We start from the raw sequence: 246,359 nt of genomic DNA, 5'->3' as shown, positions 1-246,359 counted from the left end.
GAAAGAACATCTGTAATTGCTACAAGCCCTACTGAACTGAGTTAGGAATCGAGTTAAGCCAAAATATATGTTGTGTTTGAGATTCATCTTGGAAATTCCGTAAACTGTGTTTCAGGTTGATTAACTGTTGTCGAGTAGTGGCATTCTGTTATTTATGTTTTCTTATATAACTGTTTGCATTGTTGTTGTTTGGGTTTCATTATTGAATATAGAGTTTGATTGCAAGTCCAATAATTCAAATGTGGCAAATTCGCACTGAGAATTTATTCTCACCCCCACCTTCCCCGTTATTTTACAGGTATTGGTGCGACTGATTCCGGAGAGGCACGAGAGTAGTAGGCCTTAGTAGCTTACCAGTATATGACCCTAGATATCTTTTGTTGTATAGATTTAGGGTAGGCCTCGTGGTTGGTATCCGGATGAGATACTTTTGTTGTATTATATGCTGACCAGACTGTGTACTCTGATATATATATTAGAAACTTGTTTGAATTGCTTGTTGTTTGGTTTGAAATGTGAGTAGCCTTGTAAGCATACCCAGCGTTGTATGCTTACGGCGGGGGACTGTTACGACCCGTGGCCGCGGGGTGTGACAGCTCTCTTCGGTGGTATCAGAGCTCAAGGTTTAAACCCTAACCAGACTGATAGGATACGTGAGTGGGGTACGTTATACTTCGGGTTGTCACGGCTAACGACTTGTTCGTTCTATGAGATAAGTATATGCAAATCTAATGACTATTTTCTTCTTATTTAAGAATTATGGAAGGACGTCGAGGTAGGGGACGACCTAGAACCAGGAACCCACTGAACGAACCGATCATTCATGCGAGCGAGGCCGGATCTGCAGGGCCTGAGGTCCAGAGAGTTGATCTTGGACCTGGAGGTGCGCAGAACCGGGACCGAGATCTAGACGATAGGTTGATCGCGGCTTACGAGAGAGGTCGCCAAGCAGAAAGACGTGAGGTGGCACCGGAGGCTCCCCGAGGAGGTCCGAAAGATTTTAGGAGGTTATACGACTCCTTTATGCGCCTTAATCCACCTCGGTTTAATGGCACTGGTGAGTATGCCGCTGCTGAAGAATGGCTCGCGAGCGTGAGTGCGAAGCTAGTTCTACGTAGAGCACCAGAACAAGATATGGTGGAGCTGGCAGAGCAGCAGTTAGAGGAGGGTGCGAGGTTCTGGTGGGATGGAGCCAGACGTAGTTATGTCGGGGAGGATGCCAAGATTTCGTGGGAGTGGTTTGAACTGCAGTTCACTCGACGGTTTTTGAGTAACATCCAGCGAGAGGCGCTGCGGAGGAAGTTCCTAGACTTAAAGCAGAGTGGGCGAGCAGTGGCGGAGTATAACAATGAGTTCCTTGCCTTGTCCAGGTACGCGATTGATATGCAGACTGATGTGGTGAGATACCATAGGCAGTACCTGGATGGACTGGATGGAGGGATATCGATGATTGTGGATACCCCTATGTCTACTGAGTTGCAGGCCATGATGGATCACGCTGAGCAAGTGGAGTTGCACAGCAAGAGAAGGAGGTCGGAGATGACAGAGAGGAATGTCAAGCAGAGGGAGGACCAAAACCGACGGTTTAGGTCAAGGGGAGGACCGTCGACAGCTAGACCACCCCCGAGACAGTTTATGGCACCTAGACCCCCTCCGAGGCAGATAGCAGCACCGGTACTCCGGCCGGGCTTCGTTTCTGTGTGGTGCCGTTCATGCAACCAAGCACACTCTGAGATCGATTGCAGACGCCGCAACCAAGCGTGTTACACCTGCGGCAGCATGGAGCATTGGGCAAGAGAGTGCCCGAATGCGGCACTAGGGTTCCAGAGGAACGGCGGTGGCAGAGGGCCCATGGGACGTGGATCTGGTAGACCACCATTCTGTGGTCGAGGTGCGTCACAGACCAGCGGAGGCAGGATTGGAGGTCGAGTGGCTGCCCACGCACTCGGCATAGCAGATGTTGCATATGACGCAACGAGGGCTCTGGAGGAAGGTGAAGGCTCGTAACCATCTGATTCTCGAGCTGATGTGATGACAGGTATACTTTCTATCTCGGATGAGAGTGCCTATTGTTTGATAGATACTGGGTGTAGCCATTCCATTGTATCGAAGGCTTGGGTAGAAAAGTATAACTGGTCAACTGAAACCAATAACCAAGTCCTGAGTGTCCAAACCCCTTTCGGTTCGACTGACCGAAAAATAACCATATGCCGAAACCGAAAAGTCAGAGTTGATGGAAGGGATCTCGAGATAGACCTGTTGGTTATGGAGATCACGGGTTACGACGTTCTATTGGGGATGGATTGGTTAACAAGACATGCCGCAACGATCGACTGTCCGCACCGCAGGATTTGTTTTGTGACCGCAAAAGGTGGTATGTCGTGCATGCTGAACTGTAGGAAGGTTGGAGGGTTGATACCGTGCATCTCGGCTGTGGAAGTTAGGCACCTGATCGATTCAGGGTGCACTGCATATTTGGCAGCAATAGTGTACACTGATACGGAAGTTCCTGAGATGAATACGATTCCAGTGGTGTCGGAGTTCGTGGATGTGTTTCCGGAAGAAATAGTCGGATTACCACCGGAACGAGAAGTGGAGTTTGGCATAGAAGTGGTACCAGGTACGACACCAATTTCAAAGAGTCCGTATCGTATGGCTCCTGCAGAATTGAAGGAACTCAAGACCCAATTAGAAGAGATGCTGGAAAGCGGGTTTATTAGACCGAGCACATCTCCATGGGGTGCTCCGGTGTTATTTGTAAAGAAGAAAGATGGTACCCTACGATTGTGCATCGACTACCGTGAACTGAACAAGGTAACTGTGAAGAATAGATACCCATTACCCCGAATTAACGACTTGTTTGATCAGCTGCAAGGATCTTCGATCTACTCCAAGATAGACTTGAGAACGGGGTACCACCAGCTGAGAATACGTCCGACTGATGTGGAAAAGACAGCCTTCCGAACGCGCTATGGACATTACGAATATCTGGTTATGCCGTTTGGGCTCTCGAATGCTCCAGCTGCATTTATGGATATGATGCAGCGCGTGTTTCATGATCTGCTGGATTCAACTGTGGTGGTGTTCATCGATGACATCCTGGTATACTCAAGGTCACGAGAGGAACATGAGGTACATCTGCGGATAGTGTTACAGAGATTGAGAGATCATCAATTATTCGCAAAGTTTTCGAAGTGTGAGTTCTGGCTTGAGAAAGTGGCCTTCCTTGGGCACGTGATATCAGGTGAAGGGTTGGCCGTGGATTCAGAAAAGATTCGGGCGGTGACCGATTGGAAGAGGCCAGAAACAGTTACGGAGATTCGCAGTTTTCTGGGGCTAGCCGGATGTTATAGAAGGTTCGTACTTGGATTCTCACAGTTAGCTGCTCCCCTTACGAAGCTTTTGCATAAAGGTGTGAAGTTCGAGTGGGGTGCCACTCAAGATCAAAGCTTTGAGGAGTTGAAGAGTCGGTTGGTAACTGCACCGGTTCTTGCCATGCCCATCACCGACGAGGAGTATACCGTCTACACCGACGCATCCGGATCTGGTTTGGGATGTGTATTGATGCAGAAGGACCATGTTATAGCATATGCTTCTCGGCAGTTACGATCACACGAACAGAATTATCCGACCCATGATCTGGAGCTAGCTGCAGTGATCTTCGCTTTAAAGATTTGGCGGCATTACCTGTATGGAGTGAAGTGCCGTATCTTCACGGATCACCAAAGCTTGAAGTATATCTTCACTCAAAGGGAGTTGAATTTGAGGCAGAGGAGATGGTTGGAGCTGATGAAGGACTACGATCTGGATATCCAGTATCATGCCGGAAAGGCAAACGTGGTAGCAGATGCGCTAAGCAGGAAGAGTCAGATCAATCTGGCATCGATTATCACCAGCGAGACACACCTCCTCGAAGAAATGAGAAGAATGAATCTGCACGTGGGTGCATCCCGTGAGTTTGCATTGGAAACCTCATCTCGATTGATTGGAGCGAGCAATAGTGCAGGTACAGCTACAGTTGCCTCGATTATCTTGGCTGCGGTCGAGGTTCGACCAGAGTTACACGAGCAGATTCGAGCAGCACAACAAGAGGACCCAAAGTGCCAGAAATTCCGACAACATTTCGAGTCAAAGGCAGACTCGCCATTTCAACTCCACGAAGATGGTATTCTGCAGTTCCATGACCGCATATGCGTTCCGAATGTCTCAGAACTGAAGAATCTGATTCTGTCAGAAGCACATGACTCGGGGTATACCATTCACCCTGGTGAAGTCAAGATGTATCAAGATCTAAAGCGATATTTCTGGTGGCCAAAGATGAAAAGGAACGTGCAAAACTATGTGGAGAAACGTCAGGTCTGTCAGCAAGTTAAGGCAGATAGACGGAAGAGGGCGGGCTTACTAAGACCTTTGGAGATACCCATGCGGAAATTCGAGTCTATCACTATGGACTTCGTGACTGGATTTCCGAGAACCGTTGGACGATGTGATGCCATATGGGTGATAGTGGATCGGTTGACGAAGATTGCACACTTCATTCCACTCCGGATCGAGACATCCGGAAGAGAGCTAGCCGATTTGTTCCTGCAATACCAGTTTAAATACCACGGATGTTCGCGACACATTGTCTCCGACCGAGACACTCGATTTACATCTCACTTTTGGGGAAGCTTTCAAGAAGCCATGGGCACGAAACTGAGATACAGTACAGCCCATCATCCGCAAACCGACGGTCAATCCGAACGAACCATACAAACATTGGAGGACATGCTTCGATCCTGTGCTTTGAGTTTCCGAGAATCTTGGATCAACCATTTGTACTTGGTAGAGTTTGCGTACAACAATAGCTACCATTCGAGCATTGGAATGTCACCACAAGAGGCACTTACGGGACAGCAGTGTCGCACACCGCTGTGGTGGGGACCCGCAGGTACGTATTCACCTACCGGGCCTCAGATGCTGGAAGAGATTGCCGAAAAGACGAAAGTCGTTTTGAGTTGGCTTAAGTCGGCCCAAGAGCGACAAAAGAAATATGCAGATGTGCATAGAAGACCGTTGGAGTTTCAAGAAGGGGACCACGTGTGGCTTCGAGTTTCACCCGTCAGGGGTGTACACCGATTTGGCGTATCAGGCAAGTTGAGTCCTAGATACATTGGACCGTTTCAGATTTTGAGGCGAATGGGACCGGTGGCATATGAGCTTGCATTGCCACCAGCATTGGACCGGGTTCATCCGGTGTTTCATGTGTCACAATTGCGCTGATACGTACGAGATCCATCTCATTGCATTAATCACTCGGACCTGCATGTCCAAGGTGACTTGTCCTATCAAGAAGAGCCAATGCAGATATTGGACCGAAAAGAACAGCAACTACGGAGCAAGACGATTAAGCTTGTCCTGGTCAAATGGGGACGCCATTCGACTAAGGAAGCAACATGGGAACATGAGGAAACCATTCGTGAGAAGTACCCGGAACTATTCAACGAATCAGGTACGCAATTTAGTTCAGAGGACTGAACTTTATTCTAAGGGGGGGAGAAATGTTACGTTACGAAATTTTTACAATTAAATTAAAATGATTTAAAAGAAAGAATCAAGTTAATTGTGTTAATAAAATGGAAGTTTAAACCTTAATTAAGGTTTCCCTAAATAAGTAAGTTAATTGTGAATTGAAATCGCGTCGAAATTTCGAGATTTCAGAACATTATAGGCTCAGTGCAGATGGGGTCCATCCGCAGTGCGGGTAAGGGTCCATCCGCAGTGCGGGTAAGGGTCCATCCGCAGTGCGGGTGGGGTGCATCCGCACTCATTAAAATTCTGTGTTGGTCCAAAAATCGGCTAAGTAGTGAGTGCGGATGGGGTCCATCCGCAGTGCGGGTAAATTTGTGTTCAGTCCTCTAATAAATCAAATTATATTGTATTACATCTATTTTCAAAGATATATATCCAACATTTTTAATATTTCAATACAAAAAATAAAAAATAAAAACAAATTTCTGTTTTATAAAAAAAAAATTTAATTAAAATTCCAACTCATGAAAAAATTCCACAAGTGAGATATTTTTAAAATTATTACTAAACTTTAATTATTATTATTAAAATAATTTTTTAATGGAGTAAAAATAAAAATGTCGGCTATATATAACTCCTTCAAACTCATCACTTATGAGCTTTTTCCTACTATTCTGTTATTTAGTTTTTCTTTTTGACAAGAACCTGGTCCTTGTAACATCCTTTACAGGTAGGCATAAATGTTAAGAGGGTAGACTTCCATATATATATATATATATATATATTTAAAAAATAGCTCTACAATTAACCTGGTCTCCAAGTACTCATTAATAACTTTTCCAACCAACTTGTAACATAAATGAGCCGATTTTTTTAAAAATACCCAAAAAAAATAATTATTTTATTAAAAATAACCAAGTTTTGGATGAAATTTTAAAAATACCCAGGCCGCAGATTTTTTCTGCGCTCCGGAATTTTTATTCCGGGCCGCAGAAAAAATTTGCGCCCCGAAAATTTTTTTTTTTTTTTTTGAATTTTTTATTCCGAGCGCAGATTTTTTCTGCGCTCGGGAATTTTTTTTTTTTTTTTTTTTTTTTTTTTTTTTTCTTTTAGAGTTTGGAGAAAAAAAAATTCATTATGTATATGTATGTATGTGTATGTATGTGTATGTGTATGTGTATGTATGTGTATGTGTATGTGTATGTGTATGTATATGTATATGTATGTATATGTATATGTTACGAAATTTTTACAATTAAATTAAAATGATTTAAAAGAAAGAATCAAGTTAATTGTGTTAATAAAATGGAAGTTTAAACCTTAATTAAGGTTTCCCTAAATAAGTAAGTTAATTGTGAATTGAAATCGCGTCGAAATTTCGAGATTTCAGAACATTATAGGCTCAGTGCGGATGGGGTCCATCCGCAGTGCGGGTAAGGGTCCATCCGCAGTGCGGGTGGGGTGCATCCGCACTCATTAAAATTCTGTGTTGGTCCAAAAATCGGCTAAGTAGTGAGTGCGGATGGGGTCCATCCGCAGTGCGGGTAAGGGTCCATCCGCAGTGCGGGTAAGGGTCCATCCGCAGTGCGGGTGGGGTTCATCCGCACTAGGCTCGAAAAGGGTAGTGTACTGCTGGCATTCTGAGGACTAGCATTCACCAGAGTAGTGTTGTGCTCTCGGGTAGGGTACGGGTACCTCGGGTAAACCCGCGACGGGTAACGGGTAGGGCGGGTACAGGTAGGACGGGTAGTCGGATAGAACGGGTATAGGTAGGTCGGGTAATTTTTTTAAAAAGTGTATCCTACCTGTTTCATATCCGTGCCCGTCTCGGGTAACGGGTATGGGTACCTCGGGTAGGGTACGGGTTTTTTTTTCTGGTTTTTTCTATTTTTTTTTACTGTTTTTTGTGTTTTTTTTTGTGTTTTTTTACTCTTTTTTTGTGTTTTCTTTTTTCTTTTTTCTTTGTTTTTTTTTACAAACCGGCGGAAATTTTTTTTTAAATTTTAATTTCAAAATTAAACGGGTAAAGGGTGTGGGTAGAACGAGTAAAGTATGCGGGTTTGGGTAAATGGGTGCGGGTACGGATAAGGCGAGTTTCCCAAATATTGGTACCCTACCCGTCTCAAACCCGTACCTGTTTACCTGGCTATACCCGGGCACGGGTACGGATACCTCGGGTAACGGATACGGGTGGACCGGATTCGGGTAACCTGTTAAGGGTATTAGCAAAACTCTACGCTAGAGAGAGCACTATATTTTTGTGAATTAGTTTTTTTTTTGAGCAAAAATTGAATGTAAGCTATTTTAAAAAAAAATCTATTGTTTTTTTAATAAACTGTTAAGCCAAGCGGTTGCAGATGGGTGTCAGATAAAGGGTCCAGCGGTTGGCCATCTGTAGGTGTCAGTAACCCTACAGATGTGGGTTTGATAAAGGTTCAGCTCGAAAGAACATCTGTAATTGCTACAAGCCCTACTGAACTGAGTTAGGAATCGAGTTAAGCCAAAATATATGTTGTGTTTGAGATTCATCTTGGAAATTCCGTAAACTGTGTTTCAGGTTGATTAACTGTTGTCGAGTAGTGGCATTCTGTTATTTATGTTTTCTTATATAACTGTTTGCATTGTTGTTGTTTGGGTTTCATTATTGAATATAGAGTTTGATTGCAAGTCCAATAATTCAAATGTGGCAAATTCGCACTGAGAATTTATTCTCACCCCCACCTTCCCCGTTATTTTACAGGTATTGGTGCGACTGATTCCGGAGAGGCACGAGAGTAGTAGGCCTTAGTAGCTTACCAGTATATGACCCTAGATATCTTTTGTTGTATAGATTTAGGGTAGGCCTCGTGGTTGGTATCCGGATGAGATACTTTTGTTGTATTATATGCTGACCAGACTGTGTACTCTGATATATATATTAGAAACTTGTTTGAATTGCTTGTTGTTTGGTTTGAAATGTGAGTAGCCTTGTAAGCATACCCGGCGTTGTATGCTTACGGCGGGGGACTGTTACAACCCGTGGCCGCGGGGTGTGACAGTATATGTATATGTATATGTATATATATGTATATATATGTATATGTATATGTATATATATGTATATGTATATATGTGTATATAATATATGTATAACTCATTTTTTTTATAATATATGTATATGTATATAATATTTATGTTTATGTATATGTATATGTAGATGTATATGTATATATTTTTTTTTTTTTTTGAAAGTTTGGAGAAAGAAAGTATCCATGATCTGATTTTTTTTTAATAATATATGTGTATGTATACATAATATAATATGTGTATAATATATGTGTATGTGTATGTATATGTATATGTATATATGTGTATATAAGATATGTATATGTATATATGTGTATATATGTGTATACATATACATAAACATAAATATTATATACATGTATATTTATATATATGTGTGTGTATATATGTATATTTACACACACACACACATATATACATACATATACATACACATATACATACATATACATACACATATACATACATATACATAAACATACATACATATACATAATGGATTTTTTTTTCTCCAAACTCTAAAAAAAAAAAAAAAAAAAAAAAAAAAAAATCCCGAGCGCAGAAAAAATCTGCGCTCGGAATAAAAAATTCAAAAAAAAAAAAAAAAAAAATTTCGGGGCGCAAATTTTTTCTGCGGCCCGGAATAAAAATTCCGGAGCGCAGAAAAAATCTGCGGCCGGGGTATTTTTAAAATTTCACCCAAAATCTGGTTATTTTTAATAAAATAATTATTTTTTTGGGTATTTTTAAAAAAATCGGTAAATGAGGAGAGATCCAATAATCATGTCATTGTGTTTCGTATTTTATATCTTTGTTCTTTAAAGTCTAAATTATCGTTCCGAACCACTCAACATTTTATCCATATATACTAAATATATCTAGAGATAAAATTTTATAAATTTTGAAATTATTTTACTATTTTTTAAGATAGGTACAAAATCATTATTTTTGGACCGTTCAAAATATAGTAATGTTATACCTATCTAAAAAATAGTAATTTTTTTCCAAACTGTCGATCTAAAAAAATAGTAGTTTTTTTCTAAATTGTCGATCTAAACGCTCAATATGATATCCATACTAAAATATTCATGGAATTAAATTTTATAATTTTTTAAGATAGGTATAAAATTATTGCTTTTGAACCGTTCAAAAAATAATAGTTTTGTACCTATCTAAAAGAATAGTAATTCTTTTTTTTCAAAAGTATAAAAGTTGGACTCCAAGTATATTTTAGTATGGATATCATATTTAACGGTTCGGATCGACAATTTAAACTTTAAAAACAAAAATATTAAATATTAAACATAAGTACCAGAAACCCTCTCAATATAAATTTAATTGTTATATAGTGCACACTCTATTTTGCAAAAAATATACTTACCTATTTTACTTTACTTTAGACACAACTAGTAATGATTATCACACATTTTAATTGAACAAAACACGTTTCTTTAGCTGTCAAAAATTGTCTTAAACTATTCAACTTTTTTTTTATTTTTGATAAAAAAAACTATCGGCATATCATTACACGGGAAAGCTGTAGGCATATCATTACAGGAAGCTGCAATACTAATAGCCACATACATGCACAGAAGATAAATTCGGCATGTTGAGTAGAACTAGGGTGTTCTTAAGTTAACTAAGTCTCTCACTGAACTCTCTGTCAAATCAGTTTCAAATAATAAATCTGAACTGTTGAAATCCGCCTATCTTATGAGTGATGCGTCTACATGTAAAACTTTTAAACATTCAAATTAATTTAGTATAAAGTCAATCAGTCAAAATTAGAAGTTTAATAAATTAATTTTAATGCATTCATTTTTTGAATGTTTTTTGACCACTTGACTTTATACTAAATTAATTCGAATATTTAAAATTATCACATGTAGACGCATCACTCGTAAGGTATGCGGGTTTCAACGGTCCAGATTCGTCATTTAAAACTGATTTGACGGATTTTATACTTGAGTTCACCAAGAGACTTGGTGAACTTAAGAACACCCTGGTTCAACTCTCTGTGTGTATCTAAATTGCATACTAAAGTTTGCAGTGAATCTAAACCCAGTAACCCAAATTTTTTTTATAAACCATAAATAATTAAATCAATTTTACGGAACCAACATGATTGCTTTTTTTTTTTCGAAAAACCATAAGGACCAAATGGCTCATTCGGTCTCCACAATTGTCTTTTTTCTAGACCGAATGGGTCATTCGGTCTCACCATTTTTTTCTGTTTTTTTTTCTATTTTTTTCACAACTTTACAACTGCGGCCATAGAAGATCCATTTTGATCCAATTTTACCCCAGACTGAACGGTGCATTCGGTCTCCATAAATTTTTTCGCCATTCGGTCTCCATTGCATATTGGAATGAAATTAACAGTGCATCTTGTGAGTACCGAATGCACCATTCGGTCTCCATTATGACACATATCTTAATCTACAAATGAAGTTACTATTTAAATTTTGAAATTGGAATGAAATTAACAGTGTATCTTGTGAGTTATAAACTTATAATATTGACCCGCACATAATAAACTTCAAGAAAATAAAATAATATTCATTAATTTTACGATAAGTTGAACTTGAATAACAATAATTTTAATTAAAATATTACAGTCAATAAATTTTACGATAAGTTGAACTTGAATAATAATAATTTCGATAAAAAAAATATTGCAGTCAAATAAATTTTTAACATAAATAATATTTTCTTAAAACTCAAATAAATCTACACAATAAAGAAAATAGGATCAACTGCATGAACATTTCTATATAATAATTCATACTCTTTTAATTTTTAAATGAAGAGATAGAGCATCAAAAATAAATAAGGTATTATTTTATGACAAATAAATAAAATAAAATAAGGTATTATTTCTATATGTTGGATTTGGAAATTCCATACTCGGTCTTCAATTAAAATTTCATACACCCGGCCACACAAGAAGCCACACGATCCCACACAATCCCGTGTGAAAAACACACAAAAATGGTGAGAATGGCCCATTCGGTCTGGAGAAAAGATAATTATGGAGACTGAATGGGCCGTTTGGTCCTTATGGTTTTTCAAAAAAAAAACAGCAATCATATTGGTTCCGTAAATTTTATTTAATTATTTATGATTTATAAAAAAAATTCCAGTAACCCACCAACCTTTATCATTACATTTTTGACCCTCCAAAAATGCAAATTTTAATATGCACATTTGGTTATTAATGAATGCACGTTTGATATTTGCAAAATGTGCACTTATTTGAACCATCATTAAAATACACATTTAACATTACATAATACACGCTTCACTATTACCAAATGCAACCTGACTAATCATTTTTTTGTTAAACAAACAAAAAATAGGTAAGAATATACGTGAGATGACGATTTAGGGAGCAAATACAATAAAGATGATTCTAGGATAATTATGGTATAAATTTAATTTTCATAGTAAATTTTATTTGATATCTTAAAATATATTGTTCAACTAAAAAGCTAGAATTATGGATGTCTTTTCTGTCAGCAGATGATATGTGTATCAAATTTTAATTAATTTAAAATTTGATTGGTTATCCATAAGAAATCTGTTAAAATTCAATTGCAAAGAAAATTTAAAATTGTTGGATGGACTATTATACAACTTTTAAATTGATCAAAATTTGATATATGCTTTATTTGTAATGTGAAAAGTACATCAAAAGTTAATTTTTTTTGGTCATTTTAACATACATTTGATTTCTGTAGTAAATCCAATTTATAGCTTCAAAAATTATTATTTCAACTAAAAAGTTCAATTATTTTAAAATAAAATGTATATCAAATTAATTTGGTATAATTTGAAAATGATTTAGCATTCCATCGAAAAGCTTAAAATTTTAAAGGCATAATATTTACTGTTTCCCTCCAAATTTCTCCAAATTTGATGCACGACCTTTTTGTGTGATCAGAAAACAACTTATTTAAATTATAGAATATATCTACATTTTTTTTTTCTTTTGATAATAAATTGTTGCACACAAAAAAAGTTTGAAGTACATTAGAATTATCTTTTAATATGTTAATTTGAATACTTCGAATATAGTAAGTAAATATATTACAAAAATTAAATTTACATTAGAATAACTCTAAGAATAAATTAATTAAATTTTAAAATAAAGTTTAATTGCTCAAGATTTGAGTCAATGAAGGTTTTCCCCAAGTATTGTCCCTTGCATGGACTTGGCAACCATTAGGACCTGTTCGGCCGCGTTACTGTTTTTCTCACGGGAACAGTAAAAAGCAGTTCAAATTTTTATTTTTCCTATGCCCACACCCATTCCTATCAGTACGCCTAACAGAACCTTAATGTTTAACGAGTGCAGAGCAAGTTACCAGACAAAATTAAAGAAAAGAAATCACTCTTCTCATTTTGCTTGTGATACCTGTCAAATTCGAGTTAGCAGCCCCTACTTTTAAATAAGCATCCAACAACAAAGAAAAAGCAGAACAAAGAAAAGTGTACAAGAAAGAACCATGGTTCTAACTTCTAACTATGGGTGACAATCGGACGGATCACGTTGTCTTGAGATTAGTTTGATTAAAATAATTATTGGTTTTCAAGTTATTCGACTTTAAATCATTTTTTTATTTTAAGTCATCATGAATCAAGTCGAGTCAATTTTCGAATTATTCGGATTAGAACATATACCAATTTCAATTCATTAAGGATTAGAACGGTGAAGTCGTATCGTCTGAGTTAACTCAAATTTTGAGTTTATATCTGAACCGTCCAATTTAAATCCACACTAATATTAAAGGGCTCTATGCGTTATAAGTATGGATTAGATGGATCAGAATTCAAAATGAGTCAAGTTCCGATTCATTTAAGTCGGATCAGGTCTAGTTTGTGTCATTTAGGTTAAATAGATTTTTTTTTTTTTGGCAGGTTGTTCAAGTTTGGATAGTCTTGATTTGACCATTCAAATTATTTTTTCAGAGTTTCGGATCAAAAAAGGTTGCAAACAAATCTGATTTAGGATAATCTAACTTTAAATTTTTTGGAATATTGATTAAATTAAATTTGAATCACGATAGATCTTAAATTGACTGGCTTCTGATTGTATCGGGTCACAAATCGCTCAAGTTCATACGAGAACTAGCTTTTGGTCTAGTGACAAAGACAAATGGTCTCTATGTGAGAGATTATGGATTCGAAACTCGGATAAAAGAAATTATTTGTTATAATAACAAGGGTATTAAAATAGTTGGGTGGTTTGACCTCCAACCTTTACTAAAAAAAAAGTTCATACAAAATCAGATTTCAAACTATATGTTTTTAACTCGTCTCAAACTTCATATTAGTTTAAACTTATTGAAATTTCATATTGTGTTAATTTTTTTTTATCAATGGAACATAATCTTCCAATCATATTAGAGCTTAACGCTTCTAATTTCAATTTCCAAAGAGAAAGAAACATCATTTTTTTTTTTTGAAGATTGAAAAGAAACATCATTTTAATCAGGAGCTTAGTTAAACTTTCAAATTATAAAAACTAAATACATATTTATGTCAATCATACAAAAATTTACACTGAATATGAAAATCAATTTTAAAATTCTCATAACACTTTACTCTAAACTATATAAATAATTATGTACATTTATTTTGCTATTAGTACCTTGCTTTCTACAAACTCTCCTCTTACTATACCTCATTTTGACATGCCTACGTGCACTTAGTTAACTCCAGTAATTTGCTTTGTGATTTATCTGATACTTTGCTTTGTATGTGGTGGTACAGTGGGATGATGCTCTTGTACTGGTCAAACTAAAACAATTCTAAATGTTGTAAGTTACAAATAGTTTCAATATATGAAGCGGACTGTTCTAGCCTTTTAAAAAATATATATATATATAAATAATTATGTCTAAACAGAAATAAATCAGAATCAATTGATTGCATTCATTTCATCGTGATTTAAACCAGCAAGTGGGTGGCCACTGTGTCTCTTGACCTATCCAATCCAATCCAACCGAAAGAGCAAGACAGTCCACATCCAGCCCCCCGCGACACCCAAAATGTACCCAAATACAATGTTCTGACTTAGTCAAATCTCCGTGCCAAACAAACCCCAGGACACTTTTTTTTTTTTTTGAGGGTAAAGCCCGTAGGCCTACAAACCCCAGGACACGCACAGCCCCAAACAAACAAGAATTCACATCCTCTCCAATACCTGATAAGGGAATCTTTTACAATTACTAGATCTGAACCGTTCTTTTTAACTTGGCATGAATCTCAAAGCCCAAAAATACTGCCCCTATTGCAGCCCGAATACCAAACCGGTTGAAATTGAATCTGAAACCGTAAAGTGAGGGTGATCCTCTGCAATACCGGAGAGGATACGAATTCAAACAACAACGCCTAGTGGCCCTGTTGCTTTCAATCTTTTTGTGATGTTTGTGTTGAGTTAGGTTCGACAGGCGACAGCTAGTCGCCCAAATAAGGATTTTATTTTTAATAGAAATGATACAAAATTATTTCATAGAAAAGGTACCATATAAAAGAAAATTACAAAATTAGAATCTACCAACGCACTGTGGAGGGAAGAATGATGTATGTACCTATAACTTTGAGTGAGTCTATGGTACTATGCATATCATGGGTTGTTATCGTGCTATGGCTCTATATTCGAGTTTTGAAATCCTAACGGTCGATCCGAACCGTTCATCTTGTTCTCCATATTAATATGTGTTTGGAGACTAAATTTTACATTTTTTGAAATTTTTTTACTATTTATTTAGATTTATTGAAAATCACTTGATCTGAAAATTCTGGACCATCCAAAAACAGTGATTTTCAATAAATCTAAATAAATAGTAAAACAATTTCAAAAAATGTAAAATTTGGTCTCCAAACACATATTAATATGGAGAACAAGATGAACGGTTCGGATCGACCGTTAGAATTTGAAAACTCGAATATAGAACCGTAGCACGGTGCCAAATCGTAATATGCATAGTACCATAGACTCACTCTATAACTTTTAGATGTTCCTGGTAGCACCGAACTTTGGATCCATTCTGTCCACAAGATTGGAAAGCTGAGGTTCTCCATGACTCGCAACATAAAATCCCAGCTAACTGTGTCAAAAGTTTTTTTTTTTTTATGTTTGTCTTGTAAAGAGCCAGCGATACCTTCTTGTGCTTCACTCTGCTCAAGGTATGTAGGGCATAAATGATGTTTTCTGTTATTTGTTATTTTTAATGAAGCTTGTATGTGCAATGTTAATGATCCGTATGCATACTATCTATTGATATGTAGTATGGACTAATCCGCACTATGTATAGTACCTTAGTCTTCCTTGGTGAGCACATCACACCCTAGTTTTGCTCTTTAAGACTCATTAGCTTCTATATTTATAAAAAGGGGAAATTGGTTCCATGCCACCTCAAAATGTTGAATTTAGAAAAATGCCACCTCAAAATTTATGTTTTGCTAATTGCCACCCCAAATCACATTTATTAAGAAAAATGCCACAATTAACAAATTATTATACATTTGTAATAAAAAATAAACAAAATATATTGTATTTTGAGTAGTATTTTTGTATATTCCAAATATACCCTCACCCTTTCCTTTGTAACCCTTAATGGGTCCGATTATATACATTTTTGTTTGTCTTCCTCTCTTACCCTTTGATCGGAACGCCAATTCTCCCTCTAAAACGCGAAATAGAATTGACGTCGTCTGAAATTTTCTAATCGAAACCCAATCAGTAGCGGGAAACGATTTCACTCTCCGCGATTTTAGTTTGTTCTTGTACTTCCAAAAATTCAGAAAATGAGTCACTGACAGGTGTACCAGTATCACTGGTACGCATTCTGGTACATCAGGTTTTGGAGATCCAGTGGGAACGATTACTGGTAAGAATTTTGGTGCGAATCAGTTTCTGGTACAAACTCCGGTACCACTGGTACGTGCACTGGTACGGCAGGGAAAAAGAAGGCTTCCGATGGCACACTCATTAGCAAATATGAGTAAGATGAATTCATGGGATAGAACTGGGGTCACTCATCCAAGTTTCTATCTTTTTTATTTCAAAATTCTGATGTATGGGGCATGTAAGAATCTTAAAAAAAAAATGAAAATTTAAGTTACATGAGATGTTCTATTTTGCTGACTTAGACGAGATGTTGACCATATATTATTAACACTCAACTTTGATGTTAACACTCAATTCCTACGGGCATGTAAGTGAGGCAACAGAGACAGAGAGGAGGCAAAGCAAATACCTGCGTTAGAGAAGAGAAGAGGAAGGGTATTTCGGTCAGTTCAGTTATACTGTAAATTGTTAATTTAAAATTTTACATTAATATGGTAATTGTGGTATTTTTCTTAATAAATGAGATTTGGGGTGGCAATTAGCAAAACAAAAATTTTGAGATGACATTTTTCTAAATTCAACATTTTGAGGTGACATGGAATCAATTTCCCCCTTATAAAAAAAATATAATAACACTACTAACAAAAATCTATTACTAAGTAAACCCTTAAAATAAGTACTACTAATTATTAGTCTTAATTATTTTAGTTTTCTCACCGACAATAAATACATTATCTTGAGCTTAATTTGACGAGTCATACCACTGTCCTAGTATTCAAGTCAGGCGTTCCCCTTTGAGGCTTTGATCCAAACTACTGTAGAAGATATTTAGAAGGTATCTTGTCGGCACAAGGATTCATGAATGTTAAAGAGTACACTGAACGTATAATTAGCCTCTATGAACTAGCTAGTTAGTATACCTACTAGAGGTTGGTTCGGATACCGAATTAATTTTGAAAGATAACATGCATGCATATATTGGTGATGAATCCTTTACAAGTGTCTAGGTTTCTTAAAAATAAATAAAAAATCTAGTTGCCGTGCAGCAATATAATTCCTCCGAGCTTCCATCCATTGATAATCCTATATGACAAGCAAAGTTTATTTATGTCAAATGCCCACGGTTTATATTTGAGTTTGTTAACATTGATGGAGATATGTGATTGCTAGCTAGAATTTGAGTGTAATTAAAGACAATATGTGAAGCATTCGGATCAAGGACCTGGGTCAGAAAAAACTGAAATTTGAGGAACTGAATAAGTTACTGCATTATAATTTTATTTTATTAGGGCTGAAAAATTATAAGCTACAACGGACAAAATTGTTAAATTTTTATTAGGAGTCCATGTCATTAGATTACACCAAGGTTTACTGTATTTTGATGTTGTGTACTAAATAGAACTACTACTGTAATGACCAGGATACACGAATTCGTATCTTCTCTGCATTAACTCAAAAAAGAATCTCTTGAGCTAATACATTTGGACTGTCTGATCCGCTTTAAGATCCGTACGGACTAGATCCACACTAATATTAAAGAGCCTCTAAATTATAAGCTGTGGCCGGATTGACTCCGTGTAACTCAAAAGATGATCATTTTAGTTAATGCAGATGATGCGGAATCAGGATACACTGCGGTGTACCTCGATAGGCTTTGTACAAAACTTCTATCTTTTTGTATAAATACAATTGTTAGGGGCAGGAGCCGCCAATTAAAAAAAAATGTTAAATTTTTATATATAGAGAGAGAGCTTAATTTGCTACCTTAACATTCTTCTAAATCTGCCACTTATTTGGATCATATCAGAAGGACATTGATCACTACCAAATTAAGTAATTGGATTAAATCAACATAAAAAAACTGGACTTCGATGTCCTGAGAATATCGTTATAAATCACGTTGAATTGTGTTATAAACTTATCTCCATTTCATTATTAAGCACGTTGGGTGTTTGATCCGCCAACGGCTACGATTGAAAGATGAAATTTCAAATTTAATCTCAGCCCTCCAATCACATAATTTGTCTTCTTTTGATTAAATACATCTGAATAATATGTAGAAGTCTAAATTTAGCTAAAAACATACTCGTCACACATACAGCCTCACAATACATTACAATTAAAATTAAATAGACTTTGAAATTTAGTGATATAATTATTTGTTTTCTTATTTCTTTCTTTCCTTATTTTCCCCTCTCTAATTAAACCGATTTCACCTTCTATTTCTGAACGACGGATCTCAGGGTGCATATTTTAACATGTCAGATTTTAATTCGTGCAAGACAAAGATGACAGAAAATTTGTTTTCGGACCATACTGTCCTCTCTTAGAAAAGAAAACTAATAAAGCTGTGCATGTTCTAATCATTGAAATTAGAGAAGTTATTTTTGTATAGCTGGCCAGCATTTATTAAAAATCTGCATTCCAAATAAGTTAACAACAATTTCAAAATATCTTCCAAATAAAAAGATTGAGAATCTCTTACTTTCAGCGCCACTGTCAAATGCTATGTTGTCCTCACAAATAAACACATAATGCAACAGAGGAAGATATAGAATCTTATAAAAACAAACGCGCTTACCATGATCAAATTTATATTGGTACAAATCAGTAGAATGGCTTTTCATATCTCATCAATTAAACTGGATGCACATTTTTTAAAAATGTAGAAAAATAAAAATAAAGTGAAAACCACACAACCTAAAATAAAATTAATTACTTCTCAAAACTTTAATTTAACAACATAAATTCGAATAGGATGTTTTAGGATGTTTGATAAACAGTTTATTATTATTCTAAAAATATAACTATAATCTTCAAAAAATAGAAAAATCATTTAAATTAATCATAGTCAATAAAATTTAATTAATTTGTCTACAAAATTTAATTAAATTTGTCTACAAAATTTAATTAAATTTGTCTACAAAATTTAATTAAATTTGTCTACAAAATTTAGTAAAAGTAAAATTTCTGTACACAATGACATAAAAATAAAAAATTTAAACCGTTTGAAAAATAAAAGTACCAAAACATTTTGAGTTCCTTTGTTAAATTGAAACTTGAGAATTTGAAATAATCTGAAAAAATATTGGAAACCAAAATAATTCCTTTATTTTCACTAACTAGTATCTTCCTTTAATCTCAATTTTTCAGCTTTATTAGTTTCCTTTTCGGAGAGAGAACAGTATGGTCCCCAAAAAAAAATACCTCTCACCTTTGATAAAACAAGAGCTTATTTAGCATTTCTAATTTTATTATATTTTTTTAATTGGAGCAATTAAAATCTATCTTTCATTTTTTTTTGTTCATTTTCAGAAATGTTGAACTACATCAAAGAGGATCACACTGGCAATGATACTTCAAGATTTTTTGTCATGTTATATTTGATTCATTTTTTTTCACTTGTTTTTTTTTACTGTTAGTTATTATTTATCTCTTTTTTTTGTCATTTGTGTTTTTTTTAATTTTAATTTATATGTTTTATTAATCTAGATGAAATGTCATAAAAAAAAGTCTCTTCATATTCTAGATGAAATGGAGGCATTTGAACCCTCCTCATACAAGAATGACAAACATTGATGTGAGTTCCGTTATAACGGAACTGCATTGATATAAACAGAAAATTCTGTAATTACAAAACCTGATAATTGTCAAATATATACTACAGACATTCCCTTGAGAGTGTACAGAGGATCAAGAATAGAAGGCCATGTTTCACTTGCTTAATTTGTTATTAGAACGGGTTTTACATGCGCGAGATATTTAATTAATTTCGTGACATTTGGAGTTGTAGTTTGTTGTGAATGAAAAGGATTGAGCTTGAAAAACTACGAAAGGAACTACTAAGATCAAGGAATTCAATTCGCTGAGATATATCTTGCTAGTTTCCTATCCTACATTCCTATACCGATAAATCATCTTTGGAGGCATCTCAATAAATACCGAAGACATCAGTTAAAATTTGCCAGTAAAAATGATTTATTGGACAAAACTCATAGTGGTGTGTTATAAAGCGCGCTATGATTGAGATCCTGCTAGGAGTGTGTTGCATAAATGTATTGGCACTTCTCTAAGTACATTGAATGCATTACAAAATACAGTGAAGCAAAATAGTATCTTTTAGGCTAAATTTCAGAAAAAGAGAGGAGAGGAGAGGAGAGGAAAAAGAGGAGTGTAAATTTGTTTCACCCCTCTACTTATTTTATCTTTAAAGGTTTATGTTCTGCAGCTAGCAAGTAAACCCAAATCGATCAGATTTGTCATCTCTCATCATACTTCTCCTTCCCTTCTCTATCTTTTTCTTAACTAAAGGATGAGTATTCATTTTAGAGTTCAGATTCTCTCAAGTAACTCAAATTTTGAGTTTAGATCCGGATTGTCCAATTAATTAGGATCCGATCAATCCGACTCGAGATAAAATGCACGGGGCTCTTTAATATTCCTCCCAAAATAGATCTAACGGTTTGGATCTAAAGTTCTAAATTTCAAATGAGTTACTTTGGGTGATATGAATTCTTTATTTTCTCATCATTCCTAGTGCCTGTTGAATTCAGATCCTCCCCAGTACCGTAATAGAGAATCTTTTACAATTATTGGATCTAGACCGTTCTTTTTAACTTGGAACGAATCTCAAAGTCCAATAATACTGCCTCCTGCACTAATCTGAATCCCAAAGCGGCTGAGAGTTAATCTCAAACCGTAAAGTGAAGGGAATCTTTTATAGTGATGGAGAGAATACTTGTCCAGTGCCTGTCGGACAGAAATAGAGTACATGAGAGAAAATTAAAGAGAGACTAGAGAATGAGAGATCCACCATAATACCAGATCTGATTTTTTTTTTCCCTTCATTTAAGAGAGAGTTACATCAAGGTCGAGAACTTCTTGGAGTGTGGAACAGAGTAACTATACTTGTAATCAATTTTTAGTCATCATCGCATAGAGAAATTAAAAGCGAATCAATTTTTGGTCTCATATCTGGACGGTATTCAAACATAAAAGGAGCCTCATGATAAAAAGACGATGCTTACCAAAAATATACGACTCTTGTTCGCCCTTTGATATTTCACGGAATCTAAACTTTGTAGCCTTAAATTTAACATATATATCAATATTGTATCAATTTAACTAATTGTAGCTTCTAATTATTATAAAAAATTATTAATCGAATTATTAACAACTAAACCATCCTTATATACGTATGAAAATAAAAATACTTGTATAGTTTGTATTCTGGCACTGGCAGTGTTTCATTATGCTGGTTTCCATTTGCATATTCAGACAAATGACAAATATTTATTGATGGAGAAGTCTGACATAATTTTACTCGTCATATTTTATTGGGCTAAAATGATAACATCCGGAAACTTGAGGTTGATATATTTTTTTATATCTTTTCTTAAGCTTGACTACAATTGGCAGGAAATGCCAAAAAAATGGTGTTTCTTTTCATTGGAATTTTGTGCGATTTATTCTTCTTTCCGAATATTCTACTCTAATCAAATAATAATTAGATTGAAATTACTAAAACTTAGAAACGGGCTCCACACTGATGCAAATAATCCGTACAATTTGTCCTGTTCTCTGGTCCAATCGGAATTTTCTGCATCTGCCAAAGGTAATTTTTTTTTTTCAATAATCAGAAAGTAAAGTTTAATGTAATAAAAATAGATAAATATCAGCTATTCTATTTCTTACCTGCATATAAAATTATAACATTATAAGGAAATCAATAGCATAAAGCAAAGGTCTAAAAACTTATTACATAAAATAAATTTTCATATAGATAAGTTATTAAGATGTAATAATTTTTTTGATAGTTACTTTATAAATTTTAATGACAGTTCTAGAAACAGTGCAAGAACAGCAAAATGATGACATTTTAGTACTCGTTTATTCTTTGAGAACATACAAATAACAACTTTTGTTTTCAATAGTTATCCATATTTTAGAATGAAACATGAATCTACCTCAGATGTCTAATATGAGTAGAACTAGGGTGCTCTTAAGCTCACTAAAGTGTTTGGTGAGCTTAACTCTAAAACTCATTAAATTGATTTCAAATGACGAATTCAAACCATTGAAATCTGTCTACCTTACGTGTGATGCGTCTACATGTGAAATTTTTAAACATTCGAATTAATTTAGTATAAAGTAGTGTTCAAAAAATGAATGCACTAAAATTAATTTATTAAGCTTCTAATTTTGACCGATTGACTTTATACTAAACTAATTCGAATGTTTGAAAATTTCACATGTAGACGCATCACACGTAAGATAGATGGATTCCAACGGTTCGGATTCATTATTTGAAATTGATTTGATGGATTTTAGAGTTAAGCTCACCAAACACTTTGGTGAGCTTAAGAGCACCCTAGTTCTACTCGTCTAATATAATCCTGGTTGAAATTAATTACGGCAAAAAAAAAAATAATAAATTTGTTTGTGGTACCACAGAGACACTGACTAACTAAGCGGACCACTAGGCACTACTTATAGATTGGGGTCAGATCTCTGTTCCTTATTCTCTCTAACTAACCATGGTTAACTCTTAACCCAAACCAAACCCCTCTTTAGTCTTTACTACCGTTTCCTTTCAAAGGGACCAGGCTTCAACTTGTTTATATTACTCCCTGGGGCGAATATTGTATGATATCTCCAGTGCTCCCTGGTACAGCCATTCTTTCTCCCCTGTTCTCCTCTCAAACTCTCAAGTCTCCTCTGTTTTTCCCCTGTTTTACCTTAGGGCATGTGTGCCATAAATTCCAATCAATTAAAAATCTCCACACAATATATAATACCTATTGTAGATGATGCGATTACAACAGGAGGAGATGCCGCAAGTTGATGAAGAACAGTTGTGCCGTGAAATACCATTGTATATCTTCATTTACTTGTTGATAGCACCAGTACAATAACCACCCCTACAACATTCTGACAAATCCTAGAACAGATTTACATTTTTGTGTGCAAAGAAAATTGTTTTTGTGAGATAATGAATGGAATTGAAGACGAAGAGATTTTTTGCGAAGATGAAATGCTATGTTTGTCAAGAGGGAAGAAAAGGAGACTGAGCACGGAGCAAGTCAGAGCGCTTGAAAGAACCTTCGAGCTTGACAACAAGCTTGAGCCCGAGAGAAAGATGAGACTAGCTCAGGAGCTAGGGTTGGAGCCACGCCAAGTGGCGGTCTGGTTTCAAAACCGACGTGCTAGATGGAAGACCAAGCGGCTCGAACGGGACTATGCAACGCTCAAGTCAGAGTATGATCAACTGCGCCAGAAGCATGACGTGCTATTGCGGGACAAGGAGGCATTTCTTTCTCAAGTAAGTGATTGGGTTCAATTATGGTATATAAATAATTATATTGATTGAATGCTCTAAAATAAATTAGCATAAATAGTGAAGACCAATTTATACACATATATACACTTCAACTTATACTATATTTGGTGAACATGTTACTTGGTGTTCTAATTTCAATACAAATTGTATTTGCATTGCAGATAGACGAGCTCAAGGCCAAACTAGGCGAAGATGAAGTTGCGGTGAGCATGACATCAGTGAAAGAGGAGCTGGAGAGCAAAGCATTTGACGAACCGCCAACTCTGATATACAAAGATGGTTCATCCGATAGCGACTCAAGTGCAAACGTCACTGGTTTTCAGATGACTATTTCGGATTCAATCCCTTTCTCAAACTCGGATTCGAGATCATATCAAGACAAAGGTACTGTATTTGGTACCCAGATTTATCCATTTTTGAAGATGGAAGAATGTGATGAGATTGTTGGAGGGGATGATGCATGCTTATCGTTGTTCATCGAAGAGCAAGCGCCGTCTCTGCCGTGGTGTTATGGCGCTGATAATTGGAGTTAGTCGTAATGAATTAGTAGTTATTTAATAAATAAAGAGGGAATCAAGGGGTATTATAAACTTTTAATTGCTATCATTTTGCCTGAGCTGTGGTGCCTTCTCTGTACATCTGATCAATAGTTTATTAAGCAAGCTACTAATTGAGTGGTGAAAAAAGATTAAGTTATTTTATCTTTTATCTTTTAGGAGGGGCCTCTTTGTATAAACAAATATTAGAACAATTTTCTCGTATATTTTAGTTGTCATCTTTGTGTGCTTATTGCTTTTGGTAGGAACTTGAAAAAATAATTTAATTTGTTACGTGAAAATATGCTTTCTTTCTAGGCATTGGTCCCAGAATGTAAAATAAAGCTTGAAAAAACAAGAGAGAAAAAGAAATTGTATCTTAAATTTCAAAATAATTTTCAATCGAATTACTATATTTTTATTTCAACTTATGATTGAAAAGTTAGCAAATTCTGAAAAGTGACTAAAAGAAGCACATATTATTGTTGAGTATATTAGATAATTTTTTTGTTAATCTCCTATAAACTAACTCAAGAACCACGCATTAGATCGGATATCTAATTTCGAAAGATAGTAACTCATTGACAATTAACAATCTTAATTAAGTTTAATTTGAAATCCAACATTACCGTCATGATTTATATTATCCATGTATATACCATCCGAAATTTTTATTTATACCATATTCTAAACAAAATAAACCAAAAAATCACGTGGAGAATTCGAAAAATACCAGAGCCGCTAATTCAATCTGCGGCCCCATTCATTTTTTTGAAATGGTATTTTCGGATATACCATATTTAGAAAATGATGAAATTTAGTAATTTCACGGTACATCGAATGATTTAAATTCCTAACGATCCAAAATTAATAGTTTTTCATGCATATATCATCAAGCAATAGTTCAACTTGCATGAAATTTAGTAGGGGTATCAATGGGTACGGTACGGGTCGGGTGGAGATATTTTCATACCCATACCCATTAAAATTGACCTTACCCATACCCTACCCATACCCATTAAAAATTAATCTTACCCTACCCTACCCTACCCTTACCCATTAATATTATCGGGTAACGAAACGGTAGCGGGTGAATAACGGATAATATTAGTATAATAATTAATTTTATTATATTTTACAAATTAAACATCAAAAACTCATTCATTTTAACACATATATAATTGCATTTCTAATAAAAAATAAAATAAATGTGCAATCAATTCCAACTAAATTATTTTTTATAAAGAATAAAAATTCAAAAAAACGAATATACATTTAAGTGGGTTAGAAATTGAATTAAATATACATTTAAATGTGTTGGAAATTGAATTGAATATATATTTGGATTTTATAATTATCCTATAGGGTAACGGGTACGAAATAGTCATTACCCATACCCTTACCCATTTATTTAACGAAAAAAAATTCTTACCCATACCCATATCCAATAAGCTAAGTAAAAAAAATCTTACCCATACTCACCTTATCGAATACGATACGGGTCGGGTAAACGGCTAAAAAGGTACCATTGACACCCCTAAATTTAGGCTATAACATATCCAATACTATACCTTTAAATTTATTTAGTAATAAATAATTATCCCTCATTTTTATTTCTTACCATATATAAATATGAAATCCGAAGCAACCCTTTTCCTTTCAATTAACATATAATGTGCGCATATGTCAGAAATTACTAATGAAACAAAACGTTGGCAAATAAGAAAAAAAGACATCCAAAAACATGGGATACATGCAATAGATGGCCCTGATGATCAAAACAACAAGCAAAATAGAAATGACGATAAAGATAGAAAAAGAAAGAGAGAATTAAGAACAACAAGCAAAATAGAAATGACGATAAAGATGGAAAAAGAAAGAGAGAATTAAAAACAACAAGCAAAATAGAAATGACGATAAAGATAGAAAAAGAAAGAGAGAATTAGAAATCTAATCTAAGTAAGCCTGAAGAGTTCAGATCTAAATCCTTGATTAGATATTAGATCACTGATCACCATAGCATAATATATTCAATTTTAAAGCTAGTTGCTACCATCACAGCGCCACATGTTATGCAGTACCAGCTGTACCAGTTGATACCAAACCAACCAAGATATTTGACAATTTCTAAGTTGTCTGACAGTCTTTATATCCCCTAATTAACAAGTTATAACGCACAGTTTCAGCTCGTATAGTCGAATATAAAATGTATATCTCATATACTTAAGTTCAATTTATGTCTTAATGAATTGTGTAATTTTTGTTGTCTCGTTATTTTGAACACCTATGTTTGGATTGACCGTTTTGCGGTCTGAATTTTGTTTCTGAAAACACACCCTATATTGTGGTGAATTCCATATCACCTAAGGTAAAGTGCTACATTCAAATACATTAACAGTGCCATAATTGCTTAGCTAGCAATCCAAATGTTGCTGGAGAAAATGACAAAACAGGTGGCCAGAAACAGTGCCATATAAGCCAATCCAATTTTCGTTGGCTGTTTAGCTTATCAAGTTTGAATTTCCTTTACAACCTTATTTGAAAAATAAAAGAGAGAGAGAGAGATGTTGCCATGTTGGTTTGGTATCTGTCACCTTTTCATTGTAGGCCAGGGGCATTGAAAAATCTGTATTTCAATATCAAGGGAGTGTTGTCATCCGTCAGGAATTAAAGCAATGAAAGTGACTAATCAAATCACTATCTGCAACAAAAAATTCAGTTTACTTTTCATAAAAGTGTGTGTATTACTAAACAATATTCCGAGACTGCTCTGTTATCTAGTCTGGTTCTTCTTTTGTGTGATTCTATGATGCCAAAACATCCTATTCTAAGATCCTTTTTTTTTTTATATGTGCACACACACGCTCAAACATTTTCTTAAATTTTAACCTGGCCGGTTCATACATCTTTTTCCATCAAAAAATAGCCATTCAAAACATGTGATCCCCGGTACTGATGTTGATTTTTAAATTTCATTGTGGTAACAAAGCTCCAAGCATTTATGAATTCCTCAAAGAAAATATGAAAATATATACTTGGCTCAAGCATCGTGTTCCATTGACAGTTGTGTCATTCTATTGTTTTTTTCTTTTTCCTTATTTGTGCTACTCCGAGGCTTCAGCTTGGGAGTGGGAGGCGATCCGATAGTCAATTGAAGCTTTTTGATTCATGTTAAAAATTGTGCACACTTGATTCACACACTGTATGCGTAAATTTTGATGCGGATTGAGGATATATTTGATTGCAATGAGAATAGACTATTTTTGAAAACAAGTTATTCAGTATTTGGTTGAATTAAAATAGTTAGAATAGAGAATCAAACTTGTTTGTCTTATTAAACAAGTTATTCTCACTAATTTTGCTATTCTAGTTATTATAATATTGCAGCCAAATATACCTGAATGGTTACAATAAAATTTTGGACTAGTTAGATCAAATTTAGTTCGTTACCTATCTGACCGTTCCCAATTTCTTCGTCATGCTTTTTACCGTTCGGTCATGATTCGGACTAATCTGGTTTAAGTACGGAATTCACAAAATTTGTGCAAATATATAAAAAAAGTGACTGAATTCAAACTAAAGAAGTGAGATGCCTTGGGTGATATGAATTTCGCTCAGCACGCATCGGATGCAGATCGACAGGATGTGATGATGGGTTGACTTGTAAGTTGTAACGTCTCCAAATTTCACTCATTACACGTTAGTATATATAGTTTCTGTTACAGAAAATTTCGATGTGATGCTTAACGAAATATTAGATGAAATTGGTAAAAAAAATCATAAAAAATTTGGACGGTGGAGCTATCTATATTAATTAGTACACGGATACTTAATTAAAATCATAATTTGTAGCTTCAAATATATGGTCCTAATAAGGCATAATTGGACAAATTAAATTTCATCATCAATCAATCAATGTTGGATTTATGTTTTGTGATTGGTTGACATTTTAACCTCTATTTCATATAGCTTTTTTAATCAAATAAAACTTCACGGTAACAGTAGTTCGAGCAAATATTTAGATCAGAAAATTTTGGGTCAATTCTGTACATTTAACGGATTTGGAAATGTACATATGTGATTTTCAACTATCCAAATGGTTCTAATGGTCAACATTTTTTTTTTAAAATATGTGTTTATTTGCAATGATATTGAAGCAAATAAATAAATCTCCCTTCAATCTACTAATATTCTGATTTGTAATTAATAATACAAATTTTGTTAAATTATGAGGTCACTTCTTCATTATGATGGATATGACGTGTGAATTAATTAACAGGTGTTCGATTCATCTGATCTCCGTTTTGAATATATATCTTTTTACATGTATTTATGTACTTATCCGGAAATTAATTATGATAGCTGTTGTATTTAATTACACTTGATAGCCACTTCCAAATTTTTTTTAAAAAAGATAGCTGATGTATTTATAAGAGTCTTCGCTAATTGTTTCATAAAAGGCATGTTCGGTAGCTAGACGAAAATGAGTTTAGGTTCGAGTGTTCAGTAGCGGATATCATTTGACTGGCTGAAATACTGTTTGTGTAGGGTGAACACAGTGGCAGTCAAATAGGCCCAAAGTGTTCTTATTATCCCTTTATATTCCATCTGTCTCTAGAAATATAATGGGAGGACTACCTTGGGAATTTTCTAAATTAAAGATTAGAAGATGACAGATATGAATGACATGTGTATCTCATGTTCATAGTAATTAATATGCATCATATGCTACTAAACTTTTCTTAGGTCATTTATTACTACGCTATACTAAGTTATAGGGATTTTGCTGTAAAAATTTCAATCCGATTCCTCTTTTTTCACTTTTCAACCATTTTAATCGATTTCATCTTATTTTGCCTTTGTTCCATCACAATTGCACACAATTTTGCAATGCAAGGATTGATATAGCAAAATGAGATTTAAAAATGAGTTTTAATATAAAAGTAAATAAATCTGGTAAATTTGTGATTTTTAAATTTTAGGAAGGTAAATATGATATTATGAATTTTAGAGGGACATACATAATTTTGAGATTTTAAGGGGTAACATGAAATCCCCCCCCCCCCCCCCCCCCCCCCGTTATATTATACTATACATTTGACATCAATCTTTATTAATTAGAAATAGGACCTGGAGCTCGAGAGACATCCACACCAGATTAATGAGTTTTCTTTCTTAAAAAAAATTACATTTTTGAGTTATTTGATCAGAAAAATAAATATATCTTGCATCTAGTTGCTAAGGTATTTTCCTTCACATAAAAAGATAATATGTTCATATTTCATTATCAGGAGATAATTATTTAAAAAAAAAACACTTTCCTATAAGAATTGAGATTAGGAGGTGAAAACGGATTGGATACGGAGTGGATAATGGTAAATCTATATACATATCTGTTTTTATTTCTCGAATACGAATACGGATTGGATTTTAGATAGATATAGATACAGATCAAATCAGATATATAGTAAAATATTATTAAATATTATTAAAAAATACCAAGATTATTTATAATATTTATCAAATTATAATGGTGAACAACATAAAGTTTTCATAATATATATTGAAGAAGGCTCAAAAGCCCCATTGCTTCATACACCAATTGTACCCCCAACATCTTTATTGTCAATTTCAAAGTCCAAATAAAAGATCTAAACCACTCAACATGATATTTACGTTAAAATGTGCTATTTTTTGAAGAAAAAAAAAATTAACTATTTTTTAAGGTAGATACAAAACTAATGTCTTTTAGGAAATTGTGAATCATCTAAAAACAATAATTTTGTACATATTTTTAAAAATATTAAAAAAATGTCAAAAAATATAAAATTTGGTCTCCTATCATATTTTAACGTGGATATCATCTTGAGTGTTTTGGATCATCTATTTAAACTATGAAATTGAAGATAAAGATGTTGGGGTACGATTGGAGCATGAAGCAATGGGGCATTTGAGCCCTCCTCTTGAACTACATAGTATATATTTATTATTCAGATACGGACAATTAAAATTTAAAATAATATCCATATCCATATCCGTATCCGTACCTACACATATAGTCAAATATCAGATATTCCCATCTAATTTTCGAATACTGATCAGACATTATCCGTTCCATTTTCACCCCTAATTGAGAGTCAATTATGGTTCTCTGGATTAATTCACTAAATCCAGCAATTATAATACATGAAAACACCTTTCACTTAATTAAACAGGGAGAAACTAGGATGTGAGAAAATGTAGATGAAAGAATAGAAAAGAGAAAAAGCCTACAGTTAGTTAATGGTCTTGTTGATTGAGGTTGGGAATTAGGGTCTTTATTTTATTGGAAATGTGGTATATCTACAAAAGGAAAACCTGATGAGCCTTCTTTATTTATCAAATAAATAAAAAGGACGAAAACAAAATAAGATATCTAAGTTTGAGGGATTCAAATTCACTGCTTTTCTACTTTTAAGATTGTGCTTCAGAGAAAGAGAGAAACCACTATTAATGGAAGGAGAAAGAAATGGCAACGCGTGAGGCTTCACCTCCGCACAATAAACTCTACACTTCAAATTGGGGAAGACAAATAACAGCAAAATTGTATAGGGAGTTCCCCTTGGTTCCTCTTGCTACAGTGGAATTCGCCTTCCATCTCACTCCGATTTCCCTCTTTCTCGAGCGGATGAACGTCACTAGACAGATATGGTCATGCGTCATTTCACCTTCGCTCTCCTCCCCTCCCTCTGTGTAACCCTTTCTGGAGCACAGCCTAAACAGTAAAGAGAAAAAAAAAAAGAAAGCAAGAAGCAGAGAGATAGATAGAAAAGAAAGCAAATAAGATCATGTTATTCTATGAAAATAGCAGTATATTTTGAATCCGAGTTTAAAGATTGCACACTATAATTAATCTATACACATTACAAGATTTTCTTGTTTTAATTTAAAAAAGTTCAAATCTTTCGAAAAAGAATTGATTATTTTTTCCATTGAAAGGTAGATGAAATCAATCATTAGTGTTATTTTAGCTACCTATCCTTGATAGAACCGCATTGGTTCTATTTAATAAAAAATAGTCAATTTATTTCTAGTGATTTAATTTTTCAATTTCTAAAAATAAAAAATCTGATCAATATATGGACAAAATTTGCTAGTCCGATTATGCGTACAAATCAGGGCAACTGATTTGATAGCGACAGGCTGATGTTGCCTACGTTTGTACCAATCATTCAGTCAATATTTAATTTTGGAACTTAAGAAGGTCGAATTTTGTTTATTTTATTTTTGCAGATATTTAATTTTGAATTGTACATTTTTTTTTTTACTTATATTCTATGTTTTAAACGTATTAATTTGATATTAGTGTTCATAAGAGCATACTAGCTGGTATAAATATGAGATATTAGAAGATGACTCACAAGTCACAAGAAAAATTTATTTAAAATTTTAAAACATGATATTAGTGTTCATAAGAGCATACTAGCTGGTAAATATGAGATATTAGAAGATGACTCACAAGTCACAAGAATTTTTTTTTTTTAATTTTAGAACAAACAATCTTCTTCTCCTCCTTTTAAAAAAAAATAAAACTTGTGTATCTTTCTTTTTACTATAGTTAGTACGTAGATATATTTTTTCATACTCATTCAGAACCACAAAAAATGAATTAAGAATATATTCATATATCTAATTACCGAATAATTTTTTTAAAACATACTAAGTCGATCAAACTTAAAACATTTATTTTTTTTCCATATTTTTGCAGATGACCACAAAACTTTGCAAAAACTAATTCGAGAAAACTTAAGAAAAATTGACGATCGAGAAGATATATATAATAATTTGAAAAGGAGACAGATGAAGCAAGGACGGAGTTCTAGAGTGAGTATTCTTTGAAATAACTTAAATTTTAAGGTTATTTAAAATCAGGTCCTTTTGTTCAATTCGGACCTATTCGGAACGAGACAATATTAATTAGAAATGATTGCTTTGTGCTTTACAAATTTAGACGGTTCATATTCTCACAAAATTTTGAGATATTTAATTAATCTAAAATAAGAATGTGTTATCAATTTTTATTATGTTATCAGCCATTAGATTAGTGACAAAATAATCAATCAACTTCATAAATTCTAAAACTTTTAAGAAAAAAAAAATGAAAACATACATAACAAAATCTTCATAATTTTTTTTTTTTTTTTTTTTTTATCTAAGTTGGATTCCATCTTATATAAATAATGTTTTCTGTTGGTAAGAGTGGGTGAGTGGTGTTAGGTTCACTGCTATGTTCTAATTAATATATAATTTAGGTATGTATAAGATTTATTTTATGTGCATGTATATTGTTACTGGTATTGTAGGTTTTTGTAATGCACTTGTACGTTTAATGGTATGTCTAAGGGACAAAAAAAGAGAGAATGTTTTCATTGTATGATGAGATTATTTCAACAAACACATAAATTATTTTCAACAATTATACATCCGAAACAATATGTGGCATTCATATAGTTGTTTTATTGTATATTATCTAATGAATACGAATAGCAAGTTATAACCTCATACATCGTAAAAGGAAATTTTATTTAAAATAATATAAACAGACAATAACAAAATTAATATATTATCTAAGATTGTGCTCTAGATCACCAACCGCGTGTAGAAAGAAGAAAGAGAAGGGGATGGAATTAAGGAGATGCATGCTACATTACGATTTGGTTATTTGAGGGTGAGAAATTTTATTGAGTTGCTAAATTAGGGGTGTCAATGATATCCGTCTATCCTATCGCATTCGATAAGATAGGTATAGGTACGTAAGCCTTTTTTTTCGTTAGCTTTTTTGGTATGGATATGGGTAATTATTTTTTTTCGTTATATAAACGGGTAATTATATAAAATAAATTACATCATGAGAAAAATGTATGCATGTTATTGTAAGAAGAATATTATGCTAAATATGTTTTTTTTTTATTTGAATGTTTTGTTATTTAGTTACAAATTGAATTTGTTAAAAGAGTTATTTGTGATTTTGATTTGTTTTACTTCATAAAAAAATTATTAGTTAGAATTGATTGTATATTTATAATTTAATTTTATATATTACTAATTGTGATTGCATATGTATGACATGATAAATTTTTATAGTTTATTTGTTCAAATAATAAAACTATTACATTTGTATTATTCGTTATTTGCCCACTACTGTTTTCTTACCCGCTAATCTTAACGGGTATGTGTAAGGTAGGGTAAAGCAAATTCTTAATGAGTATGGGTAGAATATGAGTAAGATCAAATCTTAGTGGGTATGGGTATAAAAATGGTTCCACCCAACCCGTGTCGTACACGTTGACACCCCTATGCTAAATAGCTTTCACCCAGATCTGCTCTCTTTCTCTTCCCTCGTTTTTATCTCAATTTTTTTTTTTTTTTAATTCTGGAGCAAGTATACTCCTCGGTCAGAGTCCAGTTCACCTCCCTTCTCCTTTCTATTCTTTAATGATTAATTTGTAGATTACATCCCTAAATAGTTTTAGACAGAGACGGAGGTATTCTTTGTAAATGGGATCAATTAATTTTTTTTTAAAATACGATAAATGTGATAAATACGGTAAATTAACACCCATTTTTTAAATTTTTTTTATATTTATGTAAGATTTTATATAAAATTTTGAGTAAAATGTGATAAATAATCTCTATTTTTAGCATGAAAATTTTATACGTTTGACCTCTATTCACATCTGACCCCCATATATAGTTTGATACTCATGCTCCGTCCATGATTTTAGACAGCATCAACACGTATGATAATATTTTTTGTCATATTTGAGCATCACTAAGCAACATATTGTTGCAACACTCACTATGAACAAGTAAAACTAATTAACTAAACATCGTTTTATTATATAAGTCATAAGTAAAGCATCCACAGGAACCTAATTTCAAACAATTTTGTGTTAACATAAAATAATAACAATAGTAGCGCCACAACTAAATTATATTGTATACTTTAATATTTAAAAAAAAATAAGAAAAAAAAGAAACAATTTTTTTTTCAGTATCGTCAAATTTACTTTTTATTATTATTGAATAATACAATTTTTTTATAAGAAATAATTTTATAGGCTATCAACATTTGTTGTTTCGAAGTAACAAAGCAAATATTATTTTGAATATAGGAAAATAAATCGAATTAGTTAGAAAATTTGCAAGACATAATAACATTAAGCAAAAATCAGTTAACATTCATTAATTTCTCTATATATTTTTCAGGATTAAGTCATATGAAATTCTGAAAAACTATGGAGGCTACCATGAAATGTGTGCAAGTTTTTTTGCTTGTAACAGTTGTACGAACATTCTGAATAAAATTATCTCAATATGAAATTGTAGAGGAGATATCTATTGTTAAAGATCAAAAACTTACAGTACAAAGTTGTCGTAACTATCTTACTTTCCAGGGTCTCTATTGTAAATATTCCATGCATCTGATTCTGAGCCAATATCGATGCGAAACGGTGTAGCTGGCATAAAATTAACTTTTCCAGACTTGGAACACCTATTTATTATAAAAAGAACCACAGAAGATCCAATTGTAACCTTTTTCGAAAATTTGTTCCAATCGGGATTCATTTGGACGGAGCAACAGTGAATGCGTATCCTCTGCCTTAACTCAAAAAGGAATCTTTTGAGTTAATGAATCTCAACCGTCTGATTTTAAACGGAGTCAATTAGGTCTGCGTATGATATAGGGGGTCCTTTAATATTAGTGCGGATTTAGACTGCACGAGTCATAAAACATATTAGATGGTCATGATGTATTAACTCAAAAGATTCCTTTTTGAGTCAATGCAGAGGATACGAATTTAGCAACAGTTGGGCCACCCGCAAGCGGGAGTGCGTATCCTCTGAGATATCTCAACTTTTGCGTGACCGACGTGTTCGGTGCCTATTCGGGGGTGATGTAGGGGTCAGTATTATGTGTACTTTGAGATTCGTGTAGAACGTATTTAAACAGTTGGGATTTTCCATAAAGTCACGCAAAGTTTGAGATATCTCAAAGGATACAAATTCCCGCACGCGTAAAGTAGGGGAGTGCGTATCCTCTGAGATATCTCAAACTTTGCATGACCGACATGTCCGGTGCCTATTCAGAGGTGATGTAGGGGGTCAGTATTATGTGTGCTTTGAGATTAGTTCATAACGTATTTAAACGGTTGAGATTTTCCATAAAGTCACGCAAAGTTTGAGATATCTCAGAGGATACGAATTCGGGACTCTCCAGTATCCTCTGAGATATCTCAAACTTTGCGTGACTTTATGTAAAATCTCAACTGTTTAAATACGCTATGTCGAATAGGCATCGGACATGTTGGTCACGCAAAAGTTGAGATATCTCAGAGGATAGCACTCCTCTCCCCAGTGAATGCGTATCCTCTGAGATATCTCAACTTTTGCGAGCGAGCGAGTCTGCATCCACCAATAGCAAGAATAGTAGCGTGATAAATTGTATTTTAAAAGAAATAACGATTAATACTTTGAGGCTTGACTATTGGATCGCAAATTTTCTAAAAAAAAAATTGTTATCTTATATGTAATAGATTTTATTTAATTATTATAATATATTGAGCACAACTAGAGATAAATTGTCAAAAACAATTCAAAGGAGAAAATGTTGAGGTTATGAATTCATAGTTAAAAGTTAAAACAACTTAACTTGCTGAAATTGTGTCATCAAATAACGTGATTTTTTCATTAAATAGATAAGACGTTTTTTTTTTTCTGACAACGGGTAATAAAAAAGAACAATTTAAAAATTCCACTTCTGAATATCTAGCCTTAACAATTAATTAATTATTCAATGATATTATGATTCCTCCACAAGATCGGGAAGGATTGACATACAACATATGTGATCAATTGACCCTGTTAATTTTCATAAAAAATATTTGTATATATGATTATTTATATTTTAAAGTGAAACGCTATGGATAATGTAAAATTGATCTTCATAGCATGAAAATTTTATTTAATTGACTCATTAATTTGAGCTACATAACTTGAAAATCTCGTTTCGCTCCCGCCTCCGTACTCTATACATACATATAGTTCATGGGTAAGGCTTGGGTGTTATGGATAGCATAAGGTCATCCGTGCTACGGTCTCAAAACATATTGTATAAACTTCAAATTTCGATTTAAGTAGCACAATAAATTAGTTATATAATAAACTTGTAGAATACTAATTTTTACTATTTTTTATGATTTATGAAATGGCCAATAATGATCTAAAAATAAAAGAAAATTGTTAATATTTTAGGCTTTTTTTGCCATCTTTCGTAAATTATAAAAAAATAGTAAAAAAATTTCAAAAATAGTAAAAATTAGTATTCTACAAGTTTATTATATAACCAATTTATTGAACTATTTAAATCGAACTTTGAAGTTTATACAAGTCTCGTTCTATTGAATTATTTTAAAAATAGATTTTTGAAGTCGTAGTACGGATGACCTTATGCTATCCATAGCATCCAAGTCTTACTCTAGTTTATATTGATTGCGTTAATAATGATAATGATATTATCGTCCCAATATCTTGTAAAATGTTAAACACTGTTATATTTAAAAAAGTCTCGTTCTATTGAAGAGTATTAAAATGCTAAATTTTCATGTTCAGTTTAGTTGTTCTTTTGAGTCTACGTTGAGATGATGATCAACCATTAGACAAGAAATGCATGTTATTATTATCTCAATCCAATTCGGGATAACCATAATAATTTGATGCAAGTAAATTAACGACCAATTACAATCAGAAGAATCGAGATTGCTATTAAACTTTTTTTTTTCTGAAAAAAAAGGAAATGCAAACATTCATAGCTTAAGCTTTTGATATCTCGAAATTGACCGTTGGACAGCATAGATTGCCTGTGACCACACAAAAATCCACCACATTAAAACAGGATGATTGTTATTTTATTTTTGTTATAGGACAAGGGGAACAAATCCAGCTCAACTCCTGTGGGTCCGACCAGCACCTAATTGGGCCCAGTGAGCGTGGGAGGGACCATCTCCCACGTGCCAAAGAATACCCCTATTTCTATTGACCTGTCGCCTAGCAATTTGGCATCATATGGAGATGGAAATAAAATAAGCATCATTTTCACCTTTAAACCGAAGCCCCATGGTCCCCTAAGCTTTACAAACTGACAAAACAATTTAATTACTTTCAAGTTAAAATTGTAAAATTATACAATGGCGCATGCAGCCAGGTATAAAGGTTTAGGTTAGTTCGCCCGCAACGGTTGAAGACGTGACAGTTTTGTCATATAATAAAATAGTTGGGCTCCATACTACCAGGATTCCCAACATAATTTTCAAGTTTCATTATGAGTCACATAAAACCTCAGGACAAACTCGGAAAGCGACTTGCTAATACGCCTTCATTCAGAGTTCAGACAGATCAGATATCTGTATAAGCGATCAGCACCCAAGCTTGACTAATGAACCCGTCACTATCATTTTTAGAACCCGCCTCTGCGGAAGGTGTTCATGTTAGTTGCAGAGAAGGTTACACGGTAACTGGCAACAGATGATTAGATTCCTGTGGTCCATTGGGCAACCAAAAGTTCAAAGAGAAGTGACCGGCCATTGAGTTGGAGAGCGATGTCTTGGACCATTTGGTTCGCACCTTGTTTTCACTTTCTATAGATTTCGTGGGGTGGTCTCAGATGAACTGGGCCCTGGGCCAGTGCAGGAATATGACCCGATCCGATTCGAGTCAGTAAAAAAAAAAAATTAATCTTCATCCATTCAATTCAGATCAAAATTTGACGTCTCTATTGCCTACATCGATTTCTAAAGATAAGAGAAAGGGGAGGTAGCACAATTGGCTAGGAATAAGTCTTAGAGTTGTTGTACCTCAAGATCGAGAGTTCGATTTCCCCCTCACGACTTTGCAGCTTCTGTGAAGATTTTCAAAAAAAAAAGGTTTCTAACAATACCATGTTTCTAATGAAACGGGTGGATAACTCCACTTTTTCAAAAAAAAGAAGAGAGATAATTGTCAAGTCCCAAATCGACTCCTGACCTAGAGTTATGTAGCGAAATGCTAATTGAATTAACAAAATATGTCACGAAAGTTATAGAAAATATAATTCATAATATTTAATTTTTTCTTAAAAATACATAATTGAATTAACGGTTATCACAATAACCATGAATCCAGTTAGCTAAGTTGTTCAGTTGTAAAAAGCAAGAAGACTAAATAGTAAATACTGCTCCTGTCAATGTCTCTTTTTAAGCCCATCGAGGTCAGCTTACTTTGATCCAGCCCAAGACATTAATGCTCCGGCCCAAACAATCTGGAATTATTAGTCCAATAAAAACGGTAAACTGCTGCTTCCTCAGCACTCAATAGATTACTAGGCTACTACCCTTTCCCGCCAAAATTACGCATTTCCGGCGCCACCTCGCCACCTTCGACATGGTAGGGGCGATGCCAGCGCCGGAAACCGTGAAAAAGTCTTTCGCCGCATTTCTTATACGGTTCCATTCCTCTGATCTCCGTTCTATCATTCTCTCTGCGGATCTAACGCTCCATTATCCTCTTATCGTTCAGTAAGTTCATCCTTTTTTTTTTTTTTTCTCTAATAATTTTTAATCACTTCTGTTAACTTCTCAGCTTTCTTCTTTTAGTTTTGCAGAGATTTTAAATTTTGATCCTGGACTGGCACACCTCCTATTTTCCCACCCGACTGATTTCCTTCCCCTATTTGATGAGGGTGCTCATCGGTCCCAGGCCAGTTCAACAGTCTCAGTTTTACTTTTATGTTGATTTAATTAGATGTCAATTGACTGATTTTACCTTTCTTATTTGTTTGTCTTCAGCGAGTGGTCTTTCAAGAGTTGAAGGATATGAAGGATGGAGCAAGTGAGAAAGCTTATATCCATGTTCGCATCAATATCAGTGGTTCTCCTTTGGAGTGCCCCGGTAAGAATATTTTCTCCATCAAATTTTAGTCAGTGTTTACATTTTGTTTCTCTTATTTTCAACATTTTACTGTTGGTTATTAATGTTATGTAGAAACATTTCCATCGATTGGGAGATTAAGGGTAAAACACAGAGGTATGCTTTTGACTCTGCGGGGAACTGTTATAAGATCAGGGGCTGTCAAAATGATAGAAGGGGAACGGGAGTATCAGTGTAAGAAGTGCAAGGGCAGGTAATGACATCCTAATTCCCTACAGAATACAGATGCTATCTTAGTGTATTCTTGTGTCATCTTTTGTCCAACTTTATGCTTTATGCTTCCAATAAAATCATGGAAACAAGTGTATTATATAACTTTGTCCAAAAGGGGCAAAATGGAACTGAGGTTTCTCTTATTTAATAATATTGGTCTTTGGTGTTGCTATGTGGAAATTACATCAAAGCTCATTTCCGTTTTGTTTCTTAATCTGAATATTAGGATTTCATTTACTTGTACTTGCACTTCACAACTTTTTTTTTTTCTTTTCTTAATCTAAATATCAACAGATTTAAAGTTTATCCAGAGATTGAGACCGGAAACAGAATAAATCTTCCCTCGTCTTGTCCATCCCGGGTATATGTCGAGGACTCACACATTTTCCAATTTGATTTGAATGGTATTCAATTTGCTAATTGGCCCAAACAATAATGCATCAGGGATCGAAAACATGCGCGGGGGTATCATTTCAGTGCATAGAAGATAGCCTGATTTGCCATGATTACCAAGAAATAAAGATCCAGGAAAGTGCACAGCTTCTAGGAGTTGGATCTATACCTCGTTCTATTCCAGTAGTCTTAATGGATGACCTTGTTGACCTGGTTAAAGCAGGAGGTTTACTTTCCTTTTTTATTAGTACTTAGTTTTTCTTGACTAATTTACCAATTCTATTTTATGTTACTGATATCCTGATATCTCTCATTGCTTTCCGTGCCTATGCTTACTGGTTATCTTTTCTTGCTTCAGATGATGTGATAATTACAGGTGTTTTAACCGCCAAATGGTCATCAGGTTTGAAGGATGTGAGATGTGATCTTGACCCAATAATAGTTGCTAATTTTGTAAGGTAATTTTTTTTTGTTCTAAAACTATTGTGTTGTGAACTCATTTATTACATTTTTGTCAATTACTTACTGAAACCTTTGACCTTTCTTCATATATATTTTTTGCTGAATCAGAAGAACCAATGAGTTGAAGTCTGAGACTGAAATCCCTGATGATGTCATCAAGGAATTTGAGCAATTTTGGTCGCATTACAGAAGCACTCCTCTAAAAGGTACCCTTACAGATTGTTAATGTCTGCTACTGTTAATTAACTCTAATAATTTTTTTTATTGAACAATTTTCCACTTCAAATACCAATTTTAATGACTTACAGAAGGTCATTTCCTAAGAAAAGACTAATACTATCTGCTGAAAAGCATATTATTTATTAGAACCAACCTTCTTAGTTACATGCATCAAATACTAAGCTGTTGCAATTGGTATGTACAGGAAGAAATGCCATTTTGCAAGGAATTTGCCCCCAAATTTTCGGGCTCTTTACAGTTAAGCTTGCAAGTTAGGTGTTTTCTGCTCATTTCACTACAAAAGTTTATTGCAGATGCAATTATTTTATAATAACAGATTATAATCCTTTTGTTCAGTTGCTCTAACAATGATCGGAGGTGTTCAACATGTTGATGCTTCTGGTACTAAGGTTCGTGGTGAACCTCACATGCTTCTTGTCGGTGATCCAGGTACTTGGTATTTGCAAAAAATGTAGACAAAATAATTAGCAAATCATGTAAAATAACATCCGAAAGATATATAGATTCATCATTAAATTTTAGAAAATAGAAGTTTTCCCTGGCATATTTTTGTAGACAGGGATTTTTTCAAGTCATTTGAAACCTGAATATTGATTGTGCCTTTTGTAAGATGTCAGCTGAATTTGGTGATTAAATGAATTTCAGGTACTGGGAAGTCACAGCTCTTGAAGTTTGCGGCTAAATTAAGCAACCGCTCTGTAATCACGACTGGACTGGGAAGCACAAGTGCAGGTTTAACTGTGACTGCTGTCAAGGATTCAGGTACATTATTTGCGTGCGAGAAAACTCATGCATCTCTACCTATTTGTAATTTCTAACTGTTTAAAGTGGCTGTTTTGTTGCAGATCTGCTGTTGTGTCAATTGTTGGAACCAATCCATAGATAAAGATTTGTGAAAACTACTTTTATATTGCGGCATGAAAATCTAGATCATTTTTCATTTTCATGTCAGATTTTTTTACATTCTGATTCCAGGGGAGTGGATGCTTGAGGCTGGAGCACTTGTTTTGGCTGATGGTGGCCTTTGTTGCATAGATGAATTTGACAGGTGCACATTGCATTTATGATTAATTTCATGCATCTCTTTGTAGTTAGGGGTGTAAACGGATTTGGTAAACTCTGACCGAATCCGCTCCGTATTCGAATCAGACCCGGATTCGGATAAATGGATCCAGATAATCCAGCGGAGCGGATACGGATAATTATTTAATACAGGGTAGAGATCCGGAAACGGATATGGATTCGGCTGTAGAGGGTCAAACGGAGCGGATATCCTCAATATTCGCATCCGAAATTTTCACTTCTCCACCACGCGATAACTTAGACTTTCTGCAGTTAATATTATTTGGAATCCTCCCTTCTGCTATGACTTAGCATCTCTCCAAACCTATATGAAGATCTCAACTTTCTTTCAAATTTAATAGTGGGACTAAAATGTTTTGAACTCCGGATATCTACTGTTTTTCACTTTTCGCTCATTTATTTCTCAAAGCAGTTAGTCACAAACATATCCTTCATTCCCTAACTCTTCTCCAGTCCTATATCTTCTCCATTTTTTAAACCTTTATTATTTTACTTTTGTTTTTCTTTACTGATTTGTTTTTCTTATTTTTTTAATTTTTTTTAATTTAGTATTTTTACTTAAAGTTTATATAATTCAATTATCCGACAATTATTCGTTTCGTAACCGTATTCAAATCCGTATCCGTAGATTATCCGTTCCGTATCCGTATCCGTTTAAGACGGATTTGGTTTTGAATTTTGATATCCGTTTACTATTCATATCCGTATTCGTATCCGCTCATTGAAAAACGGATACGGATTTGGTATCAGCATTATCCACTCCGTTTACACCCCTATTTGTAGTGCATGTCTAGAAGCTTTTTATTTTTGTTAATTGATAAGCATTCCATTGACGACAATACGAGTTGTATCTAATAATTGCTTTTATACTAATGTAGCATGCGCGAACATGACAGAGCAACAATACATGAAGCAATGGAGCAGCAGACAATAAGCGTTGCCAAGGTAGTTTTTGAGTTATTTTATTACCATTACTTGAATTATTGTGAATTTAGCACTGATTTCTCTGTAATATTTTCAGGCTGGTCTTGTAACAACTCTCAGCACCAGAACTACTGTCTTTGGTGCAACAAATCCAAAGGGACAATATGATCCTAATCAATGTACCCTTTTATCTTATTCAAAAACTTTGGAAATCTATTATTGCACACAAAATCAGTGAAGGTTTAGAGCGAATCAGAAATTAAATAGTTCACTTCATTTATTTGAGTCATTTTCCAAAAAATAGGAGAAAAGAGAAATCGCCAAATATGCTACAAAAATAATTATTTTCAACAGGATTAGTTTCTAAGTGTTGTTCCTCTGGATGAAACCTCAGCTTTATCTGTCAATACGACACTTTCTGGACCATTACTGAGTAGATTTGATATAGTTCTTGTCCTTCTGGATACAAAAAATCCAGAATGGGATGCCATCGTTTCTTCTCATATATTAGCTGAGGTAAGCTTCTTTCATAGAAATCCTTGTTAATTTAAGCCAGAGATAAGCAAAAGTAAATCTGATGTGATTTTATCTATTTTGTGATTGCAGAAAAGTAAAGATAACCAAGAGAAGAAGGATGACTCAGATAATATGTGGTCTCTACCTATGTTGCGAAGGTATACAAATGTCAATTCCCTTAGGTTTCTTATTGTATATCATCTTGTTTAATATCTTTATTGCATGCCCAAGCTGCCCAATTAAATAGGAGTTAGACATGAAATGATCCATCTGAACCCCATTTCAGCCCTTGTATGTCCTTTAGCAGTAAATTATTTTACAATTACTTTTCAGGTACATTCATTATGTGAAGCAGCATTTTAGACCTGTTCTTACAAAGGAGTCTGAACAAATTATTTCTAGCTACTATCAACTTCAGAGAAGATCAGCTACAGATAATGCAGGTTTACTTGGCTTTTTTTTAATTATTCTTAAACTGTTTGCTTTTATATCCAGAGATCCTGATTTCTCATTTTTGGTGTTTTTCAGCTCGGACAACTGTGCGCATGCTTGAGAGTTTGATTAGGTTGGCTCAAGGTACATCTCGAGGAACCCTTTTTCTCTCTAATGTTATGTTTGAGACTGATAACAGTTCGACACCTGAATTTAAATTTCGCAGGGAGTTTTTGCCATGAATTAACAGATTGATCAATTTCCATTAGTTTTTAGTAGGTTGCTAGGAACAGGTGGCCTATCATTACCTCCGAGGCCTAGGTAAATATGTGTGTCGTGATTAGTCACGCCGTTACTTGGGTCATATGCCGTGACCAAATTTGATTGGATGGTCACGGCACAATAGTCACACGTGACCACACATGTCGTGTCCAAATGTGACTACTTTTTTTCGTAATTTTAATTAGTTTATTCAAAATTCACTATTAGATCAGGACATAATGGTCATGATCACACGTGCCATACCGTGCCATGCCAATTTTTCAAAGAATGGTCACATCATGTGAACCCATGCCCTAACGTATCCGCTCGTGGCAGAGGCAGAGATATGTTAACAGAATGGGGGTTAATTGACCCCTATGTTTTTTTCAAAAACCGATAATGAACTATTCTTTTGTTTTATATTTTATAGTAAAATGTTACATGTACAAGAAAATTGACCCCTATATTTTTTTGTGAAATTTTATACTATTGACCCCCATTCTTTTTAAAATGAATTACTTGTGTACAATTTGGGAGACTTCTAGCATTTTAGAACTTTTTTTAATAAAAAAAAAATCAAAAAGCTCACATGGAATCACAAGACCATTCTTATTTTATATTATCTCTCTTATATTTTCTCTTTGACTCACCACTTATTAAAAATAAAAAATTGACCCCCATTCAGTCGGATCCGAATCTGCTGAAATCCGAGGTCGGTACTGTTCACCCTGAAATCCCTGCAATCGGAATCCAGCTGTCGAACTGTTCTGAGAGACGTGCAAGGAAAAACCAGCTGTTTCGAGATGCGTTCTTGAAAAAATTCGATGGCTAGATTTCAGATTGCAAGAATTTCAGGGTGAACAGTACCCAATCTCGGAATTTCAGCTGATTTATTTCCCATTCAGTCAAACCCTGCCTCCAACCCTGGCTCGTGGCCTGACTTTTTTACATACTGAGGCCTAAAACAAATGGTATTGGGGAGAAAACAGCTTGAACCCAAATACTACTTCCTACCTCTTATGTCATTTGTGATTATGAAATTTCAACATATAGTTTTCTTTTTGTACCAGCCCATGCAAGGTTGATGTTCAGAAATGAAGTCACGCAATTGGATGCAATTGCTGCCATTTTGTGTGTGGAGTCATCAATGACAATCTCTGCTATTGTTGACAGTGATGGCAATGCCCTCCACTCCAATTTCACTGATAATCCTGATCAGGAGTGTATCCTATAACAATAAACTATTTTTTATTTGATTGAGGCTATGGTACTGTGCATAGTGCGGGTTGGTCCGTACTATGGATCAATATCTTATTTTTTTCAAATAGTCAACATGAACAGTTCAACATGGTCTTCATATGAAAATATACCTACATACTAAATTTTACATTTTTAGAATTTTTTTACTATATTTTTAGATAGGTAGAAAATCACTACTTTTGAATGATCAAGAATTTTTAGATTAAGTGATTTTCTACCTAGCTAAAAAGATAGTAAAAAAATTGTGAAATAAGTAAGATTTGATCTGAAAGTACATTTCATATGATCATGTTGAACAGTTCAAATCGACTGTTTGTACTTTGAAAACGGAGATATTGATCTATAGTACGGACTAATCCGTGCTATGTATAGTACCATAGCTTCATTTATAAGGAAATTCTGGATTATATCCTCTTTTAATCCCCATATATTCATGGACCTGAAAAGTAATAACTACAAATCGATGAAGATTTTAAAAGTGCATGAATATTTAGGGGATGTTTCTGCACATTCCTTTTTTATTTGTTTACTTCTTTGCAGCTGTTGTCATTTCTTGACGTGAACTATACCAGATGCCAAGCAAGAGAAGTTAATCCTTGAGAAGCTTAGACTGATCGAGGAGTTCCCTTGACGTGGGAACTCCTGGTTTCTAATAAATGAAATTGCACCATCACGACTGAGATTTAACTATGTAAATATTATTATGACCAATGCAAAATTTTCAATCAATGAACTGAGTTGAGTGCCAACGGACATTAATGCATCAAATGGCTCAGCTGTTCATTTGCTTGTGATTTCAATTTCTCATGGGTACTAAGTATTTCTTGGATGTAGAGTTTGACACCCTTTTCTACCTAATGGAAATGTACGAGAGTATTCATACCACAAGAGCTTGCATATTGCAAAATTATTCGCTAAATTTTGCAATCAATTATGATTGAAATTATTTATTGATCTATAATTAGAGTAATTTTTATTACTTGCGGAACTTTATGGAAATCTTTGGTTGTTAAGGAAAAGCTTTTGAATTGGCATAGAGCCATAGACTAAACTAGTCTGTTGTCTTTTTTCTTGTTTGTACATCTCTTTTCTGTAGTAGGGAACTAAATAGATCATAAATCTAAATGATTTGCGTAGGTGCTATAATGCTTTACAAATCAAGCTTAGACGAAGGTTTCGGTTCGAAACCACTTTAAAACCGAAGCAAAATAATGTACTCCTGTCATATATATATCAGAGACGCCAGATCACTTCTTGCAAGGCCATCTCTAAAGTTGCATTTACATCTGAAGATGTACACATTATACCTGACAACTTATAAGCCGGACAGAATTGTGATCTGTATATTAAAGATTGCTCTCCATTATTTGTCTGTGAAAAAGGAACATTTTTTAAGTCTTTGTCCCATTCAATGCCATTGTTGGGTCGTCATCCTACAAAGCGCACAAAAATCAGAAGCCCAACATTCTTTCCTTCCCTTTTGCGTTAAAACACCAAACCCATATTTTAATAACACCGACATAATTCGTGAGACCGCCTGGGTACACTGTAGTAACAAGATTTGCTAATTATATCTGAATAATTTTTTTTTTGTGATGCTGAACCGAACACCGAATTATTCGGTTGACCGAATTAAACCCAAAATTTGTGAATTTTACGAATTTTTTCTCAATTTTACAAATTATTTGTGAACTTTTTTCCAAATTTTTTTTTTTTTGGCCTTTTCTTTTATTGCTCTCCTATGGGACTGAGATCTCTGATCCAGATAGTTCTGAATCATTTTCAAATTATATCCGAATTATTTTCGAATCACGAATTTTTGACCTCGCCGATCCGAATAATTCATTTGTCGCTATGGGTACATCTATATTTGCGTTTGCCTACCGGTTTGAAAGAAAAAAAAAGAAAGAAGAAGTTTGCATCTGACATTTACTGTTATATATTTATCCATCTTTGAATAAAAATTTAGTATGGGGTGAATTCAAAAATCTTAACTCACTTTAATATAAATACTCAATTTCAAACTTATAATATTCCACAGAAAAGTACTGCATAAAACCATGTCTTTCTAAACATCTTGTTTTATTTTTTAAAGTCTAAAGCTCCGATCAATAAAAAATTGCAAACTCCTTGTACCTACTTGCATTAGGTCTCCTATAAAATACTTTTTTTTTCTTTAAATTTCGTTCAAATTGTCTATAGTACGATTAATTAATTATTTTAAAAAATATTAGTATTTTTAAATTACAACATTGACACTTTATATCACTGTTATCAGAACCGGACCGGACCGGTCGGTTGGACCGGAAAAAATCGGAACCGGCCAACTCTCCGGTTTGGTTCTCTTAAGAGATCGTTTATGTTATTAAAAAATCGTTGAATCGATCACATGAAAAACCGGTTCAAAACAGATATTGCGAAGGCGTTCCCTCTCTCATTTAACCCATGTGATTCTCCAGTTTTTTGGTACTTTCAACATAAGCTTGGTCCACAAAGTTTCCTTACAAACTCACTTTAAGGCTCATGTACACCAGGTCTAAACACAGTGAAGATCATCTTTCTCATAAAATCAAAAAGTAAATAGAAAAAAACAGAGAAGGGGCTGAGATAAACGGAAGGAAGAGATTATCTTCGTCATGTATTACATTTTTCTCGATGGAAAAATGAAGCAAGGAGAATCTGATTATGATGTCAAATCATGGCCTAGTTGTCGTATATAGGTTTTTAGATTATGGACTTGTTGGCTGGGGAAGGAAAACCAACAAACTTTTCAACCTTGACTTGGTTAAGCAATCTGTCAAGCACATCAGGCCTCGAACTTTAATTTGAAAGGCTAATATTTGATTTACATTTAAATAATAGTGAATGTTCTCAAGGTGTTTGATAAAATGTTCAAACCAAATGTTTTTTTTAATGAAATAGTAGTACAATTGAGTACAAATGTTGAGGCTAAAGATTTTGATTTCGGTACTAGCTAATATGGACTGTTTTGAGGAGAATGAAGATAGAATGTTGATAAGGTAGCCGGAGATGCTAAATTGGAACCATAAGTTCTATAATTAAGTAGTGCTTTCACAAAATTGCACTAATAATGTATTTTCAGTTGGTTATGAATTAACTAAGACACATCTGTATAAATCTTTGTTCAACCCAGTATCTCTTCAAGCATATTGGAAGTGTGGGGTGATGCAAGATTTTTCAGTCCTCACGTTGCACTATTGGTTCAATATCTTGTATTGAAAGATATTGGAAGAGCTGTTAAAATTGTAATTCGTAACATAATAGTAATGTCACTTAATATTACTCTTTAGTACATATATTTGTTGCTTAATCCATATTTGATATATTAGATTAATTTTGAAAATAAATAAATTTGTGATCCTCTGGTTGAATTCTTGTTTGTATGTGTAGAAAACAAAAGAACTCATGTACAAATATAATTATTTTGATATATAAGTTTGATATCTGATTAATATAATAATTTCAAAAAATCAGCAATTGAACTGGTTAAATCACCGATCCGACCAGTGAACCGTTGAACCGAAGCTTTAGCGGTTCGATGTCCGATCCGGTTCTAATAACATTGCTTTATACAGCTAGAGTGAAAAAGTGGATTATATATATAATTAACTTTACATATTCGTTGTTGACATTTGCTCTAATTGATATAACACTCGTTAATACAAATTTGCTATTTTATTTTTAGTTAAGGTAGCATTTGTTAATACGAAGTTAAAAAGTTTGTATAGCTAAGTTGGATAAGTTATTACTTTGATTAGGATAAGACTTCACTCTGAGGATCGAATCTTCGGCTCATATGTTGGCAGAAATTTTTTGCACATGGGTATCCATCTGTTTCGATTTAAACAGTCATAAATACACTATTGAAAAAAATAGAATCAGTATCGGTTATATACAGATATCAGTATCGGTTCACAACCGATCCTGATGAGGGCGACACAGATACCAAACAAATCTGTATCGGTTGTTACAACCGATACTAATAGTTACTATCTGCATCGGTTGTAATTAACAACCGACACAGATCTAAATTGTAAATTAGATTTTTTAAAATTCAGGAAAAAACTATCAGCATCGGTTGTACTGTACAACCGATACAGATGTATATTTCAAATTAGATTTTTTAAATTCAGAAAATAACTATCAGTATCGGTTCTTACGTAAGAACCGATACTGATTTGTGTTTAAATTCAGAAAATTACTATCAGCATCGGTTTTTACGTAAGAACCGATGCTGATACTCTATTGAATTTTTAAAAAACATTTTTTATTAAATGGCCAGCTTCCATATTTATTTAGTTGGCCGAAATTTCAAATTATCACAAATCCTAAATTATCAATAAAACACATCCTAAATTAATTTTCAATAAAACACATCATAAATTAATTATCAATATAACACATCCTAAATTAATTATATATCATACACATCCTAACTTATTACAAAAAATTCATGTTCCTAACTTCCTCTCGTCTTAATTTCTTTCAGCAAGACTTTGGCCCACATTTGGCGAAAGTCGGCCAAGCGTTGTAACGTATATTTAGCGGAATATCCTGCATTTTTAGAATTTGTGAAGAGCATATATATACAATTAAATTGTGTATTTTATTATATTTGAAGCAACAATTCTTATTTTTGAAAAATTTATAAATGCATATATACCTTCAATTGCGGAAAAACATCGAGACAGTGGTTTATTATGTCTTGCATGAGCAACATGGTATAATATGCACATTCCCAGCCGGCTGATTGTTGTGGGCACTATATAACAAGTTTCAAAAAAATAAAATGTTTGTATTACGAGCATACAAATGGCTTATATGTATATTCATTATAATTATATCGCAATAGGAACTATTACCTTGCAATCGTTACGAACCGTTAAAGAAGCACCCATTTCCTTTATGAAGACGCTGTTGAAATATGAAAACATTGAACAATTAGTACTTATGAGACATTTTTGAAATGATAATATAATAATAAAATCATTAGTATTCTAAAAAAACGTAAAATTTAGGAAAGACACTTACTCCTCGATAGCAGCACTGATCATCAGCATTCTTTTACCTTTCTTATCGGAATCGTACACGTACAATGCACGTTCTCTTGGCATAAGCACGACCAATATCCAATTATTTCTGCATGTTAGGTTTGTAGCATGTCATATTATTCAATTTATATGAATTGAAAGAAATATAATAAAATTAGAATATATATATGTAACACTAACATCTGATGGTATGGTATGAAGATTAATCTCTTGTCCCGATTTTCTCGGAGTGTTTTCCCTATGTATTGAAGAACACGTCCTCGGTCATCATTCAACAGGGTGGCATTCGTTTGACTGGGGTCCATGAAACCAACCTGCTCATCGGGATATTCCTCCTTGAGGTATTTGTGCCAATACCTACAAAATAAAGACACAAAGGTGATCTCAATTTTGTGAAATTTGAACTACAAGTACTAAAATTCTGCAATTATTACAAATATTAACTCACAGCATCCAGATCTGAACAACTGGTACAGTGAGCCACTCCCGTGGAGTAAGCAAGGCCGCATAATCATCTGCATAGACGCGTATGGAGTCATCTGAACATAAAAGATCAGCTGGGGAATCGATTTCGATTGGGCTGCCATCTAGCTCCAAAAACCGATCACGAATATGCTTGAATGTCTGTCCCAGCTTGTCAAAATTGATATCATAAAATGCCTTGCAGTGACTCGTTGCTTTCGGACCTCCAGGAATAATCATTTCTTTGCCTGGTTCCTGCAAAATTTCATAATAAATTGAAGTAAAATCCAAAATCATCTATAACTCTATCACATAGATACAAATTCGGAAGTATAAGAACTTGTAATAATAATATACCTCATCTGAACCTATCACTATCATGGACATCGGCCATGCAGTGAAACTGCCGAGGGCATCCTTTAGGGTTTCTTGCTCGCCATTTGGTACAGGTAATGGGTGATCTATGAAGTCCGCATCGAAAATACCATCCACCATCACTCTTGCATGGTCGAGCGGCATCGGTCTGCCGTGAATTGTTCCACCGGGTGCAACTGGAACATGAATTGTCCCCACGGCTACTGTAACAGTGTTCCCATTGACAGCTGCCTGGAGTTTGCAGCTTAGTTCTGCCTCCTGTTCAGATATATGTATTTACTCGAATAAACTAAAACGTATGAACAGTACAACATGTAATGGAAAATAAATGGTGAAATTTGAATATTATTGAATTTGAATTTGTATTATCTCATTATACCCGGAAAGATCTGCAATTGGTTTGACTGACTGGCTGCTGCTCTGAAGGACTGTTGGGGTAAACGTCTGAACTTGTTGGCCCATTGACTGCTGAACCAAAAGTGCAAGTTGAGACTTCATTTCTTCTCTCATTTTTGCTTCTAGTCTCGCCTCTATTTCTCTTACTTTGTCCTCCATTTCTTCCCTCAGTTCTTCCCTCATTTTTGCTTCGGAACTCGAGGGAGCGCGTCTCCTCCTTATTGAGCTCTTCTCGTATGTTTTTCTGATAGGAACCAAACCTCCCACTCCTCTCACCCTCCCAGGATGTTCTGGATTTGACAGAGATTTTCCGAGAACATCGTCGTATCGTTCGACGACCAACAAGCCTTGTTTCAGAGCCGCCTCTTGTTCTCCCTGGAATGACAACATGTTATAAACTAATAAATAAAAGTAGAGGTTTCAATGAATGACAATATCTAAAATTCTTACAATAAACTAATAAATTAAAGTAGAGGTTTCAATGAATGACAATATCTCAAATTCTTACAATTTTCTCGATGACCGGTACGTATGTTTCTGGATAAAAGCGTTCCTTGGTCTCCTTATCGAGCTTTTGTCTTCCTAGTCTCCAGGTGACGTGCCTATGCTCAATCGACATATCAAGGACCTCTTCTGGTTTCAATGCACTTGTTGAGCCTTGGGAAGACAGATCACTAGATGCTTTCTCGTCTGCAATCGTTTGCATAGCATCTGTAAGCCTACTCCGAAAACCCTCGCCCATGTAACCTCTAGATCCTAAGAAATGCGGATACTCGTTTTTGGCCTGATTCTCCTTTCCAACCTTGCTAGCAGTCTACAATTAATATGTCACGACAATCATTGTAGGCCTTAATTATAAGAGAATTTGAATTCTTACTTAGAGATAAGGTAGGTGATCCGCAGAAATAAACATACCTCAAACTCCTCCGTCTCTCGATACTTGACAAATACCTCCCAGTCTTTTTCTTCCATATTTTGCTTGGCAAAATCGGGCGTCTCACCCGCGCGCCACAATTTAGTCATCTCGGATCGCCACCTCCGGTGACAAGTAGCCATCTTCTGATAATAATAGTTCCTCACTTTTTCGTCATCTTTTATACCCCATCTCAGCTGCCAAACAAATAGAAATCAAAATTTAGAGTTAGTTAATATCAAATGAAAGCTTGTGAACTTAGTACTACGTTATTTACCTTTAGTGTTTCCCATATTTTCAGCTTGTTCTCTTCTGGAACATCTTTCCACAATACGAAACTTATAGGAATATTCCTTCTCACCAATATACCGAATTTCGTTGGAAAAGACGTTGTATCCGTAGTAACAACCGGCCTGTGAAACTTGTCAAGTTCCACCTCTTTCCCTTTCTCGTTAAACTTCTCCTTGATTGCATTAGGCCCTCTTCCTCGTTTCTTAGCCGAGGCTGTCTGACTATTGCTTTCCATATCTGAATTTGCAAGTCCAAATAAATCCATGTACAAATAAATTCAAAGTCCAAATAAATCCAAACTAACTTCAAACCAATTCAAATTAAATCAACAAATAAATCCAAACCAATTATTTTGGTTTGGTAACTAAACCAATTATTAACCCAAATTCTAATGTACCAACAACAATTTCCAAATGTCTAACAATTATTTTGGTTCTTAAGCTAGGTACCAACAATTATTCTAATGTACCAACAACAATTTCCAAATGTCTAACAATTATTTTGGTTCTTAAGCTAAGTACCAACAATTATTCTAATGTACCAACAATTACTAATGTACCAACAATTCTAATGTACCAACAACATTTATTTTGGTTCTTAAGCTAGGTACCAACAACAACCGAAATTCTAATGTACCAACAACAAGAATTAGCAACAAGAATTTCCTAAATTCAATTGGTACCCGAATTAAATTGGTACCCGAATTATTTCTCAAATTGGTACCTCTTAAATTGGTACCCTAATCTATCAAATTTGTAACAAATTTCTAACAAGTATATTCTTAAAATAATTGGTACCCGAATTTAACAAATTATTTCTAACAAATTTCTCTCAAATGTCTAACAAATCTCTAAAACAATTTCTAAATTCGGTTTGGTACCCGAATTGTAAACAATTATTAATTTTGGTTTGGTTGATTTGAAACCGAATTGATTTGATTCGATAATTTGAAACTACTTAAAATAGCAAAACTAAAATAGCAAACTTACCTAAAATGAGAGGCGAGTGGACTGAGAGGAGAGGGCCGAGCAATGGAGCCGGCGGAGGAGAAGACAGGACCGGGCCAACGGAGCAGCGGAGGAGAAGAGCAATGGAAACTCAAAACGCACGGCTAGGTCACGGCTAGGTCACGGCGGAGAAGAGAACACAGGACCGGGTTTTGAGGTTTCAAATCAGGGCTAGGTCACGGCGGAGGAGAGGGTTTTGAGGTTATGAGGGTTTAGGTGTTTTGAAAAATTAGTAAGTTTTAAAGAATGTAGAGGCGCCGGTTGGAGAGGGAAGCCTATCAGCATCGGTTCCTAGCTTAAGAACCGATGTTGATAGTTATCTGTATCGGTTCTTAAGCTAGGAACCGATGCTGATAGGCTTCCCTATTTAAAATAATGCAGATTACTATCAGCATCGGTTCTTAAGCTGGCAACCGATGCAGATTACTATCAGCATCGGTTCTTAAGTTAGGAACCGATACTGATAGTGCTATTTATTTAAAATTGTGCTTTTTATTTATGAATGTGTATGTTACTTTAAAATATTAAAAAAAGGATGTTTATGTGTTATTTTATATTTTTGTATTTTAAAATTTTAAAAAAAGGATGTTTATGTGTTATTTTATATTTTTGTATTTTAAAATTTTAAAAAAAGGATTTTTATGTGTTTTTTTTATATTTTTTAATGTGTATGTCATTTTAAATATAAAAAAAATATGTTTATGTGTTATTTTATATTTTTGTATTTTAAAATTTAAAATGTGTAAAATGTGTACTCTTTGCACCTTGATTTCTTGTGTAAAATGTGTACTCTTCCAAGGATATGAAATCATTTTTGCACGGTACTCTTTGCATCTTCATTTCTTGTGTAAAATGTGTACCCGTTGATGTCATATCCTTGAAAGGTCCTCACGACATGAACTGGACCAAGAGCCAACAATTTGATAATTTCTTTAATGTTTTCTCCCTCCGGAGCTTGCATGACTCTACGTGTAAACCACCTTTCGAAAGTTTTATTGTGTTCGCCGATTAACCACTTGTTAGATTTCTTAGAATTCTGTTGCCACAAGAGAGTCATATGCTCGTCCCAAAAAGGATGAACGTCAGTGAGGTGTTGCAAAACATGAAAATGTGCTAGTGACATTGTTGTACTATCAGGCACGAATAATTTCGCACCGATTGTTCCTACCCCGTGAAGTCTACCCTCGTGCCGAGATTTAGGGATGCCGATGGCTTTGACATCATCCATATAATTAGTACAAAACTCAATAACCTCTTCGGCAGTGTAAGCTTTTACGATGCTGCCCTCAGGCCGATATCGGTTCCTGACATATCCCTTTAACAATCCCATGTATCTCTCGAACGGATACATGTACCGCAAGAAAACAGGTCCACACATCTTAATTTCTCTAATTAGGTGAACGATTAAATGAACCATGATGTCAAAAAAAGACGGCGGAAAATACATTTCAAGATGACAAAGAGTGACAACAACCTCCTTCTGCAGAGCATCTAGCGTATCAGGATCATTTACTTTGCAACAGATGGCGTTAAAGAAAAAGCAAAGCTTCGTAATGGTCTGCCTAACACACTTTGGCAATATGCCCCGAATTGCAACAGGAAGAAGCTGTGTCATTAAAACATGACAGTTGTGAGACTTCATTCCTGTCAATTTTAAATCATCCAGTGAAACTAGGTTTTTAAAATTCGAAGAATATCCAGATGGAACTTTGACACCATGAAGGCATTCCAGTAAGTTTTTTTTCTCTGCTTTCGATAGCGTATGCATTGCGGGTTTTAGATATGTACAAGTTTTTCCTTTTTCTCTTTCCTTCTCTGCTGGTTGTAGATCTGGCCTTATGTTCAAGAATTGCATGTCTTTCCGAGCATTGATACCGTCCTTAGTTTTACCCGGAATATTCAATAATGTTCCAACTATGCTATCACACACGTTTTTAACCACATGCATCACATCGAGACAGTGTCGAATCTCTAAGTGCTCCCAGTATGGTAAATCCCATAATATTGACCTCTTCTTCCAACATATTTTCGGAGCCCCTTTCTTTCTCACCACCTTCTTTTTAAATTTACCCAATTGAATTTTCAAATCTTTTACTCGCGAATAAACTTGCTTACCAGTCAACGCGTAATTTGCTCTGGTATTCTCGGTCTTTCCATTGAATTCTTTTTTTCTCTTTCGGTGTGCGTGGTTGGCAGGAAGAAATCTACGATGACCTATGTACACATTTTTAGAGGAGTTGGGTAGCCACACATCGACTGTATCATCCAGGCAAACAGGGCACGCTTTCTCTCCTTTGACACTATAACCCGACAAATTTCCATAAGCCGGAAAATCATTAATGGTGCAGAAAAGCATGGCCCGTAAAGTGAATTTCTCCTTGCTGTATGCATCATACATTTGCACTCCGGGTTGCCATAATTCTTTTAAATCCTCAATCAATGGCGCTAGATACACATCTATGTCGTTCCCGGGCTGTTTGGGTCCTGATATGAGCAAGGTCAACATGATGTATTTGCGCTTCATACATAACCAAGGCGGAAGATTATAAATGCACAATAGAACCGGCCAACTGCTATGCTTGCTGCTCATGCTACTGTGCGGATTTATTCCATCTGCACTCAGCCCAAGCTTTAGATTTCTAGGGTCACGTCCGAATTCAGAAAACTCTCTGTCAATATTCCTCCAATGAGGAGAATCAGCGGGGTGCCGTAATTTCCCGTCTTTCTTCCGGTTTTCGGCATGCCAACGCAGTAATTTTGCATCTTTAGCATTTGAGAACAAACGTTTGAATCTCGATTTTATGGGGAGGTACCACAATGCTTTTGCAGGAGGTCCTTTATTCGGTTTACAATCATCACTTTTATCACTGGCAATCTGCTTTGGTTTGTAACGTGATGCACCACATTTTGGACACTCGTGAAGGTCTTCATACTCATTTCGATATAATATACAATCATTTGGGCACGCGTGTATTCTTTGAACTCCCAAATCAACTGGGCACAATATTTTCTTCGCTTCGTAAACATTGGGTGGTATCTCGTTTCCTTCCGGAAGCATTTCTTTTAAAGTTTGTAATAGCTCAGTAAAACTTCTATCACTCCAACCGTTAGATGCTTTAAGGTTATACAATTTTAATACACCTTTCAATTTTGAAAATTTAGAACAACCAGGATACAATTCCTTATTAGAATCTTCGTACAAATTCTCAAACAAACAATACTGCTTATCATTATCAAAATCCTCTTCTATATCACGTAACATTTGATCAAAATTATCACATTTATCTACCACTATATCATCATTTTTTCGGTATGATACTCCTGTTGCTCAGTACGAGTACCTACGTCGGTTTCCAATCCCCGTAAGTCATTCCCCTCATCCCCAACGGTATGGTATTCCTGATGCTCAGTACCAGTACCTATGTCGGTTGGAAAACTCTCACCATGCCATATCCAACACTTATATCCTTGCTTGAATCCACGACGGATTAAATGGCTCCTCACTTGGTTCGGGTTGGAAAATTTTTGACCATTGTTACAATCACGACAAATTATAGTAGAACTCTGATAAATTATTCGCCATATCTTCCATAGCAACTCTGATAAATTCCTCGACACCTGTCGTATATTCATCCGATAGACGTGATGCTTCGTACATCCAACTGCGGTCCATCTGCAATTATAGTAGAACACAATTAATTTAGAACAAGCTTGGGGTACTAAATTATATACACAGTAAGGCTTACGTGGGGCCTGGTTACCATCCTATACCACTCTTTGAATACTTCGTCTCAGTAGTGACCACTTGTTAGTCGTGTTTTAGTATTTAAGAAAATTTCAGCAGCATTTCCCCTTAGTTCCCCGAGTATTCGGGGAACTAATAAGGAGAAATGCTGCCGAAATTTTCTTAAATACTAAAACACGACTAACAAGTGGTCACATCCTAATTGAGACAAAGTATTCAAAGAGCAGTCCCAAAACGGGGACTATTCAAAATTAATCCCTAATGGATTAATTTTGAACGGGTATCATGACTTAAAGGCATTAATAATGCGGTTTTGGCTCTTAAGACAATACTCTAGCTACATACTTACTACAAATCTATTTAGTCTAGCTATCGAAATACACATTTATGCACAAAACTAATTAAACATGAGTTTTATGTTGTACTTACAACTTTTTTAGATGCCGTACCGAGTGAGATGAAGATCGCTGCACCAAATCTCTCAATAATAGCCAAACTACAAAATTAAACCATCGGAACCTAAATAAGAGATGTATATATATATAACATGGACTTGGCTACGGTGCTATATATATATGGGTTGCATAGAGGCCTCCCGTGCTACGGCTCAATATTTGAGTTTTCAAAATACTAACGGTCGATCCGAACCGTTCATATTGTTCTCCATATTAATATGTGTTTGGAGACCAAATTTTACATTTTTTGGAAAAATTTTACTATTTTTTTAGATTTATTGAAAATCGTTGTTTTTCAGACAAATCTGGACCATAAAAAAATAGTAAACAATTTCCAAAAAATGTAAAATTTGGTCTCCAAACACATATTAATATGGAGAACAATATGAATGGTTCGGATCGACCGTTAGTATTTTGAAAACTCAAATATTGAGCCGTAGCACGGGAGGCCTCTATGCAACCCATAGCATATTAGCCAAATACTATATAACATATATATGATGCATGCTAGGGAATATATGGGTATATATCAAAAGCTCAAATATAGCATGCATGTGCAAATATAGTTATATCAAAAATTCATATATATCATGAATTTGCTCATCTTCACATATAAAGAAAAGCTTAAAATATAAAAATGTATTAAAACCTAAAAGATAGATTAGGGTTTATAAAATGGGCCGAATTAGAACCTAAATTGTGCTAGATCTAACATCAAACTTGAGAAAAGAGATGATTAATCAATTAATGAACCTGAGAACGAAGAGTGAGATAGCTGATCAATGCCCAGTAAGACAGCTGCTGCGCCAAGCAATGGAGGAAGAAGAAAGAAAAATGATTCTGGGAAGAATCAGACTTCGGGATAAAGCTAAATATGCACTATCAGCATCGGTTCTAAGCTTAGAACCGATGCTGATAGTGCATGTGATGTGCTTTCATTAGCTTTTAGTATCGGTTTTAGTGATAGAACCGATCCAGATAGGTATTAGTATCGGTTGGTTAGTACACCCGATCCTGATTCCTGTTTTTCCACTAGTGATAAAATATAAAATTTACATTTCAATTATAACCTATGTTACTCTGATACGTTGACTTAGGCACCGTACCCTTATCGGATACTGATACGCATCCGATACGGCCAATATACGTATCCGATACGCCAGCTGGCGTATCGGATGACGTGGCGTATCTCTAAACTGCTAGATACGGTCACGATACGCGTTGGCTCGTATCTGATACGTCTGTTTCAGCGAGATACGGGCGGGATATGTGCCTGTGATCTGCGAACCCGTGAGCTGCGCCTGTGGACCAGTCCAGCCGTGTGAACCGCGCCCATGGACACCAGCCCGAGCGTGTGGACCGCGCCAGTGGACCGGAGCAGATTTCTTTTTTTTTCCGCTCCAAGCTAGGTTCGAACTTGGGACCTCCTAAGTGTGGGTCAAAAGCTTTAACCACTACACTAGAGCATCACATGTGACAAGGTCTAGTAAATATAATATTTATCTTAAACTTTCATGAAGTCTTTATTTTTCTACAAATTTGATTTAAGTTATAATTATCTAAATACAATATATAAATTAATTAAAAATAATATATATAATAGACGTACCGTATCTTATATTTTTCAAGATTGTCGTATCGCCGTACTCGTATCGTATCCGATACGATACCCGTATCCTATCCGATACGATACCCGTATCCATATCCATGCAACATAGATTATAACTATTCAGATCGAAACAGATGACAAATGAACACAATGGACAAGAATTCCTGCTTCTATGTGAATTGGAGATTCGGTTATCAGAGTGCTCCAAACACCTTCAATTAAAGTGTTGTATTAGGATTATAAATGCCCTATTATCCTGCCATCTGGAAACACTACTAGGGTGCTCCAAACACCTTCAATTGAAGTGTTGCATTAGGGTTGCAACTGCCCTCTTCTCTTGCATCTGGAGACATTACTAGAGTGCTCCAAACACCTTCAATTGGAGTGTTGTATTAGGGTTGTAAATGCCCTATTATCTTGTCATATAGAGACACTACTAGAGTGCTCCAAACATCTTCAATTGGAGTGTTGTATTAGGGTTGTAAATACCCTATTATCTTGCCATCTGGAGACACTCCTCGAGTGCTCCAAACACCATCAATTGGATGGTTGTATTAGGGTTGTAAATGTCCTATTATCTTGTCATATAGAGACACTACTAGAGTACACCAAACACCTTTAATTAAAGTGTTGTATTAGGGTTATAAATAACCTCTTCTCTTGCCATTTGGAGACACTACTGATAAGCCGAAATTGTATCTATTGAAACCTAGGGTTTGTTATGTAAATTAAGCCAAGTTTTGATTAAATTAGGTTTAATTAGGTTAGAAATGTCCAAAAGTTCAAGTTACTGCCCTAGTTATGTTTGTTCTACAGGTAATCAAGTGTTTGGAGCTTAACGAAGCAAAACGGATGAGTAAGCACGAAGATTGGATCATTTCAGCACAACTATTGCGGCCCGAAAGAGATCCATTGCGGCCCGCAACCAAGAAGCCAGAACCAAGCAAGCCAGAGCATTTCTGCCAACATACATTGCGGCCCGTAATGGGTATGATTGCGGCCTGCAATAACCTTCAGAATTCTTCTGCGCAGAACTACCTCCATATATTGCGGCCCGTAATGAATGTATTGCGGCCCGCAATTAGGTCGGTTCAGTGCCCGGATTTGCTATTTTTGGTTGGTTATTTCTAGGTTTTAGAGGGGGGTATAAATAGGGACCTGTAGAACATATTAAGGACGTTTTTAGAGAGATAATTTCTGGTTTTGAACAAGGAAAAGCAAGGAAAAGCAAGAAGAGAGAAGAAGGGAGAAGAGATCATTGATCAATCAGTTTTATTAATTTCTTTCCTTTGGGAACTCTTTTATTCTTTTGATTTCATTTGTGCTTTAGCCATGACTGGCTAAGGGCTTTTCTAGGGTTGATTGGGGTTGTACTTGAAACTTTTGTTATGATTTAGTTGGTTTTATTGTATATATTTTTGTTCTTTGTTATGATCTATTCTTTATTTTAATTGATTGTGAAGACTTAATCGAAATCACATGAAACCCTAGGATTTGGTATTTGCAATTGAGAAATTGAATATTAGGTCCAGACCATAAGGAATATGGTATTTGATAGGCTAAGTACCGAGAGGTGACGCTTGTCTTATACGGGATTCACCTAATAGTTTAGAAAATTGTGCCAAGTACCGAGAGGTGAAAGATAGTTTTCTAGATCAATTGGGACAGTAAGAACTTAATGACTTTAGATTAGAGTAGCCAAGTACCGAGATGTGACGTTTATTCTAATTGAAAGATGGTATTAATATAGAGATATCACTTTGTACCTACAACACCCAACTGTGCCTTCATAATTATAGAACAAATTTAATAAACCAATTAATCGTAACACTAGTGGATAGGAACCCTAAGAAACCCTAATTTCTCATTCTTGTTAAAAACCTAATTTTGCTTTAAAGACTTTAGTTTAATTTAGTTCGATCACTATCAAACAAACCACTTGAACAAACACAAAACCTTTTTATTTCGCTTTTACTAAATTAAATTGCTAGGTTAGAGTTAATATTCCAACTTGTCCCTGATATCTCCATATTATGTCTAATTTATAGCCCTAATTTATACTTAAACCTGTGTTTTAAAGCCTATAAATGTGGACTTTTTACTTATATTTCGAAGAAATGTGGTACTGCTATGTTTTGTTTGGTATTTTGCAGGAAAAAGGGCGAAAAACTGGATCTGACAATTTTTCATACGGCCTGTATGACATACCCTACGGGCCGTACGGGATCTGCCCAACCACACAGAAGATTCCACAACAGAGGCACATAGTCTCCAAGACAAAACACAGCCCTACGGGCCGTATGGGGTCCCCTACGGGCCGTAGGGTGCTAAATCGGAAAAATCCAGCAGGATCTGAAATCAGTTGAAATCAAGGAGGCCGAAAAGGAAGCCTCTGCACACGCGATCCAGGGCATTAAATGAGATATTTCCTCACCAAAAAAAGGGATTTTCACAACTGGAACTGGGACAAGCTTTCTGGGAGCAAAAGACAAGAGAGGAGAAGAGGAAGAGAAGTGAAAAACGCGAGTTTGCAACGGATCTTCAGAGTTTCCACTGTTTTGTCATGAACTCTTTTACTTTCTGTTATTTGTGTTATCTTATGAACATGAGTAGCTAATTTACTTTGTTTCTAGGGTTAAGATGTAGTTTCTAGTTTGGTTTTGTTTGCATGCTACTTGGATTTTGTGTTGAATGCTTTGTTTTTACTTTGTTGAGTAGTATTTTGATTGCTTTATTTGTGCTTGCTTGAATTGATTAGTCATCCCGTTAGATGAATGCGCACATCTAAGTGTTAGGAGCCAAGTCTATGACATTTAATCCAACCGAATAAAGTATATGAAGTAGGGTGAAACCAAGGAGTACCCGAAAGGTGAAACTTTCCTTGAGGCGAAAGTCCTTGGATACTTTTAGTAAACCAACAAGTAACTTAGATAAATTAGGCCAAAATGCGAAAGTTGAGGTTTAACGCATCTAAGAGGGAAGTATTTGAGTCCGGTAATCGGGTACTAGGCCAAAATGCGAAAGTTGAGGTTAGGTATCTAGATCTGGTCGATAGAAACCCTAAACATTAGTATCAACACAGAAAATAGTAGCTGCAGCATTAACTCGGGGTCCCCTACGGGCCGTATGCCTCGGGGCTGAACAGAAATGAAATCTGAACCCTGGAAACGCCTTTTTATCATTTGAAAACAACTTTAATTCTTTTTATTGTCTTTTAAACTTGTCATAAATCAGTAGAATTGTTAGGATTAAATCAAACCAATTTTTCTCACTTCTAGAATCTCAAGTAATTTTAAGACGAGTCCGGTCATTTTCTTCCGTCCCTGTGGATCGATACCTGAGCATACTCATCGATAGGATAGTGCACTTGCTATCTGATTTGACAGAGTATAACAAAGGTTTAAAAGGTATAGCTTGCTATACTGAAACTTTGTAGCATATATTCTGTGCGAACAGTCCCTGTGGAGACGATCCATAAGTACTACTTGACAAGGTTGTACACTTGCAACCGAATTGAGTATCAACTATGATTTATTACTTGTATTGTAATAATCTACATCAACTACTAGAGTGCTCCAAACACCTTCAATTAGAGTGTTGTATTAGGGTTGTAAATGCCCTATTATCTTGTCATATGGAGATACTCCTAGAGTGCTCCAAACACCTTCTACTGGAGTCTTGTATTAGGTTGTAAATGCCCTATTATCTTACCATATAGAGACACTACTAGAGTGTTTCAAACACATTCAATTTGAGTGTTGTATTACGATTGTAAATGCCCTATTAACTTGTCATCTGGAGACACTACTCGAGTGCTCGAAACACCTTCAATGGAAGTATTGTATTAGAGTTGTAAATGCTCTATTATCTTACCATATAGGGTCACTACTAGAGTGCTTCAAACACTTTCAATTGGAGTGTTGTATTAGGTATAATAGTTTTATTATTTTTACAAAGAAACCATCAAAACTTGTCATGTTATACATATACAATCACAATTACTAATATAAATTTAAAATATAAATATGCAATTAATTCTAAGTAATAGTTTTTTATTAAGATAAAAATAAAATCACAAATATCTCTTCTAACAAATTCAATTCATTAACTAAATAATAAATTAACATTCAAATAAAAAAGTAAAATGTTTAGCATAATATTTTTCTTATGATATTTTATTTTATATAATTACCCGTTACCCAACGGGTACGAAATAACCTTTACCCGTACCCATACCCGTTTATCTAACGAAAAAAAATTCTTACCCATACTCATATTCATTAAGTTAAAAAAAAAAAAATCTTACCCATATCTGTCTTATCGAATACGATATGAGTAGGGTAAATGGATAAAAAGGTGCCATTGACACCTAACTTTGATTTAGTTAGCATCATTTAATACAGCTAGAAATTTGATGTTGTGGAGCATGTAAACAGAATTCAAGGAGATTCGGTCATTGCTCCCCTCCTATATATTATGTAATCTCTTACGGAGTATATTCTAACCCCATGTTTGGTTGTGGCCTAAAGCTAAGGAGGCCTAAATTGGTTATTCCAACTTAGGCCGGTCAAAATTATTCATGTTTGGTTGAGGCCTAAAGTTAAACCATAACTTAAACTATTCCTTGTTTGGTTAGAGTTGATGAAGGACTAAAGTTTTAAAAGCCTAAATTGGTTAATTATTTATAATAAGATACTAATTATATAATATTAATATATTAATAATAATTGTAATATATTATATATTATTATAAAATTTATTTAATATATTAACAATATAAATATTAATTATATATTAATAATAATTATTAATAATAAAAAATTAATTGTATAATTATAAATTAATAATAATTACTAATTATATAATCTTATTAAAATAATAATTTAATATATTAACAATATAAAATATTAATTATATAATTATATATTAATAATAAGATACTAATTATATAATATTAATATATCAATAACAACTAAAATATATTATAATATTATTATAATAATAATTTACTATATTAAGAATATTAATTATTAATAATAAGATACTAATTATATGATATTAATATATTAATAACAATTATAATATATTAACAATATAACATAATAATTATATAATTATTTATTAATAATAATTATTAATAAAATGATATTAATATATTATAATATTATTATAATAATTATTTAATATATTAACAATATAACATAATAATTATATAATTATTTATTAATAATCATTATTAATAAAATGATATTAATTATATAATATTATTATAATAATTATTTAATATATTAACAATATAAGATATTAATTATATAATTATATACTAATAATAATTATTAACAATAATATACTAATTATATATAAATAAAATATTATTATAATAATTCAAGTTAGGCCACGAGGTGGAATAAAAATTAAACCACCATGTGAGGTGGCTTAATTTAGGCCGGCCTAAAAATCGACTTATGCCATCTTAGGCCGGCTCATTTAAGGCACGTTTGGTGGAATAACGAGGCCTAAACTCCTTATTCCACCATTTAGGCCACAACCAAACATGGGCTAAATGCCTAATCCACAGATCAGCGCTTGATTTTTAGAGTCTGGTTTTTTCCTTTTTAAAATTTTTATCAAATATGATTATCAGGGTGATAATTAAAAAAATTATTAAATTCAGAAATTTGAACCGTCCCTAATAAAACATGCAAATATCTTTTTTTTTAAATCATTTTATTTTGACGATAGAAACTTTTGGATTTTATTCCAATCTTTTAAATATATAACAATAATGTTATTGATTAAAAAATAATTGACAAGTTATGCGTTCACAACTCATGCTAAACTCATGCATTCATACAGCAAGAAATAAATTGTGAACGCAGGACTTTGAGACATGTTTATGTAAACGCACAAGTTTAGTCAATTTGAAGAATATGTACAGAATATTTCAAAAATATCAAATTACTTAAAAAGGCTCAAATAATATTTTCATTCACAAGACATGGTACAGGTAATGCGTGCGTGCCCGTTTGGTGGTGACGGAGGAAACAGTACACGTGCGTTGATGGCTGCTCCATGGAATTGAATTGAATGGCACGTGGTGTGGTGGCGATGTATGATTTGAACTTTTTCAAGGTCTCATCCGAAAAACAAATAAATAGTCTAATCTCGTGCACAGAATTGTCTGTTGCATACTTGCATGCCGCAGTCATAATCAAAACAAAATAATTCTAAAAGCAAAAAAAAAAAACATTACCGTCTCCAGTCTACTCAGTTCTCACCTGTGGTTAGGGGTGCAAATGGGTTGGATATTATCCGACCGTATCTGACTCTATATCCGAAAATTTAATACGGATATCCAATATCCGAATATTCATGCTGATACGAATACGGATATAGTTTTGAATTTTAATTATTCGTATCTGAATAGTAGGTATATGTTATATAATTTAATATGAATTATGAAAAAATTATGTTATTCACTATTTTTTTTTTTTGATAAAAGTGTTATTCACTATTATAAAAAGCTGATATCCGTATCCGTCTAATATCCAATCCGTATCCGTATTCGAAAAATAAAAACAGATACAAATATGATTTTACCACTATCCGATCCGTTTGCACCCCTACCTGTGGTCCTAGGGCTCCTAGCGTACCTTTTCAACCTCTAATTAAATGTGTTTTTTTATTTAATGTGCACCACGAAATGCGTAATTTATACTTGCAATTCAAATTTGTATTTGAAAATTCTTATGCATCGTTTTCTTCTTAGTTTGTGCAATTACTAATTAACCACTTAACATAGCCGCCAACTTTTACTTTATTGTAACAACAAATTTTGAGAATATCGAATTACTTTAGAAATTAAAGTTGTCTAAAATTATGAGGGAATACACTTGAATCAAGTAAATTTTAATTTAGGATAGTCCAAGCTTTTATCTAGTGTATATAGCTGCTTTAATTTTCTATTCTTTTCTTTTTTCTTTTTCTTTTTTGAGAAGGGGGTACACTTGAGGTGGTATCAATCGGACTCCGTAGTGACTCTCGGTTCAGGAGAAGAGGAGGTAGCTCACGAGAATTTGCAGTAGGCAACTACGTCTACAAAAATTTGTGAGTATATCTGAGAGTAAAAATACTCAAACAGCGTCGGTATTTTCGTGAATATATATTTTAATTAATAATTATGATATTCTTAAAAATAACAATTTATGTTGACTTATTCTAGATAATAATAATTATTTAACTTCATGAATATTCGTATATTCTGGTATATCTTTGTATTTTGTTTTGTTTTGATGTTTTGTCTTTGATTTGCATGAAACAATGTCTCTATTTAATAATATATAGTAATGTTGATTCAAAGCGATCACTTTGTTTAAGAAAAAAAAAAACTTAAATTTTGATTGGAAGATCCAATAAAAGAAAAGAATAAATAGCTTATTCTTTCTAGCATCATTAACTTTTGGTCCATAGAAAGAAAATTGCACATCGTTGAGGGATCAACCAAATAACCATAATGGTATAATACTGTTTGTAAAATGCTTTGAATTATCCGGGTCCGGGGAATAATATTAAAGTGTGTCCAATTGGACTATTTAGAAGGATCGGTTTTTTGAAGAATAGGACAAAAAAATTTGGAATGTGCTATATACAAATAGTCCCGCCCGTTGACCTGTGAAAGAAGAAAAATAGAAAGAAAAAAAAAAAACAGATTCCCATTCAAACAACAACAACAACAACAAAAATCAGATTTATTAAAAAAAAAAAAACTCAATCTATAATTTGAAAAATATGTTGTGATCTTTCTAAAGAGATGGGTCCTGTTATAAGTCCGATAAATTTTCTTATTGTTTTTGGTTTCAAGTTTGGTCGTCCGATTTTTTTAAAAATACCTCAAAAAATAATTATTTTATTAATAATAACCAGGTTTTGGATGAAATTTTAAAAATACCCAGGCCGCAGATTTTTTCTGCGCTCCGGAATTTTTATTCCTTGCCGCAGAAAAAATTTGCGCCCGGAAATTTTTTTTTTTTTTTTTTTTTATACAGTTTGGAGAAAAAAAATCCATCATGTATATATACGTATGTGTATGTATATGTATGTATATGTATGTGTATGTGTATGTATATGTATGATGGGCTATGGTGCATTGCAATGCATAGGCCATGGTGTGCATTGGACAATAAATCACCGATTCAAAGTCCAAATGACCGATTCAAACCGTTCATCTTGTTCTCCATATTAATATGTGCTTGGAGACCAAATTTTATATTTTTTGGAATTTGTTTACTATTTATTAAGCCACTTTGAAAATCGCTGATCCAACGGTGACTGTTTGGAACAGTAAAATCAGAAGCCACCGTTGGATCAACGATTTTCAAAGCGGCTTAATAAATAGTAAAAATATTCCAAAAAATATAAAATTTGGTCTCCAAGCACATATTAATATGGAGAACAAGATAAACGGTTTGGATCGGTCATTTGGACTTTGAATCGGTGATTTATGGTCCAATGCACACCATGGCCTATGCATTGCAATGCACCATAGCCCATCTCTATGTATATATATGTATATGTATATGTATGTATATGTATATGTATCTGTATATGTATATAATATTTATGTTTATGTATATGTATATGTATATTTTTTTTTTTTTTTTTTTAGAGTTTGGAGAAAGAAAATATCCATGATCTGATTTTTTTTAATAATATATGTGTATGTATATATAATATAATATGTGTATAATATATGTATATGTATATATGTGTATATAATATATGTATATATGTGTATATATGTGTATACATATACATACACATAAATATTATATACATATACATATACATATACATATACATATACATATACATATACATATACATATACATAAACATAAATATTATATACATATACATAAATATTATATACATATATATGTATATTTATATCTACATATATTTGTATATTTATATATACATATATTTGTATATTTATATATACATACATATACATATACATATACATATACATATACATATACATATATACATATACATATACATATACATATACATATACATATACATATACATATACATATACATATACATATACATATACATATACATATACATATACATATACATATACATATACATATACATATACATATACATATACATATACATACATATACATCTACATATACATATACATATACATACATATACATATACATACACATACAGATACACATACATATACATATACATACACATAGATATACATATATATACATAATGGATTTTTTTTCTCCAAACTCCAAAAAAAAAAAAAAAAAAAAAAAAAAAAAAAAAAAAAAAAAAAAAATCCGGACCGCAGAAAAAATCTGCGCTCGGAATAAAAAATTCGAAAAAATAAAAAATAAAAAAAAATTTCGGGACGCAAATTTTTTCTGCGGCCCGGAATAAAAATTCCGGAGCGCAGAAAATATCTGCGGCCTGGGTATTTTTAAAATTTCATCCAAAACCTGATTATTATTAATAAAATAATTATTTTTTGGGGTATTTTTAAAAAAATCGGTTTGGTCGTTGATGATTTAGTTGTGAGTACATATTGTTCCGACCCGTTTTGACAAACCCACACGGACAAACCATCGTCTCCTTTTTTTTTTTCTTTTTTTTTGGCGCTCAAGAAACATTGTATATATTCATCTAATTGTACATTGTTCTTGAAAAAAAAAGTTGTACACTGTTATATTTAAGATAATAGAATAAACCTGATGATCATATTTTAGCATCTAATTATTTTTATGAACATAGTCATATTGTGATCTTATATTTTGTTTTAACTCTGTCATAACCGGAATTTGTACTTGTTATCTCGTATAAATTATTCGAGTGCACCTTTTATGTTCTTAACTTAGATTTTTTTTATCTATTATTATAAAAAATGTCCGCATAAATAAATCTCTAAATTAAATTTATCAATTGTTAAATATGAGGAGGGTTCAAATGCACCCAAATTTTTGTGCACCCAAATGCACCCTATTCTTTTTCTCCATTTTTAAAGTCCGAATAGTCAATCCGAACCGTTAGATGCGATATATATATTAAGATGTGCTTGGAGACCAAATTTTATATTTTTTGGAATTTTTTTACTATTTATTAAGCCACTTTGAAAAATCGCTGATCCAATGATCCAAAAAATGTAAAATCAGCGATTTTCAAAGTGGCTTAATAAATAGTAAAAAAATTTCAAAAAAAATATAAAATTTGGTCTCCAAGCACATCTTAATATATAGATCACATCTAACGGTTCGGATTGACTATTCGGACTTTGAAAATGAAGAAAAAGAATTTGAAAAATAGGGTGCATTTGGGTGCATTTGAACCCTCCTCGTTAAATATATAGATAATAACTTAAAATATCAGAAGTAAAATATCCACATAAATAATCGCTAAACTGAATATATCAGTTATTAGATATATAGATAGCAACTAATTAATATCAGTTGTAGGTAAAAGTGGACACATATATAAATAGTCGATCTCTAAATCGAACTCATCGATCGGTTATTAAATATATATAGATAATAACTCAAAATATCAGTTGCACATAAATAGATCCTACTTATCGGTTGTTAAATATATAGACAATAACTCAAAAGTAAAAATATCCGCATAAATAATCTCTAATCGAATTTATTGGTTGTTAAAAATATAGATAACAACTCATCAAATTGTAAAATCAGTCATTGAATCGTTCATTCTTAGTCATCGACATAGTAACAAGACTCGCAATTTATTTGCGTTTAATTCGTTTTTTTGACGTTTCTAAACCGAACTACGAATAAAACGCAAAAAAGTATAATACGTTTTATACGCTAATAAATGCGTATAAAACGCGAGTCACATATTATTCGAGAGAAAAACGCAAAAAGAATGTCAATTTTTTTTTTGCTGGATTTCATTGGGAAATTTTTTGTTTGGCTTACTTATTGTACCGAATTATACTCGAATCACGAATTTTTGAACTCACCGAATCGAACCCGAACTTTTCGTTTGTCACTATGGTCATCGAACAAGGTACACACTCGCTACACGAAATGTCACAGAGACAATTAATGTACTAAACTTGTTGCACGTGAGGACCTGTTTTTTTGGGAATTGGAAGCGTGCGTAGTTTCTACGAAATTTCATTCACTTTCTCGTGCTATCTTTGCTTGCTTTAAACCAGCTTAATTCATTGTTTCCTAATTTTATATGCTTTCTTTCCTTAAAAGTTAAGAAGAAAGTAGCTAAGCATGTACTGATAGAATGCTGTTGAGACCTGGCACCTTATAATAATTTATATATTGTAGTAATGTTTGTAGTTAGAGCATGATTAAATGGATGTGCCAGTGCTGCCACTGCATAATATGTTATCAGAAATGCTGTTGAGACCTGGCAACTTATTATAATTAATATTACTATATAGTAATATTTGTAGTTATAGAGCATGATTAAATGAGTGTGCCACTGCCACATCATCAGAAAAGCAGTACTCTCGGCTTGTTTTATCTAGGAAAAGAAAATATGAAGGTCGTTGCTGGTACATCTTTTTCAGATCTTTAATCATTGTGTTAGTGCTTCCAGCTCAATTATTTAATCCACTGATGATCCGGATTCATGTTGAAATAAATTAAATATGCAGGCGGCTCCGATTACCTCCTGGCAATCTTTTGCTTTTGTTCTCAAAAGTTTCTTACAAATTCATTTTGTTTGTCCCTTTTTTTTCTATAGTTAGTTGATACCAGTCTTACCATAATTCATGTCTGTATATACATAATCAGGAAAGCTAGTTAGTGTAATATAATTTTATTTTATAAGAAATACTGAAAATATTGATGTATATAAAAATTACAAAGTCAAATGGACATAATTATAAATTCCAATTTATAAGGACTCAACTACGTACCCCTAAAACCAAACCCCTGAATTCACCCTGTACAAAATTATTAAATTAGTCTATACAATACAATTCATCATTTCTAATTAAGTTTTTTTTTTTTGCTATTACATCAACATATATACTTGTTTAATTAATACAAGAGTGCTTCATAACGAAGCTTAATTTTTGCAAGTCATAAATATTATATATATGACTGTGGCTAATTTGCTGCCGGCAGCATTTCTGCCGGCGGTGCTGTCGCGTTTTATTTATTTTGTGATGTCCAAACAACAAATTCAAATGTTAGATGTTTAATCTATATTATAATCTACTTGGAGACCAAATTTTATATTTTTTGAAATTTTTTTACTATTTATTAAGCTGGTTTGAAAACCGTTGTTTTCAATGCTGCAGAAATTTACTGAAAACAGTGGTTTTCAAACCAGCTTAATAAATAGTAAAAAAATTCCAAAAAATGTAAAAATTGGTCTCTAAGTAGATTATAGTATAGATTAAACATTTAAAAGTTTGAATTTGTTGTTTGAACATCACAAAATAAATAAAACGCGGCAGCACCACCGGAAAAAATACTGCCGACAACAAATTAGCCGGACCCTATATATATATATATATAGCCCTCCTAATGCATGCGTAGGTTCCCGCAATTAATTAAATATATCAGCAAAAAGTGATACAAACCAAATAATTAATCTTAATTGGCTGCTAACAGGGAGTGCATGCAGCATCATGACACAGCGAGCCTGCTGCACCAAAACAAAAGTACCGAGTAATTTCTTCTACCAAAACCAACCCAGGTCAAACCAAACACACCTCCGCCTTGACGAATCAAGACCCCAAGAGAGGGCACAAAACAATAATTTATTCAACCTCCCAAAAAATATATATATACCTACACATAATATATCGCTCCCCTTCACTAACTCGGATAGGTTCTAATTAAATTATTATTATTGCACGTCATCACAAAAATCTAAAAAAAAATCTATAGCGAATAGGATAATTATAATAAAAACTATTATATATATGGTATTTATTTTTTGAAAAATTATATTCTATATTTCTATTAATTATAAATATTATCTAAAGTTACATATAGCAATAAATAATATCAAATTAATTAAGAAATTATGATATTCATATTGAATAAGTATAAAGTCCAAATTTTTAATCAAATTATCTCTAGTAATATAAAAAACTATCTATCTTTTTTTGTTCAAAATAACTTAAGTATCATGACATAAATTATCTATTTTTTTTACTATGCAAAATAATCTAAGAATTATAACATAAACTATTTATATTTTTTTTATTTACAAATAAAAACAATCTAGGTTTTGAAAATTGGTCCTTAAAAAAAACTTTTAGTTTAGCATTAAATAAAAGCTTATATAGCATAGCATGCGTTATTTGCACTACATGCTACGTGCTATTACGGACCGCTATTATCTCTATAGTGGTCGTAGCTAAATTAGTGCATTTTTATCCCATAACTTAGCGTTTAAGGTCCGAAAGTGCTATAGCACGCTATTTAGAAAATTTGATTTGGATATAGAGTGAGGTTAAGGTACTATATATATGAATAACATATTGGTTCATATTGTAGCTAATATTTTTATATTTAAAGTCCACACAGTCAATTTGAACCGTTTCACATAGTCTTCATATAAAAATGTACTTGCATACTGAATTTTATATTTTCAAAAAAATATTAATTTTGTAGATAGGTATATAAAATCATTACTTTTGAATGGTCTAAAATTTTTAAATCAAGTGTTTTCTACATAATTTAAAATATAGTAAAATTTATTTTTAAAATATATAATTTAATCAAAGGGATCAAGCTTTCAATATTCATACCATTTATCCAAATATCAATGGGCTTAGATTTATCAAAATATATATAGGATTAAATGATGTTGCTTTTGAAATAACAATTGATTAATAACAACAAGAGTTAGGCTGGGTTGCTATGGATAGCATAGTGGCCTCTATGCTACGGCTCAATATTCGAGTTTTCAAAATCCAAACGGTCGATCCGAACCATTCATCTTATTCTCCATATTAATATCTGCTTGGAGACCAAATTTTACATTTTTCTGAATTTGTTTACTATTTATTAAGTATTTTACAAAATTATTGATCCAACGGTGGCTGCACAAAACAGTAAAACCGTTGGATTAGCGATTTTCAAAGTGGCTTAATAAATAGTAAAAAAATTCATAAAATTATAAAATTTGGTCTCCAAGCAGATATTAATATGGAGAATAAGATGAACGGTTCGGATCGACCGTTTGGATTTTGAAAACTCAAATATTGAGCCGTAGCATAGAGGCCACTATGCTATCCATAGCACCCCAGCCTAACTCTAACAACAATGTAATAATAAAAATTCAATATTTAGATAGAGGAGGGATCCACTTACAATATTTATAAGTTACAACATCTTACAACAATTTGGTTTTGTAATTTTAAAAGTTCAAACAGTCGACCAAACTGTTCAACATGATATCTATATTAAAATATGCTTGTAGATAAAATTTTACATTTTTTTTGAATTTTTTTACTATTTATTAAGTATTTTACAAAGCTGATGTTTTTCAGTGGTATAGAATTGTCTAAAAACAGCATTTTTATAAAATACTTAATAAATAGTAAAAAAATTCAAAAAATTATAAAATTTTATGTCCAAGCGTATTTTAATATAGATATCATGTTGAATGGTTTGGATCAACTATATGGACTTTTAAAATTGCAAAACTGAATTGTTATAAGATGTTGTAACTTATAAATGTTGTAAGTGGATTCCTCAGCATTTAAATAAAAACGTTAAAATAATTGAAAGTGTAGGTATAATAATGATATATAGTTGGAAGTTTGGAGGGAAGAATATTATTCAATACAGTGTTTAATTAGTATGTTTGACTGTGAAAATATGAAACAACATCAGAAAGAATATGATTTATATCTCCTATATTATCCTCATTTTTTTATATTTCAACTTTTCTTTTTCGGATAGCTGAAAAATACTATTTTAAAACTATTATGGATAACAAACTTTTGTTAGCAATAAATTTTGTACGGAATAACACTTTATAATGTACGAAATGAAGTTGGATATTATACATCACCTTAATTAAAGTTTTATAATTAGTTATATACTTACATGAATTATCTAAAATCGAAGGAGCTCGCCAAACAGATTAGAATATAATTTAACAACTTTTTATTTATCTGAATTACTCAGTTAAATTTGATCAAATATCTCTTATACATTGAATATAACAATACAACTATACAACTGCATAAACAATTAAATAATAGTTTAGTATCAATTTGTTTGTAAAATTTGTATACAAATTATATAAGATACTGTTCAGAGAAATAAATACAGTCTATCAGATATTATCCACCAAAACTAGGAGATATTTCAGGAGGGCAACGCTGGCAGCCCCTTAACAGCGCCTAAAATTAGAAATATCCTGGAAACTTAACCCAACACCCAACACCCACTTCTTTCAATATATATAAAGAGAGAGAAGTATATAGCCACCGCCATTTTTCTTTCGCAAGAGAGTACTTCTCTATCAAAGGATACATAGAAACAGATACAAAAATATATATATCAAGAGAGATTGAGAGAGATCATGGGAAGGTCTGAATCTGATAGGAACAATTGTAGAAAGCACCCAAAACACAAAAATTCTACCGGAGTTTGCCCTTACTGCCTTAAAGAGAGACTTGTGCACCTCTCTTCTCCACCCTTCTCTTTTTTGAACTTAGCTTGTTCTACCTCTGCCTCCTCGACCCTTTTCTATTCGTCAGAATCTGATCTTTCGTCTTTGGATGAGTCGCCGATGCATGAAAAGATACAGAATGCAAAGATAATGCTTCTCAAAGATGACAAACAACTACGTGATGCATTGCCGATAAAACGTGGTGGAGTCGGGGAGCCGCTTTTTAAAAGCCGGTCTTTGATACATGTAGCTGAGAGAAAGAACGAATTGTTGAGAGTAGAGAGAGGAAATAATGAGGAGGATAAGGAAGAGAAGAAGGAGAAGAAAGCAAGTTTTTGGCTCAAATTTTTGGGAGGAGGTTCGAGAAGAGAAGAGAAAGGAGAGAAAAGTTGGAGTCTGAGGCATTCAAGAACCCTAAAAGAAAATACAGCTGCCAAGTGGGTCCACTTCTTTTAGGGATTTAATTTGTTTGCTTGCTCTTTAATTAGTGGGATTGATGATTTCATTTGTTGTTTTATTGTTTTGTTAAGTTTCTTATATATGAAGGTTTTTATCTTGTAAAAAATTGCCGAAGAAATAAATAGGGATGAGCTCAAAATCTGTTCTCCTTTTCTTTTATGAATAAAATTTGCAACATTTGTTTTCTTTCTTATTTATTTCCTAAATTTTTGGTTCGGATAATTCATGTAGAAATTAAGTTCGGGGACAACTAAAAGGGTGAGCAGCTATTACAAAATTTTGTTGACAATCTTTTAGGTCTTATTTATGAAAATATAATGTTTAATTAGCACGTAACTGAGAAATTATAACAAAATCATGTACTCATTTATATATATATATATATATATATATATATTTTTTTTTTATCTATGTACACCTTTATTATTTGATACATCACGCTCAATCTTGGTTATTATCTCCCTTTTATTACAATGTATCTTTTCCAAGAACTTCTATTAATTAATTTGGCTGTCTGAAGCTTAATTTGCTCTTTAGCAGTTATTAGCATCTTCTTTTTCCTGAATTACACTTGACGATCTCATTAGCTAACAAGACACAAGCAAATATATATGTACAAACAGATTTACTACCCTATACAAATTAAACCCCAGGCACCAATATGTTGTTTAATTTGTACTTACCAATTTTCGTTTTATTATGGTGTACTTAGTCTTTGCAAATCAATTCATGGAAAGAAAACAAAAATGGAAATATATATGCTATTATTTCAGCCACAATATTATCTTAAATCATTTGGAACATAATCTCAAACTCCAAGATTACTTCAGATAAAGAGGGACGTCCAAGCTCAGAACAAAAAAAAAAATTCTTTATTTTTTATTTACTTCATTGTTTTCCTACTAATTATACTTTTTGTAATTTGCTGTTTGATGAAGAGGATGAATTAGAAACAGGAGTGAAGAGGAAATTAATAGGAATGTAAAGGAAACAGTGGCGTGTTGAATGAAATTTTAAAAGAGCCAGGTCAAAGAAGCTATCGAATGTGAGGCATTTATTGATTTTGCTTGTTTAACCCTGGTAGTTGCTATATATCCACACCGTCGATCTAGAAAGAAAAAGAAAAAAAACTAGGGTGTCAACTGTCAACTGGTACAAAATGGATCTGATGGAAAGTGTTTTTATAGAGTATGGCTAATATAACATCAGTGTCATTTCAGTCTATATAACACAAGTTCCAAAACCTATCAAATTGAGTTCAAATGGTGAATCCAAACCGATCTACTTCATTAGTTATGCATTTACATGTAAAATTTATAAGTTTTGAGTTTATTTGATATCAAGTCAAGCGGTCAAATGTGTGAGTTTTTAAGTTAATTTTAATACATTCATTTTTCAATTTTTTTGCCGCTTGATTTGATACTAAAATAACTCGAAAATATAAAAATTTTGCATGTAAACGCATCACTCATAAAGTAAATTGGTTTGAACTGTTTGGATTCACCATTTAAACTCGATTTGATAGATTTTGAAGTTGGTGTTATATAGACTGAAATGACACTGATATTATATTAGCTATACTCGTTTTTATACCCTTATCTATTAAGTTAATGAAAAAATATTTTTTTTATTCATATCCGATAAGTTAATGACAAAAATATCTTACTTAATTATTGAATACGATACGGATCTGATAAACAAATAAAAATGATGCATGCCATTAAATAGATATATGAGTCAAAGGATGAATACCATTAAATAAATATATGAGTCATGAATAAAACTATATCATATCATGCATCGTTCTTATATAAATATATATATTAATATTTTTTATTTGTATTTTAATAATTACTGTATATGTACCCTTATCCTTATGTTAATGGAAAAAATACTCTTATTTATACCCGTTAAGCTAACAAAAAATAATTAACCGTAGTTGTTTTATCAAATACAATATGGATGAGATAAACGAATAAAAAAAATTAGCTTTGACACTCCTAAAACAACTCTTACGTACTTGCTGACCTATTCAACGAACTGGGTCCACCACCATATCAAATATAACAACTCAAATCTGGATACAAACATATCAAATTCTTAAGACCTATCAATATTTTGAACTTGCTAGGTAGTTTCATGTTGTATTAATTTGACTTCGTACTTGTGTAGTACGCCAGGTTAAGGCGGCGTTGGAAACTTGAAATTTGACCAAGTTTGATCAAGGCTCCGAGCGTATTAATTGGATTTCAGTTACTTTGTTTGTTTATTTTAAAATCTGTATTCAAAAGTTGAAGAAGCTTACGGATGTCTTATGAATTGAATTTGGCTACAGTATTTTATCAAGGCTTCTTTTTTTTCTTGAAAAATTTGACAGTAGCTGTACGTCATGTGTTACCAAGGCTTCTTTAACCTTTCAAAGACCAAACAGTATGACATAAAGAAAGAAAAAAGAGAACAATCCGTTGGCCTGGGATTTTGTTGCTTTCTTAATATTTTAACTGTTGGAAATTTGGAATAGCCGCTGTAAATTGTAATTGATAACAATAGAAAAGGCTAACATAATGTGCTGTGCCTGTGAACTCATTTCTCTGAGAAAAATTGGAATATTTCTAACAAACAAAATTTGAAGAAAAATATATGAAATGTCTACAAGAGTAATAGTTAAAAATTACCCTCCTGGTCCCCCACAAGGTAACACGAACTAGAAAAAAAATCTTTCGTATTATATACCAGGAGCCAGTAAGTATATTCACCGCAAAAAATACAAATACATGAAAGAAAATCCACATGATAACTCTACAGGCTCTATTTTATCCCTTCAAAATAGCCATTAAACAAGTGATGCATGCATCTTTAAAAGAATCAACATCAGACCTGTACATTTTTTTTCTATAAACCCCTTTCCTTCGGAAATTTTTTTCCTATTCTATGGGATGGTATTCTTTGACAAGCATAGGCAGCATCTACCTAACTGAGCAAGACTATATCATATCCAAAGTATTATGTTATATATATCATGGTGTATCTTGGTCACTGTCAAAATCATCATTAGCATCATTAGGCCTCTTGTTCAACCTCTTAAAAATTTCATCAAGCGACTCGGAAGATGATGCCCGTGTGTGATTGGTGGGCCCTGGTTCCATCTGACGCAGCGGCAAAAATTTTCTGGAATTCATATTTGCTTTGAAATTTTGAAATCCAGATTTCATGTTGCCCCATGTAGAGCCCAATCCATTTGTTGGGCCCATATTTGTACTATTGTTAGACTTCTCCGACTCTAACAAGGATACAGATGCAGGTGATGGATCAACAGAAACCGGGTTTGATTGTTTTCTAACTGCATACTTATGTGCAATCACCTCCCTGCTATTTCCATATTTATGGTTTTCTTCTTTTTGAGACGTCAATGTGCCTCTTTTCAAGTCATCTTTTGGAGGAGTGGCAACACTTTTCAACTCTACTGTGCTCTTTTCCTGATAACATCAAAATAAATAGAAACATTACTCATCCAAATACACTTGACATATTTCTTTTTTTTTACTCAATAAAGGTGACTTATATTTTAATATTCGTAATACCATAGCTGCAGTTCCAGATTCCATATCAACATTGGCATTATTGAAATATCTTGCCAGTGGTACAACCTGTTCTCCCACTTTGCACCCTTGCTCGAGCCAACTTCTCTCTGCAAAAATCATTATTATTAATATTAAGCTGAATCAATCGGAATAAAGAAAAATCAACAAGGTTCGAAATTTTGAATTAAGACCTTTTTGAAGAATAATCATTCCGGATGGATCAAACCCATCCACTAAATCATCCGCCTCTCGTTCAATCTTGAACCTCTTCCAACTCCCGAAAAACTCAAACACTCGACTAAAGAAATTACAAGCAACTAGTAGGGTGTATATAACCATAATTAGTGGATATATTTTGTTAAATCCTTTGCCAAAGAAAGGCACCGCATCGTCGATGTTACCCATCCTCTGCATGACAACAAAAGAGCACTTTTCAGTTTCTTTTAAGGATATACATTTCCTGCTTTAAAATTTGATAAATCCAAGAATGATCGGTGTGATTATACTGCATATAATAAGCCACTCAATGGTTTACACCTTCGTATCTTGTTTCTTCATATATCTTGTAACTTTTAAAAGGATGATACACGAAAAACCCCATATTAAATTGTATTATTGAATTGAAAGACACCAAAGAAAGTCACAAATAAGTCATCACCTCTTCAAATACGGTCTTAGCATTATCGTCAAGGTGAATCAGATTTAGGAAATTATAAGAAATAGGAGGAGCATATCTAGCAACCATTCTACCAAAAAAAAAAAAAACAGAACAAAAGAAAAGTTAGATTAATTCAGCCATAATTAATGATTAATAAAAACCCAATAAAAATTAGAAAGAGAACTTACGAACAAATCATGAGCAGGCTAACAGAGCTGGTCTGTCTAGGAGTCAGAGAATAAAACATCAGCATCCCAATCTTGAATAAAGAATAATATGTGCAAATGCACATGTACAGCAAGGGCACAAAGGCGGCAATCTGCAGTTTACAATACTACAATGAGCTTCCAGTTGTTAAGATCTTCTCTAATTTAATTTTTCTGTTTCATATTTGCAGCATCAGCTGGTTTTAGATTGGGCACATACAGGGGTGGATCCATATGTATTGAATTCATTTTTAAAAATTTTGTACTTATACATGATTTTCTCTATAGTTTAAAGTAACATGCTATGGGTATTGTAAAATTGACCCTCATACAAAGCATGAAAATTTTACCAGATTGCCCCCCCAAAGTGTTTTTAACCCCCATAGCTTGAAAGTCTGATTCAGCCCCAACACACATGAACATACACCAAATATCAAACTTAACCAACAAACAAAGTAGCATCTAAAAGATGCTGGGTGTACCGGTCCTTTTAATTTAAAAAAAAAACAATAAACAAAGTCCTTTTTCCCACTCCTTCAATAGGGAAAATGCCCTCTCACTTATAGTACCTGGACTAGGACCTCCTGCTTCCCAACAGCATTAATTAGATTGGAGAAGAGCGAGAGATCGACTCTACTTGGCAAAAGAGTAGCCTCGGCCAATAAAATTGCCACTGACATCACACCCAGAATCACTGCAAGCCCCTTCTGAAGTTGCATTCTCAGCATACAACGCCATATAAACTCTGCAATCTCAAGGTTTTATTTCCCGTTAAGGTGCAGAAATAATAAAAAAAAAAATGCAAGTATATAAACTAACAGATGAATGAATGTGTGTGTGCATAGTATAAAGATATACTGCTGTTATACCTGACAAATCAAGGAAAGATCCCAGTGCCCCCGATCTACTTGGTCGGAAACTCGAAACATATTTCCTACAATTTACAATATAAAAGATTAATATTTCATTCATTTTTTTTTAATTTTGAACTACGATGCAAAAGCAAATAAACAAACCATCCATTTGCTTCACGGCATTCATTATTCTTTATTGTATCTTCTAGCTCCAGTGCTTCCATTACATAGGTCATATATTCACTGTAGAGAACATAAAACTCAATTAACATACAATTACACAAATTGCAGTTTCATATTTCAAAAGAAGTATTAAAGAAATGATATGACATAATTGGACTTAGTATTGTTGTAATGCATACCTTTTACATCTATAATACTCTTCGCGCGCCCTGCTGAGTTGGCGCCTCAGAGCAGCCATTGTTTTTTCATCGGTGTCATAATCCATGTCGTTTTCTCCCAACCTACCTCCCGAAGGCTTAAAAGCTGGATCTTCTTTCAACTATAAATAAACAAGTTGTCAGATCATATACTATTACAATTTCACAAATGCAACAATAAATGTTAGAAAAAGGGAGAGAGAGGTACCATTTGTACCAGCATTCTGTCGATAACATCCATGTATGGCCTCAAAGGATCACGTTTTGACATTTGGTTCGACGTTGCTTGGGCAACCTTAGACATAACAAGTTGATAACATTTAATGACATTTCAAAAATATTCTAAAATATAGAATATATAAAACTTAATCAGAAGTTACAAATCATATATCCCTCAAAATTGAGAAATTTAGGAATATATTACTTTCTATGTTACTATTTAAGAATCAGCATTTTGACCAATGTTTTTTTGTTCTACTTGCATTATAAAAAAGTTCAGGAATGATTGTTTCAAATTATCTCAGCTGAACTGACGGGACCGATAGGAAAAATGCGTGATGCACATCAGATGGTAATACTGGTAAGAATTGTGATCTGATGAATGGGTAGATCAAGGAACCAAACAAAGAACAGGATTTCAAAATGAATTGAGTGGTGGTTAAAAAGTTAAGTGCATCAGCAAATTGCAAAAACAAACTGTAGAAAAAAAATCATAGTTAGTTTGAGTATGACTCCTAGCACTGAGCAAAGGTTACATGTACCATTAAAAATCATAGTATGTTTTTTTCTTTTTCATCTGATGTACAACACTCTGGATACAATTTCAAAAACAAAAGCAAACTCAGATCATCTGCATAGGATTGATAAATGCAATGCACTCTGTACTTGTTACTCTAATTGGTATAAAAGATGAAGAAGTCACTTTGATGGATCCAACACCTGTCTAATTTATTTTGTTGTGTGATAAAATATTGCATGGATCCAACACCTGTCTAATTAGTTAAGTATTTAGTAACTGGAGAGATGGAGAGAGAGAGAGAGAGAGAGAGTTAATTTCAAGGCTAATTGCAAAGCGCCGCCAATAGTAAAGGTATTTGCTTAGTTAGTTATCTGTTGCCAAGGGATAGGCTACTCTCCAAGGTTTGTATTTGCTTAGTCACTGAAAGTAGCGGTTTGTATTTTTTTAGCTACTAGATGTTAATATTTGTGTTACAAAGTTTTGTAATGAGGTGTTGCTGATTGCAACTTTGTAAACCTTACATTTTATCAATATAGGTTGGCAGCCACTGCCAACTTTCTCAGAGAGAGAGAGAGAGAGAGAGGGAGGGAGGGAGGGAGGGAGGGAGAGCATACAACAATAGCATTAGAGAATTCTTGGTGTGCATCGTCGAGTTTGACAGCCATTTTGGCAACCTTGTGAGAAAGGACCTTCTGGCGATTGGTCAAGTCAGCATTTCTCCATATACTCTTTGGGATCTCACTCAACCCAAATCCTAAGAGAAATGCACCGGTGACCAGACCAAAGGTATTTGAGAAACCCATAGCTAGACCCATAATATTTTTATCCCTGTGAATTACAACATAATAGACCTCTCAGGTATCAAGCATTTACAAGTCTGTGCCAAAGTATAAAAAAGCAGTAAAGGGGCATGATAAGCAAGAATAATTTGTTTTGTATGCCTGTACCAGATTAAAATTTCATTATACACTTAAAATGTAAATGACTCACATACCCCCCCCTCCCCAAAAAAATAAAAAACGTGGAGAATATCACATTTCCACGTCTCACCTAGAACTGCCAAAATCAACTTCTTTTTCTTCTTCATTTCCAAAGAAATGAACATCTATTAAAAATGGTGATATAAGCAATGTATTCTAGGACTCTGCATAATGTATTTATTTCGGGGGGGGGGGTTTGAAGCTATCAATTACTCAAGAAGTGTACATGTCCTTGTTCATTTTACAGTGGCATATGCACTTGTGTGATACCTTCTGTGGATACGAGAGATTGACCCTAATGTCAAAGCAGGTAAAGACTAGTATTTTACTGGTTCTTATTTTTCTTTATTATAGCTTCTTTGTAAAATAGTCAGGAAACCTACTTAACTAGCACTTTTACTAGTTAAGCAGAGTAAGGTTAAAAATGTTTTACTCTTTTTACAATTCCATTACAAAGCAACAAAAGCTACTAGTACAGAGAGAGAGAGTACCGATCTCTTTGCATGATAATTAGTAGAATAAGCCCGACGAGGCCAATGGACCCCACAATTGAGTAAAAGACCAGGTTAGCATGGATACTGGTCTTCAGCCTTTCCTTTACCGTGAAATCCCCAGCATCCTCATACCCTTGAATTAAGGGGACCACAGCCCTGTTAAGAGTGACCAAACAACAACAATTATAAAACTATAGTAACATGATAACAATATGTTTATGTATTACAAAAGATCAAAAGAATTAGCAAACTCAAAGTTAAACGGTTGATACCATGTAAGGATGAAAGTACTCCAATAAGACAGGCTCCAAAAGAACCCAATGCCTCCCTTGTCTTGACTGGTTATTGTCTACAGAAGATACATGGATACAGTCAGTTTGATCTAATATGTTACATTAAATGCAAATTTCCTTGTCAGGCAATGAACAAACTAAGTCAAAATAAGTAACAAAAAATTGACACAATGTGCTATCAATTCGCCAGTTTTTGCCCAAGTTGTTCAAAATGATACTCATATAGTCATGCAGCTTAGGATGATATATTGTATGAACAAAGTAGGCATTAAATTGGACCAAAGTGTCAGCTTATTATGTGTAAAACCATAATCAGACTTAACTAAAGGCTATCAAAGACTAAAGAAATCTAATCAATCATCCCTCAAAATGAACAAAGGCATCTAAAGATCAATTATTTTTCAAAATGAACCAAGCAAGAGGGATCTAAGGAAAAGGTGGGTAATGGTTGAGAAAACTAACGGTCCAGATGTCAGCTGGCACAAGGATGATAATTGCGACGGAGCAAAACCAGGTGTAACCGACGGTTAAGAGCACGTATCGAGGCACGTCGGGACCGGCGAAGTAGCGGAGCGTAACGGTGACCATGCCCAGCGTCAGAGGCAGCGAAATAAGGTAAAACACCCACATCGTCGGATCAATCGGAGATCTGATTGGGCAGTGGCTGTTGCTTTACGGAAAGGGAAGCCTGAGGAAGAAGAAAGAAAAAAAAGAGAGGGGATTCGAGGGGATGGAGGGAAGAGGGTTGAAATGTTGGTGGTGGGGATCATTACTTGGGTTCGGAGGGAGAGGCCAATTTTCTGGAATTCTGCCGTCACACCGACCCGGTTTGGTTCAGTCTAGCCAATGCGGTCGGACTCACTGGGCCGGACTGACGGTCACATTCAGCTGTCGTCGATTCGGAATTCATATGTCCTAAGGTAACTCAAATCTTGAATTTAAATACGGACCGTCCGATCAGTTTTGATACTAATATTAAGGGGCGTCGTGCATTCCATCTCGAGCTGGACCGGGCCGGGCCGGTTCTGATCGGGTGGTCTGAATCTAAGCTCAAAATTTGAGTTACCTCAGAGATTCGGATTCGTGGATTCGTGGGGTCTGACTCGGTCTGACGCGGTCAGCTTCAGCTGTTGTTAGAAATTGGTCATGAACTAAGGCCCAATGAATGTGTCTGTAATTCTGTATAAAACAGCATTAATTGTCCACGAGGATCATTGCTTATTTGAATTGGACCTGGCCTTGGATGAAGATACCTAGGGGTGTCAATGGGTACGGTACGGTACGGGTCGGGTGGAGACATTTTCATACCCATACCCATTAAAATTGACTTTACCCATACCCTACCCATACCCATTAAAAATTGATTTTACCCTACCCTACCCTTACCCGTTAATATTATCGGGTAACGAAACGGTAGCGGGTGAATAACGGATAATACTAGTATAATAATTAGTTTATTATATTTTACAAATTGAACATTAAAAACTCATTCATTTTAACACATATATAATTGCATTTCTAATAAAAAATAAAATAAATGTGCAATCAATTCCTACTAAATTATTTTTTATAAAGAATAAAAATTCAAAAACACAAATATACATTTAAATGGATTGGAAATTGAATTAAATATACATTTAAGTGGGTTGAAAATTGAATTGAATATATATTTGAATTTTATAATTACCCTATAGGGTAACGGGTATGAAATAGTCATTACCCATACCCTTACCCATTTATTTAACGAAAAAAAATTCTTACACATACCCAATAAGCTAACGAAAAAAAAAAATTACCCATATCCGCCTTATCGAATACGATACGGGTCGGGTAAACGGCTAAAAAGGTACCATTGACACCCCTAAAGATACCTAGCTCAGGTATAAGTACGGCAAAAGCAATTCTGACAGAAAATAATTAAATACTGTGCGACAAAAAGGAAATGGTACAAAGTTCCGACCGTTTTAATAGAATTTTTTTCATAAACCATAATTAATAAAACGTTTTTTAGGAACCAATATGATTGATTTTTTTTTTCAAACATCATAAGGACCGTAGGGTTCCCACGGTCTCAAATTTTTTTTTTTTCAGACCGTGGAGTTCCCACGGTCTCAATTTTTTTTTTTTTTATAAAACAGAATTTTTTTTTAATTTTTTAATTTTTTGTATTAAAATATTAGAAATGTTGAATATATTTCTTTGAAAATAGATGAAATACAATATAATTTAATTTATTAGAAATACTGCAATAAATAACCCGGATCAATATTTTTTAGGTCGGGTTTTTCGCGGCTGTAAGAAAAATTAATATATTTCTTTGTGTTATTAGAAAAAAATAAAAATGCTTAGATTCTGAGTTATTGATCCCGGTTCAAAAGTCACTTCTAGGTAATCCAGAAAATATTGTGATCCTTCTAGGACATTTAATTTATAAAGAGTTATATCTATTTTGAGAATTCTTTTTGAATAACAATTATTAAATAACTTAAAAGTTATTATTTTTTTCAAAAACAGATACAATTTTTTATAAATTAAATTTACTAGAAAGATCACAATATTTTCTGGATTACCTAGAAGTGACTTTTGAACCGGGATCAATAACTCCGAATCTAAGCATTTTTATTTTTTTCTAATAACACATAAAGAAATATATTAATTTTTCTTACAGCCGCGAAAAACCCGACCTGAAAAATATTGATCCGGGTTATTTATTGCAGTATTTCTAATAAATCAAATTATATTGTATTTCATCTATTTTCAAAGAAATATATTCAACATTTCTAATATTTTAGTACAAAAAATTAAAAAAAATTCTGTTTTATAAAAATAAAAATAAAAAATTGAGACCGTGGAACCCCACGGTCTGAAAAAAAAAAAAAAAATTGAGACCGTGGGAACCCCACGGTCCTTATGGTTTTTGAAAAAAAAAATCAATCATATTGGTTCCTAAAAAACGTTTTATTAATTATGGTTTATGAAAAAAATTCGTTTTAATAGCTATATTGCTAGCCATGATTTGCTGAGGACTTGGTATAGTGGGTTAGGTCGTTGGCCATGTTTTGCTAGTGATTTAGACAAATTTCCATTGGATCATGATTCAATATAATGTAAAATGATTATGTATTCTATTATGCTAATTTTTATGTTTATTTAGAAAATGATTACTACAATTTATGTTGCATTAGATATTAACGTATCATATAAGGTGTGGGTATTTGATGTTTAAACTTAAGATAAAATTTTCATATCAATGATGAGTTAAATAAAAATTACTATAGACAACCAAAAAAAAAATAGGTTGATTGTATTTGTGATTTAGTCTTCAAAGTATAAGAATTTATGCACTAATTATTGTTATTTCATTAGATAAGTGTGTGAGATATTTTGAAGAAGAAATTAATCAAAGAAGACTTTTCAAAAAAAAATCATTATATTTTAGAGGATCAAATCGATGGCTCTCCTACTCAAGAAAGACATCGTGAATTCATGCACGCTTTTAAATTATATACAACTCAAATGGTCATAAGAGCGATGTTGACTTTTGTCAGCCCAACATTTTATACTTGGCATATGTGCAGTTAGTATTAAGACATCTCTCACATAAGATATCATATATATATACGCTGAAATTTAATACTTCCCAATTGGATGATTTAAGAGTTTGGCCACCCAAACTCATATTAAAAAACAAGCATCCTCTTGCACCATATATTATATATACAAGTGCCGACCAAAATAATTGACTAAATCAAATTTGTACTAAAACAAATAAATGTTGACTTTCAAATGGTAACAATAGATTGATAAAAAAATGATTGTTGACTATCAAATGAGAACCATGCTATTCGGAAGATTGCCTTTAAATATAAAGACATAAGACATTATATAGATAACTATCATGCAAACAATGAGGATTAATGTGTGGCACTATCGTTGACTACCAAACTTTAGTCGGTTGGTTGATCGAACAAGTTCATTTAATAGCATTAGGATGGGCGCAAAATATATATTGTGTTCTAAAAGAGATCTTAAAATATAGAATTTACAAAAAAAAAAAAAAAAAAAAGGGTAGGGGAATGGCCTAAATATAATCTACAATTATTATATGTTAAAAATGATTGCATCAATCCTGTTAAATCATCTATATTTGTGCTTAGAAGGTCGACTTATAAAAAAGGAAGTTTTAGTTTGTACTATATAGTCTTCAATATATAGATCAAGCTATTATATGGTTCCTAGTGACAATAACTAGACTAATGTGTACGTATATGGTGCTTTAATTTATTTATTTTCCTCATAAAGGGTATGTTTATATATAGCGCTTCTCACTTGAAAAACTAGCTAGATTCATTTACAAGTTGTTATACGAGTGCAACAATCAAGGGTTGAGTTTTTAAGCTTTCTTTGGTATTTCTTGATTCTTTCTGTTTTGCTTTTCAAGCACACATACCCCTGAATAAATAGATAGTTTTTTATGATCTAGCCAGGCAGTTTTTTTTCCCTTTACTATCTTGATTTGTAATGTTTTAGAGAGGTCTAGCTGGTGTTTATCAGTTCATGATTTTTTTTTTAAAGGTTATCAGTTCATGTATTCTTCTGGTGTGCTGTCTCATCTCATTCAGCATTCGTAGAAAGTTTTAAGAACAAAATACTTGCCCAGAAAAGAGTACCCTGTATCTACTGTACTACTAATATTTTCTGTCTAGTAATTGAAACAAAAAATAATTAGTTGCCCCAAATTCTCGCTCACCAAATAATCCCATCTGCTTTTGACAAACTTTTCCCAAAAATTAAATAGCAAGTATGCATCCTAAAACACTTGTGCTTTATCTTAAAGCTAAATTCGGGGTAATGTGTTTTACCATGCCTCGGGCATAACTTGTGAAACTATAATGTACTTGCATGACAAATTGACATTTTACCTCTTTTGTTTTGTTGATCGCCTGTTATCAGAACTGAGTGATTAAAAAAAATGCCTGTTAAAACGAAAAAAAGCAAATTCTTATATCAGTAAGTTTCTAATTGATGCCTAGAATGCATGAAAGAGTGCAACAGAGATTAAATCTCAAAGGTACATTATTCTATTTTCATACCAGAATCTCAAACTTCATAATAAACGATACCTCTTGACTTCTAAAATTCTCAAATCATTTACTTTTAAGCAGCAAAATATTATCTTTAATAAAACATCTATACTACAGTGCCAATTCATATATTAATCAACCTCCCAAGGCTTAGAGGGGCCCCTAGCTATAGGCCAGCCCTTCTGGCAAGTCGGTTTTGTCGTCGTCTTCGCCTTCTCAACATATATTACCCGGCCATTCAAAACCTGCTTAAATTAAATATCAACAATACATTTAACAAAAAACTAGTGAAAAAATAATAATAAATAAAACCCAACTAGGGCTTTTCAGTAAAGTTCCAACTTGCAATTTTGTAATTACCAATTTATCTAAAGAGCACACATCAGATGTAGACCTACAAATAAAAGGGTTTGTTTTTGTTTGGTACCAATCAGCATTTACTGGTACATGAGAAACTTTCCTTTTACCTTGCCATTCATTTCTGCTATAGCCTTTTGAGCTTCCTCCTCAGAGGCAAATTTAACAAAACCAAATCCTTTTGGTTTGTTCGTCGCTTGATCCATGACTAGTTTAGCTGAGAGAACAGTCACACTTTTAAAGGTTACTCGAGTTCAATAACAAAAAAAGGATAGTACAAAGTAATAAATAAATACAGGATTGACTAGGGACAACCTTCAATTACTTGACCAAATTGTGAGAAAGCTTCAGAGAGAGTATCCTCTGTTGTGTAGAAGGAAACCCCTGCAATCACTTTGTTATATCTTTATACAAAAATCTGGATATTAACAGAAAAGTATACCAATTTCGAAAATTGCATGACTTGACTTTAGGCGTCGGTTGGGTCAAGCAAAAGGTCGAACAGCTGACATGCAAACCTTTCTCGGAACATAAAGTCATAGACCTAATACGTAAACACATGCAATGATCCAATATGGCGTTTTGAAAAATTCAACTAGAAATATAAGATAGAATAATTGGGAAAATGAAAATAAAACGGGGTGGGGTCGACACCTCCAACAAAGAGCTTGTGAGCGATGCCTCTACACGAGACGAGCAGCGAAGGAAGAAGAAGAGAGCTTGGGTCGTGCTTAGGGTTTAGCCTACTGAATAGAAGAGAGAAGGAATTTCTTCCTCCCCAGGAAAAGAGAGATCCACCTCGGAACCTGAGAGCCGCCATTTTTCAGCTCGGGCTAGACCCAGACCCACGTACAATCGAGAATTCTCCTCTCATCGATCGGAGAGAATTAGAGCATCTACCAAATAATTCACTGAAATTCTAATTCTCTGAAATTATTTTCTCTTGTAATTTATTTACTGATGTGACAATTAAGAAACTCTAATTTTAGTTTCAGAGATGTGAGGGTTTAGAAATTTTCAAAAACAAAATTTCTAAAAATTAGTTAACAGTTATTTAGAAACTCCAAGAGTTTCAGGGATGTAGATTAGAGGTGCTATCGGGTCGGGTCGGGTCCGGGTACTATTATATTTTCACCCGGACCCTAAAAGTGTTCGGGTCCAAATTTCGATCCATATACTTATTTGTTTCAAATCGGGTCGGGTCCGGATCCGGATACCTATCTACCCGTAGATATTTCGGGTCCAGTCTTTCGGTTCCGAGTAGATAGATACCCGTAACTTGTTTGTGGATTATCGGGTCCGGTTCGGATACGGGGCGGTTCCGAATCCAGAGCGGGTATAGGTCACAACTCCAAAGTATTCGAGAAATTATTTACATTTAAATATAATTATAATTTCTTAAACATCTCATATAATAAATCATTACAATATAAATTAAAATCTACTGCAAAATAAAAATTATACTATTAATCATGTTTATAAATAATAAAATATATCATGCTACATAGCAAAATAAAAATAATAACTCTAAATTATTAGTTAGTTGTTGGTTGTTTGGAGTACTCATGGTGTAACAAAAAATATTGAATTCAGTTTTTTGTTAATAGCTTTTGAATTCATGAGGATGGAGGAGATATAATTTTTAGAAAGTAAAATATTAGAGATGATGATTTCCTTTTCTATAATTCAAAAAAATCTATGAATTGAATGTAATAGAAGAAAAAAGGTATAAAATAAGCTGGTTATATATGGAAGAATAAATTTGACAATTATGTGTCATGTGTCACATGTGTATAATATAGAACAAAAATTAAAGGGCTAGTTAAGGATGTAATTAAAGGGTAGTGTAAAACAGTAGCATAAATTTGGTTAAGTTTTATCAAATTATAGCTCAGCTGAAATATATTATCTAACACAAAAACTTGATGCAGAGTTATTAATATATATTTTATCGGGTATTTATACGGGTATCGGGTCAGGTCGGGTCCGGTTATGGGTCGGATAATTAAATGATACCCATATCCTACCCATTACAGTATCGGTTCCGGTTCGGATCCGGGTTGGATATTAAATTATTAATTTTGTATCCATATCCATAATTTAATCGGTTATATTTTTTAAACTATACCCTATCTAAATTAATCGGATCCGGGTCGGATCCGGTTCGGTTCTGGATCGGATCCGAGTAATCGGGTAAAAGTAACACCTCTAATGTAGATGCTCTTAGCTCATTGGATCCGCGTGCTAAAAAACAAGGAAGCAAATCTGCTGCGATCTTACAGGATAGCAGGGTTCTGCGATTCCAATTTTAACCCTTCATTTATTACATTATACGAATCTTAAAAGAGAGAGTTTTTATACACGGATCTTAAAATATATAAACGGTTGAGATTAGAATCGCAGAGACCCTGCGATCCTGTAGGATCGCAGCGGATTTATTTCCAAAAAACAAAAGCCTCCTTTTACTTCGGTTGGATTGTGCCACGTGTTGTGGTTTTTGGAACGTTAAACAGGCCGACCCAATTATTGTTTGGGCCCATAAAGAAAATTTGTCGAAGCCTTTTAGAACAGTTTCACAGCCTGGGCCCATGTTATTTCTAGAAGGAAGACAAGTGGGGATTGAAAACAAGTGTGCCAAGATGAATTTGTCCAGTCACGAAATAAAATCTCGACAAGTCTGGATTTGCATCTTGAAGCGCTTCTCTCTTTCTCTTTTCCAATTAGTAATTTTATTGGATAAGGCTTTTTTAGTTTCATGAAGAGTTGATGCGGTGTTGAGGCAATATCATGGCTGGAACAAAAATCCATCAGCTAGTACTAACACAAATGCCTTGTGAACACCTCTGTACCCAATGCTATATGGTTTCAAAAATATAAACTTGCATATTATATTTAACTAAATAATTAGGTCACAGTGCTACAGTTCAAATTCTGATTCGCAAGTTCTGCCCTACTAATTCAATCCGTTCAATATCAAATACTTACAAAATTTTGTTCGCAATTAGGGGTGACAAGAAAGCTCGTAGGTCGTAGCTCGTGGACTGATCGTGACTCGTATAGTCGTATCTGACTGGCTCGCTAACAACTCGTTTTTTAGTGGACCGAGCTATTAACGAGCTAGCTCATCTCTAGCTCGATCCAAAATTAACAAGTTTGACCTGGAGTCTAGCTCAGTCCAAGTATGAATTTGTGTGAATTTATTTTGTAAACTATGTTTGTATGAATTTGAAGATTTAGTATTTTAGTATGTATGAATTTAAACTTAATTTATGATAGTTGACTTTATATTATATTATCTAATACATTTGAATTTTTGGCCCACAAGCTTTCACAAGCTGACTCGGCTCGCTCATTGTCAAACAAGCGAGCCATGAGCCATTTCTTCAACTCGGATCCGAATGTTGGCTCGCTCGTTGCTAAAACAAGCGAGCCATGAACTTGTTCTAGCTCGAACCGAGCTGGCTCGTTGCCAGCTCTATTCACAATTAAATTCTATGTTTTTTAGATTTTCTTTTTACTAACTTCGGATTGAGAAAAATTATAATTAACCAATAATTTCTATCCAAGGCAAAAAATAGTTTAGAAAGTACATTTTTCATTTCTAATAAAATTTTAATATTAAGATTTCATTAATTGGTTTGCATCGACCAATCGATGACTCTAAAATTAGAGTTTGAAGTCGTAGACGGTAGACCCAACGGTTCAATGCTGTGGTGCTTGCGCCGTGCTAACAGTTCAATCAAACACCATTGCAATACCATTATACAAAACAAAACAAAAAAAAATCTTACTATAATCACATCACGGACAATTTTGGTGTCGATAAATCATAACCATCACCCAACAATGCAAAGATATCTGGAACACGTTTAACAACACACCAAAGTCAAATGGAATCTCGCATGCGAGTTGCTTTTATTTTCAAAAAGAAATAATAATATTAAACTGTTCCATAAAACAAAAGGTCTTTCTTAGATTAAGGGAAAAAATAAACGCTGATTAAGTTTACATTCCATCAACTAAACCACCTCCCATTTAATTTATAAATAATAACTGTAATTCACTCGGCAGCTTTCCCTTTCCTCCTATAACTCCCCCCGTGAGACGCGCCAGAGCTCGCACCTGTTTCCACTATATAACATATCATGGAATCAACGTCATCACCGAAAATGCTATATGCCTCAATGACTTGCATGTAAGTGAAACCCATGGCAAGTAAGAGTTGCATGCTTCCTGTCAGTACCATGTCAGGCAGCATTGCCTTGTTATGGTTATCTTCTCCCCTCTCAGCTGGCCTTGACGATCCTGTAACTGCTGTTGCCCAAGAAAAATCAGTATGTAAACTAATGTGTAGTAGCTAGGAGTGTTCATTGGATCCAGTTTATTTGGTTTTCAACCGAACCAACAAATTTTGCATTAAATGGTCTGGTCTTTCGGTTGAAATTGTTCGGTTCGGTTATTTTTGAATTACTTCAGTTTTTTATATTTGGTTCGGTTTAATCCTTTTATTTTGGTTCAACCAAACAAACCAAAATTTACTTGATATTTACTTGAATTACTTTATTTGGTTCAATTTTATCTCTCTTATTTCAGTTTCGACTGATATATATCTTGATAATTATTTCTATAATTATTAAAATGTATTTGGGTATGTATTGAGTTTTGACCTTTTGAAATTAAACCTCTTATTTAGGTTCAATTAAACAAAACAGAAATTTACTTCAGGTTTTTTGGTTTGGTTGTTATTCAGTTGAAAAGTTTAGTTATGTTAGTTTGACGGACTAACACCCCTAGTAATAGCATAAGTAGACTTACTGGTAGCAGAGGAGGATGGTTCTGCGCCACTGGAGGTAGAGGAGTCGCAAAAAGGGGGCTGCTGCTGCTTGAGGTACTCAGCACGGGACGCCTCCATGACCATACGTTCTATTTCCTTTTCTGTCAATTCCAGATCTGAGTAAAATCTTCCCTCAGCTAACAGGGCCTGTTATTTATTTCAAGAAAGGGTTTTATGAGCAAAGGAGTGGCCACAATTTATTTTATCGGGTGTGCATACTACTATTAATTTTCATTGAACTTCTTACATTATCAATCTGTTGCTCTTGCTGGGCTTTAATGGCAGCCTTTATTTGATCCCTATCAGCATTTACCTGTTTACAAATAAAGCAGAAGGATCAATAAGTGACTAAATCAGAAAATTATTAGATCAGAGCTAGCATTATTGTAGAAGAAAAGAAAAGAAAAATACCCCTCTGAGACTGCTAAAACCAAGGCCAGCACCAGTTGTCTGCCGGCGGGGGTCCACAAGAGAGTTGTAATGATTGCCGTGATGGTAACTAAGCCTAATTGGAGGTGTATCTGTGTTATAGCTCCCTTGAAATATATTAATTGGCTCTGCAATTATGCACAGTAAGTAAACATTATAAGATGCAATTGTGCAGAAAAGGTACATAAACTGCATTATAAGATATTCTAGAAATCTTTGACAGAGTGAAACAGGAGAAAGGAAAAGGTTAGAGGTGAGGACCAGTGCTGTAGGAGTAGATGTGGATCGGACGATTATACATCTCCGCAAAAGCTTGTATCTCCATGTTGTTTCCATATACCTGTTCTCAAACATATCAAATCAATTCAACGGACATTAATATATTCATGACAAAAAATGGTGTATTAGTTAAATAGTATAAATATGATTTCATCAACCATTTGTGTTTATATATCTATTGTTACTGTGGATGCATGTTTGCGATGACAGTGAGGTGGTGGTTCCATAACCTGACTTGTATATAATTAATACTAATCATTTAAATCATTTGGCATATTTGGTGATAGTAAATATCATAATTGATGAGACAGCTAACCTTATCTCTTCTTTTCCTCTTGCAGTAGGATGTAAAACTTTCAGTTATGAATTGAGAAAAATGATCCCTTTCCCTTTCCTACATAACAAAAATAACAGCAAACACATCAACGATCAGAGTGAAAATTTGTAATTTGAAATAGGAAATTAATAGAATCACAAAAGACAATGATTCTGTATTACAACTGAGTACTGACAATAAGTAACAACAAATTAAAACAGGAAAAGAAAGATTCCATAACATCCATATAACCAAAAGCAGAAAGAATTTTATATACTTCATAATTACAATGATTGAAATTCATGATGGTGCATAAGCCCCATGGTTGATGTTGAGAAAAATAAAAAAATAGAAGTAAATAATTGAACAAGAAGCATACCATATAGTCTACACACATCTGTCTAGCCATATCATAAGCTTCTGCATCACCGTAAACTTGATCAGCAACCGCACGAAACAAACAATTGCCGTCCTTTAACATTCTTCTTATTTCAAATCCTTTTGCCCGTCTTAACTCCAGCTCAAACAAGTGTTCTCTCTCCTGAATGCATGATGTCAAAGCTTAATTTTAGTGATAGAGCATTTACTAAATATGCTACCTTAGAAGTTCTCAGACATTATTTCTAGATGCTCTCCATCACTTTATACATAGATTGGAAGAAAAGGGGTATATAAATCATTTCTTTTTTGTAGAAGTAATGTCAAAGTATGATATTGTTCATGGTTAGAAAAATAAATAGACAAAATCTCAGTAACAATTCAAAACAACTTACAGCATCATAATTATTGGATGGCATATAACAAGGTCCTTGCTCATCGGCACTGTTATAACCATCACTCTCTGCAATTGACCTGGGAGAAGCTGGGTTGGACCCGGAACCTGACGACCTAGATGACAGCAGAGGCCATGCACCTGATCTTCTAGAAGAACCAATCCTCACACTGTTATTTAAACCACCTGAACCCATTCTTCTCAAATTATTGCTGTTGTTATTGTTATTGTTAGTGTTATTGTTGTTGTTACTGTTCCCTTGAGTGGGCTTTGGGGGTGGTAGTGGCGGTGGAGGCGGGTATGCTGCAGATCCGATAACTTGTGGAGAACCGGTGCCCATTTGACAAGATCCAATTTGTTCAGAATTATCACTCAGTCGAATCATGCTAATAGCTTCAGTCACCAAAGAAGAATCTGCTGACTCATCTGTCAAAGGTTCGTCTGGATTTTCAACCAATAGTTCATCACTTTTTGATTGTTTCTCATCCGAAAACTGCTCTGACAATTCAACTGATACCGAATTATCTTGAAAATTGGCATCTTTGTCTTGTTCTTCGTCTCTAGAAATAGAAGAGGCAGCTTGTGCAGTAGTACTAGGCTGAGGCAGTGAAGGAGGAGCACGGTTCGGATTGGATGAAGACCCACCCGACCCACGAGGAACAAAAATACGAGTCATCTTATCTTCCCTTTAAGGTGCAATAACTTCTTTCAAGAACTAAGAAATTTATCAAAGCAGCATCCTTTCTCTATAAACCTTAGGTGGCAGTTTCTCTATAAACTCATGGTACCTTTGTCTCTGGTTCTGACCTTGGGAGAAATGATACCAACCACCCAACCAACCGACTCGTCGCCTCCGAGCAAGCTGGACTCTTTTCCTGGTGCTATAAACCTATGCAGCATCACCTTGTCAATTCTCATACCCTTGTCACAAAAACCTAGCTTAGAGACTTTATACAACTCCCACACAGAATACCCTGTCAAAACCCTAAATCAACAAAGCAAGAAAAGAAATCCGGAAATAAATGAAGCAATTTGATGGGCGATTACCTTGAGACTAGTAGTTTCGAAGGACGATCGAGATCAATTAATTGCTAATTAATGGGAGAATAAGGGTTTGCACTTTCCTTCTTATATCGGGTGGAGAGAGAAGAAGAGTGGGTGGGGTCTAGAAAATGCAAAGACAGAGACTCGAGAGACAATTAAAAGAGATCAGAGATTGGAAAAAGGAGAGGAGGAAAGAGGAAAGAAAATGGAGAAGCTCTTTTCTTCCCCTGTCACACCTACCATCCTTTTATACGCTCTTATACGCAAACTCTGATTTGTTATTGTATTACTGGCTAACTTCGGATTACTCATACACGTGTAAATGTCATGGCTGAGTGTAGAATTGCCACGTCAATTATGTCCTCCGCATTATTTGGTCATGTTCTAAAGGCAACATAGGGATTGTAACCAGCACGTGTAAGTATAAAAAGGATGGAATGTGAATTGCGTGATATTTTTTTCTCTGCTGCTGTAGTCTTTCTTATTAGAATGATGACCTAGTTTACCTAATTGGCTTAGTTCTTTCGCACAGAGAAAACGGGCTAATTTTGTAGAAGATCTAAATCGGCCGGCCGACGCTTATATTTAGGCTTCGCATCGGCCGGTTTAATCGGTGGAAACAATATTTGGATTCTTTCTAACACTTTGATGTAACAGATTACCGAAAAAATAACTGACATGCGGGCCCCATGGAGTCCATAGTTGTGATCTCGTGGATCTTCGCTGTTCTGTCTGTGCTACAGGAATTATTGCGCAGATTCGGTACAGAGAATCATTGCTCACGAAAAGGGAAATAGATTAAATAAATGAACCTCATGTTGTTCGTTCGCTTCATTGACTGTCAAGTGTCAACTAATTATTTATGTCTCTTAAAAAAAATATATAATTTATTCATTTTCATTTTTTATGGGACTGCATTTATTAAACGGACTGTTCAGGTATCATATTTTTTAGGATAATTATAATATTTTTCACCTATCTATCATCCATTCATCTCCAATTAACTAATTTTCTAAACTATAACTATCATTTCTAATAACCTTTATTTATTTTATCTTTTTCTCTTCCTCTTCCACCTTCATCTTCTTCTTTCATCTCTCTCTCCCACTTCCACTTCCACCTCCGCTTCCCTCTTCCACCTATGCCTCCACCTTTCTCTCCCACCTCCACCTCTGCCTCTACCTCCCTCTTCCACCTCTCTCATCTCTACCTCCCCCTCTCCCACCTCCTCTTCCGCCTCCGTTTTTCCATCGATAAACTTTCTCTCTCACCCACCTCGAAATAGTAAATACGATAAGCTCCCTCCCTCTCATACCTCCACCTCCGCCTCTGCCTCCATTTTTTCCATCTATGCCTGCAGCTCCCGCTCCAACGGACATTCTGCCGGAGATCATCTGTCACTCCATCCCAATCAAGCACGTCTCTGCCGGGATTGAATACTTCGACATGTATGAATGAATACTTCAACGTGTATGAATGAATACTTGAGCACACCTCTGCCGAGTCAGATCCACTATTGTCGACTGTATCAAAATATTTTTGTATCTGTGGATGCAATTAATCTCTTTCATGTCTATATTATCTTTCCTCATAAAGTAGAGAGTTATTTGCAAATAACAAAGCTTTATTAATTATGAATTAAGCCACTGTGTACTAAGAAATGATATTAAAAAAATTGAAAAAAAATAGAGGTATACGAATGAATACTTCAATGTGTATGAATAAATACTTAATATCTTAAGTATAAATATTTGCGTGACAAGATATGAATACTTGTGCAACGGATAACTCAAAAATATGTCATTATGTATCTCATTTGAAAGATAAAATTGTGTAGAAAACATTCGTGATTTTAGATTTGCAAAATTCCTCATAAATCATCAGAAATATTGTTTAAATTGAACAGAGAAACCATCTCTAAAAACGTGTAAAAAATGGATAAGTGATGTGTCCATTTTTTGTATTTACACTTGTACGACAGGATGAATACTTTCACGATGAGATATGAATATTTGCGTGATGAGATATGAATACTTGTGCAATGGACAACTCGAAAGTATGTCATCATGGATCTCATTTGAAAGATAAAATTGTGTAAAAAATATTTGTGGTTTTAAATTTGCAAAATTACTCACAAATCATCAGAAATATTGGTTAGATTGAGCGGGGGAAAAAAATCACCTGTAAAAACATGTAAAAGACGGATGAGTGATGTGTTAAGTTTTTATATTTGAACTTGCATAATGATGATTAATACTTTCTCGATGAGGATGAATACTTGTACAATAAACAACTAGAAAAGTATGTCATCATGGATCTCATTTGAAAGATAAAATTATGTAGAAAATATTTGTAGTTTTAGATTTGCAAAATTCCTCACCGGACATTAGAAATATTGATTACATTGAACGGAGAAAAAAAAACCACCTCTAAAAATGTGTCCAGTTTTTTTTTTAAATACTTGATATTTATGAATATTCGATGTGTTATATATATGAATATTTAATGCATTATAGATGAATACTTGTGCGAGTCAGTTGTAAAATCTTTTAAATATTAGATGGTCTCCAAATAGTAAGTGATCCCCTAACTAGTTAGTAGTTATTAAAGTAATTAATGACTGGAAGATAAATGAGAGATAGTAAGTGATCCCCTAACTAGTTACCCTTCATTAAGTATTTTCTTTAAAAACTGATTCTTTCTTTCTCTCTTACCACATAACTTTTTTTCCTTAAAAGTTATATTTTATAAAGTAAGTTATTATGTTCAAAATCTATTTCTATGTCATATGTTATTATATGATTTATTTCTTTAGAAGTTACACTAACATAATAAATATTCTTTGTTTATTTTTATTAATTGAATCTTTAAGATTTTTTAAGAAAACTACAACAGTGAATGGTTGTATTATATTATTAATTTATCATCATTGTATTTATCAATTTTTTTTATAACTTCACAATTTTTTTAACAATCTACAATAAAAAAAAAATGTTTTGTCACTTAACATTTTATCCACTTTTTTGGATGGACTTTTTTCAATACGATACTGAGAACTTTTGGAATATTTTATCAATTTAAGTTTAATGCAAACAATTTATTAATTTTAGCATGATTGATGTAATTTTTTATTGTAGTGTTTTGTTGTACTTTTAATTTATTATTTTAATTATAAGTTGAATGTTAAAATTAATTATGATAATTTAAATTCAATATGTTTTTTATATAAGTAATCATGTCATTTTTTAGTGAATTTTGCACAAAAATGGATAAAATGTTAAGTGACAAAACAATCTTTTTTATTGTAGATTGTTAAAAAAATTGTGAAGTTATAAAAAAAATTAATATATACAATGATGATAAATTAATAATATAATACAACCATTCCCTATTGTAGTTTTCTTAGAAAATCTTAAAGATTCAATTAATGAAAATAAACAAAGAATATTTATTATGTTAATCTAACTTCTAAAAAAATAAATCATATAATAACATATGACATAGAAATAGATTTTGAAAATAATAACTTACTTTATAAAATATAACTTGTAAGGAAAAAAAAGTTATGTGGTAAGAGAGAGAGAATCAGTTTTTACTTTTTAAAGAAAATATTTAATGAAGGGTAAACTTGTCTATATCATAAAATAGTTTGATTATGTTGTGTTAATAAAATACTTTGTTGTTTTAATATCATCACCCGATAGCTAGGTGCTCCCTTTTTTTTATTTAATCAAAATTAGATTTCTAAAAAAGTTTGAAAATCTCCTCTGCTGTGTATTTTAAATGAGCGTCCCTTCTTCATTTCTGCTCGGTAAATTTTCTTCGATTTTCTAGATTTTATTCAGGATCTTCTGTGGCGTCCTTATGAAGAACGTTGTGCTGTGAATCAAACTCATCAAAGAAACCGATCCAAAGGACAATTGTGCTTAGAACAAAAGTCCTATGATAGTTAGTTAATCAAAGATCGAGAGTTCGATTCATCCTCACAATTTTGTAACTTCTGCAAAGATTTTTAAAATAGAGATTTGTGCTAGATTAAAAATGATATACATATCTTATTCAACACGGTAGGGTCGTAGTCGATCTGAATTCTCCGGAGCTGAGCTCTCCAATTATTTACAAATGGAGAGATTCCGTACTAGAGAGAAAACAGACAAATTTTTAGGAACAGGACTGACTCTGTGGTGAGTCATTTACAAGTCATGCAACCAAAGTCCAATAATAAAGAAAAAAAGAAAACATAAAGTAGCGCAAAAAGGAAAAAGTAAAATGCATCGTCTCACATCTACAACGCCACAAAAAGCCAATAATACAATCATCCAAAGTGAATCCACGGAGAAACAAAAACTAGTGGTGCTTATTTTTCATAAAAAATAGAGTACACTTTTTAGATACCTCTATACATGAACAGCTCCAAGCGGATTAAAAAAGTGCTGAATTACCCGAGAAATAAGCTGTTTTGTGTTTGCTGCTTACTTTCGGATTAATTTTAAGTGCCGCTGAAACATGGAAGCGCGGGCGGACACAGGATTTTTGTCAGAGCGGGGCAATAATCGGATGCAAATAACTTATCGGATTCAAACCCAATAGCTTATCGGGTACAATTCAACATAACAAAAAAAAATACCAATCAATATAATAAAAATCCTAAATTACTTGAAAAAAATCAACAATTCAATATTTATAGGGAATTTGAATTCAAAAAAAATAAAAAAATAAAAAAATTTTGGTTCAAATAATTTTCGATATTTGGGATCAGCGCCTATTTGGGCTCAGCTAATTTGTTTCGCTCAGAGTTTATATGAGCGTCGTTCCGTCTATTATAATCCCAAAATGGGCTACAGAGAGGCAATTTGAATTCCAGGGAGGGGCAGAGGTCCGAAAAGCAGATTTTTAGCACTATTTTTGAAAATCCAGCGGGGGGCAGCTGACCCTCCTGTGCTACAGTGGGTCCGCCCCTGAAAGCGCCTGCCATTAACTCTCATAATCTATCCAATCTGAGAATTAGGATTTTGAATGTTGTGTTTGAGAAAAGGGCCAAGTTTCTTTTCATTTTCCGATTTCATTTTTTTTCCGGAGAGTGCATGAATTGGCTCTTTTCTATTATTATAACTTGTGATAATAATTTTTATTTTCGGTGGAAATGGCCGTAGGCTATTATGATAATTTCTCATTGACAACCTCTGAAAATTTACTCACAAATAGCATTACACTAAATATTCAACTATTGATATTTATTTATTTTAAATTTCTAGAACAAATGAAGAAATCAGATATCTCTTAATATATAAAATATTCGGTAATATATGTCATAACAAAGTTAAAAAAAAGTTTACATTTATAATTAACATTTAAATATTTTAAATTACTATTCAAAAAGACTTATTAAATTACACTGCAGCTGTAATAAATATATGATGCAGGATCTTCGGCAAATAAATATAATATAATTTAAAACTGCCAATATTAAAAGGCACAATCACACAAGCATATCCAAAAAGGAAATATTCGTATTTTTTAAGTTACAGTGTATTTATTCATCAAAGATATTGTATTTATTATCATTATAATGTAACTAATAAGTCTGATCAAATAGTAATCTAAAATATCAAAAAGTTAATTACAAGACGCAAACAAAAATTACTTCGCCATGACATAAATTTAGAAATGATAATTACTAGAAAAAATAAATTTGGTTAATTTACTTGTTTCATATAGGTGAATTTTCTCTTTAGTATATAAATAACCAAACTTTTATTCCGTTACGAACAGTATATAAATAAAAATATCTAATTAAGCTATCTTCTTTTATAATTTTAAAAACAGTAAATATCAAAATTAAACATGTTAGATATTTGATAATTTAATCTTTTTGTAACGGTAATAAGTATAAGACCAGCGACGACTAATTTTTAAAAGCTTTTGGTGAAAAATTATCATAATTTATAATAATAAAAAAAGCCAATTCAGACATCCAAAAATTTCAATTAAAAACTAGCTCTGAGATGCTAGTCTACGTCTCTACGACATCTCTGCATACGAGAAACGCTGTACTCTTAACAGTCCTGTTATTTTGATTAATTACCATTACAAAAAAAGATAATGGCAACTGAAGGCGCCCAATGGTTTTATTGTAAATGTGTCTGCCATACGTGTACAGTTACAGACTACGAGTACTTGTAAAAAGGAGCATGCAAGTATGCAACCCTCGTGATGAACCTGTTATTCTCATCCCCATCATTGATCTTTATCGAGATTCGTGCATGAAAAACTTATTTCTCTGAGTCGTACATGAAAAAGTTTGAATGGTTGTGATCGGAATAACAGGTTCCTATCATTCCTTTGGAATAACAGCAGATTTCTTTCCGCTCATCAAACGTATAACTCTGTACAAGTTATTCGATCAAAATGGGGCTTTATAAAAAATTAAATTCATATATGATTAACATATATTTTTTTTCATCTATTTCACACTGGTCTGGTGCGTTCCTAACTTCCTATTAATTAGTAAGTCACGAACAAAAGAACAAAAAAAATTACAACAAGCTAAATCGTCTTTATAAGAATCAGCGCCAAGTTCGAGAACTCCACTCTCCGGTCTCAGAAAAAATGTTTAGCATGTAAACCTTTACCCAAAAACATTTCTCCTTGAAATCTGAACAAAATCACACAACAGTAGGTTATGTACAAACTAACACATTTCAATTTACACAAAAAGCACAATTTCAGTTGTACGACGTACTGACATAGATGAAAATAATAACGAGGCAAGATAACAAAACATTGCTGTAAAGCCAGGTAAAAAAACAACATCAACCCCCCAAAATTTGTGGGAAAAAACTCCGATTTTACAGCTAGGCACTTCCGGGTTGCAAAGTAGCAGGGCATTATTCTTTGGCAATCCACCAGATAGATTCAAACTGAATATGAAATTCTGTGAATGAGCAAAACTATAAACTATCTCACTTTTTTTGAAACAGAACAAAAATAGAAGTTAGAACATAAAAAAGAACAGCAGCATTGCCTTTTCTGTATGATTTTATATTTTTACAACTGTCTGTCTATCGCCCAATGGACCATCCTCTCTCAGCAACGAATTCACGAACCCTTAAAGCTACCTCCACCGCATCATTTAGAGGTGGATAGCTCCAGCTATTTGAAATCTAGAACCAACAAACATGAAAAAGGCTATGTAAAGATAAAATAGTAAGATTAAAAATTAAAGGAGACATAAAAAGAGATTGAAGGCCATACATCCTCTAAGCCGGTGAAAGGACGAACAACTCCTCTCTCACGGAGGTTTTTGTGGAACTCTGTGAACTTCCATTTGCAATGCTCGGTTCCAATTACATACACAGGTTTCCTACATGAATGATATTCAATATGCAAGGACGAACTGTAAATGAAAAAAAAAAAAGAGAATGAATAAAAGAGGGCGCCGGCATAAATACCCAGTACTGCATGCCTCGCTTAACATACTGATCGAGTCGGCTGTGACTACAAATGCATCACCCCATGCTAGATGACCCATATGCGGGTTTGGATCTGCCATCCAAATACACACAAAAAAAATAAAAAAAAACACCTTAGTTTACTGGCAACTAGAATCCAAGTAGCTAAATTTCCATAAATACTTTTAGTAATACTGCAAGTTACCTTGTCCGTCCCAGACATATATCTTGGGGTGAGTACCGAGCTCTTTTGTGATAATATCTGACACCTGAGTAACAACACAAATCAACGACACTCATAAACCCTATGAGAAATTCATCACCAATTGCGCCGAAAAATGATACAGATTTAAGATGAGACCTGATTTGTACCTTTTTTGGGGTTCTTCTAGAGAACGAGATTCTGACGCTTCCACATGTTTTGAGGACATTATGTAGCGATGCCACAAGCTGCTTTGCCAGATCTGCTCCGTATTTGCAGTTCTCTGATACATCAGTTAAAGAACGTCAAATAAATTGATCCAATTTACAAAAAAAAAGGATGAGGTGAATTAATTACTAGTGGGCCCTCCGATGTTGACAATGAGCAAAGGTTTAGGAAGAGGGTCAAGTTCGTCATGCCAGGCCGTGGCAGCTACACGTAGAGCAACCGGATCTGCCTGGTGTAGCGCTCCTAACGTCAGAACCTTAATCATTTCGAATATTTTACATAATATGTGAGTTACATAAGAAGAATTTGTCTAATATATTATATTAATTTGTTATGTGGTACATAAAGCGAGAGAAGTGTACCACATTTGGACCAGGGGGTTCCTGTGGGGTTACCCATCTTCTGAAAAAACGAGGGATTTCATTCTGTCCACTTGCTGTCAGTGCATAATAGTCATGCCGAGGTGTCACAACCAGGTCAAATCTGTTGAGTTGTGTCCTTGGATGTTGTATCTGAATTAGTAAATTGTACGAGCATTCAAAATTAATACGACGAGTCATTTGCCCCATAATTCCATTTGAATTAGTTACCATGCCCAGTAATATGGGTAACAGTAAGATTTTCCAGCCTGAACTCAGTAGGTAACAGTTGTGTTTGACCATCACCCCATGTGGTTATCAAATGCAATAATTGAGCATATGTAACCATATTTTCACCAATCTTTCCGTTTCGTGAAAATTTCATAAACTTGGCTGGTATTACATACACCATGCAGTCTTGTTAACAATACTAACATGAGCATTTCACCGGAAGTGGTAACAATTCAAATTGGACATTAAAGTCTATAAGAGTGATCCAAGCCGTTTAATGTATTCTACTAATCGACATTTAGTAGGATAACAAGTTTCATGATTTTTATAAGTATTGTCCCAACACTGGATTAATTAGAAATTGCTAAAAACTAAGAATTAGCAATAGATTATACATCGGATTGCAGAAAGAAAAACAAAGCGATCCAATTAATTACAAATAATCGCCCATAGTAGATAGATAGGGATGAATTTTCATTGCAGTTATGCATTTATCATCAATTAATAAAAAAATCATTTTGTCCCGTTCGATAATCCTCTTTTTCCCTTCGTCCGATGGATGCAATAAAAAATTGTAAAAAATAAAAAAGACTTGCCAGCTGCCACCCTACTAAATGTCAATCTGTAGAACACATTAAATGTCTTGGATCACTTAGACGGATTTCAAAATGTCCGATTTGAACCACTAGCACTTCAGGTGAAAATGCTAATGTTGGTATATTAATAAAACACTATTCGTGGATTTGTTTTTATATAGGGAAGCACATAAACTGAACTTTCTAATACAGTACAACAACAATCTCCTTACACCATTACCAGGAACCTATAGTGAGTATGTGACTACAAAGTCAGTCGTGATAAGTACCATCCTATTAGACAACAGAAGCACAGTCAGCGATTAATAATAAGTGTACCTGGATGACAAATACATTCTCGGGTGCTAAGCGCCTTATAGAACTAGATATTGAGACGGTGTCTCTTCCACATGCAACCACCAATGTGGGGCCCTCCCTGGAATCAAGCAAACTCTACTTAAACCATGCACCTCACAAAACTCTAGCACAGTGCATAGACACATGTGTGCAGAGAGAGAGAGAAAGAGAGAGAGCTCACTTGTCAAAAGTTTCACGTGCAAGGGAGGCGATCTTTCTAGAATCGGCTTCTAAGATAGATGACAGGCCGATTGACCCACTAGCATGAAATGTAGAAGGCACGACTCTCTTCCCTTGGAGTACCAAACCCACTCTTGATCTGCCCAGTAACTGCTGAAGAATGTGGTATACTATCTTATGTAAGGAAAGAGGCAACCAGTGCAGCCACTCATTAATTCCTCCACTCGGTCTAGTCACACGCTTCATAAGAAAATATATACCTAATTATTATCTCAAGGAAGTATACCAAATGGAACATCTTAAATAAAAGAGTAAAATATGTGCTGTCTATTTTGTAATAGTTTCTAAAGTTCACAATTCCCGCCTTGGTCTGTAACAATCTATTACCATTTTGGCTACTAATTCCAATACATTTGAGGAATTTGTATTGGAAATAAAATGATGCTTAAAGACATAAGATTTCACAGCAGAAACAATAAAGAGTGGTCGTCAATCCAGTTATTGATAAAACAGGAAAATGTTTACCAGAAACATAATGACCCTCAATTACTAAGAGAAGCTAACACCGTTTTATACGAAAAGATGTGAATATTAATAAGCAATAACCAATAAGGCATAGTATTATATATTTATATGAATATATAAGTGTGGGTTGCATGCTGGAAAATACTGTTACTAAACCCCAAAGAAATTTGCAATTCCCAAATCTATTTTAAAAACAGAAGGTTATTGAGACAGAACTGACATTATCTTGTGGAGACGATGATGATTTTAACCACCTAAAACAAACAAATCGAAGTGCACTTGGTACAGAGATAAGCAGAATAGAGAACTTACGTAGATGGTCTGTCTATCAGAAAGACCGAGTGCACGAACCAATCCCATGCACTGGCTCTCAGCTCCGGCGAACCCATTTCCAATCACCACCGCTCGTCTCACAACATTCGCACCGCCTTCGAATATCTGCGGCATCCCCGCCCCGCTAGGTGGCTCCGGGAGCCTTATCGGTCTCATCTTCTCTTTTCCTTAATAGGCTAAATTTCGAGCCAATTCTTTGCTTTTCTCTAGATTCAAACACTATGCATCGGCTTAGGGTTAGGGAAATACCAAATTCGATATTTCCTCTGATCGTTTGTTTATTCGTGTTTTGGTTCTAACTATTTTTCTGCTTGCGAATTTGTAGAGAAATCGGTATTCCAATTTTTTTTATGTTTTCTCTTATATTTTTTGTGAATTTGTAGGGAATTTCGCGGCTGCTTTTTTGGTGGGGAGAACTGAAGAGAAGTGTTGAGACCCCGAGTCACTTTTGCATGAACCGAAAGCACTGATTTTACGAAAGACCGTTATGAAACTATTTGCTACAACAATTTGAGCGAGGTCTACACGTTCCTGATCCAGGCGTATGCAATTATTCGCTGATGGGACCCACAATGCTTAGGCAGGACCGCTCTGTGGCAGCTTGCTCGCTTACCGGAAACGCAGTCGTCAGAGGTAACTCAAATTTTGAGTTTAAATCGGGACCGTTCGATCAGAAAACCGGTCAATCCAGAAGAGAGAGAATGAACAGACTTTTCTTAATATTCGTCCCAGAGCAGAGACGATCCCGATCTAAACTCAAAATTTCAGTACCTCAGCCCTCAGGTAACTCAACATCTCACAATCTGACAATTGGACAGGGCGAGGCAGACCGGAGGCCGCCGGAGCTTATGAAGTAACTCATATTTTGGAGTCTGGTTAGTAGGATATTAGTGTCATTTTAGTTAATAGTACTAATATGAAAATCTATCAAGTCGATTTCAAATGAAGAATTCAAATCGTTCAAATCGAATTACTTCATTAGTTATGTGTTTGGATGTAAACTGTTAGGTTTTCAAGGGTTTGAGAAGAGGAAGAGAGTAAGAGACAGAGACAACTGAAAGTGATATTCTGATTAGACTTAGTTCTCTCATGACAAGAGACTACATATTAAAGATACAAAGCCCAATGGGCCCGAATAGCAATTTGGGTCAAAACATAACAATCTCCACCTTGAACCAAATTGCATCTAAAACAAACTAAAAACATAAAGCAAATGCATAAAGCAAACATAAAGATACACTAGCAACATGCTAGAAACAAAACTAGCTCAAACTAGCTAGAAACAAACCGACACCAAACTTGAACAAAGCTTGAACTTTGCAATTGGAAGAGGCTTTGTGAGCATATCGGCCGGATTCGACTCGGTACCAATCTTCTTCACGGCAACCTTGCCTTCCGAGATCACATCTCGAACAAAATGGTACCGAATGTCAATGTGCTTTGTTTTCTCATGGTACATGCGGTCCTTGGTCAAATGTATCGTGCTTTGGTTGTCACAAAACACCGTAATAGGACCCTCGAAAGAAAACATCTCACCAACAAATGCCTTGAGCCAAATAGCCTCCTTAATAGCCTCAGTAATTGCCATGTATTCGGCCTCGGTACTTGAGAGTGCAACAGTGGCTTGAAGTGTAGACTTCCAACTAATTGCACAATCTCCAAGGGTAAAAACATAACCCGTCAGAGAACGCCTCTTGTCTAAATCACCCGCAAAATCCGCATCAACATAACCCGTTAGTGCCTTGCAATTACCGAACTCCAAACGAGCATCAATAGTACCCCTCAAATAGCGGAAGATCCACTTTACCGCTTCCCAATGCCCTTTCCCGGGACAAGAGAGATATCTACTTACCACACTAACAGCTTGAGCAATGTCGGGTCGAGTACACACCATCAAGTACATGAGACTCCCGACTGCACTCGAATATGGAACCTTTTCCATATATTTCTTCTCAGCATCAGATTTTGGGCTTAAAGCGGCCGAAAGCTTGAAATGCGCCGCAAGAGGTGTTGAAACAATCTTTGCTTTCTCCATGCCAAAACGGCGTAGCACTTTCTCGGCAAAACTCTTTTGTGAAAGAAACAACTTTCTTTTGGACCTATCCCTTGTGATCTCCATCCCGAGAATCCTTTTGGCGGCCCCCAAATCTTTCATCTCAAATGCCGAACTTAATTGCTCTTTCAACCTCCTAACTTCTTTCAAGTTTGAGGATGTAATCAACATGTCATCCACATAGAGCAACAAGTAAACAAAATCCCCACCATCCAACTTCTTGAAATAAACACAACTATCATAATTGGAACGATGGAAATCAATACTCACCATAAATGAGTCAAATTTCTTGTACCATTGCCGCGGTGATTGCTTAAGGCCATAAAGGGACTTCTTCAAAAGACACACACGATCCGTCTTTCCCGTAACCTCAAAACCCTCCGGTTGACTCATGTAAATTTGCTCTTCCAAATCACCATGCAAGAAGGCGGTTTTCACATCCATTTGCTCTAACTCCAAATCCTTCATTGCCACCAAAGAGAGCAAAACTCGAATGGAGGTATGCTTTACTACGGGAGAAAATACATCATTGAAGTCCACACCTTGGACTTGGCTATACCCTTTAGCCACAAGCCTTGCCTTGTATCGAAAATCCGTGGGGTTTGAGCCATCAGTCTTCCTCTTAAACACCCACTTGCAACCCACAATCCTCTTACTACTAGGAGGCTTCACAAGAGACCAAGTCTCATTTTGTTGCAAGGATTGTAACTCTTCATTCATAGCAGCGACCCAATTGGCCGCATCCTTGGAAGAAATGGCTTCCTTATAGGAAGATGGCTCACAATACTCCACATCCTCTGCAATCGCTAAACAATAAGCAAAGTCGGAGTATCCATACCTTGTAGGTGGTCGAATTTCTCTTCTAGCTCGGTCCCTTGCCAATGCATATGGTTGTGCCTCTTCTTGGCCTTCATCTAAATTGGCATCATCATGTGAGATCGCATCATCACCTTCTTGGACCGGTTCCTCAAACTCCACCTTCTTCTCAACCTTCTCATTCTCCTTAATAGTCGGCTCAGGTGCAACATCATTTGCCTTCAACATTGCCGACTCATTGAAAATGACATCTCTCGAGATAAGGAATTTGGATGATTCGGGACACCACAACTTATACCCCTTCACATTTTCGGGATACCCAACAAAAACACACTTCTTTGATCTAGGCTCCAACTTTCCTTCATTCACATGTGCATAAGCGGGACAACCAAACACCCTCAAATTTGAATAATCGGCCGGCTTACCCGACCACACTTCTTCGGGTGTCTTCAATTCAATTGAAGTGGTAGGAGATCGATTCACCAAATAGCAAGATGTGTTAATGGCTTCCGCCCAAAACTCCTTACCCAAACCCGCATTTGAGAGCATACTCCTAGATCTCTCAAGCAGTGTCCTATTCATCCTTTCTGCAACACCATTTTGCTGAGGAGTATGAACCACTGTCTTATGCCGAACAATCCCTTCGGCCTTACAAAAATTATCAAACTCACGGTTGCAAAACTCCAAACCATTATCGGTTCTCAACCTCTTAACTTTTCTCCCCGTTTGGTTCTCCAAAAGTGACTTCCATTCTTTGAAGGTGCGAAACACATCACTTTTCTCTTTCAAGAAATAAACCCAAACCTTCCTTGAGAAATCATCAATGAAAGTAAGCATGTAACGAGAACCATTACCTTTGGAAGGCTCACGAGAAGGTCCCCAAAGATCCGAATGGATATAGTCTAATGTTCCCTTGGTCGAATGAATGGCCGTGGAGAAGCTCAACCTCTTATGCTTGCCAAATACACAATGCTCACAAAACTCCAAGTTGCCCGTGCATTGGCCACACAACAAGCCTCTCTTGCTCAAAATGGTCATTCCTCGCTCACTCATATGCCCCAATCTCATATGCCACAACTTTGTAGCATCTGCATCCGAGATAGTACCCGAACGCGCAATGGCGGCCGAGCCCGTGACCGTGGAACCTTGTAGGAAATAAAGAGTTCCAATCCTCTTTGCCTTCATAATTGTGAGAGCCCCTTTAGAAACCCTAAGGACTCCACCTTCACTTTGGAACTTGCACCCCTTTTCCTCAAGAGACCCCAAAGAAATCAAATTCTTAGGCAAATCGGGTATATGCCTCACACCCGTTAACCTTCGGACCTTTCCATCATGGAACTTAATTGTCACCGAACCAATTCCGGCAACTTTACACATGTTGTTGTTCCCCATAAGAACCTTACCATTCGTAGGCTCATAAGTCTCAAACCAATCTCTATTTGGAGTCATGTGTTGCGAAGCACCCGTATCCATCACCCAACAATGCATGTCATTAACATTGGTGTCTACCACACAAAGAGTATCAACCGTGTCACACTCGGCCACATTGGCCTCTTCTGAAGAAGTACCTTTAGTATCCGCCTTTTGTTTATTTTTGAGCTTGAAACAATCGGCCTTAATGTGTCCCTTCTTCTTACAATAGTTACACGCCAAATTCTTGTGCCTAGACTTCGAACGGGTCCTTGTATCTTTCGAGTTTCGGTCCCATGACCTACCTCGATCAACAACCAAACCAACACCTTGACTTCCTTTCTCATTATTGGTCATTTCACTATCAATATGCAACTTGGCTTGCAAATTGCTCTTAACATCCTCAAGGGAAATCTTGTCTCTACTATAAATCAACATGTCTCTAAATGCCTTGTATGATGCGGGTAATGAGCACAATAACAAAAGCGCTTGATCCTCATCCTCCACCTTAACATCAATCTTACCCAAATCATTCAAAATAGATGCAAACTCTGAAATATGATCGGAAACTGATGTACCTTCAACCATGCGAAGGGTGTAGAGGCGCAATTTCAACCGCAGCCGATTGGTGAGAGACTTCTTCATGTAAATGTTCTCCAATTTCTCCCACAAATCCTTAGCAGTTTTCTCCGACAAGACCTCTTGCAATGTCGAATTACTCAAACACAATTGGATAATGGAGAGTGCCTTATCATCCATAGTTATCCACTTACTATCCGTCAATGCATCAATCAATTTATCTCGACCAAAAATGGCATCCTTAACGCCTTGGCTTGACAAAATTGCCGCCATGCGCACTTGCCATAATGCAAAACTCGTCTTCCCATCATACTTCTCAATATCATACTTTGCTGACATATCCATTCAATTTCTCAAACACCCAATTTACAAATCTCCAAAATTTTCCCCAAAAATTAAATACCCAAATCAACGAAACACAACAGAAGCAAAATTCTAATTCAAGCAAAATTAGAATTACCAAGTACTCTTGACTTAATACACCAAAGTCAACTTAAATTGGTTTCGGAAATGGATAGAAAATTTATGACTCACACGTGGCTGGCTGGAAATTTATCAAACCCAGAATAACTAGGTCTTTGCGCGGCTCACAGAGTCGATTCACAAAAGGAAATTACGGTCTTGGCGCGGTGCACAGAAATTTGGATCGCGGCTCACACTAGCGCGCTGGAGATGCAGCCAAAGGAAATTGCGACTCAGCGGAACGCGATTTGAACAGAAGCGGCTGACTGGAGAAGCGAAAATTGAAAAACCCTACGGCAGCGGAATAGATCTGAACCCTGAAACCACCGAACGAACTGCCGGCGGCGAGATGGCTCTGATACCAATTTGTTAGGTTTTCAAGGGTTTGAGAAGAGGAAGAGAGTAAGAGACAGAGACAACTGAAAGTGATATTCTGATTAGACTTAGTTCTCTCATGACAAGAGACTACATATTAAAGATACAAAGCCCAATGGGCCCGAATAGCAATTTGGGTCAAAACATAACATAAACATTATATTTTTCTAAATTTATTTAGTATCAAGTAAAGTAGTTAAATAAAGGAGTTTTTAAGTTAATTTTAATGTATTTATTTTTTAACATTTTTAACTGCTTGACTTAGTACCAAAATAATTCAAAAAATATATAAATTTTGCATGTAAATTGATTTGAAACGATTTTTTTTTTTTAAATACGAGTGGGAGATCAAGTCACTCAATATATTTCATTTCGAACTCCTATGTATTAATATAAATAATTTTTTTACTTTGTAGATTTCGAATCCATGATCTTTCACATAAGAACCATGAGTATTTGTCACTAGATAAAAAACAACTTCTTTATCTGAACAATTTGAACTAATTATTTAAAATTAGTTCATGTAACAGCCATATTATTCCAGCTAGACTCCGTATTTTGAGTTTAGATTCGGACAATGGATATCCGGTGACTCTTTCTTTTTTCTCGATAAATTATTTGCATTTAAAAAAAAAAATTAAGAACACCGTCAGCGAGGAATCAAAGCTGCAAACAACCACAGGAATGTAAATTGGTACTGAAGTGAACAACGCAAATTAGAAATAGCACGGTTAGAATGTATTAATGGTTTTCTGCTTTAATCATGCTCTATATTTTTATTTTTATATTTAAAATCTGAAAGTTAATCTGAATCATTCAATATAATTTTTATATTAAAATATATATGGAGATCAAATTTTATATTTTTTAGAATTTTTCTTACCATCTTTTTAGATAGGTTCAAAATCAACGTTTTGGATGGTTCATAATTTTATGAAAACAATAATTTTGTATCTATCTATAATTAGTGGACAAAATTTCAAAATATATAAAACTTGTTTTTTAAGCATATTTTAATATAAAGATCATGTTGAGCGGTTCGAAGCGACTGTTCAGACTTTGAAAACAAGATAAAAACATGAAGCAGTGGTGGATCTACTTATATCTGATGGGGGTCAATTGACCCCATTTAATTTTAAAAAATTTGTATTTGTATTTATTTTTCTATATAATTTAGCACAAAATGTCATGATGTGGTCACATTGACTTTCATTCTTCACATAGTTTTCTTATATAATTGACCCCCCATAGTTCAATTTTTGTATACGATTGACCCCATATGTGACCCCTATTGTTCGAAAGTCTGACTCTGCTCCTGATGTAAAGTATGATTTGAGCACAAAATCAATGATGCATGTAAATATTTATTTTAATATATATTTTATAGACCTAATATAAAAGAGTATTATTTTTATGCGAGGTGAAAGAAAATCTGAATATTTACATTTTACACTTCACTTATTTTCTCATGGTTGTCGGCAAAGCGCGACAACATATATATTGATAAAAAAAAAGTATTTACAAATGTAAGCTAAGGAACCCTCGACTCTCTCTTTGTACAATTGATGGGGTATTTTTATTAAAAAGGCAAAATTCGTTAAACGGATCTAAAGCAATAAAATAAAGTTAGCCATTATGTAGCCAACTCTCCACTTCAAGGACAATATCATTGATCAAATACAGGACCGGTTTACGTTTGTTCGAGAATAGGCACCTGTTTCTTTCTCTCCAAAGTGCCCGCGACCTAACCGCCCACACCATGCCAAATCGATCTCCGTCTTTTCTAAAGTCCCGTTCCCGTATGCTTCCATAAATGATGTATGTTCTCCACCCCCCCGATGAGTGACCCCATGTTGCACCATTAGTCCCCTCCAAAATAGTTTTGTGTAACTGCTCTCCCACATATGGTCATTTGTCTTGACAATGTCTTCCTCACAGAAGTGACAATCTGTGAGAACAGGACAGCCTCTGTAGGTAAGTACCTCATGGGTCAAGATTTTATCATCTAACACTAGCCATATAAAAATTCATACCTTTATTGGTATCTTTATTTTTCAAAGTCTCTTTTTGCGTTGAAGAGATGATCTAGTATGGTGCATTGCTCATTTATCATTTTTCAAGCAATACTTCTACAATTCAAGCAACACGTACTTGTAATGTTTTTCGAATAGCCCATTTATCGTTTCTTTCATAATATTCTCACACGTTAACCCGAAAGATGCTATTCTTATACTATCATCTCTGAAAATGTTATCTACAACGAGACAATAATGAAAAAGCTATGGAATTATAGTGAAATAGTCGTTAATTTGAGTAGAATCACTAGTGGAGAATGTACAATTAGTGTCGTCTCATTAGTATCGGACGTCTTAAAAGTGCGATACTAACACTATTAGTGTCGGTCAAAATAAATAGCTGACACTAATAATACGTATTAGTGTCGGCTATTTACAAAAGGTCGACATAAATGCTTTAGTGTCAGCTGTTTATTAAATTTAGTTAGTAATGTTGTCTTGATTATTTAATTGCTCCAATTATTAAAACCAGATTTTGCTTCTGGTTAGAAAAAAAAATTACGCATGCAAGATAAAATAGTTACATTTATTGTGCATCATAAATTTTCGAAAAGGGTAGAGCTGTATTACACATAATATTTCAAACAAATTAAATTAAGATACATTGTACAAAATAATTACACAACTGTATTACGTTTGTAAGTTTACATGAACGTCACAATAAACAAAACCAATTCTAAGTCATAACTTGAACTTAAACTATGACATGACTTTAGACCACAATAAATAATAAATAATTTTAAAAGATCCAAATCAGACTGAAATTTTTACTTTAAACATCTAAAAAAAACAAATAACCATTTTTTTTTTCTGAAAATTTGATTTTTTTTATCCTATATGTAGTTTTAAACTGCGAATTAAATTTGAATGTTTGCAGTTTGAAATAGCAGACCACATGTTGGCAGAATTTCCAGGACCATAATGAATCCGTACATTATAATACCTTAATTTTGGATGCGGGATGAATAGTGCCACACCCTCTCCTTACCGTCTGATATAAGATGGATGGCTCAGATCAATTTTTAGCTGATGTCAGCTCACGTCACTCCGCAGAGAGAACAAAAAAAAAACCCAAATATCAGACCGTCTTTCTCCGCAAAAAGGAAACCACACTGCTTCCTCAGCTTACAAGGTCATCCAGGCTCACTCTCCCTCGCCACGTGTTTCCTCCCCGCTGCGTGCTTCCCTTCCCGCCCTCCACGTTTTTCCCTTTTTTGTTCGGTGTGCATTTTCCCCTCTTCTCCTGCGGTTCGGTGAACTTCCTTTCCTCTCCATCTACTGTCAAACTCAGGTTCAACCTCCTCCCCCGCTACCTGTCCTTCGCCCCCTTTTTCTTTGCGTGCCACCTATTTCCCCTCTGCCGCTACGTGTTGCTCTTGTTCTAGTCTCCCAGAGTACAAAACGACCTCTTCAAAGCTACTCCTCGCCCTCATTCCACTCCTGCTCCTCTCTTAGTGACCTCGACCACTTCAGTTCTGCTCCTCTTATCTCCTCTGTCGGTATTCAGCTCAGAGCCTTCGCTTCTCACTACGATTGGCACTTCCCACCTCTGCTGGCTCCGGTTCTTCCCGGTGGTATGATTTCTCACAAATTTGTCAATTATGGATTGAGGATAATTTCATAATTCTTATAGCTAAGTTCAAATAAATGTTCATGCCGATTCTTATAACCATTAATTGCAGTTGTAGCTATATATTTGGTTTCGTTCTTGTAATTTTTTTCTAGCTTTTTTGTTTTTTATTCAAATTTGGTTAAATAAGCAGTAAACAACACACAAATTGAAATATTGAACTAGCTAAGCATAATTAGTTTCTTATCAATTTGGAGAATAAAATTTGAACTAAATGTTGAATTTAAATTCAACTGTAATTGGTTCCGTATCTCGTGTTTTAAATTTTAGCCATCGCTTAATTGGACAGTTGAGGATTTATAGGAGCAAACAGGGATATGTCGGAGTTCTAATTTGGGTTCAATTACAATTGTGGAGGTTGTGTATTGACATCTGTCCCCGAAGTGGTAGGATTTCCAAAGTTAAATAGGAAATGAGCAAACAAATCGATGCTAGAACGAGAGAATCTTACCAGACGATTGAAACGAACACCGGAGAAGTTGTAGGCGGAGATTTGCTCTACATCGATGAGCTATTGCACTAGAAGGAGAACAGAAGGCAGAGCAGGAGAACGGGTACGGGAGAAACTGGAGCCACTGTCTTCGAAGTGGAAGCGACAAAGAAGCACCATTATTTTTTTTAGTTGGACCTATCTGACTATAACTAAAGTGTCTAGGCCATTGCTGTATGGTAATACACCCTTATTCACTGTCTCCTTCTCACTTGCTACTGCTTTTGGTAGGGATGCATATATATAAGAACAAAATTTAATTTAACTGAAAGAAAAAACAACAAATTTCCAACGCATGTTACAATATATCGATTTATTATCATTTTCATTCAAATAAAATAAAAATACCAATTATAGCTGGCTTACATAATATATTTTTTAATGTTATTAAGGCTGAATGATGTGTTGCACTACCGAACAGTAGAATACGAAGCTAGCTGACTGCATCCCTGAGAGGTAATTTAGTTAATTCTCCTTTTCCATTCCAGCCCAGTCTACATAATTGAGTGTTTTTCTTACCCATACAAAAAATATTACCAAATTTTTTCTCAAAATGTAAAATTTGTTGTACAAGTACATATTCATATGGAGACCATGTTGAATGGTTCGGATCGACCGTTGCGATTCTCGGAAGAAAAATATTTATCCGTAGTACATACCAATTTGGTGCTATGCATAACAGCATAGCTTCCCTCATGGAAAACCTTCTTCCATGGAAATGAATGTCATGTGTGAATTTTATTTCACCACTTTGAGCCTGCTAACATGGATAAAACAAGTCACGTATTCATAAACAATGACTAAAGTGCAAAGTTACACTTATTGAGTCAGACAAAAAGTAGATTTGCATCTCTCTTTATAATTTTCTATCCTTTTTTTTTTGGTATACTGCTTTCTTTGAATTTGTGTTTGAATTTGAGAATAGGTGTTAGGTACTGTATAAAATACTGATATCAACTTCAAGCCATTGTATCAGTCATCTCATGCCTATATGGCTAAGAGAGATGTTGTAGGTATCTCACTGGTACACTGTACTACCCAAAAAATAGACTCAAGAGAGAACGAATTGAAAAATGCAGTTGCTGACCATGAAAGGTCCCCAAATTGTGCATATAACTAGGGTGTAACGTGCCAATTATCTACGTCTAAGATTTCCCATTTATTGGAATTTTTATACCTTTCTAATTATCTATTGAATCTCATACATGTAAAAAGGAAAAATTACAGTGTGAATTACGTGCTAGCACACACCTGAAATGCACAAGACCTTGAATATAAAATTTATAAAATTTCCCGTGCATATTTTGTAATGTATATCTGGCTTTTCTTCAACAATTACTATATATAATTTTTTAATATTCTTCCTTCAAATAACTCCTCCTAAAGAGAGTAGATGTCAAAATTCAGTCTACTCGTAATTGAAAATAAAAAAAAATAAAAAAGTGAAGGATTTGCTTTCAATTTTCTATCATTCATCCCTGTCTTCATTTTCCCATATTTTTCATACTAAAATCCGGTACTAGTTACATAATTGTGTCTCTATTTCTTACTTCATATTTGGGAGAACAAAGAAATTCAAAAGTAATTGATTATTTGTATCTTTCTTGGTTCTTTCTCTCCCAGCATAGACCTTCCAACGGTTTGGTAGGTAACAGTTAGAGCAATGTTATTCTCCACGACTGCCACAGTGTTCAAGGTAATTGTTTTCTCTACTATTTCCAATACAACATTTTATAAACTGAGATTCATAAAAATATTTGAGGATTTGAAACACACACTACCAATTTCCATCTCTGTCGGGATTTTTTTTTTCACAACCTAGGAAAAGTACATCTTCACAATGCATTTTATACTTTGTGTTTTATTGCCTCCTAATTTTTGTTGCTGCAAAGTTCCACTGAATTTTTTCCCTGTTTTGCTTTACTAGGTTTTGATTTTCCTGTTTGCTTAGTTTGACTCTTACGATGTCAAAATGCACTAATTATTAGATTGCACAGTGATGATTTTAGTTTATACCATTGCTGCCACTAAGGCACACTAATAATAATCCTTCTTTGATTTTGAAATCCTGAAAAAATAAAGGGAAAAAATAAATTTTGTACCAGCTTTTCTATTCAGTTATCTGCTAAGGATTTACCAGTAAAGCGAAATGCATACCACTGGTATCCACTCGATATTTCATGCAATAGGCTTGATCTATGCTATGGGATTGGATTTTACAATTATTTAAAATCTATTTTGTAGTATTTGTTTGTGAAGAGCAATAATTGATTTCATTGATTTTGTAGGGACATTGTTGCAGGAGTTGTGATTATTCAAGAGGTTGGTAATCTTTTGTTTGATCCATGGGCTTCTCTTTTCCTCTCTATCTAACAGTATAATTAAAGGAAAATAATAGATATTGTATATGCCTTCTAATGGTCTAGGGATGGAGAGAAATAGAAACGATGGCAAAGAGAGCGGCAACATCAAATAGTCAGGATGAGTTTGTAAAGCATCAAGTTGTTTGATATTTCTTTTTAACTAGACAATCAATATAATGCTAGATAATGTTAGATAATGTTAGATGTAATAACATTTATATGTAAATATTTTTTTAATATTTAGATATATGTGGCACCATCATATACGTCAACTTAAATAAAAAAAATAGTTGCGGCGGAGCCGCAACAATGATGCCACTAGTGATATGTAATTTGAAACTGCGGATCAAATTTGGGTGCCCGCAATTTGAAAATGCGGATCGGGTAAAAATCAAATTTTCATAAAAAAAACTGATTTTTTTTTAAGATAATAAAAATAAACATTTCGCTAAATCAGAACAACTAACTTGAGTCCCTTTTTATTTTAGTTAGAAAATCTAACATCACCTAAAAATGATGATCTGATTGCATGAAAAATAATATAATTTGCGCATTTTTTTTAAGCAAACGGCCCGTAAACATATATAATTTGCGTATTGCATCTGGTCAAATGTCTTCCACGGTGCACGGTCCACCCCTATTTTCTTCCAAAGACTTTGTAATTGTGATTTGTGAGCTCGCGAGGGTTTATACCGAAAAGGTAGTTTCGGAAATCGGAATCGATTCGCTTCATTTCTCTTTTTTGAAATCGGATTCGCTTCATTTCTCTCTAAAGAAGTCTAGCACTAGTTGTCAAAGAGGAGAGAGACAGAGACAGACGGAGGAATAGCCGCAACAATGGAGAAAACCGGCGCCGTACGATGCCAGAGGATTGGTTGCGACGCCATGTTTACCGAAGCAGAAAACGCCGACGATTCTTGCCGTTATCACGCTTCCGTACGATATATTTTCCCCCCCAGAATTTCCCATCTAAATATTAAGGACCACTGTTTAATTATGATTATAGTTTCGATATTATCAGTATCCTGCATTGAATTTGGGAGATCGTTTGGAAATTTCGGTAGATTTGTGGGTTTTTTTGTTGATTCTTCTTCTTTTGATGCCCCTAATCAATTTGTAAACCCCTTATAAATTATGAGTCTCAGAAATTTTACTGGATGTTGATAGTATAGCACCTGCCTTCTATTTTCTAATATTTATGTTAATTGTTTTTTACAGGGAGTAAGTGACTGTCCTTCACCATTTGATCTCGAGGTAATTATTTCTCCCAAGTAGACCAATGTATTTTTCTAATCAGAAAATATTTGGCAGCCTATGTTTCATGATGGCATGAAAGAATGGATCTGCTGCAAGCAAAGAAGCCATGATTTCAGCTTGTTTTTAGCTATTCCGGGGTACTCTTTCTCTTTCCACCACCCCCTCTTGTGCTCTCTCTCTCTCATGTGCAAATTTTAATGAATTGTATATTTACAATTGATATTGCTTATTGTTTCTTCAATTATTAGTAAATCACATGTAGAACTTGTGTTACTGGTAGAATTTAGTATTATTTTCTTTTTATCAAAAAGGTGCAAGACTGGAAAACATACTACTGAAAAGCCTGTTCTGGCAAAGGTGGGCCCCGCAAACCCGCCAAGAGCAGTCCCTGTCCCACTGGCGAGCCAAAATAATAATGTCACTGCTGAGAACTGTTCAAGGTGTCGCCAGGGCTTCTTCTGCTCTGATCATGGTAATTATATTATTTTTATTGAAATAATGAATGTGCCTGTCCTTGTAGAAATCAAAATATCGTGTCAGTCTTGAAAATGAGAAATTCAGCTGATGTGAAACATGGTTGGTAATAATTAAGTCCATGTCCTGAATCTCTTTGACCCCTGAGAAAATAACCAGATTGCCCCTTTTTTGTCATAAATAACATGAAAAAATTTGCACTCCAGGTTCCTTTGTAGTATAAATGAGCAAAAATAAAAGGGCTGTGCTTGACTTTCCTTAAATTCTGTGTAGAGGTGTTCGAATGGTCGGTTCGGTTAAAACCGAATTAAAATAGTCCAACGAAAATTTTGTTCGGTTTTCAAAAATCTAACCGAACCAACCGAATTAAACTTGTCAACCTAATAACAACCAAACCAAAAAAACCGAAGTAAAGTTCGATTAGTTTGGTTGAACTGAAATAAGAGATATTAAAGTTCAAAAGGTCGAAACTAAAGACATACACAAATACATTTAATAATGATAGAAATATATATTAGTCGAACCGAAAGAAGATAGATTAAATCAAACAAAATATAAGAAGCCTAAGTAATTCAAGTAAATATCAAGTAAATTTCGGTTTGTTTGGTTGAACCGAAATAAGAGAGATTAAACTGAACCATATATAATAATACAAGTAATTAAAAAGTCAACCGAACCGAACCATTTAAACCAAAAAAACAAACCATGAAATCCAAAATTTGTCGGTTCGGTTGAAAACCAAATAAACCAGATCCAATGAACACCCCCAGTTCTGTGGATTGTAGATTTGGACTTGTGCAATTTTATTTTACCTTTATCCTTTTGTTTTTATTTAGGTTCTCAAGGAAAATCGTCAAAGCTACCAGTGGCGGCTAACAATGGAGAAAGTGGTGAAAAAGTGGCTAACAACGGCGAAAGTGGTGAGAAAGCAGCTGCACCGGTAAAAAAGATTGTAAATTTGAATCAGGAGAGAGTTTGCAAAAACAAAAGTTGTGGTAAAACATACAAGGAGAAGGATAACCATGAAACTGCTTGCGAGTACCATCCGGGCCCTGCAGTTTTTCATGACCGCTCGAGAGGGGTATGCCATTATTTTTTTGCGCTATACTCTTTATTTTGTTCAATTCTTTTTGCAAATTACTGCAGTCCATAATTAGAAATAGAACCAATCATTATCTGAAAAGTTGTCAACATTTAATATGACGCACTTATGCCCACATCTCCAATCTAATGACAGATAGTTTATATTTGTACCCAAAATATAAAAAAGAGTAGTTCTAACGTTCATCCAACTTTTATAGTACATCCAATTCTTATGGTACATATATTTAAAAAAGATTATTCAAACTAATTTTTTTAATTGTAGATGTGTTCTCAATTATTTAGATAAGACACGTATCAAAGTTGAGTCTCTTTAGAATTTGATACACACCCTATTAAATAATTGAGAGCATATCTACAATTTTTACTTTTTAATTTGAATAAAAAGTTTCAAATATATGCACCATATGAGTTAAATGTACCATAAAAGTTGGATATATGCTATTCAGGTGCTAGTTCCCAATAGTGTGCTTTAGTGTTATTTGCAAACTCTGAAAAGTTGTGGGTATAATTTGCTTAAACTCAATGCTTCGTCCTTTTGTTTATAAGCCCTATGCTATCATAATTGCAGAAAATTTGTGTGTGTGTGTGTAATACGAGATATGGTAAGGCACTTTGGAAAGTACCAATATGCTAGTTATTTCCTCAAAATCTTCATTTTTGAAGTTTGAACCACAGATCTGAGCCGCTCAATTGATCTACATATACAAATCTTGTAGGAAACCTAATTTTATATAATTTTTTTACTATTCTTTTGGAAGGGAGAAAATCTAGTGATTTCATTGTGGATCATCCTGTTGTTATGGTCTTCTCCCTATCTAAAAACATAGGAAAAGATTCTAAAATATAAAAAAATGGTCTCCTAGAAGGTTTCAATTTTTAGATCACATTCAGTTGCTCAGATTGGCTGTTCAAAATTTGTGTGTGTGAAGAACCAGCCTTTGGTCTTAGTGACAAAGGCAATGTTCTCTATGTGGGAGATTGCATGTTCAAAACTCCGATGTAGATCCTTGTGGACATTAATCAGTTGGGCTTAACCCCCCCAACTTTACTCAAAAATAAAATGTGTGTGTGTGTTGTGTGTGCTAATTCAATTGTTTAAAACACAAATTTGTGGCAGTGGAAATGCTGTGATATTCATGTGAAGGAGTTCGATGAATTTATGGAGATACCGCCTTGCACCAAGGGATGGCACAATGCTGATGCTTGATTTTTAGGATTTTCAAGCTCGCCAGTTAGTTCAATCAACCTTTATGAGTTGCATCGTGACCATGTTCATCAATTGTTCCATTTGTTTCAATTAGATACTTGAAATGCAATCATGATTATAGATATTGAACAATTCATAGATGGTTTTATATATTTTCTCAGTTTGTGTTTCTTTTTATTATTGGAGTTGACCGGAGTTTGATATTACTATATAGTTGGTTTCGTGTTGGTGTTTATGGTATAAGTTCACCAATATTGTTTGACGTGGTTCATTTATCTAGTGAACTTTGTTGATCCTCGTTTACAACTACAGGGATGCAGTTGTGCTGGTACTGTAGAAAATCTGGACCAATGAAATCCTTTTTGCACAATCTCAAAGCACAATAATACTGGCCTCCTGCATCCAAACAGGCACCAAAAAAATTTGGCCCGGCTTGATGTAAACTAAAAATTTGAGATATCTCAAAGGATACACACTCGTCAAAGGTATCTACGCTGGCTGTTGTACAGGATTTGCTTGTCCAGTTGTCATGTTGAAATGTCGATGCTAGGGATGGACGCAACTGTCGTTCTCCGAATTTTGAAATTTATGAAGATTTATAGTTCCCGACCAACTTTGCCCCTACCTAATAATTCTTTTGTCCTCCTCTAGAATTCTAATATGTAAATTGGAATAAATTTAAAATTAGTTTGAAATTTATGAAGATTTATAGTTCCCGACCAACTTTGCCCCTACCTAATAATTCTTTTGTCCTCCTCTAGAATTCTAATATGTAAATTGGAATAAATTTAAAATTATAATAAATTTCTTTTAGTTTGGTAATTAGAATTAGAAACCAGGGTATTGATAATTATAAGTTAGAGATACCGTCTTTTATCTATTATTCGATTAACTATTTAAATCCGATTGGCTGTTTTTTATCTACTGAAAGATACACCTGTAAACAAAATCAATACAAACACCTCTTGTTTCTTATTTCTGCGAAAATGAAAATGCTTGCTAGTTCGCAGATAAAGCGTTGTAAGTTGCAAATGCTTGGAATTTTAGCAAGAAACTAGGAGTTCAGTTCTGGAACTAACGAAGGTAGGAATTAGGGATTCTAATTCCAGTCTGACAATAATAATAATTAAGAAAGTTTATTGTTACAAGTAGATTCGTTTCTTTATGTGAACTTACATTTCTTTAATTATAGAAAGACAGAAATAAAATTTGAAAATGCAAGACTAGTCGCTTTATAACTAGGAGATCAATAGATGATATTTTTTAGGAAACAACAAGAAGAGAGAAAATGATGAACAAAGCTGAAAAATTAGATATCCAAGTTTATATGTTAACAGATTATTAGTTAATACCTTAATATTAACCTTCTTTATAAGCCATCCTTAGGCATGGTGTATGCTGGAACAATCCAAGCAAACCAGGGAAGATGGTGAGACAACTCAAATTCATCGCGACGACTCCGGTCTTTGAGGGAGAAGGCGACAAGTGGGATGTCATTATCCTTTGACACTATGGTGAACCGGCCAGTACGCTCAAGCTCCTCTTTTAGAAGTTAGAACCATTGCATTTTCTTGGCAATTCTACATTACATTTTTATAACCCTACATTAATTGAAATTATATTCATGTAATTAATTAATTATAAGGAACTTCCTTTTGTTCACTGCAACTTTCCTTTTATACCAGGTAAGATACATAAATACTGTTCAAATTAAATTATTTTATTTCTTAACTAATCTCTATTGAGGAGATTTCTGCAAAAGAAACAGACCTTATCCAAGAAATGCATCAATCAAAGCCCTTAATTCTTGATTTAAAAAATTACACCAGAAGTTGAGGTAGCAGGAGAAGTGACAGAGGTAGGACCAATGTTAAGACGCTAAACAAGGGTAACAAGGCTGTCTCCCTACTAAACTATCTTGTAAGCACATTCACATGATGCACCTGTATTTTGTAAATGAAAAAGCACCATCATATATATTTATCAGGAATGAAAAATGTCATGCATGACTCATAAATCATGAAAATTTAACGAGTGAGGGAAAGGTTATTGAGGTAAGTCCAACCCCAGTAACAAGTTAGTTAAGTCTACAAACAAGATAAAACAGGGGGGGATTTGGAGTTCATGGTTAGTTCAGTAAATGAAGGGTTGGTTAGGACAGTTATGGACTATATACACTCTAAAAAAGGCCCAAGAAGCATGAATAGGTGCATGGGAAACCATGTAACCAGAAAGATTATTGTGGAAATGTGAGTATTATATAGTTGGTCGTCTTTTTCATCTTAAATTTATATGCAACTTATTTTGGTCTCACAACTATTGCTCTTGAATAAAACAACGAAGGTTAAATTCCCATAAAACATAGTTTTTTCCATTCAAACAGACATGAATTATGCAGCTTCCATTTGAAAATGAGATCAAAGGAACTCAACGTAAAAGATAGATAAGCAACCAAAATCTACAAGTAATTGCAGACTAAAATCAGAACTAAGAAAAAAAAATGGATTGACTAAAATGCATGACTATGGAGGACAACATGACAAATGCGAGGAATTTGCATGTTTCCAATGAAAGGATCTAGAACATCTGCAACATTGTTGTCTACAGGGGCAGAGGCACATTCAAGGAATGGGGTTCAAATGATTCCCATTTATTTTCAAAATTTCTATAGTTACCCACAATTTTCTATATAGTTTTAGAGTAAAATGTCATGTATACTGTAAAATTGACTCTCATTCTCAATATGAAAATTTTATATAATTGACCTCCATTCACGTTTGACCCCATAGCTTGGGAGTATGACTCCGGCCATGGTTGTATGTATCAGGATAACATCCTGCAATAGAACTGGTTTATCCCATTGCCATCCTTTCCTCGTGCAGAACTATCCCATACCTACTAAGACTTGGTATGTGCAATAAGCCTTAACGATTCAACTTTGTCTTAATTAACCCTAATCTTGTCGTTAAGCTTCAACCTAAATATAATCCTTGATTTTGCAACATATACCAAATCCCCCCCCCCCAAAAAAAAAAAATTGAAATCAAGATGAGCATGCTATTTTTTTTTCCAAGCCATAGACATCAGCTTTGTGGCAATTGCAAACAGATCAAAGTGATACTAATTTTTTTTAGTACAATCATTTATATACAATGTAAAAAGTAAAAACTGAACCAAAACTATATTTTATTATGTAAAGTACCTTGAATCACAATCCAAAAGAGAAGGCAACCGAACTTCCAAATAAGAGTTTCATTCCCAACAAATACTAATACCCTAGAGTACAGCACAGTGCATACCAACAGGTCTAACCTGCATCACTTGTTTAATCCTCTGTCTAATCCCTGTTTCTATCTTCCAACAAATCTCCTCGGACAAATAGTCTGCCCCCTTGCTCCTCAAAGAACCACACACCAGCTTATATGTAAACTCTCTAGGCACATGGCCCCTTGCTACCATCTCCACTAAGAGATCTCTTGCCTCAGTAACCCTACCACTTTCACACAATGAGTGTATAATTGGTGTATAACTGCTTGAACTCAGTTTACCATGCTCCCTTTCCTCCATTCCTCTCATGAACCTCAGTGCCTTGTCAGCCTCATTAACTACACTATAATACCTTATGAAAGAGTTGTATGTCACTCGATTTGGTAAAACTCCCTTCACAAGCATTTCATCAAACAACTCGTGTGCACGCTCAATCCGGTAAGTCTTGCACAACCCATTGATCAGACAGTTGTAAGTGACAACATCAGGCATGAACCCATTAAAAACCATTCGCCTAAACATATGATTGGCCTCCCAAATGCGTCGTCTAGTTGCCTTCTTACACCCTGTCTCCAGTCCCCTCTTGCAATAGAAGGTGATAAATATGGTGTAGGTGTACAAGTCAGGCTTGCAGCGGGCCCCAGGCAGCTCCATCTGGTCCAACAAAAACCTTGCCTTTTTAAAATCCCTGTTCATACAAAGAACGGAAATGAGGGTGTTGTAGCACTGGACATCGGGCTTGCAATGGAACTGCTTCATCCGATAGAAGAGATTGAGAGCGGATTTGGAAAGACCGTGTTGGCCCAATGTGGCAATCAAGGCAGTGACAGTGGCGGTGGTGACTAAGGCCTTGTTATTCCGGAGAAAGAGCCAGAGAGAAGGGAGTGAGTTGACTCCAATGAGGAGGCGAGCCATGTGACGACAGGTCATCTCGTCGTGAGAGAAATGGCAGTGGGATTGAGCCCAGGAGTAGAAGGAAAAGGCAAGGGAGGGGAGGGGAGGGGAAACTAGGGAATTACTTGGGAAGAAACGGGGGAGGGAGGAGAGGAGGGAGGAGAGAAGGGAAGAGGAGAAACCGGGGAAGAGAGGGGAGGGGAGGAGAGTGGGATTGAAGGAAAAGTGGTGCTGTATCAGGACGGAGATTAGTTGAGGGAGGATGCGCTGGGGAGATGGAGATGGCATTTGGACAGGCAATGGAGATTGAGCAGGGAGATGTCAAAAGATAGAACTAGATGGGTGCCTCGCGTTGCTTCGACAAAGGCTTGTTGAGGCAGATTGTGAAGCACATAGAAAGTCTAGACAAGGAGGTGAGTGAAGGCGGCTAGGAGGCGGAGGATGGGACCGACGGATGTGAGGGAGACAGCAGGGAAGGAAAAGAGAACGGGGCTGCGATCCGAAGTGGTGGGAATGAGGAGAGGAGGCGGGAGTGCGTATTCTCTGAGATATCTCATATTTTGCGTGACCGACGTGTCCGGTGCCTATTCGGGGATAGCGCAGGGGGCCTGTATTATTATAGCTTTGAGATTCGCGCAGAACGTATTTTAACGATTGAGATTTCTCAGAAAGTCACGCAAAATATGAGATATCTCAGAGGATACGAATTCAGGAGGCGGAGGTGGTAGTATTATTTCAATTCGTATTATTTGTGCTCTGAGATTCGTCTAGAACGTATTTGAACGGTTGAGATTTTCCAAAAACACTCAAAGTTTGAGATATCTCAGAGGATGCGAATTCGGAGGGAAGGGGCTGCGATCCGAAAACCGAAGAGTTTAGAGAGAGAGAGAGCCCTTCTTCAATCAACGATAAAAAAAAGGAAATAAGTGGCACACACAAAGCAGAAAAATAAAAACCAAGTTGCCAGAAATCTTCAAAAACATTTCGACTTGTACTGAGAAACCCATTGGTACAGGGCAGCAAGTACCTATACCGGTACATGACTGGTACTTGTCAATAGGAAAGAGTTGATGCGAATTCCCTTGTGAGGAGGAGCGTGCGAATTTTTTTTTATAAATCATAAATAATTAAATCAATTTTACAGAACTAACGTGATTGCCTTTTTTTTTTTTTGAAAAATTATAAAGACAGAATAGCTCATTTGATCTCCACAGTTGTTTTTTTCTCACTATTTTTTAACTTTTTCTCCGCTTTTTCTTGATGGCCGCCATAGAAAATCAGAAAAAAAAAATTGGTCCAAATCGAATGCTCTATCCAGTCTTGCACTATAACCCTTCCTTGATCACTGTGTTTCCACAACCCAATGCTCTCTCTCTTTCTCTACTATCTACCATCTAATCCTCAACAATTCTAAAATCAACCTCCATCATTTTTTTCTTTTTCCAACTCAATTATGCAAAGGATATTTTCATTAATTAACAAGCCATATATCTATTTTTCTAGCATGGTAGTTTCTTTGTATCTTATAATTAGCATGGCCTATTTAACACTTTTGATTTTATCCTCATAGACATGAAATTTCCAATGTTGAAAAATTTAAGAAACTTTTTTGTTAAATCCAATTATTTTTTCGATGGAAGTAATGATTTTTATAGAAATTAATGAAAATATCTGTCAACATGCTATCAAAAGAAAATCCTCCAAATATAATATAAAAGATAATTTCTTTTGTTATATTTGGATCTGTTTTTTGGATTTTAGAAAAACGAGGTACACTGCACATTAGAAATTTAGAATTCATAACCAAACAAAATACTAACATAATATTCATATGAAAATTTATTTGGAGAGTAAATTTCATACTTTTTAAAAGATTTTTTTTTAGATAGATAAAAAAAGCACTCTGGAGTCTGGACTGTTCAAAATTTTCAAATTAATTAATTTTTGATTTATCTAAAACAATAGTAAAATATTTCTAAAAATATAAAATTTGATATGCAAATATATTTTTATATAAGAATTATGAAATGTCCAAATCACTATTTAAGCTTTAAAATCTGAGATATAAATTCATATTTTCGACCACTATATAATATAATATGCATATATTACCGTAGCCTCACTCGATGAAAACAATTTTCGAGTATAATTAATTATACCAAAATAAAAAAAGCAAACAAAATTGCAGCGTGTTTCGATTGATAATTCCAGAGGATTTGAACACCCAAATCCAATAAATTGCCGCTAGAGCATTGGGAGACCGAATGGATGGTTCGGTATGGGGAGAAAAAGAAAAACAAAAAAAAGGAATTACACAGCTGGAAAAAAGTGGTGACCATTCGGTCTGGGAAAAAGACAATTGTGGAGACTGGATGGGCCATTTGATCCTTATAGTTTTTTTTTAAAAAAAAAGCAATCATGTTGGTTCAGCAAAATTGATTTAATTATTTATGATTTATAAAAAAAATTCAGCCCGTGCTGATAACAATTCTTCTCTGACTTAAAGCCAGCTCCATCTTACATAAACCACCTTGTGATACACATACATCTAGGACCCCCAAGGCCCCAACATAAAACAATTGAAACTAACATTATTCCCCCTGAGCCTGTTCGGCAGGATCAGAATAAAGGAATTGGATGGAATTAAGTCTTTATTCTCAACGAACAGAGTAGGAATTAGTTGGATTAAAGAATAGGGAATAGATTTTTTCTCGACTTTTCAATTCCAGGTGAGGGCTGGAATTAAGTTTTGAGTCAGAATAAAGAATTAACTGGGATCTTTTTACCCTTATATGATCTCTTTTACGCTGAGGTGGCATTTCCACTCATTTCTTTATTGTCTCATATTCTTCTTCTTTGCACGGCTTCAGAGGAGAGGAGGTTTCTTCTCTGCCGATTGTGAGTCGGATCTCCGGCGATTCTTCGAGAGAACACCGAATCAGAAGTTAAAGAGTACTCTTCTCAATTTTCTCTTTCAAACGAGATCACGATAGCTTAGTTCAATCCAACGATAAATTATGATAAATCCCTTCGTTCTTCATCTTTGTTTCTTTTCTTTTGAAAGAGTATTTCATCATTTTTTATACTTGTTTTTACTTTCTTTTGATTAATGTTGTTAGTTCCCTTTGAGTGTATTTTGCGAGTTTTGAGCCTCGTTATTTTTGTTTTATTTACTACCCTTTCAACAATCGAATCTATCTACCTGCTCTGAAGTACTGGTATGCTATGTTGTAACAAACTGGTTACCAGAATCCTAATTAAAATACTATGCTGCAGCAAACTCCCAATCAAAATACACCATGATATTATAAGGTCATAAGAGTCATTTTCCACTATTTTTGTATTTTACTAATTGTTCACTTTCCTTATTCCAATTGTTAAATTGCCAAACACATTTGGAATAAACTAGAAAAGGCCCCTGGGAAGAAGATAAAGTGCATTGTCCTGTGAGAAGTAAAAAGCCATGACAGTAGCAAAAGTTCCTTAGGCTGTGCTTCACAAAGAGGCCGGGGGTGATAAGGGTTTAGTTCATCTCTGCACAGTAATTTTACATTCTAATTTGGAGGTGAATATTTTTGTCAAAAATCAATGCAACGATAACCTTGTCTCCCCTCCGTACAATGTTTGTTCACCTTCGCTCTCTCTCCGTTTTTTCTCTTCTGGAGCAGGTGAAATTGTCGGTCAGCTGCGGTCTGAGGTGAGGCTCTCCTCTGCACATCATTTTTCTCTTCTCTTCCCATCGCGTGCCTCCAACTGGAGTAGACCCTTATAGTATCTATTACATATTTACTAAAAAAATAAAGTCCCAGGTTGTTTTGCTCAAGAAAAATTCCCAAAAAAAATTATGAACATATTACGGTACTAGTTTAATCACAGATAATTAAATAGTTCTATTACAATTAAAAATTGAACCCCCACTTCTCCTCTTAAAGGCCAATCCAGCTAGCATTATTGCCTCTGACGACCCCACTGTCCCGACTCCAACTGCAGCCTCTGATTGACCAAGTGGGAATCAAATCTGCTGCTATTTTCTTCCTGTGAAGAGTAACTCTGCTATCCCTGCGCCAACGAGAGAGAACAATTAATGTGTGAGCTACATGCATACTGTTAACAGTCTAGCTAAGTTTTGTTTTAGCTTATTTTAATTTGAAGAATAACCGTACATTTCAAAATTTATCGTCTAAGTTTAATTTGAACTTTTGATTCAGACATTAGTTTAATGGTCATACAACCAAGAGACGGCATAAAAAGCATTAACAAGAAAATGAAAAATTGATTACTTAAAAGTCAGTGTTGCTCTTCAATCCTCAATTATAAATGTTAAAGACATATCAACTTCACATCTTACAAGTTAAAACATGAATGAGCCCTTTCATCTCACCATGCATCCACTCGTAAGCAGGGCGAATCTACATTTTTTGTATGGGTTCAATTGATTCTTTTTTCTTTTCTTTTTTATATTTATACTTTATTTTTATGGAAGCAGCTAACAGTCCCCCAAAAATCTCTGGAGATTTTCAACTAATTCTGTAAACATCAATACTAAATTCTGTAAACATCAATACTAAATCATGTAAACTAATTCAACAAATTCTGTAAACATAAAAACGCGTGACAGCTGTTGAAAACGCGTGACAGGTGTTGAAAACGCGTGACAGCTGTCGAAAACGCGTGACAGCTGTTGGGGACCACCTTTTGTGAACATACACATAATATCCTGTAAACATACACATATTATCCTGTAAACATACACATATTATCCTATAAACATATACATATAATTCTGTAAACATACATAGTGTACTTAAAATTATAGCAGTTGAAATATCATGTAAACATACACATATTATCCTGTAGACATACACATATTATCCTATAAACATACACATAATTCTGTAAACATACATAGTGTACTTAAAATTATAGCAGTTGAAATTATGGCAGTTAAAAACGCGTCAGAACTAAGCTAAAAAAAGAAGACTTTTATACACGGGGATTTTTGGGGGACTGTAGCCCGGGGGACATTACCTTTTCTCTATTTTTAATATAATATAAAGAAAAATATTATGGATAATGTGAAATTAACACTTATTCATAGCAAAAAAAATTTTATATGCTTGATCCTATTCATATTTGACCCCCGTAGTCTGTCTGGCTCTGTCCCAAATATCTCCTATTGTTATAATAAGTTATTAAACATTGGCCGTAATTAATTATATGTTAATTGTTTAATGGATCAAAGAATGCCTCAATAATATAGCATATTATAAAAATAACTTTAAAATTATGCAAGTAAGGAAATTGTCTTGTTAACAGCAAATAATTAATTTACAGAGAATGTATAATTGTTAACCAAATATAGTTATATGTTAGTCAAAACGTCATATTTCTTGATACCATGAAGATACTTGTGACAGATCAGACGGGTTCGTACAACATAACAACAATCACTTTTTCAGTTGCAAATTAAAATAAATTTGAACATCGTATGATTGACAAATATAACAGTCCAATTAACAACTAGCTATTTATTCTTAACATGCATATAGCTAAATATCATATATAACTAACTAGCTAGCTCTGATGAAAATAAAAAAAATAAAAAAATGAAATGTCCCTATGTGAACGATAAGGTGAACGGAACTTGGGGAACACCTAAATGAATTCTAAAAGTATTTAGTTCATGTTTTTTTTTTACTGCTGTATTTAGTTCATGTTGGATTTAATTACTTATGGGTGTATTAAGACATTCTAGTACATCCAGAGGAAGTGGCAGAGCTATATTGAATCAAAGATAGATAGGAAACTTTTAAATTTTGAAAATAAAGTATAGTTTATGTATAATCGGATTTTTGTCTATTTTAGAAAAAAAATTGTGTACTAAGAATCAGAATTAATTAATTCGACAGTTTTAAATTCACTAGTCATACTGTTGATTGTTTTGGTCTACCCAAATAATTTATTTTTTTGCTGCGTCAAGGGAAAGTGCTCTGAAAGAAATTACAATAAAGTGGAGACTCAGGGGCGGAACTAGAATTTGAATATAGAGGAGGCTAAACATCATTTAAAAAAAAAAATTATAACACAAAATCTTTCACTATTTGAGTTCATAAAAAAGATACAATAAATAACTAGCATCAACAAAATACTATGTCTATCAAAACTAAATTAAAAACATGAAATTCATATATTATTTAAATTTCGACCTATGATTTCCTAAAAAATCAAATTTAGCAATAATCTCATATGTGTACAAATTATATATTAAAAAATAAATTATTATTTTTTATCTCAAAATTACAATAAATAATAATTTTAAAAGTAAAAAAAAATACAAACCTCAATTAAAATTAAATTTCATAGATCTTCTTTAACTTTGTTTTTGTTTTCTGAATTTTTTTCATATGCCGTTGGATTTCGCCCCTCTTCAAAAATTGATTAATTTGTTCTGTTTTGGTGAATTGGAAGAGCCGAAGAGATGTTCAATTGCTCGATTCCTATCTTTCAAGCATTCAATGCTCAATTGCTCAATTTATTTCTTTTATTTTCTTTATACGGTTAACTTTCCTAATTCTAGCAAGAAGCCAAGAAGTTATATATTTTTTAATATTGATGGTACGCAAATTTAGAAGTCAAGATTGCAAATGGTAAAAAAAGTCAAAAAGTTGTTCCTTAAATTTTATTTTTAGACCCTATAAGTTTGTAATAATACATAGACGGGGCTGCCATGTACAAAAATATAATATTTACATAAAATTCTATATACATGATTTAAAAAAAAATGAAAGGGTGGCTTAGCACCCCCTCAACAATACTATGTTCCGCCACTGAGTGGAGTCAAAGCAGCTTCACAGATAGACTAAGCTAAAAAAAAAGTTCCTTAGCTTCTGATATTTTTAGTATTGTTAATAGAGGAGGGATCAAGTTACAACAATTTTTGAGTTACAACAAGTTACAACAATCATTATCTACATTTTCGAAGTCCAAATCGTCGATCCAAACCGTTAGATGTGATCTCTACAATAAAATGTGCTTGGAGACCAAATTTTATATTTTTTGGAATTTTTTTACTATTTATTAAGATTGGTACAAAATTCAATGGTCTTAATTTGACTAGTTTTTGTACCCATCTTAGTAAATAGTAAAAAAATTCCAAAAAATGTAAAATTTGGTCTCCAAGCACATTTTATTGTAGAGATCATATCTAACGGTTTGGATCAACGATTTAGACTTCAAAAATATAGATAATGCTTGTTGTAACTTGTTGTAACTTGATCCGTCCTCTTGTTAATATAATATACGAAAATATTTGTTTTTAATACTACATTATTTAGTTATTTTATCGTTATCTTATCTAGCACCGATGCTCTAAAATGATTTGGTACTTAATTTATTTAAAATAAAAAAGTTTAAATTAGACAAGTTGGATGCTAAAAAAAATATTTATGGCATTATCAAAATGGTTAAATTTTATTTAGACCGATTTATTTGCATCTGGATTGATTCAATACGGACTTTTAAATATGTCGATTCGTAGTTGACACTTTTTGATGGTTCTTATTAGACGACGCTGTTCAAATTCTACTCGTCAAGTTAGATCGAATAAACTCCTCAGACTTCGATCATGTATTCGTGTTTTGCCATTCAATATCTAACGGAGCATGCTTCAAAAGAATTCACATCATGATTCGGGTTCTCTGCAACGCTGCCCCGCACTGTTGTATTAGATTTTCTTAAATTCGTACCGATCTATTGTGGCTCACATGATGGACGCATTATATGTTGTCACCGGGTAGCATTATATAGTTATATCAGACGCGTTTCTCACCGTCAATCATGCTACCAAAAAAGAGTCGTCCGTTTGTAAATCGATGGTCAGGCTCCAGTCGTATCTCAGCACACATGTTGCATCTTCACAGCAAATCCATCTTATTCAATAAACGACTGGTAGCTTCTTTGTGAGTGAAGCAGAAAGAGAGATAACAGCGATGGCTTCTACTTCTCTTCTCCCTGTTCCCAGCAAAACTCTCCATGGCGGTCTCTTACCAGCAACGTTGAAGTTCTCCCGTGCTCTCCCTGCACGTGCAAGGCACGTGCGCTGCTCTTCACGCGACGATTCCAGAGCCGCTCCGGATAACAACTCCAGGTCTCTTATCTCACCTTCAGTTATTTAATTCTTATCCAGTCGAGCTAGTTTGGCGTTTCGAATTGGTGGGGAGAATGTCGCACTGCAATCAGTAGATTCAATCAAGATTATATTTTTATCTAACTTGCACGAGGAAATTTGGGGCAATTAGTGTTGATTTGGGAAGAAACGCCAAATATAGTGGACTAATTCAATCATACATAAAGTAATACTATGATTTGTTCGATTTTCACAGCTTTTGCATAATAGAAGGTCCAGAAACCGTGCAGAATTTTATGCAGTTGCAGTTGCAAGAGATTCGTGACAACATTAGAAGTCGCAGGAATAAAATTTTTCTTCTCATGGAAGAGGTATCTTTTAATTATTTAGAATATGCCAACTTTTGATTATAACCTTCAAATAATGCCCAAAAAGTTATCAAAATATAGAAATAATTGTAGACATGCCGTCAGCATTATAAATTGGTTGTGTACTATATTTCATGCAATTTTAGTGTTTCTTTTTATATTCCACTGAAGACCATTCAATGTGTAAAATTGCAAATTTTAAGTCTGAGGTAAGGTAAATTGGCATCAAATGCAATGGTGTTTCATGTGTATGATATATATGTATATAAAATGCAAGATTTCAAAATTAGAACTACTTTTTAATGATTGTCAAGTCAGATTACCATGAATCCCTATTTTATTGCATATTTAACATTCTTTTTCCTAAAAGATTTTAGATCATAGAAACTATATTGATGATTTTTGGACTAATATTCCTTTTTTGAGTGAATTTTGGACTAATATTCACTTTTGCAAATTAGGAGTCATCTAATCATCTTATATGGTTCAAAGGAAGGATTTTTGTTGTATCATTATGTGCATACCCTCTAGGTGTCTGGCACAAAATACTTGTAATTACATGAACCACTGTGCACTGATTATAGAACAAAATACTTGTAATTTTTGCAATTGTAGAATAGCAAGTTAAAGACACCATTTCCACATTTGCTCTTTACTATGCTAATTAATCGCTTTATATAATCATGTGTAAGTTATACCGATTAACATATGAGGTGCATACTGTACAACTTACATAGTGTTTCTTTATCACGTGTCCTGTGACCCCACCTCTCAGTTGAGGAGACTACGTGTACAGCAGCGTATAAAGAGTGCAGATTCTTCTTTGAAGGGAACTGAAGAAAGTGAAGAGATGCTTGATATACCTTCAACTATTCCATTTCTTCCTAATATGGTAATCATCCCCTCTCTTTCTACTTTTTATTTACATATTAAAATGAGTATTGTTATACTATTTTATTGGCTAATTTGACAAGGGTCATACACCATGTTTGGTTGAGGCCTAAACCATGGAATCAGGGGTTTAGGCCTCATTTATTCGACCAAACGGGCATTAAATAGGCTATCCTAACTAGGCATAAGCCTAAAGTTAGGCTGGCCCTAAACTGGCCTAAATTAAACCACCTCCCTAGGTGCCTTAATTTTGTGTTGCACCTGGACCCACTGCCAATGACTTACAAATTTTACCTCTCTCTCTGTTCTTCAGACCTCAACCAAACATAAATAACTTAAGCTGGCCTAAGTTGGAATAACTAACTTAGACCTCCTCAACTTTATGGAGTCTTGAACCCATGACCTTTTGGAAGTTATTCTAGTGCATTACTACTTGAGCTACTAGGCCATTGGTTGTTATCATCTACTTAAACAGAACAAAAAAGGAATTCAGGCTGCAAATTTAATCGTTTAACATTTCTTCGTGCTTACTGAATCAGACCACAAGAACTTTGAGGCAGCTCTATCTGACGTCATTCGGTTTCATATCAGGAATTATAATCTTTGGTGGTCTGGTAGCTCCCGTTGTAAGTCATTGTACTCATTGATTTATATAGCTATTTCTATCTTAACATCTCTTATTGTATCTGTTACTTGTTTTTGTTAAATGATGTTGAATTTAAGGAATATATAGGTAATTAAAATTTTCAAGTATAAATGTGCCAATAAGGTATATCCACAAATGTTCAAAATGAAAATTTAGTAGAGTTGTAAGCGGATCGGATACCGACAGATAACAGCTAAACCACATCTGTATTCGTTTGTAGTTATCGGATATGGATACAAATATTAAACGAATGCGGATATAAATACACATATGGTTCGGATATTAATATAAAATTATCACATATTTTATAAAAGATAAACACATTTTATATACATTCGTAAAACTTACAAATTTATGAGTTAAAGTCACTAATTATCATCATATTTTAGTCAAAATGTACCAAAAAATTATATACGATAGCATATCATAAAATTTGCATTATACTTCAAAGTCCAAATCAAAATGATGTACAGGCCTCTGAAATAGATATCCGAATTAAAAAAAATCCAGATACTCGTATGCGCTAGAAAAGATATCTGAATCCATATCCATCAAATATCCGAATCCGTATCCAGGTTTGCCAAATATCCGGATACTGATCCAGATATGAAATGGATAATATTCGATCCAATTACGCCCCTAAATTTCAGTGCCACATTCTTAAGTATCTGGAAGTCCAGATTTTTTTTTTTTTTGAGTAAAGGTTGGAGGTCCTGGAGTCTAGGTTTAAAATGTGGTTTAATATAATTTGGCATTTCATTGTTAATGCTTACTTGAAAAAAATCTTAAATTCCTGGCGTTGCACAGCTTGAATTAAAACTAGGGTTAGGCGGCACATCCTATGAAGATTTTATCCGTAACATGCATCTGCCTCCGCAATTAAGGTATTCCCAGAATGCACTCTACTTTCTGCTATTAGAAGGAACTCTTGGGTTTGATTTTAGAAGAAAAAAGATAAGACCAGATGAAACAAAGTAGTAATATATATCCAATTTTATTCCTGTGTGGTACAGTCAGGTGGACCCGATTGTAGCCTCTTTTTCGGGTGGTGCTGTTGGTGTCATATCCGCCTTAATGCTGCTAGAAGCTAATAATGTGAAACAACAAGAGAAGAAGCGATGCAAATATTGCTATGGCACTGGTAAGGAATCAGCACTAATTATCAGTCTTTCAATTCCAAATTTACCAGTGATGTACTTGTACATTATATCCATAATTAGACCTGCACAATTTCTAAAAGATGCCAAATGTGTGCAAAATATCACTATTTTACAGTTACCAAAAACTTTCTGATATAAATTGTACATGTAAATCGGTTGTGGATGTAGGATATTTGGCATGTGCGAGATGTTCAGCTAGCGGCATGATTTTGAGTATAGAACCGGTTTCAATTAGGGAAGGAGGTCACAGTCACCCCCTCCGACCTCCCTGTATGAACAGGTGCCCTAATTGTTCCGGTGCTGGAAAGGTACTTGTATTCTTCATTCCTTGTTACATGTTTGCTTCAAATTACAGTAGCAAAATTGAACAATTAGGTTGCTTGTTAATTGTTTATTTTATGGAAATTACTTGCTAGGTTATGTGTCCGACATGTCTATGCACCGGAATGGCCATGGCGAGCGAGCATGATCTGCGTATCGATCCCTTTGATTGAAACCCCGCTAAAAGGATCTGGTTGACATCTTGTGGATCATGTTTTCCCCTTACCATCATGCTAAATTGCTCATTGAACTCTCGAGGGATCCATGATTATTTTTATCTTTTCTACGAAGTTTGAATTTAATTTGTGAGACAAAGTAACGCAGAATTATGAATTTCTTTCATTTTTGTACGATAATTAATAGTTACTATAATGTGCAATTTTCATGGTAGCGAGATAAAATTGTCTTATTGAGGAATTACGGAGGAGTTGGCCATCAAATTTGATGTAGCATAATTATGTCGAGTTTACGGTATTTTACAGTCTTGCTGTCCGAGCAGGACTGCTAAAGCACAGGAGCTATAGTTTTCACTTATACTAGTAGAGAAAGGAATTAACAAAAGCGACAGTTTGGCCGAGTGGTCTAAGGCGCCAGATTTAGGCTCTGGTCCGAAAGGGCGTGGGTTCAAATCCCACAGCTGTCAATCTTTTTGATCGGATTCTTTTTTTTTTTTGAAGTTAAAATTTTGACAAAGCTCAAAAATAAAAATGGTGACGTCAAATGGAAAACACAAAATTTTGTTCAAGTAAACATTGAAGATAAAGCTACTAATTATTTAATATCTGCGATTTTTTTTAAATTTGGATCTTGCATTTTTTTACAGAGAATATTATCTTTATCACTAGATGCCCAACACAAAATTATTATTTACTCCATAATAATTTTTAAATCTTTATTCAAAAAATAAAAAAATGTCCAAAAACCTCCTAACATATTAATGAGTTTTACAATCTTTAAATTTTTTTAAAATTATAGTAATTTAAAGCGTCCTGAACAATTTATGCTTGTTGTAGTCTGACTAAAAACTTTGGACTGTTGTTTTATTTTTTTAACAAGAATTCAAGGAAAAGAAAGAAAAACTCCGAATGTGCTTTTGGCAGAAGTAACTTAATTCCAGGAATTCTTGTGCGAATTTGATTCGCATTATTTGTCTTCTTAAATTTAACTATAGCGTAAATACGACTACATCTTATTTATTAGTGTACATATTACCCCGGATCAAATTTAATTAGATTTGCCTCGGGATGTGCAATCCGAAAAACCCATCATTAGTCGAGGCCTAAACTATAGAATAAGTTAGGTCTTAGTTAAGATACCAATTGAGAAATAGATAAGTCGGTCTGACATGACCCAAGTAAAATTTATGACGGCTGTTAACTTAAGTTTGGGTTGGTGACGAGCGAGCCGAGCGGAGTTGGATATAACTCGTGGCTCGTTCGTTTCAGATTGAATTATAAATGAACGAGCATTTTCCGAGCAAGATTTGTACTTTTTTTCTCTTTGCCTCCCGACCGGTAACAAACTGAGTTAGACGTAGCTTGGAACTTGTTCGTTTTAGAGTTTTCTGAGCAAGTCGCGTGCTTTTTTTTGTTTGCTCCCGAGCAGTAACAGGCCGAGTAAGAATTCGAGCTAAAAACATAACTCGTAACTCGGTCGTTTGTAAACCGAATTTGATCAATGCACGAGATTTTTTACCACCCCTAATTTAAGCTATACATTAATTTTATACTTCAATCATACATGACTAATTTAAATCGATCTAACTATGTCATTTTTTAATTTAGACCTGACTCAGACATTGAGCAAAAATTACTCTCAAGCAACGGTGGGCCGATACTACACTACAACAAAAAAAATGGCCTGAATACATCCTAAGCATAGCATCGGCTCGGCCCATATATAATGACATCTTCTATATAAAACCGAAGCCCAAGAGAACGGCGCTCTAAGCTGCCTAGGGTTTTATTTCCTCTTCATCCCTCAGCCGCCGAAACCTAAACCAAAGAACCAAACCTCAGCTGCGCCACCATGGTAAGATATCTCAGATCTCTATCAGATTTCAATTTCTTCACATTTACATATCGTAACCACTGGAAAACTTGGATTTGAATGCGTAGTCTGGGAGGAAGAAGGCAAGAGAGCCCAAGGAAGATAATGTCACGCTCGGTCCTGCTGTTCGCGAGGGAGAGCATGTCTTTGGTGTCGCTCACATCTTCGCCTCTTTCAATGATACCTTTATCGTAAGAGAAATACTTCTTCTGTGATTTTTCCGAATTAATTTTTATTTTAGTTTTGTTTGTACGCTGAATGGAAGATCTCTTTTCTTTTTGTTTTTACAGCATGTGACTGATCTTTCAGGACGGGAAACCCTCGTTCGTATCACAGGTACTGGATTCCTTAAACCTTATTCTACAATCCAATTGATTTCAATATGATGTGTTTTGCACGCTTATTTTCACATTGAGTTTCTAATTTGATGCCTGTATAATTTCTAGAACTATATTGTATACAAATTACGTCAAAATGTAGAATTTTAAACTGTTGACATTATAACCAAATTTTAGATTCTCGCTGTTGAACCGTGGACCAATTTTTTTCATTTAGTGCTTAATTAACCACCGACTAAACTGATTTTGATAACATAATTACACCTATTATATTTAGGTGATAGTTAAATAAAATTTAGAATTCATTTACCATTTGTCTGAAGTTTTGAAATTGTTTCCTATAGAACTAAAACATGTTTAATTTGGTTTCTGGTATTAGCGTGGCCCTTAAGATCGCCTTCCAGAAAATAATAATGGGAGCGTTTTGAGTCATAGCCACGCCATATAAAACAAGGCACCAAAGAGTTCTTCTTTGGATTCCTTTCTCTCTTTTTTTCTTCTTTGTTGGCCGTTTCAAAGTTAGCATCTGATTTTTCTTTAAGAGCTTTTTGCTGCTTGAGATATCTTTTGCTAACTTCAGTCGTGAGACGTTCCAATCCCATAAGAGTGTACATGAGAAGTAAACATGTGTTTGCTTGTTTTCAGTCATTTACTTTCATTCTATCTAGTAAAGGATCATGATAGGATGATAAATTTTTAGGTGGAATGAAGGTGAAAGCTGACAGGGACGAGTCATCACCTTACGCTGCTATGCTTGCAGCACAGGATGTTTCCACTCGCTGCAAGGTAAGAATTTATGTTGACTTAAATACCCTTGTGCCACTCTCTGTGTATATTACTAAATTGCATGTATTTTGGTCAAAGATTGAATATTACATTTTCTGTGAGAAATATCATTGGAGAGGGGATCATTGCAAATGAGTATATTTCTTTTCTGTGGTAGATGTTATCTATGGAGGTTTTGTCGAGTTATCAATTAAACCATTAATTTTTATTTTATTTTTTATAGGAGTTGGGTATAACCGCTCTGCACATCAAGTTGAGAGCCACAGGTGGTAACAAGACCAAGACCCCTGGCCCTGGTGCTCAGTCTGCACTTAGAGCACTTGCTCGTTCTGGCATGAAAATCGGCCGCATCGGTAAGACACTTTAACATGTGTTTGATTTTGATGACATAAATGTTATTCTTATGCTATAATTTTATGAATTAATCTATTTTTTGGGTTAAAATGCAGAGGATGTGACTCCCATTCCAACTGACAGCACCCGTAGAAAGGGTGGTAGAAGGGGTCGCAGGCTTTAAATTCCTTCTGCTTGTGCTGTACGGCAATTTTCTTTTGTAGTTGAATTCACTCCTAGAATCTCAGTGAGATTTGGTATTAAGTTTTGGTACTGGAATGAACATGTAGTAAGAGTACTGTATCTGTTTTTTTTTTTTATTGTGGACTAGTTGTGTCTGTCATTTTTACTTATTTGTTACTTGACGCTTTGCTTTTTTGTTCCTTGTTTTATGTGATGGTAAAATTATACTCTTTCAATATTTGGGGCCACCACAAGAACTAGAACTATTGACTACATCGGGTTGCATTTTGCAGTTAGAAATGAACTTTCTGAAAAACGATCAGTGTTTGAATTTGTCTGATGTACGGAAGGTTATCATTGATAACATTTGAATGGGGGGATGCTATTCTAAGTAACTTTTACAATACTGAGTGCTTGGTTTTATGGCCTAAATACCCATTCCGCCGTTGAACTCCAACCATCGTTAAAATCTGTTGTAAATAATAGTTAATAAAAGATGGTTATTATAACTCTCACGTAATTAATAATTATTAAAAATGGTAAGAACTGAAATTACTCGGAAGTATATAATGTATATATATTTTATAGAGGTACTTGAAAATAAATTAATTTTGGGATTTTACTCGAGTTACTTAAATTTTAAATTTTAGGTTAAATTAATACTGAAGAGGCCCGTGCATTGCAGGCTTGGCGGAATAACGGTCCGGATCTAAACTCAAATTTTATGTTACCTCATAGTAGGGTGCTAACGTACGGATCGATTGGAGATATTTTCATACCCTACTCATTATAATAACGAAAAAAAAAAATTCCCTTACCTTTTTTTTACGAATATAGTATTGATCGGATAAACCAGTAATTACAAAATATTAATGCTTAGTTAATTTTATATTAATTAATAAACCTGATTTCATTGCCAGTTCCACAGACGATACTGTTAATTCTCACGTTATGAGCACCGGTCACCATGGCTATACAGCCGTCACCTTCATTTAATGAAATAAAGGAGAAATCAATCAAGCCAAACCAAATTTATAATATCCAACTATATCAATTGAAAAAAAATATAACGACTTGATTATGTACCATTTTGGATGGACGAACGAGTGATTAATGAGTGAGTTGGGTATGCTCATGCGCGGCTTATTAGCTTAATGAGCAAGTCGACTCGAGTTGAGAAGACAATATCGAGTTGACAACTGTGTCCATGTTTGGCTCGTTAAATGCTCGAGTTGACTTGTGCTCATTAAGCAGCTCGTTAAGAAATCAAGCATGTAGGCATTTTGAATCTTGTTTTGTGTTTTTTGTTTAAGATACATCATTCAAAGACTAATTTTTATTTATAGAATTTAACAAATTGTCATAATTCAATGTAATTAAATAGTACATAAATTTAACAAAAAAATGTCAACGAGCAAATTTAACAAAATCAAACAACTATCTTCTTGTCGATTCTCATGGCCCTATATAAGGGTGCAAACGGATCGGATAGTGGCAAAACCATATCCATATCCGCTTTTATTTTCTGGATACGGATACGGATATTAGACGGATACAGAACTATATAATTTTTTTCATAATATATATTACACTATATTGTTACACTAAGTGCACCGTTAATCACTACAAAAACTGAAAATAAATGCGATTGAAATGCGATTGAAAGTAAATAGATGAGTTTAGAGAAATTTAACATGCAGAATGTTAACGGAGTTCGGCAAAACAAAGGCCTACGTCTCCAGGGCTTCGCAACCTCTTCTAGGTGCGCCTTTTTATTACCCAATACGAAAGGATTACAACTTGTGAACCGTTGAGCCCTTACAATCAAAGTGGGAAGTCAATAGGCCAACTAGAGATGAGAACGAAGTCTTAAAGTTTAAGCTACTCAAGGGAAACACTCAAAAGATCACTCTAACTTAATTTAACTAAAGATTAGTGAAGTGGGTTTGAGGTTGTTTGATGGATTTTGAAGTTTTAAGAACTCACAACAATGGAGTAAACAAAGCTCTCAGAAAATCGCGTTTTAGAAGTTTAGAGTTGGCTGAGATACTTTGGGAAAGAAGCCAAAACCCTATTTATAGAGACAGCTCAAAAATGAGCTATTTGACTTAAAACGTTACAACGATTTAGTTCAAAATGCGATTTAGGATTTTAATTTTCTGACAGCTCAGTAAAATGTTACCAACAATTGTAAAACGTTATGTAACGTTTGGTACTGTAAAATCTTGATAAAAAATAAGAATTTCTGAAGCTCCGATTTAATTAAAACGTTACAACTTTTGTCAAACGTTACAACGCTAATTTAATTAAATCGTTGTAACGATTGACAAACGTTACCAACGTTTGTAATTCAATTTTGAATTTGATCCAGTTGTACTTCAGCATTTATGACATTCTCAAATCGTTATAACGTTTTATAAATGTTACAACGTTTTAAATTGCTTCTGAGTTTGATCAAATTGTTACTTCAGCGTTTTTGACAGGCTGAAAACGTTACCTTACCAACGTTAGTTTCCAGTTTAAACAACCTCAAACTTATTTTACCAAGTTTATGATTTTACAATTTGTATTATTGATAAGTGTCTTCATGATTTCTTCAGTTCAAGTATTTCATATTGCCATTTCATTTGACTTGAACCTGCATATCATTCAAAAATAGAAGAAATCGTAAAATTCAATAATTGTATGTTTTTGCAAATTAGTCAAATAGACGAAAAAAATTATTGGTAGAACAACATATATGATATATATTTACTATTCGGATATGTATACTGAAAATTTAAAACCATATCCGCACGGAAATTCAGATATCAGATATTCGTTTCTAATTTTCAAATACGGATCCGGCCTACATGTCACATACTCACAGCTATCTCCTTGTCACATACCTATAAATTTGCATTCTCACGGCTTTACATGTCACAAAATCGACTTTCGTAATTTATTTGGGTTTTAAGAGATTGGATGTGATATGATTTCATGTAACTCAGTTCTTAATGAGCGAGTTACGAGTGAGTTGGGGTTGTTGGGTTTTGACGGTTCAAACCCATTGATTAAGTATGTTGGGGTTTTGACAGTTCAAACCCATTTATTTGCTTAAGGTGCGGAAAGAGTAAAACAAAATTTTTACATCTACCTTAAGCTACGGATTAAATGAATCAAGAAGATCCGTTTAATCCTATTTACAGATCTACTCCATAATTGATTTCTAAAACATTAAATTTATTTATCAATTAAATAGATTAATATAACATGTTTCCAAATCACAGTTGGAATGCAGACCGAGCGAGTAGAGCTACACCAGGGAAGGAATCGACTCGGAGTATCACACGTGTGATACCTCTATTGGTTATCCACCAGGAATAACCAGAGAGCGGTTTATTTCTTTTGCCAGAAATACTATAAACCGCGGAATTCTGCAAAGACACTATTCACCGAACTTTCGGTCAATCAGATTCACTGATTATCAAAATCTGAAATACTGCTAAATTCGGTAAAACACTATTCACCAATCCGAAAAACCGTAAACAGAGAAAGAGAGAATTCCAATTAACGAAGTAATCAGATTAACACGTGAATTAGTGAAGTTTCTCTTTCACCTATGCCCCTCTATTTATAGGCATTTTGAGGAGGTTCGCGAAAGACCGAAATACTCCCGAAGTTGCCAAAATTACCATTTTGCCCTTTTGGATGTGGCATTCAAATTTGATTTTGCAACTTCATATTGGTTAGATTAGTTTAATGGATTCTAAACCCATTAACCCAAACCCATTATGAATAGTAAATATCCAAATCAAATATGAATAATTGTCATGTACAATTATATTTGTCTACGATTTTCGTTTGGTAATTTTTATACAACATGTCAAACACGTTTATAAACTAACCTGTGTTTCTGTTTGTCATTCTAAATGACGTACAATTAATTATAATTAATTATACCAAGTATAACTAATTATAACCATTAGTTTTTGCTTTGTCATTTTTAACATGACAAATATAATTTAATTATAACACGTATAATTAATTATAACCATCTTAATATTAATTACAATCAATTTATAATTAATCAGTAAGATTCTCCGAATAGCTCCTATATGGTGTGACCCAATAGGATCTGTGTTATGTTGGTAAATAGAGTTAAAACTGTTTTAACTTCTATAATCATAGGAGGCATCTGGCAGTATACACTATGACCATCCAATTACACAGATGATGATGTACTGTACAATATCACGATCCAGTAAACAATTTACTTGTGTCAGTTTTTCTGTCTCATAGCTATCAGATCAGTTTCAAGGTAGATGTGTGTCATCCTTGCTAACTGTATCTTTTCTTGATCTTGAGTAGATTATCAAATATAATTACTCTTGTAATTATACCGCATACAGATAATCTAACTCTACCAAGGGGCCCAGTGATGCTATAGCTTGTATAGAGATACGAGGGACAAATAGTATTCTTGGCAGACTATCACTTCCTCAGCTAAGCTATACATATGGAAATGCTACCGTTATGACTGCTTTTTACGGACAGCGTTAGATAACACTCACACACACATATTTCTTAGTAGGAACGATAAATACCTCATACTGTAGAACTTGACACTGAATGAAAACATAAATGACACGAACACAATTCTATTTAATGTTTCATTCGGGGTCTGTCAAATACCATGTTCCTAGAACATGTATCTATGTGATTAAAATGACATCTCGTGTCAGGTGGTTTGTAAAACTTAACCATCTTTTAATCCACATGCTAACCTTATCGCGGTAATTAGTGTTCCTGCTAATTACCTTAGTTAGTGACTTTTAAGAGTATATATTATCTATATTATGGAGTTTCACAATTTCAGCCATGAACTCGAAATGATCCATAAATTCAATAATACTCAGGCAACAAAATGATATATAAATAAACATTCAATTCATGAACAAAGCTTTATGATAATTTATCGTATTATTGACTTCTAGATTATTACAAACTAACAAGGGTATACTCATGCTCGGCTCATTAAGTTAATAGACCATTAAGTTAACGGACGAGTTGATATTGAGCGAGTTGATAATGAACGAGTTGTTAGTGAGCTTTTAGCGAACGAGTTATGAGTTATGAGCAATTTACTCACCCTTAGACGAACAATAGATTTGAATAGCTGACGTGGTGGTGTGACATGAATACCTTCCTTATTAGGGTCCCCGAGGGCGAATCCACTCCAAATGAATGAGGTCAATTCATCCCAGTTTATTTTCAAAATTTACGTATTTATACATGATTTTTTATATAGTTTAGACTAAACTCCTTTGGATATTGTAAATTTGGCTCTCATATAAAAAAAAAGTTATATAATTGATCCTTATATTTTAAAAGTCTAGCTCTGCCTCTGAGTCCATGAAGGAGAAGATATGGTTAGTCGCTGAGCAAGGAAATTTTGGGATCAATCGAAGGTGACATGTGTAGCGGGTCTAGTTATTATTTTCAAATTCTTTTGTATCAAGTTCTTATAGTTGTTGAAAATTAGTGCCTACAACATACAAATTTAGAATACATTTAATACTTAGTAAAATTTGTTGTTTATTTAGTGTCCAAAATAATGAGAGAAATATTTGCCGTACTATTGGAGAGTCTATGCAATAGTGCAAATAAGATACGCTGAAACTTTAAATCTTTCTGAATTACCGGTATATATACATATATATTTGCTATGTAAATGCGTACTACATTTCCAGGAGATGTAGTATGCACTTACATTTTTCTGAGATAGTCACGAGAGATTTGTTGATTTTGCAAGAGATATTTGCATTGTCATCGATGATCCTATATCCGGTGACAATAAGATTCTGAACTCAGGCAAATATGATCCAGACCCGCAGATTTTTTTTTTATCCCAATTAGATATGTTCGGCGAAGCTACAAGCTTTTCTAGAATCTGTAGGAAAAAAAAATACATGTTCTTTGAGATTCTGCATTTGATAAAAAAAAAAGTTACATGAAAGATAAAATACGGGCGGGGTAGCAAATATGTCGATTACATATTTTATTTTATATAAGATGTGTTTCTGAGGAACAAATTTAAATTTTCAGTATAAACACAGTTTATGATTCTTTTTCGTTGTTAATAAGAAAAAAAAATGCCTCTGTTTCTTTTTCTAAGAAAAAACAAATTTAATGATTTTTAAAACACATTTAATCAAATCTTTCTTTCCTAAATCTGATGAAAAAATATTCTTTAAGATTTTACATTGGTATAAAATAAATAACACGAAAGATAAATTACGGTGTCGTAACAATAAGAGTATTATTAAACTAGTAATCGTGCCCGTGCACAGCAATGGGAGCAAATTATGTAGTAGAAATCATTAAGCTCCTTAATAAGGAGGAGAGATAATTTAAATCAAATTTGTAGAGAAAAATAGTTAAATACTATATTTATCTATAAGAAAACACATGTGAACTCTAGTGTATTAGTAAATTTTTTGGCACCAACAGAACCTAACTGGGTTCGAATCCCGCCTTCAGCAGAAAAAAAGAAAAAGGGTGCACCTCAGTCCGCAGGTGCCGTGCGTGGTTCAGAGGCATGTTCCACGGGTGCGGCGCACGGTCTACGGGCACTGGGATCATATGCGGCGCAACCAGTGCATAAGTGTTGAAGCTCATATTTTGGAAAATTCATCTATGTGCGATCTGAAAATTCAACGGCTGAGCATCATTCCGAAAAAAAACACCCTTGCAGAATATAGACATTAAGCTAGAGCACCGTTGATTCCCTAACAAATCATCAATGTGAAAAAACTGTCTAGCGGGAATCATAAAAAAGAAAACCCGCCCACCGTGGGGCTCGAACCCACGACCACAAGGTTAAGAGCCTTGCGCTCTACCAACTGAGCTAGACGGGCTTCTATGAAAAATGACACCTCTTTCTTTACTTGATAAAAGTTAATTGGTACAGAACTACAATTCTACAGAACCTCCAATTTGGGGTGTAAATGGATATTATCCGATTTTGTCCGAATATTTGTATCGGATGTAAACGGATATTATTCAATTTCGTCCGAATCCAAATCTGTATTTGTATCTATATCCAAAAGATTATAATGGATATATGATAATTTTTTTTAACTATTGGTAAGTATTTGTATCCGACCGTTTACAACTCTAAACCACAACAAATATACTCTATGTTCTTAAATTGATTCGTTAAATTGTATATACATACCAATGATTTATTAAACTACATATATATATTTAGATGAACAATATAAAACTATGACATAATTAGTGATTAATGTTTTGATAATATAATATATATTTTGTAACTAACAATTCTATTATGAAAAATATTATATCTAATTTATGAATGAAAAAAGATGTTTATTTATTAGAATATACATTAGTAATTTATTTTGAATTATCCGAATTATATTTATATTTGTATCCGTCTGTTATCCGATCCGTATCCATGTCGTTTAATATCCAATTCGTATCCATATCCGAGACTATTCGTATTCATACTTGTATCTGACAAATTATAATGAATAAGAATACAATTTGAACACTATTCGATCTGTATCCGTATCCAAAAAATAAAAATTACAATGGATAGTTTGACCACTGTCCGATCTGTATCCGACCGTCACACCCCTACCCTCAGGGGTCAAAATGTCCAACTGTTTTCTTATTGCTAGCTGACGATATTCGTTCTAGCTGATGAACAATTTTGCTCATCCAAACATTATATACGACAACTAGCCAGTATGATTCTTTCTTTCAACTTTTCTTAAATTGAGGCGGTATAACATTAATCATTCTTCTGTTTTTTTTACTGCATATGGGATTTAAAAAAAATCCGGTATTTTAACTTCATTGCATTACAAATAATATAAAGACATGCCATACAAATTAAGCAAAGTTAGTCACTCAAGATCCATTTTGTTACCCTAAATAAAGATATCAAAATTTGAAATCATTCAAAATACAAAGCCTTCTGTTCTAGATGTACATCTGTAATCCAAGAGCTCTTCACGAAATATTTCAAAATTTTCTTTGAACAACACCACATTGTCATTATGTCATGTAATGACAACCACACTGCTTGCACGTCTACATCCGGATGCTGAAGTACTCGGGGTCAAAATGGTGCAGCCTAACGTATCCATCTTCGCCACCGCTCGAGAAGCTTTTATGATTTAAAAGAGAAAATACCCTAGTTAGTTAGCATCAAACTTTTCTTGTTCTTTTTCTCTCCTTTCCCCATTTGGTCTTAGAATGGTCCATACAGAGTGTTACCAGAGGAAACAGGATTAAATGCAGGATCACCACAAATGAAATTTGATAAATTTGGGTGAATAATGATAATAAAATGCTCATTAGAACTCACCTCCTTCCATCCGGATTAAAGGCCAAGGCATTTATTGGTCCAAAGTGGCCCTTTACTCCACCAATCTCGTCTTGTAGAATCTTATAAAACAATAGAAAAGGACAAGTCATCAATTAGCATTCTACAGTTGTACACAAAATGAAACAATAATTCAAATTATCACTAAAGTTTCTATTTTAAAAAAAATAACCTTGTGATAAAACTTCGCCTCAAATTTTCCGGCACGACGGTCAGTCATTGTCACATTGACTGCGTCCTGACCTCCACCAATCACCACCTGAAATTGATACACCATGTCATATTCTATCAAAAACCCTACAAAATACCAAAACTTACCACCTCTCTTGTTCATCTAGAAGAATAAGGTATTTCTTACATCCTTGAATGAGACAAGGATAGGGCTAACTATTATAAGGGTATGTATGCACAATATAGTTCATTTTGCTGGTTTGTGTAAAAATATTTGTGATAGTAAAATGTACTCACATGATCAAGGAGGGGAGAAATTGCGCAAGCATTAACAGGACGATCCATCACATACGTCTTCAAAAGTGTCAGGGTCCTTGAATCCCAAAGCTAACCCACAAACGAAGAAAAACAATGTCAAACAAGGTACTCCTGCAGCATTATGCTGGACTTGGTCATAACAAATACACAGTGCAACAATAATAAAATCATTCAAGCATCACCAAATTGATTCAAGAGCCCATTCATCCAAACGTTGTCTATCAGGTTCCTGCTATAAATTTTGTTTTAATATTCAAAAAACACTTAAAAAAACTACTACTCAATTATGATTCTATTACGAGATTACAAATTCACCTTGCTTTAAGTGTTTATCCAATAATAGTGTACAGTGAACCTGTCAGTACTAACAGATTCTCCACCAAATTGACTATGCTACCCGATATTCCAAATATACCTCCTTACCTGTATCTGACATGTATCTGATACGAATACGCGTGCAATATGTGTACAATTCGTATATGATACTACAGATGGAGTATCTACTATTTTATCATAGGTTGACGCAAGACAAGGTCTTTGATGCCAGCCAAAGGAAAACTCCTAGCACTGGGAATAAGTCCGGAATAATAGTGCTTGGGGCCTTCTATAATAATCTGAGCAGACCAATAGAGAATGTTGTACATTCTGGGACTAACTAAACACCAATGAGACCAAACACAAATCAGTCCACCACTTCATTTAATGCTACTACAGTTATCTTTAGTGGGTATGGGCTCCCCTTTCTCCCTCCAGTCTTCGAGTCGTGTAACTTTTTTTTTTCTGTTTTTCTTCTTCTTGTGTGTATTTTCACTAATGTCTTCTGTAAGTTTCTTACTACATCTGCTGTTTTTTTAAATTTTGCTATGTCTTTAATCTTCTTTCGCTTGCTCACAAATTTAATTGGTAGGTTTTTATATTTATAAAAATAATTCAAATTACTCATATTTTAAAATTATATTTCATACTATATATCAAATATCAATAAAAATATAAATACATACATACAACATATCGTATATCCAAAATATAAAGTGTCAGTACCCATGCAGCATAGTATTCTAACCTTGGCTGATTTATCACCAGAGCCTGTCAGGAAGTGGGACTTGTCAGCAGACATGCACAGAGAAGATATTGTTTTCTGATGGCCACTCTCTTTATCTGATTCCTTCAACAGTTGCCCGGTCTGTGCACCACAACAGATCATAAGAAACAATTGTCAGATTATATGGTCCGAAATATAAAAGAGGTAATGTATGACTTTTCAAAACATATTTCTTTTACAAAGCAAACAATATATTATGCAGCAGCTGCGTTAGTAACATACATGTTCGACCATGCTTGGACATTTTACTAATATTTTTGCTTTTTGTTCTTTTCTAGGAATGATTAGGATTATAGCTAATCTCGCAGAAGTGATATTTCTAAAGTCCAACTTGAAATGATTGGTGGCCTGGTCACAGTGATGGTGTTTAATTAAAGTTAAGTGAGCTTAACACAGTTCTCATTTGATCGGATGTTAAGAGATAAGAACAAACCTCAGAATCCCAGATGCGAATGACAGAGTCCTCACCGGCACTTATAATGGTCTTGTTTAATGGACCCCATACAGATCTGTTAATTCTCCCTTGTGGGCCCTTGATTGTCAGTACTGAATCACTAGTCTCTGCAACAAGAATGAAAAAATAAGACTAAAGAATATATAGATTGGGAGTGGTAGCATGAAGGTAGGAGTAGTAATTAGAATTACGGTCTGATGGGTGGGGAGCAATGCTCTTGACTTGGATAGTAGATGGGTTGCCCATAAAGGGGTCAGTAGTGATGACGACAAGCTTGTCGCCGATAGAGAAATCAACGGAGCGGGCGGGTGAGTTGAAGTTGAAGGAGTAGAGCTGGGTGCCGGTCTGAACATCCCATAGCTTAACGGTCTGATCAGCAGAACCAGTAATGAGACGGGTAGAGTCACCTTGAAGCAGAGCAGTAACATGAGTTAATCATTTTATGGTAATTGAGAGAAGATAGATAGATAGATAAAGGGAATAGATAAAATAAGTAATACGTGAAACGTCGCAGCACCAGACAGCTCCGTTGTGGCCGCGGTAGGTACCGAGCCTCTGACCGTCGTCGGCGAACCAGACAGTGGGAGTGTGATCCTTAGCGCAGGAGAAGAGGAGATCGCCTTCTCTGTTGTACTTGAGAAATGTCAGAGGCCTCTCATGCCCTTTCATCAATATAGGCCTCATTTTGTCTAAGTTCTTCTTCTTCCTTGGTTCTGTCGACGACAAGTTGGAAGCAGCGGCGGTGGCGAAAGGACGAATGGAGGAGGAGGCCGTGCGGGAACTAAGTGAGATGGGTCAAAACCCTAGGCGGTAGTTTCCAATGGGCTCTAGATGCGTAGCTGCAGTGGTCTTTTTATTGGGCTTTTCTGGGGTTTCTTTCTCTGATTTTACATCTACAGCGGAGATTGCTTTTATATTTCTAATTTGATGTATTAGTTGTTAATAGAATTGTTGAGATGTAGCCATATAGTACAGTTTTTAAATTAGCAAATTTGTTTTAAAAGAAATTCTTTCTGTCAGGTCCAGATTCCTGACAGAATTTTTTTTATCTCAATTGAGATTGAGCAATTTCGAATTTAGGAGAATAGAAAAGATAGAATTGTTTCTCAACTAACTATAGCCTTGAACACAAGAATGAAATTCACAAAAAATGTTTATTTTTTTCATAATCCGAATCCATACAACAATTTGCCTTATATAGGCGATGCATTTACAGAAAACGGATCTAAATTCAGGTTAACAGATCTTGCTAATGCTTATCAGAATTTTTTTTTCTTTTTTTGACAAAAAAGGCAAATAGCCCATTGCATTAGCAATAGCAGTTCTTTTGTACAAACACCACCTACTGAGAATTTCATAACATCAAAACACCTCATACTTATTAGCTCCTACCAACATAACACCTCCTGCTGAATAGATCATACCAGCAAGACACTAATCAAAAGCAAACGATATCCAATAACCTATTACAATCCAACTTGCCTCGAAGGGCACACAAAAATCAAATTGTACCTAATTATAAAAAACTGTGCTAAACTCCGTAGCATAAAAAATACCTACTTCTCAATTTTAATCCTTATGTTCCATCACCCCTATTCTGGAATATTGTCATCCTCGATCATGCTCAGCTGAGCCGAGCCCCCCCCCATTCATGCAGTGGAAATGCTTGTCAAAATGACACCTCAGCATAAAGATCCGCCCCGTTATTCTGACAAACTCAACTAACTTCAACACCTAAACTACGCCTTCTTGTTGGTGCCAGCTTCCTCTATTAATTCTGGGTGTTGGGCCCCCCATGTCAGTTGCAGAAGCTCCCCGCCCCATTCTTAAGTGCTGACCTCACTCGCAGAGACACATTCTTTTTAATGACTTTGCCTGAGTCGCTGCCCAATTTGCCCGTTCCTTCCTTCTTCTTCAATGGTTTGTTTGAATTGTAAAGATAGCCAACGGCTATTCCCAAATTGGAATTGGTCTGTGACACTTTCTTATTGACACGCCAAAGGAAGGACAATTACTATTCGTTGCCAAAGTATTAATTCTTTCTCCCAAGCACCCTACTAAGAAAAAAAAAACTCCATTTTCTATATTTTTTCTTTGATCTTTCGCTTCCAGCCGTGTTTCGTCTAAACTCATGCCTCATTGGATTCGCCTGTCTATTCTCTCTATTTTGAGATCTTAATTGCTGGTTTATTTTTTTGTAAATCGTCATGGTCGACTGTACAAATATCATCAAGTTGCGGCGCTTCCTTGCTGTGGATCGAAGATTTCAATTTTGAACAAAAATCTCTAACTTGGTGACACCGCGACGGTATTGCATAGTCGTTTTTTGGTATTTTTTTATGAATTTTTAATTCTCAACGAAGATTTAGGTTTTATTAGCTTGTGTTGTGCTTCTTGATCTTCCGGGTGATTGCTATAGAAAATGAACTTTGTAGAAGTGATAAAGAAAAATCTATTAGGGTATGTTTGGTTGCAAAACAAGAATAGCTAGAATAGCTCTTTTGTCATTTATCTTATTAGAATAGTCAAATTCAACTTTTTGTAAGGATAAGCTATTCTAATAAGACAAAAGAGTTAAATCCACTATTCTAGCTATTTAACCCCATTCAAACAAAGACAAGCTATTCCGAATATCCTATTCTTACAGGGGCGGAACTAGAAAATTTGAATAGAGGGGGCTAATCTATAAAATGTAATATTGTAAAAAAGGCCAAAAAAAATTGTGATTAGTGGGAATTGAACCAATGACCTTTCAAATACTAAATAGAGCTCAAATCACTAAACTACCATCACATATTTGTTATTTTATGAGGGGGGCTAGTGTTGATTTTAACAGTTGAGATCAGAGAGCTTTTTTTATGATGAAAATATTGTATATCTTCTCTTGCTTTCTCTTTGTACACGGCTTATATAGCCAGAGTTTAACGGTAAAAAAATCCTAACGGTACAGTCCCTAAAAAGGAATAAATAAATTGAAGCTCCTTAAATGTGAGCTCTTTATTTTTCCTAAAAAGTGCCTATGACGAAAATACCCTCACGGGTCTAAGGCCTTTATTTCTCAACACTCCCCCTCAAGCTAGGATTATAGAGATCATATAATCCTAGCTTGCATGAAATATTCTCGAAAACCTTAGAGCTTAATCCTTTCGTAAATATATCCGCTAATTGATCTTCACTCTTGACAAATGGAGTTTCGATTTCTTGAGTTTGAATTTTTTCTCGGATATAGTGGCAGTCCACTTCAATGTGTTTGGTACGCTCGTGAAAGATTGGATTTGCCGCAATGTGTCTTGCCGCTTGATTGTCACAGAACATTTGCATTGGTTCATTAGCCTTCACATTCAAGTCGGTCAACACTTGCTTAATCCATGTCAATTCACTTGCGGTTGATGCCATGGCTCGATATTCTGCTTCTGCACTTGATCGCGCCACGACATTTTGCTTCTTGCTTTTCCATGTGACTAAATTTCCGCCTACAAATGTGCAAAAACCGGTGGTCGATTTTCTATCGAAGCTACCGGCCCAATCTGTATCGGAATAGCCACATATTGCATTAGTACCATTTTTCCTCATCCAAATTCCCTTTCCGGGAGAACCTTTTAGATACCTTAATATTCTATCAATGACATCTAAGTGAGGTGTTCTTGGTGCATGCATAAACTTGCTAATTTGACTCACGGCAAAAGCAAGGTCCGGTCTAGTTACGGTTAAATAAATTAATTTTCCTACAAGTCTTTGAAATTGGTTGATATCACTCAATGGTTCACCATCTTCGGTATTGAGCTTTATATTGGTGTCAATTGGTGTGATAGCTGGTTTACACCCTATTTTTTCGGTTTCTTTGAGCAAATCAAGAACATATTTTCTTTGTGATAAAAATAGCCCTTTTGTAGAATGAGCAATTTCTATCCCAAGAAAATATTTTAATTTGCCCAAATCCTTTATTTCAAATTTTTGTTTTAAGTTTCTTTTAATACCTTCAATTTCTTTTTGGTTATCTCCGGTTATAATTATGTCATCAACATAAACCAAAACCACGGTGGTACCATTAGAATTATGCTTTGTAAATAAGGATGAATCGGCTAGACTCATTTTGAAATTACAAGATAATAAGAAATGATTGAGTTTACCATACCATGCCCTTGGAGATTGTTTTAATCCATAGATTGATTTTTTTAACCTACAAACAAGGTTAGAAATTCCTTCTTTTTTGTGACCGGGAGGTAAGGACATATAAACTTCTTCCTCGAGAGTTCCTTGGAGAAATGCATTTTTTACATCCATTTGGTGTAAATTCTAATTTTTATTAACCACAATGGAAAAAAGAATTCTCACCGTATTCATTTTAGCTACGGGTGCAAAAGTTTCATGATAATCGATACCGTATGTTTGGGTATAACCTTTGGCTACTAGTCTAGCCTTGTAACGTTCAATAGTCCCATCACAATTGTATTTAATTTTGTACACCCATTTACACCCGACCGGTTTCTTATTTTTTGGTAATTCACACAATTCCCAAGTTTGATTTTTTATTAAGGCATGTAGTTCTTCTTCCATTGCTTTATACCAATTTGGATCCAATTTTGCCATCTCATAATTAGTTGGTTCTTCTATTTTTGACAAAGAGTTTAAGAATGCATAATGTTCATGAGAAATATTATTGTAGGAAATATAATCTTGTATGGGGTATTGTACCGAATATGTGACAAAATCCCTCAATCTTGTTGAAGGTTGAATTTGTCGACTAGATCTTCTTAATGGTATTTCTTCCACTTGGACTTCTTCATAATTCTCATTTTCTTCGGTTTCTTCCGATAATTGCTCGTCTTCTTCGGATTCTTGATTACCTATCTCAACATTTTCAAGAAAAATTTCTCTTCTTTCTAGATTAGTAACACAAGGTACAACAAACTCATTTGACAATAATTCATTAGAGTGATGTTCTTCATTTTTATTATAAAATGATTCATTCTCAAAAAAAATTACATCTCTTGATATGTAGAATTTTCTTGTTTTAGGATCATAGCATTTAAACCCCTTTTTTTCAAGAGAGTAACCAACGAAAAAGGTTTTTATTGAGGTGAAATCCAATTTATCCATTTTATTTTTATGAACAAAGCAAGTGCAACCAAAAACTTTCAAATGATCAATATTCGGTTTTTTTTATTATAAAGTATTTCAATAGGACATTTAAAATCTAGGATGGCACTAGGTAACCTATTTATCAAATAGGTTGCGGTGAGGACGGCTTCCGACCAAAAAATCTTTGGAACATTATTTTGAAATAAAAGCGTTCTTGTCATCTCAAGTAGATGACGATTTTTTCTCTCGGAAATACCATTTTGTTGGGGGGTATAAACGCAAGAAGTTTGATGAATAATACCTTTTTGTTTTAAAAAATTTGAGAAATTTTGATTTACAAATTCCGTTCCATTGTCGGTTCTAAGAGTTTTGATTTTTTTATTAAATTGAGTTTCTACAAAATTTACAAATGTTTGAAAATGAGAAAAAACTTCACTTTTATTTTTCATCAAGTATATCCAAGTTGTTCTTGAAAAATCATCAATAAATATAACATAATATCTAAAATCATTGTAAGAATTTACGGGAGCGGGTCCCCACACATCGGAGTGAACTAGCTCAAAAGTTTCATTACTCTTAGAATTTGAGTTACAAAAAGGAAGTTTTGTATGCTTGGCAAGCTTACAAACTTCACACTTGCTACAATCAATATTAGTAAAATTAAACATATGTTTAAGTATCTTGTCGGAAGGATGTCCCACCCGCTTGTGCCAAAGTTCACTTAAATCCTCATTTTTCCTAGTGTTGAAAATAATCTTGTTGCTATTCAAAAAATACAATCCATTTTCTAAGAAACCTTCACCAATCTTCTCCTTGGTGAAAAGATCCTGAAAAATAACATTTTTTTCTTTAAAAACAATTTCACAATTCAATTCTTTAGCAAGCTTACTAATAGATAATAAATTTACGGAGCAATTTTCAACATAAAAGACATCTTGAAGAAATTTTTTAGGGAAAATACTAATCATGCCCCATCCTTTAATTCTAATTTTTTCATTATTTGCAACAGTAAAAAATTGTTCATTATTAATTGGACGATAATTTTTTAACAAGTTTTGATTCCCGATCATATGGTCGGTAGCACCGGAATCAAGGACCCATTTGGTACAATTTTGCGGTGCATTTTTGGTTGTAAGTCCTATAGTTAAACACCTAAGTTCATGATCTATATTTAGAAGGTGTTCACTGGCTCTGTTTTTTTTTATGCCTTCTACCAAATTTTCGGAGCAGATTTTATAATATTCTGGGTTGGTTTTGGTTTTAATGTTTAATTGAGATAAGAATGGACCTTGGCCCATTTTTTGGCCCAGTAATGCAGACAACATGGACTCTAGTCTGTCCAGTCTTGTGGTTTCGCTACAACCTGGCTCAACCCGTGAAGAATGCACGACTTCTTCTCCATTCGGGTCCCCTTTCGCAGAGATCAGCCCCTTCTTCTCCGCCTCTTTCGGATCTAGGTTTTTGAAGAAGTTTTTCTTCTTCGCCGCCTCTTGATTCCGATCGTTCCTCTTAGGTCGGAGGTGGGGATGAAGTACCCAGCACTTCTCTTGAGTATGGCCGTCCCTCTTACAGTGCGAGCACCTCTCTATCTCCCCCTTTCCCCTTCCTTTGGCATAGAGGTGTTGGGCTGAGAAGGCATGAGCCTCCGGCTTCGGGTTCAAGTCGGAGGTCTTCATTGCAACTCGCCTTGTTGCCTCTTGCCGGATACGGGCTGTCACATCGTCATATGTCAATTTCTCTTTGGAGAGGAGGATCTGAGCTCTAACGGCTTCGTAGCTCGAATCAAGGGCTGCCAGAAATGTGTAAATTTTATCCATCTCTTCTCGTTCTCGGAGCACATTAAGGTCAGTGGTTGGTGGTCTGTACAGTTTGAGCTCTTCGTATTTGGCTGTTACAAGTCCGATTAATTCTGGTATGTCTCTTGATTCTTGAGTAATTTTGATGATTTCGGTTTTTAGTTGGTAGATTTGAGAAAGATTTGTTGGATCACTAAACTGCTTCTCTATGGCTTGCCATAGCTCTGCTGCTGTCTCGCAAGCCCAGAAGGAAGTGGTTAGTTGTGGATCAATTGAATTGGTGATTAATGTCATTGCTTGACTATCTATCACATCCCATTCTTCTTGATCATCCTCCCCCTGTGTGGGTCTTATTTTGCTGCCATTGACATACCCGAGCAATCTTTTTTCTTTGAGAGTAACTCTGGCTGCTTTGGCCCATTGTATATAGTTTTTTTTCATTCAAAGGGATATTGGTTAATTTCTGAGATGAATTGAAATCGGCTTGATGCCTGATTATTGTGGTGGTTTCCCTTGGATCTCGAAGAATTTCTGCCATTTTGACAGTGCCCTTTTTTGAATTTTACTTGGTTGAGGGATCTTGAAGAGATTTTGCGGAAGCCTTAGTTTGGATCAGAAACGTGCTCTGATACCATGTTGATTTTAACAGTTGAGATCAGAGAGCTTTTTTTATGATGAAAATATTGTATATCTTCTCTTGCTTTCTCTTTGTACACGGCTTATATAGCCAGAGTTTAACGGTAAAAAAATCCTAACGGTACAGTCCCTAAAAAGGAATAAATAAATTGAAGCTCCTTAAATGTGAGCTCTTTATTTTTCCTAAAAAGTGCCTATGACGAAAATACCCTCACGGGTCTGAGGCCTTTATTTCTCAACAGCTAGACTATATAAAAATTCAAAAAACTAAAAAATTCGACTAAATTTTAATATACATAGTTACTAATTTTAAAATCATAGGGTGGCTTAGCATCCTCTACGACATACATAAATCCGCCCCTGTATTCTTACTACAACCAAATATACCCTTAATATATATAATTGTAATTTCCAAATGAGGTTTTTTTCTTTTTGGGAAAGAGTTTCCAGATGAGGTTGGAATATGACAAAAGAAAATCTTCTCTTAGTCGATTTAAATAACTAATTTAACTCAATCTTTTTGTTTGAGGGAGTCGTGTAGGAGCGCGTAGAAAAAAAAAAAATAGTAGGTGGAAGTCAGAAAAACAGAGGAAAAAAAAATCAGAGAGATCACTTGCGTGACGTTAAAAGAAACTAAAACTAATTTCACGATTGCAGTGATTAAGAAATTTTGACTGAATTAGTTTTTAATATTGTCCAGTCGGCAGTATTTAATTTCTTTTGAGTTGTACGGATGGAGATGCTCTAATGCATTTAATTTAATTGTTCAAGAATATTTGAACCAATTTTTTTTTTATATAGTTCAGACAGTATCGATCTGACCCAACCAACGGTTAATTCCAGCTGGATTCATTAAGGAAGAGTCAAACTACTTGATATATCCCAACTAGTTTGAACTTGATTCAGTCTACCTCTTTTCACAATTAATGAATGAATGCATGAAGTACAATTGAGAGCTGCTGAGCTGTGAATAAAGCTAAACATCTTTACTCCTATCTAAGCATCCACATAAAAGTTATATCTAGGCAACCATGAACTTTTTTTTCTGTATAATTTCATGTTTTTAATTAATTTACAATGATAACATTATTGCGGTGAACCCTGTTCAACTTAAATATATCACTAGTTTTTGTTTCGGAATTCAATTCATTTTTTATTTTTCCGACAAATTAAAAAAGGAATTAGGATACTGATTTTGATCGTCCAAACAAAATTGTCAATATTTTGCCCAATGCAATGTTCATTTTTTTTTTCGCTCAAAAAGAACAAACCGGTACATTTGAAGATTAAATAACATTGCACGATTTTTAAAGCAAAAAAAGAAAGAGTGAATCCTATACTATACGAAAGATTGGTAAAATTTCTTAAACGATAATTAGCAGCCCTCTAAGAAAAATATGACAAAAAAATTGCAAACTCGTGAAAGAATGTAATTGACCTGGATCTTTCATGTTATTTTTTCTAACCTCAATGTAGGACTTGCACGGAGAGAGCCGTTTCTGCTTTGATTTTAGGAGGAGGTTTAAAATCTTCCAAGTTTGTTTTTGTTTATCTTCTCAATGGTTTGAATGCGCAATGCATTATACTTGAAATCTTCATCCATTTTACCAAATTTTCTTCAAAAGACCAAAATTAACTAACTTATTAAGTTCCTTTTTTTTATATATATAAAGCAACTGTTGCTTAGACAACGACTCCTAGCAACATTTTTCTTCTTTTCAAATTGGAGAGCCACATGTATGTAGCCTTAGAAAACCAATTAAGTTTCATAGGGGATGAAAGAAAAAAGAAACAAGTTACGTAACATATATTGACAATGAAATACAAATTAAAACTTTTATTGTAGCCTTGGAGACATACCGTGGGAACAATCGAGTAAGACGAGTGTATTCAAATTCAGACAATTAATTCTAACCGACAAATAAAATTACAGAAACCGCATTCGAAATTAAAACTCTAAGCGCCGATATTCATCAGTGGTTTGTTCAACTCCCAAGCAGCAAGATTTGTGACCTTAATATCAGCAGCGCCATTATTGAAGATGAATAAATGTGCATTATCGCCTTGAGCAAGTGTGGGATATACCCTTGATGAAATCACCGTCTTGCCATCTGCCCCGAAACTCTCCACAACCGAGTGATCAAGCTAACACATATCAAATGAAAAAAAAGGGAAAATAGACCGAGTTAGAGAGGATTAACTAAAATTAGAAAATGTATACATTATATGTGTGTTGCAATTTACATAAATGGGTGTTGATAAAAAACCAAATGTGAATTTTCTTATATCTATTTATGAAATGAAGAAAGAAGTTTAGTGAACATACAAGAGTCCTCAGAGAGATCGTGCTAGACTTGGTTAGGTCGTAATTGACATAGCCAGCGAAGGTTGGTTTATACTCGTTTGGTGCCAGAGTAGATCTGTTTGTTTAAGGAAGAAGAAAAACATAGATAATTAGCCAATTTTAAACATTATAATATAATAACTTAACAATAATGACATATTATGCAGATTTCACACAAAAAAGGGTTAAACAGGGGAGTTCAATATGTAATTCATTATCCTTTGACAGTTTGAATGCACCTTCAAAAATCTATCTAGGTGTTTCTGCTTGAAAATGGAATTGCAAGGTGTATGATTGTGATGTATACTTAGAAAACTGAGAAAGTATAAGCATGCAAGTTGACCTTAGAAGATGCATACCACACCAACTAACTAATACCTATTTTGGGATTTTAGTGTGACCCGTCACTATCCCTTTTACCTCAAACAGATGGAGGTGTGGGGGAGAAAATACAATATAAAAGAGCTACCTACAACTACAACTACAACTACAACTACAACTACAACTACAAGCACTGTTGGATGTCACAATCTAATGCACCCGGTTATTGGGCCTCTACTGGCCCATTATCTATTCGTTATAAAAGGCATCCAACAATTGCTGGTTCCAATTCCATTTCCATTAACAATTGGAGATAGTCACCTGTCAAAAGGATCCCCTAGTGGCTAGTGGCTACTTCAATTATCCCTTCAAAAGGGTTATTAATGTACAAAATATGGAAACAAGCGTGCGCATGAAACATCTAGGCACCATTAATTACTACTATACTAACGGACCACTTTTCTCTACAAGTGTTGCAATTATTGGCATGGGGAATTGTCATTTCTTTTTATTGAGTGAGGTTATGATAATATGCATAGTGCCAAACAGTCCGTATTACAGACTCATATATTTATTTTCAAAATTCAATCAGTTGATCTGCCTTAACCTTTCAACATGAGCAGCATATGGAAATATATTTGTAACCAAATTTTATATTTTTTACTATTATTTTAAATTGGTTAAAAAAACATTTGATTTGAAAATTCTGGCAGAAAGTACCTATTTTTCTACCTAATTATTTTTGTTGTTTTTGTAAAATTTAGTTTCCATCCATATTTTCATATGATGATCATGTTTAACGGTTTAGATTGATTGTTTGAACTTAAAAAAAGAGAGATATAGATCTATAGCACGAGTTTATTCATATATGCACATTACTATAATCTCATTTTTTTTTTGATCACTGCCCGTAGGCTACACACTCACCCCACAACTCACTCCCTAATATCTTTTATTAGAAAGGTGTAGGTTTGAAATCCGGATTGATAAATTTACAGTTACAGGTGAAAAAAATGTAGAAGTGAAAAAATGAGAAATGTGAACATACTTGGTGGGATCGTTGCACATGAGCACCACGTATTTGTCCTCTGATTTGAAAACCCTGAAAAAGACGGCCGTTTTCTCTCGCAAATCGGAAGTCGCCAAAACATATAGACCAAAGGGACCAACTCCGCCTTTCACATCTGCACCATTGATTTTACAGAAAGCCTGTGCATCGTACATATATTTTGGATCGAACGGCTCTGCGTAGTCCAAGCTTGAAACATCAAATGTCACCTCTACATCAGCCTATTGTAGAAAAATCCTATCAAGTTAGAAAAATCTTACGACCGACACCAGAGTTCAAATTGAATTTTTATATCTAAATAATTAATTATCAGTCTAGGTTGAAAAGTGAGAATCCAAATAATAGGTTTGGAATTTTCATTTACTCTTCCTTTTGAAAGGTCCATGAAATTAAGGTAATGGACAGACTTCTCATTCAAATCAGAGTACAGACCCATTCAGTTGGATTCTACCAAGCAAATTTTTAAATAAACATCTTTCATAAACAAATTGGCAAACTAAAGACATTACTTGATATCCTACAACAAAGAATAGGTTATTAGAACTTAACATTTCTTTTTAAAAAGTGCACCACAATTTATGATCGTTGTACCCATAACCTTTGTAAAGCCAAGTACAAAAGAAGATGCGCTAATCTTCAACCCCATACAACATCTTCTAATTAAATATATCAAAAGCGCATTTTTGTCAAAAGGCAAAACAAAAGTAACCTTCAAATTTTAAGGAAGTTAGGTTAGGTAATGGATACACACTACATACCTCAATCTAATTAACAAATCAAATTATATATATAACTGGTCAATGTTTATATTAAAATGATATATACCTGAGCAGTTTTAATTCCTGTCAGTTCCATGGAGCCTCCTGCCTTGAGCACCTTGTTTTTAAGACTGATTTGTTTTCCCCTGAGAGAATTGAGTTCCTCCACTGGCCACTGCAAGAGCTGTTTTCCACTTGGATCAAGCCATAGTGTCCTTGGGATCAACTACAATCACACAACCAAAATAACAGATAAGGAAAATAACGTAAAAATTTAAATATGAATTTACATACCAGTCAATAAAATAATTATATAATTTCAGTTGTTAAAAATTTCAAAAAGGAAAATGTTGGAAATAAATTAATTACCTGAACTCCAGCCCAGCCCTTCATGTTGTCTTCATCAGTGGTATCAGACTCATTTGCCCATCCCCACAGAATTCTTCTCTTTTTAGCCGGGTCGTAAAAAGTCTTCGAGGCGTAGAAATTGCCGTAATCGTACCTCAACCCGTGTTTGTTATCGTTGGATGTGCCATCCGGAGTGTATCTATCCCTTTTAATATCATACGTACCAATAGTATAGTACTCGTATCTGTCCAAGTCCAAACTAGCCTTGAGGACATGTTTAACACCCTTACCCATCACTGACGTATCAAGACCCAATAAACCCTTAGCAGACACCGGGTAAAAATCAGGGCACTCCCACATACCCGTTCCCCTCTTGGCGTGTAACGTGTGGCTCGCTTTGACCCATTTCTTGAAATCCTTGCTCCGGTACAAGAGAGCCTGGCCTTTCAAGTCCCATTTGCTACCGACCACAAGCCTCCAATGCTTGTCTTCTGGGCTATACCAAGCGGTTGTTGGGTCCCGGAATGCAGTTCCATTGACTCCTGGTCCGATTGGAATAACCGGGTTGTAATCGGGTTTGTCCCATTCAGTCAAGTATGGATCGGACAAGTTCTTGGGATATGCTACGTTTTGTACTTGAGTCCATGCTATGTTATTCGGGTTACTATCATTTTTTGCTATAATACCAGTATACATGATTGCCGGCGTGCCATCTAATAAAATTGTGGCTGAGCCCGACCAGCAACCGAATTTATCAAAGGGTTTAGATGGGTAAATTGCGGGTTTAAGCGCAATCCAGTTGATTAGATCCTTTGATACTGAGTGGGCCCACACGATGTGGCCCCAAACGGCTCCTTTCGGATTGTACTGGTAGAACAGATGGTAGTATCCGTTGTAGTACATAGGCCCTGATCATGTTTACATTTGAACTCATTAGAAATTAAAAATATTAATTTATTAGGTTTAAATAATATCTGTATCAATGTTGTTTTCTTTTTTTCTTTTTTCTTTTTCAGTTAAAAAACTTGAGCTAGATTGTGAATACTATAAGCTCAAATAACACAATTTCTAAAGGACATGTTAAATAATTAGTAGAAAGGAATAAACTTATATACAGGTACTTTTTAGCAAAAAAATAAGGAAGTACATGAGAAGCATACCATTTGGATCTGGTCGACGTCATTTGTTGAAGACACCACAAAGTTTCCCCCATGAAAGCGAGATAAGAAAAAAGTTAGATATTAGAAATTGATAGGATCTTTGACAAGTAAATAATAAATGTTATAAACAAGTGATGCTTGAATCCTGATCACATCTTTATTGAACTTAACTTTAATAGCAACCACATCTTTTTTTTTTTCATGGAAAATATATAGTTTGTCATTACATATTACTACGAAACTACATACTAATAATATTAATACAAGTACGGACCAATCTGTGCTATGCATAGTACCTTGACCTCACTCAAAAACAAATATAATTTTTAAGAGAAACCAGTTCAGTACTTGTATTTCTACTATAACTTTATTTTCATTTTGTAAATTTCTTCCATTATTAGTGGACATTAACATTTCTTTTAAGTTGTGGTAGACACTAAGAGGGACGTGAGGCGGCGCCTATAATAGCGGCGCCAATTCTAACTTTTGTGTTTATTAATAAGAGGATGGTTCAAATGCCTCCATCATGTCTCTATCTCTCTCTATTATTTTCAAAGTTCAAACAGTCGATCCGAACCGCTCAACCTAACCTCCATACTAAAATATGTTTGGAGACAAAATTTTATATTTTTAGGAATTTTTTTACTATTTTTTTTTAGATAGGTACAAAATCAGTAAATCTGAACCATCTAAAAACAGTATTTTTGTACCTATCTAAAAAAATAGTAAAAAAATTCCTAAAAATATAAAATTTGGTCTCCAAACATATTTTAGTATAGAGGTTAGGTTGAGCGGTTCGGATCGACTGTTTGAACTTTGAAAATGATGGAGAGAGATGGAGGCATGATGGAGGCACAAAAATATGGAGGCATTTGAACCCTCCTCTATTAATAATTAGATGCCAAGCTGTCTTCATGGATTAATTATTCAAAGCCTAGGGGAATATTATTTTATTTAGTTTCTGACACCCAATTCATTTATGCCACGTCACCTAAACAAAATGAATTATCTATTCCTTTTTTGAGTCAAAGCCCGTGAGCAAAAAAAGGCATTTTTAAAAAAAATAATATAGATACAGTTGGTACGTAATTTACCATTTACTGAGATTTTGACTTCTACAATTCCCAACAAAATTTCGACGGGCTTAAAAAAAAAAAATAGGAGCTTTGACGTAAATGAGAGGAGTACCAAACAAGAACACTTAAAAGAAATCTCAAATCTGTGAAAGATATATAAGAGAAGGTAAGAAGAGAGAAGAGGTGTAAATATGTACCATTAATCCAATTTGAAGGAGGCCTGAAATGGTAAACAGCTTTTAGCGCAGGACTAGTAACAGCAATTGTTACATTGGAATCAGACTCTTGTAATTTCTTGTGAACAACATGAGAACCCAATGCTTTCTCACAAAAAACCAATAATAGAACAACCATCCATTTCCCTATTTCTCTATTGGATAGTCTCATCTCTCTCTCTCTATCTCTCTCTCTTTATGTGAATTAGAGAGGTCTAATAGAGAAAAGGGTATATATAGACGAGTGGATAGAGAGAGAGAGAAGCTTGGTAGCCTCTACCAAGTCATTTTCAAAAAGAGAGAGAGAGAGAGAAAGAGAAGTCTGACACTAAATTCCTTTTCTAATAGATTAGTCTTTTGTCAATGTATTACATGGATGGGAGGTTGAAACAGACAATGGAAGCGAGTGACTTTGAATTTTCATTTTTACTTGTATTGGGAGGTGTCTTATATTATAACCTTTCAACGGATTGTTTCGTTAATAGAATTATTTACACATCAAACCAACCGTATTCTGATATTCCCAAGATTGCAACAATGCTATAATAATTAACACAATAATCAATTTGAACCAAATTGAATAGTTTAAGGGGTTGATTGAACAAAAAAAAAGGACATTGATTGAATCAAACACAAGAATTGGAGGGCTAAAAAACAGACTTTCCTCTATATATTTTTAAAATTAGACAGAAATTTCACAGTACTTACAGTACTTAAATTCTTTAAAAATAATTTAATGAAATTGTACTCAAAACTTTGACTTTGAATAAAAGGTATATTATCCGTATATATATCCACATCATAGCGTAACTGAGGAGGCACACCCAGAGGTGAAATTGCAGGGAGCTTTCTTCATTGAAAAAAACCCAAATAGAAATCAACATCCTTGCGCAAAGCTCCAACTCATTATATTTCATTGGAATTTTTGACAACACTAAGGCATCTATAGGGAGTTTGACTAATACAAAATCAGTGTCATTTTAGCTTATATAAAATCAACTCTAAAACTTATCAAATTGACTTCGAATGACTAATTCAAATCGTTTAAACCGATTTACATTATGAGTCATGCGTTTACATACAATTTTTTTTTTATATTTTCGAGTTATTTTAGTATCAAATCAAGCGGTAAAAATATTAAAAAATAAATGTATTAAAAATAACTTAAAAACTCACACATTTGACCGTTTGACTTAATACTAAATAAATTCAAAAAGTTATAAATTTTGCATGTAAATGCACAACTAATGAAGTAGATGAGTTTGAACGGTTTGAATTCACCGTTTGAAGTCAATTTGATAGATCTTAGAGTTAGTATTATATAGGTTGAAATCACATTATACTAGTCAAACTTATCTGCAGGGGGTTCGCACCATTTCTTATTTTGTAATAGTCAAAATGAAAGAGACCGTGGGGATTGGTGACTTTGCTGTGTTAAGACCAGATTCTCTGCGACTCTTTTGAATATCACAGTATATGTGGCGAGTCATAAGTATCAGGATCTGGACTCTTCTATCAACTAGATATAATCACACGGTTTGTTGCCTTAAATTTAAAGAATATATGAAATTCCTTTTTGAACTTAGTTTAAGGGTCGTTATATACGGTCCCACACGTCCGTTCGACGCGGCTGGACGCAATATTTCCAGAATTTTAAAATTTTGTTGGGTGGCGATTTTCAAATTTATATAAAATCGAGAAGCACCCACCTAATGTTTCTCTCTGTGGGTTTTTTTCAAGTAGAAAAGTGTCAACTTTTTGGAATACAACGTTTGGATTAATCTAATACACACAATAAGACAATAAGTTATCAACTCACTGCTGTTTTTTTTTTTTTAAAGTTTTAATTTATGATAAAATTTGAGTTTGTTACTTTATTAAAAAACTTCTGCAAAATCAGAAAAGGCCTTGCAGAGCTAGGACACGAAAAGGATCAGAGATAAATAAATCATATATACTTATGTCAACCCAATATCGACTATTTCTAACTTGAACTTGTTTCATACGAGTATTCTTTTTTGATTCAAAAATAAGACAAAGTGAATTCTAATATACAATATAAGATGATTTCTTATTAGAATTCAGACGGGATAGAATCCCATATTATTGGTTGGATTTAGCTTACCCAATTTCTCAAGTATCGAAGTCAGCCCTGTTGAGTGGCTTAGTTATCTCTTTGTTTTGTGTTCTGCCTTGGGTCCGCAATCTAGAATAAGTGCTAGATAGCTGCTATCTGTTCTAGTTTTCTATTATGGTTGTGATTGTCCTGCATATATATTACTTCCTTGATCTACTGTTGTAAGGGTGTAATGTTGTGAAACTAGGTGCATTGATCTACTGTTGAAGAATGTAATTTAACTTTTTTCTTCAATGGAAGATGGGCTTCGGCCTTTTTAATCAATAAAAAAATGTCAACCCAATAATAATTAATTTGTTTCTGTTCATCTTACATATACTTATTACGAGCCATGCATAATATACATGGGATCGGTAAATTGGAAAAATCATACCTTGATCAAAATGACGATGGGTGATCACAATTGTACCATATGAATCATGCCATGATCAAGTCGTGTTGTAACCAAATGAATTGCATTTACTTATATTTAACAAAAAAAAAATTGTTTATTGAAAAAAAATTCAAAATAACTTCAAAAAATATGGAACGATTCTGGAAAATTTCAAAATGAATAACTAATAATGGAAAAACGTTTCTTGTGGTATCTCGCGTGTCTTCATATCATTCTGTGTTGTTTTCTGTGTTTTATTGTGACCAAGGTAGTTTTTGTGCCGTGTTTTTTTGTTGAGAAATAATCATGACACACAACACATGATTCATGGCATGTAACTAACACCGTGCTATACCGTTCCGTGTTGTAACTAGCTCCAACATACCCATTTTTCCACTCTAGGAATAGGGGAGATTAAAATTTAAAATGCACGATGTTTGATCGGAGCATGAACTCAAATCTTCACAATAATAAACTCAAAGTAATATGTTACAAGTACAAATGTAATAATTTATATCCTTATAGGTGTCAGAAAGTACAATAGAGAATTAACAGTTATGATTTAATCCCAACCGAACCAAATTAAAGATTTTGGTGCCGATTTAAATATAGGGAGTCTGCTTTTAAGATCCTTGTTAGAGTTAAAGAACAATATGAATTTATCTATTACATTCTCAGATAATTTGAGGAGATACATATTATAATTTATGAGTGGCTAAACTATATAAAAATTTAAAAATAAATAAATTAAAGATATATAGAGAGAGAGAGGTTGGCTACTCTATTTTCATAAGCATGTGAGGGCATATGCTTACAAGTCATTTTTGCGTTTTTAATGTCCAAATAGTTGGTCTGAGGCGCTCAACATGTTTTCCATATTATAATGTGATTGGAGACCAAATTTTATATTTTTTGAAATTTTTTTTACTATATTTTCAGAATTTTTTAAAAATGGGTTTTTCATATATTTTTTTATTTTTTTTAATATTTTTATGATTGTTTTGCAAATTTCTGAAAAATAGTAAAATTTTTTTTAAAAAAATATAAAATTTGATCTTCAACCACATATTAATATGGAAAACATGTTGAGCGCCTCAGATCAACTATTTGAACATTAAAAACGTAAAAAATGACTTATAAGTATATGTCCTCGTATGTTATAGAAGTAAAGTGTTCAACCTCTATGCACACATGATTATAATTTTTTTAATTACGAAAATGACTGAGCATCTCTAAGATCTATATACAGATCCGCCTGTTCGTAATAAAGAGAATGGGGACAGATTCCTACTATTTAATGGTAAATAATCTCACCAAACTCTTCTTTCAGAATACCAATGTCATTTCCCAAAACATTTTATGGTTAGATTTACATTTACTTATATTCTATCTATAATCCCATGTGCTCTGCTCATTAATAAGTGCAAAGGAAAGTTGGAACCGACCCAATCACATGTTGAGTAATTATTATTATTATTATTATTTAGTCTTATTTAATTTTTTTTTTTTTTTTGCTTTTAAGCCTATATAGGCTATAGCCGACTAGCCGTAGGAACAGATCACGCTTTGCTCAATAGTACTCCTTTTTATTTATTTCAACAGGTAGGGCATCTTTGTTCTTAACAGCCTCGCTTCTTGAGAATAAAATTCAGATCAGAAAATTATTTCCAAGAAAGTACATAGAAACGACTTATTTAAATGTTACTCATCTTATAAGAAATTTAGTCAATATTAATTTATAATGCCTGATTTGACGGCACTGTTCACTGGTAACTTTAATTCAGGGGTCCGCCACTTGAATTTCTTAATTATATTTTCCTGTAGACTTGAAGAACTGTAATTAAGCTAAATGTCCCCACATGGTCGGTGAACCCCACTAATTTCAACAAACAAAACACATGACTTATATCTGATTTTAGAGCATTTACATTGATAATTTCATTTGTTATTTCAAGAATGTATCATAATTTTATAAATAAAAAGATATCTCTTAATGTAGTTGCTTTCAAAGAACCATATTGACAAAAATATAAATTCTTAGTTGCTCATCCATCTCAAAAGTAATTTCTGAGATATATGATAATTTCTTTTTCAATTTATGAAATCTAAAAGTAATCAAAACTAATTGGATGAGTACAGTATTTTTTAAATTAACTTTAATTATTTATATTATAATTTCAATCTAATTTTATAAATGTAGATATTAAAAGTCCTATAAAAGTTAACTCCTGATGATATCAGCTGATTCCATCCTCCTATTAAACACATTTTCAAGAAAACACCGGTTATTTAGAAATACATATATTTTTTAATCATAAACTTTTGTTAGAGGGGAAAACCTAATATCGGAAAATTTAAATTCCATTTATTTTAAACTTTTTTTTAGAAACATTTTAAACTTAAACGCCCCCCTAATAACTTCTTATCAAATGATAATGTTTGAAATTTGAGTAATTCGAGTTTATATATAGATAAATAATTATCAGTAATTCTCTCTTGTTTATGGATCATTTTTTATTGACACTCTAATCAAAATAACTACTTGGAATAAGAAAAATAAGGGACTATATATATATGTTAACATAACCGAAGGTTACTTATGATTTTTTATTCTTTAACAAACAAATCAAAACTGGAGATCACCTTAATTAGCTACCACGTTCTATATCGTAAAGGCCACTTTGCAAATTTTATTGGAGCATTTTATTTTTTCTTCACCTAACCTATGTCGTTGCTGTGAACTATATATTTAATTAATCCAAGGATCTCTTATTTTTCCTTCAGTATATACTGACGCAGACTATAATTAATTTTCATCAGATAAAAGAGAATACTCAATTAAAAAGTACAAAAACAATAAAAAAAAAATTTAGTAGAGAATGAAATTACCATTAATCCAATGCTTTGGAGGTCGGAAATGATAACCTTCTGTGATAATAACAGCAGAATCTCCAGCCAGCGAGTTCTGTAGATGGGAATATACAACATGAGATCCTTGTACCAGTGAAGCATGAAGAAATATGCATGCTACCACCCATGTCAGAAAAACTCCAAGCAGAAAATCCATTTTCAGGAATTTTGTGGATGACATGGTACAATGGGTGGTGACAGAGATAGAGAAAGACAACGGGAGATGAAGAAATCAAGAGATTAAACAACCGGTTTTGTAATTAGAGTTTAAGAAACTATTCTTTAGTGGCAAATAGACAAATAAAGATAATTAAAGCTGTCTAATAAGGGCAATACTATTTTTGGGAGTTGATTCATGATAATTATATTTGTTCTTATCTAATTATTTTTTGTTATGGATTTTGTTCTTAACATAGCGAATATTACTCCCAAAATAACATCGCAAGCCTATAATTATCTAACATACAACAAATGCTTCCAGCTAATAAACATCTGATAATTATACATACCGCGGATGTTGATCTAAACGAGTGAACGTTGCTCTTAAAATAGCATCATTTTGTTAATCATCTTCATCATATAGAGATTGTGTCAAAATTTCGGTATAAAGAGATCAAGAAAACGTATATAATAGAATCGAATTGTATTATTATTTTTCCAATAAGTTTAAAATTAATTAAGTATCAATTAGATTCATTCAACACATCATTAATAAACATCCAGTATTGAATAAATTAGTTTGCAAAAATGAATTTTGTTGTAACTAAAAATAGGTAAGTAGAACCATAATAAGGTAGCATATTGCCATCTTGCAGAAATTGTGGTTATTTTTTTTTTGAAGTGGTATAAATATAAATTTCGGTCTCTATACTTGGTATAGTACCCTTCAACTCTGCTTAATAAAGAATTCAACACCGGTGTAATAAAACTTGTGTTCTTGAAATACGTACCGTTGTTAAAATTTTTGAACAATATTTCTAAATATCCCATGGTTAGCTAGAGTTTCAAATTCTATCATTCATATCTTTTTTTGAAAACTTGATAGTAGCTACCAAAGTTCGTAAGAGGGAATCGAACTCTTGACCTTTGAATATAACAATAACTCTAAGACATTTTTTTAGTCAATTGTACTACCTCTCATTTCTCAAACTCTATCATTCATATCAGACTGCATGAAAAGTGACAGTAGCCGAAATTTGAGAATTTGACTGTAATTTTTAAGCAACGGTCGTCATTTTAAAGTAGTCCTTCGATTTCTGCAAATCCGTGGAATTTCACAGTCATATATTATCATTTTTTCTTTTCTTTTCTTGTGATTTACTGCGATTTGCACAGAAATCTGCTGGTTCCATATCCCAATTAAAGGGCCCCTTGACAGCAATGCCATTTACCATATCAGAGAAGGCTCAATGATCGATGCATTCTTAATTTATTATTTTTTAAAGCTTATTAAGATCTGTGCATGATCCACGAGGCTGTTGCACTTTACAAATTATGATCAATTTAACATCATTTTTTTTAATGTATGATTAGTAGGGAATTCGTCTGCACCCACCACAAGAAAAAGAAATATCATTTTCTTTGTACCAATATCAACACCGTAGATTAATGGATAACTTTTTTTTTTTCGTTGGTGACGTGCATTCTTTATTTTTCATATATTTGTCTTTCAAGTCAAGCATGCTTAGATATATATATTCAATAATATGAATGCATGGAGATATATTCAATGTGAAATTGTATTAAAAAAACGAAATTAAATCATTCACGATATTGACCCTCAAAATCTTCTCGCTTAGCTGTTCTATGCATGACAACGACAATTTATAATTTGATCTTATCAACAAATAATTTTAAATGGATTAGAACTCACGATTCCGTACTTGTTTATTAAATTTGTTTTTATAAATAGTACAAAATTCGATTTTTTATATATAGTGTTGCTAGGTACGCCATCTGTCCGGTATTAAACTTATAAGTTAGTACGTGCATCCTACCATTCTAATGGATTAGGTTTGATGTTTTTAGATCCAATAGATTTTAAAACCGTTTAATCTGCTTTAAAATGTATACATACAAGAATTGATACAAACATGTACATATATTAAAATGAAGTGCATATATATATCTTAAAACGAATTGGATAGTCCTAGAACCCACCAAACCTTATCAATAGTCTTCATCATATATGCAACTATCGGAACTATGATATTGTTATTCATTATAAAACAATATTTTATGTCAAACTTTATTGAGAAGCATTAATGCTTGTAAGTTGTAACTAACAACTTATTGCATGGCTACGAGCAAATTTGGACAGATGGAAATGGTCACTAATTTTTTTTTAAATTGAGAGGCGAGAGTGGGCCGGTTAGGACTTTCGACTTCTTTAGTGATAAAATAATGGTGTATCTTTGCAATTCCCTATAATTGTAGAGCAAGAAAATTTTAACAAATTAAATATCCGAGAGATAATAAGAAAATTTACATCCTTGTAAGTGTTAAAAGTTATTCCTTAATCACTTTGAAACCATCTCCATTCCTACAATTGCATTATAATTCTCATTTATGAGATATGTTGAATATTTTAGTATTTACTGTATAATTTATTTTTTACATCATTAAATTAACACGCGAAAGTTTTTGTAAGTGAAAATGTGTCATTTTAAAAAGATTGTTAAATACCAATTCATACATCTGCAATAAAATTATAATTGTCACATTAGCATTTATAATTCTTTTTACATGTGAGATAAAAATATTTATATTTTATAATTTCTTTATAAGTGAGATGAAAGTGCTTTAACCAAGAGGTGGAAAGCCCCTCTCAATGAGAATATTCACAAAAAAAACGAAAGCACCACGAAACGGAATCATTTTTTTTTTTATTGAAAAACAAGGTAGAAGCTCGGAGTCAAATTATTTAGTGAAATTAATCTTGAAAAGTAGCCCGGGTATCTCGACTTTATGGTTAAAAGAAGGGAACTCGTAGCTTAGCTACCACAAAGATTCAATAATAAATATTTTTATTTGGTAAAAGCAATTTGCATGAAATGATGAAAGGTTGCAAACCGCATGACCAAATTAAATTTTGTCCTTAGTTTTTAATAACACTAATTTGCTGCAATCATTAACTGATGCGGCCCATGACCGTCCAAGGCTTCTTTAAATAATGAAGTATGGTTAAGGACTTAAGGTGCCTAAGATCAATCGAGTTCTGTTGAAAATCATTCCCCAATTTTATTTTCGTGTAGTTATTTCTCAAAATTATTAAAAACGTTGGAAAAATTCTACCGGAAAATCATTTGGCACCAATATTTTTTGTTTAGGTAGGCCCATTATTATATGATAGATCTTAGACGTTCATCATTTTTGTCCTTTATTCCCATTGTAATTCTTTATTCGTTGCGCATGCATGGTTGTCCATCCGTTAACACGTGTCGTGCCGTTCTGTGACAGAGTATGAATTTAGTTGAATTCTTTATTCGTTGGAACGGCACGACACGTGTTACTGTTCCATGCCATGACTCGCATTCCGTGATTACAATTGAATTCTTTATTCGTTGCGCATTCTTTATTTGTATGAATTTGGAGATTTGATATTTTGATATGTATGAATTTAGTTGCAAAACTTAATTTATAGTAGTTGATTTGCCTGATTACACTTGAATTAAGAGTATTACTCAAACTATGGAAATGAATATGTAATGCAAATTATGTTTTGTTTGATTTTTTTTTTTTTTTAATTTGTATGATTGTGGTCCAGTAAAGTCCAAGAGTTAATGTGTTAGCTCGAACCAACTCTGAACTGGCTCGTGACGATCTTAAGTTAAAATTTTAGTTTGAATCCTTAATCACAGCTCGCTCAACTCGGCTAAGTAGCTGTGGCAAACTGATCTTGAGTTGCACCCAGCTAGTTGCCATCTTAGTATCAAGGGTCCATACATTTATACGCTTCGTAAATGTAACATGAATTTAAATTTACAATCTACTAGTTTTGCTCCTCGTCGCTAACCTGACATAAAAATGGTTTCACCAGTAATTGCAGAAAAATTAAGACACCACAAAATAGGCACAATCTATTAGTCTCTATAATTTAATTTATCATCGGGGTTTTAATCTCCCAGGCCTCTAGTTGCAAAACCTTAATATCAACAGATCCATTGTTGAAGAGTAATAGAGTCGCATCATCTCCTACAGCCGAAGTTAGACAGTGGTCAATCAATGAGTATGACAATTGATAAATTGATCGGAGATTTTCACAGAAAAATTATGAAATTTATAAAGAAACACTTGATATAATAATATTTAATAAATAGTCCAAGCATATTTTAATATAAAGATCATGTTGAATGGTTTGAATCGACTATTTAGACTTTGAAAAATTGTATTGTAAGATGTTATAACTATATAATGTTGTAAGTGGATCCCTCCTCTATTATATAACGATGAGTGATATATAAATACAATATAATGAAGATACCAGTCCTCAGAGGTGTTACAGTTAGCTAAGTTGATGTCTACAAAACTTGCAAATGTTTGCTTATATAGTTCTGGTGCAAGATAAGACCTGCTTGTGCATGAACAAATATATGATGCCAGTACTGTTCAGTTCTTACATAGTCACATACCAGTATCAGGCTTGGAAATTCTAGTACCGGTTTATTCGAAATTCTCATTGAGGTGCACGTGCTTTTGTTTTGAGAGATTGGAATAATGAAAAATAAAAAAAAACTCTGGTCCGAGTTGAACTCCGAAATTCCAGTCTCTCTTTACACTTGCATTACACAACGGGACCTAATTTATTGAAAGTCTATAATGCATGTCCATGCTATATCATTTAACTGGTATGCTTTTACATATACTTCCATGAAAATGTGTCCTCTGTAATGTATAAAATTTGTTGTGGAATTATGATTACCCGAGTTCCCGATCAAACCTTCACTTTGTTAGCATTCATACTATCTGACTCCTTAGACCATCCTCACACTATTCTCCTCTTCTTAATCGAGTCGTTAAAGGTCATTGAAGCATAGAAATTACTATAATTGTCCCGCATTCTGGTACCACCTGGTATGTAAGTATCTGAGATACGGTCATAGACCGATTGTGTACCAATCATGTCTCAACAAGTCCAAGCTAATATTTTACACTTGCTTTGTATCTTTGCTGTATTCTGACGTGCCTAAACCAGTATATTTGCCATCTGTACTATATGGGTACGGGTCATATTGATAGAACTTAGAAGAGGTGGTAGAAGCCCTTGTAGTACAAAGGCCCTCATCATGTTTAATTTATTTGGATTCAGTGGTGGGTTTAAACACTATGCATGTGTTACAAGTTTGTCTTGATTCATGATGAAAGTTAAAAGCTATCTTAAAAAAGAAAGTATAGAAGAGAAAAGAATAATACCATTTGGGTCTGATTTGATGCGCCATGTCAGTGCATATTCCGTAAGTTCGTGTTTTGGAAATAAATATAATACATATTAGACTCCAAAACTCAATTTGTGCAATTCAGGAAATGACATGAAACAAAAGGGGAAACAAACTTAAGCTTTCACAGTTTCAAAATCCAAAGAAGGGGTCTGGGAGTAAAGATTCTCAAAATGGTTGACTGAATTAAAAACATGCAGCGAGAGTAAAGTTATATAATATCGCCACCTGATTTGCTCTTATTATCACATTTATGAACCATTGCTAACAGTAATACTATTTACTATGACAGCATCACATGTGACTAAATCATATTGGATATTTCAACTGGACAATTGGATCGAGTCCTATTGGACCGGAGCCCATAGCCCATAGCCCATTTGTACAAGAACGTTCAGCCCATCAACCTCAAAATTTGCAAGAAACAATGTCTCTGAGTTGGCCGAAAAAATTTTTTTTTTGCAAGAAACAAAACATTTTATTTCAGTCACATGAAGTACTACTATCATTATTACATATTTGGGTATTAAATGAGTCCCCAATGTTTCTAAAATAATAAAAAAAATCGATGATCTAAAAAGGCTTCTGAGTCTGGCCATCTAGAGTAAGAAGCACCTTGTACAGATCGGGGCGGCGGTCCCTGTAAACTCCCCACCCGTGCCTTTGCGATTTTATTTTATCCAAATCAAATTCTGCCACTAAAACAGATTCCTCTTTGTTATTTCCAATTGCAACAATCTCTCCTGTGGGCCCTGTTTGTCAGAATAAACATGAAAATAATTATAAAAAAAGGAAGGTGTTTGCTTCTGCAACAACACTGAGATTTTTGTATTGAGAGAAAAGGGTATAATACCTGCAATGAAGGAATTTCCATAGAATGTAATTTGACTGTCCCCATGCTCAGTTTTGATTATTTCTGTTCCAATACGATTCGAGGCTACAAGTGGGACCTACATAATTCCAAACATAATCAGAAGCAGAGACTACCTAATAGCCAATATAACATGTACACAATTATGTTATTATAAAGTACAAGACAAGCCAAGCCTGTGGGGTCTAGACAAACAATTGTGCAGAAAAAAAGGGAAAATTTACACATGACACAAGCTAACTAGAAAAATGAAATAAAAACATTCCAAAATAATTAATCAACTAACAAAATTGTTATAGCAACTATTTAAACTAGTAGAATAACACACCAGGAAGGTCATAACTCATGGGCATGCGTTAATTTCTTTGTTGGCTATAAAATTTCATCATATTTTTGCCAATCAGGTACAGCACCATACTCATAGATTCAGGGTTCTATAGAAACTGCAAGGGAAATATGGATAAAGAACATACCAAATTAGCACCAGCATGGCCTTGCATGACACGCTTCCAGTGCTCACATGAGTCGAGCCCAGTATCTTGCGGTTCTGACCCAATAGCTGTTGGGTAAAGTAATATTTCGGCACCTTGAAGTGCCATGGCACGTGCCGCCTCAGGAAACCACTGATCCCAACAAATAGCTGTTGAAAAATGGAAAAAAAAAAATTAACTAAGATTTAGTGTTGATATGTTACTTGTTGCATTATAGAGGATCAAATTTAACTGTTGGCAACAAGGAAATGGGAACGAAAGAAATAAATCAACTACTTCAGATGTAATTTAAAATACTTACCAACACCAATTTTGGCATACTTGGTTGTGAAAACCTGCTTTCAGTGAAAGCAAATAGATCCGTTAACTCAATCAAGTAAACCACAAATCATTATAAAAATTTATAAGGATTAAGACTACTGAAGCTACAATCGATGAAAAAAAATGAATTTACCTTGAAACCAGTGTCACCAGGGTTAAAATAGTACTTTTCTTGGTATCCTGGATAAAGAAACAACAAAGAGCCTTAAAAGAACTGATCCGGCTTATTATTATTATTATTATTATTTTCAAAGGGATAAAGCAAGTGAATGACATGCCTGGTCCATCTGGAATATGTGATTTTCTATAAAGACCAAGATCAGTGCCATCAGCATCAATTATAGCTATGGAATTATAATGTGCATTATTTGCTTCTTCAAAGAAGCTAACAGGTAGTACAACTCCTAACTCCTTTGCAATTTCTTGCATCCTATAAAACAATAATTTAACCAAAATCAAAATGTATACTTTCTTTCCAAGGAACATTGGTTAGCAATCTTGTATGAACATATATAATATCAGTGGTGACTTGTACTTGAGAATAGTAGGGTTGTTTTTGTAAGGTTTAGCACGCTTGAAAAAATCTTCTCTTTGAGCTTGGCAAAAGTAATATCCTTCAAACAATTCCTAAAAATAAAATATAAAATTAAGAACAATCCAGTAAGAGGAATGCATGGATGTAATTCGCACAATTTCAATTTTAAAGCATAGATGTAAACCTCCAAATTCAACCATTCCTACTACATACATGGCAGCTGTTGCCACAGAAATATTAGAAGCATTTTAATTCTTAAGTTCTTCATAATCATACAATTACTTTACTCAACTTATTTCAAATTTGCCCTACAGAAAGCCTATCTTGCCTATGAAACTTGTAATCAGAATTTTCCCAACATTAGGTCCAACTGATATTTATAATTTTGCGGGAAAACCTGTGCTGCTCTTGCTTTTATCATTTATATTACCCTGATTTGTATCGACTTTTGCTTAATTGACCAATATTTCAGCAAATTGACAACTTAATATATATTCAAAGTCTAGTTTGCCTGTAGACTCTTCCTCTACAGATTCTTGACCAATCAGCTTCCAATCAAAGAGCAATTGCACTCTCTTTTACGAGTTTTAAGATAGTCGATATCAAGGTTTAACTAAAATTTAATTCTCTCCTACAAATTTCAACAGGAAGAAGGCATAGTAAAAGAGGCAACAGAAGCTGGGCAGATTGACTGATATGCCTTTATTTCTTTCTCCTTCCATCCTTTTTTTTTTAACTGAGCCATGTTGAACTGATATTCTGCTATCTATATCATGAGGGCATGATTAATGTTTAAATTATTACAAAGAATTTTTTTTGTGCAAATGCAAGTTTGTCTTAACAATTTGATATGCCTTGCCTCAAATTGGGGATCCAAGAGTAGCAGAAGCAGCAAGAGCCACTTCGAGAGTTAAATTAAGTATTGGCACTATAAAGCAGCTGTTAAAAAGTATGCAAATGGCAAACTCTTTCAACTTGACAAGAAATAGGGTTCTTTTTTTTCATATATATTCTGATGTATTCAATGACAAACGCTGGATCAAGGATTGCTTCATAAACAATAATATTGTCAGTATTATTAGGACTATTTCTTTTTAGTTGTGCTATTGTTATTGTCTATAATTACTTATAGAACAAATGAGAATCCCCTATCTAAATCATACAAATCCATGTACCAAGAACCAAACAAAGGAAACAAAGTTGAACATTGTTTTGGTATTAATCTGGTATCAGTCAACATAATCAAGTCCCTTTCTCATTTAATATTTAAATATTAATATTTTAAACAGTAACATTGCTCACATAGTTGTCACATGAACAATTCTACTCATAACATAATTACTTGTACTGTAGCCTATTTGCTCATCGTTTTACTTTTAATCAACTTTTACTTCAAATGATAAGAGTATCACCTAAAAAAGAAAAGAGAAAGTACTTGAAACAACAGCCGCAGCAGAGCACGTTCTAATTGTTAATTACAATCATACATCATTGATCAACAAGACGAAACATGCATACAAAGATTAAATAAAAGAGAGAAGTAATGCGCTGGATTACATAAATAGTAACGAGAGAAACTTGGGCAAGTAAAACACACCTGAATGAGGATAATATTGGCACCTTTCTTGTGAGCTTCTCTGATTAACCTGCACACAGACAGTACAAACCTTCAATTCCAGCTCACCTCATAACGACTATCTTTCTTTTTTCAGAATAATGATCAATAAGCAATGATTTCACAGTATATTTTTATTAAATGGAATTTTGACGAACTGAGAAAGGGTTTATGGCCTTCATTAGTTACAACACCTACTGAGAAAAATAGTTAGGGAGAGAGAGAAAAGACGAGGTGTGTTACCGTTCAGCGGTGGCAATGTTGTCAGAAGGGGAATCGGTGCAGGCGAACTGTACAGCCGCTACAGCTACCTTTCTGCCACCGCCGTTATCCATCTCTCCCTATTTCTCTTCTCACCAGTGAACTTTTCTCCGCTCTCAGTGGTAAAGGTAAAGGCAAAGGCTCTGATCGGAACAAGATATTTCTCGCTAAAACCAGAAATGGAATCGGAATTCTTGCTCGTCGTCCGATCGGAACAGAAGCGTCGGAGGGAGATGATTTGATTCGGCGGGATTTAAGAGGGGATGTTTCCACCAACGAAATCACGGAAAATTGTAGGTATTTTGTCAAGAACGGAAGCAGAATTGGGGCTGATTTGTTGTAATTTTGATCAGGTCAACTCATTTAAAAGAAAAGAAGAAGATGAGAGCTGTTGGGTCAGAAAGGAAGGAGTTACGGGTAAGGGAATTAAATTAAAGAAACTTGTGTAAGCGGGACCCTCGCAAATTAATGGGAAGCTGACCGTTGGAGCAGTCAGTCAGAAACAACATCTCTGGAATTGGGCCCGCACTTGTCAGTAATGGAGGCGGATCAACTGGAGACTGGACGGATACGCTCTTCGTGCAACACTAGTGCTGATACATCAAGCGGATGATTAATTGAAGGATCCAATCGATGGATCAGATTGATTCCACTTAGATTGTCATCGTCTATAAATATAGGATTAGTTTGCTGGATTGAATAATGAGGATTGATTTCTGAATTTTAGAATTTCTTATACCTTGCTTCTTCGTTCCTTTGTATCTCTTTTACCAGTTTAATAAAATTATAGAATTCCTTTTTTCCAAGCTTTCTTTTAATTTTTGCGTTTCTTAACTTATCTGCACTAAGGGTTGTCACAAGGTGGTATCAGAGCACTCAAGGTTGCATCTGGGGTAGCAAGAATCGTGGCAGCCAAGAGAACTAGACGACCACTAATGCCGATAACTCGCAGCACCGTCAGCAGCGACGAGTTGACCATGGATTTAGCGACACTGACGACTAGGTTCTTGCAATCAGAATCAGTGCAACATGACATGAGCAACCGTTTAGGCCAGCTTGAGCATCAAACAACAATGGCGAACAAGCAACTCCAGGCCAATACTCAAGCTGCTAGCACCAACACTCATGCCATTGCCGTAATGGATCAGAAGTTAGATGCCATGTCTTAGGCCCATTCTCAGCAATTCAAAGAGATAAGTACTAATATGGGTGAAATGGCTCGACTGATGACAGCAATTCATGCAAGAATTGGGGGTTCCACATCCGACAATCCAGAGAGTAGCGACACGGGCCACCACACAGTTGTGCAACCGGAAGTTCATGATATGGGCAACCCAAGAAGAAATGCAATTCCCATCCAAGATGTAATCTTGGAGCCGGAACAACCAAGAAGGGGTGAAATGCGCCAAGAAGGGAGGCAATTTGAACAAAGAGTAAACCTGCCTCGAATGGATTTCCCTATTTTTTCAGGAATCAAACCGACGTCTTGGGTGGAGTGTTGCAATTTCTACTTCAACATGTACCAAATTCCTGAGGAGTATAAGTCAAGGATGGCCACTATGCACTTCACAGGGCCAGCTGAGGACTGGTACAGGTGCTTCCAAATCGCAAATCCAAATTCTCCACCTTGGCCCATTCTGGTAGAAGAAATGCTCAGCTTCTTTTCTCAAAAAGATGGAAATGTTGTTGATGAATTTAAGAGGGTACACCAATCTGGAAATCTAGAAGAGTACATAACTCAATTTTTACAAGCAAGAGCTAGGCTGACTTGTAAGAGAAGGATAACCAGGGAAGATTTCTATGTAGAAGGATTTATTAGTGGGTTAAAGGAAGAATTAAGAAACACCATAGAACTGTTTAGCCCTAGCACACTCAATGATGCTATTAGATGCGCTAGGCAAATTGAACTTTCACTTGATAGTACAATTAAGAAGGTTAGTGCAATGGTTAAGCCAAATCAGTACCATAATAGAAATCAGTATCAAAATTCAGCTGCTGACAAGCCAAACCAATGCCAAATTAGGAATCAATACCAAACTGTAGCTATTGATACTAGGTGGAGAGACAAAGGTCAAACTTTCATAAGACCAAATCCAAGACTTGAATACCCTAAGCTTATGGGAAAACCAACTAGTAATCTGACCTTAGATCAAAAAAGGATATTAGGTTTATGCTTTAAGTGTGATGAAAAGTGGCAACAAGGGCATAAATGTAATTCTAAATCCATTCACACCATAGAAACTGAAAATGAAATGGTCCTAAACTCAAATCAAGGTGAACCAGATCAAATAGAACAAGTAGATGAACCGAACCAAGATGACTTTGCTGACTACATTCAATATGAGGAAGATGAAACAACTTTCATTAGTATATGTAATGGACAATACAACACCTCAATGACCTTTAAGGGACAAATAGGGTCTATTCCTATATGTGCATTCATGGATAATGGGAGCACACATTCATTTATTCATCCTGTTATTGTCCACAACCTAGGTTTGCCTGTAGATAAAACAAAGCCACTAATAGTGAGTGTTGCCAATAGAAATAAGATGGGCACTGATATGCTATGTAGAAACCTCACATTCTCCTTGCAAGGCAATGAATTTAATGCAGATTTAAGAGTTTTAGATGTGCAAGGCCATGATTTGCTACTAGGCATGAATTGGTTAACCAAACTGGGACTCACATTGGTTGATTGGAACAAGGGAAGCATGAAATTGAAGAGGAATGGCAAGTTCATTAAGCTGGAAGATGAAGATGTGCAGGTTGGACTAAAGATGCTCACAGTTACAGAACAAACTTCAAGCATGATGAAAGAAGTTTATGAGGAAGGACAAATCTTATTGGCACATATTTCTCAAGTTGAAGACAAGGTAGAAAAGAAGGAACATCCTTATTTATTATCAGTTTTAGAGGAATTCTCTGATTTATTTGCTGAACCCACTGTGTTACGTCCACAACGAGATATAGACCACAAAATTCCCTTGAAACCAGATTCCAAACCTATCAACTTGAGACCCTACAGATTCTCTCATTACCAAAAATTAGAAATTGATAAAATAATTGAAGAGTTACTCAAGAACTCTTTTATTCAACCCTCTTGCAGCCTATTCATCTCCCATTCTTTTAGTCAAAAAGAAAGATAATTCTTGGAGGATGTGTTGACTATAGAAAATTAAATGAGAACACAATAAAGAACAAGTATCCAATCCCTATTATTGATGATTTGCTTGATGAGTTAAAACATGCTAAAATCTTTACTAAATTGGATTTAAGGTCGGGATACCATCAAATTAGAATGCATGAAGGTGATATTTTCAAAACAGCATTTCATACTCATGATGGCCTTTATGAATTCAAAGTTATGCCTTTTGGTCTTACAAATGCACCAGCAACATTTCAAGCTTTGATGAATTCAATATTTAAACCTTTTTTGCGAAAATTTGTGTTGGTCTTCTTTGATGACATTCTAATCTATAGTTCTGATGTAAATTGTCATGTCACTACAGCAAAATTACCCTTCTGCGACCGGCCAAATGGGTCGCAGAAGGGTGAAGCGCCAGTCGCAGAAGGTAGGTGCCGGTCCCAGATGACCAAAATGGGTCGCAGAAGACCCGGTCGCAGTTGCTCCGTCACTGATGACTGCCCTGCTGACGTCATCGGTCTCTGAAGAGTATGGCGCCGGTCACAGATGACTCCTTCTGCGACCGACTAGATCCGTCACGGATGCAACACGCTGACGTGGCTTAGAGACCTATCAGAGACCGACTGAGCGGTCACAGAAGGATTCCAAATGGGCCGCAGAAGGTTTTTTTTTATATTTTTTTATTATTTTTCTTTTCCCCAATTGGTACGAAATGTACCAAACAAATTTAATATTAAACCCATTTTGTTCATATATTTTTCTCTAGCTCCAATTGATACGAAATGTAATTCACAAGCATTTAACATCAAATAACAATTCCCACAGAACATGCAACCTTTATAGTCACTGGAATAAATGGAATTAAAACCAACACATCAAATTTCAATTTGTTTTATTATGATTATTCCAACAAATGACATATTAAATAGCACTGGAATAAATATATTTTGAACCATAACATTATATTATACAAACACAAATAAAATAAGGTGCCCAAAAATTGAAGACCTGAGTCTATCATTGAAAACCAATAACGAAGAAAATATAATATAAGCCAAATGAGCATAGACAAAGAAGCTGTACACTTGAAAAGATCACAACACCGCCTTGAAGAAGCTGTACACTTGAAAAGATTACTCGAGTTGCATTGAGTTAATTTGTGCAGTAAAATATTGCAGTTGGTCTTATAATTACTATTGTTTAATTACCAAGTTACTCGTACCCATTTATAACGATCTGCAAACAAAGAATTTTAACCCTTTTTTCTCAAAATTTAGTCCTAATCTGTCTGTATATTACCAAGATATAGGTTAAGACGTCATAGAGTTACTGTCAAAATTCTAACTCATTGCCTTCTAAAGTAGAAATAAATACGTAGATGGAAATAAATACCGTGACAGAACAACAAACTTGAGACTTATTGCCTGGTACGTACGGAGCTGTTATCACAAACAGCATTGTCAGGAAAGGAAGATCCAATTCACCTAAATCATCAACGAAAACAAAAGGCATGCATCAAGGGTTTCAAACTAAACAAAAGGCTATATATCAAATTGCTCAATGGTCAATTGGTTTCAAACATGCAGAAAATTTATCAAAATAGCAAACATATCTACAATTTTGATAAAAGTGTTGTGTTGGTTTTTACTATTGCAAATAAGTTTCTTGTTTATATACCCTATCCCATAACTAATATGAATAATATAATAAAAATCAAAACCTGTCCTTAATGTCAGCAATGACTTTGTCTACCACTTGAACTGGAAATTTCTTGCCACTTAGCTTCTTCTTAGTTCAGCCACTGAGAAAGGCCTATTTCACATAATTGATACAAGTAATTAATTTGAAATAATAATTAGAGAAAAAAATTTATCAGAACAAGAAACCCAGAATAACATATTAGCAAAATTTTGATAAAGCTAATGGATCAGATCCAGTCAAATAAAGAATAAGATATTATACTGTATGAATTTTAAGGCTTTGATTTTTCTTGAAATCAATTCAAGGGGTAATTAAGTCATCCTAACTTTTCATGCTAATTATTTTCTGAGCCTTTGCACAAAGTATATTGTTTTTCAGTTTTTTATTTACACAAGGATGTAATCATACTTTAAGAAATAAATAAATTTGAGAAAGATCAAACCTTCCTGCAAGTAACTGAATAGCAACGTTTTCAGCATCTTCTAATGTTCTTTTGCTGATCTCTTCCTCTTGACAGCTACTCAAATCATCTAAATTAACTACTCGAAAAAAAAAAATTGTAAAACAGTTTATCTGACACATTAGCAAAACAGTTTACCATTACATTTTACATTTCAAATATAAAATTGTAACTTCCACATGAAAAGTTTAGGAAGGAAAAAAGAACTTATTGGTTGCCGCTTCTGTTGACCATTAAATAACATTGAAGTTATATAGTTTATTTTCGTGCTGGGGCGCATGCATCTCTCTAATCACACGACCTCACTCCGGATAACCAAATGTTGAAATTAGAAAGAACTTTACTGGTACCGGAAAAGGATAAAAAGCACTTTACTGGTACCAGTCAATAATACAAAGGAAAAATAAAAAGAGCACTTTACTGGTACAGGAAAAGGGTAAAAAGAACTCGAAGCTGAAATTAAAAAGAGCACTTTACTGTACCAGAGATGAACTGCTGTACCACCGCGAAGCCAGAACCAAGGATGAACTGATGTACGTGCTTAGATCAGCATTTCCCCTTTGCATCCTGGTACAATGATTGAAAGCCAAACAAAATATGAGAGATTTGATCAGATCACCAAAACCAGGGACAAAATCGATTAAAATCGAAAAGAAAATTGAATTACAAAGGAGGCAAACCAACGGAGAGGAGGAGATCGAGAACGGAGAGGAGAGGAGGAAAGAGCGTTCCCAGCAGTGCAGGAGAGGAGGAAAGAGCGTTCCCAGCATTGAAAATTTGTTACTATTTCTTCAGAATTTTTGATTAAATTAAACGATAATAAAAAATTCAGCAAACTGATAACAATCTATAGTAGTATGGATCACCATAGCCTTATTCCTATGCTAAGAACTAATTTACCCTTGTTAACAACCTTTCTGACTTTCTGTACTAAGGAAGGTATCCAAAAGAAAGAATAATTTATCAAAATATATTTATAAGTGGCAAGGCATTGTTGCAAAACTTACATGCCAGAAAATAGGAGGATGCCAGCAGTGAGAAGCCCTCCAAACTGCACATAACAAAATAAAAATCACCAATATGTAAGACATAAGTTGACAATAAAAAGGTGAAAAGGAGACAAACCATATGAGGATGTTTAGTCACTGGAGCCCCAACTAAAGCTGCAGTATGGACTAGATGGTACAGAGAAGCCGTTTGCCATACCTCCAGCAAATTTAAAATGAAAATAAAAAAAATATTAGTGACGACTTCAACAAATAAAATAACTAATTAAACATATACCAAATCAATCTAATTAAGGAATGACAGATTAATAGGTCTGATAAGGTCCGAAAATTATCAAAAAGCCTTATGTTGATATGTACAGACAATAGGGCGTAACGTAATAACCAACTCCACAAATTTATCCTCTAAACATTCCTCATAAAAATTTCACCCATTTTAGACTATCTGTTGCATAAATACACATCTTCTTTAGTATCGATAAATACTTTGATTTTGATTTGGTTATCTTCTAGACTTGATTTTGAACTCTTTAAAAATTACAGTTGACTATTGCACAATGAACACTCAAAAATTACACTAATCTATACTTCACTATTGCTGCATTAATGAACACTTAGTTTACATTTTAAAATAAAAAATAATTCGAAATTGTTTTAGAGAACAAGAGATTTATATTATAGCAGTTGTATTACCATAGCATTTTGGCGCATTTTTCTAGTGCAAGGATAGAAACAGAAATGTAAAAATGTATGAATGGCAGGGAACCAACGAATTGGAATCCATAAACGATTAATAAATTGATCTTATAATGAGAAATCAATCTAATTAAGAAAAAGGAAAACAGAAATTAAGTTGGGGAAATTAAAAATTAGAAGCTGAAATTAAGTTGGAGAAATTAAGCTGAAACAGATATTAAGGAGGAGAGGAGAACGATGGCTACCGAATGAGAAGAGAAAACGCGTTCTTCAGCTTTCTTCTGATTTCTCGATCTTCACGATTTCCCAATCTTCAGCGATTTCCCGGTCTTCAGCGGCGTTCTTCAGCGGAGAGAACGGACAGGAGATGCGTTGATTTCGCGAGACAGCTAGGAGATGATCGGTGCGCCGTTTTTTTTTTCGCGGGACAGTGACCTAAAGCGGGAGAAGAGATGACCTGATCGCCGTATTTCAGGTGACTTTCTGGGACCGGGAAAAATCGATCCCAGAAGGTTGTGAGCGCCGGTCCCAGAAAGTTGTGTTCTAAATCCGTCCTCGATGTTTGTTTGTTTTTTTTTTTTTTGGGTTTTTTTGGGTCTGCTGCGTCCGGCGAACAGGTCGGTCTCAAAATCCGGTCCCAGATGAGTGATTTTGCTGTAGTGTGTAGAGCATGTGAGAAGAGTATTTGAATTATTAAAGCAAAATCAACTATTTTTGAAAAGAAACAAATGTGATATAGCCGTTGAACAGATTGAGTATCTAGGGCATGTTATTTCTGAACATGGAGTATCCACTGACCCAACCAAAATAGAGGCAATGAAGCAATGGCCAATACCAAAAAATGTAAAATCTTTGAGAGGTTTTTTTGGACTGACAGGATATTACAGAAAATTTATTAAGGGGTATGGATTGATTGCTAAACCACTCACTGAATTACTACGAAAAGATGCTTTTAAATGGAATGATGAAGCACAATTAGCATTTGATTCTCTTAAAACAGCTATGACCGAAGCGCCAATCTTAGCACTACCTGATTTCACTCAACAGTTTGTGATAAAAACTGATGCCAGCAACCATGGCATTGGTGCTGTGTTAATTCAGAACAAGAAACCTATTGCTTTCTTAAGTAAAAAATTAGGACCAAAGAATCAACTACTCTCTACTTATGAAAAAGAGTTCTTGGCCTTATTAACTGCTATAAGTAAATGGAGACACTATTTAATGGGGGGTAAATTTGTAATTAAAACAGACCACATCAGTCTCAAGTACTTATTAGAACAAAAGATCAATACTGCTAGTCAACATAAAAGGGCTTAGTAAATTATTGGGTTTAGATTACACAATTGAGTATAAAAAAGGGGTAGAGAATACTGTTGCTGATGCTTTATCTAGACAGGAAAGAGATTGTATTGAAGATGCAGGTTTAAATGCTGAGTGAGATCATACCTCAATGGACTGTCGATATCGTAAATAGCTATGATGGAGACTCTTGGATTGACGAATTGATGACCAAGCTGAACAATCAGTCAGACTCAGAACACAACCACCACCTAACACAACATCAACAACTTATTAGATACAAACAAATAATCTGTGTAGGAAGCAAGGGTAACTGGAGAGAGACAATACTTAGAGAAATGCATGCTTCACGACAGGGAGGACACTCTGGGGTCACTGCCACTTACCATAGGCTTAAAAGATCATTCTACTGGCCTAACATGAAGAGAGATGTTCATGAATTTGTAAGAAAATGTGAAGTGTGCCAATTGAATAAACCAGAACATACCCACCCTCCCGGCCTTTTACAACCACTGCCAATCCCAAAGGAAGCATGGAACAGTATTGGGTTAGACTTTATTACTAGTTTACCAAAATCTGGGGGCAAAGATGTCATTATGGTCGTAGTTGATCGACTTACCAAGTATGCTCACTTTGTTGCACTATCTCATCCTTACAAAGCTTCTACTGTTGCTCAAGCCTTCTTTGATGATGTTTACAAGCACCATGGATTACCGCTCAATATAATATCAGACCGAGATCCGATATTCACAAGTCGATTTTGGAAAGAATTAATGGCGAAATTGGATGTTGAACTCCACATGAGTACATCTTACCATCCACAGACAGATGGACAAACCGAGCGTGTTAACCAGTGTTTAGAGAATTACTTATGATGTATGACGTTTGATAAACAGAAAAATTGGATCAATTACCTTACACTAGCTCAATTCTGGTATAACTCCTCTTATCATAGTGCGATAAAGATGTCGCCTTTTGAAGCATTATACGGTTATCCTCCTCCCCAATTAGCGCTGGGTAGCCCTCCTAGAAGCCAAGTGGAAGCTCTAGAAGCCAAGTGGAAGCTGTAGATGCCATATTATAAGATCGACAATCAGCACTGCAACAATTGAAGGAGAATTTAACAAAAGCTCAGAGTATAATGAAGCAGTATGCTAACAGGAATCGAACGGACCGACACTTCAAAATTGGAGAATGGGTGTACTTAAAACTTCAACCATATTGCCAAGTCACAGTAGCCGGGCTAAAAAATCAGAAACTAAGTCCAAAGTTCTATGGGCCTTATGAAGTAATTAAGAAGATAGGAGCAAGCGCTTACCGCCTCGGTTTACCGGAAGGTTCATCAATCCACCCGGTTTTCCACGTCTCGCAACTGAAGGCAAGGATTGGAGATCAACAGACAGTCCTACCGCATCTTCCAGTACTGGGTCCCTCGGATAACCTGCAACCTACACCAATTGCAATCCTGGCCAGAAGAATGGTGAAGAAAAGAAACGAGGCAGAAACTCAAATATTGGTGCAGTGGGCAAATCAAACCAGCGATGATGCAACATGGGAAAGCTACAAATCAATGGCGCAACGATTCCCAGATTTTATTCTCGCGGTCGAGAATTCTTTGAAGGACGGGGGAATGTCAAGAATGGAAGTAGAATTGGGGCTGATTTGTTGTAATTTTGACCAGGTCAACTCATTTAAAAGAAAAGAAGAAGACGAGAGCTGTTGGGTCAGAAAGGAAGGAGTTACGGGTAAGGAAATTAAATTAAAGAAACCTCTGCAAGCGGGACCCTCGCAAATTAATGGGAAGCTGACCGTTGGAGCAGTCAGTCAGAAACAACATCTCTGGAATTGGGCCCGCACTTGTCAGTAATGGAGGCGGATCAACTGGAGACTGGACGGATACGCTCTTCGTGCAACACCAGTGCTGATACATCAAGCGGATGATTAATTGAAGGATCCAATCGATGGATCAGATTGATTCCACTTAGATTGTCATTGTCTATAAATATAGGATTAGTTTGCTGGATTGAATAATGAGGATTGATTTCTGAATTTTAGAATTTCTTATACCTTGCTTCTTCGTTCCTTTGTATCTCTTTTACCAGTTTAATAAAATTCCAGAATTCCTTTTTTCCAAGCTTTCTTTTAATTTCTGTGTTTCTTAACTTATCTGCACTAAGGGTCGTCACATATTTAACGAGAAATGATTTCGCTGCAGTGAAAGTACGTATTTGCCCTCGTCAGTCTCTTCTACTGCATCGTTGGATCGACGCTTTTCAGCTGAGGAAATTCACCGAAATTTTTTTTCATACCATCCCATTAAATTAGAATTAAATGAATACCATCTATTAATTCTGAATTCAGATTCCACCACGACCTCGAACTCAGTCCGCGTACGGATCTCCAATCAGAACTCACACTGGGTATGCGAACCAATGAGCAGGCGTACTGAGTCGGCAAACCGACCCGTCCGCATATTGAGTCCGAGTTCTGATTCGAAGAAAATATATGCGGATTTGAAGAGAAGCGGTGATTTTGTCAGACCCTGCTATTCCAAAATCTAACATTTAATCAATCGTTTCAAAACAATGCAAATCTAACCTTTTAATTGTTTAATAAAAGGTTAGATTTGGAATAGCACTTGCAATTCCTACGGATCACAGCAGATTTATTTTCGATTTTGTCAGATGACACACCAAACGAGACACATGGGGAAGGAGTGATATGGTGATCTTCTGTTGTTACAATCACACAACTTTTTGTGTAAGGAATAATACTGTGAATTTTGTAGTATTGTTACAACCACACAACTTGAAGAAGTTGCCACAGGAGATCGCTCCAGATACAGGCAGGATGCGGCACTGCCCAGCTACCACCCCCATTTATTTATGCATTCCTAATCCGAACTCGGACTCAATATGCGGACGGATCGGTGCGCGGACCCAGTACGCGAACGGGTCGGTTCGCTGACCCAGTACACGCGCTCATCGGTCTGCATATCCAGTGTGAGTTTGGATTGAGGATCCATGCGCGGACTGAATCCGAGTTTGTGGTGGAATTTGAATTCGGAATTAATGAGTGCTATTCATTTAATTCTAATTTAGTGGGGTGGTAAGAAAAAAAATTTCGGGGAAATTCGTGGCCGCAAGAGAAGAATCCAAACATTTTCACTGTGACCGGAAACAAAATAAGTAAGAATTCAATTCGAATATGAGTGCTTTGTGCATTTTGTTTAATGCAACAACACCTGACCTGACAGCTTCTGTCATGGTATTTAAAAAAAAAAGAAAAAAAATATGATTTTAGATTGAAATTTTATGATCAGCTAGATTATTATCTGAGAATGGATTTATTTTCAACAATCTTATAGTTACCCTCAAATTTCTTTCAATTTATAAATAATGTCATCAAAACCTAGCTTTTAGGGTTTGAGTTTGTAATAGAAAAGAAACAGAAAAAAATGTATTGACAGTGGGTAGGAAAAAGAGTGGAGGAGAAGAACTAAAAACACACCTAGTCGGAGCAAAACAGCAAATGAAAAAGGAAGAAGAAACAAACGGGAAGAAGAAGTGAACAGGAGAAGAAAGAAGGCTTTTTGCGTCTCTTCATCCGGTTCCGTACAATTCTCGTCAAATTCCTTTGTTTTGGCGTGGATTTCCCAGCGGGGTTTCGAAGGAAAAAAGTCGCGCGAACTCCTCTCTTTTCCTTCGTCGCCTCCGCTTCCAATCAGAAACGCGACACAAAATCTAATTCTATTTCTTGTTTTATGCGGGGTTACCCCTTTCCGATCACAAGGTCTATTTTTATAGGCAGGAAAGATGAAACTAGAGGTGTAAACGGTCGGATACGGTATCCGTTATAATTTTTCGAATGAGGATACAGATATGGATTAGATATTGGACGGATACAGATATTTATTCATAATTAGTTTGTTGGTTACAAAACATCTATTATATTATTAAAATATTAGCCACTAATTATATCATAGTATTATATTGTTCATCAAAATATATATTTATATTATAAAACCTTAATTTTGGATGCTGGGATGAATAGTGCACGCGCCCCCTGAACTGCCTCACGATTTAGCATCGATGGCTGATGTTGTTTTCACCTTACGCCATCTAACGTCATCGTCTCATTCTTGTTCAAACCAATTTGAGCTATCACTGCGACATAAAAAAAAGGAAAAATCACAGCCTGCGACATACAAAGGGAAAGGAAAAAAAATTGGGGAAAAATCACACCACCCTTTCTTGAGGGCACGGCAGGAAAAAAAAGGGAAAACAACGCCGCTTCCTCAATTTTTCAGGATTGCGCATATGGCCACACTTGGCTACCGATTTCTTTCCCGTGCGCTACATGTAGCATGACCTCGCAACGTGTTCTTTCCACTATCACCGCCTTCTTCGGTTGGCCTATATTTCCTCGCTGTACACCTCTTGCCGTCAGTCCCCTATAACGAGCCCATTCCTGACTCTAATCTCGAGGGAGGACGCAATTCCCACTGCCTTTGGTCTTTATCGCTGCTCCAAGGTACGGTACTATTCTCTTCATTCCAAACAGACGATTTCATTTCCCGCTAATTAAAACCTACCTTATTTTGATTTCTTCCCTCTCCTTATTCCGGACAGATTGTCTGTATTGTGGAAGACATTGTTTGCTTCAACAATTTCGCATACAAGGTAAAGTTATTTGTTGCTTTCAATTTTTCCCTTGTCAATTTTTGCACTATATATTGCCCTTGTCAATTACAATGGTTCCAGTATTCCTGCCATTACAGCAGTCATATATCAGATTGTCGTAGCAGTACTATTTTTGGATAGGTACTGGTACCAAGGTATGGTACCGTTGGATGTGGTGTAGGTTTTATCTATTACACTTTCTTGTAATATGAATTTGATTTTTTCAATGAAATTGGTGGCATTTCCATTTTTCTCTAATAAAATAAATTAAGAGAATCATTGTTTATGAAATATGAATACATTTCATTCAACTTCAACAAATTTCTCCAGCTATAACAGGTGCAGGTAGGGGTGCAAACGGGTTGGATATTACCCGTCTGAATCCAGATCTGTATCCAAATTTTTTGCGGATTCGAATATTCGGATACAGATAGTTGCGGATTCTGATACGGATACAGATTTTTTCTATGCAGATTTGGATACGGATACGGGTTGAGTTTTAGAATCGGATACGGATACGGGTAATTATTTGGATCCGGATATTTTATTTTTTCAGATATTCGAATATGTTAAGATTTGAGAGAATTTTTTATGTCTATTTATCTTTTGTATTAGAATATCTTTAAAGAGCATCTTTTGTGGGCAAAGGCTTCTATGGACATAAGGACCTATTTGTAAAATAAACATATTTTTATTTTCAAAGTTCAATTAGTCGATCCGAACTGTTCATCTTGTTCTCCATATTAATATGTGATTGGAGACCAAATTTTACATTTTTTCTGAATTTTTTTACTATTTATTAAGATGGGTACAAAATTCAATGGTCTGAATTTGATATTTTTTTGTACCCATCTTAATAAATAGTAAAAAAAATTCAAAAAAATGTAAAATTTGGTCTCCAAGCACATATTAATATGGAGAACAAGATGAACGGTTTGGATCAACTGTTTGAACTTTGAAAATAAAAATATGTTCATTTTACAAATATGTCCTTATGTCCATAGAAGCATCACTCTCTTTTGTGTTGGTATTTTTAATTAAAGTTATAGTTATGTTGGTGAATTTTAGTTAATTAGATATATATTATGTAATGGTGTAACAAGTTAATTAGAAATCCAAATTATATCCGTATCTGTATTCGTATCCGAAAATATCCAATTCGTATCTGTATCCATTTAATATCTGATCCGTATCTGTATTCGATTACTATTCGATCCGTATCCGTATCCAGAAAAAAAATACAGATACAGATATGGGTTGAGCACTATCTGATCCGTTTGCACCCCCTAGGTGTAGGTTGGTAAAGACCATCGTAGGTGAAAAAAAAACGACTCAACACTTCCAATTTCATTACTCTTTATCCTTCAGGTATGGCTTCTTTTCTTTATTTCATTTTTTCTCTTTATTGCCTCCTTCGCTTCGCTATTAGTGAGTCTTATGTATTAGGATAACTAAATTCAATGCAGTTAGGGATGGGCCACACAAAAAAAACCTCAATTTCTAAATTTAACTGGCAGCCACCAACTCAATTAATCTACTTTTTTCTTATTCCAATGGAAAACATGCATTACAATATGCATAGCAAGTCCCCTAAAATTAAGTACCCTTCTTAAGTTGGGTCTTACTTCAGTACTGGTATCTCTCCTCATTGACAACTGATGTACGATAGTATGTATATGTGTATGATAATCTAACATTTCCAGAGATGGTATGTATATGTGCATGAGAAATACCCAGAGATAGAATATGAAGAGGTCATCATTGACAACTGCTGTATGATGATGTATATGTGCATTATTCGTCTATAATTTTTTGATAACTTCAAGCATGATAAGCTAACATTTTCCTCTCATATTTATACAATTTGTTGCATTTGGTGAAGAACCCAACATTATTTGATGTTTTGGTCATGCCTAACCTGTATGGTGACATCATTAGTGATCTCCGTGCCGGTCTCATTGGTGGGTTAGGTCTCACTCCCATGTATAATTTATTTTACACATTTATTCACACTGGATTGTACTCAAATCTTATTAATTTTGAAAGGAAAAAATTGGGGGAATTTCAAATGGCCCAACCTTACGGGTTTGACATTGCGCTAACAATTCATGTTGTTTACTACTAGTAAGACAGATCTGTGTTGTATGGTCGTAGTATACTCTGTATAATCCAAATAGTAGTTATATTTTACGCTGTCTTCTGTTTCCCCATACATTTATTTGAATATGTTCGTTTTCCTTTGGAAACTTCTTAGTTGCAATATTGGTGAAGATGGAATTTGCCTGGCTGAAGTCGTACATGAATCTGCACCTCATATTGCTTGAAAGGTTAGTTGCCCTAAATTAAAAAATAAAGAATTTTTTTTTTTAAGCATTGGTATACTAGCAAAATGTTTAGCTACGTGAAAAACTGCATACCTAATTATGTTAGCAAAATGTTGTGCAAATTAAAGCATGGTTTATAAACTTGCATGAGGCTCTAATTTACCATAATAATTAGGAGACTTTAGCTCAAAACAACACTACACAAACCTGATTTTAAACGAGCTAATTGCAAGAATAGAGCATCGCTACGAGTATCCAATAGATGTATCTCGATTTTGAAAGTTTTTCCCTCGACATTTTTTATAGCTTGCTTCAATTGCTTGAACATTATACTTTGTATTCATTTACTGCATATATAGCTTGCAAATTCTAAAATGTTTTTTGTTTTTTAAGCAATTCAACAAAATATACAACTACGCGTTTCTATCAAAATAACAAGTATATTTCTCAATTTTAGAAATCTCAGTTGCTCTTTTCTTTCTTGGCATTTTCTCAACTATTTTCACATCCAATGTAAACATGTATTTATGCATACACTAATAAATAATTTTACATCTAATGGAGTCTGCCTACACTAATTATATAAGCATATCTTAACATATACCTTTACTACATAATTATTTTACTTACCATTTCCTGTAAGATTAATTGTATGGTACTATGCATACCATTTCCTGTAAGAGTGACTCTATGGTAATTATTTCTTACTATACCTGTAAGAGTGACTCTATGGTAATTATTTCTTACTATACCTTTACGAGACAATAAATATGCAGTATTTGACTCTTCGTAACACTCTCTGCCTTCCCCTTCCCAGTTTCAATCTTTCTGCAGCATCGTGCGTACCAGTTGAGCAATGATCTCCCCTGCAGTTGGCATGGTACTGAAGGTAATTATTTTACTTACCATTCTCTATAGGAGTGACTCTATGGTACTATGCATAGCATGGATGGGTCCGTACTACAGATCAATATCTTCGTTTTCAAAATTCTAATTGTCAATCCAAACCATTCAACATGATTATCATATGAATATGTACTTGCAGACCAAATTTCCTGCAATAGTATAAATGAGTATTTTATACATTTAAAACGAGTTCCAAAAGGCTGGGTAAATTTGTTAATTTCTTAAATTACGAAAGACAAACATGATATTATGAAGCTTATAGTTTATAAAGGAATTACAAATCTCTCCTCCAATCCAGAATTCAGATCCAGTGCAATTATTCACTAATATATATATATTATAATGCATGACTTCTAAGTATTATTTAATTTTCTTGCTATGTAGTTCGACGTTCGACCTACACCTGACACCGGTACGGAATTGGAGCGATTGGAGCATTTTCAGTTACTGCGACGGCTGGTGATAACCAAGGATTAGCTCAGTTAAATTAAGTTTTTTATGCTTTCTAAGTTGCTACAATTTTTTCAAACTCTCTGTATTATTTTCCCCTTCCTACAAAACTTTTTCAAAATTTTTCATTTGTTGTGCACCTACTAGAAAGCTCTCGTAACTTTACAATTATCAATGAAATCAAATGTCACATTCAATTAGAACAATATATCTAACAGCTTAAATTGACTGACTTGACATTAGAACAATATATCTTGACTGACTTGACGTTACAAATTACTCCATACTCAAAACTTTTAAACTGCACATATCACTAGTGGAAAATAAGGAATCAGGATCGGTTATATAAGCCTATTAGTATCGGAATATAACCGATCTCGATGAAGGCGATACTGATACTATCAGGATCGGTTTTGTATTTTGTACCCAACCGATCTTAATAAGTACTTATCTAGATCGGTTATATCGGAGAACCGATCCTAATATTTTTTCCCCCGTTTTTTAATACCAATTAAAAAAACACAATTAGTATCGGATTTCATTAAAACTGATCCAGATGAGACTATCAGGATCGGTTCTACATAAAAACCGATCTTGATAGTTAAGTATCTGGATCGGTTTTTCTTGTAAAACCGATCTTGATATAATTCTCTAAAAAAAAAAAACTTTTACGATTGGTTATAAAAATAACCGATCCTAAAAGTTTTATTTTTTTTAGAGAATTAGGATCTGAAAAAAAAACTTTTAGGATCGGTTATTTTTTAATAACTGATCCTAAAAGTTTTTTTTTTTAGAATTAGGATCGGTTATTGTAAACAACCGATCCTAATAGTAGTAATCTGGATCGGTTGTTTAAAATAACCGATCCTGATGTTTTATTGAAGCTAAAAAAAATATTTTTATTTATTTGACCAGCTTCCATATATATTTTGCTAGCCACCACCCTAAATTTTTTTTTTTTTGCACAATAAGAAGTAATAATCAAATATCATATACACATCCTAAATTAATTATCATACACATCTTAAACTATTACAAAAAATTCATGTTCATACAAAGTTTTGTGAAGCATTACATATTACAACAAGAAATTTAAATCCAAAAAAAAATTAATTAACAAACATACAAGTGACTAATTGGGCTATTTCTTCAATTAACACACATTTATGCAATATACACATTTATGCAATTAATGTAAAGCACAACAATAAAAAAATCAATAATTACCTCTTTTGCAATCACATCACTTGAGATTAAAAAAGACCCTAAAAACAAAAACAAAGGTAACAATTAGATGGAAAAATATTTTCCAATAAAAAATACAAAAAAAATGTGTTTTAAAAGTATAATAATGAGAAAATTAGATAAAGCTAATACCATGATAGTTGATCGGCCGGATGATTAAGTAACTTGAGAGAGATGTCCTCAAGACTGTAAAACAATATACAAACACCATTAATTAATTTTTGAAACAATAAAAAAAATTAAAAACTGACACAATTGAGCCAGAGGTGTGAGAGGCTCGGCTTTGAGAGGAAGAGACGGAGAGAAAGAGAGAGAGAGACACGGAGGAGAGGGAGAGACGGAGACAGAGAGAGAGAGACAAAGAGTACTGAGGATTTGAGAGGGAGATACGGAGACACAAAGACAGAGACGCTAAGTTGAAAATGAGAGGCGCGAAATGAAAATAAGAAGAACCCTAAGCAGGTTATATAGGGAGTTATCATTAGGATCGGTTGTTTATAAAAAACCGATCCTGATACTAATTTTTTTTTTTTTGGCAGAACCAACTTTGAAAAAAAAAAATAGTATCAGGATCGGTTTTTTATAAAACACCGATCCTGATACTATTTTTTTTCAAAGTTGGTTCTGCAGCAAAAAAAAAATAATATCAGGGTCGATTTTTTATAAAAAACCGATCCTAATAGTTTTTTTTTTTTTTTTGCAGAACCAACTTTGAAAAAAAAATAGTATCAGGATCGGTTTTTTATAAAAAACTGATCCTGATACTATTTTTTTTCAAAGTTGGTTCTGCCAAAAAAAAAATTAGTATCAGGATCGGTTTTTTATAAAAAACCGATCCTGATACTATATATGAGAAAAATCACTGAGGTAAACCCCACTCATATTGATGGTCTATCAACCATCAAACGGCTACCATTTATTTTTTTTCTGTTTGGTAATGCATGTACAGTTGTACACGGATAAATATTAAGAAAAATGTGAAAAATATAAAAATTATTTATTTGTGTTTGTATGGCCAAATCAACTCTACCATGATCAATTTTGTACAATTTTATTATTATTAATGGCATCAAATTGTTAAATGGAATGCAGACCGTTCATTTCTGCATGATCATCCAACGGTGGGTCTGTAATTAAATGACATGTAATAATTTTTAAAATGATCAAGATATAACATGGAACATTAATAACGTAAAAGTGCCGAAGGCCCGACAACTGTAAGTCTTGATCCAACGTAAACTATTTACGGCTGTGCGATGTTGCTATATTGTTTTGCTTTGATGAACTAGTAAATGAATCCTGAATTGTATCAAATTTTATAATGGTGAAATTAATATGACATTCTTTCATTTTAACGGTTCCGATCGACCAAATGCTGATGTTCGTATCCGTTCCTTCACAACCCCACACAACAAGGGTTCAAGACCTATGTATATTATTATATGGCACAAGTCATTGATGCATCATGCATGATTGTATAAAAAAAATTCAATAGTCAAAATGACTTCAAAATGAAATATCAATGTCAAATAATTAATTATATTATCACATAAATTTTAATAATATAAATTACATTAATTTTCATCAAAAAAAATTAATGTAACAACTGATTGGTTCTGCAAAAAAAAAAGAATATAGACTACATACAGCGCACCACACAAAGTTGGTTCTGCAAAAAAAAAAATAGTATTAGGATTGGTTATTTGAAACAACTGATTCTAATACTATTTTTTTTCAAAGTTGGTTCTGCAAAAAAAAAAAAAAAAATTAGTATCAGGATCGGTTTTTAAAAAAAACAGAAATAAAAAAACAGAAATAAAAAAAAAACAGAAATTAAAAAACATTTAATTAAATCTAACCTATTCAAAATAAATCTAACTGTAGGTGGCAGAAAGTTGCACGGCGTCAGGTTAGCTAACGGTGCGGGATTTTATGTGGGTGTGAGTTGAAATGTTCCCGGCTGGGTTCAGTACTCTGCTGCTTTGAATGTGAGCAGGTCACCGAACTCAGGGGAAGGCATTCACTCGGGATTTGCTTCCTGCATTCCTTCTGGTTCACCCCTTGTGACAACCTACGTTCATGATCAGTTGTCGGAGGTTTTATTATTTTTTCGATTGCGAGGACGTTTTACTCCCGACAGGTGCAAGCACCCGCCGTTAATTACATCAGAAAGACCTTTCGGGTCAGACTGAATACCTCATGCATTCCAGGATTTGTGCCTATTTGGATTGAACTGAATAATAGGGCTAAGAGAGGCTCATGTATGGCTTGTTTTGGTCATGTGTTTGGTTCTCATCTAATTTTAGAAGCATGTTTTGGTTAACCGTCATGATATATGCATGAAGACATGGATTTTATATGTTTCAAGTGTGAGAACATTCGTGAGAAATATCATTTGTGTGTTCTTAACTTGAAAGGAGTATTTAAAGATCATTTTTACACTTTTATTTATGAAACATGTCGAGAGAGGGGGCATTTTGGTCATTTCAGATTATGGCTGAGACTTGAATGTGTTCAAATATTGTCTAAAATTATAGAGGATTTAATTTGGGTTCATTTGGGACTGATTTGAGTCGATTTGGACTTAGTATGAGAAAGTTATGGCCAAAAAGGACTTGAAAGGGCTTATCTGTGAAGATTTTATACTCTCAGGGACTTATTTGTAAATTTCTAGGGACTTGAGGCTGTAATTTGGGCTTTTGATAGGGTCTGGAATGCAATTTGGGCCTTTAAGGGCTTGTTTGAGGAGGTTTTATGCTGACAGGGACCTTTGTATAAATTTACAGGGATATTTCTGTATATTTTAATAAACAGAAGGGGTTTATATGCAAAAGGGGATTTTCTGGTCACATGTGGACTTTAAGATCAGTGCCGAGCTTTAAGATTTGGACTTTTGGATCTTTGAGATGTGCATAAGCCATTGGATTGAGATCATTGGGCTTTGAGATAAGTACAGAGAGGATCTGGTTACATGGGCTTTGAGATTTGAGCTTTTGGGCCTTTGAGATGTGCACTGGGCTATTAATTAATGTGCAGAGGTTAGGATTTTATCAAATGGGCTTTAAGATTCGTGTGAGGAGGTTTATTTGAATTGACAGATGGGTCCCACTATGTCAGAGAGCCGTTGGATTTGATTTGAATTTGGCTAATTGGATTAAACGATTTGCTTTGAGATCCGTGCTTCTTGCTTTAATATCTGTGCAGAGAGTTGTGTCGACTTAGGGTTCTTCACTGACAAACTCAGTTCGGCCGATCCAAGTCACGGCGGCGCCGGCCAAGGGCATGGCTGTGATCGCCTTGGTATCAGGAGTCGATTGGTACTATTGTCGGCTGCCGGAGACCGTCGGAGGCGGCAGAACAGGCATCTACAGTGCTTGTCGGTACCGATTGGGTCTCAGATCGATTTCTATTAATTTCTTTGTGATTTCTTTCAATTAATTGGTCATTTGAGATCGTGTGAGGTTACTGAAGATATCAGGAGCATCAATTTTGTGTTTGGAAGAGGATAGGACACGATTTGATTTTTGTCATCTCGGATTCAATACCAAAGTGGTACCAAAGAGTGGTACAGAGGTTTCAAGGCTTAATTGGACATCCAAGGAGTTCATTTAGACCATTTGGAAGTTATTCAGGCATACTAGAGACATCAGATTAAATTGAGATGGATTCTAGATTAGCTTGACATTTAAAATTTACTATTTCAGTTCCTTCTGATCCATTTTCTTATGATTTATGTACATGATGTGCTTATTTTATTTCATAAACTCAAAGATATATATACTAAGAATATTTGTTCCAAATTTGGGACCTTTCTGAGTTTATTTACTCAACCAAATAACTTGATCAAGTGCCAGGGGTATGTATGGTAATTTTACCATTTTAAATACAGAATTTCCATTTTTTAAAAGTTGAACTTTGGAGATCCATATCTTTCTATAGGAATGTCCAAATGATGCAAACTTTATATCAATTTTGTGTGTTTTGATGTGTTCTATCTGGCTGTGAAATTTATTTTTTCAGTTTGGTCCCCCTATTGTTCTGAAATAGCTGTTATATCAGCAGAGGTCAATATAGTGCTTTTTAATGTATTCCTTCATACCAGCTGAGCTCCTTATGTAATTAAGTGCTGAAACTGAGTTTTTTATGGTGCCAGGGGTTGGTACAAGTCCTTTTAAAGCCTGGTTTGGTTCAATACAAATCATCAAGGGCATTTAGCCACTGTTTTCATACCAGCAAGCATAAAATGAAGAAATGAAGAGTTCAAAAAGGATTAAATCATCATTTTAATACATTTTAAACATGTCTGTGCCTGGAAATATGCAGGGAGATCCCTGATTTTGTTAAGAATCATGTTTTGGCACTTTTACATTTGTTTTAAAGGCATTATCATCAAAACTTCATGGATTTAAAGATGTAAGTGACATGGAGCAACCTAGTTGCTGTCTTTTTACACTTCAAACCTCAGTTTTTCACTATTTGCAATCAGATCCTCAAAAATAATGAAATTAACCATTGGAAAGGCATAATTTCACCATTTTCTTGGATTTAATAGCAACATAGGCCTTTCTCAAGTGGACTTAGGGTTGAGAGTTGCAAAGGATGCCTGTGGCTCACTTTAAACAACCCTTGTGCATTTATCTTTTATTTAAAGTCACTTTATTCCCTTATTTTGATTATTTTTGTAAAGAAATCAAAGGGGCAGATGAGCAAGGATGCCTGTGGCTCACTACACTCATCTTTACCTCTAATCAATTTACAAAAATGATCAAGGGAGGCAGAGGAGAAGAAAATGAAAGAAAATAGAGAAAAAATGTACAAAAATGTGATTTTTGTGAAAGGGTTTGGATTAAAACAACATATTTTGTATTTTTAATGCTTATATGCATTATTTAAATGCTTTTAAGGAAGATTGTTGCATCAGAACAGAAAAGAAACAAAGAAGCACAAGAAAGAAAGATCAAATAGCAAGACAATAGCTTTATTCATGAAATTTGATGTATACAATGGCCCCCTAGGGGCCTTACATTGAATCCAAGCTCTAATTACCTATGAATTAGAGTTGACAAGCTCAGATAAAGCTTATGGTGAGTGTATACACTACTTGATGTGTATATGTGTGTGTTTGTGTGTGTGTAGGTGTTTCTTTCTCTTTATCTTGATTTCTTCCTGTCTGCCTCTTTTTTTTTTTAAGCTTCATTTGGGGTGCCTTTTTATAGGCTAAGGGCTCAGCTCCAGATTTGGTAGGGCTGAGGTGGTCTCATCTTGGCCAGAGGTGTTTGATCAAATGCCTCTGCTTGATTTGTGTTTATTTGAATGCCATCAAGGCAGGGGATCACCCAATTATACTTTGACATGTCATTTGAGTGTGTTGTATTGATTTGAGCCCTTGGATTGACCATTAGGGCATTGCATGGCATGGCAGCCCTTGATTTCATGGCTTCTGAGGTGTGGCTTGATTTGCATGACTCCTGGGGTGCAGGAGGAATATTCTTCTATTTTGGAGTGACCTCAGGTGTCCCAGGCACGTGTCCTGGGGACCAGAATGAGGTGGGAGCAGCTGATAGGCTATGTTGTGTTGGACCCGAGCCACTTCATGGCTTAACATGGGCCCTTCTCGATTATCGAGCTTCCAAGTATATGGCATTGACAGATAGCATCGTATTGGTCCCCTTATCATGTTCTAAGGCTCAATTTACCACCTGCATAACTAATTTGATGCTCTCAGCCATGGCTGGAACCGAGCTAAAGCTCTTCGCTCAATTCAACCTATTGAGTCAATTAGCCTTCAAATTAAAAGTGCAAGTGGCATCGTATACACTCCTTTAGTGCCTCTGCCAAGTTTCAAAGTTTAATTTGGCTTCAAGCCCAAGTTCCCAAATTCGCCTTTCTTCCTTTCTCGGTTAAAATTAGAACCTGTGAGAGAGGGATAGTCGCCGAGGTTCTATTCAAAGGGAAGCTAGCATAGTCTCTTGTTGATCCTAGCTAAAGGTTTGTTCAATTCCCTTTTGAATTTCTTGAATTTCGGCTCTGGGTTTAGTCATGGCGCGAGAGAGAGGGAAGGAGGAGATGTCAGGACTCGGGCCCCACACGTCAACGACACTGACATGGTCCCCTCTCTCTTTTCCTTTCTTTGTTTACTTGCATGAACTAAGCGTACCATGGGCCTAGGTGCTGACAACATGATTTACAATGTCGGGGTTTAATAGGCCGAGTTCATATAACTCAGAGGGCTCAAAGGCGCTGAGTGCCTGGGTTTAAATCAAACCCGTTAATTCGGGTGAGCATGGTGCAGGGTGAGCCTAGGCGCTTACAGTTTGGTGCATAGAGTTCGATCCATATGCTCCAAGTCCACCTATCTTTGGATCTCAGCGAAATTTTGTTTCTGCCGCTGACCAGAGGGTCCCACCTGTAATATAGGGGTTTGCGGCTTCCAATTTGTACCCAGGATGCTTAGGGTTATTGCTATGGGTACCCGAGCTGAGGTGGCACCACTCAGAAGCTGCCAAATCAGCATAAACTTTGAAAATTCATAACTCCTTAACCATTTGGAGTTAGAATCTGAACCTTATATCAAAATTCATAGTTTTAAATGTAGAATATTACCATGAATTTTAATATGTCATTTCCCTTTGTCTTGGGAAGGTTTTAAAACATTTGGCATATTTCCAAGCATTTAAATTATTACCAATATTTAATTGGCAATATTTTAGGGTACAACACTAACATTTACAAAAATAAATCTAAAAAACAGAAATTAAAAAACAGAAATTAAAAAACAGAAATAAAAAAAACAGATATTAAAAAACAGAAATTAAAAAACATTTAATTAAATCTAACCTATTCAAAATAAATCTAACATTTAGAAAAATAAATATAAAAAACAGAAATTAAAAAACATTTAATTAAATCTAACCTATTCAAAATAAATCTAACATTTACCAAAATAAATCTAAAAAACAGAAATTAAAAAAATAGAAATAAAAAAACAGAAATAAAAAAAAGACACAAAAAAACAGCAAAAAAATAAAAAAGCAAAAAAAAAGAAAAAAAAAAGCAAAAAAAAAAAAAAAAAAAACCAGAAAAAAAAAACCAACAAAAAAACAGAAACAAAAAAACCAGAAAAAACCAGAAAAAAAATAAATAAATAAATACCCGTACCCGTCCTACCCGTACCCGTTCCCGCCCTACCCGTGAAGGGTACACGGGTACGGGTATAGGACGGGTAGGGTATGATTTTTGAAAAATATACCCGAGATACCCTTATCCTTATACCCGTCCTACCCGACCTACCCGTACCCGAGATGTACCCGTACCCTTCCCGGGTATACCCGGGATACCCGTACCCGCCCCAGTATTAATACCCTAGGGGCAGGTGATCTCGCTCCCACGGTCTTACCCAGAATGACAAAAATGTCTCCAAGCAAGCTGATATTTTCAAATTATAGCAATAGCATAGCGGATCGGATAGTTAAGCTAAATAAGGCCCACTTCATATAGACACGAACGGAAGAAGCAATTGCCAAGATAAGAAGGAACGGAAAGTTGACTTTTCCTTTTCTGAAATATCCATATCGAATACGCATCCTCTGCAATAGATGAATTGCATTACTTGAAATTATAAATTAGTAAATAATAAACATGGCTTCTGTTATGATTTTACAGCATATTTTAAAAAAAAAAGGGAACCCTCAAGTCTGGCCGTGATATAGTATCACGGCTTGGGTCTTTTTTTTTTTTTTTTTTTATTAATTTCTGTGCAGTATAATTAGAGAAAAGAGTAATTAATTTGTGACTAATCTAATTGTGATAGTATATAACGTTCAGAGGACGTTATAAACTATCACGTTTTTTTTATATATCGAAAAAACTCAATTTTATTCTTCTAAATATTTATTTAATTATTTTTTTATTTATAAAAATTTCGGAGCTTTATCGGGATCACTAATTTGTGGGCTATATTTTATCTTTAAACTAGTAACTCTTTGCAATTTAAATTTATTTATTATTCACAAAACTCTGGATTTATCGAGTAAACATTTTCTTTACCAGAAGACATCCAAAAGGTGTCACCGTGTCAGTAAAAGTGGGGTCACGGACTCCCGGTTTCTACTCTCCAGCCTTCGGTTCCCGGTTTTCAAGTTCCCGGTTGTTCCATCCTTATCCAGAGAGATCAGACCAGAAACATCCATCCATCCATCTCTTTTCCTCTCTCTATCCAAACTATATATTTGATAGAATACAAATCAAGTCAGCTTCATGCTTGGAAACGAAGTTGTGATTTAAATTCTTGGGAAACAAGTCGGACAGAGATATGTCTATAAGATGTGCCTTAGCACAAATCTCACGAACGACGAGAGCAGTTGGAATCAAAATGGAGGAGAGGGCTCCTCGCTATTTCAGCGATGACAGGGGAAGAGTGCTCAGCGAGGAGGAGAGGGCTAAAGAGACAGTTTACATCCAGGTAGTACACTCACTGATTTTAACTTCTCTATGTTTATTTCAAAATTAAAGGGAGGAATAATGCTATTTTAAGTGTGATTTGACTTTTAATTTGGTTATATTTTGTTGTTGGTGAAGAAAATGGAGAGGGAGAGGCTGGAGAAGCTGAGGAAGAAGATGGCGAAAGAAAAGGCTGAAGCAGAGAAGGCTAATGTGTCTAATGACAAGGTAGACAATTTAATTTTAATTTTAGTATGATTGATGGAATGATGATTCAATATGTTTTTTTGCTAAGTATTTGTTATTGCCTTTTGGTCAATTTGGACAAGTTGACTTGATCTAATGTGTTGATTCCTTTTGACCCCTTGTGCAGAAAACAGAGGAGCCCAGAAAGGGTTGATATGCTTCGCCTTCTGATGCAGTATTGCCGTATGATAGAAATTTCTGCCTTTTCTTTTCTGTACATATAAGAAACATGGTGACAAATAACAAGCAGTGGTAATCTTTATTTAGTTGGTTACTTCTAGATCCTTGTTCAAGATTTTGTTGTATTGTTGTGTTGTGAACAACTTTTGATATGTTTTGAACGCTGTCTTAAGCTATCTAATGATACGAACGACCATGAATAAGAGACAAGTTGGAAATTTTTGTTTTTGTGCGACTAGTGCTTTTATTAAGATCAGTAGAGATTAATCTTTTGAGTGAGAAAAAGATACATAACATATTGCTTATGCACCGAATTTCATCGGGTATAATAATATCAAATTGTGACCATTCATCTTTATACAAAAACCAGAGTTAAAACTAGTTGTACGATTTATGTTACATAATCATGAACATATCATAAAATTACACATTCTCACAAGGGCTAAAAGCGGTGTACTATTGACTATTGTGCTTTGCTCTTATTGAAAGGAAATATATGCCCCTCGTCACTGCACTTTGAAGAAAAATCAAAATGTTCTCTTGAGACGAACGATGTTGACGATTACAAGTATAAATTGAATACTTTGGGGCTAGGTTTAAAGAAACAATAGAAAATAATGGCCAAAATAACCACTTTATATTTTGTGTAGCAACAGTATCACTAGTTCACTACGTAGTACGTACCTTTGTCAGACTCTTGTATGGAACTGTGTGAACTGGTGAATCAAAGATATCCCCCCTGTAGATGCAGATTGGAAGGTTTTCAAGGAGGTCCAAGAGATTTGGATGCTACTGCCAAGTAATCAAGATTTCAAGTGTCTTTATTTGCAAAGAAGCCAACTTCAAATGGCGGACTATTTGACAAAAAAGGAGCGCTTGGAAGGATTGGATTTAGAGGGATATACATTTCCATGTTTTGCTGATTTTAAGGGTTTAGAATAAGTTTTGAACTTTTGATAGATATTTCAGGTGAAAAGAAATTTGTAATTACCAGTACGTACAGCCCTGTAATGTTCTGCCTACGGGCGTTTTAATGATAAAAAAAAAAAAAAAAACATTTCAAGTCTCACGATGCTGATGCAATTCTAAATCTTATTCTTTTTATTCTTTTTATTATTTTTAATGTACGGGGGAATGAAGAAGCAAATATGCTCTTTAAAGCCCGTATTATTTCGGATACCACAGTAAAGGCTGCAGTAATCAATTTCACATCTAATCAAAGAGGTTGATGTTGGTTCCGGTTTCATATCATTTAGTCCCACAATGTTTACAAAAGTAGCTCCGTAATAATTTATATCTAGCTTCATCCGTACGTTGATCGCCGAGCTCAGTAGCGTGGGCTTGTCACCCAAGCGGGGGCAGGGTAACTCGGATGGTCGGTTCGTTTCCTTTGGTCGGATTTGTATCCGCTGCAGTTGGTCCGCCCGATCCAAGTTGGGTAGCTGATTCAAGCGACTCTGGCGAAGGCTGGAGTTGATTGTATCCTAAAGTTGGAGGGGAACGCGTGAGGCTGGCTTCACAGAGCAGCGAACACCTCCCGCTCTCAACGGTGGATGGATAACGGGCCCGTGCGGTTCAGATCCACTATGGCCTCTGGAGCATTCCGATCGGACGGTTACCTTTTGGCGTTATTCTCCAATTTTCCGTCTCCTCTCCTTTGTGCACTGTGAAGGAAGGAAAGCGTTATTGTTGGAGATGTTGCGCGTACCATATTACGGCTGAGGCGGTTGGCTGTTCTTTTGATATGGAGAGTTTTTGTAGGTATTACCATAATTTGCTTGAATTTGTTATCAGAAACTAACCTTAATTAATTTGATGGATTTTAACGGTATATTTTACTAATTTGCATTCCTTTAATGTAAATACTGTTAGATTTTTTTCTTTTTTTTAAAAAATAACCCACAATAACCAGTCTTATTTGCAGGAAATCCTGCTAAAATTGGGGAAATGGTTTATTTTGGTCTTACAGAATCAATTTTACTAGATTGTAAGACATGAGATTATAAATTTCAGTAACCATGTGATTCTGGTATTAGTATTTGTTTAATTTGATGGGTGTTAAATGTATATTTTACTAATTTTGCATTCCTTTAATGTGATTACTGTTAGGTTTTTCTCTTTTTCAAAAATAACCCACAATAACCAGCCTAATTTGCAGAAAATCCTGCTAAAACTGGGGAAATGGTTAATTTTGGTCTTACAGAATTGATTTTACTAGATTGTAATATCCAAGACATGAGATTATAAATTTCAGTAACCATGTGATTCTGGTATTAGTATTACATATTGCAACAAGGAAACATGGAAATATATAATTGAAGTCTAGTTTTTTGAAATTAAAGGTTTAATTTATTCTTTGGAACAATTGCTGAAAACATAGCATACTTGGTTTCAAATGAACAAATAATTGTGGCACGTTTAGATAATGCACCTAGGGTTGCTGTTTCACAATATTTTTTCAGGAACCTCCCAGAGGGTATGGGACAAATATTGGACCCATAAGTGGAGGTCAGAGGCAACGTATCCTATATAGTATAGTATATAGGATATACCTCTCTCTTCTTCATATACTTAATCTAGATGATCCCAAATAATTCCAAAAGTTTTATAATAGCCAACTAATATAACAAAAAATGGGGCAATCAGGGCAAATAAAATTTTGAAATGGAAGTTACATGTGATATATATGTCATGCTTTTTTTTAGAAACTATTTTCTAGTTTCCTAGATAGAGACATATATATGCCATGAGGTTTTTTTGTTTTGCTTTACAAGAGACGGTACAATGTTTTGTAGAACATACATGAAAAAAACTCCTTATTAGTCTACCAATTGTTATATTGGATACTAAAAACATAATTTTCTCTTTTATGAACAGGATAGCAATAGCTCGGACACTGTATCGGGATTTGTCTGTTCCGCTTTGGATAGATAGTCTGAGTTGCTTATCAGACAAGCTTTGGAGCGCTTAATGGCTAGTTGAAGCGTATGTCCTTGATGCTAAATTTTTACATAATTAACATGTACACCCTGTACCTGTTCGGCTGGACTCCTTAGAGCTCCTTAGCCTCTTAACCATTTTAATCTTAATGAACAGTCCTTCCTTAGACATATTAAGCTTCCCTCCTCAGTGCAAAATCTTAAGTCAGCATACCACCTTCCTTAACGTTTTGACCTCCTTAAGCCCTCCTTAGAGCCTTAAATGACATTCTTTTTACGTTTATTTTTTGTTTTGAAAATAGGCAAAAAGCCCGTCCATTATAATAAAAGGCCAGTCATACACAGTCTTGAGTAAAAAACAGAAAAAAATGCAAAACTACCCCTAAAAAAACCCAAATGCCTTGGATTGGTCTCAGGGTTATACTCAGCATCCTCAACTAGATACTAAACTCTGAAACTGAACCATCAGAAAGCAGTATCAAGGTTTCAGCTGTTTTTATTCACGCAGCATGGACCAGGCATAAACACAATTACACCCTGTCCTAACCAAAGCAACAGCAGCACTAAACCTTGTGCCAAAACAGAAAAAAACAGTAGCTGTGCCAGCAACAGTGGATTAGACATTTTGATTCTTCATATCGAATTTTAGCCGTTAAACAATATTTTATCTAACAAACGATATGTATGTGATGATTAATATGCAATACATGTCCCCTCCATTAAAAACAATAAACATTATTAGTGTTAATCACAAATGAGAAGTGGAGTTGTAGCTACCCAAGTCAAGTCAAAACACGTGTCAAAATTTATAAACTAGGGTCGATTTTGTTGGGGAAGAGAATCCCCTCCGATATGTATAAAAGATTTCCTTCACTTTACGGTTTGAGATTTTCTCTTAGCCGCTTTAAGATTCGGGCTAGCGCAGGAGGCAGTTAAAGCTAGATCCACTAATTCTAAAAGATTTGATTTTGCTGATATATTTAAATAAAATAATTATTTAATCACAACGGGTCCATAGCTCAGTGGTAGAGCATTTGACTGCAGATCAAGAGGTCACCGGTTCGAACCCGGTTGGGCCCTATATTTTTAAAAATTTTAAAAGCTGCTTTTTTTTAGGACCAAAATTCTAATACTATATATATATATATAACTACTATTATCCATCACCATAGCATATGTTGTTCTCGAAAATATATTCACAAAATTATCGTTAAACTTGACAGGGTAACTTGGCGGCTGTACAATAAAGTAATTTGCAACAAGCCATACAGTTCTTCAAACATAGCTTCTGCTGTTTACTAAGTATCATCAAACATAGCCATACAGTTCTTCAAAACATAGTCATTCATTGTTGCTCCATAGATTATTAGTTATTTAATCTTGTTTTTCGTGGTGCTCGAGTATCATCAAACATCTCCACGATCCGGTCATTCAGCGGTTGAGTTGGCCTCGAGTTCTTCCTGCACCGTTTTTCCAAAATTGACCTCAATTCATCAGCTTGTCCTCGGCTCATTTCTCTCACCTTCAATAGACCATATCATATAATGAGATTTGAGTACAAATAAAAGAAGCCTCTGCCAATTTTTTTTTTAAAGGGAGTATAAATAAAATAAGAAATGTGAGATGACATGAACAACATAATTTTCTTACTGTGAGAGTTCTATTTCTAAAATTTGCATATTTCTTGGCATGCTTTCTCTTAGTTTTGCATATTACTTCACCAACAGAAAAAAAAGGTACCAACATAAAGTTTTCAGCGCGCATAGAAATTTTTTTACTACTTTCATACGTCATCCCAATTTTTTTATTAAAATTGTTTTTCAATATGACATCACAATATCATATAGTTAATTCATGCAAATTTTAGGTTTTTCCTCTAATGATCTTTATAGATATCATTTCTTATACTGCCCCCCTGTATTAATATTCTGCATCTATTCGTCATCTTGACCTTTGAGGGAAAGAAACAAATAAATAATGAAATTTGCATGTACCTTGAGAAGAATATCCAATTACACCCTTTTTTGGTGACACCAGATTACAATCTATATTTTTAAAGTCCAAACTGTCGATCCAAATCGTTCAACATGATGGATATGTTAAAATGTGCTTGCATATCAAATTTTACATTTTTTTTGAATTTTTTTTAATATTTATTAAGATGTGTACAAAAATTCAATAGTATGAATATAGCGATTTTGTTAAATACTTAATAAATAGTAAAAAAATTCCAAAAAATGTAAAATTTGATATGCAAGGACATTTTAATATATCTATTATGTTGAACGGTTTGGATCAACTATTTGAGCTTTAAAAACTTTAAAAATCGAGAGTGTAATTCAGTGTCACCAAAAAAAGTGTAATTAGATCCCTCCTCAAGAAACAAATAAGTAATGAAATTTGCATGTACCTTAAGAAGAATATGCCAGGTGATATTTTCAGTACATGGAGGCGTAGTAAGAGATCCGGCATATCTAAAATATTTGTGGCAGTGTCGCCTTAGTGGTGTCATGTGCACTTGTCCAATTTGAATTTGAGCTTGTTCACCGTTGGTATGAACCGCCTTTACAAATTCATCTACCTTGCTCTTGATCTGTATTAATTCGTAAACAACATTTTGTGTAATACATGCATTTCACAAGTAGTGAAGTAATATGCAAAAGTTCACCAGCGAGAAATGCTCACCTTGTCAAGAAAAGGATCGTGCCTGCCATATCGATAGAGAATTGCTACAACAGTGATGTTGCCTTCGTCGTTTTTATGAACCATATGCAGCTCCACATCAAATCTAAATTCTTTTCACTTATTAGCATGTACAGTTTTCTTCAAGAGTCCTTTTATCTTTCATATTCAGGGATTTTATTTATGTTTCTCGTCCTATCTTTGGGCAACTATCGACTAGATAATTCAGTATAGGAGATCATATTTTTTTACTGGTAAAAAATATCAGTGGCTACGATTCATACCTTTCACCATCAATGGTGTGCTCAGATGGTGAGTGCCAATGCATTTGTTTTAAGGTATACTTCTTCCCATCTGCCTTGATAAAGTTCATCGAATTGTTGTACCGCACCTATGCACACAAGATTGTATAGTGCTGTTACGTTTTTTTTTTTTCTATTTACCTCCACCATCCTAGGATATGATATATATTTGTTCAGTGTCATTGGATAAGTTTAATTAATTAGCTCCCCCTCTGAGACAGACAAGTAATTAAATGAAAAGTGATAGAAGGTGCTTACAAGGAGACATCCATTAATTACCTGATTTTGAAGAATACAAGAAAACAAAAAGCAAAGAACATGAACTTAATTTTATCAATATGAAAGAATAAACTAATTTGTATTACTGCAAAGAGTTTGATTAGTTTGTTCAGTAATCAGAATTTGTTTAGACATCATAAAGAGATTGATGAACTACAAACCAGAACATTGATTTGGTTATCAACTAAGGTAGCATTGGAGGTGACATAATGCATCTGCAGGGGCTCTAACTTTGGATTATAAACCACATGCTTCTTCTCTATATTTATTGGAGACTGATGCTTCCCTTTTGAACACATTGCAAAATCAGGGCTCAAGTTTCCCCAATGGGAAGGCCCCATTTCGCCTGTGTATCCAAATCCCATGCTCTCTGTTTAACACAAAATTAGAGATCAGAGATCAGTCCATTTGACATAAGATATTAATTTCATATCGATTAGAAGAGAGACAAAATGAGACATACGTTCCGAGCTTGCCAAGGCAATAAGAGAGAAATAAAGCATCACAGAAAATATAGTAGAATGAGAAGCCATTGTCATTTGTGCTTTCTCGCTCTCTTCTTATCTCTAAGCAAATTTCTTACGAGACAGAGGAGCAGAGCATATTTCCTTGGATGCACACTACAAGTAGGCTATACTAATAGACGATAGAGCAAGCCAAAAGTATCCTGGCATCATTTATTGCTTCTATCACATCTCATAATGTAATTTTTTTTTAAAAGCTTCTAGGTAAGTCGCAAGGAAGAATTGAGTTCTCGATCTTTAGATGAACAACAATCTTTTTAGGTCCTCTCTTTTATCCCAAATGTAATTGTAAATAAAATATCTCATCCATAATAAGAAAGAACTTTTCAATATGTCCGGACTCTTGAGTAAAATTACAAATTTTCTATATATATATATATATTTAAAGTTTTATAAAAGTTGTGAAGTGATGAGAGGAGTTCGAACTCTTAACCTTTGAATATCTAACAATTTTAAAACTTTCTCTAGCCAAACCGCCCCATTCTCTTCTATAAAAATATTTAAAGTATAAATTATGTTTATGTTTTCTAAATACATATTACAGAAATAAATTTGTTTTTATTCTTTGAAAATAACACGAACCTGCTATTCTCGGAATATCAGCCGTTCAAATTTTCTCAAAAATGAATCTCAACAAAGTAATTTTTTCATCCACGAATCTCAACAGTTGGGATCAGAATAACATCAGATTTATTTCCCATATTATATACATAATTCACACATGTCACAACTGGAGGACGAATTGACAACGATGTTGCCTCGGACAATTATTAACGTGCCTCTTCATAATAAAGCCTTCCAATTAAATATTTCTCCAACGTACTTCACTTCTTAATTTAATATTCAATAAAAAAATTATAATCATAAATACATTCTTTATTTTTATTTTTTTGGATAAAGATTGTACAAGAAATTTCCGGATGAATTTCGGACATACAATATCTCGCACGGAGGAGTTTGAATCCTCTAAAATAACTTAAATTTTGAGTTTAGATTCGGATCATCTGATTAAAATCAGGACCAATTCGGACCAAAGTGGAATGCACGAGGCCACTTTATTATTTGTGCCACAACATATCAGATGGGCGGGATATAAATTAAAATATTAAGTTATCTTTGTTACGGAATCAAAGACTCTGATTCTCACTCTTTATTTATTTAATTTAGTCCGATTTGATAGTCATTTAACCTTTCATCAGTAAATTTTAAAATTTTAACAACATAGTTGTAATGAAAACGAGTAATTAAGTTTCAAATTCACTCAAATTTAATATATAAATTTATTAAAAATACCTATATAATTTCATTTTCTTAAATTAAATGATATCTTTCAGAATATTAAACAAAAGGTGGATGTAACTTAAAAATGACCTTAAATTTCAGTTTATAAAATACATTTGTATCTGTACGTATTATCATTTTGAACAGTTGGGAAGATATTCCCCATACAGGAAAAAAACGAAAGATAAAAAGACAGGTTCAGAACTGATGGTTCACAGATTTGATCCTCAGGCGTCATTGACTAATAAAGGCCGGCGCCAGACTGGCCACAGACTGCCACTTACAGACACCCCCACCATGTCACCAGCCTAAAAAGTCGAAAGAGATAAGAAGCACAGTAGAGGACGAACTCTTCTTTGCTCAAAGTGATTCGATGCCCCCACGTTGGGTTACATCAGATCAACATATTTCTTTTGCTAAAAAAACACAAACACACGAACTGCGTCAATTATTTCCTTTTTGTTCCCATCCGACGCTTTTAATTAGGCGGTGGTGGTGGATCAGTTCATCCTGTGCGATCTTAGCTTTATTACCTTTTTGACACTGTACAAGCTCATAGGTCATGTTTGATTGTGAATTAAATAGAATAAGGCCTTTACTTTTCAGTCATTCTATTAAATATGATTTAATTGAGTCGGACTAAGATAGAATAAGTCGATTTTTAGTCTGCCTAAACGAGCCTAAATTAATCCATCTCTCCATATATATATATATATATATATAGAGAGAGAGAGAGAGAGAGAGAGAGATAGGCTAATATCAAAACGTTTGCACCAACTCCTCCCGTGCAACCAAGTCATTTTCCGATTTGCAAAGTCCAAACGACCGATCCGAACCGTTAGATGTTTAATCCATATTGAAATGTGCTTGGAGACCAAATTTTACATTTTTTGGAATTTTTTTGCTATTTATTAAGATGGTTTGAAAATCGCTGTTTTTATTAAAATTCTGCACCACTGGAAAACAGCGATTTCAAACCATCTTAATAAATAGCAAAACAATTCCAAAAAATGTAAAATTTGGTCTCCAAGCACATTTCAATATGGATTAAACATCTAACGGTTCGGATCGGTCGTTTGGACTTTGCAAATCGGAAAATGACTTGGTTGCACGGGAGGGGTTGGTGCAAACGTTTTGATATTAGCCTATCTCTCTCTCTCTCTCTCTCTCTCTCTATATATATATATATATATATATATATATATATAGGATTTGGCTAATATGCTATGGGTAGCTAAGAGGCCTTCCGTGCTACGGCTCAATATTTGACTTTTCAAAATTCTAACGGTCGATCCGAACCGTTCATCTTGTTCTCCATATTAATATGTGCTTAGAGACTAAATTTTACATTTTTTGGAAATGTTTTACTATTTTTTTAGATTTATTGAATATCGCTGTTTTTTATGGTCCAGATTTGTCTGAAAAACAGCGATTTTCAATAAATCTAAAAAAATAGTAAAAAATTTCCAAAAAATGTAAAATTTGTTCTCTAAGCACATATTAATATGGATAACAAGATGAACGGTTCGGATCGACCGTTAGAATTTTGAAAAGTCGAATATTGAGCCGTAGCACGGAAGACCTCTTAGCTACCCATAGCACCGTAGCCAAGTCCTATATATATATATATATATTCCTTAATTTTCTGGTGCGATTTGGACCCAAAATTTGCGAATCAGCTATATATATGTTTTGAGATGAGATAAATTGAAGTTACGAAGATATGAGGAAAGAAACTATTATATTTCATACGAGAGTAATAACAACATTTATTCTTCTATTCTACTTTATTCCATTCCCAGATATTATACCGGTACTTGTGTTTAAAGTTTAAACAAATATCAAATAAAAAGATAGTACACCGTGCTGTATTGTATTGATTGGAATCATGTCTATTGCACTCTAGAGTCTAGAGAGTCTAGAGTTCTCAATCATTGATGTAGGTGCATATATTATATATAAAGGATCGCTATATTTGGAATACATGGGTTTTGGGAATATGGAATTATCCTCTGGTTTCCAAAATGATGCGCTTTGAAGTTTGAAGGCTTGAAGCAAATACGTTTTTTTTTCTCAAATAAAAAAGAAAAAGAAGCAAATACGCTTTTCACTGCATCCAAAATCAGTGGACAGGTAGTCAGGTACTGGAAAAGAGAGATTCCTATCTAATCGTCAGGTCCACAACATTCGTTTTTAATTTTTGTTTCTATTGAATTCCCATAAGGCCATAACTATAATAATTTATTGTTTTTGAAGAAGAAAAATAGAGGTCTAGCTATAATAATTTTATAGCTAATAATTTAGGAAGGAGATAACAATACTCGCATTGTATCTGTGGAGGGCACTGGAAATTAAATGCGGAAAGATAATTTCCTGCAGGATCACAAAAACTATATAATTTGATTTTTTTTTTTCTAAAGTATCTTCATTCTATTATTAAGCACGTTGGGTGTCCGATCCGCCAACGGCTACGATTGAGAGATGAAACTTCGGATTTGATCTCAGCTCTCCAATTACATAATTTGTCTTCTTTTGATTAAATGCATCTCTTTTATGTATAGAAGTCCAAATTTAGTTAAAAAAAATAACCACCACATGTGCTGCCACACGATACGTTACAATTTAAAATGAACAATTCTGAAATTTAGCGATATATTTATTTGTTTCCTTATTCCTTTATTTTCATATTTTTCCTCTTCAATTGAAAAGACTCCACCTTCCATTTTCTTATTTATTGTTTCCTTACTTCTTCGTTTCTATACAAATCACAATGGAAATCATTTTTTTTTAATTTCCTTATTTTTTTTCTTTCTTTGTTTCTATACATATTGTTGTGGGCAATTTAGAATATATTTCCAATATATAATATATCAATGTGTGTGTGTGTGTGTGTATTCTAAATTGGAAACAAAGAAGAATATAAATTGGAACGTGTGTGTGAATATATTTTTTTCTTATAATATGTGTGTGTGTATATATATCATATACATACAAATGATAACACTTTTTATTTATGTTTTTTGATATCATATTATATGTTGATATTGAATTGTTGTATGATATTTGATATTAGATTCGAATCGAGCTATTATTTGATATCATTGATACTTAAAAATAAAGAATCATCACATTATCAAATTGTTATCAGAGATCACGATTAAAGTTAATTAAAAATAAATAATCATATAAATTTTCTATTAACATGTGTTTTAATTTTTAGATAATTATTATTTTCATTGATATATTTGTTTCTTACTAGTTAAGTGTCCGTGCGTTGCAACGGGATTGAAATATTATTTTGATTACTTTTTTTAGATGTAATTAATATTTATTTGATTTTGTCATAACTATGGATCAATACTAGTCATCAACACATTCGGCAAAAACAATTGGAACCAACTTATCCAATTAGTGGTGAAAGCTCCAAAGTAAATATATAAAACCCACAACCACAAGTACCAATGAGCTCCAGCAAAAAAAGGTAAATTTTGCAATATCAGCCCGCCAAAATCTCAAATTTCTCTCATCTGACCAAAAATCACAATTAGTGATACTTGCCAACGTTAAGAAGAACATCAATTTGATGAGAATGGTCATTAATTTTTGTATGGAATACATTTAATCCGTATTGGCATTCATTTTTGTAAATTTAAGGTAAGTACAAATATCAACCCACAAAAATTTGGAATATTTCTAAAAATCTGGAAAAAAAAACAAACAAAGAGAACGAAGGAAACTTCATGTTTTACAGTATAAAATTTGAGCAATATTATTAACAATATTGATGCTAGACACCTTGTTCAACAATGTCAGAGGTGATAAACAACATCATGAATTGAACAACGGCTCCATTGTAACGACTAAAAAGGAATAATAAATGTGAGGCTATGGTAATATGCATATTACACAATGTTTTGCGCTATGGACTTATATCTCTATTTTTAAAGTCGAAACAGTTAAAAATAATCTTTAGATCTTCATATGAAAATGTACTTGCAAACAAAATAATACCCTTTAAAAAAAAATTTAAGTATTTTTTAGATGGATAGAAAATCCTTTGATTTGAAAATCATAGACCATTTAAAAGTAGTGGTTTTTTTTACCTATCTAATAAAATAGTACAATGTTTTTTAAAAAATGTAAATTTTGGCTTGTAAGTATATTTTCACATGAAGATAATGTTTATCAAGTTATCTGCTCGGATTGACTGTTTAATTTGAAAATAAAAATATAGATTCATAACATAGATTGATGGATAATATGCATATTACCGTAGCCTCTCATAATAAATAAAGGCTCATAGGTCTAATTAAGCCTAGGTAGACCAAATGAATATAATATAATTGTTGTGTGCGCGCAGCAGGCTAGGAGAGGCTCAGAGCAGGGAATTGGAAATTTGTTAGGTCTTTTCCTTTTGCAACTCTGAATAATAAAAAGTTGAACAAGAGCTCAAAGCTACCTTTACAATCAGACCATATAATCCCAATCTCGATTGTTCGGTGTGTATATATGGCCTATCAAGTGAACCATAACGAATGTCGCTAACTAAATTTTGGTAAATGCATAGCCCATGGACATGTCAAAAGGTTTCCTTCAAAAGAATAAAAAAATCGATTCGCTGGGGCGACAAAGCCCAACCCAACAGAAACGACATCTATCAAATTCAGAGTTAGTCATACACTTGACCTGGTACCTAACACGAATCATAAAGACATCCCGTGCATCTAAAGTAGACTCGAAAAGAAATCACTCGGCCGTGATTTTTGTAGACAGAGAATACTGGAGGGGATACTCTTCCACATCTATATACTGACATCTCATTTCAAGAGGAGAACTAATTAAGGTGTTCTTTAAGTTCACTAAGCTACTTTGTGAACTCATATGAAAATTATGTTATACAGTTTAATTCGACTGTTTTAACTTTATAAATAAAGATACTAATCTATACAATCTATAGTACCGATATGCGCTATGTATAGTACTGTTTCTCATTCTTACTAATCATCATCCAAGAGCTACGTACTAACAAACAAAATAATCAAATAATTACCGATAGGAGTTATGAAATTTAATTGGGAGAAGCAGCAATTAATACGGTTGTAGAAAAAGATTAACACATCTTTTAAACCCACCGTTTACTCGCTAAATTATATGCATGTCCTTGACTTTCCCCATGCTACAACTAGCCAACAATAAAATAAATGTATTTACAGACGGCAAGGATTCTAGGCCTGGAGGAATGTACTTTCTACACGGACTCACAACTTCTGGCAGAAACCCTTGAACCACGCAGAAGATACCAACCGATACAAGCAGCAGACTGGAGATCGTTTTACCAGCTGACAAGAATAGCATATCTGATGGCAACTCGAACAAGATACAGCTGTGTCTATTTACTCAGAGAGGAAAACTACGAGGCCCACCGACTTGCAAACCGGCCGCGAATTGACCAATTCGCCTTTTATGATTCACTTATCCATCACTCCTCTGACACAACTCTTAGAAAGATACAACTAAGGGAGGTAGTTCTAGGGATTTTATCAGTTGTATAGCCGGTATTGAAATCTCATGTAATGAATCCTTGTAATCTCTCATGACATGCAATTGCCTATGGGCTTCGAAGCAAAAAATAAAAAAAAAAAAAAAAAAAAATGTATTTACGTTAAAATTAAGCAACAAAAGTTGATAAATTTTGCGTGTTAAATGGTAGAAATGGGAAACAGATGGTAAATTGATAAGTGGCAACAAAAGGCAGGTGCTTTAAGTGGACCAAGAAAGCATATATGCTTCAAGTCAATGCACCACTTATTGATCAACTGTCAAATTAGAGTGAGTCTATGGTACTATGCATATTACGATTTGTTATCGTGCTATGGCTCTATATTCGAGTTTTCAAATCCTAACGGTCGATCCGAACCGTTCATCTTGTTCTCCATATTAATATCTGTTTGGAGACCAAATTTTACATTTTTTGAAATTTTTTTACTATTTTTTTAGATTTATTGAATATCACTGTTTTTGGATGGTCCAGAATTTTCAGATCAAGTGATTTTCTAAATATCTAAAAAAATAGTAACAAATTTTCAAAAAATGGAAAATCTGGTCTCCAAACACATATTAATATGGAGAACAAGATGAACGGTTCGGATCGACCGTTAGGATTTGAAAACTCAAATATAGAGCCGTAGCACGATAACAACCCGTGATATGCATAGTACCATAGACTCACTCATTTAATATGAAAGTGAAATTGAAGTATTCACAAAACACATCATGCCAACGTAATTATATCATCATATTATATTTCTGCATTCATCTTTCTTTCAGGTTTAATTTATTTCCCAGTACACCGAACTAAATTTAAAACACAAGTGTAATGAATCATTAAAATTAATACAAAATGATAGGAAGCAGTCAGAGTCTGACAGACGTAGGGGAAGTGAGACTAAAGGTGATAAACATAAATCAAATAATCGCCAACAAAGAATTTCCCGCAACACCATAAGAATTTTGCATTTGGATTTTGATATAAATTTTAAGTCATTAGATTTACTCTGTTCGGATGGTTGTGAACTCGTGGGAATTACTAAAATTTTAGATTTAACGGGAATCGTTTCTCACAAGCTGTTCGGATGCTTTTTTTTTTCATCTTGCTCCAGAAACCTATGAAAAAAAAAATTAGATCCAACTAAATTATTATTTTTCCATGATTTCTTGCTTCGTCTTTCTCTTCATACTTTTCACATAAAAACACGTTGAATGCATTAATGCTCCGTGTTGGACAAATTATAGTTGTTTATATGTATAATTGAATCTGAATGACAAAGACATTAACCTGATTTCAAATTACTTAATTTAATTTTGTGCTTAAAGCTTCAAAAAAAAATTGTGCTTAAAGAATACTTTCAATTATCGAAAATTAAAATAATTTTTTCCATTATTTTAATATCATTAATATAATTACATGGTTAACTAAGTAAATATTTTACCATTTATTATAGTTATCACAATTTTAATTTTTTATCTTCCTAAATTTTATTATATGTTAATTATTATACTTTATATTATTAGAATTGAAAAAAAAACTACTAATAATTATTTACCAGAAAAGTAGTATTGATAACAAGTATTTCAAAAAGGGAAAAAAAATTAAAATTCCCACAACTATTTCTCACAATACAATCAAACATTCATTTCAACACATTCTCACAACCATTTACATACATACCCTGAGTATGATTTTCATATATTGATTTATGGGTTTTCATATCCGACAAATCTCATCCCACACAATCGCGTGACAATCTTTTTTTTTTTTGATATAAATCGCGTGACAATCAAACATACCCTTTTCGCTGCATGGAACACGGCGAAAGAGAACTGTAGAGGAAAGTGCCTCTAGCCAGAAAAAGCATATTCTATAGGGAAAAAAAATCCTATATAGGTTGTCAGGTTGGTTCTTGATTGTGTGATTGCAATAATCTCACTACACTCAAGTGACAAATGTAATCATTCTACCTAAATTGGTCAAATCCATTTTGTATTGGCTGTCATTGTTGGTGAATCCAAAATCCCAAGTAGTTTTAACACTGGTTCCTCCAAAGAAAAGCATTCACTATTTAACGCGGTAATATGAGGACCAGTCTCGAATTCTACTAGAAACTATCTGAAAGCTATTGATATATGTTGCACTTGTAATCATGAATATTTAGGGAAAGAAACACTAATAATTTTTTGACATATTCAACTCCAAATAATGGACTATAGTCAACGACATCAAAAGTAAACGAAGAAAAAAAAAGTACGGAGGAGAGACAAAGAGCAGGAAAATAAGAGAACATAAATCTTTTTGGTGCAGCACAGATTAGAGGCGGAGTGAGAAAGACTTTTTGTTTTTTATATCTTTTTATATTTATGTATGATTTTCTATACAATTGTGAGTAAAATAGTATGGTATTGTAAAATTGTCTTCCATTTTTCACATTTTTTTTATATGATTATTATCCTTTATAGTCTGAAAGTCTGGCTCTACTCTGAAAGATGAATTAAATTTGACATGCTAAACCAAAAAAAAAAAAGTTCAACACGACATGCATTGTTTCCGACATAATGGACTCTGGAATTGAGCCAGGGGCAGGTAAGAAAATGAATTGGACCAGAAAGAAAATGAATTCGGTTTAGAAATAGACAAATTTGTTCATTACTAGTAAGCAATAACTTGAAAATATATGAGCTCAAATTACTTTTCAAAATTCAAAAATAGACAATTGCATGTAACCCTGAGCCTTACTGAATCCGCCCATGTTTTCTGACATCATGGCATCAAAAGTAATGTCTCTTACATTCTCAAAATGTTTTCTTTGACACACTAGTTCAATATGTTTTCTTTGAAACACTAGTATAATATAAGAATCTTGCAAATTATCTTAGCCTGTGATATTCAATTCTCAATGTAGTATCTTACTTAAAAATCATATTTGGAAGCTAGTTTCACCTCTTTATATGTAAGTAGGACTTAATTAAATAATCAGACTTTTAACTCATATATATTTCTGTGTCTAAATCAACAAATCTACAAATGACAATCAGGTTTTGATCTGTTCCCTTCTCTGTTCATGCCTAGACATATAGTATTACCTACAATCTTAATCGAAGTTGTCTGGTTCGACTACGACCTACTATCTTATTTAGAGTTGTTTGATTTAACATGTCTGGACTAATTTTATATGAATGATTCACACGAAGTACCATCCCTTGTATTAAAAAACCACTGACAAATATAACTGTCAGATTCAAATCGGACCATCAGAGTAAAGGATCCTGTGCACTGACCGGATTGGTCTGGATTCGAATCAGACGGTCTGGATCTAAACTCAAAAATTGGGTTACTTTAGATCAAAAGGTCTGTCTGGATTAGAATAACTAGTGTTGATTATTTTGGAACGAATAACGACATATAAGGACACTCAAATTAAACATAACCTTTCAAACATGCAAGAACAAAGTAAGATGTGAAATATGTTTCCATCTTATGTGTAAGTTTTTCCATGAAACAAAAATATGGGATAGAGGTAGAGATGCAAACAGATCAGATAGTGGTAAAATCATATCCGTATCCACTTTTAATTTTCGGATATGGATACGGATCAAATATTAGACGGATACATACGGATACGAATCAGATATTGGATATCCGTAGATATATACACAAATATTTTCATAATTTATGATAAACTATATGGTATATACCTATTATTCAAATACAGATAATTAAAATTCAAAACCATATTCGTATCTACACAGATATTCGGATATTGGATATCCGTATCTAATTTTTGAATACGGATACAGATACGGTCGGATAATATCCGACCAATTTGCACCCCTAGATAGAGGTGAAAATATCCCAACATACTTTCCAACAAACTTGACCACTTTATGTGTAGGATAATTATGACATCCTAGATGGCACTAACTTGGTGCCATATATATGTGGTCTCTTTTATAAATACTCCACATTCCCTCCACTTACCCTGCTAGCCTTACTATACAAAATATCCTTTGCAAAACCTTATAACAAAAACAAGACTCCTCTAAAATATATGGGAAATTGTCTAGTTCTTCATGACTCACACACAAAAATCAACGACAATTCGGATGTTCAACAGACTGCATCATGTACTTTTTCTACTAACAAACAAATTCTTGGTGCATCAGCACAGATGGTGATCGAAGAAAAAGTGGTTGGAGAAGCAGCAGTTCGAATAAAATTGGTTGTAAAAAAACATCAATTGAAGGAGATGTTGAGCAAAGAGACAATTTCTATCAATGATATGATACTTCTTTTGAATAAAGAGAGAAGCAAAAGATTTGAGAATGACAAAGAAAGAAGGGAATGGAGACCGCTGCTAGAAAGTATACCAGAGGAGAATCATTTCTTTTAGCAAATTTTGCCTCAACTGTACAATGAAGAAAATATATTACACTCGCTTGAACTGAATGAGGTTCTCTGTTTTCTCCCTTTCTTTGTAGGTTTTGTCATTTGAAATTTGATACTGAGAAAACAATAAGAAAAGAAATTCTTATAGCATGTTAAATGTAGCAAGTAGCAACAAGCCTGTAATTGCAGTTAGTTAATCTTACAAAAATCAATAGAGTGCTTATTTGACTATATCATGCTTTGAATAGTATACTTATAAATTATGTATATGTAAATGTATCATCCTATAAGATAAAGGTATAAAACAAAATACTATTGATATTTACTATACTGCAATAGTCCATCTTGCATATATATAGCATATTATACACTAGTGAAATCAAATTATCTTGCATTTGGTTACACTATATTTTTTTCATATTGAGTGAATCTAAAGGAGCTTTACTGGGTAATCCTCTTAACTTCCAAGGCTATTTCATTCCTTCGCATAAATGGAAGAGTAAAAGGCGGATTGTACTGTAAAAATAAAACAGAAAATAATCTCAACAAGATATATATCAACAATATGAACCAGATTAATATATTACTCATTCAATATTTCTTCAAATGATCATTATATTTATACCTGTGCCACTTCCACTAATGCACCATCCTTTGATTGATACTCAAGATCTGTCTTTAGAGCTTCACGCAGTTTGAATTCTCTACGATTTACATCTTCATCTGTGACAAAACCTGCTTAATTAAAATCATGAAACAGGATCTGTCAACTAAACATTATAATTAATTTTATACTAATTTCAAATATATAAACAACATACCTGAAAAAGCGGTGACTGCAACAAGCTTTCCAGGCACCTCCTTGATAATAACAGATTGATCTTTCGGTAGTGGCAAATTTGAACCGTACTTAGATGGCATAACAAAAGACATCTGCCATTTCTCCTGATCAGCAGACTGAAATACAAAATGCAAAAGAAAACATTAAACTGAGTTTTAAACGTTTGCCAAATTGTAACACAAGTTTGTTAATGGTATAATGAACAAACCAACAAACCCGTCTTGTAATAACAGGGGTAGTCATATCCATCTTCTCACCGATCGATTCCACCTTTTGGGTATAAACAGGAGTTGTCATTTCCATCTGTTCATTCCCAGTGTTCTAAAAGATAGTAGCAAAATAAGATAATTATAATTATATACACTATGCATTCAATAAATTGTAATGAAAAAGGCATTACGAAAATCAATAAAACAGTAAAGATAGATGCTCTCAAGTACCTTACCAAATAAATAAGATGCCAAGACATTGAATGATTGAGAGGCACCGTTAAAATCAAACCCATTCCTTCCCGGCATCGTTGTCTCAGCAACATAATAAGACTATAATAACATTTCCATTAAATATTCAGAAATAAAAAGATGTCATTTCTTTTTAATTTAATCCAAAAAGATTTTCATATAGAATATACCTCAACTTCTCTAATTTCATACTGTGCAGTTCGCTTTAATACTCGGTACTTCACTGATTCCAGATTAGGCACTGCACATCCATAATTAAATTATTAACAGAACAAATTTTGCATTAAAGTTGATGGTACAATAAATTAACTAAACCTGAGAGGGAAAAATAAAATAAAATACCGGACATAAGAGCCTCCTCCAAATTTCTAGCATCAAATGTACGCGGGAAAGCATATTTAGCTGTTTCCTCTGCCAATTCCCCCAGTCCTAAATTCAGAGAAAATAAGTTCGTTAGTAATATCTCAAAAAAATTAAGACAACTTTAATTCTAAAATTGAGATTTTAGGTGTGATGACCGTACGCCTTTGGGATGTGGTGGTGGCTTGGGATACAAGTGCTAGTACCAGCGATACACGAGTCTCGAGTACAGACCGTGTACCACTCACCGGGGCGCGGCCGCGCTCCTCCGTGTAGGTGGCGGAGACCACCGGAGCCCGGCTGGCCCGATGTTTGTGTGTGGTGTGGGAAGGGAGGTGAGAAAGCAAGAAGGTCCTGCACGGGATGGCCATTTTACAGCTTCGTCCGAATCTTTTACACAATTTAATTTGTATTGAACTTTAAACAGTACCACACTTTTCGTCCTACTCTCACTGATTTTTTATCCCATTTTTTGGGTAAATATTTTAACAAAGTATTTGGCTTCCTGCAGCGCACCAACATTATGCAGCTCTGTTTTGATTCGATATTCAGTGCGCTGCATGAAGCTAAACTAACTCTGTTAACATCCTTATCCGACTTTTTTAAGTGGTCAAGTTTTTTTTTTTTTTTTTTTTGAGGAAATGACCCGTAGTTTTGCATTAATAGAAATATACCGTTTACAGCTTACATAATAAATATCTTAAAAAGGAAGCTAGTAAATCCTACTTGCGGAGTTGCGGTGTTAGAGAAATACTAGTATCATACCTGTCCGTTGAGACATACTATAAGAAGAAAAAAAATATTAATAAAAATAATAATAATTATTCAAAAATTAAGACACATGTTAATAGAAAATTTATATAATTATGTATTTTTAATTAACTTTAATCGTGATCTCTGATAACAATTTGATGATGTGATGATTCTTTATTTTTAAGTACTAATGATATCAAATAATAGCTCGACTCGAATCTAAGATCAACTATCGTACAACAATTCAATATCGCATATAATATGATATCAAAAAACATAAATAAAAAAATGTTATCGTGCGTATGTATAGGATATATATATATGCACATTATAAGAGAAATATATATTCACACACACGTTCCAATTTATATTCTTCTTTGTTTCCAATTTATAATATACACACACACATTGATATATTTTAAATTGCCCACAACAATATGTATAGAAACAAAGAAATAGAAATAAGGAAATAAAAAAAAACTTTCATTGTGATCCGTATAGAAACGAAGAAGAAGTAAGGAAACAAACAAATAAGAAAATGGAATGTGGAGTCTTTTCAATTGAAGATGAGAAATATGAAAACAAATAAATAAATAAATGGATAAATATATCTCCAAATTTCAGAATTTGTTCAATTTTAATTGTAATGTATCGTGTAGCAGCACATGTGGTGAGTATGTTTTTAACTAAATTTAGACTTCTATACATAAAACGGATGTATTTAATCAAAAGAAGACAAATTATGTAATTGGAGGGCTGTGATCAAATCCAAAGTTTCATCTTTCAATCGTAGCCGTTGACAGATCGAACACCCAAAGTGCTTAATAATAGAATGGATATATATATGAGGAGGGTTCAAATGCACCCAAATGCACCCTGTCCTTTTTCTCCGTTTTCAAAGTCTGAATAGTCAATCCGAACCATTAGATGCGATTTACATATTAAGATGTGCTTGGAGACCAAATTTTACATTTTTTGGATTTTTTTTTTTTACTATTTATTAAGCCACTTTGAAAATCGCTGATCCAATGGTCCAGAAAATGTAAAATCAGCGATTTTCAAAGTGGCTTAATAAATAGTAAAAAAATTTCAAAAAATGTAAAATTTGGTCTCCAAGCACATCTTAATATATAGATCGCATCTAACGGTTCGGATTGACTATTCGGACTTTGAAAACGGAGAAAAATGATTTGAAAAATAGGGTGCATTTGGGTGCACAAAAATTTGGGTGCATTTGAACCCTCCTATATATATATATATATGAGTTACCCTACTTTGCAAAGTAAAGAGGCACTTTTACTTTGCATTTTGATCCGTTAGATGTGCTTTAAAAATTGTGCAGATGAATCTAATCAGATCAGAAATTTGTCGCTGAAATGAATTTTTTTGCCTCTCCATTAACTGAACGCATCCAATCAATCAAAAGAGCTCAACCCTGATCTTTCTATCTCATCGTATTCTTCCCCAATACCTAAATCGAAATCGCTCCTCCTATCTCTTTAGAAAAATAGTGGTATTACCACCGATTTCATAGAAATCAAGCATATCTGATATGGTACCTAAAATTGATACCACAATTAAATATGAAAAATTGTACATCAAGTCATCATCAACAAACATAAAAGCATACAAATAGAAATAGTACCACAGCAAAAACTAAATGGGAAATAAAATGAATACTAAGCCAAAGAACAAGTCTCAAAAAGCAATCATATCATAGGAGACTAGTAATCCAATAAATCCTCATCCGACAGCTCGTCTCTTTAGAAAAATCGCTTGAGTGGCCTCTGCCTCCTCCAGTATCTGATCTGGAAGGTCCTTAACATCACATGGAAGCATTAGACTTAATTTTAAGTATGAATTGTTAGAGCTAGACTTACACCAAAAAGTAGCTAAAGAGATTATCTTAAATCCTAATGTTTTAGCAGAAATGGGAGTAGTATTATCATTAAAAATAACTCGATTTCGTTCCAACCAAACAGTCCATAAGATGGCTCCCCTTAACAATTCTACAAGGAGTCTATCTTTTAAGGCGATAGAAGCATCAAGTAACCACAAATCATCTAAGGAATTACATGTAAAGGGGAATGAATTGTATGTTGCAATCCAATTCCATATCAATCGTATATATGAACAATGTATAAATAAATGGTCAGTACTCTCATGTTGGTCACAAAAAGCACAAGTAAGATCTCCTGGCCATCCTTTTTTTTCCAAGTTAACCTTAGTGAGAATTTTATCTCGTCGAACAAGCCAAAGAAATATTTTAATTTTTAAAGGGATGTGAGATTTCCAAATGGTATCATAATCAGAATTTGGAATACCACCATACTCTAACCATTTATAAAAAGAATGAACAGTGAAATGATCATCTTGTGACCATCGCCATATCAGTCTATCTTCCAAATGAGAAGACAACGTAAAATGTTGAAATTTGTGGTGCAAGGTAAGCAATTCATCCCTATAAATACCAGTTATTTGCCTTTGAAAAGACAAACTTAAATGAGAAGTAGAAAATGCCTCAGCTACAGAAATAAACTTATTAGTAACAATAGAATAAAGGTTTGGAAATTGATGTTTTAAGGTATGTTCACTACACCATCTATCTAACCAAAAAGAGGTTGTTTTACCGTTCCCTATTTCTTTATTCAGTCCTAAGTTGATAACCACATGATCTTTTAGAATTGATCGCCAAAATGGAGAACAGAGAGAAGGAGTAGTTCTAGTGCCATATTTACTAAGCAAAATATTTTTCCATCTGCCAGATACAAAATTATCTAGAAACCGATACCACCATTTAGCCAAAAGGGCCTTATTCATAAGCTTAAGGTCTAAAACCCCTAAGCATCCCTGATCTTTACTTTTGCACACAATTGTCCATGAGACTAAAGAGTATTTTCTTCTAGTAGAGTTACCTCCATGCCATAAGAATTTATGCCTAATTTTATCAATTTTATGTCTAATTTAAGCAGGTAATCTATATATGGATAATCGCTCCTCCTATCTCACCGCCGCACCGCATCACCGCTCTCCTCTTGCGATTTGTATCTCTCTTCCCGGCTGCTCCTACGTACGGTTGCCGCCCTTTCTATTTCTTTGATCTCTCCTTCCCGACCTTTCCTTCTTGCGATTTGATTATCTCTTCCCGGCCTCTCTTGTGATTTGTATCTCTCTTCTCTGCTCCATCCTTCCCTCCTTTTCTCTCGTTTTCTCTTCTTCTTTCTTTGACCTCACCTAAACTGTATATTTTTTTCTCTCTCAGCGTAGCCTTACTCTATATATGTATATATAGAGCAAGGCTACCATACATTGCAATACATATGCATCTTTGTGCATTAAACTATAAATCACCGGATTGAAAGTCCAAATGACCGATCCAAACCGTTCATCTTGTTCTCCATATTAATATGTGTTTGGAGACCAAATTTTACATTTTTTGGAAATTTTTTACTATTTATTAAGTCACTTTGAAAATCGCTGATCCAACAGTGCCTTTTGATTTTACTGTTACTATTGGATCAGCGATTTTCAAAGTGGCTTAATAAATAATAAAAAATTTCTAAAAGAAATGTAAAATTTGGTCTCCAAACACATATTAATATGGAGAACAAGATGAACGGTTTGGATCGATCATTTGGACTTTGAATCCGGTGATTTATAATCTAATGCACAAAAATGTCTATGCATTGCAATGTACGGTAGTCTTACTCTCTCTCTATATATAGAGGATGGCTACTCTACTTACATAAGCATATGAGAGTATATGCTTATAAGTCATTTTTTTTGTTTTCAAAATCTCAAAAGTCGATCTGAATTGTTAGATTTGATCTCTATATTGAAATGTGCTTGGAGACCAAATTTTACATTTTTTTTTTGAATTTTTTTACTATTTATTAAGCCACTTTGAAAATCGCTGATCCAACAGTGGCTTAACAAAACAGATAAAATCAGAAGCCACTGTTGGATCAGTGATTTTCAAAGTGGCTTAATAAATAGTACAAAAATTCCAAAAAATGTAAAATTTGGTCTCCAAGCACATTTCAATATAGAGATCACATCTAACGGTTCAGATTTACTTTTTGAATTTTGAAAATGAAAAAATGACTTGTAAGCATATACCCTCATATGCTTATGGAAATAGAGTAGCCAACCTATATATATATAATTTAAAAAAAAAAGATATATATATTTTATAATAAAATAACAAAAAAAAATATTTTGCTCACCTTAATTATTAAACATCCGATTTATATAACAAATTTAATATGAGAAAAATTATTTTGTGTACCATAATTATTAATGTTCGAATTATATACGTATTTTTTTTCTAATGAAAAATTAATTTATTGAATAATATATTAATTTTGTAACAATATGTACATTAGGGATTCGAATGATACTCATATTTTTATCTATATTAGTGTAATATCCAATTCGTATTTATATTATATCATTTTAATATTCGTATTCGTTTAATATTTGATTCTGTATCTGAAAAATAAAAATAAAAGATATAAATATAATTTTATCACTATCCGATATGTTTTTCTCTAACTCAAAAGCTATGAATTCAGAATTTTTCTCTCTAAACTCTGTAATGTATTTATTATCTAAATTCTAATAATCCACACACATTCAATATAATTTTAATGATGAAAAAATATGCAAACGATGAAGGTATCATTGATATATAAAAGTTTCTCAAAAAAAATTGAGAGTATTGGGACTTGGGAGAAAATTTGACGCTGCTGCGCAGAGCAGCGCCCAATCTTTAGACTAGTTTGTGGTCGCTGGCGCCTGAGACGACGCCTCCTTTCCCTCCATATCTCCTCCTCTCTCTAATGGCGAAAGTCTCTTCAGAGTCTTCAAAACCCTAACCACACCATAAAGTTAGTTCCATGGCGTCTATTTCTCTCTCTCTTATCGCACCTTCACGAACCCACCATCACCTGTTCCTCCATAGATCCCTTCCCCTCTCTAAATCCTTACTCCTTTCAGGCCTTAATTACAATTCCCATCTCACCTCCCCTTTGCATCTCTCTCTGCGGCATGCCAAGTCTAAGGTGTCGGCCCCAGCTGTCAGAGCTAGTATCGAAATTCCAGCTTCGATTAGACCAGGAGGCGCAGTGGAGACGGATAGGCTACCTTCAGATGTGAGGGATCGATCAATCCAAGCCGTCGATTCCTTAGGAAGGAGGGTCACTGCCGGTGATGTGGCAGGTCAAGCAGGGCTTAAGTTGGATGAGGCAGAGAGAGCTCTACAAGCTCTAGCTGCTGATACTGGGGGTTTCTTAGAGGTAATGTTGGTCAAAATTAATAAATTAAATTTATAATTAAAGCCCAACATTGTATTAAGTACTAAAATCAAAGCCCTCTTAAGGTTATTTAAGTAGGCTCACATGATTTTTTTGTTTAAAATGTTAAATTTGGGAATATTACTTACTTTTTGCATTGATAGGTCTCTGATGAAGGTGATGTGCTGTATACATTTCCAAGTAATTATCGGTCCAATCTTGCAGCGAAATCATTTAAACTTAAAGTTGAACCTTTAGTTGAGAAAGCAAAGGTAGGGGATTGTATATTTGTATCTATGATTCATGACTCTTTTTTAAAATTGATTTGATCAAAAGTAGTTCTTCTCAGTTTGAGTGGGCTAATTTTGATTCTGTATAGGGAGCATTTGCTTATTTGATTAGGGTTTCCTTCGGAACTGCACTAATTGCATCAATCCTACTTGTGTATACAACAATAATTGCCCTTGCTTCTAGTCAAAGGTACATTTTGTCTAAACCCTGTTTTGTTAAAAACTACGCATTTTAGTATGGTCAAAGTAATGACATAACTATTGTTGACTTAAGATAATTGCTTGGCAACTATTGAATATATTACAATTGTTATTGTGTTGAAAACAGTGAAGACGATGGCCGTAGGAGAAGGCAAATGCGACCCTATAATTCTGGCTTTGTGTTCTTTAACCCATCTGATTTATTTTGGTAATTCTCTTCTTCTTTTTTATCTTGCTTCATCAACCAACTATGTTTAATATATTCCTTCTAAATTGAATGATATATCTATTTATATTTGTCGTGTTGTTTGTAGGTATTGGGATGTGAACTATTACAGGAGGAGGCAGATAGAATCATCAGGAGAAATGAACTTTATTGAATCTGTAATTAAGAATGGTTTGAATTAGTTGTTCAGTTTTGCTTGAAAGATATTCGCAAATTTTGGCTGCGATTGAAATATGCAAGTTATTATTCTGGTAATCAGGTTTTCTCCTTCGTATTTGGTGATGGTGATCCAAATCAGGGGCTTGAAGAAGAAAGATGGAAGCTGGTATTTCTTTCTGCTTAATTCTTATTTGTATCTTCTGGCAGTTCACCGTTTAGTATAATTTTGAGTTTAAAACCCCAAATTCACAGATGCACAGTACCTTAAAATTAATGTACATAAGGCATTTTGATCAATTGCCTTTACATATTCATGCTAAAAAAATTTACGATTTGGAGATTTACTTCCATGAACTTGTCTTGAAGCAAAATAAAACTTCTTTTTCATTACATGATTTATTCTAATTTGAGCAGTGATATATCACAATTCAACATTGCAGATAGGGCAGTATATTTCCTCCAATGGCGGTGTTGTCACTGCGGAGGAACTTGCTCCTTTTCTTGATGTGCCGCCTCTTGACCCAAACAAGGTACTCCTTTAAAGACAATATTATTATTTTGAAGAAATTTATTTGGTAATCGAGTTTCTAGTTCTGCAGTATTGTTTTCAACATTATATACGTGACAGGAACAAGACGAAGAGTCGTATATCCTACCTGTGCTATTACGATTCCAAGGCCACCCAGAAGTTGATGAGCAGGTTTATGCAACTTTTGGCTTCTTATTTTATATTTATTATTTTTTTTATTAAAGGGCCCCGTTACACCCCAACATCATTTTAGATGCTATTCTCAAGAACTGAAACTGTCTCTCCGAAGAGAGATGAGGGCTCGCGCCACTCCACTAAGCCCGTGGTTCTTGCTTTTGGCATCTTATAATTTGGTCAAATATATTTGTTCTAGTGTTTTATGTTTTTTTTACATGAGCAGGGGAATATTCTATATCGGTTTCCCTCATTCCAACGAACTGCTTCTAGAAGAACTGGTAGGAAAGATTATATTGGAACGAGGTTGGCACAGAGCATAATTGGGATTGATGAATATTTCAATGAACAAAAGTGGCAATTCAGGTTTTAATTTGGCACAAATAATTATGTGTTTATGCATTTTCTTTTGTTGACGTATACAGCAGAAATGAGTCTTATAAAAAAAATTATGATTTGTGCAGTAAAGCAAGTGCTTCTAATCGAGCAATGGTGGTGGGATTGGGAGCTCTGAATTTTTTTGGAGTTATAATATTGGGAGCCATGTTAAAGTACTTTATTTCATTCTGCCTTTATTTTTTTTCACCATTTCAAAATTTTATATTGATTTTCTGATGATTTACCTTTTCATGAAGGGATGTTACAACCATGCCTCGTGGCCTTATTTCGTTTGTTTCACAAGTGCTTCCTCTTCTACAGGTTTGTGTTTTTATTTTTTTATTTTGAAGGTAATATTAATGACTTCATAGGATGTGGTCATTAAAATTAAAAGTTGTGCCATATATAGGAACAGAATTTAATTAGAATTCTAGTGTTGCTTCTATCTATGTTTTTTTTTATTTATTTTAAAGGAAAGAATGCATTGTTAAGACAGATAACAATGAAATTTTGCACACGACAAAGGTAATATTCCTAATGGATGCAATCTAGCAGTCGTTAGTGGTACCTTTTATAATTATAAGGAATGGCTAATTTTAGTAAAATGATCAGCCTTTTCTCCATTCGTTCTACGGACATTCGTGCTGAGGATACAAGCAATGATCTGTTGCCTCTATTTCTTTGGGGCTATTCGCCTGACAAACAAATTAAAGATTTGGGCTAAGGTGCTTTATAATGCATGGGCCATCTTGTGCTTTATATGTTTATTTCCCTTTTCAAAGTCCAAACTATCAATCCGAACAGCTCAAGATGATCTCCATATTCAAATGTGCTTGGAGACCAGATTTTACATGTTTTGGAAAAAAAATTTCTATTTTTTTTACATTTTTTTACTATTGTGATTATGATTGGGTTTTATTTGTAGCCTACCCCAACTTGTTTGGGACTAAAGGCTTGGTGGTTGTTGTTGTTGTAGTAAAATCACTGTCAGAAGATGCTGAACCATCCAAAAACTGATTTTTTACCTAGCTAAAAAAAAGATTAAAAAAATTAAAAAGAGGAAAATTTGGTCTCGAGTCACATTTTCATATGGAGATCATTTGAAAATGGCACGGAAGAATGTGAAACACAAGAGGGCCCATGCTTTATAAAGCATATTGGCCCGTATCCAAATTAAATGGTATTTACTTTTCCTTCTTACCAAAATGTAATGACCTGCATGTATCGCATCAACTATTACATCTTGCACCCACGCTGGCACATAAAAACATAAAAAGTGAAAAGGATACAAGTGTTTGCATTGTGGAACAAACTGTAACACAACTCACCTACTGCATCAAAAGTGAATTAAGCCTACAAGTCAAAATGCAAAATAGATTGCAGCCTTTTAACATGCTTAGAAGGTATTAATTTTTGAGATAAATATACTGTTAGCACAAACTGATGGGCAATAATTGGTAGGTATATGCCGCCTCCTTTTTTGCAATACCTTGCTTTAGATGGCTGCTGTTGCTGAAAACCAACAGTGAGATTACAAAGAGAAATGAAGCAAGACTTGAACGGGCTCGAGCTCTCGAGTTTCCAAATCCTTCTCTGAGAAGAAAGGTACCTTTTCTGTTTCAACCCTCAGATCTTGTAAGAATTTACACAGATGTGGCTTGCTGTACTTCAATTTTGTTTTATTTGCAGGTGTTGAGTGCGAGAGACATGGCAAGTCAGAAGGTAATCAGGCCAGAGGAGATTGTGTATACCACCCGAAAAGATATAATAGATCAAGACTACGAAGAGAAAGAGTGGGACCGCAGATTCGGAGAGCTTGATTCAGATTAGAAGGAAAAATGCCTAATGCTTAAATTAATCATATTTTTTATATCCTTTGTGGATTGTACAACCGTTTTGATGGATCAGCAAAGGAGGGGGTTTGTACAATCATTTTTTATGTATGTCATGTACATTTTTTGTCTCTCTTCTTGGTAGCTAGCAAAGTTGTCTAGAAAGATGAACAGTGTATACTTGTATAAAAATTGGCTAATTGTCGCATTAAATAAGGATGCTTGCTTGAATTATATTTTGTGGTTGATGCATGGTATTCGTCTTATTAATTATGGTATTGTGCCGCTAAAAATAAAACAAGACCGAATGGATACAATAATGCATCTAATTAATGTACTAAATACAAGCAATTACTGTAAAAAAATAATAGTTTTCTTTACAATTGTTAGTCTTGTAAATAAAAAAAATGTACATTTTTAGATTCTATTGCTGATTAAATCGTACAACCCAATGAATGTTAGTGCCTTTTTGAAGCAGTTCTATGCTGACATCAATCTAATAAGCTGTCTCAACTAAAACATGCCGAGCACTTAAAACCAAATCTTTGAAGTTTTACCTGTCAAAAAGAAAAAGAAACATATCAGTTTCTGGTAGCCATATTGAACGTATAACTGCACAAAGCATGCATTAAACTACAATGGATATGTATCAAAAGAAAGAAGAGGATGTGATCACTAGCGGCCTAATAAACACCATCGCTTTCACTGATGTCACCTAATTTATTTTAGAACATTTTCTTCAATCTTTTCAAAAGATGAAAGGCATGCCGATGGAATCAAGAATTAAAAAGTTAGATAAGAATAGATTCAGCCCCCACTATTTACCTCATGAAGTGGGTATCTGCATCTCTGGTTGCAAAAAAAAGATGCCATGTCTGATGTCTATCAGTGGTTTGCCTTATTTACACCTTATCTGATAAGAATATGCTCTCTGGCTAAGAACATGGCTATCAATGTGAATATCAAAAGAGACACAAGATTCACCGCCTGCAAAAGGAAATGGTTTCATAATTGAGAAATAAAGCAATACATGTAACATTTAATGTCATTATAGATAAATGATTCAGATGAAAAATAAAATAATTTATCATAGCTTATATAAAACTGTAAGGTGACCAAGTATATTCTGGCACAAAATGGTACTTCACTAAAAAAATTCAGTGAAGCTAACTTCTTCTGGCAACTTACGGTAATTTGGTGAATTTTTTAATCTAAAATAAAAAGTTATACTAAAATTGATGACTTCCCTGTGGTCCAAGTTTGTAATTGCACAAAATAAAAAAGAAATAGATTCTGCTTACCATGGTTGTTGCATCTGAAGTTAAAGGCGGAAGAAACCCATTCAACCCAATATTATAAGCGGGGAACCCGTCAGGATTGAATAACCCATAATTTCTCTCTGACACAGGCCCCGGTTTCAAATCCTCGTTGAATAATGCAAATACATATGTATCGACTGGCACATAAGGCCTTAATGGTGTTCCCTGTTTCATCTCTATTCTCTGCAATAAATTTCCATTGTAGATAGCAGCATATTGCGGGTTCGCACCGACTTCATCCGGATCCCCTTTTGAAGGCCACCCGGTCTCAGATATCTTTACCTCAATGTCTGTGTGGCCCATGGCCTGAATCGCTGCATACACCGAGTCCAGCTGAGCAAAAAGCATGTTGTCATAGTTCAATTTTGTATACGGGTCTGTTATCCCTGCATTAGGTTGAAATAACACATACTCCAAGGGAACATTGCCTGGGTTTGATTTATATGCGAAATAAGGGTATGCATTAATCAAGAAAGGCGATTTGGTTATTGAATGAAAATTCAAAAGGGGTTGGAGATACTCCGCAACATCGGGTTTGAATGACCCGGCTGAAGGAGGATACGAGGACCCCAAAATATCAAGTGAGTGCGCAGTTGTTATATTGACCTGTTTGTCTAGGCCGAGTGCAACTAGGGCCTGATACACCGATTGAATCGCAGGTAGTAGATTCGTTTTAAGCACTGTATCATTTCCCGTATAAACTTCATTTCCTACAGTTATACATGTGATACGAGTATTTGGAAGGTACAGCTGCACGTGTTGTTGGACCCAAGCCTGAGCCTTGAGCGGGTCAACCATTGAGGAAACATGTTCATTTCCAATTCCAACTATGAACTCCACTTCCGTATTTAGAAATGCGGTAAGTACATTTGGATCTGCATCATAAAGTTTGACCCGTTTAATGTTTAGGGACTGAAGGAGCCACTTGACCCGGTGAGGAGACGGGAGGTTGTTCGCAATTTGGCCATAGTTGATCCCTACTGAAAGAGACTTGATTTGAAGAAATTTACCTGATAAAATAATAAATTCACTTTCATTGATACATAGTACAAAGAAATGCATTTTGTACTGGAAGTTGTTATGAGGTTTACTTGGCCACGTGGTTTCAACATTAATTGTTCAATGTTATAAAAACAGTGATTAATGAGAATAAAAGTAGTTTGGTACAATTGGAATATTATCATCCTCTTTAATGTTATTTAACTAATTAGCTATAGTAAATAGTTTCCCTAAAAATAATAATCTAACTAATTGGCTTTAATACCTTTCAATCTACATGGTACGTACCAGATCAGATCTTTGGAAAGGACAAGTGAGATTAGTTATAAAATATATGAAAAAAAAAGTATTGTTCTTTTTAGTTGGATTGTTTCACACGACAGTCACAGCTAGAGCTGAGGGTAAATAGCAACCTGGTGACCATGTGATGTACGTGGCCTGTTTTTTATTGACATGTATATATACTCAACCTTTTCAAATCATGCATATATACGAGTTGAATTAATGTTTACTTGTTTAGTAATCAACGATAAATCCATGAAGGAATGGGATTACTTAAGAAACAAGCATCACTGCCACATTAAAAGGCCAGAACTTAATTTTATATTAGTTCTAGAAAAGGATATGCAAACAGCAAATTCCCTATTGAAATTAAAATATGCCAGCCATTTTCAACAAAAAAAAAAAGTAAAGTTAAATTCTAATTATTTTGCTGCTTCTTGCGTGTAGAAGGAAAAAAAACCTACCATATATTAAATTATAATTGACGAGTTAATTCAACACGCTGCAAATATAATTTCGTAATTTTGCATATACTGGGATAGATGATCAAAGAGGAAATTAACAAATCTGTAACATCAAAAGTAATATAATGCTCAGTAGAGAGAGAATTAGAGAGAGGGAGAGAGAAGAGAAAGAGAGCGTACATGAGAGAAGAACGCAAACATATGAGAAGAAGAGTAGCTTAGGTCTTGGTACCGCCATGAATTGGAATTACTGCTCGGTTTGATGAGAGTTGTTGCTTCGTCTCTCTCTCTCTCTCTCTTTGCTGTTCTATTGTGACTGATTCTTGGATTCTTGAGCGTGCATTTATTAGGGGATGGTACAGTTGAGCACTTATATATATACTCGCATCTTTGTACTACGTCACTCACACGGCCACCCGCTCTTTGCCAAAATGGACACATTTTCCTCCATGGTAAAGAATTTAACCGAATAGTTTTGGCTAATGCAGCGCAAAGATTATGATCAAAACAGAAATTTCTATGATTAGTGCGCTGCATGAAGTTAAAACTACCCTGTTAAAAACTTTACCCTCTTTTCTTATTCAGGTTAATCAGGTTAGTTGGATTTTTTTCCTGATTCCCCTGGGATCCTCAATAATTATATTAAATGAAAAGATTCATCATGAAATAATTAAAAAAGAAATTTATTGGGATTCACATTTAGCTACTTGCACTAGTTACGAGTTTTAATCCAAATTAAATAGCGGTAAGGTAAGGAAAGGGCAATTTGTCAAAAGACCATTAGTGCCCTTTTGTTCTGGAGGGAAGATTTAAAAGATTTGACATGGAAATTTTACGAGAGGGAGATAGTAGTAAATTCATGACCAGTTATATTGTGTTAAATCAATTATATTTAAGCAGGGTAATGGCAAAAGTAAATGTGCGCTTATAAGGTGACTAAAAAGGCATTAACTGAAAATAACGCCTGGGTTCAAACAGCTAATTAGGAAGCGCGGGTGGGTGAGACACCGACATGTGTCGGTCGGTCTAAATGGAGTGGAACGGGTGGTGGACGACAGGTGGCAGTGGCAGAATTGGGAAGTCGACACCGACGCGGGGTGACGCAGTTCCGAGTAGACACCACGTGTGCTGTGCTGCCTCTCTGGCTCTCTGCTCTCTCACTTTTACATGGGTCCCTGCAAATCCAACCAATGGGTGGTAATCTCACTCGTACGAACAGAATCACCGTCCTGACCTGCTCTCCGGTCCTCTGTGACGCAAATTATTGTGTGCGATCCGTGTTGCTATACAAATCATCTAATTTGCTATTGGCGTATTTAAAGGAAGTTCAATGACCATAGAATCTATTTTTGAGTTCAATAAACATTAAAGCTGTTACATCTGTTTTATGATCTGCGAACACAAAAATAAATCGGATCCGACGATTTAGGTGCTCACCAAATTCAAACTAAATATGATGCTCTTACTCTGCTCTATTATATATTAACTTTGGCATCCCCTGAATTGATGTATTGTTTAAATTTAGCTTCCGACTATCTGATTAAAATTCAAGTTAGTTCGATCCACACCGGTAATGCACAAATTTCATTTAAAATTCGTGCTAGTATGTGACATATGAATCAGATTTAAACTCAAATGATTTGTTAATGCCAGTGACATGAATTCCGTTTCCTGACCCCGCGGACGACCTTTTGGCATTTCTCTCTTTATTCAAAAAACAAAAAGCAAGAAAACAAAAAACACTAATTAGTGGTTTATATATGGGGGAAACAGTGAGGAAGATTCGCCAGCGCAATCCTAATGTTGCTCGCACCGATTAATTCTCCCTTTTTTTGACTTCAACTCTCTTTTCCACATAATTTCTCCTTATTTTAATTTCTGCCCATTTCTGTCCAACATGGATGAGCATTATAACGCGAAATGACCGTACGATGGACATACATTCATTTATAGAGCATTAATTAATTTTGGACACAGTGATCCAGTACCATTCCCATCGAAATTTTTATATTTACCATTAAAATAAATCAATAAACCACCATTTTGTAAAAATTACATATTTATCATGGATGTAACGACAAATTGCAGTCACTATCACAATCTATCATTGAGGCTGTCAAAAGATGCCGAAATCAAGTAGGAGCCAATACATTTATTTTTTTACTTTTTGGTGGCCTCAACGGCAAGTTGCGACTAGAGTTGGACAAAAAAAGCTCGAACTCGTAACTCGTTCGTAACTCGCTCAGCTCATTTACAACTCGAGTTAGCCAACTCGTTTAATAAATGAGCCGAGTTCGAGTTGGCCCCAACTCGCTCATTTATAACTCAAGTTGCAAATTATTGGTCACAATAAATTCCAAAATAATCAAACCCGAATCTCTAAACTGTTATTTGTGCTTTGAGATTCGTGCAAAATATGTTTGAACTTGTGTTGTAATACTATCACTGGTTAAACGAGTTATAAACGAGTTGTGAGCCAACTCGAGTTGATAACGAGCTGAGTTTGAACTTGTGTTGTAATACTATCATTGGTTAAACGAGTTATAAACGAGTTGTGAGCCAACTCGAGTTGATAACGAACCGAGTTCGAGTTGGCTCTACAACTCGTTATTACCATCTCAACTCGAGTTGGCTCGCTCGTTTATTAAACGAGCCGAGTTCGAGTTGGGGGTAACTCGCTCAAACTCGGCTCATTTACAGCCCTAGTTGCGACCACTCTAACAATAGTTTGCGTCCATGATATATAAAGAATTCCCACGAAATCGTGGTTTATTAGTTTATCTTTTTTTAATGATAAATATAATTTTTTTGGTTGTTCCCACAACTTACCACGCCTGACAGGTTGACACAAACATGATCTTTATATTAAAATTTGCTTAAGACCAAATTTTATATTATACTTTTATTAAAAAAATTTACTGTTTTTTTAGATAGGTACAATTTTTTTCATCTAAAAGAAATATAAATTTTGTTCTTCAAGCATATTTTAATATATATAAAATGTTGAGCAGCTCAAATTTACAACTTAAATTTTGTAAACTAAAATATATGATATGAAGTGCGATGCGACATAAAAAACACGACGCATTTAAACCCTTCTTATTATTAAAACCCTTGGTTGAGAAAACAAAAGATAGAATTTTCATTTATTTTATTTATTACCTAAAATGGAATTAGCGGTCTTCATTTTCCTACTCTTTATATGGAGGACAAGATGAACGGTTTGGATCGGTCATTTGGATTTTGAATTTTAGATTTATGGTCCAATGCACAAACCCCTCCATGTATTGCAATGCATCATAGTCCATCTCTCTCTCTCTCTCTCTCTATATATATATATATACTAGTATCGTGCCCATGCGTTGCAACGGGGACATATTACAAAAAGACATATTATAAAATAAAATAAAATATGATGAGTTTACTAATTTCATGCACATGTTTCCAGATTTTTGCAAATGTTCAATTTGTTTAAATATTGCATTGTCAGAAGAAAGAAATTATTCCAATTTTCTGCATAATTTCAGAGTTTTCGATTCATATTCCAAATAGAATATTTATTTGTTAAAAATAAGCAATTATACCAAGTTCTTTTCCATCTACAAATCAACTTGTGGCCTTAATAATTATGATTATAATTATAACACCTGCTGAGATGAAAATAAAACAAAACTGGAAAGAAAAGATATAGAATATCATTATAATTATATTACCTTGTCATCTCATATCTTACTGTAGCAAGACCACTTACAACAAACAAACAAACATCAACTTTTTCAACATAAAAAAAATAAATCCCAAAACCCATTATATTGGATCTTTCATAAACATGCAATTCCTCAGTGCCGAAATCCTTAGTGTAGTGCTTGCACATGCAATTCCTCAGTTGCCAGTTTCTCCAATCC

General features: G+C 34.3%; 18 protein-coding genes, 3 long non-coding RNA genes and 3 other non-coding genes across 39 annotated transcripts; 11 read left to right on the top strand and 13 right to left on the bottom strand.

Moving 5' to 3' along the window:
• Positions 1–22,962: 22,962 nt before the first annotated feature.
• Positions 22,963–24,537, top strand: LOC144553093 (homeobox-leucine zipper protein HOX20-like). 2 transcript variants are annotated; one of them, XM_078301177.1, is made up of 2 exons: positions 22,963–23,760; positions 23,940–24,537. In XM_078301177.1, exons 1-2 carry the CDS (start codon positions 23,427–23,429, stop codon positions 24,305–24,307), a joined length of 702 nt encoding a protein of 233 aa, XP_078157303.1. In that variant the 5' UTR covers positions 22,963–23,426; the 3' UTR covers positions 24,308–24,537. The 2 variants fall into 2 exon arrangements, with proteins under 2 accessions (XP_078157303.1, XP_078157302.1); XM_078301176.1 differs by having other exon boundaries at positions 22,967–23,756; positions 23,936–24,537.
• Positions 24,538–38,644: 14,107 nt separating this feature from the next.
• Positions 38,645–45,985, top strand: MCM9 (minichromosome maintenance 9). 7 transcript variants are annotated; one of them, XR_013511313.1, is made up of 21 exons: positions 38,645–38,901; positions 38,980–39,082; positions 39,172–39,274; positions 39,368–39,506; positions 39,821–39,887; positions 39,971–40,145; positions 40,278–40,377; positions 40,490–40,587; positions 40,806–40,871; positions 40,958–41,050; positions 41,267–41,383; positions 41,597–41,669; positions 42,583–42,649; positions 42,726–42,807; positions 43,023–43,144; positions 43,235–43,302; positions 43,478–43,587; positions 43,673–43,720; positions 43,846–43,897; positions 44,908–45,060; positions 45,670–45,985. XR_013511313.1 is itself a non-coding variant. In XM_078301172.1 (20 exons), exons 1-20 carry the CDS (start codon positions 38,768–38,770, stop codon positions 45,726–45,728), a joined length of 1,977 nt encoding a protein of 658 aa, XP_078157298.1. In that variant the 5' UTR covers positions 38,648–38,767; the 3' UTR covers positions 45,729–45,985. The 7 variants fall into 7 exon arrangements, 4 of the variants coding, with proteins under 4 accessions (XP_078157300.1, XP_078157299.1, XP_078157298.1 ...); XR_013511315.1 differs by lacking the exon at positions 45,670–45,985 and having other exon boundaries at positions 43,478–43,583; positions 44,908–44,969; XR_013511314.1 differs by lacking the exon at positions 43,846–43,897 and having other exon boundaries at positions 38,646–38,901; positions 43,478–43,583.
• A 32,289-nt stretch (positions 45,986–78,274) lies between these two features.
• LOC144553091 (LMBR1-like membrane protein) lies at positions 78,275–84,580 on the bottom strand. Its single transcript, XM_078301171.1, has 14 exons — positions 84,216–84,580; positions 83,733–83,809; positions 83,458–83,616; positions 82,601–82,814; positions 81,456–81,542; positions 81,230–81,369; positions 81,030–81,110; positions 80,883–80,947; positions 80,583–80,758; positions 79,996–80,126; positions 79,808–79,895; positions 79,341–79,557; positions 79,150–79,256; positions 78,275–79,044 (listed from the first exon to the last, which is right to left on the bottom strand). The coding sequence occupies exons 1-14, from the start codon at positions 84,381–84,383 to the stop codon at positions 78,586–78,588; spliced, it is 2,169 nt and encodes a 722-aa protein (XP_078157297.1). The 5' UTR covers positions 84,384–84,580; the 3' UTR covers positions 78,275–78,585.
• Positions 84,581–88,811: 4,231 nt separating this feature from the next.
• LOC144553090 (small RNA-binding protein 11, chloroplastic-like) lies at positions 88,812–90,080 on the bottom strand. The gene is made up of 4 exons (XM_078301170.1): positions 89,849–90,080; positions 89,510–89,578; positions 89,305–89,411; positions 88,812–89,082 (listed from the first exon to the last, which is right to left on the bottom strand). The coding sequence occupies exons 1-4, from the start codon at positions 90,012–90,014 to the stop codon at positions 88,969–88,971; spliced, it is 456 nt and encodes a 151-aa protein (XP_078157296.1). The 5' UTR covers positions 90,015–90,080; the 3' UTR covers positions 88,812–88,968.
• Positions 90,081–93,080: 3,000 nt separating this feature from the next.
• Positions 93,081–97,042, bottom strand: OTLD1 (OTU-like cysteine protease family protein). 4 transcript variants are annotated; one of them, XM_078301166.1, is made up of 9 exons: positions 96,872–97,042; positions 95,826–96,713; positions 95,432–95,593; positions 95,053–95,130; positions 94,719–94,797; positions 94,440–94,585; positions 94,276–94,341; positions 94,010–94,175; positions 93,081–93,508 (listed from the first exon to the last, which is right to left on the bottom strand). In XM_078301166.1, the coding sequence occupies exons 2-9, from the start codon at positions 96,498–96,500 to the stop codon at positions 93,255–93,257; spliced, it is 1,626 nt and encodes a 541-aa protein (XP_078157292.1). In that variant the 5' UTR covers positions 96,501–96,713; positions 96,872–97,042; the 3' UTR covers positions 93,081–93,254. The 4 variants fall into 4 exon arrangements, with proteins under 4 accessions (XP_078157292.1, XP_078157294.1, XP_078157291.1 ...); XM_078301168.1 differs by having other exon boundaries at positions 93,081–93,505; XM_078301165.1 differs by having other exon boundaries at positions 95,826–96,798; positions 96,872–97,038.
• Positions 97,043–103,641: 6,599 nt separating this feature from the next.
• ELM1 (fission ELM1-like protein (DUF1022)) lies at positions 103,642–107,653 on the bottom strand. The gene is made up of 10 exons (XM_078301164.1): positions 107,289–107,653; positions 106,453–106,691; positions 106,254–106,350; positions 105,112–105,261; positions 104,879–105,005; positions 104,692–104,804; positions 104,525–104,588; positions 104,320–104,413; positions 104,123–104,231; positions 103,642–104,031 (listed from the first exon to the last, which is right to left on the bottom strand). The coding sequence occupies exons 1-10, from the start codon at positions 107,463–107,465 to the stop codon at positions 103,930–103,932; spliced, it is 1,272 nt and encodes a 423-aa protein (XP_078157290.1). The 5' UTR covers positions 107,466–107,653; the 3' UTR covers positions 103,642–103,929.
• Positions 107,654–120,270: 12,617 nt separating this feature from the next.
• Positions 120,271–123,831, top strand: PBS2 (cysteine and histidine-rich domain-containing protein RAR1). Of its 3 annotated transcripts, XR_013511312.1 has the most exons (6): positions 120,315–120,498; positions 120,874–120,956; positions 121,131–121,291; positions 122,130–122,374; positions 122,966–123,109; positions 123,515–123,831. XR_013511312.1 is itself a non-coding variant. In XM_078301161.1 (5 exons), exons 1-5 carry the CDS (start codon positions 120,400–120,402, stop codon positions 123,602–123,604), a joined length of 678 nt encoding a protein of 225 aa, XP_078157287.1. In that variant the 5' UTR covers positions 120,271–120,399; the 3' UTR covers positions 123,605–123,831. The 3 variants fall into 3 exon arrangements, 2 of the variants coding, with proteins under 2 accessions (XP_078157287.1, XP_078157288.1); XM_078301161.1 differs by lacking the exon at positions 122,966–123,109 and having other exon boundaries at positions 120,271–120,498; XM_078301162.1 differs by lacking the exon at positions 122,966–123,109 and having other exon boundaries at positions 120,357–120,498; positions 120,781–120,956.
• Positions 123,832–124,828: 997 nt separating this feature from the next.
• On the bottom strand, positions 124,829–128,186 carry LOC144553380 (Pentatricopeptide repeat (PPR) superfamily protein). 2 transcript variants are annotated; one of them, XM_078301518.1, is made up of 3 exons: positions 126,807–128,186; positions 125,375–125,547; positions 124,829–125,205 (listed from the first exon to the last, which is right to left on the bottom strand). In XM_078301518.1, the coding sequence occupies exon 1, from the start codon at positions 128,051–128,053 to the stop codon at positions 126,881–126,883; it is 1,173 nt and encodes a 390-aa protein (XP_078157644.1). In that variant the 5' UTR covers positions 128,054–128,186; the 3' UTR covers positions 124,829–125,205; positions 125,375–125,547; positions 126,807–126,880. The 2 variants fall into 2 exon arrangements, with proteins under 2 accessions (XP_078157644.1, XP_078157643.1); XM_078301517.1 differs by having other exon boundaries at positions 124,829–125,184.
• A 7,472-nt stretch (positions 128,187–135,658) lies between these two features.
• On the top strand, positions 135,659–139,716 carry LOC144553082 (chaperone protein dnaJ-like protein). The gene is made up of 8 exons (XM_078301159.1): positions 135,659–135,911; positions 136,147–136,261; positions 137,034–137,150; positions 137,689–137,775; positions 138,603–138,679; positions 138,809–138,936; positions 139,124–139,263; positions 139,372–139,716. The coding sequence occupies exons 1-8, from the start codon at positions 135,754–135,756 to the stop codon at positions 139,447–139,449; spliced, it is 900 nt and encodes a 299-aa protein (XP_078157285.1). The 5' UTR covers positions 135,659–135,753; the 3' UTR covers positions 139,450–139,716.
• Positions 139,717–139,839: 123 nt separating this feature from the next.
• Positions 139,840–139,919, top strand: TRNAL-UAG (transfer RNA leucine (anticodon UAG)). The gene has a single exon. It is a non-coding gene; the product is annotated as a tRNA-Leu (tRNA).
• Positions 139,920–141,191: 1,272 nt separating this feature from the next.
• Positions 141,192–143,165, top strand: LOC144553083 (small ribosomal subunit protein uS11y). The gene is made up of 6 exons (XM_078301160.1): positions 141,192–141,307; positions 141,394–141,516; positions 141,616–141,661; positions 142,364–142,449; positions 142,673–142,802; positions 142,899–143,165. Exons 1-6 carry the CDS (start codon positions 141,305–141,307, stop codon positions 142,964–142,966), a joined length of 456 nt encoding a protein of 151 aa, XP_078157286.1. The 5' UTR covers positions 141,192–141,304; the 3' UTR covers positions 142,967–143,165.
• Positions 143,166–149,791: 6,626 nt separating this feature from the next.
• Positions 149,792–149,864, bottom strand: TRNAK-CUU (transfer RNA lysine (anticodon CUU)). Its single transcript has one exon. It is a non-coding gene; the product is annotated as a tRNA-Lys (tRNA).
• Positions 149,865–150,807: 943 nt separating this feature from the next.
• LOC144553081 (eukaryotic translation initiation factor 3 subunit I-like) lies at positions 150,808–154,261 on the bottom strand. Its single transcript, XM_078301158.1, has 8 exons — positions 153,909–154,261; positions 153,600–153,815; positions 153,388–153,515; positions 152,916–153,035; positions 151,832–151,921; positions 151,536–151,622; positions 151,346–151,425; positions 150,808–151,144 (listed from the first exon to the last, which is right to left on the bottom strand). The coding sequence occupies exons 1-8, from the start codon at positions 154,090–154,092 to the stop codon at positions 151,069–151,071; spliced, it is 981 nt and encodes a 326-aa protein (XP_078157284.1). The 5' UTR covers positions 154,093–154,261; the 3' UTR covers positions 150,808–151,068.
• Positions 154,262–162,739: 8,478 nt separating this feature from the next.
• On the bottom strand, positions 162,740–168,428 carry LOC144553075 (beta-fructofuranosidase, insoluble isoenzyme 1-like). The gene is made up of 7 exons (XM_078301149.1): positions 168,196–168,428; positions 166,923–166,931; positions 165,784–166,670; positions 165,482–165,640; positions 164,636–164,877; positions 163,249–163,342; positions 162,740–163,067 (listed from the first exon to the last, which is right to left on the bottom strand). Exons 1-7 carry the CDS (start codon positions 168,383–168,385, stop codon positions 162,879–162,881), a joined length of 1,770 nt encoding a protein of 589 aa, XP_078157275.1. The 5' UTR covers positions 168,386–168,428; the 3' UTR covers positions 162,740–162,878.
• Positions 168,429–177,727: 9,299 nt separating this feature from the next.
• On the bottom strand, positions 177,728–179,144 carry LOC144552495 (uncharacterized). Its single transcript, XR_013511159.1, has 2 exons — positions 179,046–179,144; positions 177,728–177,827 (listed from the first exon to the last, which is right to left on the bottom strand). It is a non-coding gene; the product is annotated as an uncharacterized LOC144552495 (long non-coding RNA).
• A 375-nt stretch (positions 179,145–179,519) lies between these two features.
• NLP1 (nitrilase-like protein 1) lies at positions 179,520–183,313 on the bottom strand. Its single transcript, XM_078301148.1, has 9 exons — positions 183,145–183,313; positions 182,884–182,932; positions 181,287–181,378; positions 181,030–181,181; positions 180,885–180,931; positions 180,732–180,765; positions 180,413–180,579; positions 179,922–180,018; positions 179,520–179,820 (listed from the first exon to the last, which is right to left on the bottom strand). Exons 1-9 carry the CDS (start codon positions 183,234–183,236, stop codon positions 179,642–179,644), a joined length of 909 nt encoding a protein of 302 aa, XP_078157274.1. The 5' UTR covers positions 183,237–183,313; the 3' UTR covers positions 179,520–179,641.
• Positions 183,314–184,376: 1,063 nt separating this feature from the next.
• On the top strand, positions 184,377–186,311 carry LOC144553234 (uncharacterized). Its single transcript, XM_078301332.1, has one exon. The coding sequence runs from the start codon at positions 184,377–184,379 to the stop codon at positions 186,309–186,311; it is 1,935 nt and encodes a 644-aa protein (XP_078157458.1).
• A 9,498-nt stretch (positions 186,312–195,809) lies between these two features.
• LOC144552391 (uncharacterized) lies at positions 195,810–197,540 on the top strand. The gene is made up of 4 exons (XR_013511115.1): positions 195,810–196,006; positions 196,105–196,155; positions 196,486–196,500; positions 197,452–197,540. It is a non-coding gene; the product is annotated as an uncharacterized LOC144552391 (long non-coding RNA).
• A 344-nt stretch (positions 197,541–197,884) lies between these two features.
• Positions 197,885–200,121, top strand: LOC144553095 (uncharacterized). 2 transcript variants are annotated; one of them, XR_013511316.1, is made up of 4 exons: positions 197,885–198,116; positions 198,410–198,482; positions 199,297–199,368; positions 199,770–200,121. It is a non-coding gene; the product is annotated as an uncharacterized LOC144553095 (long non-coding RNA). The 2 variants fall into 2 exon arrangements; XR_013511317.1 differs by having other exon boundaries at positions 197,885–198,120.
• Positions 200,122–213,892: 13,771 nt separating this feature from the next.
• On the top strand, positions 213,893–213,964 carry TRNAC-GCA (transfer RNA cysteine (anticodon GCA)). The gene has a single exon. It is a non-coding gene; the product is annotated as a tRNA-Cys (tRNA).
• A 96-nt stretch (positions 213,965–214,060) lies between these two features.
• LOC144553080 (alpha carbonic anhydrase 1, chloroplastic-like) lies at positions 214,061–216,771 on the bottom strand. Its single transcript, XM_078301156.1, has 6 exons — positions 216,611–216,771; positions 216,309–216,517; positions 215,851–215,957; positions 215,570–215,672; positions 215,295–215,477; positions 214,061–214,406 (listed from the first exon to the last, which is right to left on the bottom strand). The coding sequence occupies exons 1-6, from the start codon at positions 216,684–216,686 to the stop codon at positions 214,251–214,253; spliced, it is 834 nt and encodes a 277-aa protein (XP_078157282.1). The 5' UTR covers positions 216,687–216,771; the 3' UTR covers positions 214,061–214,250.
• Positions 216,772–228,131: 11,360 nt separating this feature from the next.
• On the bottom strand, positions 228,132–229,983 carry LOC144553071 (SOUL heme-binding family protein). Its single transcript, XM_078301143.1, has 8 exons — positions 229,718–229,983; positions 229,537–229,623; positions 229,365–229,435; positions 229,174–229,275; positions 228,950–229,054; positions 228,714–228,849; positions 228,518–228,627; positions 228,132–228,408 (listed from the first exon to the last, which is right to left on the bottom strand). The coding sequence occupies exons 1-8, from the start codon at positions 229,923–229,925 to the stop codon at positions 228,334–228,336; spliced, it is 894 nt and encodes a 297-aa protein (XP_078157269.1). The 5' UTR covers positions 229,926–229,983; the 3' UTR covers positions 228,132–228,333.
• A 5,026-nt stretch (positions 229,984–235,009) lies between these two features.
• LOC144553068 (Iron-sulfur cluster biosynthesis family protein) lies at positions 235,010–239,621 on the top strand. 2 transcript variants are annotated; one of them, XM_078301141.1, is made up of 13 exons: positions 235,010–235,604; positions 235,766–235,873; positions 235,981–236,081; positions 236,220–236,300; positions 236,407–236,476; positions 236,578–236,643; positions 236,918–237,007; positions 237,106–237,177; positions 237,407–237,546; positions 237,645–237,731; positions 237,816–237,879; positions 239,020–239,163; positions 239,248–239,621. In XM_078301141.1, exons 1-13 carry the CDS (start codon positions 235,206–235,208, stop codon positions 239,386–239,388), a joined length of 1,563 nt encoding a protein of 520 aa, XP_078157267.1. In that variant the 5' UTR covers positions 235,010–235,205; the 3' UTR covers positions 239,389–239,621. The 2 variants fall into 2 exon arrangements, with proteins under 2 accessions (XP_078157267.1, XP_078157266.1); XM_078301140.1 differs by having other exon boundaries at positions 235,011–235,604; positions 239,020–239,621.
• A 74-nt stretch (positions 239,622–239,695) lies between these two features.
• Positions 239,696–242,811, bottom strand: LOC144553070 (Glycosyl hydrolase superfamily protein). Its single transcript, XM_078301142.1, has 4 exons — positions 242,635–242,811; positions 240,692–241,719; positions 240,216–240,377; positions 239,696–239,947 (listed from the first exon to the last, which is right to left on the bottom strand). Exons 1-3 carry the CDS (start codon positions 242,690–242,692, stop codon positions 240,300–240,302), a joined length of 1,164 nt encoding a protein of 387 aa, XP_078157268.1. The 5' UTR covers positions 242,693–242,811; the 3' UTR covers positions 239,696–239,947; positions 240,216–240,299.
• Between the last annotated feature and the right edge of the window lie 3,548 nt (positions 242,812–246,359).

Source organism: Carex rostrata, chromosome 4 (assembly GCF_964058835.1).
Source record: "Carex rostrata chromosome 4, lpCarRost1.2, whole genome shotgun sequence".
In the NCBI taxonomy this organism is placed as follows: domain Eukaryota; kingdom Viridiplantae; phylum Streptophyta; class Magnoliopsida; order Poales; family Cyperaceae; genus Carex; species Carex rostrata.
This window is presented reverse-complemented; position numbering and strand designations above follow the sequence as displayed.

Excerpts from the sequence above, each read along its gene's own strand:
- LOC144553093 (XM_078301177.1), top strand. The coding sequence starts at position 23,427 with ATGAATGGAATTGAAGACGAAGAGATTTTTTGCGAAGATGAAATGCTA. Across the intron at positions 23,761-23,939 it reads GGCATTTCTTTCTCAAGTAA|ACGAGCTCAAGGCCAAACTA; the intron begins GTGATTGGGTTC and ends CATTGCAGATAG.
- MCM9 (XM_078301172.1), top strand. The coding sequence starts at position 38,768 with ATGGTAGGGGCGATGCCAGCGCCGGAAACCGTGAAAAAGTCTTTCGCC. Across the intron at positions 41,384-41,596 it reads GACTGCTGTCAAGGATTCAG|GGGAGTGGATGCTTGAGGCT; the intron begins GTACATTATTTG and ends TTCTGATTCCAG. Across the intron at positions 43,303-43,477 it reads TCTCTACCTATGTTGCGAAG|GTACATTCATTATGTGAAGC; the intron begins GTATACAAATGT and ends ATTACTTTTCAG.
- LOC144553091 (XM_078301171.1), bottom strand. The coding sequence starts at position 84,383 with ATGTGGGTGTTTTACCTTATTTCGCTGCCTCTGACGCTGGGCATGGTC. Across the intron at positions 81,370-81,455 it reads ACAGAATGCTGGTACAAATG|TTGAAAGAAGATCCAGCTTT; the intron begins GTACCTCTCTCT and ends GTTTATTTATAG. Across the intron at positions 80,948-81,029 it reads TGCCGTGAAGCAAATGGATG|GAAATATGTTTCGAGTTTCC; the intron begins GTTTGTTTATTT and ends TGTAAATTGTAG.
- LOC144553090 (XM_078301170.1), bottom strand. The coding sequence starts at position 90,014 with ATGGCGGCTCTCAGGTTCCGAGGTGGATCTCTCTTTTCCTGGGGAGGA. Across the intron at positions 89,579-89,848 it reads TCACAAGCTCTTTGTTGGAG|GGGTTTCCTTCTACACAACA; the intron begins GTGTCGACCCCA and ends AAGTGATTGCAG. Across the intron at positions 89,083-89,304 it reads TAGCAGAAATGAATGGCAAG|GTTTTGAATGGCCGGGTAAT; the intron begins GTAAAAGGAAAG and ends TAATTTAAGCAG.
- OTLD1 (XM_078301166.1), bottom strand. The coding sequence starts at position 96,500 with ATGACTCGTATTTTTGTTCCTCGTGGGTCGGGTGGGTCTTCATCCAAT. Across the intron at positions 95,594-95,825 it reads CATCCAATAATTATGATGCT|GAGAGAGAACACTTGTTTGA; the intron begins GTAAGTTGTTTT and ends TCATGCATTCAG. Across the intron at positions 93,509-94,009 it reads ACCATCCTCCTCTGCTACCA|CAGTTACAGGATCGTCAAGG; the intron begins GTAAGTCTACTT and ends CTTGGGCAACAG.
- ELM1 (XM_078301164.1), bottom strand. The coding sequence starts at position 107,465 with ATGAGACCGATAAGGCTCCCGGAGCCACCTAGCGGGGCGGGGATGCCG. Across the intron at positions 105,262-106,253 it reads AGAATGTATTTGTCATCCAG|ATACAACATCCAAGGACACA; the intron begins GTACACTTATTA and ends TTACTAATTCAG. Across the intron at positions 104,589-104,691 it reads CTAGAAGAACCCCAAAAAAG|GTGTCAGATATTATCACAAA; the intron begins GTACAAATCAGG and ends GTTGTTACTCAG.
- PBS2 (XM_078301161.1), top strand. The coding sequence starts at position 120,400 with ATGGAGAAAACCGGCGCCGTACGATGCCAGAGGATTGGTTGCGACGCC. Across the intron at positions 120,499-120,873 it reads CTTGCCGTTATCACGCTTCC|CCTATGTTTCATGATGGCAT; the intron begins GTACGATATATT and ends AATATTTGGCAG. Across the intron at positions 120,957-121,130 it reads TTGTTTTTAGCTATTCCGGG|GTGCAAGACTGGAAAACATA; the intron begins GTACTCTTTCTC and ends TTTATCAAAAAG.
- LOC144553380 (XM_078301518.1), bottom strand. The coding sequence starts at position 128,053 with ATGCCATCTCCATCTCCCCAGCGCATCCTCCCTCAACTAATCTCCGTC.
- LOC144553082 (XM_078301159.1), top strand. The coding sequence starts at position 135,754 with ATGGCTTCTACTTCTCTTCTCCCTGTTCCCAGCAAAACTCTCCATGGC. Across the intron at positions 136,262-137,033 it reads TTTTTCTTCTCATGGAAGAG|TTGAGGAGACTACGTGTACA; the intron begins GTATCTTTTAAT and ends CCCACCTCTCAG. Across the intron at positions 137,776-138,602 it reads GTGGTCTGGTAGCTCCCGTT|CTTGAATTAAAACTAGGGTT; the intron begins GTAAGTCATTGT and ends GGCGTTGCACAG.
- LOC144553083 (XM_078301160.1), top strand. Across the intron at positions 141,662-142,363 it reads AACCCTCGTTCGTATCACAG|GTGGAATGAAGGTGAAAGCT; the intron begins GTACTGGATTCC and ends ATAAATTTTTAG. Across the intron at positions 142,450-142,672 it reads ATGTTTCCACTCGCTGCAAG|GAGTTGGGTATAACCGCTCT; the intron begins GTAAGAATTTAT and ends TATTTTTTATAG.
- LOC144553081 (XM_078301158.1), bottom strand. The coding sequence starts at position 154,092 with ATGAGGCCTATATTGATGAAAGGGCATGAGAGGCCTCTGACATTTCTC. Across the intron at positions 153,516-153,599 it reads TGCTCCCCACCCATCAGACC|AGACTAGTGATTCAGTACTG; the intron begins GTAATTCTAATT and ends TTCTTGTTGCAG. Across the intron at positions 151,426-151,535 it reads AGGCGAAGTTTTATCACAAG|ATTCTACAAGACGAGATTGG; the intron begins GTTATTTTTTTT and ends TTGTTTTATAAG.
- LOC144553075 (XM_078301149.1), bottom strand. The coding sequence starts at position 168,385 with ATGAGACTATCCAATAGAGAAATAGGGAAATGGATGGTTGTTCTATTA. Across the intron at positions 163,343-164,635 it reads ATGTGCAACGATCCCACCAA|ATCTACTCTGGCACCAAACG; the intron begins GTATGTTCACAT and ends TTAAACAAACAG. Across the intron at positions 163,068-163,248 it reads CGATCTCTCTGAGGACTCTT|CTTGATCACTCGGTTGTGGA; the intron begins GTATGTTCACTA and ends GATATGTGTTAG.
- NLP1 (XM_078301148.1), bottom strand. The coding sequence starts at position 183,236 with ATGGATAACGGCGGTGGCAGAAAGGTAGCTGTAGCGGCTGTACAGTTC. Across the intron at positions 182,933-183,144 it reads AACATTGCCACCGCTGAACG|GTTAATCAGAGAAGCTCACA; the intron begins GTAACACACCTC and ends GTCTGTGTGCAG. Across the intron at positions 181,379-182,883 it reads CCAATATTATCCTCATTCAG|GAATTGTTTGAAGGATATTA; the intron begins GTGTGTTTTACT and ends TTTTATTTTTAG.
- LOC144553234 (XM_078301332.1), top strand. The coding sequence starts at position 184,377 with ATGGCTCGACTGATGACAGCAATTCATGCAAGAATTGGGGGTTCCACA.
- LOC144553080 (XM_078301156.1), bottom strand. The coding sequence starts at position 216,686 with ATGACAATGGCTTCTCATTCTACTATATTTTCTGTGATGCTTTATTTC. Across the intron at positions 216,518-216,610 it reads TGCCTTGGCAAGCTCGGAAC|AGAGCATGGGATTTGGATAC; the intron begins GTATGTCTCATT and ends TGTGTTAAACAG. Across the intron at positions 215,958-216,308 it reads ATAACCAAATCAATGTTCTG|GTGCGGTACAACAATTCGAT; the intron begins GTTTGTAGTTCA and ends TTGTGTGCATAG.
- LOC144553071 (XM_078301143.1), bottom strand. The coding sequence starts at position 229,925 with ATGGCCATCCCGTGCAGGACCTTCTTGCTTTCTCACCTCCCTTCCCAC. Across the intron at positions 229,055-229,173 it reads CATCTTATTTATTTGGTAAG|AACACTGGGAATGAACAGAT; the intron begins GTACTTGAGAGC and ends ACTATCTTTTAG. Across the intron at positions 228,850-228,949 it reads CCCCTGTTATTACAAGACGG|TCTGCTGATCAGGAGAAATG; the intron begins GTTTGTTGGTTT and ends TTTGTATTTCAG.
- LOC144553068 (XM_078301140.1), top strand. The coding sequence starts at position 235,206 with ATGGCGTCTATTTCTCTCTCTCTTATCGCACCTTCACGAACCCACCAT. Across the intron at positions 235,874-235,980 it reads CTTTAGTTGAGAAAGCAAAG|GGAGCATTTGCTTATTTGAT; the intron begins GTAGGGGATTGT and ends GATTCTGTATAG. Across the intron at positions 236,644-236,917 it reads AAGAAGAAAGATGGAAGCTG|ATAGGGCAGTATATTTCCTC; the intron begins GTATTTCTTTCT and ends TCAACATTGCAG.
- LOC144553070 (XM_078301142.1), bottom strand. The coding sequence starts at position 242,692 with ATGGCGGTACCAAGACCTAAGCTACTCTTCTTCTCATATGTTTGCGTT. Across the intron at positions 241,720-242,634 it reads TGTTTGCGTTCTTCTCTCAT|GTAAATTTCTTCAAATCAAG; the intron begins GTACGCTCTCTT and ends TTATTTTATCAG. Across the intron at positions 240,378-240,691 it reads CTTCAGATGCAACAACCATG|GCGGTGAATCTTGTGTCTCT; the intron begins GTAAGCAGAATC and ends TTCCTTTTGCAG.